General features: G+C 34.4%; 15 protein-coding genes, 1 non-coding gene and 1 pseudogene across 20 annotated transcripts; 7 read left to right on the top strand and 10 right to left on the bottom strand.

Moving 5' to 3' along the window:
- Positions 1 to 1523: 1523 nt before the first annotated feature.
- Positions 1524 to 2021, bottom strand: LOC132304683 (uncharacterized). Its single transcript, XM_059802417.1, has one exon. It carries the CDS (start codon positions 2019 to 2021, stop codon positions 1524 to 1526), a length of 498 nt encoding a protein of 165 aa, XP_059658400.1.
- An 18189-nt stretch (positions 2022 to 20210) lies between these two features.
- On the top strand, positions 20211 to 21784 carry LOC132304684 (zinc finger protein WIP6). Its single transcript, XM_059802418.1, has 2 exons — positions 20211 to 20636; positions 21326 to 21784. Exons 1-2 carry the CDS (start codon positions 20211 to 20213, stop codon positions 21782 to 21784), a joined length of 885 nt encoding a protein of 294 aa, XP_059658401.1.
- A 2962-nt stretch (positions 21785 to 24746) lies between these two features.
- LOC132305571 (allene oxide cyclase, chloroplastic-like) lies at positions 24747 to 26437 on the bottom strand (annotated as a pseudogene).
- A 6144-nt stretch (positions 26438 to 32581) lies between these two features.
- Positions 32582 to 34114, bottom strand: LOC132302654 (allene oxide cyclase, chloroplastic-like). The gene is made up of 2 exons (XM_059799565.1): positions 33732 to 34114; positions 32582 to 33350 (listed from the first exon to the last, which is right to left on the bottom strand). The coding sequence occupies exons 1-2, from the start codon at positions 33973 to 33975 to the stop codon at positions 32827 to 32829; spliced, it is 768 nt and encodes a 255-aa protein (XP_059655548.1). The 5' UTR covers positions 33976 to 34114; the 3' UTR covers positions 32582 to 32826.
- A 928-nt stretch (positions 34115 to 35042) lies between these two features.
- On the bottom strand, positions 35043 to 44336 carry LOC132302653 (methionine aminopeptidase 1B, chloroplastic). The gene is made up of 10 exons (XM_059799564.1): positions 44180 to 44336; positions 43898 to 43979; positions 42666 to 42903; positions 39911 to 40072; positions 39792 to 39833; positions 39591 to 39662; positions 39232 to 39311; positions 37333 to 37430; positions 35996 to 36043; positions 35043 to 35549 (listed from the first exon to the last, which is right to left on the bottom strand). The coding sequence occupies exons 1-10, from the start codon at positions 44301 to 44303 to the stop codon at positions 35395 to 35397; spliced, it is 1101 nt and encodes a 366-aa protein (XP_059655547.1). The 5' UTR covers positions 44304 to 44336; the 3' UTR covers positions 35043 to 35394.
- Positions 44337 to 47572: 3236 nt separating this feature from the next.
- On the bottom strand, positions 47573 to 48961 carry LOC132302656 (AP2/ERF and B3 domain-containing transcription factor RAV1-like). Its single transcript, XM_059799566.1, has one exon. The coding sequence runs from the start codon at positions 48818 to 48820 to the stop codon at positions 47756 to 47758; it is 1065 nt and encodes a 354-aa protein (XP_059655549.1). The 5' UTR covers positions 48821 to 48961; the 3' UTR covers positions 47573 to 47755.
- Positions 48962 to 61471: 12510 nt separating this feature from the next.
- LOC132302657 (receptor-like protein 4) lies at positions 61472 to 76583 on the bottom strand. Its single transcript, XM_059799567.1, has 9 exons — positions 76351 to 76583; positions 75164 to 76210; positions 74576 to 74726; positions 72995 to 73066; positions 66340 to 66408; positions 65780 to 65848; positions 65110 to 65187; positions 63047 to 63252; positions 61472 to 62106 (listed from the first exon to the last, which is right to left on the bottom strand). The coding sequence occupies exons 1-9, from the start codon at positions 76430 to 76432 to the stop codon at positions 62000 to 62002; spliced, it is 1881 nt and encodes a 626-aa protein (XP_059655550.1). The 5' UTR covers positions 76433 to 76583; the 3' UTR covers positions 61472 to 61999.
- Positions 76584 to 86483: 9900 nt separating this feature from the next.
- Positions 86484 to 88112, top strand: LOC132302658 (probable galacturonosyltransferase-like 3). The gene has a single exon (XM_059799568.1). It carries the CDS (start codon positions 86653 to 86655, stop codon positions 87697 to 87699), a length of 1047 nt encoding a protein of 348 aa, XP_059655551.1. The 5' UTR covers positions 86484 to 86652; the 3' UTR covers positions 87700 to 88112.
- A 4279-nt stretch (positions 88113 to 92391) lies between these two features.
- On the top strand, positions 92392 to 106651 carry LOC132302659 (serine/threonine-protein kinase STN7, chloroplastic). Its single transcript, XM_059799569.1, has 10 exons — positions 92392 to 92932; positions 93030 to 93116; positions 93412 to 93531; positions 93685 to 93783; positions 103113 to 103281; positions 103379 to 103472; positions 104642 to 104735; positions 104840 to 104896; positions 105737 to 106150; positions 106235 to 106651. Exons 1-10 carry the CDS (start codon positions 92492 to 92494, stop codon positions 106394 to 106396), a joined length of 1737 nt encoding a protein of 578 aa, XP_059655552.1. The 5' UTR covers positions 92392 to 92491; the 3' UTR covers positions 106397 to 106651.
- A 2429-nt stretch (positions 106652 to 109080) lies between these two features.
- LOC132302660 (small polypeptide DEVIL 4-like) lies at positions 109081 to 109545 on the top strand. Its single transcript, XM_059799570.1, has one exon. It carries the CDS (start codon positions 109199 to 109201, stop codon positions 109340 to 109342), a length of 144 nt encoding a protein of 47 aa, XP_059655553.1. The 5' UTR covers positions 109081 to 109198; the 3' UTR covers positions 109343 to 109545.
- A 7319-nt stretch (positions 109546 to 116864) lies between these two features.
- LOC132302661 (SUPPRESSOR OF GAMMA RESPONSE 1) lies at positions 116865 to 124750 on the bottom strand. Of its 2 annotated transcripts, none has more exons than XM_059799571.1 (6): positions 124498 to 124750; positions 121401 to 121542; positions 119741 to 119927; positions 119166 to 119656; positions 118225 to 118713; positions 116865 to 118116 (listed from the first exon to the last, which is right to left on the bottom strand). In XM_059799571.1, the coding sequence occupies exons 1-6, from the start codon at positions 124503 to 124505 to the stop codon at positions 118066 to 118068; spliced, it is 1368 nt and encodes a 455-aa protein (XP_059655554.1). In that variant the 5' UTR covers positions 124506 to 124750; the 3' UTR covers positions 116865 to 118065. The 2 variants fall into 2 exon arrangements, with proteins under 2 accessions (XP_059655554.1, XP_059655555.1); XM_059799572.1 differs by having other exon boundaries at positions 119193 to 119656; positions 124498 to 124748.
- A 7238-nt stretch (positions 124751 to 131988) lies between these two features.
- LOC132302663 (leucoanthocyanidin reductase-like) lies at positions 131989 to 136660 on the top strand. 2 transcript variants are annotated; one of them, XM_059799573.1, is made up of 5 exons: positions 131989 to 132261; positions 132342 to 132485; positions 132624 to 132861; positions 135858 to 136061; positions 136159 to 136660. In XM_059799573.1, the coding sequence occupies exons 1-5, from the start codon at positions 132052 to 132054 to the stop codon at positions 136419 to 136421; spliced, it is 1059 nt and encodes a 352-aa protein (XP_059655556.1). In that variant the 5' UTR covers positions 131989 to 132051; the 3' UTR covers positions 136422 to 136660. The 2 variants fall into 2 exon arrangements, with proteins under 2 accessions (XP_059655556.1, XP_059655557.1); XM_059799574.1 differs by having other exon boundaries at positions 132345 to 132485.
- A 995-nt stretch (positions 136661 to 137655) lies between these two features.
- TRNAI-AAU (transfer RNA isoleucine (anticodon AAU)) lies at positions 137656 to 137729 on the top strand. The gene has a single exon. It is a non-coding gene; the product is annotated as a tRNA-Ile (tRNA).
- Positions 137730 to 140192: 2463 nt separating this feature from the next.
- Positions 140193 to 143657, bottom strand: LOC132302664 (transcription factor bHLH30). Its single transcript, XM_059799575.1, has 2 exons — positions 142387 to 143657; positions 140193 to 141267 (listed from the first exon to the last, which is right to left on the bottom strand). Exons 1-2 carry the CDS (start codon positions 142969 to 142971, stop codon positions 140818 to 140820), a joined length of 1035 nt encoding a protein of 344 aa, XP_059655558.1. The 5' UTR covers positions 142972 to 143657; the 3' UTR covers positions 140193 to 140817.
- Positions 143658 to 153448: 9791 nt separating this feature from the next.
- On the bottom strand, positions 153449 to 157226 carry LOC132302665 (uncharacterized). 2 transcript variants are annotated; one of them, XM_059799576.1, is made up of 8 exons: positions 156976 to 157226; positions 155914 to 155952; positions 155212 to 155790; positions 154919 to 155119; positions 154756 to 154848; positions 154530 to 154637; positions 154192 to 154446; positions 153449 to 154069 (listed from the first exon to the last, which is right to left on the bottom strand). In XM_059799576.1, the coding sequence occupies exons 2-8, from the start codon at positions 155929 to 155931 to the stop codon at positions 153761 to 153763; spliced, it is 1563 nt and encodes a 520-aa protein (XP_059655559.1). In that variant the 5' UTR covers positions 155932 to 155952; positions 156976 to 157226; the 3' UTR covers positions 153449 to 153760. The 2 variants fall into 2 exon arrangements, with proteins under 2 accessions (XP_059655559.1, XP_059655560.1); XM_059799577.1 differs by lacking the exon at positions 155914 to 155952.
- A 677-nt stretch (positions 157227 to 157903) lies between these two features.
- LOC132302666 (uncharacterized) lies at positions 157904 to 161723 on the bottom strand. Of its 2 annotated transcripts, XR_009480892.1 has the most exons (8): positions 161436 to 161723; positions 160333 to 160371; positions 159666 to 160211; positions 159371 to 159575; positions 159197 to 159297; positions 158914 to 159071; positions 158557 to 158811; positions 157904 to 158466 (listed from the first exon to the last, which is right to left on the bottom strand). XR_009480892.1 is itself a non-coding variant. In XM_059799578.1 (4 exons), the coding sequence occupies exons 2-4, from the start codon at positions 158914 to 158916 to the stop codon at positions 158158 to 158160; spliced, it is 567 nt and encodes a 188-aa protein (XP_059655561.1). In that variant the 5' UTR covers positions 158917 to 159071; positions 159197 to 159364; the 3' UTR covers positions 157905 to 158157. The 2 variants fall into 2 exon arrangements, 1 of the variants encoding a protein (XP_059655561.1); XM_059799578.1 differs by lacking the exons at positions 159371 to 159575; positions 159666 to 160211; positions 160333 to 160371; positions 161436 to 161723 and having other exon boundaries at positions 157905 to 158466; positions 159197 to 159364.
- A 35720-nt stretch (positions 161724 to 197443) lies between these two features.
- Positions 197444 to 199915, top strand: LOC132302667 (transcription factor TCP12-like). Its single transcript, XM_059799579.1, has 2 exons — positions 197444 to 197967; positions 198064 to 199915. Exon 2 carries the CDS (start codon positions 198177 to 198179, stop codon positions 199368 to 199370), a length of 1194 nt encoding a protein of 397 aa, XP_059655562.1. The 5' UTR covers positions 197444 to 197967; positions 198064 to 198176; the 3' UTR covers positions 199371 to 199915.
- Positions 199916 to 288358: the final 88443 nt, after the last annotated feature.

Consider the following 288358-nt stretch of genomic DNA (forward strand, 5'->3'; position numbering starts at 1 on the left):
TAAGTTGTGATTTTGCTTAACTTGTTTTTTGTAGACTTGTAATGATTAAAACTAACCCAAAATATTTCAGGTACAGAAAAACTTAGTCACTCCTACCATGCTTGCCGATGCCAACCCAAGTTCCCCTTTTGCAACCCTGGACTCCTTATTCAACTCTGTGTTTGACTCCCTAAATCCTGAACCTCCTGTAATCCCAATTGAACCAGCTTCTGAAACTCCTTTAGAGGTGATAGGGAAAAATAAACCTAACCTACCTTGACCAAACGATAGAGACAACTAAGTGTTAACTAGCCGCCAGACCTCTTCGACTTTCGAACGATGATATTTCGTTATCAAGGATAAGATTTCCATTGGATAAGAATGATGACATTTTGTTATCAAGGATAAGATTTCCATTGAATAAGAATGATGATATTCCCTCATCAAGGATAAGGGAAGTGACCGTAAATATGAAGACGACTCAGGAATAAGGTACACACAAAAAAAACTCCTACTAGAACAATTACGATAGAAATTCCTTTTCTAGAAACCCCTACTAACTTGATCGTCGGAGGGTCAATGGCCAGCACCACACCAGTGTTTGACTTAGCCATTTTTGTTTTGTAGGAAACGGTGTCGTACCAGGCTGTGGCGAATTTTAACCCCAATAGGAGGTAACACAAGCTGTTCAGATTTTATCCAACATGGTACAACAAGACTTATCTTTTACCCCTTCATTCAAAAATGAATTGACCGAGACACTCTCTTTCCTAAGTAGCTATCCAAGATTCTCCTTAAGTGATTTAACCTTTTTCAAGAACTTTCAACTTCAAATTCCTACCATGATCACTACATACATTGAATCAAACCAGGTTCTCCAACACTGCGCCATCCAGTACTAAGAGATTTAGAAGATGGCCAAAACATTGAAAATGGGAAAAGAGCTTCACTCAGCTTTGAAGAAAGAAGCTGCCGAGCTAGATACCCGAGAGAAGAAGCTTCAAGCCGAACTTGCTCAGTTGTAGCTAGACAAAACCCAACTTAATGGCAAAGTGATGGAACTGAAAGTTCAAGCCGAAACTACTGCTTCCAAATTCAAAGCGCTGCAGGCTCAATTGCTTAAGTTGGAGCAATCTAAGAAGCAAGCGGAAGCCAAGCTCCAGCAAACCACCACCTCTTGGGCTGATTTCAAAGCCAAATTTGAAGACTTTCACAAGAACTTTACCTAACTTTGAATAATTATTTTTATCTTTTTAATGGTCTGTAATATGGTGTTTTGAACTTCTTTGCAACAATGCTTAAATATGTTACTATTTTATTCTCTGCATAAAACTGAATTACATAACTTGCATAAAACAAAGTAAATATAACCCAAACTATTTTGACTTATTGGAGATTTTATTTTCTTCCATGAGTTCAAAAATAGTTGGTTTATATTTTTTAAGGTACCTTCCATTTATTGGTCTTTCATGCACTTCACCATCCATATCCTTCAATTTATATGCACCTCCATGCAACACCTGGTGAACTATATATGGACCCTCCTAATTAGGTGACCATTTTCTATAAGTTCTATCCGTCTTTCCAGGTGGAAGAATTATTTGCCAAACCATATCACCTTCTGCAAATGACTTGAATTTCACCCTTTTGTTGTAAGCCTTCATTACCTTTGCCTTATAGACCATAAGGTGGTTTAAAGTAAGTTTTTGAACTTCATTTAAATCTTCCAACTTGGCAAGCATAGCTTCATTGTAATCGGCAGGTATAAGATTGTGTTGTAAAGCTACACTTGCCGATTTTACATTTAACTCCATCAGCAACATAGCATCATGGCCAAATGTTAGCCGATAAGGACTTATTCTTGTACTTGTCCTTTTCGAGTTTCTATAAGCCCACAAGGCTTCTGAAAGGGTTTCATGCCAACGTCTCGGCTTGTCCTTTATCATTTTCTCAATGATTAAAATTATAACTTTATTTGACGCTTCTGCTTGTCCATTTCCTTGAGCATAATATGGCGTTGAAGTTAACATTTTGACCTGCATATTGCGGCTGAGTTATAACATTTCCCCTGCTCGGAACACAGATCCATTATCGGCAATAATTGTCTCTGGTAAACCAAATCGGTGAAAGATGTGTCGCTCTAAAAACTGTATCACAGTGTTATGAGTTACTAAGACATATTCCTCTGCTTTTACCCATTTAGTAAAATAATTAATAGGTAAAATAATCCAATGATGACCCTTTGATGTAGGAGGATTAATCTTGCCGATTAAGTCTATCGCCTAACCTCTGAAAGGCCATGGCTTAACTAATAACTGTATCTCTATAGCTGGAACCCATTGTATTGGGCCATGCTTATGACAATCTGTACAACCATTTGCATAAGTCATACAGTCTTTTCTCATTCCAAACCAATAATATCCATATCGGCGTACCAACTATCTCATTTTTATGCCGGCTTGGTGAGCTCCACATATTCCCTCATGTACCTCTGCCATAATCTTTAAACCTTCAAACTTGCTAATGCATTAGCAAACCATCATCAGCCGACCTCTTATAAAGATCTCCATCCATTAGTACATAATCGACTGCATTTCTTTTTATTTTTCGATCGGCTTCTGGAGTTGGATGTTGTAAGAACAAAATATAAGGAATCCGCCAATCATCATCATCTAACTCAGCAACATCAGTGGCAAAAACCTCTTCTATAACTTGATTTCTTGTTTCAACCAATGGAAGAGATCGACGTGTGATTTTCATTATCCTCTCATTCATTCCATTCGGTAGCCTGATTCTTGAAGCAGTTTGTGCTAAATCATTAGTTATTTTATTCATGGCCCTTGGTCTGTATTCCAAAGTCACAATGTGAAATTGGTTGACCAATTGGGTTGCCAATGAATGAAATGGCCTTAATTGCCAATTCAAACATCTAAAGTCTTTTGAAATTTGATTAATCACCAAACTTGAATCCCCCACAATGTGGACATCTTTGACAGCCATTTCCAGTAGAATTTCCAAGCCGATAATCAACGCTTCATACTCGGCTTGATTATTTGAGCACCTGAAATCCAAAAAGAAGAAAAGCGAAATTTGTTTCCTGGATGGGGATATTATGGCTATACCAGCTCCTGAGCCTTCACTGGTACTCGACCCATTGAATATTAAAGTCCAAGGGGTCATAAATATGGCTGCCGAGTCAAGCTTATCAAACACTTGTGATTTGATTTCAAGTGAGGAATGATCAGCAAGAAAATCTGCCAGTGCTCTTCCCTTAATCGTTTTTTGTGGTACATAGGCAAAATTAAACTCCATTCGTGCTAGGGCCCATTTGCCAATCTGACCTGTAATTAGTGGCCTTGATAGCATATACTTTATAAGATCTGTTTGACAAACAATATAAACCAACATAGGCAACATATATACTCTTAATTTTATTGCTGTAAAAGATAAAACCAAATATAATTTCTCAATCGGCGTATATCTACACTCGACTGGGGTTAAAACTTGGCTTAGATAGTATATTACTTGCTCACTTCCTGCTTCATTCTCTTTTGCCAGCATACCTCTGGTAGATTCTTCAGCAGCTGATAAATATAACTTCATCAGCCACTTCTTCCTCGGTGGCATCATGATAGGAAGACTCGACAAATATTTCTTGATATGTTCAAATACCCTCTGATGTGTGTCATCCCATTTGAATTCTTCCATCGGCTTCAACTTAAGTAAAAGGGAAAACACATGTAACTTACCGGCTGTATTGGTAATAAATCATCTGAGATAATTTATTTGACCAGGTAACCTCTGCAATTGTTTCTTGCTTCTAGGCGCACTGGCATCAATAATTGCCTTAACTTTACTCCTATCGATCTTTATGCCCCTTTGGTGTACCAAAAATCCCAAAAAGTTTCATGCCGATACCCCAAAGGCACACTTTATGAGATTCATCTTTAGCTTGTGAAACCTCATTCTCTCAAAAGATGCTTTGAGATGAACTAAGTGTTCCTTTTTTGTTGCCGATTTCACTATTACATCATCAATATATACTTCCATAAACTTGCCAAGCATATCATGAAAAATAGAATTCATAGCTCGTTGATATATAGCACCAGTATTCTTCAACCCAAAAGGCATTACCACCTACTCAAAAGTTCCAATCGATCCTGGACATCTGAAAGCCGTCTTTGGGATATCCTCCTTGGCTATATAAATTTGGTTATAGCCTGAGTGTCCATCCATAAAAGACATGATTTCATGTTTTGCAGCCGCATCAATCAATTGATCGGCTATCGGTATTGGATACTCATCTTTAGGAGTTACCAAGTTTATGTTTCAGAAATCAACACATATTCTTATTTTGCCATTTTTCTTAATAACAGGAACTACATTTAATAGCCATTCAACATACCTTCTGGTTTGAATGAACCCAACATCTAATAATCGTTCGATTTCCACCTTGACTTTATCTACCACCTCTTGAGACATTCGGCGAGGCGACTGTTTATATGGCTTGTAGCTATCCTTAATGGGCAACCGATGTTCCACCAGATCCTTGGATAAACCTGGCATTTCCTCATAATTTCAAGCAAAACAGTCACTATATTCCTTTAACATGCTAATCACCTTGGCTTGTAATTCTGGTTCTAACAGTGCACTGATGTAGGTTGGTCTAGGCTCTACATCAGTACCTAAATTCACCTCCTTTAATGGATTTTGAGTTTTTGCTTTAAGATCATCAAGCTTCGCTGGTGCTAATTCCAAGTTTTCTAGCTGAATAGCATCCAACTTTTCATTATCGATTTGATCAACTTCAGCAACATTAGCCGATGGTCCTGGATCTATTTTTGCTTCCCTTTCTAGCCGTTTTTTGGCTATGTATGCTTGTAACCTAATGTAAGCGGCCCTAAAGGCCTGCTGCTGAGCTGCTTCTTTCTCAAGTTTTGCCTTCATTAATAACCTCTTCCTCAATTATAGCAAGTTGAGGGAATTCTACCTTCGGCCTAGACCTTTCCTGCTGTAACTCGTCGATTTCTTGATCGGTAAGACTTCTTCTCATGGTTGCCAGTATAGGTCTTCCATCTGCTCCCATTCCCACAAATCGAATAGGAACACATTCTTCATCATATAAAACAGCATCTGCCGAGTATACTTTTACCACAACGGCTTATCATCAGCATTCACTATTTTCACCTTATCTCCATCCCAAAAGATCAGCATCTGGTGTAATGATGATGGGATGCACATATTTGGATGAATCCAGTCACGGCCTAATAATAAATTATATGAAGCCGTGGATTCAATAATAAAAAATGCCGCGAAAGACGTTCTTCCTCAAATTTCGACTTCTAAAGGAAAAATCCCTTTAGTGCTAGTAAAACCTCTGTTAAACCCACAAATTGCTACATTAGTGGGAATAACATCTTCCATACTCTTGCCGAGTTTTTTCAACGTATTAGCTGGAATTATATTCAGAACCGAGCCATTGTCTACTAAGACTCAGTTAATAGGTTTTACAGTTCGTACTCTATGTGAATCGGCTCCCTTTTACACCCAAATTTCTGATTGGACTAGCGAACGCCTTTTAAAACTCGGACGCCGATTCTGGGAATGAAATCGGCTGGATATATATTTTTACCGATTCTGCTTTTCTGCCTTCAAATGACTGCTGCTGGAATCATCTTGCTGAGGCTCTTCCCCAGGCTTAATTAGGAAAGTAAGCCTTTCAAGAAATCATTTCTTCTTTGGTTGAACCTCTAGGGCAACAACCATGGTCGATCAAGGCCAATTGAGCCTCTTTTAATTGTCTTTGTAGTTCTGTCATCTTTTCAGGTGTCACATTTGATGAAAGGAACTCAAGTGATATCTTCTCAGCCTCTTGCCGATTTCCTCGTTTGGCTAAGCTTTTCACATTCGTAGATGTGATTGTAGGGAATTGATTGGTATTTACTTTCATGGTCTCTGAAGTTTTCTCCGGGAATTTTAAAGTACCTTCGTCAATAGCTTTCTGCAATACACCTCGTAAAACAGTACAATAATTAATAGCATGGTTCTAAGAGTTATGATACTTACAGCACTCTTTTCTTTTCAGGTCACTTGCCGATGGAATCTTATGCCCCTTAGGCAAAGATATCATTTTATCGGCTATCAAGTGATCAATGATCTGATCTGTTTTTGATAAGTCAAAAGAATAGCTTTTTCCGGTATCGACAGCTCCTTTTCTTACTGCCGATGTTGATGCTGCATTGCATCCCATGGTCGGCTTAGGTTTGACCAACGCCTCACAGATATACGGTTTCTTAATATTGACCTCTGTAATGTCAACTTCTAATTCATCTCCAACTTCTGTTCTCCAACTTCTGTCGAGAACACCTCATAATTAGGGTCCTTGTAATAAGTACCCTTAGAGGAATTTTTCCTTTCTTTCTCTTCTTTAAGTATCTCTTCATACTAAGTGGCCCTGTCTACTAAATCGAAGAGATCTTGAAACTCAACCCCATCAAACCTCTTGCGATGTTCAATGTCTAAACCATTTAATGCCAATTTGATATATTCTGGTTCTGGCAAACTTACTCGGCATTTGAGTTTAGCTTTTCTGAACTTGGCCACAAAAGTTTCAACCGATTCGCTCGGCAACTGAGACAATCGAGATATATCTGCCAGCGTAGCTTCTGTCTCTGTTCAGCAGAATTGAGTATGAAAAGCTTCTTCTATTTCATCCCATGTCTGAATAGAATTGGCTGGTAAATTACTATACCATTCAAATGTCGCCCCAGCAAGAGAGCTAGAGAATAACCTCATCCTCAACCAAGGATTAGGACCTACTTCACCATATTGCATTGTGAACCTCGCAATATGCTGCACCATAGCAAAAATCTCTTCACCACTGTACATAGAAAAATCGCGATACTGATAATTTCTGGGTAGCTCATGGGCATCAACATAATCAGGATAAGGCTTTCTAAATACTGGTCGAGCACGCCTGCGTCCCTATGCTACTTCGCCCTGTATTAACGCTATAATCTGAGCCCTACTGATCCCAGCATTTCGGTCTGGAGCATTATTTGGGTGAAACGGAACAAGTGGGTTAATCCATTCTCGCTGTGGATTTGCATTTACATGTCCCCCGACAGCTGCCGGAGGTACCAATAGATTAGCCCTATCGTGGTTTTGGTTTTCCACCATCTCTTGCTGATCTCTCACCGGAGGAATCGACTGCACATGTGGGTGCTGCACATTTTGATTATGTTGATTATTTATCGGTGGCTGATATACTGGTACAGCAGTTACTACTGGTGGATCTGATAGTATTGGTGGATTATCAATCGGCATGCTAAGATTAGGGTTCGGCATATTATCGATTGTAATGCCGAGAGCTGTGTTTGGCGGTACAATGTCTGTTGACGCTGTTCGAGGCCCCTGAGATATATGTATCAGTGGTACTGACATACGCTGAAATAGGGATTCATTGGCGTGGGATGCCTCAGCTTGATCATGTCGGCTTAGATTAGTTGATATACCGGTTTCAAATTTATGACTCATCTTCTCCAGTTGGGCGTATATAATTTAATTTAACTCCCCAGTCATTGACCTCATCTCATATATTTGGGAGACCAAAATTTGATTTGATTCTCCCATTTGGGACCTTACCTCGCCGATCTGAGCTTGTTGGGCATCCATTTTCTGCATAATTGATTCCAATATCTAACCCAAAGGAATATCGGATGGGATAGAAGAATCGGCATCATCGCCAGCGCCTAGTTGCTGGTTCTCTTCGTCAGTATTGTCACCTATAGCCACACCTTTCAAATTTCTTAGCCTGGGAGGCATATTTACTATAATTTGCTCACTTAATAGGTTTCACCGGGCGTGCCAAAAATGTTGACGCTAAAATCGGCCGGCTAGAGCCGATCTTAAATTGATGTATAACGGGCGTGCCAGAACCAATTGTATGGTTTGATTGTAAATAGTCAACTGTAGTCTCTTTGAAAGATTGACTTTCAGACGATGCGAGGATAAAGAGAACAGTGATACTCCTCTTAGAGTTTTAGAATTGCCTTAGTTAAAAGGACTTTTAATTGAGTAAATTATAGTAAAGTTTAGAGAATAGAAAAAAAGGAGAAACAGATATAGAAAGAAATATAGAAAGAAAGATTGAGAAAGAAAGAGAGAGAAATAGATAGAGCAAGAGATTGAGAGAGATAGATAGAGAGAAAGAAGAAATAACAAGGATGCTATTCTAAGAAAGGCTTGAGAAAGCAAACAAATAAATTAAAGGATTCTAAGGGTGCTGAACTTCTAGTACATCATGCCTCCTTGTTTATTTATAGACAATACGTAAACCAACCTCCTAAATACAAGCATTGTAATTGTATTGTAACTCTATAATATAACTGAAAAATGAATTCAAACTAAATATTCCTAGATAAACACTAATTCAAAAATCAAGTAAACCCATAAATCTTATCCAGCATAAAGTTCAAAAATAGTTCAAAAATATTCCACCCGATCGGTAACACCCTTGGGTGTAGCTTTATTCTTGTGTAAAATCTGTCGCATCATTGCTTCTTCTCCTAAAGTCCACTTTCATGTTCTTGGTCCACTTAAACCATAGGCAAAGCCCAACCTTTTCTTGTAGCCCAATCGCTTGCCATGTCACTGTATCTTAAGCCCAATTATATCTTAAGCCCAACTACCAAAATGGGTGTCAACAAAATGTCTACAATATTTGATTTTTGTACTGATAAAGTAGAAACACTAATGTGCTTTGCTTTAAAACTGAGGTGCATTTATAAAAAAAATAAAATTCAAATATGATATTTCTTTTTTTAATTAACTCGCATTGAGTCTAAAAAGTCAGGTTGAAAATTTGATATGTAAGCTTGAATCAACCAAGTTTGAGATTTTAATTTAATTTGCTTACTTAAAATCATATTCAAACTTAGGATTGATTGTGTGTTTAAAGAAATCATTTACAAGTATTTAAAGTTGTTTGATTTTGTCTTGTTTAACATATATGTCAAAAAGTATTGTTTGACACCTTCCCTTAGAATGCACAAATAGATAGGTTTCAAATAGGGGTGAGCAAATAATTCGTCAATCCGGTCCGAACCAATCTGATCCGTGTGGTTCGGTTCGGTTTTCAGATCTTATGGTTCGGTGATGGTTTGAAAAATCTGCAATCCGGTGTTCGCGGTTCGGTTAACGAATTGGAGGCTGAAAAATCCGATCCGAACCGTTAACCAATCCGAACCGAACCGTTGCCAATCCGAACCGTTAGACGAACCGAACCGAACCATTACTAAATAATATATTAATATATATATATATACAATATAATGATATATCGTATTTTTTTTCTTTATTCATTATTTTTTAATGTTAACCTAACCCTAACTCAGCCTCGTCTCTTTATTACAACATTACTCCAATCTCATTTCAGTTGCGCTTCCCTCACAGCCTCTTCTATTCACCCTCTTCACCTCTCCCAATCTCTCGCCTCTGTGAGTCTGTGACACTCTTCGCCCCTCCTAATCTCTCGTCTCTCAATCCAACACCTCTCAACCATCGTTCACCAGATTCGAAGCAACGGCGACCTCTGTGTATCGAAGCAACGATGACCTCTTTGACTGGATCTACCTCTTTTCCGGTGAGTTCACAAGATTTTTAAATGGATCTTTGTGATACCCCCTAATTTCGAAACACGGGTTGATCAAATCCGCGCACAAAATCAGGGGAATATCAAAACAATTAAAGTATTTAAACAAGCACAGAATACTAAGATGAATAATAAAGACTAAATAAACCGCTAAAGGAAAATCTATTATAAAAAAAATCATTAATAATTCTCTAAAAGTTACAACTCGGGAATCCCATAAATCAAGAACCCCAGAAACATAATCCAATAAAATCAACACACTAACAATTCAATCAATAATTAAGCACACACACAACAATCATCATATCAATAATTCACGAAATATAAATAAAATAAAACAATTAATCTAAGCACTTAATAAAACAAATCAATTAAAAAATTAAATAAACGTAATTAATTCAAATTAAATCAAATAAATCATTTAAAATAAAATAAAAGTAATTAATTTCAATTAATAAATCCTTTAAAATATCGGGGTATTACATTCTTCCCCCTAACAAAAGGAATTCCGTCCTCGGAATTCACGAATCCATGAAATGAAAAGTTTGATTATTTAATTTCAAATTTCATTATTCCTTTTATCCTTGTGGAAATTAACCCATCCACACATATTCATAATTAGAAGACACATCTCGTAATTAGCTAATTCCATATTTATATAATTGATAAATATAAGTACACACTAGAGACTCTTACTGGACTAAAGTAGTTTCAACCGGATAGTGGGTATCTCATGTAAAACGCACACAAAGGTGGTCACGAGTCCTCCGTCTACTAGGGCCCACACATCCTTAAATCCAGCTACCCATCTCAATCGGCAATTTACGCCTCCATCCTATCCACTAATCCTGAGACTCAAGCTCATATAGTGGCATATATCTATACATGTATAAAATCCATTCTATCCTACCATATTATTTCAATGGCATGCCATCCAACTATTCCGTTGACCTTTCACGAATAAGTAGGACTTAACTCTATGGTTAATCCGTTCCCTTATAAATATATAGGTAAGACTTAACTTCTTTGGTTAATCCGTCCCTAGAATGCCACCGTCCTATACCGGTGCATTAAACCATACAATCCATAAATAAATAGGTAAGACTTAACTTTTTCGTTAATCCGTCCATAAAATACCTCCATATTATGTTAATGGTGCATAAATCTATAAAACCCACAATTCATGCAACATATATAATTATACATTAAATAAACCAGAAGTAAGCATAATATAAATCCGATAAATACATGATTATATTATATGCCAATACATGATTAAAATCATATAAATATAAATTGAAATTGCTTGAATAATATTAAGCAACTAAATCCTTCATTCACAACATGTAAGTTAATTAAAATTCCATATTTTTCAAGTCCTTAGCATATTAATGTATATTATGCATTCTGAGATTTTAACCAGTCTATTTCAACCATTTAAATCACCTAATTTGATCTAAATAACCTTGGAACACCCCAATCCTCAAAACAGAACTTAAAAACCAATTCTACAACTACATTCATCCTCCCTAAATAATATTAAGTGTAAAAGTAATAATTTCCTACAATTCAGTTATCTATCTTAATCTCACACCTATGTTTACTGTGTGAACGTAAACTATCGACCTTCGTAATCTATGTTATTCAATCAGTTTCCACAATAACAATTGTCTCCCCATATACTGATTTAGTATACGACCCTAGCACCTATGCTCTTGCCTCCTCAAATACCTCCCAAATCGGTGTCTTACCATTTGCTGATAAGATAAGACGATTTAATGTTAGGACGTACTAACGGATCGAATATAGAATATAATGAATCATAAACTTAAGCTCTAAGTAAAAGAGTACCGAACGCGGAAGTCACACAACGAAAAGACACCCAAGGGACACTTGAACCTGGAGTGCTTTGATACCAACTGTGATACTCCCTAATTTCGAAACACGGGTTGATCAAATCCGCGCACAAAATCAGGGGAATATCAAAACAATTAAAGTATTTAAACAAGCACAGAATACTAAGATGAATAATAAAAAATAAATAAACCGTTAAAGGAATTTGTCGGCCTTCTCCTTTTCTCTCTCTCTTATTTTTCTAACGTGTAAACTTTTAACCCTAAAATCTTATACGTATATTCATATACATTAGAAATCCAAATCCTACTCCTATTAGGACTACCAATAAAAGAATAAAAATAATAATTATCTTAAATAATATATATACACATATATTATATAATATATGTATATGTATATTTCCCTCCACGCTAATCCTTAACTAATTACATCATATACACACACACACATATATATATATCTATATCTATATATATATATATATATAATTATGCACAGATAATTATTTAAATATCTTTATAACCATGGACCCTTATTAATTAAGCCAACAAGGTTTCATCCAAGCCCAAGACCATATCCTTTGGTCCAACCTTCCTTAAGCCCAATCCAATTAATTTAAATAAATAAAATAATTAAATAAATACTTAAATTAAAATAACTAATTAAATAAATAACATAAACAAACAAGAATTCACAACTAAGTCATACCATACCAATAATTCACGAAATATAAATAAAATAAAAAAATTAATCTAAGCACTCAATAAAACAAATCAATTAAAAAATTAAAATAAACGCAATTAATTCAAATTAAATCAAATAAATCATTTAAAATAAAATAAAAGTAATTAATTTCAATTAATAAATCCTTTAAAATATCGAGGTATTACAATCTTCTTATTCTCCTCTTCTCTGAACATTTTTTACATGGATCTACTTATTCTGCTCTTCTCTGAACATTTTTTACATGGATCTACTTAATTTTATGACTTTATCTGCATATTTTAATTTTTTACGTCGATCTATTTAATTTTATGATTTTATCTACATATTTTAATTTTTGTATTGTATAGAAGTTCCTATAAGTTACCAAATATTATACTTAATTTTTTGTAATCATTATATATATATATATATATATATATATATATATATATGTTGTTACTTTTAGATTTAAGTTACCAAATACGAGATAAAAACAGTTTTGAAAGATATTCATCATATTTCGTAGATAAAATAGATAAACAGTTTTGGTATTTTTTGTAATATGAAATACCAAAAATAATATATATATATATATATATATATATATATATATATATATATATATATATATGTTGTTACTTTTAGATTTAAGTTACCAAATATGAGATAAAAACAGTTTTGAAAGATATTCATCATATTTCGTAGATAAAATAGATAAACAGTTTTCGTATTTTTTGTAATATGAAATACCAAAAATAAAATTTTAATTTTTGTTTTGTATACAACATTTTTTGTAATGATTTTATTTCAGTATTTTTTTTTTTTATGAATTTAACAACAAAAATATAAAATAAAAACAGTTGATGATGAAGAAAAGTTGGACGAACTTGAACAATATGACTCTGGTAAGTGTTAACAATTTGTTACATTTTATTCAATTTATGAATAAATATCATATTGTGGATTTTTAATTAAATTACGTTATTTTGTAGATGTGACTACAGTTTCAGATTCAGATTGAGAGCTAGCCTTGCTTGCTGTCATTTTCAGACTTGTTTTGCTACCATTTTCAGACTTGATATGTTGCCATTTTCAAACTTGTTTTGCTGCTAGTCAAGACTGTTGTTTGATGTTTTATTGTGCTATTTTTTTTTTTTTTTTTTTTTTTTAATGCTAATGAGCTACTGGGCTACTAATTAAGTATTTTGTTTTGTTCTATATGGATAATTTATATTTGGTACTGTAATATTATTTTCATTTCCGGATGATTTACAATTTTTTTTTTGTTATTAGGTAATTTAAGTTTGTGGTGGTATTTATATGTGCCAAATATATTTTGAAATTTTATTGTTGTTATATAAATCTATTGCTCTTGTAATTGATATTAGGTATATGGATTTACAAATCTAATATATTGCTATTAATGGGCCATAATTGAATGCTAATAATGGGTCATAATTGAATGGGCTGTTTGAAAAGCCCAATCCGGGGAACCGAACCGAATCAATCCGATCTGTTAACTCACGGATCGGTTTGGTTCGAATTGAATGCCTCCACAGATCGGTTCGGTTTCAGTTTTATCCAATCCGTGGGGATCGGTTCGGTTTGGGATTTATCCCCAAACCGAACCGATCCGATCCGATCCGAACCGTGATCAGGCCTAGTTTCAAAGGCGTTGCCCGGTAAGACCCATTTCCCTTTTATTTTCATCATTGAAATAGGTTTTGTTTAAATCACCGGCCTTTGTGCCACTTAAAACATGATAGAGATCCGAACCTAGAAAACACGGATCCGAATATGAAATATAAGTATGATACGGAGACGGTAGCATGGCAAATTTTTAAAAAATAAGATATGAATACATCATGGATACATCACAAAATAATAATATAATATATATTATTATATATATATATAAATAATATTATTTTTGTGCTATTTTATCCATATAAATCATACATAAATCAATAATTTGGAGTTTAGAGTTAGATGTTTGTCATTTTTGTTTATTAAATTTTAAATTATTTTTCTAATTAACCCATAATATATTTTAAATTGCATTGAATTATATATATATTTTTAAAATAATTACAAAATCACCTTGCCATATCCTGAAAGTTTTCAAAACATATCCTTGTAGTGTCCCAGTCTTTAAAAATAAAATATTTATCATTCATGATACTTTTGACCGTATCTAACATGTGTTTGGACCATATCCAGCAAGTGTCCGATATCGCCTTGACACCTTAAGAGAAGTATCCGTGGTTTGTAGATCCAAACAAATTCCTTATCCCCTCTCAAAAAAATTAAAATAATGGATTGAGTAGGCTCAGAGGCCCATAATACATACATATTTTAATAATGGAGTAATAGATTGAGTAGGCCCAGAGGCCAAGAATTACATATTTTAGTAATGGAGTTATAGTTTGAGTAGGCCCAGAGGAGAGACCTAGAAAAACATGAAAGCCCAAGTCCCTATGAAGCCCAGCCTTAGCCATGCAATCTACACCATTTTTCGTAACCGTGGGCTGAGCATGACAATGCCACAAGATAGAATAAGATTGGACCGGCCCAAGAATGCAAGTGCCACTTTATTCCGAAAATATGCCTTGGACCACACTACTGGGCAATTGAAGCTCTTTTAGTATGGGCTAAACTCAGCACCAATGTTGGTGGTCTGGACCAGATTTGTTCATATAGCTAAAGATTCATGTTCAAAGCTCTTTTGAGATGGTTTGTTAGCAAAGTAGAATTAATGTGGTTTGTTGACATTGTAACATCAAAATAAGAATTTTATTCTCATTTTGTTTTTTCCAAAAGAAGAACACTTGGTGTGTTCGGTCGCATGAAATTAGAATTAGTGAAATTTGAGAAAATTTTAATTCAATTTTTTTAGTTGTTTTTCTCAAATTCCATCAAATTCAATTTCAAGGCTCCAATTCTATGCAGCCGAACACATCTTAATAAGAAAATAATTGCTAAAGTGAATTACCAAACAATCGAATTCAAGGTCAGAGCCAGGGATTTGGTATTGAGGAGCATAGTAGACATTGTAACATCAAAATAAGATTTTTATTAGCATTTCGCCGAAAAAAAATAATGCAAAAGAATCAATGAAAAAAATGAAAAAAATCTGTCATTTCAATTGTTGCATTTCGCTGACAATGGTTGCTCCAAACACCAATGGGAAGAATGAAATGACCAGATCTTTCGTCCAAAAAATTTGTCGCAGTTCTTGCTAGAATTTGCTCTACAATCACTTTAATCCTCGGGTTGGGATTTCTCAACGATTGCTCAATTTCAAGACGAATTCTAAGTGACTGGAATCTTTCTCCGTCTTGTTGTCGTCCACCATCGGGTGCACCAAACTAAGCTCAGTCGTTGGCACCGTCGATGTTCTACTTATGGGCTAGGGCTCTTCACTAGAAAGTTGCACAAATAACCACCATTAGCGGTTAATCAAACCGTTAATTGCTTTTGTTAATTGTATTGGGCTTGTCCCTTGTTTGCCCCTTTTGGGCTTCTTTTGTCCCAGTAATGGACTATCTGGCCGAAGACCCACACTGTAATTATTATTTATTTATATCAATTGCTAACCTTTTCGGAAAAAAGAAAAAGAAAAAGAAAAAAAAGGTTAAATAATGGAATCATAAATCAAATAAAGTTTTCATATATACTAAAATTCATTTGAAGTTAAAATAGTTCATTGGTTTTTGTTGTTCCTTATATCATTTAAGGAACTGTTTGAGAGCCTGGTGTCATTGCAAAGTTTGCACCAAACAAGTAAATTTACAACAGTACTCTTCTCTGAAAAATTTGACCAGAAAAGGGGTAATTCAAAAAATTTACAATTCTGAGCTGTGGTCAAAGAATCAATGCAAAAGAATCAAATATATATATATATATAGTCAGAATGTTCTAGGTAAAAAATTAAGAACATAGATTTATATATATATATATATATATATATATATGTGATTGTACAGTTTCACTGGCATTAGCAATTGGCGCGCACTGTGGTTCAGTACAGTATAGGCTTTAACACATCAAAGAGGGCTGCCTGAAGTCTCTCATAAGGCACTTTTGCCTTTCCTAAGTTTCCTTTTTCATACAAGACGAAGGATTTAGTAATCTTTCCTTTTCCTTTTTCAACTTCATGTCAAGCATACAAAATCTATGAGACAACTCATACTTGTGCTACAGTATGTCTTCTAACTCATTTGTCATTCGAAGTATACCAAGATTTGAGATTTAGGTCAAGTCAAGCGCGGGAAGCACCATAACGATAAAATTAATTTATAAATAGTGAGTATGGGAACGGGAGTGCGCAAAACTTGAGAGCGAAAGTCATTGAGAATGATTATGTGACTTAGATTGGGATTCCGTGCGATTCAGCACCGCTCGTATGCTTAAAATAATTGCGACTGAGTTGACTATATGCAGGCACGAATCCAATTCAGGCTGTCCCCACTGAATTTTTTTTTTTAAAAAATTACATTTTTACTCATAATTTTAGTTAACATTTCAAAAATGCCCCCAAAAAAATTACATTTTTACTCATAATTTTAGTTAACATTTCAAAAATGCCCCCACTCAATTTTTTTAAATTCCCTTCACATTTTTACCTCACTTATTTCTCCACTGGATTTTTTTTAATTTGTGTTATTACCTAAAGTTTTAGTTAAAATTTCAAAAATGCCCACACTCAAATTTTTTAAAATGCCATACTTAAAAATAAATAATAATAAAAAAAATTGTCCACCCTCAAAAAATTTCCTAGTCCATCAGTGACTATATGCAAGCATTATTTGTTGGATCATGCGCGGGAACAGGAACACGATAGTGATAAAATTAAGTCACAAATAGTTGGAACGGGAGTTAGAGCGCGAGAAACATAAAAACGGAATCTATTAAGAAATATTATGTAACTTAGATTGGAATTTCATGCGGTTTAATATCCATAATTACTTGTATACTTATAATAATTACGACATACTGATGTGACTATATGAAAGCATTATTTGTTGGATCATGTGAGTCTCACTGTGAAACTCACATGATACTAAGTTTGAACACGTTAATTGTACTTGTTAGCTTTCTCTATTGTCACATTTGGTGGTGTCAGACATGCACTTTTTTCTCATCTTTGGATTGTTCTAATGTGTTACAAACGTGAATGTACAAGAAAGCCCTAACTATGTATGACCTGAGATGAGCAATGCAGCAAATGATCATATGCTCTACTCTTTCAATTCAAACTTTTTAAAATGCATTATGTATGATGTCCATACTGATCTGTGCTTAAAAAGGGCGAATCTATTAATAAAAAAAAATTTGTATTTTCTTCCCTATTGATACAATAATATGGAGTACATATAACGAAATTCATTCAAATAAAATACATGAGGTAAGGATAAAATATATATATTTTTAATTAAAAACAGGTGGGTCCATTCTATTTACATGTATATCTATATATATGGTAAATAAAATATATTTTCTGTAAGTACCTAATCTCGTGAAAATATCATCAAACTATCAGCTACTATGCGACCTTTTTCAAGAGAACCAAATTGGCAAGTTAATATACATGGTTCATTAGCAAATCTCTACAGATGTAGAAACGTGCATGACTAAAGATCAAACTTCTATTTCTTAATATCATCCAACAAATAGTAATCATATGTGTGTGTGTGTATATATATTATATTATATTATATTATATTATATAATACATATAATGGCCATCGCTTCAAGAGTGTTTGCTATATATCTTTGTTTGATTGGAGGTCGGGATGAAAAAAATAGATGGAAGAAAGAAGAAAATAGATGGATGAGGTATCCTAGGGAAAAGATGGATGGGATGATATATATATATATATACACACACACACATATGTGGTTTGGTTGAAATGAAAGAAAATATAGTTTTTATACTCTTTTTACCAAAATACCCTTATTATATAAAATTAAAAAAATTAGATAGTCATTTTAATTTTTTTAGAAGGTTAAAAATGAAATTTACAGACATTTGTTTTGTAAATATGAGAATAGTTCTTAGTAATTTAGAGAACAGAAAATAATTTATAAATAAAAAATCGTTATCTGAAAATAAATTTTTTTTATAATTGAGTATTCAAAAAATTGTAAAATTATTATTAAATTATATATTAATTCCTCCATTGAGTTGATTGATGGTTGGTTTGCAAATGGTCAATCATCAACTTTTCTCACTTTCTATATATCCACAATGAGCTTTTTTTCCCAAGTATGAATACAATCACGTATATGCAGAAGTAGAGATGGTATCGATCCTTTCTTTCTCTCGGGTTGCTAAGCAATTTGCATGACATGGCATGCCTGCCATAGCAAGTCCAATCAGGGTGTGACAGTTTGGTAAATGGGGTGGCCATCATGTGACTGAAGAGATTTGTTTGTATTATATATGCATATATATATATATATATATATGTATATATATATGGGACCGTATTTGATGGATATCACTTCATGGTTTGCATTCTGCAGTGTCACATCGTTTATGTTTATATTGCACCACATCTCCTATTACCAAAATCTCCTTTTTATGGCAAAAGCGGGAGACACATTCACGCCTTCCTTTCTACACACTTCATTACATTGTTCCATATATCAACCTATACATATATGTATATACACACACATCGATTTCTATCAATCTCACTTTTCTGCGCATCTATATATATATGTATATAATATATATAGAGAGCCCAAATCCCCTCACCTTATATATGTATTTATCAGCACAGTAATTTTCAACGCATTATATAATTTTTTTTTTTTTTAACCTATTAGGCTATTACATGTTAAATGTGTTTTTCAACACACTCATTTTCAAGTTTCAACGCATTATATATATTTGTTTTTTTTGTTTTTCAACAAGGATTACACCTAGCTGAAAAAAGTAAATGTACCTAATTAATATTTAAAATAAATGTAATTGTAGTAAAAATCACTATAGCACCAAAACTTATTCAAGAAGACAAAGACGGAGCTAGAATTTCAAGTCAGGGCCACAATGCGATATATATATATATATATATATATATATATATATAAATATAAAATATGACAAATATAAAATATAAAAGAAGAAGAGGAAATTATCTATTCAAATATGAAGGTTAAAAACAAGAATTTTAAAAAGTTAAAAAAGAAAAAGGAAAGGAAAATGAGAGAATTTTGAAAGGAAAAAGTTAGAGTTAGATTGAGGAAATGAAATTTGACTTTTTTCTTTTAAGAAAATTAAAGAATTTTGAAAAATAAAAGAGAAATTAAAGAAAAAGTTAAGAGATAATTAGAGAAATTAAAGAAAAAGTTAAGAAATAATTTTAGAAACTAAAACATTTAGGAGGACATGTATAAATTTGTTCATATAAGTAAAAAAATAGTACATATATTGTAGAGGACAGGACAGGCCAGGGAGCAGGTGCCCCACCCTAGGACTACAATGGCACCGTTCCAGCAAGAAGAAAGATCATATTTATACACACATATGTTAGTAGAGAGTGTATATATATATATATATATATAATATTTATATATAGAGAAAAATATATATGAAATGAATGAAAAGAAAAGGGCAAAAAAGGGGTTTGGTTGGGAAGTGAGCATTTGGGGCCAAGAGAGGCAGTGTCCCCATCCCATGCATTTTTATCCCCCACCTCTCCCCCTTTGCCGATCCATTGTCTCCTCCATTTCCAAACACGCCAAAACCCCAATACTCATTAATTCCCCTCCTCCACTCCACGTACGTGCACACACACACAACACACATTAATATATTCCGTCTCTCTCTCTCTCTCTCTCTCTCAAGCCAACATAGGTACTAGTACTATTACCGATAGGCCCATTATTTATATTCCCTTCTTTCTCTCGTCCCCACTTAATTACCTTCTCCTTCAAAGTTAACCCCAAAACCCAACTCTCTCTCTCTCTCTCTCTCACACACACACACACTCACTCTCTCTCTCTCTCCATGCAAACTCCATCCTTGACATGCATATCCTCTAGTACCGAGGATGCATATTTGGAAGGTGTTGATCAAGAAGACGAAGACTACAGCACTCTACTTTGTCTCGGGCCTCCAGGCCAACAACACCAACCCAAACATTCCCATTTTGACCTTCACGACTACTCTAATTACCAGCATCCCAAGAACACTTATCAAAACCCTAATAGTAGTACCACTGATGAAGATCATGGTGGTGTGACTGTTGCTCTTGGTATTGGGGTACCAACTACTTCAGGAGCTAGCAGCTCCACCAATGTTGACCCTAATACTATCGGCCGTCTCCCAGAAGGCCAATATTGGATCCCTTCTCCAGCTCAAATCCTCGTCGGCCCGACCCAGTTCTCTTGCACCGTTTGCAACAAAACATTCAATCGATTCAACAACATGCAGGTTACTAATTTACAACTAAAAATGTGTCATTAATTTTGGGTGACAATGTGACATGATTTTTTTTTCTTCATGTTTTCTTTTCTTATATATATAACATGTTTATATATATATGTTTATGTCATATTAGCTAATTATATGAATGTCCTGCTTCTTTGTAAATTTATTTCCAGCGTTTTCTTTTTCTTCTATAGAGTTTCTCAACAAAATCTAAGGCATACATACTACTAATAGTAGTGAAAAAAAATACTAGTACTACTACTAGTATATGAACATTTGCTACAACCATTCCAAAAAAAAAATAAAAAACATTTGCTACTATTTATACAATTTGCTTGAATTTCCAAAATAAATAAATTTGCTCATGGTTACATTCTCAAAATTCTTGTTTGTTTAATTTTCTTCAAATTAAGATTCTTTTTTTTGGGGGTAAATTTTATTGTCATAACTATTTTTTCCTTCTTTCTTTTCTTTTATAATGTGCAGGTCTACTTCTCTAGCTAGATGCATGACACACACAAACACACACTAATTTGCCAACGTTAATTAATTTCCTTATCCATTTACGATTTCAATCATTTTCCTTTATTCTATTCTATTCTATATATATATATATATATATATATATATATAGATATTCTCAACCAACATGACATATATATAATAATATATTTTTTAATTATGTCTCTCAGATGCATATGTGGGGGCATGGATCCCAATATCGGAAGGGTCCAGAGTCACTAAGAGGGACAAAACCTGCCTCCTCAATGCTGAGACTGCCTTGTTATTGCTGTGCTGAGGGTTGCAAGAACAACATAGAACACCCAAGATCGAAGCCATTGAAGGACTTCAGAACACTCCAGACACATTACAAGCGAAAGCACGGAGCGAAGCCGTTCGGGTGCCGGATATGTGGGAAGCCCTTCGCCGTCCGGGGGGATTGGAGGACTCATGAGAAGAACTGTGGGAAGCTCTGGTTTTGCATCTGCGGGTCGGATTTTAAGCACAAGAGGTCCCTTAAAGACCATGTTCGCGCCTTCGGAGATGGCCATGCACCACATAGTGAGGACTTGTTTGAGGTTGTAGAAGATAGTGATAATCATAATGGACCACCTGCAAATATGGATAGTCATGGCTCTGTACTGTTTTGAATCTTTTGATATAATGCCTGTGAAGCTCTAGTCATTTTAGCACTTAGGAATATTGGCTAATTAGAGTGTATTTGTGTTTTTGTTTTGTGTGTATGTGCGCATGAGAGAGAGAGAGAGAGTAGCCCGGATCGATTCTCTGCTGTACATGTTTCAACACATTACATCGGGTTTTCCAATAGGTTACGTCTGTTTTTCAACGCAACGAATTACTTTCAATACGTTACATCTTACTAGAAAAAGTAGAAGTAAATATGTTTAAAATAGAAATATAGTGTTGAAAATCACTACATCATCAAAATTTACCAGTAGAGAGATGAAGACAAATAGGGTAATGAAAGTCCAGATCGATGCTCTGGAGTAATTTCTCGTGTTGTGTAGTGTTATATACTTTAATATGTTATATCTATTTTTCAATACAGCGACTTTCCGCACATTACATGCGGCTAGAAAAGGTAAATGTAAATGTGTTAAAAATCACTACAACACCAAAATTTACTAGTATAGAGAGATAAAGACAAACAGAATAATGAAAGCCCGGACCGATCCACTGCAGTAATTTCTCGTGCTGTGTGGTGTTGTATATGTTTAACACGTTACATCTGTTTTTCAATATAATAACTTTCACCACATTACATATGGTTAGAAAAAATAAATGTAAATGTGTTGAAAATAAAAATATAGTTTTGAAACTCATTACAACACCAAAATTTATCAAAATTTACCTTAGAGGATCCAAGTATGAGAGAGATGAATAAGGACAAACAGGATAGTGAAAGCCATGGTTCTGTGCACTAATGTTTGAAGTGCCAGTTCAATTAATGTCTGATTAAAGTTTCTTTTGTTATATAAAACTGAGAGAGGGAGAGACCATTTCGAAGGTGGTCAAGTGGATTCAGTCATTGCAGAAAAACAGTAGATACGCAGATAGTGTACAGTGCGGTCTCAGAATCTACTGTTCATTAGCTTTGCATTTGCAATAGATATGGCGGACTCTATCTGTCTATATATATCTCTATCTTCTTCTTTTTTTGATAATTATATATATCTCTATCTTTCTCTCTCTATGTATATGTATATGCCACTCTCAGTCTCAAGAGAGAGTCTGAGTGAGTCTTTTTCTGGCTCAGTCTCTCTGAGCTTCGACTACCACTACTAACACTTTGATCGAGCCCCTTTGTCAGAATTTACGATGGACCACTGAAAGTTTCTGTTTTTGGGGTTTCACCCAAAGTGTTGTCTTTTACATCCTTTACAGAACAACAACAAACACATACTACATAACACGATCAGACCCCTATTCTTGTCTTTCTTATATATATATATATATAATGTGCATATGGCCTTGCTTGCATAATCGATCATATATATAATTGTCCTTTTAGTTTGCTTTTATCCTTTTGTTTGTTTTATTTATTTATTTTTTATATATCCTCCAATTCGTGTCTTTAAAATGTGTGTTTAATTCCATGGCTGCCTTTGTGCATGCATGCATCCTTTTGTTATTATAATCATATTTACTTTTACCCAAAAAATAAATATAAAAAATCAATTGATCATATGAACAGTCATAAGGGTTGAATATTGTCACATCGAGTGAGAGAAAGAGAAGTGTGTGAAATCTTATAATTAATGTGATCAATTATAGACTTTATCTTAAATTTACTAATCTCGATCATCCATTGAATATGATACATGTTCTTACAATAGAGTTTCTGGAGAAAAAAAAAACAAAAAAAGAAATGAAAGTAGAGTTCTCCTAAAATTCAAAATCATATTGCCATATTTAATAATAATAATAAAATGAGAATTTAGGTAAATTATAATAATTTTTATTAACTTTCTTGCTATTCAAAATATGAAATGAGATTTTCTGGCAAATTTTTTGAAAAAAATTCATGCTAGCCAAATGAATCTTAGAAAATTTATTTTATTTTCCTTCATTTTACTTTCATTTTCCAGTATTGATTTCATTCCAACCCAACAGATAAAATAATCATATATGTTACTAATTATCATTAAAAATGAAAATTAGGATGTAAAATAAAAGAAAAAAAAGTCTATCATAGATATGTGATTTATTATTATTAAAAAATGTTTATAGAAAATAGGAATGTAGTTGGACGAAAGAATTAATTAATTATTAAAAACGGTATATATACCGATATACTGTTATATTGGAACACCAAATTATCAGGGACTTTAGAGTTTATATGGGCTTGTAATGGCATGTTCTTGATTGGGCTTCTATATGTTGGGCTGTTATACTAGATTTCGTTCTACTCCTTGTTGTTAGCCCCAGCCATTTAGATCTACTTATCAGAGGCTTACAGACCAGGCCTTGGGGCTTAGGAAATTTGGTCTCGGTTGTATGGACCGTCTTGTTAAACATTTTAAAGGTTGGACCGTCTTGTTAGCCCAAGTCATTTAGATTTATTTATATATGTATATATATATACATGACATAAGTATCTATATATGCATATCTATATATTCTAAGTCGTATAGAGTGGTGCAAAAGTGAGAATAGAAGTGAGCAAAATTTAAATTACACAAAAGTGAGAGTGAAAGCGAGAGAATTACAAAAGAAATTAACATTGGTCTTTTGAGTGGAAGAAGCAAGCCCTAACTAGTCCCAGCTCTCCAAATGAGAATCTTGTCATGGAATTGTCAGGATGTGAAAAACTCTGGCAATTCAAGAGCCGAAAAGGTTGAATCCAATATATTCCCATCATTTTTTATTTCTTACGAGGAAAAGGCTGTTATTTTTTGGCAATCGATTTTTAGTGAAGAGTGAAATTTAAATTTATTAATCTAATTTTTATTGTTTCTACGTTTGCAGAAAATGTGTATATCTAAACTTACCAATTCAAATCCTGTATATATATACACACACACACACACACAAGACACTTTGAACTTTTCATTTACCCAATTTTGATATTGCATGAGTGGTAGAGTCAACACTTAATATTTCTAATCTTATTAAGATGATAAAAATAAATTGCGGTTTATCTCTTAATCCATAGCTTGTGATGAGGCATCTTAATTATTCATTTATTTTTTTATTTTTTCATTTTTATCATCAATAAAATCTCTTGCTGCTGTGAAAAAAATAAAATAAAATCAACCATTGCCACATTTTAACCAAGTTCATGGAAGTGTAACCAGCTTTAGAAAATTTAAAAGTTTGAATAAACATTCAAATCAAAATGACAAAAGCACGGTCATTTTGTTTTAGTTGATAAAACGCTTAGCTCCCCGACTAGGTGACATTTAAGTACTCCCATCCCTTAGCTTTGTTGGGAAAAAGGAAATGACAATAGACACCCTATAGCTTCAATACTAGTTTGTGAAGTGGGCAATGGTGGCATGAGGCTCAGCTGCTGACGGCTCAAAGGACAGTGACGGTGCCACGGGCTTACCCATCAGCTTACCTGGCAAGTCCTTAATACCCTTCAAATAAAACGTATAGAAGACCTTGAATGAGAACACAATCTGCTGCATCTTGACCTCACCGTACACCCCTTCGAATATTCCCGACCCACTAGTCACAGCCAGATACGTGTCCTCATAAGTCAAGTAGAGGGCCCTTGCACCGTCAAGTGGCCGTAATGCCCGAAGTAAAAAATGTATATGGCCTCGTACCGGTCACCTTTCTTCTTCAACACATGCTGGATCAGCGTACATAGACCAGCCGTGATCCCTAACCGCTTCTCTAGGTCTCCGGTATAGAGCTTGTTGCTGAACGGAGCGAAGTCACCCAGTGAGTTGACTAGTTTCTAACTCAGTCGTACATACACCGGGCTACCTCGGTCTCGCTCATTCATCTCATGCACGCATAATTCTTGAACTTTTGCTAAAACAAAATTATTACATTTGAGTTGATATGAGTGGGTGAGATGTATTAAATGACAGGTTTACCCTTCATTATCTAAATGAAGCAAATAAAGTTTGTTTTGAAAGATGATAAAAAAAAATAAGGGCAAAATAATCATTTCAGTTACTAAATTTAAAAAGTAGAGTACAAGAGAGTATCAAAAGTGAGTATGTTTTCGAATTCAAATCCATTCCGATGCACTAGATAGGGAGTATGAAGATCACGATGTTCCCCTCTCGTGCACTAGACCGTTCAGTACAAAGGATAGGATTTAAAGTCAAATGTTTTCGGCATAGACGTAATGATTCTTAATTATTGGAAAGAAACATGAATTGTAGTAGGAAAATAATTACTGGGTCTCGAGGAATCTGGTTTTGTTTTGTAGTTGAAGAAGAATGCAGTGGTTGTGATGCTCTTGGAAGGTCTTCGTCTGGCAGAGAAGTCTTGACGGGTTGTTGAGATCTTGATGTTTTGGGTTGACAAGTGGATGTTGGAGATTGAAACCTAACAGTCTCTGGGATTGTGATGAAGATGGTGATCTGAGGTAGTTGGGTAGTTTCAGTGAAGAGGTTGGCTTGAAAGAGCTTATGGAAGCCATTGATGGACAACACACAGACACAGATCAAAAGAAGAAGAGAAGAAGGAAATTAAGATATATTATGCTTATGTTGAATGTTCTTTGGGTAGGAATATGCACGGTATTTATAATGGAGTATGAGTGTGTGTTCGACTTTGTACACACATATAGGTGTTTCATGGAAAGTGTGGGTGATGAAAATGGCACTAGGGACAGTAAATTACATTCATACGATGCATATGTATATTTATTGAAAAAAATGATAAAATTTTGGTTTCTATTATCAATTGATGTGACACTTATGGAGATAAATGAGCATTAATATTAAAATAATTACTACTACACAACACCAAAATTTACAATTAAAATTTCAGATTTGAGATAAACACCCTAAGAGCAAGTGGTGCGGGCAACACAAGTTATTTATCTACTTTTTAAAAGTAGGGTGTCACGTAAGTTAAAAAGTGATGATGTGATACTCCATTTTTTTTTATACATATGTTCCATGGTGTGGAACCCAATTATCTCATTATCTATTTATTATTTTATTATTATTTTATTAATTTAATTTAAAAATAAAATAAAAAATTGAAGCTGCCTTTTGTTTTATTTCCGTTGAAGCTGCCTTTTGCTTTAAACAAAGAAAAAAAAATTGTGGAGTATTATCTAAATGGTTCTCTGTCTGTGCAGCATGATGTAGAGTGTGTTGTAGGGCCCACAATAAAGTTGGTCAAATTTTTTCAGCATACCGTTCCATTCTCTTTCTATACTGATACCTCTCTCTCTATTTTGGTAGCGCCCCAGATGCTCTAAGAGGAGATAGTCTTTATTTTTATAATTAATACCGGCTAGGGCACTTGACTACTCGTTGCCACTTGACTACTAGTTGCACAAAATGCCGATCATTGCTGATACTTATTATATATATATATATATGAACACAAATACATTTTGTTGTGATGATAAAGCTTTAGCATGTCATTTTCTTGACGCGAGCCGCCTTGGGTGGTAAAGCAGCTTGAATTACTACTTGGTAAAACACATGGAAACCAAAACCAAGACTAGAATGTGAATGAGTCGATGTTGCTCTTAGTCACTCTCTAAGCGGGGTTCACTTAAATGAGTGTTGATTTTGTGTCTTATTTGATATTCATACATGACTAATAATCTTTCTTGATTATCATTAATAATTATTCCATAATAAAGTTGGTCAAATTCTTTCAGCATACCCTTCCATTCTCTCTCTATACTGACATCTCTCTCTTTATTTTGGGTAACGCCCAAGATGCTCTAAGAGGAGATAGTCTTTATTCTTATAATTAATACCGGCTAGGGCACTTGACTACTCGTTGCCACCTGACTACTAGTTGCACAAAATACCGATCATTGCTGATACTTATTATATATATATATATATATATATATATAAACACAAATACATTTTGTTGTGATGATAAAGCTGTAGCATGTCATTTTCTTGAAGCGAGCGGCCTTGGGTGGTAAAGCAGTTTGAATTACTACTTGGTAAAACACATGGAAACCAAAACCAAGACTAGAATGTGAATGAGTCGATGTTGCTCTTAGTCACTCTCTAAGTGGGGTTCACTAAAATGAGTGTTGATTTTGTGTCTTATTTGATATTCATACATGACTAATAATCTTTCTTGATTATCATTAATAATTATCTCACAATAAAGTTGGTCAAATTCTTTCAACATTCCGTTCCATTCTCTCTCTATACTGACACCTCTCTCTTTATTTTGGATAGCGTCCCAGATACTCTAAGAGGAGATAGTCTTTATTCTTATAATTAATACCGGCTAAGGCACTTGATTACTCGTTGCCACTTGACTACCCGTTGCACAAAATGCCTATCATTGCTGATACTTATTATATATATATATATATAAATAAACACAAATACATTTTGTAGTGATGATAAAGCTGTAGCATGTCATTTTCTTGAAGCGAGCCGCCTTGGGTGGTAAAGCAGTTTGAATTACTACTTGGTAAAACTCATGGGAACCAAAACCAAGACTAGAATGTGAATGAGTCGATGTTTGTAATTATTCCATTAATAATTATTCCACGTTGTTTGTAATTTTATTGACTCTTCCACAGAACCACCAAGTTGAGCCGGGTTGACTACGTCCAACTAAAGTCTTGGTTACGAGATTGAGTAGATACAACAGTTTGGCTTTCTTTTTAATACAAGTTTATTTACCTAAAATATAAATAAAAATACTATTGGCATTAATATCGTTTATTTATTACGCGATTGAGTAGATAAGATGCCTACAACAGTTTGGCTTTCTTTTTAATACAAGTTTATTTACCTAAAATATAAATAAAAATACTATTGACATTAATATCGTTTATTTATTTATTATATACATAAGCATATAAAATGTGTGAATTTATATGCATATCTATGTGTGTGTGTGTGTGTTACCGGATCTAACATTTCTGAATGGGGTGGGCTATCTTTTTTCATTTATTTATTTATTTATTTATTTATTTTTGGGCCCTGGGCTTTAAGTAGTATGGTAAATTTTTTTTTTTTTTGGAATGGGCTGAAGCCCAGTTTCGCCCACCCCGCCTTTGTATATACATCACATAAGTATATTCTAAGTTGCATTGCAAAAGTGAGAATAGAAGCACAAAAACAACAAAATTTAGATTACACAAAGTGAGAGAGAAAGCGAGACAAACACAACAGAAATATGCACATGGCCAGTTACAATTCAAGTTGTTGTGTTTTTTTTTTTTTTGGGCAAAATTGACTCCATTTGTTTTAATGTAAAATATTTTACTCGGAAAATATTTTCTTTTTTCAGGTAAATATATATATATATATATATATATATATATATATATATCAAGTGTTTGGCAAAAGTTTAGGTCGAGTCCATCGAGTGAAGCGTGTAAAATAGGTTGTCGAAAATTGATGAATAAGTTATTTTTGTATGTTTTAATATTTATTTTCTTTGTAAAAATTTTATGACAACTAAACACCAGAAAATATAAAAAATATTTTACGCTCAAACAAAGAGAGCCAAGTGATTTTGTAACGGAGAATGAAATTAACATCAGTCTTCCGGGTGGAAGAAACAAGCCCTAACTGGTCCAGCACTCCAAATGAGAATATTGTCATGGAATTGTCAGGCTGTGAAAAGCTCCGACAATTCAAGAGCTGAAAATAGGGCCGGCGCTGGCCCAATGTGACCAAGACGGTTGCCTTGGGCCCTAAATTTGGGGGGACTCAAAATTTGAACATGGGCCAGAAATAAAAGACTACATATTTGCCTAGGTACAACAATTTTATAATTGGTTTTTGGCCTATGTACTCTTCTTGCTTGCCTTTTATTTTGGAAGGCCTCAAAAATTGAACATGGCCCCAAAAAAAAAAAAAGCCTACATATTGGCCCAGTTTTAACAAGTTTATAATTCGTTTTTTTGGGCCTACTCACTCTTCTTACTTGCCTTTTATTTTGGGGGTCTCAAAATTTGAACATGGACAAAAAAATAAAATAAAAAATAATGTCTACATATAAACCATTGTAACAAATTTACCTGCATTGCTGTTTAGTTTATGCATCACATATAATTTATTTGTTTTTTCATTTTTTACTGTTTTTATTATTATTATTATTTTTTGGCAAAACATCACACTTAATGAAATAAAAGGCTTTCGGGTTTCATGGAACATACTTGATTTGGTTTAGTGAATTTATTATCTCGCTTGGCATACATAAAATATAATTTTCTTTCAACATCCAAGATGAGTTTTTATGAGGTTATATTCTTATACATTATTCCTATATCTGGTTTAATTTATTTCTAATACATGATTGCGGAAAGTTTAGGTTTTTCTTTGATTTTGGTATGCTCATGATATTATTTTGATGAAATGATGATTTGGTTTTTCAAATTTGGTAACAAATTTCTGTTTAGATTGTAAAATGATAATTTGGTTGTTTTTTGAAGTGTTATTTGTCATTGATTGTAAGGCTGCAACTCTGGCGGGTTAGGCGGGTTTGAGGTATAACTTGAACCCAACCCACTATATGAAATACTAAACCTAAGCCTATCTTAAACCCTAACTACTCAACCCGAGTCCAACCCATCATTCTACTTTTAAATTCAGGCTTGCAACTCGGGCTTAGATTCCATGTTAAAAATGACTTTTAAACAAAAAAAAAAAAAAAGTTTAAAGACATTTTGTAAATTTTAAATAAATTACAAACAAATTCTTAGAAAATTAATTATCTTAAATGTTAACATACAATAAGTTAAGATTTAACAAATGAAGTTGAAAAGGAAAAGGGTAATCGTAGTTTAAATATTATATATAATGTATTTGAAATTAAAAATGTATATGAAAATAATATTAAATTCGGGTTCGGGTTTGTTCGGGTTGCCACTACTTCAACTCAAGTCCAACCCTAATTAAAATAGGGTTGAGATTTTTCAACCCAGACTCAACCTTATTTGTAAAAATAATTATCTATGCCCATGAAAAATCGGGCAGGCTTGGGTTGGGTCGGAGTGCCCAACCGCTACACTCCTAATTGATTGTGATGTGTTCTGTTCAGGGTATAAAAGAGTAAAAACTGTTAGAATTTTGTAGTAAATTTTGATTTGTTGATAAAATCATGATTATAATTCTTTAGTATATATGATGATTTTGTTTTGTGACATTCTGATTTGGTGCATGTTGTTTGGCCTTTATAACAAACTCCTCTAGTAAAATTTTACATTTAGTTAGTTCCTTAGCCTTGAAATCTGACTTAATTTGCAACTTTCTGGCCTTTATGTAAAGTTTCTTCATTAACTACGATTTGGAATAAAAAGAAGCTTGAAATGTTTGATTCTAATTTATGACCTTAATTTTTGTTCCCTCTCTAGTATTTAATTGATATATTAATGCTTCAAACTGTTCGCCTTTTATGAAAATTCAAATTCATTGACTAATTGATTTTGAAATAATTTTAGTTTTTTTTCTTGTGCAAGTAAATTAATTATTTAGTATTTTATAACATTATGTGATTATAAAATTTCGCTCCTTTATCAACCGTGAGTTATCTAGAGATTGAATTTGATAAGGAAATGTTGTCGTTATCAAAACTTGGAAATCAAATTCTAAGCTCATGAACTTCACAATCACGGTACAGGAACTCCATCTAATTATTCTTGTTTTTCTTCTTCTTCTAGCTTGCTCTATTTGATTAATTTTTTTCTCATACTATTGACACAATTATTTGTTGGTACTCATAGATTTTTATTTATTAGTTAATTTGTCTTATGCACATTGCACAGAAGCGCAATTATTTGTTGGTATAATTTATAGTTATTAATCAGGTGTCTTATACACATTGCACAAAGGCACTTTTTTAAGATATAAAAAGTTATCAAGTACAATGAAATTTAGAGTGTTTTTTTGCTCATTATGATGGTTTAAATTTTTTTTTTTTTATCTTGTTGTTGGCCCCCCGACGTTGCTATAATTTTCTACGTAGTCTCGTAAACAAAATACAATTGTTTCATTTTAATGAAAATTCTGCAATCTTATGAAAAAAAATTGTGAGTGTGAAACCTTTTGTATAAAGGCCTCACATTTGAAAGTGGCCTCAAAAAAATTTGGGACTCTCAGGCTGGCCCTGGCTTAAAAGATTGAATTCAACATGTTCCCATCATTTTGTATTTCTTATGAGGAAAAGGCTGTTGTTTTTTGGCAAGTGAAGAGTGAAATTAAAATTTTCAATCTAATTTTCATTGTTTCTCCGTTTGTAGAAAATGTGTATATCTAAACTGACCAAGTCAAATCCTGTATATAAATATATATACACACAATTTGAAATTTTCATATTACATGAGAGATGGTGGTAGAGTGAGCATGAGAGAGAGGTGAATTCGTAATTTTTTCCTGTGATTTGGCGGTGTTGCGTGGTCTTCGTTGAGCAAGAGGGACGGGGAAGTGAAAATAAGAGTTTCTCCAAGCATTTTCAATGAAAAGCAATGATATACCTTTCGAATTTAAAAAATACTAAATAGAGAATATGTAAGTGGGGTTTACCACAAAATAATAGCGCTTACATAATATATTGGCAGTTATACTCACCCACATAACACCCAATCGACATCTTCTTCCAAATTCGGATGATATATAAAAATTATATAGTTTTTTGGCCATCAAAATGCCTCTTAATATTTCTAATCTTATTCAGATGATAAAGAGAAGTCATGGTTTATCTTAATTCATAGCTTGTGATGAGGCATCTTAATTTTTTGTTTTCATTTTTATCATCAATAAAATCTGTTGCTGTTGTGAAAAAACATAAAATAAAATCAACCACTGCCACATTTTAACCAAGTTCATCATGGGAACTGTAACCCATTTTAGAAAATTTAAAATTTTACGGTAAACATTCAAATCAAAATGACAAAAAGACACGGCCTAGTGGTCTAATTGCTCTAGTTGGTAGAACGCTCATCTCCTCAAGTGGGTGCTTTCCGTGTTCAAGTACCCCGTCCCCTAGTTTTGCCGAAAAAAAAGAAAATGACAATAGACACTCTATAGCTTCAATATTAGTTTGTGAAGTGGGCAATGGTGGCATGAGGCTCAGCCGCCTTGGCAGCTGCGGACGGCTCAACGGACGGTGACGGCGCCACCGGTTTACCCATCAGCTCAGCCGGCAAGTCCTTAATACCCTTCAAATAAAACGTATAGAAGAGCTTGATTGGGAACACAATCTGATGTAGCTTGACCTCACCGTACACCCCTTCGAATATTCCCGACCCGCCAGTCACAGCCAGATACGTGTCCTCGTAAGTCAGGTAGGGCCCTTGCACCGCCATGTGGCCGTAATCCCCGAAGTAGAAACTGTATATGGCCTCGTACCGGTCACCTTTCTTCTCCGGCACGTGCTGGATCAGCACACATAGACCAGCCGTGATCCCCAACCGCTTCTCTAGGTCTCCGGTATAGAGCTTGTTGGTTAACGGAACGAGGTCACCCAGTGAGTTGACCGGTTTCTGACTCAGTCGTAGATATGCCGGGCTGTCTCGATCTCGCTCATTCAACTCGTACACGCATAATTCTTGAACTTTGGCTGAAACAAAATTATTACATTTGAGTTGATACATGTATGTGAGATAACTAAAATGACAAGTTTACCCTTCATTTTCTAAACGAAGCTAGTAAAGTTTCTTTGAAAGATGATGGGCAAAATAGTCATTTCAGTTTCTAAATTTAAAAGTATAGAGTAGGCGAGAATATCAAAAGTGAGTATGTTTTCGAATTCAGATCCTTTCGGATGCACTAGACAGGGAGTATGAAGATCATTCCACAGACATGAGTCTTCGATCTTCCCCTCTTGTGCACTAGACCTTTCAGTACATGGGGTAGGATTTAAATTCAAATATTTTCTGCATAGACGTGATGATTCTTAATTAGTGGAAAGAAAAATGAATTGGAGTGGGAAAATACTTACTGGGTCTTGAGGAATCTGGTTTTGTTTTGCAGTTGTTGAAGAAGAATGCAGTGGTAGTGATGGTCTTGGAGGGTCTTCTGGCGGAGAAGTCTTGACGGGTTGTTGAGATCTTGAGGTTTTGGGTTGAAAGTGGGTGCGGGAGATCGAAACCTAACAGTCTCTGGGATTGTGAAGAAGATGGTGATCTGAGGTTGTTGGGCAGTTTCAGTGAAGAGGTTGGCTTGAAAGAGCTTATGGAAGCCATTGATGGACAACACACACACACAGATCAAAAGAAGAAGAGGAGAAGAAGGAAAGATATATTATGCTTAGGTATGTTTGGGGTAGGGATATGCACAGCTGTATTACAGATGTACCACAATATTTATAATAGAGTCTGTGTGTGTGTTTGTACACATATAGGTGTTTCATGGAAAGCGTGGGTTATGAAAACGTGCGTATTTTAATGCATAAGTTGGGAGTGGACGGTGAAAGATGGTCGGTATGTGAGGAATCAGACGGTGACCCAGTGTGGTTTCTGCTTTTTACCATTAAAAAAATGGCACTAGGATACTAAAATCACATTCATACGATACATGGACTCTCTTTACATTTTATAATCTCACTTACCACCCCAGTCAGTGATTTTTTTTATCATTTTGTCCATGAAATGTTTGCTGTTATTTACATTAAAAGAGTAAAATAGAGGGAATTATGAAATTACGAGACATAAAGGGAATCTTTGTGGAATATTGACAAACCTCATTTGAGCTGAAATTTACCTTACTATTAATACCGATCCTTGTTCATATTTATTATACACACACACACACACACACAAAACAAATTTTGTAGTGATGAGCAGTAGCATGTCATTTCCTTGACGAGAGCCGCCTTGAGTGGGTAAAAACACATGGAAACCAAACCAAGCCTACTCTTCCGAACAAAAACAAAGGTAGGCACATTAGCTATGATTATAACATAATAATAATAGCAATGAATAGAATGTGCGGTTAATTTGATATATATATATATATATATATATATTACTATGTATGCACTGGAATGTTGATTATGGGCGTAGAAAAGTATTGGTCAACCAAAGTAGAGCTGAGAAAGTTGGTGGAAGCTTCTCAGGTCTCAACAAACCTAAGTTCGTCTTTATGTGAATTTCTATCTTAAACATATCAAAACCCACCACCAAACAGAACACAGTCACATGTAGAATGAGGTGATCTATTTGTTTTCAATGATTTCGTAGAAGCAACTCACTGTCAATATAATACCAAATACCGCATGAATGGAATTAGCAGTGGCTAAATGTCAATGTCATTTTAAGTAAACAATCAAACATCTATTATCATCTCAAAAAAGTCAGAATGAAATGGTTACATATTACACAAAACAATTCCAAACAATCCTAAATAAATAGATTCCGTACAAGTCAAATGATCAAATCCAAATTCTCCCCTTGCTAAATCTCATTTGAACATTTTAAGACGGTAGATTTCCAAGCATTTACAAAGGAAAGTTCAATACAAGTTCCTTCTATATAGTGTTTTGTAAAACATGAGGTGAGAATTATGATTTTGTTTTGGAAACAAATGAAAGATTACACTTCTAGTTCTATATGACACTTTCACCACCCTTCGTATAACATCAAATACATGACAAAAACTTATCTCTATTGGTTGTCATATTTGGTCAAGATTTCTGCACCAGTTCTTGTGATTAAAATGGTATGCTCGAACTGTGCCGCGGGACTGCCATCGGCCGTAAGAGTTGTCCAGTTATCCTCCCATGTTTTACACTTGATGCTTCCCATGGTAAGGATTGGTTCTGCAGTAAAAGTAGTAAATAATATATACAAGGTAAGAAGTCTGTCAAATTTAATTTCTTTCACATAAAAAATAGATATTAAGTTTGATGATTGCGTGAAGATGTATGCTTTCAGGATGGTATAATAAAATAGAACAACGCATGGGATAATCAACAAGAAAGTAAGCAAATACTCCTTAGAGGTTTTAAACTTTTAGTAAATTTCTTTATTTGTTAATAAATTTTAGAAAATGTGCCAGCTACAGTCACCTTGTCAACATCCATCTTTATGCTCCACTCAACGTGTAGATAAGGCTATGGCAATATAGAATGAGTAAATAATTTTTCTAGGGCAGAATCAGCTAATATAAAATCCTATAAAATGTTTGAAAATTTCACCAGAGAGATGAAGAAAGATGGGAAAATATATGCATTTTGATTATGTAAGATGAATGAAACGCACTCACCAATAGTAAATGTTTGACCTTCAACCATGAAACCAGGCTTGTCATTGCCTGTTCAACAAATTAACAATCATATTTAGAAGAGTATATAGGATAGTAATCGATGGCATAGGATACAAATAATGATTTCGAAACATATTAAAAACTATGAAAAACAAATATATGAAAATATCTTCAGTTTATATTATGAATTATAATGCACAAACCGCATTTCAAGTTGGAAGCATTTGATAATTAATTGCTGTTTCCATGTCATCAAAAAAGTCAATCCAGTATGAATGTCAATCCAGATCAGCTTAATTTGTAAAACAACAAACAGACAAAAGAAAAGGGAATTTCAAACTCTGCAGAGTAATATCCGAACAGAACCACTTAAAGAAGAAAATATTTCTTCACTTACCCCGAAAAACAAATTCTCTCAACCAAAAAGTTTCCCCCTTCTTTTCCCATTTCACTTGGCTTCTCTTTGTTTGGAATGACTATTTGATGCATCTTATTTTTATTTTTGTTTCTTTAGATTTCAAGGTTTTATACTTTTATTTTAGTATTTTAATTGATTAGTAAAATTCTAAACAATTTTTTATGTCTTCGTGGATCAAGATTCCAGGATTTCCTGAGGGAAGATAGATCTTCCCATTCTTGTATCCAACTACATGATCAAAGCTAAAAACGAATTGCTTTAATTGAGTACAAATGCACGACACATAACCTTGTGAGTAATGCTCTCAACTAATAGCCAGCATTGGCACAACTAAGCTAATCAAACTAAAGCTATGGATAAATCAACTTTATTTGTCATTTGAAGCTGTAATATATTCTGAATTCAATTGTATTATACAGTATATAAATCTTAAAAGCATATCTTTCTTCTAAAGATGAGGTATTATCAAACAATTCAACAATCAGTTTAATACACACACACACTCTTCCAAAAAAATTGAGGAAAAATGTTTTGCCCTTGTGAGCTGAGGCAAAATACATAAGCCTCAAGGCATATCATGTAAAACCTCTTTAATTAATGAAGAAAGTGTAAAAAGCTCGTTCATTTTAATAATGTAAATCATATAAATAGTACAGAAAGAGAAAAACTCTGATAACAACTTAAAAGATTTTTTTATGATTCAAGACATGCATGGTAGTTGTTGCATTGTGGATTATATTATAAGAAAATTACAGATAGGAATTTGAAAGAAGACAATGCATGGCTCACAAAAAGAAAAAATGGTTGCCTAGTAGCTATGAACAAGTAAAGAATAGTTTCAAGCCTTCCTAATTCTGTAAACATGATAACTTGCGCAAAACAGATTATGCAAAATAATGAAAAAAAAAAAGTCACTTACGGTGATGATAAATAATAGGTTCGGAATGAAATATGGTCCCCACGCCATGACCAACAAAACGATCCACCACACCAAAACCAAATTTTTCGGCATGTTCACTGAGACAGAAGTTCAGATAAATTGTCAAGAACAAATGCAAACACTCAGAAAACCATCCATCACATTACATATGATGAAAGAATAATATTCACCATATAGGCATATGTATTTTTCTGGAAGTACAATATCACCAGTTTGATTTAGAATTTTATTAGTTTGTCCAGAGCATACAGTTGTCTGTATGAAAATAAAATCTCGAAAGCCAGTTGCCCATACAAAAATTATAAGCAGATAAGAATTTCTAACATAATAAGTAAATAGAAATATGACCCCTTAGAATTCAACCCACATTTTCTCCTTTATTTATGACTTCCGAGTTTACAGAACAAATTTCCATCTTTAATCTATTTACTTTCACACAAGATTACTCCGATGGCACTTATTCCAATTAAAATAGCAAACAAGTGGAAAGTAGGTATTGTGATGTGTGCTATATCATGTACAGTCACCTAGAAAATGGTATATTATGATATTTACCAAAAAAAATTGAAATGATACCAACTTGGCCATTTAACTTGGAATCTGACTTAAATTGAGAGGAACTTGCCCCCACAGACTTCCGTATGATTCTTCTGTCTCTTTCTTGTCCCTCATACAAGTACCAATATTCCTCTTGTGCAAGTGCAAGAGAATAGAAAATACCTTTGGATCTAGCCCTGACCTTCTGTACTCTACCCTAATTTGAACCAAGAGTCCAAGATATTAAAAGTCAACCATGTTTTGAAGTTAAAAGATTTTATTCTGATTTCAAACAATGGAAAAGCCACCATATTTTAGACACAATTTCAATATTTCACACAAATTTTAGATTAAATTTAATATAACCATGAAAAAAACAGAGGCCAAAACCAAAATTCAGGACTTGGCTGCAGCGCTTTAGGTTAATCCTGGTAAAGTACCAACTTCAAGATTATCCAACATTCTTCCTTCTAAAGAACTCTTGTGCACAATCTAAACTGCCAAATAACTCATGTAAAGTTATTAAAAGGCTCAAGGCACTAAGATGCCAAGGTCTGTTAGAGCCTGGGCAGAAGTGCAATGTAAGGCACAAGCCTGATTAAGGAGGCATATGCGTGATATAGCACATTAAAATAAAGAGAAAATTTTGAAATAGGCAACACAAACTAGTCAAGATCAAATTTGCACGTGAATACATATTTATCAATTTACAATTAGAATTATTCAAAATATGTAACAAATAAATGTCAATTTTTTTTTTCAACTGAGAAATTTAGGTAAATTAATATGCATATATCCTTTCAATATGCACATATATTAACTCAATCAAGCGCCATTACAAATTTGCAACAATAAAAGCTACAATCATGCAGATTTAAGTATATATTATTCAATAAATATACAGAATCAAGCACTATATGCTTTTACTTCTATTTTTTTCAGTAGGTAAGAACACACAAACCCGTTTGTCCTGCTGGGACTCGATCACTCGAATCCCCAGTCTTTCATTTGGAAGGAGAATGACATGCCACTTGACTAAGCCCATGGTGGTCACTAGACACAAATTCAAGGATTACATTCAAGCAAGTGATCAACAATATGTAATGCTAGTTACATAAATTAGTTTGCAACGTTGACCGGTAATCACTCATGTTTGTGCAATGTATAGTTTGCAGCTTGCAGAAGTTAGCACCCTATAAAAATCCCATTAAGTTCTACTACTTTGACCAGTACTGCACACTAACAAGATCTTCCTTGGAAGATATTTGTTACTACTTCTTCATCTACAAAAGTTCAGCTCCCTTTCATATACAAGACACCATCAAGAATATATATATATACCTGATTTTCTTTCCGATTTTCCTAAACAAAGCACCATCTTTGCAAACAGCAATGCCCCTTTGCAAACATTCTTCAGTTACCTGCCATAAAAGGAAAAAAAGATATAAAATGTACATTCAACAGACAGCAGTAATATAAGCAATTCTTGAAGAGAAACAAGTAATATTATTTGTAATTGTAAATTCATAATTTTAACAGATAGGGATAACAGAGCAGGATTTGTGCTCTCGACTTTTAAGAATTAAAAAATTCACAAGCAATAATAATAATAATAATAATAATAATAACAATCAAAAATGGAAAAAAGATCAAGAAAATGTTTTCAACTATTATTAACGCAGGTATTAATAAATGTATACCCTCACAAGCCGTTTCATAGAATCGCTAACATTGCCGCAGAGAAAAGTCTTTGATGTGTCTCCATGATAACCCTAACACACAAAATAAGTATGGCGAACAGACGTCAACTTTGAATTTAAGGAGGAAAACAAGCAGTTTGTTGTTCATATAAATGACATATGAATTTAAGTGACAATATAAAGAACTACTCAGCAACGTACATTTAAATAGACTGTCACGTCAATGTTTATTATGTCACCATCCTGCAGAGAAATGATCAGTTGTGATAAAGGGTTTGCATGTTGAGCAAGCAGCAATGGGCAGTGATAGCACACAAAACCTGCAGCTGGCGAGAATCAGGTATTCCATGACACATGCACTCATTAACTGATGTGCACACACTCTTTGGGAATCCCCCGTATCCAAGAGGTGAAGGGTAAGCACCAGCATCAATAATCATTTGGTGCACCGCTTTATCAATTTGATCTGTTGTCACTGATGGCTGATGAAGACATGAAAAATATGTAAATAACATGACATAAAACAAGTTTTCAGAACGAAATGGCAGCATAAGCCAGATTAAAATGTAAAAAATACCAGACACAAATAAAAACCTAATTAACATAAAAAAAAGAAAATTTCCCATAATAATAGTTTGTTTTTATTTTCAAAAGGAAAGCTTCTAAGAACTTTTACCAAATGCATTATGTACACTTCCTTCTCATTTCAAGGACAAAATGGTCAGGAGAATAAGAATATATAAATACAAAACACTTCCACATTCAGAGAGAATAATGGAATGGGATAACAAGAGCACCAGATCACATTATCAAAAACGCTGAAAAAAAGACACGAGAGTGTATGCGCAATGCCAATGCCAATGCCAATGCCAATGCCTTCCATGTCAGCTATGTCCATAGGTCCATTGCTCATCCTTGACACTTTAAATAATGATCTTTGGAAAGTGGACAATGTACCACCAGGACACATAGTCACATACCTTTACCCAAAATCTGTAACCTAGTATGTGTAACATAGCCTGTCAACCAACAAAGTGTGGCAAAACTAGAACGACTACGACACCAAAATAAGCTTCATTAAAAGATACAACTCTCCAGCCCATCTGACCTGGATTTACCTTGAAAGTCTAGTAGTGAGCCAGACATATCCCCAGAACAATACCACAAAAGTAGCTTATACAGAAGAAATAAATGGCAGAATTAATTTCAAGAATGTAGCATGAAGATATTGCATTGAAATGCTGCAGAACATTCATTCCCAGGAAAAATTTAGATCACAACACTAGTAATAGGATACTTGTATATTAAAATTCCAAACCCTTCATTTTGAATGAAATTATATCAAAATAAATTCACTATTCCAAGCATTTTAGTACAAATGTTTTCAATTGTTGAGATACCTTCCATATAGTAAATTTCACAACTTTCTTGTGACATGAAAACAAAGATGATTGGCTTTAAATGATCAGTTTCCATTGGCAATAATGTTGTTCTGAAGGAATCCACATGTCAATCAAAAACATTGTATATATACACACACATACACACAATTACTAAATCAAAGTTTAATGAGCAAAAATGTCTAAAAGCAAAAGGAAGGAATAATTAGCATGGCTGCCATCATTGGTTACCAAAGAGTTAGAGTTACCAGTAACCACTCAAATAAATACATTCTCAACCACATTAATACTCAACAAGAATATCTATAACCTATAATCCTAAGAGAAAACAAATGGATAACAAGAAGCGATTAGTGAATTTTTTTTTTTTTTCCTTTGGCATGCCAACCAATTTGTTTTAATTGATGAAAATAGAGAAGGAATAAGTGCTAAATTAGAGGTTTGGAGGAAAACTCTAACATTATATCGTTTAAGATAAGTAGGAATAAAGTTGAATAAATGGACTGTAAATTTAGTAAAACTATATTGAGGGTCGTGAGGTACAAAAAGTAAACATTTTCAGTATTTTGGCTCAATTATTCATAATGAAGGAGAAATTGTAGATGATATAAATCATAGAATCAAGGCAGGATGGGTAAAATGGAGTGCATCTAGCATTTTGTGTGATCAGTGCGTGTCACTCTAAGAATGAAAGGGAAGTTCAATAAAACAGCTATTAGACCTTTATGGGACAGAATGTTTGGCAACTAAGAAACAACAAATGCACAAATTGAGTGTGACAGAAATGTGAATGCCGAGATGAATGTGCTAGAAATAGGAAAGGATAGAATTAGAAATGAACATATTCGTGAGATGGTTGAAAAAGCACCGAATGGAGATAATATGATAAAAAATCGATTAAGATGGCCTAGCCATGAGCAAAGAAGACCTTTAAGTGCGCAAGTTTTGAAGAGTGGCATGGTCCACATTGAGGGTAATGTTAAGAGAAGGGGAAGACCAAAGTAAATGTATGGAAGGATATGAAAACATGTGATTTAAAACTTTAACTGAGGCTACAACCTTTTAATTGAGCGGAATGAAAAAATAGGATTCATGTATCTGACCCTATGTAGTTGGAAAAACACTTTTTGTTGCATTGGCATGCCAACTAATTTAGAAGCAAACATCCTTACATTTTATTTCTAAGCAAGTATCAACCTTAGGCAGAAAATGTTAATTTTCCAGGCCCTTCTCAAATTTTAATCAAGTAAAAAATTCATAGAGATCAAGGATAAAAAGATGTGAAGTTTACTGTTTGCATTTGGGTTTAACTTATAAACTTCAGGAAGGAACAATTCCTAAACGACTTTGACCTACATGGGTTGTGCCCATGTTCCTTGGCACTTATAGTGGAACTTTGCTTAACTATAATTCCATGATATTCACGGAAACTCAATTTTATTAGCACGTGTAGACATATGCATGTGTTTTCAATCAGACTCATTTTTTATAGCGACACATGGGATCCATAGTTGCTGAGGTCTATATGAAATGTATAACTCCGCATAATTAACATATCAAATCAAAGATCTGTGCTTAACAACAAAACACAAGTACTGTTATTTCTTTTTTCTTTTCTTTTCTTTTTTTTTCTTATTTTTTTTTGGATAAGTACACAACAACTGCAATTTCTTACCCTAACCAATGTTCCTGCATAGTCCAAGACCTGAGCAGCAAGCTCACATGCAGCCCTCATGTGAATGATGCCTTCAGAATCAGGAATTTGATATTCACTTGAAAGTTCTGGCAACAAAGTAGAACTTAGATAAGGAGGCTTTGGTATGTGATCAGGCACAGGAAGACGTTGTGATACCCTTCTACGCATTAGTGGTTGCCTTTTTTTAATACTTGTTGGAGTTTTAGCCTCACGTTCTCTACATATGATCAAACAATTAATCAAGAAAGCAAGTTAAAAATCACTCAACCTTCATAAAGCAAAGAGACAAATGAACAGCAATCAGAATAACAAATAAGATGCAACGAAACATATAGGTGTTACATAGTAAAATACTGCGAAAAGCATTCTAACCTAATATAATTCATTAAAGCACATGAAAAAGAGAGAAATTAAGAAATTGAATTGGGTGGACAAGTATATTATCCAAAGATTCCAAACTTCAAAATTTCTAACACATTTGATTTGGCAATTGAAGATAACAATATACATAGAAGGAGAAAAAAGAACATATGTGCAAGTGGCCCAAGATCTTTATTGGCACTCATATATCAAGACAATCAGACTTTTAAAACTAGAACATGGAGAAAAGAGGAAGAGGGGGGAGGTAATGCAGTTGGCATGAAGCAACCAAATAATTACCCCAGCTCAAAAAGCATTTGATTCCAAGATTCGAATAGAGTATAATGTATATGTTATCATGAAAGACCAACAAGATTGCTGAATGGTGACTAGGTGAACCACTTGGGTGGAGAAAACTAATCATTTCAGTGTCTCACACATCATATACAAAACACTTCAAAATTACCTTTTTCCCTAACCATCTTCCACAGTTCAATGGCTATGATTCCTTTTTTTTTTTTTTTTGTAATAAATAAGTTCAAAATTGCACCATTTTATTTATGTAGAACAAGAACATCAGATTATTCTATTTCCAAACAAATTCCAACACCTTATATTCAGTCCATCATTTGTGCTTTTAAATATTGCAAAAACTACTAAAAACTCCTTAAAGAAACTAGAAAACCAATAAGGTTAGACAAAACATAAGGTCGTAATCTATGTATATCCAAATACCTATTATCATAATTTAAGTTAAAAATAAATGAATACAAAGCCATGAAATAGATGCTAACACAAAAAAAAAAACTTATATATATAAGGGTTTATAAAGTTCCATCACAATAGTGTACCTCCTGATTCTGATAGCCTCCTCCAAGCCCGAGATTCTCTTCGAATCAACAAAGAATCGCTTCTGCAAATGTGACTTTTTTCCTAAATTGAACACAATACAACAAACAAAATAGAAATAGAACCCAGAATTCAAATTCTGTCAAAGAGATTTCACAGTGTAACAAGCACATAAGAATTTAAAAATCTATTAAGAAAAAGGAAGTGCATTAACACAGATACAGTGGTATCAATTGAAATAAATAAAGAGGGAAAACAAGACAAAAGAGAGGAGTGAGAGTTACCAGAGAGAGAAACTGGAGTGAAAGTGAGTGGGGCCCCTTTGAAAAGTGTAGAAGAAGACGATGAAAACACTTCTCCATATAGAGGAGACGAGAGTTGCAGAGAGAGTGAAGCAGCAAAACCCATTTTTACGGACGGTGCGGTGAAGGTTGGACTGGGTTGAAGAAGCTGATAATTAAGAAATTTTTTTGTTTTTTTGGGGTCAAATGGGCTTGGGCCTACATAAAACTATGCTTTTGGGCTAATGCTGGGCCGGGTTTTATGTATCCCAAGATTCCAAAGAGCTAGCCCAAAAAATGTTTGGTGGGCCGATTTTTATGTATCCCAAGATTCCAAAGAGCCTGGTACAATGATTGTAGTGATATTTCTTCAATGTTTTAAATTGAAAGGTTGAGTGTTCAAGTTTTGGAAGATAAAATGTGTTTGCACTATTTTGCATTATTTTTTATTTATTTAAATTATATATATATATATATATATATAAAGGTAATTACAAGGTGGGCCTTGGGCCAAGATAAGTGCAGATAAATGGGACACAAAACAGTCCAATAAAAGGCAGACTAAGGGAAAAGCCCAGACCCTAATTCCAAACCAATAACCGCAATTAACGGTTGTATTAACCGTTAATGGAGGGTATTAGTGCTCGCTTCCGGTGAGCCCGAGTAAGTAACAGTCTAGCACCAACCTCAGTCCGGTGGCCTCTGCGGAGGACAACATGAAGGCCATAGGTTCCAGTCACTTAGAATTCTTCTTGATGTTGAACAATCAGGAACCTATTTTGCATGTTGAGAACAACAAAGAAAAAGAAGAACTCGTGGAACCATAGTTGATGCAATAGAAAGCATAAATAAGAAGTGGAAGAGAGGAAGATAAGCATTTTTTTTTTTTTTTTCTCTCCTAGCAAGAAACTTGTACACTCGTTTGATCTGGTGGGGAATTGAATCCTCACCTCTCATTTTGAAAGATAAATGAAATACTAAGTTTAATCGGAAACGAACCTATATAAAATATTGGAAAATAAATACGGTTATTTAGATAGAACTAATTGAATAATTGTAAGATATTATTGTTTGAAAAATAAAAAATTACAAAAAATTATTAGGAAAATTTATGAAAAGTTTGTTTAGTGTATGTAAGAAAGAGCTCCATTTTTATGGAAAAATGAAATTCAATATGAATTTGAGTCATCCCCTTAAATGAAAAGCTTTGACTGTCCATTTTTTCTTAGAGTGGAATGTTCACTATGGTTATGATAAGTAGTGGATTGATTAATTAGGAGAACTATCAAATTCATCACACTCTCAAAATAAGTAATTAATAGAGGACGAACCATTACGAAACGATAAAGTTATTCTGTTGTGACCTTAAATTACGCACGTGTCTAACCTTTTCTAGATTCGGATACAGGATCCTCAGCGCACCCGAAGTGACCTTCTCGTTGATGAATATGGCTCTGTCACTGAAAATATGTATTATTCCATTTGTAAGGACCATATATATGCGGTGCACTATTCAACCTAGTACTTGTTTGTCATACATTTATATATCAAAGTGAAAATGCACTCGTCTGTAGTGCTAGGCCGTACAGATAAACTGGATTTGTTACATTATTTTACATGAAATAGCTGAACCTAAGTTCAAAAACACTTTACTTATTAAAAACAAAAAACAAAAAATAATTCGATCTTTTAATGATTGGTTGAGCTTGTTGGATGCTCATGAACACATGCAAATACAAAACCAGCTTCTTAGGCCTTCATTTAGATATATAGATATATATACATATTTGCATTTTAATTTGTTGTTAGCAACAAATTAAGTTCCACTACAATAAACATGAGCTAAACAAATCATTTTGCGTATGAAATTGAATGAAATTATAAAGAAGTTAATGTGTGTGTGTGTTTGTTTATTGATAAGGTGTTCTTAATTAACATAACTAAGGTATATGTATATATATATATATAATTTCTAATATTCATTGTGACATTGAGTGACATTGAACTGATCGGTGGAACAAGCTAGTGATACAACTGTGTCTGTATATATATATATATATAATATTTTGTGGCATTTGATTCGACCTGTTCATCCACCTTAAACTGGTCAAAAATACTCTTGTGTGGTTTAGAGTGATCGATCTGATACTAGTATTATTTTAGTATTGTCTCTGTTGACCGTATTATTTTCCACATTAGCAAACCATTTGACATTTTTAGGCAGCTTAGAATAGTCAAAGAGCATTTTATTATTTTTTTTAATTTAAATCAACACGCAACGATTCTTCATGCAACCATAATGTGTTTAATTAGTTTACATTAATAACAAAATCAATGAAATTTCAATTAATTGTGGAAACGTTTATATAACATATATATATATATATATACACACACACACACACACAATATATATAATTTCAATGTCGTGTTTGGTTGGTGGGAGGACATATATGCAACATTAGATATGAGCACCTGGGAATCTGGGATATATATTTCACAGCTTTAGCAGATCAACCCATTTCATACATGAATCTGGATCGACTCTCACCTTTACATACATGCATATATATATCTATATATATTTATATATATTGTCACCGCCAATTCCAGGGATGGATCATCATAAGATTAAGATTTGCTAAAATATCACAATTATTTTTAACAATTAATATGAAAAACGTTAAAAAGCACACACATCCTATATAGGATATATACATAATGATTATTCAAAACCACGTAGCATCCACCATGCATATATAGTTAATTGCATGCTTAATTCAGAACCCATGTTAACAAGATTATGCACTGGATCTGAGACGTACACGCAATCCAAGCATTAAAAAAAAAAAAAAAACAGAAGAAGAAGTGAATTTTATATAATCACAAAGTACAATACGACCCAACAATAAAAATTTTAAAATGAATTAATAAAAACAAATAATTTTTCTCTGATCAGCAGAAAAACACATCAATTTGTTTGAACTTTTGTGTAGACCATGATATTTTGATGAATAGCTTATTAATTCCCAGTTCCTTCATCCTGTTGCAAAGGCTGTCCATGATTAAATTTCATCTCTATCTCTCTCTCTCTCTCACACACACACACACACTATATTTTATGTTTTAACTACGTACCTAATTGTTGGTATGCCAAAAATGGAGTGAACATGTAACATGATCCCATTTTATATAGGCCAAATTAATCCGTCCATTCAAATGAAACTTCGAATAATTTTCTCTCTCATAAGATATTTCGGAAAATTTTCCGAGAAAAAAACAAAGGAAAGAAGAAAAGAAAAGATATTTTGGGAAAGCTACAACAATCCAAAACATAGAGCACCAAACCTAATAAGTAGTAGCACTTAAAGTATATAAGATATGAAACATGTTGAATACAATGAACGCAACAAATGAACAGGTTTTTCATTGCTTTATGATCATATGTTCCACCTAAAAGTTTAGCTATCTTCAGCTTTTGTCTAGTAATATAAAAAACTTCAACTTTGCAACTTGCAAATTAACACCTTCGTACAAAAACAAAAACAAAAACAAAAAACACATTAAACACATAATGTGCTATGAAGCTCCGATGACCCGTTGTTTCTTACAACACTCTAATGCCAACAACTCCATCTCTCTCACTCTCTTCCCGCCACAATTAGCATTACTATCGACAACAACATTAACACCGTGACCAACTGTCGGTACCTTAAATATGTCCACTCCAAACAGCCGAACCATCTGAACCGGTTGGACCGGGCTCAACAACCCGGGTTGCAAACCCGACCCGTTCCTCGTCCTCCAGTCGATATAGAGCTGCTTTTCCTGCCCGGTGGATCGCTGGAAGCTCACAATGTCGCCGGCTTTCAGGTTCTTCTCCTTCACGAACCGGCTCCACCCTTTGGTGAGCACGTAACTCTGGCTGCTGTTCCAGTACGAGTACCGGAACCGCCACACCTTCCCGCCGGCGTCCTCGAAGTTCAGTAGCACGCCCTTGGAGGCGCTTGCACTGTTCAACGGGAAGTGCTTCTCGGCGTGCTGCTTCGGTATCACCAGCCGGTTCAGCTTGCCGACGTCGCTTGGCGTCACCGCCTTCTCGAAGAGCTGTTCGCGGGCTTTCGGCGTACGACCCGACCCGAACGACCCGGATAGCCCGTCCTTACATGCATTTTTTCCATTCCCGTGTTTGAAGACTCTTCGGTTCTGTTCGAGCTCGTCGTGATACGTGTGTTTCCGTAGCATGTCCACGATCTCCGCCTTGGAGTGGGAGCTCAGGAAGGCGGCCTCGACGTCGTCCTCCTCCGGCTTGAAGTTGGTGACGGCGTCGTGGCCGCGGAAGCGCTGGGCGGCGATGTCGTACGCCCGAGCCGCCTCGTCCTCCTCGTTGAAAGTCCCCAGCCAGACCCGCTGGTGCTTCTCGTAAATCTGAGCTCCCCACCGGCCGTTCGGCTGCGGCACGACGCCTTTGAATCGGGACGACGGGAGCTTCCGGGACTCGGCCTCGACGCCGTTCTCGGAGTCTAGTATAACACTAGTACCGCTCCCGGCGAGGCATAGACTCTGTGGCGACTTTGTCGCCGGGATGGGAAGAGAGATAGAGTCACTTGTTGTGCTGTTGTCATCTATGATACTACCGTCCATTTTTTCTTTTCTTAGAGAGAGAAAGAGGAGAAGGGAGAGATAGATCTAGAGAGAGAAAGTGTGAGGGGGGTGTGAAAGATGATGAATTGGGTTTGGTTGATGAGTTGAATATATATGTAGATATATATAGGAGGTGACCCTATAGATTTAAATATATAAATAAATCAGAAAATGTATAGTTTTGGTAACAAAATTGAGATGTGGGCATGGTGGGTCAACCCAAGATTGGTAAGGGACTAGGAAGATTCACAGAGAGAGAGTTTTGTGTGTGTGTGTGTGTGTGTGTTGGTGTTGTGGGCTGTGTATGTGAGGTGGGACCCACAGGAGCAAGTTGATGGGATTCACATGACTGTGGACCGTGTTTTAGTAAGTTCATCCCCCCCTGAGCTTTGCTGCTAGTACTTGGTTGCATCAGCATGGCATCCATTTCTCACTCTCTCTCTTTCTCTCTCTAACCTTACTGTCTTTCTCTCTCTAATGTTTATCTGGAGTTATGCAATTGGTGTATTAAAAGCATCAACAAATAATAGAGAGAAGATCTTGATGAAGTATCAGAAGCAGATAAGATTAAACAAATATATATATTTATATATATATATATATATATTATATATATAAATTTATTATTCTGGTTCCACTAGGATGGGTGTCATGGGCCAATGTAAACTAAGGGGATGGATAGACTTGAAGATACAAGGCTCATCCAACAAGAAATTCCCATAAGTCTTACCTGGCATGATTTGATTCGTCCTTTCCATATTTAGTTTGTCTTATTGGCTAGGTTCACCTCAGTTACTCTCTTTCTCTCTCTTAGGTATTCATGATTTTCCAACCAACATTGACAATTTCCTTCCGCAAGTGGCCACTTCTTTGTTTTCTTTTGCCATTCACTTCCCCTATTTATGGACTCAAATATTTCCCCAAATATTTATGAACCCTAATTTTTTTTTTTTTTTTTAAAAGAATCTATGATGTTTATATTAGTTTTAGTATTAATTAAAGAAAAATCACTACATACTTTAAACGGAACTAGTCATTTAGTTAATTTTTTTTAACCGAATGGATAAAAGTTACAAGACCCTATTTTGTTACATCTCACCGTCAAAACATTGCACTCGCACTCAAAAATCAACTCAACTCAACTCAACTCACTTTCTTAGATATCTTTTATTACATGATCCAAATTATAATTTATTCTTGTTCCGACTTGTTTTGGATTTATGCATGATTGAGACCACTCAATGATGCAATTGATTTTTTGTTTCTCCATTTTTAGTTAAGGTACTATATTAGTGTCTATCCCGATATTACCCAATCCACCCAAAATATCTAATTTAGCTTGGCTAGAAATCATTTGAATCTTGCACAAGGCCCAAATAGCTTAATCAACCTAAAGCGATGTTTAGATATTTTGTTCCACTTCATTTTTGGCAAATCTAAGTAAGTTTAAGTTGAGGAATCACAAGATTCTATAATCCTAAACTAATTCAATTGTTGGTTTTTTTATGTTTAATTTGTTTATATTAGGTGACTCAAACACTGGATAAGTATGTCACACCAGACTCTTTAACTTTTTTGTTGAGGAAAGAATAAATAAGATTTAATTCAAACTGTCGGTAGTTATGTAGAATTACTTTACAATTTTAGGTAAGCTTCTTTTAAAAAAAAAAAAAAAAAAAATCTCAAACTTTTTACTTCTCTAATTTGAAAGGAATAACAAATACTATTTGAACCAGCTAAGAGACAAGTGTTACAACATATTTATATAGAGAGAGAGAGAGAAATTTATCTTACACAAGGTCCAACTATCTCAATCAACCTAAAGCGATGTTTAGATATTTGGTTCGGCTTAATTTTTGGCAGATCTAGTAATTAAGGCAGAAGAATCACACGATTTTATAATCCTAAACTAATTAGTCGTTTAATTAATTATCATATAACAATTAACATTTATTATGTTTACTTTACTTATATTAGGTGACTCAAACACCAGATAAGTATACCACACTATACTAGAACACTTAGGGTTTGATTGATTTGTAATTACGAAAATAATTTTTTATTCTCAAAAAATTAAAAAGAAAAATTGTACAAAAATTTACTTGGTTCAATTTTTTAAAAATTCAATTATAAAAATATTTATTTTAAAATAATAATCTTTAATAATTCTCAAATTATTCTCTATTTTTTAAAATTTCTAAAACTGTTTTTAAAATTACTATTTCCAACTTTTTAACCACTCTAATTTGAAAGGAATAATAAATACTATTTGAACTAAGAGACAGGTGTTAGAACATATTTATATATATATATATATATATAAATTTATGTGGTGTAGCGAAGCTTGGTATCACTATCAAGTACGTGTAAGATATATGGTTAAAGATGGAGGCGAGTGATATTATATGGGTTGATTCTGTACGGACGAATCCTTGGTCTATGGAGGTCCCACATTGCAAAATGCAAGTTGGATGAAAACCGTGCGCTTAAGACGGTGGGTTTAACAATTTATTATCATTGGCTTTTGGCTCCATCGTTTTTTGTTTTGTGGGTCCCTCTACCAGATTCCCCTTGATTTTTTCTTTTTAATTATCGATTAATTCATAATACAATTTTAATATTCTTGTGTGTGTGTATATATATATATTTGTATACGAGTACAAAACAGTAGACGTACGGTATTTCTATACTCACACGGACAAGTTGTGTTTCTGTTAATGCCACTCCCTAGAAGTGGGAAGGTGTGATTTTGTTGGGGTGCCTCGTTGTAAAGATATGATGGGCATGAGGTCTTTCAAGACCAATAGACCCTAGCCCACGCTCTTAGTGGAATTATAGTGATGTAACTAGTTGAACCGTTGATGCCACCCAAATGTCACGAAAGTTGGCGACTCGAGGATGATTGCACTTCTAACATCTCATTATTTGTATTATCAATTAATTATATCTACATTGGTGATATTATATCATTATACAATCAACCTAATAACACGAAAGTTTGGGATTAAAACTCGATCAGCAGTTACTTACTAGAATTGTAATAGACATGTCTAAAATACTCTGTTTTAAAATAATTATCTATCTTAGGAAGTGTGACTTGACAACTATTTTGAGACAGATGAAGTACATAAAATCTGATGATAGACGTACATAAAATTTGTTGATAGACTTTAGCGTAGATGGTAATTAAGCATTCAAGTTCCAATAAGAACAAAAGTATAGTATGTGTAAATACGCTTGCAATTTCGAGAAAGGAAAAAATAAAAAGTCACAAATGACCTAGTGTTTTGCAAACTCATCACAAATAAATAATGTGGTGTATGACAACACATTATGTATGATATCATTTAGCACATGGTGTTTTCTTAATGACCCAATAGTAGTTTAGGAAAAAGGATCACCAATACTACTTGTGGTGCGTGACAAGTGACAACATATGTATTGTGATATCATTTGCTACAACATGTTTTTAAAATGACCCCCAATATAGTGATTGCGTGGATTTCGAGTGAGTGAATTTATCACATGCATTACCGTTTGGGATCAGATGGGATCACCTGAAAATGATGTATTATATATATGTGTGTGTGTGTGTTACTTACAAAATTGTGTGTGTGCATGATAATGGCTTTTGAAGTTTTCATTAAAATGGCTTTATCTCTATCCATAGTGGGCTTATCTCTTGAGGAGTTGTCAATGACCATGCCAATCCCATACAAAACCTTTTTCACATTCTTTAATTAACATGTGTTTAAGTCACTTTTCAATATAATTTTATGATTAATGAGATTAATTAATCTAATCCAATTCAAGATGAGTACTACATCTTTTTATTTACTTTTTTGGCTCAACAAATTGAAAAGGTTTTTGTCCATATTAAGTGGGAAATGACTAGTGTGGAAGGTCGTTAGTTGATATGAATATGCCCTAATTAATCATCATCATCATCACCATCAAATCCAATTGAACAAAAGCAATTTTGCTAACTATATATGATCTATATCTATAGCTTTTTATTAATTTATATTATCTTAATGAATTGTGATTATCGTATGATTAGTTTAATTGATTAATGTGTAAGCATTACATATATATATATATATATATATATATATATATATATTTTGTATATATGTTACCCACTTTCCCACTCCCAAGGGCATCTCAGTTGGAAATGACTTAATGTATGACTTAAGATGAGGTTGCCATGTCATGCCCAAATGTATCAAAAACCATGTCACACTTGAAAAGTTAAGAGATGGTCAAGTTGGCTATGATTTGGATGTTTTTTTTTTGGATATTTAACGTTAATTAATATTACTTTTATAAAAGCATTTATCAAAAAATCTAACCTCTAAAAGCGACAAAAATAAAGAATACCAAAAGTGTCATTTTGAGTCGGCAGGGAGGGTGAAGAGGAATCAAGATCTCTTTCTGTGCGTAGGGATCCTGTGCTCTACTGTGTGTGCTAGTAGGAGTCAATTGTGGATTCTGTCTCGAAGCTCGTATTATGCATTGAAACGATGTCGTTTTGACGCATGGGAACAGAGAGAGGAATCAAGATTCCCTTATGTGCAGAGGGAATCATATGCGCAAGCATAAAAACGACATCGTTTTGACATAGAAGAGGATATTAGATTCCTCCATCAAAGAATATAGAATTATTACCTAAAATACCTACGTGTCAACAAATTAAAAAGTATTTATAAATTAAATAAATAAAAGATATTGCTCGTCTTTCACTCTAATTTGTAACCACATAAGTAGTTCACATTGTAGCATCTAAAATATATATATATATATATATTACAAAATAAATAAGATCATATAGATTGATAATGATGAGTTGCGTGACTTGCATAAACACTTTTTTCCTTTTAAGAAAAAATAAAATAAAGAAATACGACACAAAAAAAGTAGTTTAGATTGCTATGTATGGTCCCAAAAAACTAACTTCACTCTTTTTCTTTTCTTTTTTTCTTTTTCCCAATAGTTATATATATATACATGCAGCACTATCACTATTTTTTTAATGTGAATATGGTTCCTCTTTCATTTGTGTCTATGAAATACACAACTAATTAATTTGTATGGTCTATGTAAAACTTTTTAAAATTTTTAATTATTATTATTATTTTTTTCTTAATGACACATATCTTGTTGTATAACTAATCACACTATTTAATAATGGACAATTTTCATACAACACATAAAAATTTATCAAAATTCACCCCTCTATATACGCATGTTTATATACATATACACGCGGTATTTATTCGAAAGATAAAACTTTTATTTTTATTTTTTTGTTTTTGGTGAAGCAACTAGGATATATGATCGTTAGGATTTATGGAACCTTCTGCTGCGTCAACTAGAAGATTATTCCGTGATTTATGTTTGTTCTTTATCGTCCCATAGTCTCAACTTGTTTCTTCAACCCGTTCACACGCAATCCACAACAAATTAATTAGTTAATTATATATGCAGCTGTTACATCTATTATTTAATTTATTTATCTCACACACACACACAATATTTGGATGTATATATGAAAAAAACAAAAAAAAAAAAAAAAATTTGTCAAGGGAGAGATATTTGACTGATGCTTGATTTTCTTTTGCCGACGGAAACATAGACTCACCTTTTCAGTCAAACCTCTATCACCTGTGGGAATTTGTGAGACTTTTCTCAATTATTAATTTAAATAATAATTAATTTGTGTTATTAACAACTGTGACTAAAACTATACTCATTTTAGTATATAGTATATAGTTGTGATCTGTAAAATTGGCATTTTAAGCACATTTTACTCCACCCCAAAATACTAAATTGCCCCTAAACCCCCTAAGTAGATCATTGGTAATGAAAGGCCTAACTCATGAGGCAATTACTATTCTGACATTTGGTACTATTTGCCCAATTAATTAAGCTAGTTGTTACTCTTGGACTCGAATTTCTAAATAATATTTATAAATTACAATACACCTAACAATGCCCCCTAAAACGGTTTGAAAGCAATCAAATGAAAACGACTGAGATAGAAAAATTGTTTCATAACATTGGTGTGCTCCATCAGAATCAACACTGTGAGACAACAGACCGTCAACTCTGATGGGGGCACACCAGTGCTGTAAGACCACCAACTATGGATTCTCGTCAAACATTGTGCATTAACGTTGGTCTTACCTAGTGGTTGTAAAAATAAAAACTTAAGATAAATTAATAATTAAACTTGAACAATAATACATTTTTATCATTATATATATATATATATATATATATATATAAAACGTTCAAATAAATGTGCAAACTCATGAATGGTAAATTCATTCATTATTTTGAAAAGAACCATGACAGAAAATAGTTTTCTCACAATACTTGTGTGTCCCATCACAACCGACACTGTGAAACAATTTACCGTCAATTCTGATGCGGCACATCAGTGCTGTGAGACAACCAACTATCGATCCTCGTTAAATATTGTTTATTAATGTTGGTCTTACCTTGTGTTTGTAAAAACAAAAACTTAAGATAAATTTATAATAAAATGTGCGACTTGTGAATGGTAAATTCATTCACTCATTTGAAACGAACGGTGACAGAAAAATAATTCTCTCACAACATTGGTGTGCCCCATCACAACCGGCACTGTGAGACAATAGATCATCAATTCTAATAGGGCACACCAATACTATAAGATACCAATTATTAATCCTCGTCAAACATTGTTAACGTTGTTCTTACCGTTTCTAGTCCACAAAATATTTTCCCTATTTGAGGAATTTTTTTTTTCTTCTTTGTTATGTTATTTTCAAAGCTTGATTAAAATTTGACAAACATACTTAATAAATTTGATGCAACAATGAAACCTAACTTGTACTGGAAAACTTATATTTGGTCAAAAACATCATGAGAAGGTTCTATTGAGGAATTATGTATATCAAACTCAAACCACAACTTAGTCCAAACCATTTTTGAAGGAAACTCAAAACAAAGCAATGAGTCACTAGGTTGTTGTTAAGTGGGGTACAACCTAATAGAAGCTAGGGTTGCTTTTGTTGACTAAAGACATCACTTGCATTTGATCACAAGTGGGACCCACCAACCCCTGTGTGCCACATACCTCACCCCATTGGTTGAGAAGTTGTGTCAGAAAAGCCCTTCCATATTATGGGTGGAGAAAGGATAAGGAACTGTTTGCCATCTCATCTCTTTTGGCTCACATTTATTGGACAGTGGTAGATTGGGAGTGTTATTGCAAAACAATGCCCAATAATATCCGAAAATTACCAAAAACCCCTAATATTTCTAGATGGAATTCATTCTTGGGACCCACCAATCAATTCCGTTGGAGACTCGTTTTATTTTGACTCGATCAACCCTAGTACAACCCTTTGATCTTTCTTCAATCAACTTGAGGTTTTCTAGACGATTTTCTCCGGAAAAAAAAACGCCAAAATAGTAGATAAATCTACTCTCATCACCCATAGTATTTAATAAGAAAGTGATTGATCTTTGTTTTTAGTATACGACAAAAATATTAGACTCAAAGATACGTAATTAATTTGTCCTTGTTAAACTCGATCTATTTGCAGTACTAATTTTGATTTTAACAAAATATTTGCGGCATAAATTTCTTTTAAAGAAAATAAGAAAAATGTGTTGTCAATAAGAACAAAAACAAGGATTGATACTAGTACTAATTTTGATTTTAAAAAAATATTCGCTGCACAAATTTCTTTTAAAGAAAATAAGAAAAATGTGTTGTCAATAAGAACAAAACCAAGAATTGATAGCAGTACTAATTTTGATTTTAATAAAATATTCGCGGCACAAATTTCTTTTAAAAAAACAAAAACAAAAATTGTGCTGTCAATAAGAACAAAAACAAGGATTGATCTTTTATTTTTTTCCCCAATTCCATGATAAGATTGATTGATCGATCTTCGTTTTTAACACATGAAATTGGTTGAAGAATAAAAAATAAGACCTAATGGTACAAAAATAATATAATTGATTAATCACGCTTTACTCCCTTGTCCTAATTTAGATGTCGTTTTTAGAGAGTACTAATTTTTAAGGGGACATGTGGGACATGTCTTATTTCCCTGAAAAGTAACTAATTTACCCTTCTAAGTTTTGAATATTCAAATTTAAAATTTTAAACTCCAAGGACATATATAAAAAGATGTAAAATATATTGTTTAAAAAAAGGAAGTGACAAATATTTTGGAACAAACAAAAAAAAAAAAAATGACATTTTTTAGGACAGAGGGAGTATTTGTGAACAAAGATGAATTCAATTGAATTGTCCCTTGTAAATATTAATTTTGATAATATTTTTCCAAACAAAACATTCATGACGAAAAATGTATAAAAAAAAAAAATAAAAATAAAAAAACAAGGATAGATGGAAAGCAAAATAAAATTTAAGGAATAAATTGGGGGGTGAAAAAAGATTTTCCCACTATAAAGATCATCTCAAAGGTATCCTAGGTTTTGTCTAACTCAAATGGGTCCATTGATATTTTTATTTTATTGACACATATGTGTGTGTGAGAGAGAGAGAGAGATTATGGTAGCAATAGACTAATATAGTACATAGGGTTTCTATGTTGCCGACATGGCACGCACAAACTTAATTAATGTGACAAAGTCAATTTCGGATTGAGGCCTCTTCTATGCCCACTTGGGGTGTTTTAGTTCGTTGGGTACCAAGTGGATACAATTATTACAACATATAGTTACAAAGAATTATTGTCATTCTCAACATATATATATATTACATATATATATATGTCATTCTCAACCTATACATACACACGTATATAGTTATATAAAAGGAAGGACAGTAACAGATAGTACAAGCACCAAGGATAAGTAAAAAATCAAATTATCTTTTTCCATGTTATTTTCTACCAATTTAAACATGGCCATGTCATTTTCTACCAATTTAAACATGGATTAGGTGAAGGAAAAAAAAAAATGGATTATGTGTTCTTCAAATGCATAGTATATATAGGCAGGTCAAAATCGTTACGAATCCATGTTCATTTTAATTGCTTATTTTAGAGGGTATTAATTAGTATGAGTAATATGAAGTAGGTTGCTGGAACAAAAAATAAATATATGTGTGTGTGTGTGTGTGAGAGAGAGAGAGAGAGAGAGGGAGGAGACTTGATACGTATATCGAGGTCAATGAAGTCAATACAAAGCCAATTCTAATTCTCTGTTGGCTTGCACTCATATGCTGATAACTGATGCCATTATTTATTCATTCACTAGTACGCGTTTAAGACCATTTCACTCTATTTTGAAACGTCAAGTACGGTCAAATGTTTGTCCTCTGCATCCAACTTGGAATTTTTAGGGTTTTTAGTCAAATTGCTTATGTGTGTGGCTATTATACAACTAACAGGTCAACCTCCATCTCCAACTTGCATTAACTATATTTTTTTTTCTATATTTTTTTTTCCACCCCAAAATACTCGTACACACTGACAAATGTCCACTATACCCCAACTCATAATTATACCAGTTGAGCTGACGATCCAATGGTAGATACATTAACTAAGTTTTATGTCCCTTTTTTTTTTTTTCTCTTTTCAATTTTATTTATTTATGAAAGATCACTAAATTTATTGACATCATAAACCTTGGTCTCCGATTTCAAATCAAGTACTCCATTTCAGATCCGACCCTATTCAGATTTTTCTTTCATTTGTTTTTAGAGTAATGCTATTTGTTTGTCTAGCGTAAGAAATTTTTATCCATTCAATGTAACATGAATTTCAATGAAAACCTTTAAACCTAACAAATAAGTTTGAAAATTCTGTTTACAATTTATACACATAATGCATATTTAATTTCATGATATATTGGAGGAGTAATATATTTAGAAATACTAAAATATAAAAGAACGTGTAAAAACAGATTCCAAGTTTTGAATTCTGTATCATTACTTTTACTTTTATATATACGGTATATTATAATATTTGAAGTATAAGGGTATTGACTATAAATATTGTGTGTATATATATAACATTGGTGAGCTGGTGGGGATTAGGGTGAGGTATCCTCTACCAGCCTTGATAAAGTTTTCTCTTCCCCGCCAAATCTGCTCATATATATATATATATATATATGAGATGAAAGTCAAATCGTTTCAAATTGATCTCAATTTAGCATCTGACTGCGATATGAATAAGATTAGCATCCTATTTATTTAATGTCATGTGATATATGTTTAGAAAATTAAGATCTTCCACTTCAGAGCCTTTATAGCATCACTTATGTACAATATAACCAAAAAAAAAATTAAAATCATAAAAAGAAAGAAAAATAAACGAGCCAAGGGATGCATACTCATAAAACACATCCCAATTAAATAATTATTGGACACTTTGAGTTCTTTTACATTAATGATGATGTATAAATATTATATATATATATATATAATAGTTTGTTTGGCGTGGAGGAAAGGAAAAGTGGATAAAGGAAAGACATAGGGGATGGAAAAGACATTCTTAAAGATTGAGTAAGTAAAATGGAAGGGAAAATGTGATACTTTCAAATAAAAAGGAGTTACGAACTAAGTCACGTGAAGCGGAAGCGACACTCGTTGAGAAGGATTGTGTAAATTTGGTTATGAGTATTATTAATTTGGTAATAATGTCTCCTCAATTATCAAATTCTATTTTTACAAAATTTGGACTGATAAAAAATTGACGGGTCAGAAAAATGCATCTAGAAATATTAAAAGTTTTCAGGTTTTTTTTTTTTTTTTTTTCCTTTCTAGAAGAACAAAAACAACATTACAAGGGACATTAAGTTTTTCGTATTTGGTGGGTCAGAAAAAAATTGATGAGTCAGAAATAAAAAGAGATATTGAAAAAGCCTCTGGTACATCATTTTAAACCTTTCTGTGGAAAAAATATTCTCGAAAATGACCCTTTTTTGAGTTCTAGTACTATTAAGATTTTTCGCATTTTCAGAAAATAAAGTCTATCCCAAAGTAAATGACTTTGTGAAAATAAATAATACAAAATTTGACCTTAACACCACTTCATTTTAAAACAATTTTATCTATTTGGTTCGATTTTATGCGAATTTATTTTAAACTAGATTATTAAAAAACTTGATCCAAACACAACCTGTACAGTAGATACAGTAATTATAATAACCACCACGTGGATTTAATTAAACACTAAACTAGTAGCTAATTAATTACTATTAATTAACGTGCTAAACCAACATATTACAACATGCAGATGGAGTCCACTTGACATGAATAAGTCTACTGTTTTTCATTTTTTTCTTTGCTGATTATTGAATTTAAATTTTTTTAACTCTATTGTCAAATGATAATATTCAGAGTTGGGGAAGTGGAAATGTCACTCCAAAGGACAGATATATATGCGAAACTAAGACCTCACAAAGTCATTGTTTTTCATTGAATATTCTCAAAATTAGTCACCGCATATATATATATATATATGAAATTAAGACCTCACAAAGTCATTCTTTTTCATTGAATATTCTCAAAATTAGTCACCGTGAGATTAATTTACAGTCAACTTGATTTATTGCCAATCTGTGAACGTTAGCACAATACACCATATATACAAATAGTAAGACATATATATATAGAGAGAGATATAACTTAAAGATACGTGTGTGTATATACATATCTTCAATTAAGTTGACAAAGTTAGGAAGTGCATGGGATAAGACAAACAAGTGATTTGATGGGTAATATTTAGGGGTACTTGGAACAAGTCAAGAAATGAATGACATGTTAACTAACATGGGTCCTCTAAGCCTAATTTGATGCTATATATATATATATATATCTTCAATAATTATCTTTTGAAGCATTTGACATTTTGAGCTCATCAAATGGGAAACCACGGAAATACCATTATTTAGTATGACTTGGAAGTAGTATTTGCCATGCAATAAATATAATTTATTACTGTAATACATAGAAACACAATAAATATAATATTATCCATACTCTTAATTTCTTCTTGATGATTCTTTTATCGTTAATGTCACATGCAACCCTTTTGACCTTGCATGTTCGTCAAACTCTTATTGATTTACTATTAATTAATAATAATTAATTAACGGATTTTTTAATTTTATTATAATTTTTTTTTACCATAGAAATTTCTCCTATCTCCACTTCTCTTCTGGTTAAAAAAACAAATTATGTTTCAGAAATTTGATTCATCAAGTATGTGCATGTGTGTGAATAGTTTTGAATGGGTCATAGATTCATGACAACATATGTTGCAAAACTGAGAAACTGGATTAGAAGTCCAACCTAGCATAGAATAAGTTTACCTAACCTACCTTTACTTTATTTATATTTATATATATATATGCCCGTGAAGTAAGACCGAGTACTTCTAACCCTCCGATACCACAATGGCAATGACGGGACCTCATACATTGACTTTGCCTTCTTAAATATGCCATATCCGGAAAAACATGATCTATAAATTGGACTTTACAAGGATCTCAGGCTTATGCACTCCCTTTTTCATCAGATTAATCTCATAGTAAGTTCCATAACCACTAGTAATGAATGTGTCTTCAGATTTCATTGTGCGCACACTGTGTTTTAACAGCTGGGGAAGAACATAATGGAATGAAAAGTGTTTTCAATATATAGTGTTCATAGCATAAGCCATGAGAAACATATTAAACAGCTATATCACAATTTTTCACAGATCGAAAACACCAAATGTGCAGTGATTGACATAGAGATAAGGATCGATCTGATCTGACCTAAATCGATCATGTTTCATGCAAGCATAATGTCCCGGGGCCACGAGGTACAAATGTGGGGTGTTATCTTATATGCATTGAGATCTGAATTGACATGTAACATTCATCGAATGCCAAAATTTGGGTATGATACATTGTGGGGAAATGAATTTGTTCAGTGGTTCATGAATAAAGTAAGAGACATACATTCTACATATAATGTGCAAATGCCAACAACTCATTTCATACAATTCTTTTGGGGAAAAGCCAAACACCTCTCAAGTCACATCTTTCTGAAGTAGTGGTGTACCAACTCCTCGAATCATACAAGGTCCCCCTCTCTCTATATGCCCCCTCTTGCTAATAAGCTCAAAATCTGTATTTTTCCTTTCGACGAAAACTCCGTTAATTGGAATTGTAAGTCGGTATAAACCCTTTCGCGTGCTGGCTCTCCATTTCTAGAGCCATCAAGGATTTCTGCCTATGATATCTGTTTCTCTTTGCGGCTAGTGCTGGAGAAAAAGATCAAAAGTTTTAACATTTTAAGTATCGTTGTGTCAATATAGAATTCGAGCATATAACTTCAGAATATCGGACAATTATAAAATAGTAAATAAAATTGGAACATGATGTTAACAGCAATTTCAGTCAGACTTGCAGAGTACATTTGTTAAAATTCTGAGAACAATTGCCAAAATGAAGGCCGACATTGTATTTTATGATGGCTAACACTGCAAACTGTGATATTGGATTTTAAACATGGAAATAATATCGAAAGATGTGAGAGAAAAAGGCAAATAGTGTAGAGAGAAACTAAAGTTTACATTAGTTGGAAGCTGAATCTACCCTACTATAGACTACAGTTCACAACATGAAAAGACCAATGCACCAACTCTAAATGATTTATTCCGATGGTTTATATATGCTATATTACCACCTCAAATTTAAATAATCAATAGATCTATGTGGAATCGCCTTACTTGAACTTTGCCTCGTTGGTGGGTCTTGAAAAGATCATCAATTATATATGCTATATTACCACCTCAAATTTAAACTTTATCAAATATCTTAATGTAGTAGGGTCATACATCCCCAGCTATATATTAGTTCTGTTTATACACTCTAGGGCCATACATCCCTTTTGATTTTGCCACGTACTGTAACACAGTTTGAGAGATTTTCTCAAATATTGATGAGCTATGGGTTTGAAACCCATCTGAATAAAAGATGAGTGGAGGAAATTTTGAAACTTATGATAACCCACTAGGAATATGCTGCAGATTTTGAACTGCCACAGCCAAATCCGTTATCTATCCCAAGGAAGAAATACTTGCAGCAGATGGTATGGCGGATCACATGATGGCACAAGAAATATATTTCCAACAGATGCACAAATGGAAACAAAATCAGAAAACATTTGACAAGTAGGTAATTGTAAAATTTTACACTTACACATCAACTCGGAAGGTAGACCAAAGTCATAATCATTACGGCCCCTCCTGCAGCACAAGTATATAACTAATAACAGCATGCAAAAGATAACCAGGCATGATAGGCCTATTGCAATTTTCCCAGCATTGGATAAGCCGCCATTCCGCCAAAATAGAGGACAGTCTGGCAAAGGAGGTACACCACACAAGCCCTTATTGCCAGAGAGACTGAAAGAAGTGTTGAAGCCCATCAGATGATTCAAACAATCGGGAATTGCTCCAAAAGAATTAAATAAGAAACAACATACTTTCTGGCATAAGTAGGGTAATTATATATTTTATACATATTCCATAACTTTTAATATTGATCACAGTTGTTGTTTGTATGTATTTTCAGCTCTTTCTTCATGGCAATAAAACAATTTGAGGTTATTCAGTTCTAATTTAAATGGATAGAGCCCAAGTTGAACAAGCATCCTTATGGCCGGTTTCCCAAGCCCCAAATAGTTGGGATTCAAGGTATTGTTCAGTAACTGCAGTTAATTTGTAATAGTAACCTCTACAAGTGTGAATTTTATGGAATCAACCAATCAACTATTAAATCAACCGAATAGCTACTATAACGTCCCAAACTTGCCTCAAATATATAGGGGTTATGCCTCCGAATTCAAAGTTAATTGATTACATGACAGTCGTTTCTTGACAAAGTTTTTCGTCTGGTTTCCAGAAAAGGCACTTTGATTTAAGGCCTAGCCCATAATTATTCTGCATATTGAACCTCCTAATTAGTTTTCAAACAAGTTTACCTAAACACAAAGGTTGAGTACGGGCCAAACTAATCTAATGACAAACCTAAATCCAATGGCCTCTAGATCACATACAATTCCTTAAGTTGTGTTATCAACAAAACTTTTAAGATGGGGATTTTTTTTTTAGTTAAAAAAAAAAAAAAATTTCCCCAGTGAATGCTTTAAGAGTCGTGTTGACATAGATATCCGCTCAATTTTCAATCTTCAGTCACAACATCTATGGCAAATTAACAAATAAATGACTTATTCCCAACAACTTGATTTACATTTTACTTGAGGAATATTCCAACACTTATTTAATGTAACAAATGGTATAATTCCTCCCTAACCATACATAGTGCAGCAAAACACATACCTTGGTTATTGTGTGAAATTTTATTTTCAGTCGTGATTATAGGCTGTACTTCACATTCTTGATTAATATTGTACTGTTGCAGCACAAATTTCCTTTGTATAGTAAGCTTAGAACTAAACATCAGGTTTTATATAATTTTCGGCCACCATAAATGGATTTTAAAGGTGTCTTTCCCATTACAATGATAAATCGGAATAAAAATATCTCATGTACATAGTACCGATTATAGAACGGTAACAGAGTGAAATGGGTGTTAACGTCTGTTTTTGTTTTACATTGTACACTACTTAATGGTCATTACAGCCTCGCTCAGCCAAAACTGAGTTATAGCATTACCAGTCTTCATTTTTCCCACTTTCTAGTTTCTTCAGCTTAATTATCTCTTCAAAGGTTTAAAACTTGCAGTGGAGATTTGATCTGATGATTAGGAGGCTAGACCTTTGAAGGCAACAAAGGATTCACATTTTTCTTCATATCTAAGCTACTGGTGGAATACATGGGAGTCAAAGATTCATCATTTGCGTAAAGTGTTTACCAGAATTTGGGTATTTCAGTGCATTGGCAGGATGCCACTAAAAATTAGATTTTATTCCTTCTAAGAGAGTATAGTAGCCAGGCTGTTTTTGTTTGATTGTTATATAATACAACTAGTTGTGGCTCATAAAGTTTTGATGGATTAACGTATTTGTAGCAGGTCTCAGGTGAACCTGTTTGTAGTTCTAGAGTGAATTCTCTTGGTGGTCTTTATATGTAATTTTTTTTATCCTTAATAATAATCTTTGTAACAGAGAAAAAAGAAAACATTACACAATGATAGAGCATATTAAATACAGTAGACTTGAGGTTCCATAGATTTCTCAAAACTCAGAAAAGCAAACCAAAGATGAAAAAACTGAAACCAGCAATTACAGTAAAACATACTCAATAGCTCCTCCATGGACACCAACTGAATAAAGTTTCTCTGGTACTTGTCCTTCCAATAAGTTACCATTCAGAAACCTGACAAGTAAAGGAAGACATATATACTAAAAGGATCAAAAGGAAACCAAAAAAATGTTTAATGCCTAAATAATTAATGAACAGCATATATTAGTATGATATCACTAAATTTCAAGATCAAATAAACAAGCCATCTTCCCTTTCCCATTTTCTTCTAGTCCACATAATTGTTTGGGCAATCAGACAATTCGAAGTTTTGCAGAAAAAATAAAGTATGAAGTAAAATGTCCTAGAGAATCAACTAGAGGTGACGAGTAATAATATCTAGGGTAAATGTTCAAAATTAATTACTAGATAAGAGCTAATGGCTACAGGTCAAGTTAGCCAATCTGATATTAGGCCAAAAGTGAATCTTGCATGGGATGTGTATTGAGGCACACTGGCATTAGTAAAGCAAAAAGTTCTTTCTCTGTCTAAGGAGCCAAAAGAGAAGGAAAAAAAATGTTGAAAGAGGAAAAGGCATATAACTTACACAAGCTGAAAATTTGAAGAAGCAAGACTGTCTGGTATGGTAAAGTAAAAGTTCTTTCTCTGTTTAAGGAGCCAAAAGAGGGAAATAATATGTTGAAAGAGGAAAAGGCATATAACTTACACAAACAGTAAATTTGAAGCAGTAAGACTGTCTGGTATGGACCCAGTAAACCGATTGTTTGAAAGATCCCTACATCAAGCAATGTGAAAATAATTAGTTTGAGAAGTACAGCAATCGCAACCAAATGTCTGATCATAAGACCAACAAACATTGAAAGAGGAAGAGGAGAAGAAGAAAACAACTAGCTGGTGGGTACAAAGGAAACAAAAAGACCAAGCAATAAGCCAATAAATATTAAATTTGCAAGCTAAATCATAACAAGGAGAATTGACTTACAAGGATTGAAGGAAAGACAAGAGAAGAGATTTTAAATGTGAGAGTAGACTTTATTAATCAATAAATGCACATGCATCAACTAATCGGCAGAAATTCCAAACTATATGCTTGATTTATTGATGTTATGGAGAGGAAGCAAGATGGGTGAGTTCAAAGGGGAAAATGAATTGAAATGCCACATAAAGTAAGGAATACATCAGCCATAGCATAGTAGAAGTTTGTATCAGCCATAGCATAGTAGAAGTTTGTATCAGCCATAACATAGTAAAAGTTTGTAATCATACAGCTTCACAAGAGAATTTTGACCCAGGCCTGAGGGTAGGGTACCTTCCAAAGAATTAGAACTCAAGTTCCTGCAATTAAGAAAGAAAAAAAATGTTTCTGATTGGTTAACCTATTTTAAAAAGCAAAAGATTGACATTCAAAGAAGCAGTAGCATGCATGTAAATAAAGTTTTAGTAGATTAAATAAAAATGGATCACGGGAAAATTCTAACCATATATCAGAAAAACAAAACAACAAATTCAGTATATCACTAAAGACGATAATAATGAACAAAGACAACTTTGCATAGATGACATCAAATTATAAAACAATACAGAACTCCACATAATTTTTTTTTTTTTTTTTTTAGTTGGTACTCACACACACTTGTCTCTTCTGAGACTTGAACCCCTGACCTCCCTTTGGGAAGTAAGAGGTTGATACCGCTAGGCCACTGACCTGTTGGTAACTCCACATAAATAGAAATTTAAGAATCATTCGTTATGTGCTATTTATAAATTCGGCAATATGTGACGTATGCTTGGTGAGTATGCAAACCAAAAAGAGATTTTGGTTGATTTATATTCCAATCTCCATTTCGGCTGTTTCCCTCCACAATAATTTTTTTCATGCCCGTTCCACATGTGCTTCCTAGTGGTATCTTCTCATCTTCCAAAGTGGAAGGGTGAGGGTTCAAGTCCCCCTTGGCACAGTGGGTGTGAGTAGAAAAAAAATGTTGAGTCTGAAGAAGATATATTATACCTTACCCTTTGCAGGATCTCTGTATCATAATTGTTTGCAGATATCATAGGAACAATTTTAGCAATTTCTATCATGATCATATTTTAGGTCAAAAAACCATTTCTTAAGAAATTTCTTAAGCCTCACACCTAGCAAAAGCTACATCTACCATTGAATGCTCATAGAATTGAATAGTGTAGCACAAAAATCTGTTGGCCCAGCTCATGATAATCTATATTGTTCGCATCAATGAAATAAAGAACATGTTGCTTTTGTTCTCCATCAGCTCAAGCTTTTTAGAAAAATGATTGTAAACATCCTACTAAAACAAGATGGTCAATTATGAAAAGAAAAAAAAAAAAACGAGATGGTCCTACATTACAACTTCCTGATAATATAATACATCTACTGATCTACATGCATGGCCCTCATAAGGATGTCTAACCACACAAGAATAACCGTGTGGATGAATGAATAAAAAAATAAGTCCACTGTTTTCCATCATCGTAAGCTTTTATGATTCTTTGTTGTTAACAGTTCAAGGATTGGTTTATCTCAGCATTTTTTTTCTCTCAATTCAAAGATTATTTTATTTACAACTTTGTGCTTAGAATGCATAATTGTTAACATATATAATACCACGATTTATGGTATGACTTACCATAATAGCAAAGATTTGACTATGCATATGTTAGCATATATGATACCACGATTTATGGTATGACTTACCATAATAGCAGATATTTGACTATGCTATAGAATATGCCATAGAATATGCTTTAGAATAAGTTGTGATTTGATTTTGATTTTATTTAGTTTCCTTTCTTGTAATATGAGCATGTGCTCATTTTATCTATAAATACTAGAGCTATGAATGAGTAATTCATATCATTCAAGCCTTTACACAATTCTCTCATTTCTCTTCTTTTTATATATTTCTACTTGGTATTAGAGCCAACACCATTCCACACCTTTCAGTAGCCTTACTACTTGTGCGACAGCTACCTTAGGCTGTTTGTGACATCATGTGACGTTGCCTACACATGTTTTTGTGTGTTACTGTTTTGTGATCGAAAACAGGTATTTTTTTTTAAGTTTTACAATTTCTTTTTCACTCTTCTAGGGTTGGGTAAATTGGAATAGTTGGTTTCCAACACCCAGAAGGGCTTGGGTAAAAAAAAATTTAGTCTACAAAAAGGTTCCGAATATTAAGGAGGCTGTCTGGCTATATGTAAGCGGGCGACGCTCCTTAAAAAAGGTATGTATTTGGATTTTTCGGAAATGGTCTAAGGAGACATTGTTATTCTTAATGGTCTAAAAAGACCCTTTGATTTATTAACAGAATTTGTGGTGTTTTTGGAGTTTTTTTATTGTCGTGTGACAGATTATGGCAGATTCAGGATCCTCGACTGTTAATTCTCTTGGCTCAAGTTCTGTGGGTGGTGGTGCCATTTTTCCCACCAACTCATCAAAAAATCCAAGACTTCAAATCACCACAGTGAAGTTGGATGGTTCCAACTATTTGATTTGGGCACAGTCTGCCAAGATGTTCATTGGTGGCAAAGGCAAGATTGGCTATATTACTGGTTCTGAGAAAGAGCCAGCTGAGTTAGAGAAGGCATATCCACAGTGGTTTGCAGATAACGCTATGATTATGTCTTGGCTAGTCAATTCGATGCAACCAAACATAGCTGTTGGCTATATGTTTATGAAGACTGCTAAGCAGATTTGGGATTCAGTATCAACGACTTGTAGGGAAGCTCGTTTATTTATCCATGACTCGACCTGACATTGCTTATGCCGTGAGTGTCGTGAGTCAATTCATGCACTCTCCTCGTGCCCCTCACCTTAATGCAGCTATTCGGATCCTTCGCTACTTAAAAGGGTGTCCAGGCCGTGGTATTTTGTTTGCCAATCATGGTCACTTACGTGTTGAGGCTTGGACAGATGCTGATTATGCAGGATCAATTTTAGATAGAAGGTCTACTTCAGGTTATTGTACCACTATTGGTGGTAACTTGGTTACTTGGCGCAGTAAGAAGCAGGATGTTGTCTCTCGATTTAGTGCAGAGGCAGAGTATAGGGCTATGGCTCTTGGGGTAGGTGAGTTGCTTTGGCTGAAAACCTTGATGACAGACTTGTGCCTTCCAATGTCGCTTCCATTATTACTCTACTGCGACAACAAGTCTGCCATTAGCATAGCAGCAAATCCCGTTCAGTATGACAAGACTAAGCATATAGAGGTGGACCATCACTTCATTCGAGAGATCATCATCTCTTGTCAAATTTGCACTCCATTTGTCCCAAGCTCTCAGCAGCTTGCAAACATTCTTAGAAAAGGCATCAGCAAGATTGTGTTTGAGAATGCATTGTCCAAGTTGGGCGTTTCAGATATCCACGCACCAACTTGAGGGGGAGTGTTAACATATATAATACCACGATTTATGGTATGACTTATCATAATAGCAGAGATTTGACTATGCATATGTTAGCATATATGATACCACGATTTATGGTATGACTTACCATAATAGCAGAGATTTGACTATGCTATAGAATATGCTTTAGAATAAGTTGTGATTTGATTTTGATTTTATTTAGTTTCCTTTCTTGTAATATGAGCATGCGCTCATTTTATTTATAAATACTAGAGCTGTAAATGAGTAATTCATATCATTCAAGCCTTTACACAATTCTCTCTTTCTCTTCTTTCTATATATTTCTACTATAATACATATGCTAAAACCTTATTCTAAACGTCAACTCATTATATGAAAAGTAACATAACAGACACTATGCATGGGATATATGCTATGCAACCTCCTATACTGCTAAAATAGCTTCTTGAGTTCTTGGAAACTAGGAAAACCAATTTGTTAAGTACCCATATTAAGGCACTTTGACAATCATGGAAAGAGAATGAGGGCATAATCAAAAGGGTCATTACCCAGTGTGGTAGAAGGGGGTGAATTGCATAAAAACCTAACATTTGGCATTATTCGCAAAAAGTGACTCCTCATGGAATTCGAACTTGCTTTTTCACGTTTTGACAACTTCAGCACTTTACCAGTCCACCAAGTAATAATGGCACCTAGAATGGCAACACAATGATATCTCGAAAAGAAATAACTAAGATTGGTTGACTAACTTGTTCAACAAAATTATAAACACTACGGGATTACCTTATGGACAAAGAAGAGTTATAATAACCATATACAGTAAAATGTGCATGTACAATTATACTTGGTTGCCATCAAACTTGACTCTCTCTCTCTCTCTCTTCCCCTCTCTCTCTCTCCGAATCCTTTTCTACGTAATAGTGTATGCAGAATAGGCACCATAAGGGCAAAGCCAATAAACATGAAGTATACAAGAGTTAACACATAAGCTCCCACTACAAGGGTTCTTATCTGCTATAGAATCTACGAAGAAGTGTAAGAACCAGGAAACTATACTAGAAAATTCAAGATTTTTAGATATATGACAAGATTTTCTTCAACTACGAACCAAGAATTTCGCATCTCAAAGGTGCATATGCGTATGTTTGGTTTAGTATTCTGAAAACAAAATAATCATCCATCCTCATCGTCATCCTTGCCTTAATTCCATATGAATGAGGGTGGGCACATGAATTCTCTCTCCAACCTTTTCTATTATCTGTGATTTCACCAACTATATTTAACTTTTTAAAGTCATTGTCAATAACCTCATCCCATGTTATTTTTGATCACCTTCTCCATCTCTTACCTTCTATTATAACTCGTCTTCCTTGTTTGACCAGCGTGTCTCTAGGTCTCCGATGTATGTGTCCAAACCAGCTAACTCTACTCACTAATTTTCCCACTATTGGAGAGTACTATTATAGGAACCCTCACTTAAATTACTCCTCGATAGAATATTGCTATGAGACTTGTAGCGATATTTGTATTTGACTTTCTATGTAATTCCTTTATTAGAAAATACTTGTTTTACAAGTATTCTTACTTTACAAGTATTTTAGTCTATATGATAGAATATTGATTTGAGTGATTTATGGGATTGATTTTAGGAATCCTCCATCAATGTATTTTCCATATTTATCATTTTAGAGGTGTTGATTGTAAACAATATTGAGAGAGAATATAATAAAGATATGTAGTCCTTTGAGGTTTGTGTACCGTGGATGTAAGCCCTAGTGGTTGAACCATATATATCCATGTGTTCTTCATATTCTATTTCTCTCTTCAATTTTGACATAGCATCAGAACAGGTTTATCATACCACACTCTATACTTCACTAGTCTTGGATCTCCGGATCAACTCATCTGAGATTTACTCGGTCTTAGACTCTCAACAATTTCATATTTAGTTTCAAGTTGGACACTTAAAAGTTAAAATCTCCATCTACCAACTTGGGGGGTGGGGGGGAGTTTGGAGAATATTTTATAGGAACCTTTACTTAAATTACTCCTTAACATAATATTGCTATGACACTTGTAACCATATTTGTATTTGACTTTCTGTGTAATTCCTTTATTATAAAATACTTGTAAAGCAAGAATACTTGAAGAGCAAGTATTTTCTATTCTCTAGCTAGAAGTCTTTCTCATTTCACCTATAAATAGAGTTGATCATTGTATACAAAAATAAAGAGTTTGTAATAAAGATATATCGTTGGCCTTTGTGTACCGTGGATGTAAGCCCTAGTGGTTGAACCACGTATATCCATGTGTTCTTCATTTTCTATTTCTCTCTTCAATTTTCACACTCACCAATGGATGCTACACCTGATTTTCTTCTCACACTTTCATTAGTGACCTTATCTATCTGAAAACTGTTTTAAGAAAAACCATTCACTGAAAACAAACCTATTATGTTTTCAGAATTGTCAACCAAACAACTTTTTGTACTGTTTTCTACATTTCAGTTTTTAAAAAACTGAAAGTATTCTCAAATACTGAACCAAATAGGCCCTATGTTCCTCTCCTTATAAACACACCTCATAAGACATAAAGGAGCAATCTTCCAAGATTGACTAACCTTACTAGCAGAGCAACCCTCTTGCCAGCACGCAATAACCAAAGCACCTAAAAGTGTCATTAAAATAGGATAAAGATCTCCAGTAACTGTAAAATGAATCAAAAAATTATTGACATTCCTTTTTTTGGTATGCAAAAATGATCGACACTTTCATGTCCCCGTCACATACTCCTTCCCACATGGTATTGTCTTGTCAAGCCAAAATGAAAGACATAGTGTTAATTACCCTCATCTATGGCTACAAGTATGCCTATACCAAACATTGAGAAAACCAAGGACCAAAAGAGGGCTTTGGTGTTCAAACATTAATATCCAAAGTTGGGTCTCTAAAGTCTTTGCCTATGGCATCCCTAACCTCTAAAAGCTCTTTCCCTCTCTCTAACCTTGAGGTCACCCAAATCTGTAGAGCATTCCAACCACCCAACTCCCTGCCTCTAGGCTTTTACCAGACCTCCATACTTAAATTGACCATGGATGAAATCTTGGCCTCAAAGTCTCGGGTGATTTCTGGACTGCCACTCTCACACACAAATTAGTCCTAGCTTGCACCAAACACAATCAATCTAGGATCCCTGTAACTACTCTGTCTTAATCACCTGCATGAAACCACAAACATCAATAAATATAATCAAACTTCAAGGTGTACTAGGCTTATTATACCGCATGAGTGGGTGGGAGGGGGACCTCAGCACATCAATTATTAAATGCCCCGTAAAACATTAATTAGATGTACAATCAGTCACCAAAAGTAGTAGAGACACCTCACAAAAATACTCATTTTGCTTGATATTTCTCTCTAAATATCTGGACAAACTATTTTCAATAACACAAAAACAATTCATCTCTAAACACATGGAAACCATGTTTTAATGTAAATGTCTTTAAAAGCATAAGAAGTTGATAGATGGTACTTACAAGCTTACCAAGTTTGACAAAAGAGCAATTTCGTCACTAATATAACCTTTCAATCCTTGACTTCCAAGATCTCTGTGAAATAAATATAAAAAATAAATAAAGGCAGTGGCCTCACATTAAAGCTTACAGAAAGCAAATGAAAACAGAGAGAGAGAGAGAGTAAATAATGTTGATAAGAAACCAGATGAGAAATTTCAAAGGTGCTTAACCAATGGAATCAATACTGACAACTATTGGTTGCAGGCTGATATAGGAAATTGACAAATAGATCGTTGCAGTAAAAAATAATATTCCTTTAATTGTTAAATGATATGATATCTATATATATCAACATTTTCACTCCAACAAATGATGCTAAGAATTTTCCCAAATTCTTCATTAACATCTCTTAGTGAGTCAACCTGTCCCAGTGTTGAGAACTTCTGTATAGAAAATTTTTTTATGGCATTTGGCATATATGACATCACCAATGAAAATCAACCATTTTTGGTTTACTTTGGAAGGCCACCATAGTTATAGTAGATAGAAAATTTGCAACTAACATTGAATTTGGTGTCTACAGGTCAAATGAAAATCAATCAAGGAGTTCCAAAGCATTTTAAACAAGAGGTGCCACCTTCTAACACCCTAGAATCTAGATGAAACCTGGAATTGTCAAAGCTGGGAAAGAAAACTGGTAAAATAATGAGGGATTGTGAAGGGAGACACCTTATGCAGAGCAGCAGCAACATTAGAAACTCTAGTCCCCAAAACAAAAGCTAGCGCAGTGAGAAACGGTTAAATTTTGTCTCTAAGAACTAATATCAGAAAAACTTTATTTGGAGCCTCCAAGGTTGTATGAGAGAGACATTGAGACAGACACCCCATGGAATAAGTCCCAAAGAAATGACAGCAGGCACTTGGTCTACTAATTAAAATTAAATGCAGTAAAAGTAAACCATGGATATGATAAAGATAATGGGTTAGCTGCTGGAATGGTAAATCTTGATAATCTTTGGAATGAAATGTATAGAGAGAATAGGGGGCACATTTTAACTCATCTGTCCATCTCTCCAAGTTCACGAATGTAACCTTCCATTCTTTATGGAATAATGTATAGTATGTCAAAGTAGTGTGTGAAAGTTGTATGTCATTTCACTTTTAAATACACACACACACACACACATATATATATATATCTTTTTATTTCTTTTTTTTTTCCTTTTTTTTTTTTTTTGGTCCATTTCAGGGTCCTGATCTAACTACCAAGGTCTCCCGGTTAGAATCCCCTATCTTTGTATTAAAAGCTTCTCCAATAATAATAAAGCTCATGATTATTATCTGACCCTATGACTGTTACGAAACAATGCACATCGTAAAATGTTCAAAATTGCATACCATTTCTGTGAGTTTTGCAGTTTTAGTTAACAAGGGTTCTCCAAAGAGAAGAGCTTAGCAATATGACCATTCAGGTCCTAATGTCGCTTTATTTACCATACAAGTTGCTTATATGCATAGTTAAGAATATATTGAAGCTCTAAGATGTTTAACTAATAGACCATACACAAACATAATAAAAGGAAGAAAAAAAAAAGTGCTTACATTTGGGAGACCACAAGGGCCGAGTTGTTCTTAATGGGATGGCAAGTGACACCCTCCCACGCATCCCAAGTAGTAGGAGCACAAGGGTCGCCGTTCCAACCCATCCTATCTGGAACACGAAGTGAATCTTTCAAAGCTCTCATAGCAACCACTGCAAAACAGATTCAATTACCACAGGTCGCATTTTAAAAGAATGCCACAATATTTCCTAAGATTCTTATTCTATTTGTTATATCTTTATAAGCCTACAGGTCTAAAACTGTCCACTTGGTAACTGAAAACACAAAGGAAAGAGGAATCATTATCAAGTCCAAAAGGAAGCAATTAAACCGGGCCTCTTGGGCCTTAACTGATGAAATTTCTAACAGTTCAATTTTTTTTTTATATTTATTTTCCTTTTCCTATATTTTCTCAACATCGAAACAGAATCCTATACATAAACAAATAAATCATATGCAAATGACTACAATATTCTATTCCCTATTCCATTATGAGCCTAGAAATCAATCGCTGAAAATCAAATGGATATGAATTCTAATTTCATCACTTTGTTTATATATATATATGTGTGTGTGTGTGTGTGTGTACCTTGATCCGAAACAGTCGAAAGATCAGCAGGAACAATGGCATAATTTTCGAGACCACAAATTACAGGTGCACCAACAACAGGAACAAGCTTTATGCTCAAAATATTGCTACTCAAATTCTTCACTATATAATACCAATTATACGCAGCAAAAGCCCCAACCTTCTCATATATATCAACACGGCTCACATTCTTATCATTTATCACCACTTCAAACACTCTCTGTCCTGGTTTGGTCACACTCAAATCGATCTCCGCAAAATGAAACCACACCAAGTAGTCCAATTTGGCATCCACAGGCATTTCATACTGCAAAGCGCTGTTCCCGGTCACCGTCAACGCCGTCTGATACAATTTCATCGGGAAATAATTAGGGCTTTGATTGGTATTGACAACGTTCTTGATCGCCGACACGGCCTTGACTCCAATCGAATTCTGCGACCGAAATTCGGCGTCGGACTGCCACGATCGGCCGAACACGTCGGTGTCATTGCTGAAACCCGGCCCCCACTGGTTCGAACCACTGGTCAACCGCCCGTAATTCACCAAAATGGAGCTGTTCCCGATCGTGATAGAATCGTACGACGCCGGATCGATCTGAATCAGCTCCAACGATCCGATAACGGGAGAATCAGTGGCAATGCTGTAGAAGCAGACCTCAGCCTCGCCGTCGGAGACGAACGCGAACAGATCGGAGTAGGCGCCGTTGCGGCCGATATCCTGCTGCCACGGCGAGCGCCAGCTGAAGACTAGGGTTCCTTCGACGGAGACGTCGAAGCTGGGGGAGTTGGACTTTCCGTCGTAGTTGTCGTAGACGGTGAATGTGCGTACATAGTAGCGGCCGTTGGGGACGGAGACTATGTAGCAGTTCTTCTTGCCGGAGGAGATGGGGAAGAAGCGGAGTGTCTTCTCCTGGAGGTTGTGGAAGCGGAGGGGTTCGGAGACGAGCCCGGTCGAACCGGCGGTGTAGAAGCGGTCGGAGAGCCAGGTGGTGGCGAATTTGTCGGTGGAGTTGGTCTGGCCACCGCAGTCTATGTGGTAGGCAGTGTCTGTTGGGAGTGAAATTAAGAGTCAGTGAGAGTTAAAAAAGTTAGTTATAATGAAAATGCATAAGTCTCTCTATATATAGATATATGTATAGAATTGGTTATATAGATATAGAGAGAGAAAGTGGTGGAAGTGAGCTTACCGAAGGGAGAGGAGAGAGAAGGGGAGGAGAGGAGGAAGGGGAGGGAGAGAAGGAAGAAGAAAAGGGGAGGAGGAGGAGACATGTTTTGTTGGTGGTGTTGGTTGGTTGTTTGGACATAGGGAGTGAGAGGAGTGATATGCGACTAAAACTAGTAGTGGTAAGTAAAGTGGAGAGAAAGGGAGAGGAAATGGGGCGTAATTAACGGGGTGGGGAAATAAATGGATGAATTGATGAAGAAGCAGGGTTTGTAAAGCTAATTGTGGTAGGAATGGAAGTTGGATGACCCCACAGGGACTTTTATGTGCTGAGAATCCATGACTACCTTACACAGTGGAGTAAATGATGGATTGATTGTGAGCACCAAAGAGGAGCGGTTGCAGGAACGCGCTCGGACTACCAAAAATTGTATGACAAATTAAGTCAAATATTTGTCTCCTAATTTTAAAATTTTAAAATTAACTCTAATCTGACTTGAAATTTTAGCATTAACCAAAGATTTTTGAAGTGACCTAAATATAGTACTCTATATATATATATATATATATATATATTTGAAGTAAGATTAAAAAAATGAGGGTGACACTGAAAATGAAAGGAATAAAGGACAGACGTGATGAGCAGCAATAAAAGAGTTGATTGGAGAAGGGATGGGTAGGCTGTATTTGGCATTGCCTCGTATTGGGGTATCTCTTGTACACGTGGCAGCCATGCGAGGCACTCTGATTTATTATCGCCCAAATGTCAAACATCTTGCATTCATGACGAAATTCATGTGACACACAGTCTTGGAAATATTTGCCAAATTTATGGGTTTTTTTTTTATTTTTTTTTTTATTTTTTTTTAAACTATTCCAAAATCAAGGACGGATCCAAAAAAATGATTTTTACTTTTTATGTTTTACTAATAAATGATTTTTTTTTTATTTATCAATTTGGTCATCTGTCTTAAAATTAGTATATTGGACCAGATTAATAATATATATTTTTCCATTTCGAAAACTAGATATAGAAATATAAATAGAAAGAGGAGAAGTGACAAGTCTTCTGACCTCAATTGCCGACTCATTCTCCGCATACAATGTGGTTGGGAATGAGTCGAAAAGAAAGAAATGTTTACGGGATTTTGTTTTAAGAGTTCTAACATGTCGGTAATTGAAGTCGGAAGACGTATCATTTCTCATAGAAAAATAACACCACTAGATAACACAAATTTACTATTAGGCTTTGTTTAGTTAGGTAGAATAATTTAGAAAAGAAATGAAAAATAATATTTTTAAATTTTTTATTTTTAAAATTTTTTTAGAATTTGAATAGATAAAAAGAAAAACTTAATAAAAAAGTTAGTTTTTCGCTTTGAATATTTTATCTCAAAAAAATTTTAAATTTTATTTTAAGCGCTTATTTATTTGCAATTCCTATTTTACCCAATAACTTAATCGTAGAAAATTATCTCCAAAACAACTTTTATTCTGAGGTAAGTTCACAAGGCAAATTATATAATTATAATTTGAGTAAAATTGCTCAAAATAGATCATACTTCGGAATAGAATTTTTTATTTTTATTTTTAATTATTTTTTATGTTGCAATTCTAGTCACTCATAATCCCGTGTATATATATATATATATATATATATATATATATATATATATTATTTATGATGAAATATTTGATTTTTCTCCCAAACAATAGTATTTCCTCTTCATCTCTAATTTTTTATTTTTTTTAAATTTGTTTATCTTAAACTAATAATTAGTTTTACCTAAGAAAATATTATGAAATCTTATTCTAAATATAAATAATAAATATAAATATAAACAATTATATATTTGAATAATCCATCACTTTACTTCACAATGGTAGTTTTGGTATGTATAATACTTTCTTTTCACTTTCATACTATCCAAACTAATATTTTTTTACAATTTTTTTAAATAAATTTTTATGTCAATCAAATACATGCTAAAAAATTTCTTTTCTTTTTATTCAGTTCACTTTTTTCTCACTTTCTATTTTTTTTCTTTTCTAGCTTATTTCTATCTAATTAAACAGAGTCTAAAGTGTGTGTGTATATATATATTAAGTAACATAGCAGGAGATAGACGTCAAAAAAACAGGAAGTCACGAGTTTGTCTCATTCTCTACATTATGCTATCCACAAATGTACACCGAATCACTGACAAACAAAACTGATTAAGCTATACATATGTTTAAGTAATCAGTAAAACACTAAACTATATATATATATATTGTGTGTTAGTTATTAATTAGTAGTATATGAACATTACTAATTAGTCACTTTTCTTCAGTGTTGGTAGTTAGTCGAATCATTGTAGGTCTCACCCGTGACACGCAGACGTCTCTTGTGGTTTGTTTTCTAGTGTTGATTTTATATACAGACACAAACTAAGTAATTAAATATATAAATCAGTGGCTTAATTATTTAGCATTATTCTAATTTAATTTAACATTAAATATTTGTAACCACACTATCAAACATTAACCAATTTATAACGGTGTAGGAAACAACACAAAAATATTCTGTTGCAGTGGTGCTCGTGGGCCCAGAGGGCCTTCACCAACCAAGCAATATCATTAAAATAGATTCATGGGATGACATATACATCCAACTTTTATATATATATATATATATATATATATATATATAGATTAATTTAGATACTTTGTGGGGGTTAGGCAGCAACCTAGCAAGGGAGAACTGGGGGTGTAAAGTTTTCATTTGGGTATATATATATATATATATATATATATATATATATAATCCAAAAAAAAAAAGATGGATAACTATTATGGGATGGAGGGAGTACATGGATAGTAAAATATTAATTTTTATTTATTTATGGGACACTTTGTAATTTTAAAAATATTTACATATAAAAATATTTAAAAAAAAAACAAAAATTTCAGGGGGCCATGCTCCCTCTAGTAAATTGTAATAGTCCAACTGTTTTATTTTTTTAACTGTCCCATATTAAAAGTATAATATCCTTACAGTTTTTAAAAAATTTTAAACTCGATACTCTATATATATTTAAACTTCCAAAGGTAATTTTAGAACTTTAAAAGCTTACTTGTGTTTGTTTCAAAATAATGGATAAAAAAAGAAAAATAAAAAATAATAGTGACAGCCCTTTTAGCAAATTTACATCTTATATATATATATTATAGAAAGTAATAGAGAGTCGCAAAGTCAAGCATGTAAATTTTCTAAAAGGGCTATGCTCAATAAATCAAATGTCCTTTTAAGATAGCCTAGAGTTCAAGTCAAACCACTGAAATCAAGAAAAAGAAAAAGAAAAAGAAAGAGAAAAAAAGAAGAATTCAAAGTAGTAACAAAAGTCGCATGGCTTCACAGACTTTGGGATTATTTTTGTCAAGCTCGTTTAGCCAATCTCGGAGATGATTAGGATTTTAGTTTAATGAGTCTATTCATGAATCGATATGGGAGGAGAAGAGAAAGGATTACTTGTGTTTGTTTCAAGATGGTGATAAAAAAATTTAAAAAAAAAAAATTACATGTTTTCTATATACTTTACAGATAGTGATAGAGAGCCAAACTAAGCAGAGTCAAAACATTTCAATATTTGAGCTCCCTTCAATCAACCAAATCTCATTCAGACTCTAACTCTTTTTAGTTAATTAGGTGAAAAATGTTATTTAAAGAGTAGTGATACACATCTCAAATACGTGAAATATGATGCAATGATGATGAAAAGGCAAAAATATTATTTATTTTGGATATTCTCTCTATCCCATATTAGATGTTTCTTTTGGGTAGAATTTTTTAAGGAGAAGTGTAATTATTACATTGTCTCTTTTCAAAATTATTAAGTCACCTTTTTAAATTTGAATATATTTCGTATGTATAATTAAGTTTGAAATTTTTTTAACCTTGAAGGTATTTTATGAAAAGATATGAAAAAAGTAATTTTTACTTTAAAATTGGACAACGGATATCTTCTTTAGCCCAACGGTTGGGTTGATCCTTGTTGTCCTAGGGAGCCCAGTTTCGAGCCTTCTTCGCACCTACAACTTCTAATCTAACATTCTTGCCTTGAAAAAAATTAAAATTGAACAAGTAATTTGGAACAATAAAAAAAAAAAAAAAGATGAACAACTAAATTAAAATGAAGGGAGTATTACACTTTCTCCCAAACATTATGAATCATAATAGTTATTATAGCTAGATTGTGCGTCCAACGAAGATTTAAGCAAAAATTGAATTCATATTATTAAATTAGGCGTGAATTTAAATTCTATAAGGATGAAGATTTAAGAGAAAACTAGGGGGAAAAAAACAGATTTGAAGTGAAAGGTGGTTTCAAACAAAACAGAAATTGAATTATATAGGGATTTGGATTCTATAATGATATTAACTTTTCTATTCAATGTTAATTACCTTTTATATTTGTTCTCTCTATCATATTCTATATTCTCTCAACATTGTCAAATCATTAGCCAAGTCATTAATCCACCTAATTTGCATTATTTTTGTGATGTTTTTGGCATTTTCCTTATTCAAAGTTGACTCAGTTAACAAACAAAACAAGTGGTAGCTAGCTCTTACATAGCTGATCCAGAACTATCCAGGACTGGTTAACTTATTTGCAGCCCTTCCTCCAATCTTAAAAATAAAGATCTCACCAACAAAAGGCTGTGCTTGTGGGCCGTCCAAAACCACAAATTTTTTATTTTTTATTTCTACAGATTAGAAGGAAGATAATCCGAATATGGGACAGACTCACTTTACCAACCAAGCCATCTGGGTATTGCCCATGCAACCATTTAGAACTTATTCCCAAGGTACCTTGCACTCTATAACATGAACAAGATTGCTTTGGCATGGATTAATGATCCAAGATGTACACATTGCCTATAAAGATTTATAGGTATGAGTCATGGTTTGCATTCACGGTATTAATTACGGTTGTTATGTAATGAATTCGAGCGAATATCGATATAAATCGACTAATTCATTAAAATTTGTAACGATATCGAACCTTAAAAAAAAATTATGAACCGACCGATACGCCGTATATTGATCGATCCAAAGAACCATGGCATGAGCAGATACGACATATCAAAAAGTCTCCAATTGTATGCTGAATTTTTGATTGTCAAAGCTTATGGGGAACAGTGAGCCGGGCTGAAGGGAAGGCCTGCCTCACGCACCATTTCAAGCCATAATCCAAGGCTCCACCACGTGGAAATTAAACAAACCCTTTACATAAAGTCAAAAGCTATGATTGTCAAAGCATATAGAAATTAAAAGAGGAAAGTAAGTTGATGAAATGAGTGATGAGTCATGTGTCATTATTGCTAAACATTATACATATTTTCTTCTTCTTAATCTCATTAGATTAAAAATTAAACAGCAAATCAAGCTAAAAAATACTTAGTAGAGTCTAAAAGCAACTTTCACTTTTACTTTAAATAAAGAGAAGTTATACCAGAACTAATTAATGACCTAACCATATTTTAGTGGTCTCCTTGATATTTCCTTTGCTCTGTGTTGCATGTGATCGGTTGGATTGGAGTTATTTTTCTTGTTTATGTTTGTCTTTGTGTCGACTCCTTGGAGTTTGGACTGCAGTCTGTCTATGTTTGTGTATTGATCCATCTCCATTAATTTCCTTCATGATTTCTTAGCGACCTAATCCATTTCTCTTTCCATTTATATTCGCTATCTTTTTAAATTTTTTTTTTTAGAATAAAAAGGGAGGTGTTATTGGCTCTCCAATTTTGGATTAACTTCTCTATATGTTTTCGATTTTTATGTTCTTATTGTTTTACACGAGAAAAATAGCAATGTTAATTAAGAATTATAAATCAGAAATAATAATGTAATAAAAGAGTTGGAAAGAGCCCAACAAAACCCTAATTGATCACTTTTGAGAAAATTTGATTTTTCAATCATCATTGGGAGAGTTGACTTGAATAAGGGGTAAATTGATTTTATAATTATACAAATATATAAAATGAAATTCATAAGAATAAAAATGAAGTGTCAATATCAACCCCTAAACAAAATTCACAATTTTTAATGTGATTTCATCGATCAGGAGTTATATATTAGTGCAATCACTTTTCCTTCTACTTTTTTTCACTATTTTTCTTTTCCTCACCAGTCACCAATCAACAAAACTAGTGGAGGAGCCACGGTGGGGCCATTTATTATTTGTATTTTTAATGTACAAATTTTAACAATTATAAAAACATTCCACTGAACTCCTGAAAAATACTCACAAAAAATCTTTAAAAAAACTTTCAAAATTCAAAATTTCTAACTCATTTCTCCAACAAAAATTTTCATTCCTTTGCTATTATTGGTTCAAAATTTTAATAAAACCAAAATGCAACTTATAATAAAACCAAAATAGCATAGTTTAAGGCCATGCATGATTAAGTCCAATTACCATAATTGGATCTTATAATAAAACCAAAATGCAATTTACAAAACTACTTGTTTTTTATTACTTAATTCATTAATAACTTTTATTCCATACATAGCATGCATTTTATTCTTATCCCCCCACTCACATAGCTAGGCAAAAACGCCATTGACACAATTTTAAACTTAGGAAAGGAGGACAATTCATCTTCTAGTAATACATATTCAGTGTCACACTTGCATGTTGATGTCTTCATGAGCAGGAGGGCACACGCAGCGCTTGTTCTGGCAGATAGAACTAGGAGGTGTAGGGCATGTCAATTTCTTCTGGCATTGCTTGTTATTGGAACATGACGGTACTGCTCCTGTGAGCCAATCAGTACGGTTGAGTAAGAGATCATTTCTGTATATATATATTTATTATATATAGAGATCGAGAAAGAGAGAGAGCGACTAACCTGCAGATGCAGTGAGCACGAGGATGACCAAGAAAACGATCTTGAGAGAAGCCTTCTCCATGTGTTCTAGATTGGGTGGTAGCTATGAAGAGTGAGAGGGATGGTTTTTATTTGCAGTGGCTGTTTATATAGGAGAGGGTAAGTGTGTGATTTTGATATTTGTGAAATCATGTTGGGACAAATTTGGGTTTTCACACGTCTATGAAACTCATTCACAAGTTATGCTCTAAGTCATACGATCTTTCTCAACAATTGTATTTCTCACATTTCGAACGCGCTCCCGTTCTCACGTTTCGTATGCGATTTCGTTTAAATTCTTATTGCTTATGACTTAATTCTGTTACTCTCACGCTCCCGTTTTCGAATTCGCTCTCGCTCCCCCTTCTACTTTATGTGACTTAAGTTATGCTAAATAGACAAAAAAGTTAATCTATTTAATGTATATAAAACTAAATAGACAAAAAGTTTCAACAAACCATGTTAACAGTTGTGCTAAATAGACAAAAAGCTTCAACTAACCATGTTAGCAGTTATGTTTAATAGACAAAAATAAATAAATGGAAGAAGCAGATGATGAATCGATTAAGCCTTCATCGCTACAGATAAAATTGGACCCAACCTGGGCCATTATAAATCCAAACCACTTGGGCTTTGATCAAAGTTTTGTGGGCTGAGCCCATACCTAATATCACTAGCACGTATTAGAACATTGTTCCTCAGTGGGTTTTGTAGTCTTGTACACTTGGTCAGCCAAGTTACCTTCTCTCCTGTCAGCTGCGAAACTGATTCAGCTGGCTACCATCACTCAATTTAATTTTTACAACAACAATTTATGACGATTAGACAAGAGGTTATAAATTCATTTTTGACCATTGCCGCCACGTTGCTTAATTGCAGGTGAGATGAGAGAGAAAGTGTTGTGTGTGTGTGTGTGTGTGTGTGTGTGTGTGTGAGAGAGAGAGAGAGAGAGAGATAGAGAGAGGTATTAATGGCATGGGCGGGTGGTGGTGGAGAGCGGATAGTAGAGAGTAAAGGAAGACACCGTGAGCATAATTATGACACTACCACCCTCTATTTCAACATTTTCCCTTCTTCCAAGTCCACATACTGCCAGACTGTCTCCACTACTCTCTTCCACTATAAACTCAAATGGGCAATAACAAATTACATTTCACAAACCTCCAAAACCTGCATTGCCTAGTGTTTGGTTCCCTATTAAGAAATTTTCGTTGGGTGGTATAGACCCGTGAACGGTTAGAATTTCGAATCGAATCTGATTAGGTTCGAATTCAAATTCGATAAGTCATTTACTCGATTTCATATTATTCGATAATTCAATGATTTTTTTGTAACTGAATCTATATTCAATTTGTTAATAAACTCATATTCGATAATTTAATAAAAGTGTAAATTTTTTTATAAAAAATAAATAAATAAGAAAAAAAATTAATGTCAAAAGTGAATAAAAATCAATGATTAAAAAAATAAAAGATAAATAAGATATGAAAGGAAAAGAATAAAAAAAAAAATATCATTTACTCTTTGTTAATGAATAAATATTATGATATTATTAATATGTATATTAACAAATTTATTAATATGTGGGTGAGAACATCACACTGTTGTACATATAACATTATAATAATAATAATTATTATTTTTATTACATCTAATATAAATTTGATAGGAGTACGGTATATATGTAATATAAAATATTATTATATATATTTAATCAGATCAAATTATTAATGAATCAGATTGGCATAAATTCATATCCAATTTGTTAATGGGTCAAATTATCCAATTTGAATCGTAATCAGATTATTAAATTTTTTATTTATCACATAAAGACATGAGTATAGAGTTTCGTGTTTATGAGTGGGTTGTCAACTCAAAAGTTTAAGGTCTTCTGGAAATTCAACTTTAAACAAATAATAGCGAAATTCAACCATTAAAATAACCTAAATAGCAAAGATTGTTTGTTTAAAGATTTTGATCAATTTAATGGAAGGAGAATGTGACCGGAAAGGACTTTGATCATCGGACAAGATAAGAGTAAAACAAACACAGTGGACCCACTTCAAAGATTAGATTGTGCAGACTGAAGATGGAATCTAGGGTTGGATTCTCCTATACTCCTCCATTTCACATGTGCCTTGTCGCACTGGACCATTCTACAAAATCCAAACCACATTGTTTTTGACCCGTGTGTCACACAATAAGGTTTGATCTGCTTCTTTAAAGTTTTAGAATAAGGACATTCATCATAGGAATCTCAATCCAATCACATGTTTTTCTAAAGTGGGCAATTTGTCACTTTACAATGGGAACCATAAAGTAGCATCCTTTTTATTATCACGAGAAGATTTTTTATTTGAGTTAACATTTCATGCTCTGGTTCGGCTCAATCTGAATCAATTTATTTTTATGTTCACAACATCAATAACCATTATTTAAATAAACGCATCATAATTTTACATCCAAATTCAATTTCTATATTTTTTTTAAACCAGATTTTTACATTATTGTTTATAAATAACCATTATCTATACATTGCTTTCACAATACACATAAAACCATTATATTTTTTACCTATCTTAGTGGAAGAACCCTAATTTTTTCAATCATTTACCTATACTGAAAAGGAGAATTGAGATAGAATCGCTCAACTGACCAGATAAGAAAGTCCAATTATATTTGACCAGTTTGATATCAGTTACTAATAACAGATTCAAATTCAAAATGTAAAAATCTCCTAATACCATCAACAAAAGCACAAACTCTTGCCAACTGAACAGAAATGAGCCAACACATACCTACATCGATCTTCTTCTCTTTTCTTTGTAGAAAAAAATAATATCATCACAGGTCGTACTGATTTCCGCTTCAAGATACACGTGGTTCTGTGTGAACATTATATGATCTCTATATATATTGATTTTTATAATATTATAAATACGGTAAATATTAAAACTCCCGTGATAAATGAAAAATAGCATCTACTGTATCTAGCTAGATTGCGTGGGCGGGTGCGAACACAAGATGACAAATTCATGTACGACATAAAGTGTACGGTTCCACAAAGCTGTGGGTGCAACCAACACCACAGGATTTAAACCCGAATTTCAAATAATAATAATAATAATAATATCACTGACTTAAAAAATAATAAAAAAATAAAAAACGCGGCTTTTTCCAGGCTGGCTCCTCCCAACGTTTATTCCCCCCGCTAGCTGTATGTCTCATCTCAATCAATCCCAATAAGTAGGCCCAACTCATACCCCAACATAAAACTCTGAAATACCAAATATACCCTCCCTCTCTAAATCCCTTTCCTCTTTAGTCTCGCCACCGGTCCAGTACTAGTCCCCTCCTATCTCAACATTTCCACACACACACACACTAGTACACTACACGTCACACACACACCACAATGACATCCAACCTCCGCCACCTCATTACCACCACCCTCCTCCTCCTCATAGCGTCCGCCACTGGCGGGGATCTCCCGGTGTTCCGAGAGGCCCCTGCATTCCGAAACGGCAGAGAATGCTCCAAAACGACATGGTGCCCTTCCCAACCCTCCACCGCCACCAACAACAATAACCCATTATCGTCGACCATCCACATAGCCATGACCCTCGACGCCACCTACCTCCGAGGCTCCATCGCCGGAGTCTTCTCCGTCCTCCAACACGCCACCTGCCCGGAGAACATTGTCTTCCACTTCCTCGCCGCACACCGCCGCGCCGACCTCCGCCGCACCATCCTCACAACCTTCCCTTACCTAACCTTCCGCCTCTACCACTTCGACACCAACCTCGTCCACGGCAAGATCTCCGCCTCCATCCGCCGCGCGCTCGACCAACCCCTCAACTACGCCCGCATATACCTCGCCGAGCTCCTCCCCTCCTCCGTCAACCGTATCATCTACTTCGACTCCGACCTCATCGTCGTCGACGACGTCTCCAAGCTCTGGAGCATCAATCTCAACTCCCACGTCCTCGGCGCACCCGAATATTGCCACGCCAATTTCACCCATTACTTCAATCACAAATTCTGGACCAACCCATTGTTCAAAACCGCTTTCAGAGATCGGAATCCGTGCTATTTCAACACCGGAGTGATGGTGATCGATGTAGAGAAATGGAGGGAAGGTAGGTACACCGATAAGCTCGAGAATTGGATGAGGATTCAGAAGAGATACAGAATATATGAATTGGGTTCGTTGCCGCCGTTTCTGCTAGTGTTCGCCGGAAATGTGGAGAGGGTTGAGCACCGATGGAACCAACACGGGCTCGGTGGGGACAATCTTGAAGGGTTGTGTAGAGATCTGCATCCGGGTCCGGTGAGTCTGCTACATTGGAGCGGGAAGGGGAAGCCATGGCTGAGATTGGATTCAAAGAAGCCGTGTCCGTTGGATGGATTGTGGGCACCGTACGATCTGTTCCGTCACGCGTCGTTGTTTTCAGACAGTTGATTCGCCGGAGAAGAAAAGAGGAACCGTGTCTGCTGTGAAAAGACGAAAGAGGACAAAACTGTGGGGGACAAAAATTTTGACGTGGGAGAAGGGGTATTTTGGGGATTGGAAAAAATTTTATGTGGTGCAGTGGTGTCGCCGGCGGTTATGGTGAGGTGGTGGTGGTGGTGGTGGTGTGGTGGAGGAGGACCGGTGGTGAGGATGGTTGGTGCCTTGATGTAATAATAAGTAAATAGTACAGTTTTTGGCAGTGGTTGGATTTGAAAAGATTTTGCTTAGCTAAAGTGTGCTTTACTTTTGTTGGTGGGAGGATTTTAAGGCCTTTTTGTATAATTTGATCAAATTCATTTTGTTTGATTAATTTCTGTAATTTTGTATTAAAAAAATATATGTAATTTTGTATTTACATTTTATGAGTTTGTTTAATAGTGTGTATTCGATGGTAATTGGTCCGCATTCAAATAGGGGCACATTTTTAATTATATTTATTTATCCAAAGTAATTTGACTGATTTTTTAAAGTGAATTATTTGATTTATAAATTTTGATTGGCCATCTAGATAAGGCATTTCACTTGTATAATATACCAGAGAATCATTTTTCAAGTTTTATTAGTATATAAGTGTGTATTTTAATAATGTGGACAATTTTATTTTTAATATTTAGCTTGCATTTACTGATTTAAAACGATTAAAAATTTTTATTTCTTTATTAATGCGGTCTAATTACAAATATAAAAATAATTTGTAATTATAAAATTATAAATAATAAAATCAAAAAAGGTGACTAAATTTATTTTTAAAAAAATTATTGTTATTTTTTATTACTTTTTAAATATTATAATTACATATTATTTATATATCTGTGATTACACCACATCCTAGAAATAAACTATCCACCGATGCTTAGAGAAGTCGTGTTGGACTTTAAATTCATTTTCCTAACATTTGATGTAGACGTGTGTTTGGAGTGGTGAGGGAGACTAGAAACCAACATGCTAATACCGGGTGGATTATTTAATGAAAAGTGGTTGTTTTATTCCAAGTCATCACAGAAGAAAAAAAAAAAAGAAAAAAAAAGAAAGGAAAAAGTGAAAATAAAATAAAATAAAAATATATTATTCTATCTTTTAAATTGGCCACAAACTTCATTCATTCTTACACAGAGCTCTGATTATCAACTTCATTCTCATCTTTATTTTATATGAATTTCAATATTTAGTAATATAAAGACCCATGTAAATGTTGATTCTCTTACTACTTTGTCACAAGTCACTGCTTTCCACACTTTTTCTGTACTCACAATTTTTAAAATATATTTACACAATTAATGGGTACCCCACATATAGGCTTGTGCGCGCTGGCTCTCTCTCTCTCTCTCTCTCAACTTGGAAACTTGCTCTAATATCACATACCCTCTTCATTGTACTTACGATTTTAAAATACATTTACACAATTAAGAGGTGATTATACATATCAATGCCAACAACCTCTTCCTCATATAATATAAGATGTCACAATCAACGCATGTAGGCAATCCAATAGTACCCTAGAACTCCCCCATGTAGGGGTAACAATATTTGACATGATATGTTAGCACGATTCAAACAAAACAAGTAGGTTTGGGTTTGGGTTTGGGTTTGGGTTTGGGTTAATTGTGATCATGTAAGAAAAACTTGTTGTGTTCATGTAAAAAATGACCCATTTAACTAAACGAGTTGGATAAATGTGTCATATTCTTGTATGGAAATGATTTAAACGTGTCTTTTTGTGTTGTGGCAAGTCATGACCCATTTATTAAATGGGTTACGCAAGTCTATCGTGTTACCCGTATAATAATCATGTCATATTTGTATCAAGTTTTCTTTATACGAATAATAATAGTACTGTATTCGTGCCGACCCATTTAACAAAAATCCATGTCTTGACACAACACGTAGGGGCAGAGGCAGTATTTTAATTCATGGGAGCATAATGCAACAAATAATTTTTTTTAAAAAAAAAAGTAGAGGGAAAAAACAAAGAAGAAAAAGAAAAATGATAGAACTTTGAAAGGAAAAGAATTAGAGAATAATTTCTTTTTTCATGGCAAGATGTGAGGAGTTAGTGGTTGGAGGGTTGGCTCCCAAACACGGGGAGTAACCCAACTACTCGGGTAATATGGTACTTGTGAATTAGAGCATGATTGAAGAAGTGAAATTTAATTTTTTTAAAAGGAAATTAAAAAGTAAAGGAAGGGTAAAAAAAAAAATAAAAAAAATAAAAAGTTGAAAAAATTTTGAAAACTAATAGTTTTAGGGGCATTGTAAACAAATTTTCATATATATGTAAAAAATAATAATAATAACTATATATATATATTATAATGAGTAGGACTAACCAAGACAGACATGTATTCCCAGAAATACAGTGACTCCACTTTCATAACATTAATACGATTCGTTAACTATAATTGTCACTCTTACCCCGTATTAGAGATACTTAGTAGTTATATAAAATCTCATAGAACTAAAATAATTTATGTGTACTAATTGAAAAATGGAAGATTAAAATAGATGGAGGTTGATATTAATAATAGAGAAGCTGATCTAAAAGAGATTGTTAGTGGCTTGCTAAAAACATTTTAAGTGTTAGTTCGACGGTCTATTCCCTTGTGCCACGACAAAGAAGTGACGCTAATAAGATGGTTCCAAGTCATTACCATGACCTCCACCTGGCGTGAAGTCCTTCTTTGTGGGCCATATGAGCCACTTGACCTCCACGGTTGGCCCCCATGTATTGTACATATTGTCCGTGCATAATAATTTTCAGTGGATAGCAGTTGATACCCAACAAGAAAAAAAAGCCATTCATCGACTAATATATACTTATTCTACTTAATATATTATTTTTATTGACTTCTCTTTTTTTTTTTTTTTTTTTTTAGGAGACTTTTTACGAATAGTCAGGTACTTCGTATTTATTTATCATTTCTTTTATTGAGTAAATGTATGAAATAGTTATATATATATAAAACAAACAAATCATGGCATACTGGCAAGCATTCTTGTCTCAAAATTTCAAGTCCCTCCCAAGTCATACACGCGGAGGAAGGAAAGAAGAGGGGGTGGAAGGAAGAAACAAATTATTTTTGTTTGGCAAGGAGACTTTCTTCTTTCATAAATTTTTATTTTTTTAATTATGTACAGAGGGTGCGATATATATATATATATATATATATATATATATATATATATATATATATATAAAAATTTGATGTGTCATAATAAATTTACACAAAAATTTTGAATTATTTATTTTTAGCTTGTTTTATACATTTTTTTTGTAAAAATATATTCCCAATAACAACCAACCATTGTCATGCGTCAACCCTACATTTTTACAAGCCTACTTAATTTCGGGTTGATTCGTTAATGAAACGAAAAAAAGGAAGGAAAAAATGAAATATGTTGTGATTATGTAAAAAAATTATATAAACTATACAACAATTTTACACATTGGTGACGTGATAGTATATCTTAACAGAAATTTTTTTTACAAAATCAAACGTGGCAGTATATTTTACACAAAAGAGTATTTTAACATATTGTTGGAGATGCTATAAGACTTATTATAAAAAAAATTTAAACTACAAAATTTTCCTTATAATTATCACTTTTTGTTATTTTCTCTCATAACAAACAAAATAAGGTATTATCTTATTATCTTCTTTTCTATCTAACCAAACAAAAAGAGAGAATAACACAATCTCATTTCTAAAAATGTTTCATTCATTTCTTATTATCTATATTCTATCCAATTTTCTTTCTTCCTACCAAAGGAAGTATTAGACAAATTATGTGACTATAGTTGTTTGTTTCATACTATTATGCACTGATAATTAAAATATTTTGGACCCATAAAGGCCCATTATGTAAATGAATATTGACATTATGTCATCTATAAACTTCTTCCTTTTATCATATTAGGTATTTTAAAATGCCCGCGCTTCAAAAAGAAAAAGCCACCCCATTCAGCTTGCACCCATGGTTGTTTGGGCCTATATCGGCCCAATATGGATGGAAACCTGGATTTAGCCCTTAAAGCTCTTTTTATCCCTGAAACTGTATGAATGGCTCGTCAACCAAAAATAAAAATTATAATTTAAAGAACCCTATTTGATTTCATTGCTTGGTTTTATTATTTTATTTTATTTTTATGTATAAACCGTCGTACCACTTCAAATGGTAATTTATTTTCTTAGTTGAAGGGAAACAAAATTTGTAGTGGTTTCTAGTTGGCTTTGGTTTCACCTTTTCATTGTATTAAAATTTTCCTATAACATCAACCAAAACATTTTACCACCTTTTACTAATGATTGTGTCGCAAATCATTGTGAATAGTGAAACATATTTATATATATGTTTTGTGTTGCGTGTAAAATAAATTTAGGTATATTGAAAAATATTTCTTCTATCTCAAAATAGTTGGGTTCTTCGAGAATTGCAAAGTACCTAACTACTTTGGGACAGAGGGAATTACTATATTAGGCCCATACCCTTTTAGATAAAAAAAATGGAGGCCCATATCCATTAGTTTGTAGGTGAGCCCAACCCAAAATATTAGTCTACGTGTCATTTGTTTGTGGATAACACTCGCCTATCCAGTCAAAGCCTTTCCCTCCACAAAAAATACCTGAACTAACCGTCATTAAAACAAAAATTAGAGAGAGAAAGAGAGAGAGAGGCCTAGATTTGAAGAAGCAAATCTCACTGAGACACAGAGTCAGTTGATGCAAAGTCCATTCAAGTAGACATGGCAACAGTTGCCACAGGTGGGTTTGGAGTAGGAGGAGTGAAACTACATGCCCTCAACCCAAACCCACCATCTACTTTCTTGGGCAAGAAGCTCAAGCTCCTCAAACCCTTTTCTGAATCGCCACCAATTTCTAAAATTTCCACTTCAAGATCGAAAACCCTCTTGGTTCGCGCTGCTGGAGTCGAATTAGTCGACGCCGTTCGCGATCTCTTCGTGGGTGTTGGAGTTGGGCTTCCATGTACTGTAATGGAGTGTGGTGATATCATATACAGAAGCACACTGCCCAAATCAAATGGTCTCACCCTCACCGTCCCCGGCGTGATTTTAGCACTGGGTGCTCTGTCTTACCTCTGGGCTACACCTGGTGTGGCCCCTGGCTTTTGGGACATGTTTGTTCTTGCTTTTGTTGAAAGAACATTTAGACCATCTTATAGAAAGGTTTGTGAATTGAAGTTGTTTTTATTGCATTTGTTGTGTTTTGATTTGTTATTGTTTTGATTCATGCTGTTGTTGTGGGTTTGGTGTGTGATGGCAGGATGATTTTGTGTTGGGGAAGAAATTGGGTGAGGGAGCTTTTGGAGTGGTTTATAAAGCTCAATTAGCTAAAAAGCCCTCTTCAAAGGTATGAGGTGTTTGATAAAATTCCTCTGTGAATATCAGGTGTTCTATTTTCTTTGTTGTTCTTGGTCTATTTTCAGTAATTACTAATTATGGACTGACCCTTTTACTTGAGAAAAGGAGAAAAAAAAGCTTTCTTCAGTCATTATATGTTTGGATTATTTAGTGTTCTGAAAATCATTTTCCTATCAGTTCGGGTTTTCATCCTTGATGATTTTATAAGTGATTAATGCCTCTTGAACTTTGTTTTTGAATAGACCATAATAGAGTATTATATGGCTTTTGTTGGTTGGTAAAAGGAAGGTGATTTAGTCTTGAAAAAGGCTACTGAATATGGTGCGGTGGAGATATGGATGAATGAGCGCGTGCGAAGAGCTTGTGCAAATAGCTGTGCTGATTTTGTGTACGGCTTTCTTGAGGTGTTGCTCTCTTGTGTCTTTTAGTATTTTCCGTTTTAATTAGGAGAACCATTATTCAAGACATTTAGTCATTAGATTCTAGATCTCAAATTATTAACATTTTTTTTTTAATCTCCTTAACTGATTTTAATTACTTTCCTAAATCAATGCCAGAGTTCCTCAAAGAAAAGAAATGAATATTGGCTTATATGGCGATTTGAAGGGGAAGCCACGCTTTCAGATTTGATGCTGAGTAAAGAATTCCCCTATAATGTTTGCACTCTCGCCCATCTTCTGAAATCATTAAACTATCAAATATATATTTTTTTATCTATACTTCGGAATTTTAGCAATATCATTATTGAATATACCCTGCTACAATATTTTCTAGACATTCCCTTTGTTATCAATGTTATTGATCTTTCCTATTTCTTTGTATAGTTTTCCTTCCTTATCCCCTATTGGACACAGTGAAGGGTGGAGTACTTGTCTACTAAATTTTCATAATATTTAATTCAAACCATTTTGCATATGTGTACAATTGGATAATTTTGTTATTCATGTCTTGTCTGAATATTCCACTTCTTACGTTAGGTACTGGCATTCATTACAATTGAACTAGCATTTTACTTTAATGCTATGTTTGGGAGCACCGAATTGGCGGCTTGGATTTGGGATTGGAGAAATTTTAGTTGAAAGTTTGTACTAAATTTCCTCCAATCTCAAATCCAAAGCACTGATTTGGTGCTCCCAAACGCAACATAAATATAATTCTTGGTTTTCAAATAAACAAAGGGAAGCACATTGTATACTTGGCTAAAAATACTCTAACCCTTTCTTGCTGCAGTCTCTGTAGTAGCTAAACAATTTGAATCTCAATGTGCTTGAGACAAGTTATGTTGTACTGTTATAGTCTTATGATATGGATATGAGTTGTCAGATATATAAGGTATCTGGTTGTGTTAATCATAGAATCTATGAAACTTTTATTTCATAATAACCACAGATAATAGGATGTCTTTAGATCTGTACTACAGAATAAAAAATATGGGTACAACCAATTTTGAAATTTTGAATTGTGATAAAGCAAGTGGTGTATGTTGCTTACTGTCATCAGGTTGGTGATGGTATGTTTGTAAAGATTATGAGATAGACACACTAGGAATCTGTAAGAGATCAGTCTGAAAGTTCATGGTGAGATGTTTCAAATTATATAAAGAGTCCTCAAAGAAGTTTTTGCTAGAGTGTGGTTAGACATGGTTAAGAACTTGCCTAGAGGGAGCATTATGCATGGATTAATCCTGGTTGAAAATGAGCAGACACGTGCATCGCTGCATCAGGAGGTAGTGAACGCTAGTCAAAAAATTTCTCTCTTCTGCCTTATTTTTCTCTCTATCCCTGGGATTTCTCTCTTGCTCTCTTATTTCTCTATGCTTTAATCAGTTATGCACAGCTGTCACCATGTAACCTTTAACAGCAAGGCATATATACAGTCAAGGGTGGATTCAGAAATATATTCTGGGGTGAGCTAATATATTTTGGGGTGGATTAGAACTACTAAATTTTTTATTTAATTTTTTTTTTTTTTTTTTTTTTGGGCTGGGCTAAAATTACTTATAATAAAAAAATAATAATTTTTTGGGGGGCGCTCAAGCCCACCAGAACCCCCCCTTGCATCCGTCCTTGTATACAGTGGGTTCCAAACAAATCGCCTGCAACACCACCAATGCAACATGGGATGGTGTTATTTGTTTTGATGATCTGTATGCCATTGTTTAGAGAGAAAATGGGTGAAGTGTGGTGAGCAGGAAAGCTCTGTTATCTCATAATACAAATAAGTCATTAAAGAGAAGAATTCTCTACAATCTCAATTTTTAATAGAACAATACCAGTGAGTGGGATATTTAGTGGGCCTGATACAAATGGGTTGATGTAATTGGATTGTAGTTATAATATACACACAATATCATATTTAGTAATTGTTTCATTCTGTTACTTTTGTATGAATTTTAGATTAGGTTTACATTTAACTCTTTCAAATTAAATCTACGGAGTAAAAGAAAATTCTTACAAATCTAGTTTATATGCAACTCTTTCTTCATTGCAATCATGGTATGGACAAATTGAAATCAATACCCAAATACCGTGGCGAATTAATTCTATAGGAAGCTTTTCTGAATCTTGTTGGTGATCCAGTAACTCCAATCTTTCTTTTGCTTAGTTTGGAATTTCTCCTTCCGTAGGTAGCAATTTGTGTGCTTTGGAATCGGATAAAGTTGAAATTTTCTAGTTTTTCTTTCTGATTTTCAGCATTTTCTGATGCAACAACACTTCAATACCCTGTTCTAGGTAGTCATGAGGACTTTTGTTCTCATCATAATGTAGTTTCCCTAATCCCCTACCAATTTTAATTTATTTATTTATTATTAATATTATTTTTTGGGTCTGTTGTATTAATGGGTTCTTCATACTTTTATTTTTTGGGCCTGTTATATTAATGGGGTTAGTAGATGCATTGGGGGGTGAATGCTTGTTGAGTTGTTGGAATGGATTTAGGGTTTTACTGATTCTGGAGGTTGCATTGTTTGCTCCGGTGGTGATTGGCTTTGTGGTTGGCTGAAGAGAAGAGAGAGAAACGTGAGAGAGAGGGGAGAGAGACTTTTACTTTGCTTAGATTAGCAGTGAAGACATTTTGGGGTTTGTATAAAAAATTTGGTCAAAATTGATCACAAGGGAGCCATTTGCTCAAAAGATTGATAATAGAGGGATTATATGCACTTAATTTTTAGCAGGGGTGTTTCTTGCACATTTTTTTTAGGGCAAACTACAATGACCTCCCCTGAGGTTTGACTTAATTGCAACTAAACCTGAGGTTTGGCCCATTTTGCAAAGACCTCCCCTCCGTACAAAAAATGATACTTTTTGCTAGGAAAATTGATTGAAGTGACTAAAATGCCCCTCAACTAACTTGAAAAGACAATATTACCCTTATAGTATCATAAAATGACAAAAACATTGGCAAAAATATCCTTCTTTCTCCCTCCCTTCTCTCTCTCCACACTGACCCACTAGTCGCCACTATCACCATGTACATGTATAACACAAGATTATAAGAGAATAATAATATAGAAAGAAAAAAAAAAAAACCAAAACCCAGGTGCGTAAGAATATCAGAATTCAAAAGGAAATTGAGAAATTTCACTTATATATATATATATATATATCGATTTTATATAATTTTACACATATATATATGTGTATATATATATGTCAGCTATATATAATTTCACTTATATACTACTGTCATATTAAAACCAACATGCAGACGCAAACAATCCACCACCACCATCACTGATTGTAATCGAAACCCAACACCAACAATACCACTATGCAGTACCGATTACAGAGCCCTAATCAAACCTAACACCACCACCATTGCCGACACCGATTGCAAAGCCCTAATCGAACCCAACACTAATACCACCACCGTCCCCGACTCATTCGGCTTGTCAGTTGAACCAGGTCAGGACGCTTCAACAGAGCTCTAGACAAGATAGGTCTTCATTGTTACTCCGGCCAGATTGGGTCTTCAACAGAGCTCTCGTCGGAGCTTTTGGAAGGAAGGGAATCGATTCAATCAAGCCATATGATTTTCATATTCACACAATTAGGTAAACTGATTCAACAGTGCCTTGAAGCCCAAAATTTGGAAGAATCAGTTGCAGCAATAATATTCGTCATCGAACTAATCCGCAACTGGCAAGTTTTCCGAAACCCAACTGAATGGAATTGTGACTTCTGAAATCAATAGAGCCTCACACATGGGTCCGCTTCACTGAGTTACTTACCGAATCTCAAATCTCTCTGGACGCCAATAAAGAAACTTGCCCCCAGCTTGATTTTGGCTTTAATTCCAATCCAAAGCTTACTCCAAAATCAAAGATACAAATAAGAGTCCTATGTGTATTTATATGCATAGATATATATGTATGTGCGTGGATTTTACAAAGAGGTATATATGACTTTACAAATTCATATATATAGCAGTTTATATATATACATAAACAGTTGTATTAGAGCATCCAGTAGGCAATCTTTTTTGGCTTAAGGGTAGGAATTGTGTGGTCGTAAAGTATATGGGGGCAAAAGAGTCATTTGACATTTTCAGATATTTTTATATTTTTAATTATATAATAAAGAGGGTAAATAAGTAAATTTACAGTAAATTTTGATAAGGGGAGGTCTTTGCAAAAAAATGGCAAACCTCAGGTTTAGTTGCAATTAGGGCACACCTCAAGGGAGGTCATTGTAGTTTGCCCTTTTTTGTATAGGGAGGTTTTTTTTTTTTTTTTTTTTCATTTTACGAATGTACCCATTCAGTCACTCGCTAAACCTTGAAAAGTAACTTGGTAAAATTGGCGTACTCAATTTGAGAGCCTGACTATCATATTATACAAGAGGAAAAATACAAATATGGAAAGAGAATAAAATAAAGTCAGAATAAAAATAAAATCCCTAAATACTATCCTATATTGAAGGCCCAATAAATCTGCCATAATCATTGAGTCAACTTATGGATATGATTTCCAACGCTCCCCATCAAGGTGGAGCAAATATGTTAACCAAGCCCAGCTTGACTATGGAAGACTGGAGAAGAGAAGGTGCAACAGACATCTGCAGTCTGTTCTGAAGAGGGAACAAAAATAGGATTAATGATACCTGATCGAACCTTCTCTCGAATAAAGTGAATGTCTACCTCAATATGTTTCGACCTTTCATGTAAAACAGAATCGGAAGCAAGCATGATGGCTGATTTATTGTCACAAAACAGCATTGAAGAACCTTTCTTTACAAGACCCAACTCTCCCAAAATTGATTGAAGCCAAAGGAGCTCACAAGTACCTTGAACCATAGCTCGGTATTCAGCTTCAGCAGAGGATCTAGAGACAACAGCTTGCTTCTTACTCTTCCATGATATGAGATGATTACCATAGAAAGTACAGAAGCCAGAGGTAGAACGTCTATCTGTCTTTCATCCAGCATAGTCTGCATCAGTAAAGCATGAGAGTCCAGACTGATTTCCTGCGGCATAGAACAGACCTAGACCAGGGCACGACTTAAGATACCTCAAAATATGGTAGACTGCATCCATATGAGTTGAGCGAGGGGCATGCATGAATTGACTAACCACACTAACAACAAATGTCAAATCGGGCCTTGTGTTAGTCAAGTAGATAAGACGACCTACTAAACGTTGATACACGGATGGATCTGAAAGTAATTCCCCTGACTCAACAGAGAGTTTGAAATTGGGGTCCATAGGAGTGGAAGCGGGTCGACACCCAAGCCTGCCAGTATCTTGAAGAAGATCCAAAACATATTTCCTTTGAGATAAAGAAATTCCACGACGGGATCTAGCAACCTCAATTCCAAGAAAATATCGAAGAAGACCTAAGTCCTTCACATCAAAGGACTTTTGAAGATGAAGTTTCGCCTGAGCAATCCCTGAAGCATCATCACCTCTGATAATGATATCATCCACATATACCAATAACATAATGCAACGACCATCAGAGCGACGTCGAATAAAGCAAGTTTGGTCTGAGTGGTAGCGCACAAAGCCCATGGATAGAACAACATCGCTGAAATGACTAAACCAAGCTCTAGGAGATTGCTTCAGACCATAAAGAGACTTCCGCAGCCTACAAACTTTCCCAGCATACTCCCCCTTAGCCCAAAATCCAGGAGGTGGATCCATATATATAGTCTTAAGTAAGTCTCCATTAAGAAATGCATTCTTGACATCGAACTGATGCAGAGGCTAAGAATGGGCAGCAGACAAGGAGATAAGCAGTCGCACAGACGTCAACTTTGCCACAGGAGCAAAGGTAGCAGTAAAGTCTTTGCCCGGAATCTGAGTAAAGCCTTTTGCCACCAACCGAGCCTTATACCGATCAATAGAACCATCGGCTAAGTACTTCACATTAAAGACCCATTTGCAGCCAACCGTTTTCTCCCCAACAGGTAAAGCAACAAGTTCCCATATATTATTATGTTGTAAAACATCCATTTCTGTTGTCATGGAAGACACCCAATTGGGATCCTGGAGGGCCTTTGACATGAATCGAGGAATAGAAACGGTCCCAATCTTGCCCAGGAATGATTTATATGCTGAAAGACCATCATAGGAGACATATTGGGAAATAGGGTGGTTAGTGCTACTAGAAAAACCATACCAATTAGGAGGGTGACGATCACGGGTAGGATAACGGGGGAGGTATGCTCAGGAATGGTAGGAGCCATAGGAGAAGGAGAGTTACCTGGACCTGGTTCTGAAGATGATTCTGGAATGGGAGGTTGAGTGCGATGGCGACGAGAGTAGACCTGCAAAGGTGGACCCTGCATGGATGGAGAAGGAGATTCCAGGACAGTGTGATTTTCAAAAAGAGGAACAGGACGGGCAATAGGAGAAATCTCCTTCTCCAGATCAAAAGAGAGAGAATATTATACCACAGAATTAGTACTATAAAAAGAAACAGTTTCATGAAATGTCACATCAAGAGAATGATACATATGTTTGGTCATAGGATTATAACAACGATAGCCCTTTGACATAGCAGAATACCCCAAGAAAATACATCTAGTAGATTTATCATCAAGTTTATGACAAGAAGGACTACGGTTATGAACAAAACAAGTACAGCCGAAAACACGAGGCAGAAGGTGAAACAATGTATAATCAGGCTAGAGAATCTGAGTGGGGCCTTACCACCCAAAACTCGACTGGGAGTACGATTAATCAGAAAAACAGCTGTAAGAACAGCCATGTGCCAATAGAATTTAGGCACATGCATACCACTCAGAAGACATCGGACCACAGACATAAGATGACGGTTTTTTTGTTCAGCCACGCCATTTTGCTCAGGAGTGTAGGGGCAAGTGAGTTGATGTAAAATCTCCTTTTTATTAAGTTCAGTCCGAAACTCATTCGAAACATATTCTCGTCCATTATCAGAACGAATATTACGGACAACAGTGTTATACTGGGTTTTGATCATTTGAAGAAACTGGGTAAATAAAAGAAACACATCAGATTTCTTTTTCAATAAATAAACCCAAGTACAACGAGAATAATCATCAATAAATGTCACATAATATCGATGTCCAGAGAAAGTAGTAACTGGGGAAGGGCCCCAGATATCAGAATGAATAAGATCAAACATAATAGGAGCACGACTCATATGAGAAATATAGCTAGTTCTAGTATGTTTAGAAAGCTCACAAACTTCACATTGAAACTTATAGTCCTTACATGCTTTATTTAATGAAGGAAACAATAGACATAGATACTGAAAGTTTACATGCCCCAAACGTGTATGCCACAGACTAAAGGTGCGAAAAAAAACATCATAAACACTAGAAATAGGTAGGACAGAAGCTTGAAGACTCGTTCCTGGTGGTTCCCCAAAGTAGTAAAGCCCATCACGCTCATAACCCTTGCCAAAAATCCTCTTCGAACAAAGGTCCTGCAACAAACAGTGATCTGGTAAGACTATAATTGCACATTGGAGGTTTTTTGCAAGCCGGCTAACAGATAAAAGGTTAAAGGCAAGTTTAGGTACATGAAGGACAGATGAAAGAGTAATATCAGGAGATAGACAAACATCACTTTTACTGTGAATGTAAGATGTAGAGCAATCCGCAAGATACACAGATTGGGTAATAGGTATGACATTAGAAGAAAAAACTGATAACTCACCAGTCATGTGATCATTAGCCCCAGAATCCAGAACCCAAGTGGGCTGCTTGACCTTAACATAAAATGCAGTAGGAGTACCAGTAGCAATAGTGGCAGTGGGAGCAGCTGAAGGAGCTCTAACTCTAGAAGTAAGGGAGCCAAGCTAGTCCTGGATCTGCCCAATCTGAGACTGAAGCTGGCTTAGTCCAGGAAATACAGTAGATCCACCAGTAGTAATAGGAGTTTCTGTAACAGTCGCAGTACGAGAAGAACCAGTTCCAGATAAACGGTTCCTAGAAAATTTTTGCTTCAATTCAGGATGAAGTTTGAAGCAACGAGCCTTAACATGTCCAACCCTTCCACAATGGTGACAAATAATCTGACCTCCAGAAGCTTGTGATCCAAAGTTGGCTGCAAAAGCCATACTATCCCCAGCAGGCTCAGACACTGGTAGAGGAACAAGTGAGGGCTGAATTAAACGATGCCTGCGTGCTTCACCATTAACAGTAGCAAAGGCTTCCAACAAAGATGGCATTGGTGATGCATTCAAGATCTGAGACTTTAGTGGTTCAAATTCTGGGCGTAATCCCATAAAAAACTGATAGGTATGCTGACGATCAAGACGTTTGACAAGAAGAGAGGCTGCCTCGGAAGGAAATTCACTGAGAGGCTCATATTGAGCTAGTTCCTCCCAGCGAGATCTCAAATACCCAAAATAATCAGTTACAGACAAATTCAGGCCTTCCTACGAGGCCTTAGCAATATCTTGGTATAATTAAAAAATACGAGCATTATTTGTAGAATGAGCATACATTTGATTCAAAGCAGTTCACAAGTCATTAACAGAGTCATAAAACATGAATATATTATAAATGCGTTCCTACATAGAATTAAACATCCATCCTAAAATGGTGCAATTGTCCATATCCCACTGAGCATATTTAGGATCTTTAATATCTGGCATCTTTTCAGTACCCAAAATCCACCTTGATTTGCCTTTTCCACCAACATAGAGGTGGAGGGAACGAGCCCAGGATTCAAAATTACGGCCATTCAACAGCATACTAGTAACTCGTTGAGCCGGTGTGTGTTGCGCCGAAAAGAGAGTTTCTTTATTATTACTTGATTCAGTCATAATATTAAATAGAACAATTTAACAGATTACCAATAATTTCAAATAAAGGAGGAATAAACCTGATTTTGATCAAACCAAGAAGTCGGAGACACGGCGGTCTGATCCGAAAATGCTGCCGAATATCCTGGCAGCCCCAAAAAATTACAAACACGTCTTCTGACCCTTGGTGCATGAAAAAGACTAAGGGAATATCCCTACAGGGGTTGAACCTAGAGGAGATTGGCTCTCCCTAGGACTGTTGCAACAGCGGCCTAAAAAAGAGAGAGAGTCTGTGAAGAAAAGGAAAAAAAGAAATAGGGAAGGGGCTGTGACGAGATAGAGAAAGAGATTAAAAGAGGCGGTGAAAGAGAGAGAGGGGGGAGGCGTAGGTTTGAGGCTCTGATACCAAAAAGTAACTTGGTAAAATTGGCGTACTCAATTTGAGAGCCTGACTATCATTATATATAAGAGGAAAATTACAAATATGGAAAGAGAATAAAATCAAATCAGAATAAAAATAAAATCCCTAAATATTATCCTATATTGAAGACCCAATAAATCTACCACAATCATTGAGTCAACTTATGGATATGATTTCCAACACCTTGTGTATGACTCCATTGCCTATGGATTGCATTAAGTGTCTACTCGTATTTTTTACTGCTCTTTTATTCAGCTTGACTATTGAAGGTTTCTGATTTAAATTCTTCATAAAAAAACTTACTTTAGCTTTCAAAATTCCAAAATCAGGTAGAAGCAATGATTCTTGGAGAGGTCCAGGACCTGCCGAAGGGATTGGGAAGGGAAAATAGAATCATTCAGACAGTCATGAGACAACTGTTATTCGCACTGGATGGTCTTCACTCAACAGGGATTGTTCATAGAGACATTAAACCACAGAATGTTATTTTCTCTGAAGGTAATTGCAGCATGTTTAGTGTTAGATATAGAAACAGCTAATTCCCACATTTTTTTAAGAGTAAGTATTTAACTATTGCCAATTAAATCTTAATCAGGGTCTCGCACGTTCAAGATCATTGATCTTGGAGCTGCAGCTGATTTGCGAGTAGGCATCAACTACATCCCAAAGGAGTTTCTTTTAGATCCAAGGTATTTTCTTTTCCATGATGTGACATTGGTAGCCGGTTAGTGTGAGGTGAAGAAACTGCTTTTGGTTGCATGCTTGTTACAAAACCTGTGCTTCATGTTATCCAAGTCTTTATCTTATGAGCTGTATAAACAATTATTGTGTACCCCTTTTTATCTTTTTTCTGGTGGAGTGGATGGAGTGGTCTGATGGTGCCTCTGTTGTTTTTCCCAATGTAATCATCCTGAGCTACCTCCGTTTTTGAATGGACACAATTACTAACCCTATAATTCAACTCATAAATTATCAGGAGGATTTGAAAAGATTAGAAGTTTTCTGTGAAGTGGCATATATATTTAGCTTTTTGCTTAATTTATGGTCAAGATTTCAAATGTCCTTGTCCTGAAATATGAAACATATAGAAAAGAAGATTGCTTTGAGAAAAGTAATATAGAAATGCACTGTTCGTGGAGGGACTGGGATACATTTTTTCCCCATTCTTGCAGGCCAATAACATACAGTATGACAGGCCGAACATTTGGCCTTACATTAACTTTTGATTAATGACTGATTGGCAGGAACGGACCTAGAAAATTATGTAAGAGGGGGCAGCCTCTAACAAGAAGAAGATAAAAAATTGTTGTAGGGGCAATAGTGGAGTGTTTTTTTTTGTAATTTCAGTGGGGGCAATTTTAAAATTATATAGGTATATAATACAAAAAAGAAAAATCAGAAAGTATATATTAACAAAACAAAAAATTCATGTATAGGTCCATGCATGCTGATTGAAATACGTACATAAACTAATCCTCCACAACAAATTCCAGCTTAGATGTCTTTCATGACCAGGTTGAACTAATTTTTGTGGTTATGGAGTGCACTGCATGATTGGGGTGGCCTTCACACTGCCATAAACCCTCCCTAACCTGTGATAATTCTTCATTCTCAAATCTGTATTGGTACTTGGACTACCAAGAGACTTACCACTTTTGATGCACTGAAATTCATTTAGAACTAGGTCATGCTAACCATATGACCGATATCTACTCAATTTGCTACAAACTCTACCACACAACTTGTACCTGTTTTTCTCATCTGAGATTCAATAGAACATGTAGTATTATTCTACTTGGTTTGATGGCATCCTGCTGCTCATATAATATTCATGACCTTTTGGTCCTTTCCTGTTCAGATATGCTGCACCTGAGCAATACATTATGAGCACACAAACTCCCTCCGCACCCTCGGCTCCAGTGGCAGCAGCACTTTCCCCAGTTCTATGGCAGGTGCCAAATCAAATATGAACTGTAATAGCTTAATTATCAATCAGTCGACTAATAAGACAATTAACCTCTTTTTCCATGGTTGTGATGATATAATCGTTGAACAGATGAATCTACCAGATAGATTTGATATCTACAGCACTGGCCTCATATTCCTACAAATGGTGAGAAATAAATACTGCTTACTAGTTGTATGACTATTTCATTTATTTAGTTGACTTATTTTAGAATATTTCTTGTAATACTTGAAGAAGAGACATAATTTGGAAAGTTAGACATGACAAGGCCAATTTCTGTGACTCCTGATAATAAATCTTTTAGAACTATTATTTCAAAACAATCATCTAACAAATTAGGTAGTAACACCTTTTAGCTGATCTGGGGTGATTAATGGACACTAATTCCAAAATGCAGCAATTTGAATTTGTACTTGGGTTTAATTTTTTCTTTTAGAATTTACAGATGGATTTAATTTACGAAAATCTCCAGGAGCCAAAAAAGAATAATATTTTAGAATTGTGCAAAGACATAAGTTCAAACACTCACAAGTGGGTTCAATTCAGGAAGTTTAAGGTAGTTCAATCCATGCCCCAAATTCCAAGGTTTCAATTCTGATTATTGTCCTCCAAAATGTGTGCATACCTGACAGTCTGGGACAACTTAAGACGGAATCCTTAAATTCCAAAAGCCCTGTTCTGTTTAAAATTGGATATTTATTTATGGAAAAATCAAAGTACTGATTGAAATACTTGAAACAAATGAGATGTCAATATTTTGAAATTTCATTGAAATTCGAAAGCCTGATAGATGTAAATTTGTCAGAATTTAGCCTTCAAACTGCTCTTGTAAAAGCAGAACAGATATATCACATTTGGCTAAGATCATGTGTGATATCTTTTAACATATATATGTTGGCTTTAAATTTTGTTCTTTTTTGCTTTACTCGTAATTTTGGCTTGTACAATTAGGTTTCTACAACATTCTGACAGTGTTCTCCCTTACAGGCATTCCCAGGATTACGTACCGACAGTAGTCTCATACAATTCAACCGTCAGCTAAAGAGATGCGGCTATGATTTGGTTGCATGGAGGAAGACTGTTGAGCCTCGTGCCAGCAATGAACTCCGGAGGGGCTTTGAGTTATTAGATTTAGACGATGGGATAGGATGGGAACTTCTGACATCAATGGTTCGGTACAGAGCACGACAAAGAATTAGTGCAAAAACAGCTTTAGCTCACCCTTACTTCGATAGGGAAGGCCTATTGGCTTTGTCAGTCATGCAGAAGTTAAGGATGCAACTCTTTCGTGCTACACAACAGGATTATGGGGAAGCTGCCAAATGGATTACTCGGCTAATGGCAAAATCAGGAACAAAAAAAGATGGTGGCTTCACCGAAGCACAACTTCAGGAGCTCAGAGTCTGTATCTAACTATAATCTGAATTTAATTCATTACAAAAATCTTTGTAGAAAGAGTTCTCATCATCTTTTTCCCCCATGCAGGAAATACAACCTAAGAAGAAGGCGAGTCCACAGAGGAATGTTCTTGCATCAGTTCTTCGCCTTCAGAGGAAGATTATAAAAACAGTGAACGAGAGCGTGGATGAGCTTAATCGGCGTAGGAAGAGCTTATGGTGGAGCAGGTGGATCCCCAAAGAGGAATGAAGATGGTATATATACATATTTTTTTTCTTTAAATTTTTGTGTATATTTTGTGCAGCCATCATAACCACTTAATTTGATGGAATCAAATGATGCCTAAGAATAGAAGGAAATCAACCAGTATTACGTAGAAATGTACTTTGGAATCTTTTGTACGAACGAAATAATTGAATAGCTAAAATACTTTAATTAACTGTACAATTCAAACTTCGACCGCTAATAATTCAAAATATCAATGTTGTACGTTTTAGATTCAAATCTGTGGGAAGGAAAACAACTGTATGAATTAGACAACTGTAATGCCGTATAATCAAGCCTACCATTCACTGACAGTAGCAGAACATGTGGGATGGAAGTTTCTTAGTGTATAAGCAGCAAGAACATGTATAGTGATGGAGTTAATATTAAACTACATGATTCAAACCTTAGAAATATGTGATATATATTAGATAATATCGAGTATAATGCAAGCAGTAGCCCCGTGTCGATCACGAGACCTTCACGTGCAACCTCGACCTCCTTGTCCGGTACAACCAGGCCATATTTTTAGATATAATCCGTGCAACAAACTCAGGCATGGGACACCTCAAACTTAGCCTGGAACACTTAAATTATAGTGCATTTCAGAGTTTAATTTAATCACTGTTGTCTCCTTTAATCTAGTTAGGTTCCCAAAGCTTTGGGTGTTTCACACTCCATAATACACACACACACACACATGTAGTTATATATGCATAGTTGTATATTTTATGCATTCTGGCCATTACAAAGTACAGATAAATATAAAACAATCTTTCATGTACATGTATGCATTGGTGATACGCGATATTTTATTTTATTTTATTTTTCTTCTAATGCATGTTATTATACCATCACTCTGAGCATGCATGGACATGTTGAACTTACTCCTCCATCATTCAGACCTCAATTCAATCACTCGATGACTCGAAGTTTAATTAATCCTGTATATATTGCATTTTACCCATATTTCTGTAGACTTTTACCTGTTTGGTGAATATACATATTTAAGTACGAGGATGGTCATTGTGTACAAATAATTCCTGTGGTAATTAGGTTTAATATATACTAATCTGCCTCATTAACGAGAACACACGTAGCTAAATAGCTGGAGGAAGAAACAAAAGACCGTGAGCTACTCTATCGATCGAAATGAACAGCTTTTATTATTATTATTATTATAACAAAAATTAAGAGCTTCAGATTGTTCAAAAAGAGGGAGAAGAAGAAAATTGTTTATTAGGGTTTGTGTTAATGGAAGTTGGCATCCTAAGTGAACTGGGAGGAACACGAGACTAAGCAAGTTGTGCATTGCTTTGTCTTTGATCACACTTATTGGGTTTTGGGCTAGCTCTTGTATTATTAATTTATTTTTTAATCTTGTAATTGTAACTTTATAGTAATGGAATCTTGGTCATAGCGGTGAATTTCAGTATTAATTTTCTCTGGCTCTTTGTTGTTAAATTGTACTTTGGCACAGGAATTGGGAATTCACGTGAGGTTTTGACTGTTATTTTGATTTTCCTTTAGCAAGGAAGCATAGAAACCCTTTCAAGCCCAAGTTGGGGGAGTTTTAGTTCTCAAGAGGCCACTCGTTAAGCAAACAAGTCAAGCTCGAACTTGATTTCTGGGCTTGTTTAGTAAATTTGTAAATGTTCGTGAACATGAACTCATATAGGCTCATGAACATGTTCATAAGTTTATGCTTGTATAGGTTTATGAATTTGTAAATGAATATAAATTTGTAAATGAATATACGCTTATGAAAATTTTCACAAGCATAGGCTTATATAAGATCGCATGCGATGATCTTGAACACGAGCTCAAACTGAGCCCGAATTATTATTTTTATTAAACGAGTCAAATTGAAGCTTAATTTTTTGAACTTGTCACGAATTCAAGTTGAGCCCACAAACGAGTGAGCTGAGTCTGAACAGACTCAAGCTGGATTCGATTCAAATCGATTCAGATCATTTGCAATCCTAATGACCTTAAAGCGTAAACTTACACTCATGTCCTTATGTAGGAGAGGCTATAGATATTCATATTTATTAGTAAAAATAAAGATGATATGAGCTCAGCCCATTGTAGCTGCTTATGAACTTTATAAAGGTAGTTAAGATGTGCATTGTTAAGTAGGAATCAACTAAACCCTCCTAATGCATGGTTATGTGGATCCAACAAAAAACAGAGAAATTGATATCCAAAATCAATATTCAAAGAAAAGAAAAAGGGTTTCATAACCCAAATTATCATCTCATCATCAAGAAGCTGAAGGCAGGTCATAAACTATAGAAATATGCTACCTAATTGAGGTAATGGCCGACCCATTATGTTGCATTATGTTGGTGGGTGATGCTTATGCCTACACAATTTAGGATGTAAAAAATGGCATACAAATGAAAGCTATACGTACACATATACATATATAGAAAGAGAGAGAAATGGAGGTGTATATAGAGAGAGAGTGAGATAAGGGATTGTTTGGATTATATTATGATTTTTTCCTTGACGTAGGGTATGGATACCAAGTGGGGATGGGACCCACAAGGTGTTGTCTTATGAGATAGGGGGCACTGCACTACCTTTGATGCCCCCATAGTTGGCTCTTTACTAGACCAATGCAAGCCAGGACCACATCATCCAACCCTCTATAAGTACCCTTCACCTCTTGCCTCCTCAGCATTCAATTCAAACAGATTCACACATTCACTAGGTGAAACTCAATACATTTTCTCTCACTTTCTCTCCCAAGAATTTGTCATTCAAAGAGAGAGGAAAATAGAGATGAAGATGATGAGCAGCAACAATATTGGAGGAAACAAGAGAAGGATTTCAAGCAGAGGACTAGGAGGAGTCCTTAGAGAGCAAAGAGCTAGGCTCTACATAATAAGGAGATGCGTGGTCATGCTCCTTTGCTGGCATGAATGAATTCTACGGCGGCTACGGCGGCGGCGACGACAACGACGACGAAGAAATTCTCTTTCTTAATTTTTATTTTCTCTACTTGGAGTGTAAATAGTTATGGCGGATCTTATTAGGGAGTTAAAACAAATTTTGTGCTAGTTGGTGGACTTGGGGGTTTGATGTAAATCAGATAGCTTGAATTCAGAATATGATTTTGATTAAACAAACTATAGTTGTTGACACTCTTTTTCTTTTTTTAATTTCTCTCTCTTGATTTTTTAGCACAATGATCATGACTAATTTGCTATGACAAGCATGAGTTAGGCCTTACAATTTCGGAGCTTTGGTTCAAAATTTTCTTGTTTCTTTCAATTCTGCAAACATCGAATTGGCGTCTTGAATTTGAAATTAGAACAAACTTAGTTCAATTTCAAAGTTTTAATTAAATTTTCTCTGATTCCAAATCCAAACTGTTAATTTGGTACTTCCAGACATAACGAAATTATACTCGGTCAACGCTATTTCTCCCTTTCCTCTATTCTTTTTTCTTCACAAATTTTTTCTTTAGCTTTTGGCATAAAATGTATGACATATGACATTGTTTGCTATGACAAATATGAGATTGGCCTTGCAAAATTTCAACTGTGTGTGTGTGTGTGTGGGTGTGGGTGGGTGAAAAAGGGTATGGAGATTTGAAGATTTGAGTGATAATTAGATTCTCTAATCACTTTACCATAGAGGTCAAAAGCAAAGCAACATACAATTTACTTTCTTCTTTATTTTATATATCTTTTAATATGATAATCTTCTTTACCTTTTGAATCATTTGAGAAGTTATATTCAAGTGGGAAGAATTTTAAAGCTCTCAATTGGAAATTAGACCTAGCTAGGTATTGCTTTATGTTGAAAAATGGAAAATGTAACTCATAAGTATACAATTTGAGAGAGCTAGAGAGAGAGACGTCCCACTGAGAATTAAATTAAATAAAAATATTTAGTGGGCTAATCATACAATGTTGCATCATGTTTTTCCATAATAATAAATTTAATTAGGGCAAAAAAATATTTAGTGGGCTAATCATACAAGGTAGCATCATGAGGCATAGTTGAGCTTTTGGTGGAATTTAATAATTTTATTTGAGCTTTGACTAATTATACATTATAACACACTCTTTGCTAATGGTCATAACTCATGTGACAAGCTATGACAACAAGAAATTAATAAATGATAAATTAGAGGATAACTAATCAATCTAAAGAAAACATCATGTGGGTCCACCTATAGCTAATGGATCATATGACCTACCATGATATGATGAACTAGTTGATAATTAAGCAAGAAAAAGGACCCTCTTGTGGGCCCATTAATCATTTAAAGTGATCATCATCTATCTTGAGGATTGATGTTACCATATGTATTGTGGTACACTTCAAATAATTCAAATATTTCAGGCCATGAAATCATAATTCCAACCTTTTGGTACTGTTGACAAGCACGTCCAAAAAGTGTGTAAACGCAAAATCATTCAAAATTAATTATGCTTTGTGTGATAATGCTAAAAATAATATGCCAAAATTGCACTTAAGAACCAACTCCAAGCAGATCTCTCTCCCTCCCTCCTTCCTTCCTTCCTTTGTTAAGCAACTTATTTTGAAGAAAAATAAAGAAAAGTATAGTAATTGCTAATTAAAAGAAAGGAAATTAAACTATTTTAATGAATTTATGATCACACTTTTTTCATAGATTTTGTTTTGTTTTGTTTTTTTTTTTTTTTGTTTTATTTATAAAAATAAGGGCAGAATTGTTATTAACAACGTTTCATTAAGCATATGATTGATTTCTTCTCTATCTTTTCATTTCCTCTCATTTTTTTAGAGGATGACAAAAGTTACAATTCATGTATTATTGTATCCTAAGTTATACAATTTTTCTAAACTGATGTTACTTTTATGCTTACCGTGTGCTTCAGCTCTTGCGCTTTGCACATACTCTTGCTCCGATTTTTATCATGTGCGACTTAAATTTTAAAGTTTTTGCGCTACCAATCTCACTCCCGATTATGTGGCATAGGTTGTATCTCTCCAAATTCTTTTTTATTTTATTTTATTTTATTTTATTTTTTTATTTTTTATTTTTCCTTCCAACATTTCAGACCAAACACAATTTTTCATCTCCCTCAATTACCATTATTAATTTTTTTTTTTAACCTTCTATTTTTATTGTACCAAACTGACACTAAACACTTGGGCTATATTTGACAAACATGGAATTGGAACTTAAGAATTGAATTTTGTGGAATTGAAGAAATTCAAAAAATTAAATCAAATTTTTTTTTTAATTCTACCAATTTCAATTCTAAACTCCACTTTTTTGCCACCAAACACAACATTAATGAAATTATCAAACCGGATTTTGTAATTCCTGAGGCATATTTTTTTATCCTTTGGTAAATACATTGGATTTTATTATAGTCTCACTAATTGTCTTCTTAGATATGCTTGGTATGATAATTAAAAAGTGTATTCTTAGACACTTTTTAATAAAAAAATGAGTTTTGACGATAGCTACAATTTTCTTTTTCTTTTTCTTCTTTTTTTTAAGATTTTATTGTCTTGAACGAAACGGCACAAGCTTAAAAAAATATATATATTCTATTTCAAGACTCTGTCTTCAAGGAATGGCATTGAAAATTCCGCACCCAAACAAAACCTCGTGGTTGTATAATAGTAATAATTTTGATGCTTTGATGGTCAAAATTCATTTTGTGGGGCCTACTGAATAATGGGTTCCAACACATATTCACGTGTGCCACGTGTACGGCTAGAAAAGGACCTGTGATTAACAGTGCGCCGTTTTGTTTGTTTTGAAGACTTTTAGCTAAAGCAAAGAGTAGTACACCGAAAACACATGAACAAGAAAAGAGGTGGTTTTTGATCGTTAGGATATCTTTGTGGGTAGAACGTCTACTCTTTCACTCTATCTAATCTATTTGCATTTGGCTTCAAAATGTCACAAATCACAATAGTTATTATATACATATAAAATGTCACAAATCACAATACTTATTATATATATATAAAAATCTATATATGTTTACTACTTCTCTGTTTCAAATAAAGTGTCGTCTTTATGAATATGAGTCACAGTTTTCTAAGACGATATTTAATTTGAGACGAAAAATGTATTTTATTAACATTAGTATGTGTTTATGGATTTTTAATTATATTCAATTTACTATTTTGAAAGAAATGTTTTTCCAATTGAGAATTTTCACTGAGTTTTCGACCGAATAGGATTTTTATCTTCTTTTTTCAAAGGTTAATTCTCGACCAAATAGTACTCAAGTATGTGGTATAATGAAGTATGACCCGTGTTAAATTTCACTTAAGAATAATCGGTTGAGAATTTAAGTGAAAATCCTTAGCAATGCATATCACTATTTTTAAAAAAAATAATAATTTGATACAACATTTAATTTTGAGATTTGGAAAATAAATTTTTTTTGTCAGGTAGTAATTTTGTTTAGTAAAACATGTAGTTTTTCAATTCATTTTGCACAAGCATGAGTTTATACTTTAGACACTAACATTAAAATAGAAGAACACATAAGCAGAGACATAATGCAGTACATAATGTAGATATTTAGTAAAAATGACAAGACATGTACCTTGAATCAATCGATTTTTTGGTACAGGTGTTATTCCAATAATTAGGGTTGATTATAGAAAAAATTTCCAACGCAATAGGTTTTGTGCACAGTGACTTCCTCTTTTTTGAAAAGATACAAATATCTCGGCCACTTTATCGGTGTTTTCTCAATAATTTACTTACTGTCACCCTAATATCTTGTAATGAAACCCACAACTCTTCTTACATAAATTATTAAATTATTATTTATTAGGAAAAATTATATAAATCATTTCTCTTTCCCAGTTGCTTTCATGACTCCATTACCTATAATACGTATACACTATTCCAACAGCTTGTTATAATTTTCGTTCTCTAAATATGCAATTAGCTTCTCTTTATGACGTTCTCATTAAAATTTTCATTTAAAACTGCTTCTACTAGCTGTTAAGATTTATATAGGAGAGGCAATTTTAATTCAAAAAAATGCATCATTAATTCCTATTTAATTGCATTAATAAACAAAATGGTCATTTTACATTAATTATTTTTTAAATATTACTATTTTTATTCTATTAAGAGCATCTCCAGCAATCACCCTTTTGTGAAAAATATAAACATTGTGGCGACCTTGTAGACGGGTGCGAGGCACTGACAGACTATTACACTGAGCGAGTTACGGGTGTACAATCCCACATCGCCTGATAAAGAAAATGTGAAATGCTTATATGTGCTGGTGTTATCTCCAATTGGTATGAGATATTTGGGGTAAAATTCAAGAGCAAAATCATGCGGGTTCAGGTCCAAATCAGACAATATCATACTATATGGTGAAGTGAACCATTACAAATGATATCAGGTCCAACCTAGTTGAAAGTGTGACTAACGAGGACGTTGGGCTCCAAAGGGAATGATAAGGGTGGGTCGTTACACATTGCATATAATATGAAATTATTGTGTATTTTACACCACTTTTACTTTTTCTCACCTCCCACTTTCTTATTCTATTAATGAATTAACCATATGTTAATTAATTTTGTAAAAGTTATGTGAGGTTTTGGGTATGACGTGTGATTAATTGTCATTGGCATATATATTTTTACACAAAAGGTATAAAATTGGCATATCTTTTTTGTATAAAAAAATATAAAATAATGGCTTGATCTAAAAAAACAATAATAATTAATCCAAAATTTTTGTGTACATATATTATAATACATCAAATATACACGCAAATATATATATATATATATACACACACTCCAACTACTAGTGAGTGGTGTTAAAAAAAAAAGCATTAAAATCATTTTAAACAGTTGGGGGTACACCACACGAGAGGTTTTCTGCCATGTTTCTTAAATGCACCTTATTTAGAACATGTACGCATAAATGCACCGCTAGAGTTGTTATCTCTCTCTCTCTCTCTCTCTCTCTATATATTTTGGCAGGCCATTTAAGCTTGGTACTCATGTTTCACTTTAATAAATTTGCCCTCTATGTTATTTTTATAACAGAAAAAAAAAAAAAAAAAAAAACAATTAACCCTCGTGTGTGTGTGTAAGCTAAGTCACATAAAATAGAAGCGCGAACGAAAATGAATTCGAAAGTGGAAGCGTGAGAGTAGCAGAATTAAGTCATAAGAGCATCTCCAATGCTAAAAGTTAAATTCGCATGCCAAATCTATATTTTGACAGGTGCTACAGTGTCAAAATGTTACATTTTCGCAATACTGCTTCAATGCTGCATTTCATGCAAAATGCTATTTTTTGACATAACCGCCATTCTTTTTCAATTACCATTCTCACCATTCATATTTGCATCAATAATATTAATATTAGGCAAATTTCAGGTCAAGTTGTAAACATCAGAAGGAAATTAAAATTAAACCTAATTAAAAAAAAGCAAAAATTTAAAATATCTGGTCAAAAAACAAATTTTTTATAATTTTTTTACCACTATTTTTGAATTAATTTTTTTATATAATTTTTGTTTTTTCTTTTTCGGAAATTTATATATATTATATGTATATTATATATATTTGATTATATTATTATTAAAAATATATATATATTTTTAGGGCAAATCATTTCAGCCTCCCCAATCGCCTTCATCTCTGTTCTCCATCTCAACTTTGAGAACTTGCACTCTCTCTCTCTCTGCAACTGCAAACTACAACTTCGGTGACGACATAAAGCTTCGACAAGCAAGGAATTGTTCTTGCGACAACGGAGAGCTTGGGATGGCAGTGGCTTGCGGCGGTGCTTGGTGAGATGAAGCGACAACCGAGAACAGCGGTTGTGATGGATCAGGTGGGGATGGGTTGGCGATGAGTTCTGCGAGGATGAACTCGGCCACAGCCAAATTCTATATTTGCAAAGGACTTCCTACAGTTTTTTTTGTTGCTTATTAATTTGGGAATTATTTGGGAAATTATTTGTTGCTTATTAACTTGGGAATTATTTGGGAAATTTATGCATATAGATGTTTCAATTATAAGACCTCAAGCAATTGTTGTCAGATTCAGATAACAGAATGGGATGGATGGATTAGAAATCGGTGATGGTGGTGGTGGGGTTAGATTAGGGCTCTCTCGGATAGGATGAAAAGGGGGAGAGATAAAATGAGAACAAAACGGTATCGTACAGTGAAAAACAGTGAAATAAGAGACTTGTCAAAAAATTTGGCAGCCGCTAGATTTGAGAGTGAATTTGAGAATCTCAAATTTTGAGAAGTGAAATGAGAGGCCATTGGAGAGCCTACCGTTTAGCCACCTCTTATATTTTGAGTTTGAGAGCTCAGATGAGAGAATATTGGAGTTGTTCTAAACACTAAGAATTTGAGTAAGAGTGCGCGTGGAGCATGAGAAAGAAAGTGCGCTCGAAACGTAAGAACAACACATATTGAAAAGGATTGTGTGACTTAGTGTGTAAATAAAATTATTAAGATTCATGGTTTTGCAAGCAATAAAGTACTCCCTCCATTTCATATTAATTGTCTATCTTTTCTTTTTGGGTTGTCCTAAAATACTTGTCCACTTATCAAGTTTAGATAACATATTTCACATCTTTTCATAAAAGACCTTTAAAATTTTAAAAAAATTTCAAACTTGATTATATATATATTTATACTTGAAATGGTAGCTTTGTAATTTTTGAGGAGAACAATGTAATAATTACATGTCTCTTTAAAAATTTCTATCCTCCATGAACAACATCTAATATAGAATGGAAGAAGTATTAAATCTCACATTTCCACACAGGTTTTTTTTTTTTTTTTTTTTTAATATATATATATATAAAAAAGTACTAAATTGAAAATATAACACTAAAATTGAAAATTTTATGATGAGAGAGAGTGTGTTATGTGTGTGTGCACGTGACTGGTATTACTGGTAGATGCGTGTGTGGTGTGGGTCAGATGGTGTCAGGTGGTACAGGAACTGAATCACCAATCTTATATTCCGTTGTCGGCCACGCAAGAGGTTGCCACCTCAACTAGAAAGACCCCCGACATAACGTGATCGGTCAAAATGTCAGCCTTATCCTGCCCACGTGCACTTCCTCATCTTCAACCCCACCACTCTCATCTCACTCAACTCAACTCTCCTCTGATTCTTTTCTAATCAACTTTCTGGTCCCCACTTATTACCACTCCTATTTACTTACCCATGTATATATATGTATATACATATATCTATACAGTATACCTACACGTATACATTCATCATGTTCTTCATCAGCATGACCAGAGTGAGTACAGGACGAGTATTGAATAGTGAATTTCACGATTATTCACCAGTTTATATTTGTTTATTGTTGAAATTTTACCGTTATAATAGTAAAATTCACCAATAGCTGGAAATAACGAGAAATATGTATATGTAATTTGGAATTATTATTTTTGTAATTTTATTGAGAGAATCCAGAGTTTTTTTTTTTTTTTTTTTCAGGTGAAGTGTGCTTCAGGTCATGACATAACTGTGTGATCACATTGTAATTGTTTGATACCTTATAAATTGATGTCTTTTAAGGAATTTTATGTAATCACACACAAAGACAATTGGTTCTAAACATTAAAGCAACTAATATCACCAATATTGATTGTTTGTATTTGTGTAAGAGGCCAAACTGTAAATGCATTTTGGTGAGAGAGAAGCAGGCCAGAGTGTCAAGACCCTATATGTCTGTTCCTTTGGTTCATCATAACATTCAAGGAGAGAAACCCTAGCTAGACCAGCTAGGGTTTCACCCTTGCCGGTCACGAACAGGGCACCCGGGGCCGCTCATTAGCTGGAAACAAGCCCAGGGCCCCTGGTCTCTCAAGCTATTTTCAAGCCAACCCTAATGACCTGTAAGGCTCTTCCAGGTTCAGGTTCATGAACGATTTGCTTGCCCGGTCTGTGCTGCACTCAGTTGCCTCATGTAACCAATCAGTTATGGTCTCCTTGGCGTCGACAAAGCACTAGTTCTTCCAATAACAAGATGTCCCACCTCGTACTTGGTTTGAGCTGTATCTCTATCATTACAATGCAAACTTCCATTGCAAAATGATCCAAAGAGCACACACCAACACAACTTCCTCAGATATTTATGCTGATTGTTGCATTCTCAAGCACTGCGTGTTTGTCACTGTGTGTAAATCAACTGGCTATCTGCAGCCCTCTAGAACATAAATAGCTGGTAAGCTACATTCTCGCAGAGCCCTTATTCTCACATAAAATATATAACCAGCAATTTTTTTAGCTCCTAACAAAAATCATCATATATATAACACACCATGTCACAAAAGGGTCAGATGTTCCCCAAACTATACAACATAACCAGATGTCTTTTTAACAGTTCATTACATCAAGCCTTGAAGCCATAGACAAGATTAACAAAAAAACACCAGATAGAAACGACCGAATTAGCTCAAGGCTCCTCCGAGGGGCAAATGGCATGAGATATTCGGAAATCATTAGCATCAGCATAGATCAAAAAACTATAATTAAATCACCATGAAGAGCATTTCCGGTTTGGTCAAAAGTGACATGGTGAATAAAGCGTCCACAAAACAAATGGTTCACTGTTTTGTCTTCCATGATTATTAAGACGAACGAGGATGCTCAAACCATGCTTAGTCAAACGTTCCCACCACCCCAAGCGAGAAAGCTTTCCTGCGATCCAAACTCCTAAAAAGGTATTCAAGAAAAGAATCAAAACCAAGGAGATTAAATACAATAAAATAATCAAAGTTCAGCACAAAGAAACAATATGGAAGATGGGATAACATAACATACAAGCTGGCTTAGTCGAAAATCAGGAGGTGTATCGAGTTCTATGTTTGCTGGATCAAGGACCAATTCTTGGCACTCCATTAAATCTTTCTTTAAATTCTCTGGTCCTAAATGAGCATAATCAGAAAGGCGGGGTTTGCCATTCGATTCACCACCATACCTGTTCTCCTCTCTATCTGGGGACTGGCTCCGAAGAAGCTCATCACACAAAGACAGGCCTTCCACAAGCTGTTGCGAATCTAACAGATACTGTGATTCACCATCCCACCATTTTGGGTCTTCTTCACCTTGATTTTCATCATTATCTACTATTTGATCGGCATTATTTTCTGTACTGGGTTGATCTTGCAAAATAGGCTCTTCACGTGCTGTTTTTGCCTCATCATTATCTACTATTTGATCGGCATTATTTTCTGTAGTGAGTTGATCTTGCAAAATAGGCTCTTCACGTGCTGTTTTTGCCTCATCTTTTATGTCCACGATCCCATGATTCTGAGGTTAAAAGAAATGGAAGGGGAGGATGCAGATATCATTATCTGTTTTTGCAGGAAACATGCATGAAATGTAAAGGAAACATATTCCCCGCAACTATATCTTATCTCCTGGAAATTTTTGTAAGTTATCGGTTTCAGCCACAGATTAAAACTTTAAGTAAATATTAAAACCCTTGTATTCCTTGATTTGAAATATAAATCGCTAATAAATAAAAAAGCTAATTACAGACAACGAGGGTCCAAAATTAGTATTTTAACCAACGGGCCAGTGGTTTAGCGGTATCAGTCTCTTACCTTCCAAAGGGAGGTCAGAGGTTCAAGTCTCAAAAGAGACACGTGTGTGTGAGTACCAACTAGGAAAAAAAAAAAAAAAAATAGTATTTTAATCTGACATTTTCAGAAAGCAAAAAAGACAAATGTAGCCATGATACTGGGGGAGAATTAATTTACCTGAGTGGAGGGATCTATGCAACTTACCATGGAATCTTGCCCTGGGTCAAAACCAGTACGTCTTTCAGTACGAGGTGGTACAGGAGTCACAGACATGGGAGTGACTGGATCTACTTTTGCAACTATGATGTCATCAGGAAGGTCTTGTTCAATTTTGTCACTCTGTTTGACTTGTTGCTGCTGATAAAAAACTTTAGAGATGACATACTCTCCCTCTTTTTCATCTTCTTCTGTACCCAGATGATACTGGTGCATGACCCAATTGGTTTTCTCCGATTTCCCACCCCTGACAGGGCTCACATAGAGCACCATTATCTTTTTACACCCCTTTTGGACCCCATCCAAGATAACCGGTTTGGTCCTGCCAGTCTTGTGCCAACGGACATCACCCAAATCATCATCATGTATCTTTCGACGCTTCCGAGTTCCAGTGTTATAAGCCTTAATAGCTCTATAAAAGAAGTGAGATGCACTTCCATCTTGCTTAACACCTACAAATTTCTAGGTTTAGAGCTAAAAATTAACTGAATACAAAAGTACCAACAGAAAAGGCAAACCTAAATTATTGTGCTGACCTGGTAACTTCTGAGGATGCTTATAACATATTCCATCCTCTTCATCAACAGTTGGAATGAACTCATCAATGAAAGGATGAGGCTTCAGATTCACAACACCAACTTTTGCAAGTAAATGCCATATGATCTCTTGATCAGATGGATCGAATTTCACACCTCTGGGTAATCCTGGCCACTCTTGAGCGACCTGAAAGCAGACAAATTTCAAATGCTTTAAATATTCACCAGTGGTACAGACTTCTTTTTACTACAAAAATCAATCAACAGTTAGGTTATTAACTGGACAGGTTAAAAAAAAAAAAAAAATCAAGCAACATGCACATTTTATCAAAATACCAATTGGACAGGTAAAAGATTTATAAGAAAGATACAAAACTCTATCTTTGTTTTTCCTTTTTTATATATTTTTTTTGGGAAGGCAAATAAAAAATCTTTCTTAATTCAAATATCTTAGAAAACCCTGGAATGATTATTGTGGCACTTCATCAAGATCTCAACATAATACAATTTCCAGAAATCCAAAAAATATAGTTGATATGGTCACAAAAAAATAGTAAAAAGATGTAAAGAACATAAGCTCATCAAACTTGAAACAGATTCTATTATTCAATAATATGTCAATGGAAGTCCTAGTACTTCCCATGACTGATATATATAATCAACACTCAACCAAAATTAATTAGAAGTGGCAATAAAAGATTAGATTTTTTTTGGGCATGTAATATAACAAAAAAGTATCAATAACAATGGAATTTAAATTTATAAAAAGCTTATTACCACTGCCAAACCAAATTTCAGACGTTAAGAGGCACTCCTTAATTTTCAAACTAAAATACAGAAGGACAATTTTCAAACCATTTAACTTCCAGAATGAACCCATAAATTTCAGAAGTCAAGAATTTTCCAAAAGGAATGTAATTTTTTATTTCTCATGATAAAAAGAAACACAAATGTACATTCGCCCACACAAATATACACACACACACGCACACAAATGATGTGGTTTTACAGCATGTGTCACTAAAAACATTACTGTATTGCTTCCCACTTCAGAAGCACAGTTCTGGGTAAGCAAGCTACCAATCCCCTATAGGCTCTTCAGATTAGTACAGTTACAGCACTAATGAAGACAAGAAACAAGTGAGAAGTTCCACCTAAAAAATATAAAAGAACAAAAATTCTCCCAACTTTTGACTGCCTATGTTTAACTAAAACTTTTAAAGACAGCTCCCTCATATACATAAATATAGGTATATAATATATACATATATATATACAGAGAGAGAGAGAGAGCTTCTTGCTCATCTATTAGAGTATGAAACAATATTAACTGCCCAATTTCAATCTTGATCCAACTCAGAGACAACTATGAATGTCTTTTTAGTCTATATTTTGATTTCTGTGCAGGCACTCAGACTGATATATATAATCAGTCTTCTTTGTTGAAAATTTTAAAATGAGAAAAAAAAGTCTAAGAATATGTGAAATATAAAAAAACTAAGCATTTAAGAGAATATTTATTTCAACCTATAAAAAAAATCAATATGTCAATCTACAATGTGTATGGTTAATTATTCATGTAATGAAACATGCCACCCAGCTAGTATCATTCAACTAATTAAGAGTCATGTCAGAAGGCAAAAGAAAGTAGGAATTATACATCACTATTGTCAATAACATGTTGGCAATTTGGGCAAGCTCTAGTCGGGTTGCTTTTCCAGTTAGCACTTCCAGTTTCACGTGCACCAGATGCACTCTTGATTTTTGTTGCAATTCTATTACTGTCAACCAACCATGAAGGTCTGCACAATGAAATAAATACAGTCACAATCATGAATTATTATTAATTATAAGATAACAATGATAAGAATTTACATTCTTAAAAAAATAAAAAATAAAAAATAAAGATCGGATCCGAGTTACAAACACCAAGAGCATTTTACTCATTGACATTCGTGACTTTAAATATAACAAACTTGAAACTTCAATCATTTTATGGAATTAAAATCCATTAAATAATAAAATCAAATTTTAAGATAAGAAGATTGTCAAAAACTATTTAAGGCCTTTAAGAGACCCCATAAATGAGAAGAAAATCACATTTCATTTCCAAAATAGTTTGTCCTCTTGAATGAACAAAATGGAGGGGCAGGACCAGTGGTGAATATTATATTCAAGCAGTTGTAGTAGAGACCGAATTATGTTTCAACCATCATTTCCTTCAAAGGACTCACTACTGAGTACTGAAGGTGTTAATTTGATTATTTGAATCCTTTCATCTGCCATCAAGTTTGTTTCAATATCCATGCCTTTGCTAAATAAAAATACTGGGTTCCTCAAGGATATGAAATCTTTAATATTCCTAATAAAATATCAACTTTTCTTTGTTTACCCCCTTTTGGGTCATAACACAGTATCAGCTTGCAGGAATAAGAGTAAAACATTGGCAACAAATCCAGTTTATTAAATTAGGGTTTCTCATCACCATTAGTATTTTCTATTTCATCTGTTGTTGTTTTTTTTTTTTTTGAAAGAAAATTTTCTATTTCATTTGTTGCTAATAGTGTATTGTGCGGTTACCTAGCAAATAATCATACAAATGCCTTATTAGACCTTGATTTGTAAACCAACATGCCAGTGGCCTAGCGGTACCAGCGGTACCAGGCTCCTACTTCCCAAAGGGAGGTTAGGAGTTCGAGCCTCGGTGGAGGCATGCGTGTCTGAGTACCAATTAGGAAAAAAAAAAAAAAAAAAAGACTTTGTGAAAAAATGAGCCAACAACTACGAATACTTATAAGGATCAATCAATACTCCAATAAACTCAATAAATCATTATCCCAACTATGTAGCATGTGTACATGAAAACTATTTGTCATTCCACTCTATGGGCCAAGATTTCAATAGAAACATAAAATTGTCATGTTCCCAACAACACCCTCAATGTGCCATGTCATTAGTCTTTGTTGCTCATGGCCAAACCATCCTATTAAATTTTATCTCAAGTTATCTCCAATTGGTGCTAGTTGTAACTTGCGCAATTTTGTAGATGACTTAATTTCAGCATCTACATTTTGCTCACACTTGCTACACGAACTCGTTAAAACTGCTCAGCATACTTCTTTAGTACATGAAAACCACCTTCTAATCAGCAAATCCTACATTTTCTTAAATCTAGTGATAACTGATAAGATCAATTATACACGACTATGCAGTGCATTTGATGAATTAAAGTATGCATGCTGACAATATGACCTCCATAACGTAAATAAGAAAGACTGATGTTCCTCTTTAAAAAAATCATATGAACATAATGTAAATTTTGTAACTATAAAATCAGAAAGTAGGCAGTACGACCACTTGATTTGGAAAAATACACTTGTTCCAATAACCTATGTTAAGTGGGGTATTCTAAATGCATGAACTACACATATTGCACACACGATCTTTATGTATGGAAACACGCCACTATGTTTGCATGCACCTAGCAAGCATATCTGATAATTCAATTTATTATATATTTTAAATAAAAATCTCTTTTATTATATTGTTGCTTTATGTTGAAGGTATAAATATTAACGTTGCACCCTCTCTATCAACTTAAGCTTTTAGAGTATATGGGTAGTTAACATGGTATTAGAGCCAAAGGTCTCGAGTTCAAACCTCACCGTCACCCTAATTAAAATTTGAAAAACACGTGTAGGACCAAAAAGAAGGCCACACGTGAGGAGGCGTGTTGAAGGTATAAATATTAAAGTTGCACCGTCTCTACCAGCTTACTCTTTTAGAGTAGATGGGTAGTTAACACTTTAAAACAAGTAAAGTGCCCATGTTGAACACTCTAATATTACATTTTTACATCATCTATCTCAAATAGTCAAACTATGGAAATAAGAATATTAAAAATATATATGAATATATAGCTGCATCCCCTTGTCCTTGGATTTGCAACTTTGGTAATCTAACACTTAAGATACATGCACACACCCAACCCATGTACCAGAGTTACATGGAGATAAAAATCTATCATGTTTAGCAAGTAGATGTAAAGTGAGTGACAACTTGACCTCCAAAATTATGTTGTACTTGTACAATGCCTACTAGTAAGATGATCGACTTCTTCACCATTGATGAACACTAAAGTTATAGTCTTACAAAATAACTCCTTTTTCTTGATTACAAGAAAGCGTTATGAATGACAGAGGAATGATTCCTCAAAACTTTTTTGTCAAACAAGAATTACATTATATTGTTGAATTCTAGCACATTAACAGTAAAGCCGAAACATCCTCAGTTTACCCAGCCACCACGAACATAACCACTGTTTCTTATCATGATGAAATCAAATATTAATAAAATGGGCATTCAAAAATTCAATCATTAGGAAAACCGCCGCCAAAAATCAAAAGGGTCACCATCGAAACCAGAATTTTTTTCTTTATTTCCATTGAATCAATTAGGTCAATTTTTAGACAGAGATGCTTAGTAACTCTTCAATGGGTGCTCTAATACCTAACCAGAGAACTAAACAGAATGCTTTCTTCTTTCAACGATAATCAGAACGCAAGTCAACCTAAGTCAACAGAAAAATTAGGAGTTCAACAAGTACTGAAAAGATACCGACTATTGTATACAGATCAAAGATGTCAATTGAAATCCCGATTATTTAGCATTCCTGTAAGAGAGATATAAATGCATATACATACATGTATGTGTGTATATGTATGTGTGTATATATAGAGAGAGAGAGAGGAACATACCCTGCCATGGGAGAGTGTCTGATCAAATGAATCAAAACATCGGTATCCCTTCTTTCACTTCTCTTTTCCCCTTCGTTGGGTATCTACTGACTATGCCAAAAAAAACATATGCAACTCTATTGATTTTGTTTTTGCAAAACCTAATTTTATATTTTATATTTGATGGGTGGTGGTTTTGAATTTCAAAACTGTGTTACTGTTCTGTACACTAAATAGAACTGGCAAGCATTAGAAAATAAATTAAATGATTAAGATATATAATAAATAAATTAAAGTGCAATTCTAATAATCTCTAATCTACTTAGGCTGGTAAAGATCGAGGGTAACTCAGCCGTATACCAAATCAGTGGTGTTGCTTCACTATGATCTGGTCCCCATTCCTTGTGGGCCAGGGGGAGTCCATAGTGGGTATCAAGCATGGGCTAAAGTCCATAGAGGTATGCCCCAGTTCCATCCTCTTTTGTGGACATAGATTGGGCCTAGTCTTCTTGGGCTTTAATAGATTGTCAGCTCTTGGGCTCTTTTGATTCCTTGTTTGGGCCTATATTTTTGTTTGGTCTTTGGGCTTAAAGTTCTGTAAATTATTTTCAAATATACAACTGTTTTCCTCACTGAAAAAATAAAAAAAAACAAAAAATAAAAAAAAACAAACAAACAAACAAAAGGAACAAAAGGATCAGCGAGGTTTGAAATTAAAAAAAAAAATGCTATAAACATCTGTATTGTGAAGTTAATAATTTTAAAGTCACAAATTTTTATGACCCGAAGGCAGGACGAACCTATTAAGGGTTTAGTAGGGGCAGTCGTTAGGCGTACTTGTTAAAATAAAAATTTATTTATAAAATTACTTAATACTTTTTATTAAAATTTTAAAAGTGTTCTCACTTAATTTTTAGTTTAAGGTCATTTGCTCTCACATAATTTTCTAAATCCTTTACTAGCTCAAGAATATAAAAATTCTATGAATTGATCAAATACTCAAAAGATAGGAAACAAAATTCTTTACTCTTTAATGAATAATATAATGGAGAGAGAGACCTTAGTGAGTCAAAGTGACGTTCAGATTTAGATAATTGATATTTTAGTAGGAAAAAAAAATTGGAATTCGACTGCAAATAAGAGTTTAATTTAAACAATAGAATCTCAAAATATTCAACACCGATTGTGAAATAAGAAGTATATGATTGATCTTCTAGATGATGACAGCTATAATGATCATCATATGATATGAACTCCATAAATGCAGCCTAACAATTAAAAAACAATTTAAACGTTATGAAGGGTTGAAGCTGCAAAAGTTACTAAAACAAGACCACCAATTTGAGCATTGCTACACTTTATGGTTGATTTTTTTTATTATAACTTTTAATTAGTAATAAATATATATTATTGTTCAAATCAATAAAAAGATACTTCAGTTGGTAATAAAACCGCGGTTGATTAAGTCGGTATTAGGATTTTTATTATTTATCATAAATCTTATGTTTTAGTTGTTTTTTGAAATTCGATTTTTTGAATAAGACAAGGATCAAAACACTTTAACCAATAAAAAATGATTGTGGTGTAGATAAGTCCCCAACAAAAGTTCACCAAAAGGATGGTATTGGTCTTGCGGAAGTGTTAGGTGAGTGCATGACTTTTTTGTCTTGTTGAAAAATATAAATAAAAAATTGAAACGAAGGAAAATTAGAGACCAAATGAAAGGTACACAATTTTTTGTCTTGTTGAAAAATATAAATAAAAAATTGAAACTTTTTTGTCTTGTTGAAAAATATAAATAAAAAATTGAAACAAAGGAAAATTAGAGACCAAATGAAAGGTACACAAGATGGTTAAGGATAATAGACATTTAAGGATAATAGACATTTAAGAGTAATAATAAATTGTAGACTTTTCATGTGGGATTGAAAAAAATATCCCACAAATAGTTCGACAATTCTATAATATAATGAGAAATAATTTAAAGCACAATTAAGTAACATACCAAAACTCGAATCCACCAACGTGAGTACCTAACCCTAGTACGTTCTCAAGCCTTTTGTTTTCATCATCACTACCAACCATTTCAACTATAAACTATTTTTTACTCTGCTACTTTGCTTTAGAAACTTTTTATGTATTTGTGGATATAATTATAAGAAAAGTGCAAACTTTTTATTTTATTTTATTTTGGTAAATCTCAAAATAATCTTCAGAGCAAAAGACACATTTAAATCATGACCAGATAATGCATCGGTTAGAAAAGAAAAAGTTATTTGTCGGACCAAAACTTACATGAGAGTATGTTGATAATATAAAGCGACACTTACAAAATGAGATAAAAGTTTAAGTAAAACGGATATCACTTATCACTGAATGCTGAAAATTAAAAAAAAAAAAAAAAAAAAAAAATTCTTTTTTAGTTAGCACTTAAAATTTTTTGCACTTCGATCAGTATTAAAATAATTCACGATTTAAAAAGAAAATTAAATATAAGAGAAGAAATGGTGTATAATATTGAGAAATGAAAAAAGAGAATTTATGCAACTGACTTGCGATGATAAAAGCAAGGATGACAACATAATTGTGGATGGATAAAAATTAATTATTTCGAAACAATGCGTAATTGAGAGAGCTATGAATATCTTTGTTTATTCTTAGTTTTTGGGCAACTAATAAAACTTATTGATCCTTAATAATTTATGAAAAAAATGTATGTTTTCATACCATTGTTAATTTCTAAATATGTTGAATGAAAAAGTGGAGGCTTGCACTTTAGAAGTGTAGCTAGTTAGTTTATTGTGTGATAGTTAGGTGTTTTAGTATGTTGGTTTGGGGGTTAGAAATGTTCCATCTACATAGGAGAGAAAGAGATGTTGGTGGTCAAAATGAAGCCATCCACATCCATTATTTTCAAGAGTTCCTAACTTATAGGTTTCACTTTATATATTATAGGTAGCATTTTTAGGTTACACTAAGAAAAAAATGTCCATCCATTAAATTGAACTTTCTATGGGATAGGGACGAAGTGAGGAATTTACATATAAATAAAAAGATTTTTTATAAAAGAAAATTCACGGGGGGCACTTTTTAATATTTTACAAATACGTAGGCTATAATCGTCAAACCTAACTTTTGAACAATTTAGTTTTCAATGAGGTCTCTCTTTGGACAATTCTTATGAGCTCTCTTTCAATTTATGTAAATAAATTTTAGTACGAAATTTTGATGGTATAATTCTCTTTTAATCAGGTAAATTCGCGCCTTAATATTTGTCATGTTTGAGATCTCGTGATAATGTTACATCGGTTTCAAGTTTCAACTAAATTGAATCAAAATCTAAACAAGAAAATAAAGGAAATGGAAAATTTTCTAACATTTTATAAGTTTAGAGCAACTAGTATAGTGGCTATACCGGCTATATATAATTGTATTTAGGTACGTGCTGGTTACTTTTTATTACTTTAATATTATTTTTTTATATTTAATTAAAATTATAAAAAACTTATTTATTTATGGTTTGTTTGTATTATTCTCAACAGCTGTTTTATAAAAGAAAATAAAATTCAAAAGGCAAGATTTTCTTTTTATTATTTTCTATAAAAAATAATAAAAAGAAAAATTTGTTGCCAGCTTGCGAGTGAACCCAAACAGTGAAAGGAACCAAAAAAAAAAAAACAAAAAAAATAAGGGCTGCTCCTACTTCTTTTGTCTGGGCCCACAAATGGCTCGCCGAATGGGATGGCCGCCAGTAACGGTAGCTGGCCTCGTTTTGGTGAAATAATTAGTTGCAATTGTTATTGTTGCAATAGATGCATAGGAGCTGTTGAATCATCACTGTACTGATGGCTCCCGTGTATCCGTCGCAATTAATTACTAATGTTGTCACTCTTGGCGGATAGAGTTGTCCCCATTGCTGGTTGGACACTTCAATTGGCACATATGGGTGTGTCTATATATATATATATATATTATGATTTGCCATAATAATAACGGTCGCAGTATCGGTATAATAGATTCGGACAAAATCAGTGTAAATTAGCCGATACAAATAATGTATTGAATTTAAAAAAGAATCGCATATAGACCGATACGACCAACCATAATATATATATATCTATATCTATATCTATATCTATATTATTATTAAATGTGCAAAGAGTTTCAATATTTCAATATTTATTTATTAATATAAAAAAAATATTTTTATAAACAAAAAATTACCTAAAAATTATTTTATGAGTTTAATTCAAATTAAAATTACCTAATAAAATTTATAAAAATTAATTTAAAGAGTTTAATTCAAATTATAAATTACTTAATAAAATTCATTTTTCTTGTCCCACATTGGTTTTAAGTAAAAAAAATTACATGGAAGTCTCTTATAAAACTATAGATGTAAAGAAATAATAATCACACACTTCTAAGCCTTTTGGCTAAAATCAAGTGTACTATTTAATTTTTTTGGGTCGGCCTTTTGGCTAACTTTTCTAGGTCTTTTGGCTAAGATCAAGTGTAGTACTACTTTCTCGGCCTTTTTGCTTTCAGTATTTATTTATTAATATAAAAAAGATTTTTTATAAACAAAAAATTACCTATAAATTATTTAAAGAGTTTAATTCAAATTATGAATTACCTAATAAAATTTATAAAAATTAATTTAAAGAGTTTAATTCAAATTACAAATTACCTAATAAAATTTATTTTTCTTGTCCCATATTGGTTTTAAGTAAAAATGATTACATGGAAGCTACTTATATAGACCTAAAGAAATAATAATCACATATTTCTCAACCTTTTGGTTAAGATCAAGTGTAGTATTAAATTTTTTTGGGTCGGCCTTTTGGCTATCTTTTATTGGTCTTTTGGCTAAGATCAAGTGTAATACTACTTTCTTAGCCTTTTGACTTTCAGTATTTATTTATTAATATAAAAAAAAAGTCTTTATAAACAAAAAATTACCTATAAATTATTTTAAAAGGTTTAATTCAAATTATAAATTACCAAATAAAATTTATAAAATTTAATTTAAAGAGTTTAATTCAAATTACAAATTACTTAATAAAATTCATTTTTTTTGTTTCACATTGATTTTAAGTAAAAGGATTACGTGGAAGCCTCTTATAAAACTATAGAGTTAAAGAAATAATAATCACACATTTCTTAGCCTTTTGGCTAAGATCAAGTATAGTACTAAATTTTTTTGGGTCAACGTTTTGGCTAACCTTTCTTGATCTTTTGGCTAAGATCAATTATAGTACTGCTTTCTCGATTTTTGTGTAAAGAGTTTCAGTATTTTAGTATTTATTTATTATTATAAAAAAAGAGTTTTTATAAACAAAAAATTACCTAAAAATTATTTAAAAAATTTAATTCAAATTATAAATTACCTAATAAAATTTATTTTTCTTGTCCCACAATGGTTTTAAGTAAAAAGGATTACATGAAAGCCTCCTATAAAACTATAGACCTAAAGAAATAATAATTACACATTTTTCGGCCTTTTGGCTAAGTTCAAGTGTGACAATTATTACTCGCACCTTTTACTAGTATATTTATCAACTAGGTGTTTCATATTTTGACAAATATTTAAATAGATTTGGTGTTTGACAAAGCTGATCCCAAATGTCAACTAAATTTTGTCTCAAAGAAGAGAGTCTCTTGAAGTAGCAAAAGTTCCAATAAAACAGACATGAAAGCAAGAACATATTTTGGCATTGTTTTTGTGCTTCCAAAAGACAACCCTAATTTCATTTCTTCTAATAGATCCCAAGCCATAAAAATAAGAGCAAATTAAGTAATAAATCTGAAAGATAGAAATATAAATTTCAAGTTGGGTAATGTATTTAGATCTTATATTTGCTTAATTATAAGAGCAAATTAAGTAATAAATCTGAAAGATAGTAATGTAAAATACCAATTCAATTTTGTATTCCACAAAAGTTGGAACACACCATCTCTACAACTTCAAGAAAATTCTCACGTTTTTTCTTTTTCCACCATCATCATACCATATAGCTTTAATTATGTAGCAGATGGCCACGTGATATTTTCATTATAATTTTTTTCAACAACTAACTTAATTGGTCCTTTAAGGTGTAGGTCAAAATCAAGCGTTGTGATCATGATGTTTTGGTTGTAGGGCAATGTCAATATAAATAAATTCCGTACACATGAAGAATTCACATTTAAAGTATTTTTGTAATAAATAAATTGTAACGATGCATAAAGTAGAATTGGTACTCACACACACATATCTTTATTGAGATTTGAACTCCTAATCTCCTTTTGAGAAATAGGAATTTGATATCGCTAAACCACCGACCTGTTGGTATATCAAAAGAAAATTATGTAAATAAAAAATAATATTACGATGATTCAATACATCTTACTTTTAAATTATTTATCATAATTTTTTTATTCTGAAAAATAAAATGGTTGAACACAAGACATTGAGGGCCAGCAGGCCATTTTTTTTTTTTGGGTCCTGGCAAACAAGAAGCCAACAGTCCAGCACTAACAAACAAAACAAGTACATAACATGGATATAAAAGAACCACATAAACTAGCCTATTCCAGCACACACATATATATATATATGCACCGAAAAAAAAAAAAAATTCAATGTCATGGGACAACATGAGTCACAGCTCACAATTGATTTGCCAATCAATTGTGATAATTTTGTTTTGTAATGATTTTCATCTTATTAGACTTTAGTAATCTACCTACCATTATAGTATCACATATATATATACCAATAATAACATATGTAGGAAATTTGGCATAATTACATATATAGGAAATTGACTTGAGAAATTTATTTCCACAAGGTTCGTACCCTTGCATTTGCAGAAGATTGCTATATGTTTTTGATGGAAACACATCAGGTCGTGTAGTCATTTTATTAATTTGTAGCTAGTAACTAGCTGGAACTTAATAACTTGTCAAAAATAGCTATAAACTAGAACTTAATGGTATGATTTGATTTATTAATTAGTATTAGCGAACTCGGTTGCCGTGCAATAATTTTATGTTGACAGAATTGACAGCATAACTTTTACAAACTTGTCATTTTCACAAAATGAAAACCAAACTTTACCAAACCACCATTTTATGTTGCATACTCTAAACTCGAAATACTATATTAAGATGTATTTGGTTACCTAAACAGAGATGAAGTACCTTTCAATTTTATTTATTTATTTTTAAGTTCACGAGTGTAATGAGTCTAGAATCTGAAGACTTCTGTTTTGAAATAAAAAACAGTATGTGGATGTCCTACGCAGTAGTATCATTTTTTTTTTTTTTTTTTGTGACTTGCCTAGGGCCCATTGAAATTAATGAATTATTGGACTTTGATTCCCAACTATCAGTCAACACTTAAATGCAAAAATTTTTTTAAAGAAAATTTAAAAAAATACCAAATTTAAAATGATTTTACTGATTAGTTGGAAGGGTAGATAGGTGGCGCACGATAGTCATCTATATAATTCAACACTTGGTGAGCATTGTTCAAAACACACTTTTCTTTAGACAATCCAATTAATTGAACCAAAAAACTGCAAATTAAACATGACTGTGTCACCTTCTTCTCTTCCTGCAGCAGCCAAGAGCCGAGTCCTCATCGTCGGTGCCACCGGCTTCATTGGCCAGTTCATCGCAGAAGCCAGCCTCAACACCGGCCGCACCACCTACATTCTCGCCCGGCCATCGGCCGCTCGCTCCCCTTCTAGGGCCAACACCATCAAAGCTCTTCAAGACAAGGGCGCAATCGTTATACATGTACATATATATATATCACACATTTGTACTTATATATATATACACGGTAACTCTCTAGCAAACTGATTGTTCTGTTTCAGCAGGGCGTTATAAACGATCAAGAATCCATGGAGAAGATATTGAGGGAGCTTGAGATTGATACAGTGATATCAGCCGTGGGTGGTGCTAGCATAACAGACCAGTTCACACTCATCCATGCCATAAAAGCTGTTGGTACCATAAAGGTACACAACATATGATAATTTTATTATGATCGTCATAATTAGTGTCGGAGCTACTTGAATGCTTTTACGGACACCAGAAGTCCCTGAAATGGTCAGATACACGTAGTCTTACTTCTGTAGATTATTTCGGTGTTGCAGAGGTTTTTGCCGTCCGAGTTTGGGCACGATGTAGACAGGGCAGATCCGGTGGAGCCGGGACTGGCCATGTACAAAGAGAAGCGGAAAGTGAGAAGGTTGATAGAGGAGTATGGGGTGCCCTACACTTATATATGCTGCAATTCCATTGCTTCTTGGCCCTACTATGATAATACACACCCTTCCGAGGTTCTTCCTCCTTTGGATCAATTCCAAATTTATGGCGACGGTAGCGTCAAAGGTAATATATGTGTGTGTGTGTGTGGGGATTAATTACATGTTTTTCATCTTTGGAATACATGAAAGAAAATAGTTGTGATTAGGGGTGGTAAAAATTGACACGATTCGTTAACATGACTCGAACACTACACGAGTTAAATGGATTTGAATTGATTTGAAACAGGTTTAGGTCATAGACGGGTAGTGTTAAGAGTTTCTAACACATTTATTAAATAAATTGTGTTCAAATTGAACTATTTAGTATAATATCCATACGTTGACACACACGATTATGATTCGCGAATAAAAATTGCCACCCTAGTTGTGGTGGTGGGCTAGACGTTATGTGAGACACCAAACTCTCGTGAGTGTGAGTAGGTAAATGGTCACACATATTCAAACAGGCTCACATTGTGAGACTCGAAACTGGGACCACGTGAAGAAGTTAAGAATAAGAATACAGCAAGAGAACGAAGTGGTCCTCCTGGAACCAGTTCAAACGATAGACTAAACGAAAGTTGAAACCGAGCAACAGATAGAGTGGGCCTTGTGTTGATGTCCACGTGTTTGTAAGTCCTGGTCGACACCTGCCACTGTCACGTGTCAAGGGCTTTTGTCTTCTTTAAATAAAAAACCATTAGTACGTACATAGTTCCAACCTCCAACTAATTAACGCTTGACATTTTAACAAATGTGTCATAATGATATACACTTCATTCAACATTTTGTTGATGTGTTTAGTGTTAATTGATTCCGTGATTACATAATAATTTTTATAGTTTTTTAGAGAAATTTTCACTCTGTAGAAAGTCGAGAACCATATTGCTCTGACCAATTAATTATAAAGATACGTCACCTTACAATTTATGCAAGGATTCGTAATTTTTATCCTCTTTTTGTTTTATTCTATTTGTTATAATAATTTTCTTCTATCCCCTTAATTAACGAAGTATATAATTTTAGATGACACAACTCTATATTTTTAATTAATTTAATTTTTAGCATGCATCAAAACCATAAAAATATTCAATCCAAGTATTCAAGAAAATGAAACCTACCAAAAAAAAAAAAAAAAAAATCATATTATTTTGATCAATATATTTAAATTTTAGGATTAAATAATAAAAAAATATGCATAATAAAATACAAAAATCCATAAGCCACTAGGGGAAAAATAGAAAATGTTTTAGATGTTGTTGGCTCAAGTTGGAACAAGATGGAGTTGGCCTTAGACTAAGGTAATATATTGAATTAATTAATCGATTGAATAACAAGTCGTTTAATTCGTTATAAATGGTATCATGACCAATCATTTATTTGGTACCGAAAAAGTATGGCCGGACTTTTCTTTTTCTTTATGTCTTTTAGGGTAAAGTACAAAAAATTCTCCTGAACTATGTTCAAATTTGTCAAAAATTATCATTTCTTATTAAATTACATTTCATATATTTTTCTTATTGAAATAAATTGTGAAAAAAATTCATACTAATTTGATGAAATATTCTTCATTAAATTTGCATAAGTTTGACTTTAATTATTTAAATAAAAATCTTAAGTAGAAAAATTTGAAATAACTTAAGTAATTTACTAATTTTTTAATGAATATATTGCATAAAAAGAATATATTTTTTAATTAAGTAATTTATTAAATTTTAATGAATATGGTATCAAAAAGGTATTTTTTTACACTAATTTTTTTTAAAGTGAATATAATAAGTTAATCATTTTAGAAAATAGTATCTGCAAATCTTTTTATTTATTTATTTTTATTTTTATGATAATTTGATACTAATTAAAAAATTAAGGTAAATGATATAATTAATATTTAAAAAAGAAAAAATATAATAAAAAATAATTTATTAAAAAAATAAAATAATATTTTGTGATGAATTTATTTTTAATTATAACATATAGGGAGCAATTTTTAGTTATGAGAAATTATTTGTAAAATAATAATAGTCTGATTTTTTTTTTTACACTTTACAAATAATCTCATCTAGAACTGAAAAGTCAAAAGGTAGCACTAGGAGAGTCCCTTTCGTGGTCCTAAGTTTAGAGACAGAGAATCTGCGGAGTATATTTTCTTTCTTATTTTTAATCCAATTGATGGGGATGCGTCGAATTTTTATTAGTTTAGATTAAAATAATAGGTGCAAAATTTTATTTTTGATGTTTCGTTTAGCCAATAGGATGCTGCCAAGGAGTAATTAATCTTAAAGTCACACTCATTGCTACTGTACATTAATACGCGTACGACCTAATTAGTCATTTCACATAGCCATTAGTTAGTCCTAATGCTTTTTACACCGAATATAGGGTGAGTTATGGTGACACGACAGTACAAGCCTAATCCCACTGAATTGACGAGTACCAAACTCACTTACTGTAGTAATATAGTACTGTATCTATCTCAAACTAGTGTCTTGTTTAGAGAATTGTGACATACACACGTAATAAAAGTTAAATAGTCTACTTATTCATGTAATTTGTCCAAATTTTAGGGACATTAATATAATTTATCCAATCAATTACTCTAGTAATATATATATATACACACACATATATGTATTATATATATTCTCTCTATTCCAAAAAAGATGTCTTATTTGGGAAACCGTAACTTACAAATTAGTATTACTTCTGTCCCAAATTACTCACACAACGTAATAAAAGCTGAACAGTTTACCTGTTTATGTAATTTGTCCAAACCTTGGGGACATTAATGTAATTTATCCACTTAATTACTGTATAATATATATATACACATATATATTACTACATATGTACTGCCTCTGGCCCAAAAAAAATGTCCGGTTCAGCTTTTATTACGTGTGCACGCTTATTATACTCCTAAACATTTTCTTTCCAACCCATTTGTTTTACCAAATTTTATAAAATAACAATTTTATCCTTCCAAATGAATTAATTAATGATACTTTTCATTTCAAATTCCAGAACTCCACCCATTTTAATTATGAAACATCTATTCTAATTCTATTTTATGGTTGTGTTACACAGCCTACTTTGTAGCAGGCACTGATATTGGAAAATTCACAATGAAAAGTGTGGACGACATCCGAACTCTTAACAAGTCTGTTCATTTCCGACCGTCCTGCAATTTTCTCAACATTAACGAGCTTGCATCTTTGTGGGAGAAGAAGATCGGACGTAGCCTCCCTAGGGTTACAGTCACAGAAGATGATTTACTAGCTTTGGCAAGAGGTGTATATATATAACAATGTCACAGTTTCTATTTAGTAGTAATAAACATACTTACGGTCCATTTCACTAATTTAATCACCCTTTTGTTAAATTGCAGAGAAGATCATCCCACAAAGCATAGTGGCTTCGTTCACGCACGATATATTCATAAAGGGTTGTCAAATTAATTTTACCATCGATGGTTCTGATGAAGTTGAAGTGACTGCTCTCTATCCAGATGAAACTTTTCGAACCATGGATGAATGTTTTGATGATTTTGTTCTTCAGATCGACGCTGCCAACCGTACCGGCTCCATGGATGGGATCACTGCCCAGAATCATGTAATTGACAGGATGCCCATCACAGCAATGTGTGCTTGATATATATGGATGATCTTATGGACAGTTTATTCAATAATTCTCCTACTTTAATTAGTTATATATATTAAGATATAAAGTTGGGTGAAGAAAGGGAAAATATCCCATGTATTTTTTTTTTTTTTGGTAGCAAAATTTTTTCAATTGGATGATTGAATGATTTGTATTGTTAAATGTAGACATTTGAATGATTAAAATGCAACAAGTTTAACAAAATAAAGGCCTCAAAATTATGGACTTCAGTGACTAGTTTATTATGTATGGATGCTTTACTTTTTCCTAATTACTGATGTTGGACGATTTTATCAATTTTTTATTAGTGCAGTTCGATTAGTACAAATTTTGAACTACACTTTTTTTTTTTAATTCTAAATCTAAGGCTTCGATATCCCAAACATAACATTAGAATTTCCGAGAAAGAAAAATTTGGGTTCAATTATGGTTTTAAAGTTGGTCTCGAGTTGAAGCACAAAATTTTATTAAGGACGTAAAAGAAAATGCTATAGAAAAGATGGGGTCAAGGGCATTTAACTATAGATAAGTAGGTTAAGAATTACATGTTACATAATTTACTATATTGGTTGTTTTTAATAAATATATATATAAAAAATTAACCTATTTCTCTCAATTCAAGTTGAAAAAGAAGATGTAAAAAGTGAAAGTAATTTTGCAAGAAGCAAATGGCTAAGATTGGCCCCAGGGATTTGGTGATGGTGCTAAGGTAAGGGGTTGGGTTCTAATATGTCCCGGTTTCAAACCCTAATACTCTCATTGTGATCCTTGATTTAACGGTGTTGTTGTTGTAGGACTGGTTGCAGCACCTTTGGTTTGTAGCTTGGAGTGGGTCCAAAGGGCCTTACCCAGGGAGTTTCGAGTTTAAAAGAAAAAAAGAAAAAAAGAAAAAGGCTAAAATTGCTCACTCTTGACATTTCAATGGTGCATAATTGTAGCCCATTCCTTTTGGTCCCTGTGCTGTTACTCTTCCTGGATCTTTTTTGGGCTTACCGTTGTGGGCCTTGTTTTGCCTATCTATGGTATCTGTAGCCCTCTCATGTCTTTATGTTAAAAACACAATGTTAATAAAAAGATGAGGTCTTAAAGTAGGTCTATGGTCATGTCACTTATGTTTAGTTTTTGGACAATCACTTCGAGCCCAATATCAGTTTTTCTGTCCTAATCTAGTACTAAATCTTGGCTAGAAAGATGAAGTAAGTTATATTTCCAATTTTTAAGCAAAGGCCCATTAGCTCAGTTGGTTAGAGCGTCGTGCTAATAACGCGAAGGTCGCAGGTTCGAGACCTGCATGGGCCAATTTAAATTTTCTTTTGTTTTTTAACCCATAACCCTAGGTTTGGAACCCTAATCCCTAAACTCTTTATAACCTTGATGGTTTGGAAATTTTCTGCCAAGCAAACATCATAAGGTTGTGAGTACTTGAACAAGTCTCCCAACTATAGTCTTGATCCAACCGGAAGAGAACCTAAAGTGTAGGCCAATGAATTCACTAATGTTGTTAGGGGGGCACCAATGGAATTAAGCATTCTTGATGGTTTGGAAATTTTCTGCCAAGCAAACATCATAAGGTTGTGAGTACTTGAACAAGTCTCCCAACTATAGTCTTGATCCAACCGGAAGAGAACCTAAAGTGTAGGCCAATGAATTCACTAATGTTGTTAGGGGGGCACCAATGGAATTAAGCATTAAAGTCAATTCGGTCCCCAATTCATGGGAATTCTCAATTTGAATATATTCAAATCGATATGTGAAATAACGGATTGGATTCTATAGATTCTTTGGATGGACTTTTTCCAAATGGCCAAATTTTTTTATAGAATTTTTAAATTATCAACATTAATAGCCATACATGGAAGTTTTTAATTTATCAAGACAAGCCCAATTCCTATAATCAGATTGATCCATATATTTTAATAATGAACAATCGTTATGACATAATAATTTTATTGAACAGCCAGTTAAATGATTTACAAGATCATAATAATTTTAGGGTCCAAGTTGTCCAACAAGTTTCGTTTGATTTCACAAAGTAGGACCATTTCATCAATGAACTTTAATTTCTTCAGCTTAAAACATTGTCCACCACTCTACCCTTTTGCCCACTTTTACTACAGTACATATGTGTGTGTGTGTGTCTATATATATATATCTATTTATATCTCACTGGTTACGAATATGCAGTAACTCTGTCCTACCCATTGTGCACTTTTAAGTATCAATTACAAAGTTTCTTTATTTGAGTACTCCTAACAAATGACAAGTAAGATAAACCTATGTCTTAGGTATAAATTAATATTCATAAATCTGAATAACTTTATCATATCTCAATTTGTCCTACATGTATCCAATTTTTACTATAAGTCTACAAGGTAAAGGTAGGATCTGAAATTATGGGACAAAGATGGTTGAAACCTCACCCATATATAGTAATATCATACATAAAACAAAACCACACATACTTTAAAATGTGTGTGTGTGTGTATTGATGACCTAACAATATGTATGTTTCCTACCTAATAGCATATATGACAGATCTAATCCTCCTTTTTTACCTGCATGGTTCACCACCACATATCTGACCTATAATCCCGTTAGCACTCTATGTAGTGCATGAAGATCATGAAACTTTATAATGTAGGCATGAAGGCAAATCAATATATATGTATGTGCATGAAGATCATGAAACTTTATAATGTAGGCATGAAGGCAAATCAATATATAACTTTATAATGTAGGCATGAAGGCAAATCAATATATATGAAGGCAAATCAATATATATGCATATATATTGATTTGCCTTCATGCCTACATTATAAAGTTTCATGATCTTCATGCACATATGCATATATATTGATTTGCCTTCATGCCTACATTATAAAGTTTCATGATCTTCATGCACTACATAGAGTGCTATTGGGATTATAGGTCAGATATATGGTGGTGAACCATGCAGGTAAAAAAGGAGGATTAGATCTGTCATATATGCTATTAGGTAGGAAACATACATATTGTTAGGTCATCAACACACACACACATTTTAAAGTTTGTGTGGTTTTGTTTTATGTATGATATAACTTACTATATATGGGTGAGGTTTCTATATATATATATATATATGTTTGTTCATCTTCTCACTGGTGTATAAGAAATTTATATACGAATTAAATCTTAATCGTTGGATATAAAAAAATAAACTACCTTTTTAACTGCCCAATGGAATCTAACGATTAATACTTGAGGCGTGCATATACATTTTCTTACACAATCAGGAAGCAAGTGAACAATTATATATATATATATATATATATATATATATATATATATATATATGCATGCACGTGTGCGTCTATATATACTGTATACACCACAAACAAATGTTACATGGTACGTTCCATTAGCATGCTAATCATCAGTGGCACAAGAACTAAAACAAGATAGACCAATTTCACCAAGAAACTAAAATGATATTTAGGCCAATAAGTTGGACCTAAATTAAATTGAGTTCAAGTGGATTTATATTTGTGAGGGAGATAAATGTCATTTTGTTAGTATTTTAGGTGTAACTTATATGCTAGAATAGCATTGTCCTTCCACGAAATGATATGTGGTAACACTCACACACATATATATATAAGCACATTAATGAAGGTTCGTAAGAAGTGTATTAAGCATGCTAATACTACAGTATTTCATACACCATATATATGAGAATAAACCGCATACCAAGACACTACAACAGAAATAAAAAAGAGCCAAAAGAAGAAGAAAATCAAGTTATATATATCATATCATAGACATATAATCCCACAATCTCAGTCCATCACAAGCTCTGACCTTGCATGCCTCACTAGGGTTTTGTTTTGTTTTGTTTTTTTTTTTCTTTCTCTACTGGACACTGAGAGCTGGAAGCCTTTGCCAACATTGTACGGATTGGAAGAAGTTGATAATGGTGGGGACGTAGCATATGACGAGAACTGTATCGTCACCACCATTCTTATATGATCATTACACACAATGCCACACTCTGACTACACACAGAGATAGAACAAGAAAATCACTACACTACAAAACAAACAATCCCCAAACTGCATATTTGCGTCCAAACCGGATCAAAACAGCATTCAATGCCCACATTTTCTATCTTAGGACTTGATATGAGGTTTCTCTCCTCACGAAAAAGATCCTTCCCTGTCTTTTCTCTCTCTTAACAACCTCCCTCCCTCTCTCTCTCTCTCTCTCTCTCTCTCTCTATATATATATATATATATATATATGTATATCATGTTTCAGAGTGATGATCATGAAAATACATAAAACACATTAACACACCCAAAAAGCACACACAAAAAAGATTTAAAAAAAAGAAGAGTGAGATCCTGGTTACTTAAAGGATATTCATATTGGTTCTTTGTCTTTTAATACTCCCTGAAGAAGACTCGTCTCCGTTAGTTTTCTCCATCACTGCTTTAAGTGCTTCTTGTATCGAACTTATGCAGAATTGTTGCTGTTGCTGTTGTTGATCGTCGCTGTTCGAATCTTCTTCGCCGGTGATGAACAACACATTCTTGACACGCCCGCCGAGCGTCGTGATCTCGGCTTTGAGTGTTCTTAGTCTCAGAGATTTGAGGGTCTTGATGAGGTCAGGCAAGAGATCAGACCTGTCTTTGCAGCAAAGTGAAGCTTTGATCACAAACATACCGTCCTCGTCGGAGGCATCCACAGTTAACTCGTCGAGCTCCGTCGGGACCGGACTCGATTCGGCTATCACAGATGTCTGGCGCTTGAGCTCCTTCACATGTTGTATCACTTCTGCTAGCAATGAAGCCTTGTCCGTCTAAATTACAACCAAAATAATGAAAATGTATTTAGTACCCAATAACATAATTAATCATTAATTCCATAATATATATATATATATATATGTGTATGTATATATCTACATATGCATAAAAAATTAGCCTAGGAGAGTCTTTAGACTATGCAATGGCAGCAATCTCGTGCACTCAATTAACATGTTTTATGCATTGAACATATTTCTCAAAAGGAAAATAATCCATAGATGTTTATGAGATGACATTGAATCAAATTCAAAATTACTTTTTCTATGTTGTTTATACACAATGAAGTGGGAGGTATATATATATATATATATTGGGAGAAAAGAATAGATATTTATGAGATTTGTAGGTATATATTGCTGTAGCTTGTTTGATGATAGAGAATTTTGAAAAAATGTTGCAGTGAAAATAGAGTAGGTATATTTAGTGACTGACAAGAATGCTTTGTTTGTCTCTGTCACTCATTTCTTTTTCATTCTCTACTGATCCATCACTTTGACTGCAATTAAATCAATCCGGCAAAATTTTTCCATGGAAGCCTTTTCAACTGCTCCGTGGTTCCTCTTTAACACATCAACCGAGCGACATTAACGCTCTCCAAACTTTTTTTTCGATTTTCTTTCTTTCCTTCCTCGGAACTATCACCAAACTCATTGGAATATCAAATCAAATCAAATAAATATATCCGGGCAATAATATAGAATATGAACAGACACATAAGAAATCAAACCGCACTTTGTGTGCTTGTCTTGTTTTACACATACACTTTGTACCTAAATTCTTCCTTACTCATATATTTGATTTTAAAGTATATGTAGTGGATCTACAGAGAATTTTTGAACACAAAAGCTCAATATATATAATAAATTAAACAAAGGGTATGATAAAAACATTACCATAACATATATATATACATGCATATATATATATAGACCATGTAATGTGCATGAAAATGAAAACTATATGGAAAATGATAAAACACCCCTTATCCGTTACCGACTAAGAGTCGTTATTGGACACTGGTGATTGGAGTTGCTTAAAAAACAGATTGTATTTTATTTGTATAAAATTTGAAAATGTTGATGGTTGCTCTATATATATATATATATACTTACTTTGGTGGTGCTGGGTAGCAAGCTGCGCAACTTAGCAAGATGGTTATTGATTCTCTCTCTTCTTCTTCTTTCAGCTTCACTGTGGCTCTTGGAGGCAGCAAGAGCTTTGGCATCCATGATTTCCTGAGCAGACATTTTACCCAACTCGGCTTGGAGAACAAATGGAGCAGAACCGGGTTGACCCGAGTGACCGAGTGTATCGGATAGGAGCCTGAGGTGGTCTGAAGATGTGCCGTCATAAGCAAACTGTAGAGCAGGAGATGATCTTCGGTTGAATAAGGCCCCATAGGGTGATGGTGGTGGGGGAAGCAGAAATGGGTCGTGGTCTCGAACCGGGTTCGAAGGGAAATGAACCGGATTGAAGCTGTGAACCGGTGGGAGTGACCATGGTAGGATTTGAGACACTTCAGGGTAGGTCAATCCTGATCTACCACCACCACCACCTCCTCCACCACCGCCTATATATGCATCAATACTACTATTTTGTTGTTGCATCTGTTGAAACATCAATTGTTCTTGGTAGCCTTGGAGGTTATGGATACTTTGAGAACACTCCCCAAACTCTTCTAATTTCTTCCCAAACATTTCTCGCTCTCTCTCTCTATATATGTCTCTCTCTCTCTATATATATGTTTATGAAATAGCTAGTACAAAACAAGTTTGAAATTGAAAGGACTTTAAGCTTGTTCCCTAATCATCTCTTTTTTCTTTCATATAAAGATGAAAAGGCAAGACATAAAGAAAAGGATCAAACACTTGGATTATATATGTATATATATATATATATATGCTTCCTCTGGGCAAAAAGGGGTGATCATAAAATGGATATCAAGGAAGTTAGAGAGAGAGAGGGGGGGGAGAAGGGTGGTCTCGGTTTGGCTTTCTCTCTCTAAAACTTGGGTAGGTTTTGATTTCTGCCACAAACTTTGTGGGGGTGGAATGGGGAGGATGGGATGAGTCTTTTTATCCTACTAAGCATAAGTATAAGCTAGCATAAGCAAAGTTTTCCTTTTCTTTTGTGCTTTGTTTTTGTTTCTTTCTTTTTGGTTTCTTTTGGGTCTTCCCACTACTCCTAAATATACAGAGTGGTATGTGTGTGTAAGTACTGCTCTCTCCTTTCCTTTCCTTTCTTCTTACGGCATTCCTTTCCCTCTCTCACTGTCCATTTCCGTAGCTATCAGACTTGGTATTTTTTTTCTTTTTCTTTTCAATAAAGTATTGAAATATATAGAAGAGAGTACATGTTGGTTTCTGGTTGGTTCGAAGTGTATGATTACATTCTGCGAGTGCTGGAGCGGCAGCAACAGATAGAGAGAGAAAGCTAGAGAGAGAAAGAGATGGGGATGGGGGAAACACAAGCATAGCACAGTGAACACACAACGCACAGATTGTCGACCGACCAAAGACAATATTAAAGCACACATAGAGAGAGAGTTTGTGCCTGTGATGTAGTATAATGATAAAAAGGGCTTTATAGCTTTCCTCTGCCTTTGGTACCTCCTTGGTCAAGCCCCCACGTTGTTCCACACACAAACACTCCTCTCTCTCTCTCTCACACACACACACACACACACACACACACTCTTCTCTCTCCATATATAGCTATTTCCACGCTGCCCTTTTCTGCTTCCCCAAGACCATGTAATGATTGTGTCTTGGAACACACTCCACCCCTACTCCATTTTCTCTCTCTACATGTACAAAAATAATTCCATGTATCTCTCTCTATATTCCTCTGTATAAGTGAAAAGATAAGAGTTTCCTCGATTTCAGTTGCAAATTGTTACTGCTCCTCATGGATTGATTAAGGGCACGTAAGTTTTTTGGTGAGTAGGGGCGACCCCTAATAGTATTGGCCATTGGAATTTTGGGAATTGTTTGATTTTTTTTTTTTTTTTAATTTCAGTGTAGGGAATTGTAATGGTTTAACAAGGGTATTATTGTCTTTCTAAAAAGTGAGTGCTCAATATTCAAAAATAAGAGGCACTCTACACCAGGATCACCAGAGTGAGTACTAGTAACTAGTAGTAGTAGTAGCAACCGACTATTCCAGCATAACTAACAAAGTAATGAGTTTGAGTACCGTCTATCATCACAAAATTCGCACAAGGACAAGAAATAATTTTAAGGTTAGTATTAAATTAGGTTTATGTCAGTACAAAATTTGTGTCTTAAAATTTGATGAATTCCAAAATACTATATATTTTCATACTGCAAAATGTAGCTCAAGATTTAGGAAGAACATATACTTTTATGAAGGTGTAGTGATGGTATTAAATATTCGGACACTTGTCAGAATTGCGGGATACAGTTCGAACACATTTCGGATACGAGTAGAAGTATCGTGAATTGTGAATATTTTATTTTTTGGTCGAATACGGTATAGACACAACAATGATTCGTTTTGGACACATTCGGGATATGGAATGATGCTTTTATGACGCTACTTCTCTATGCCTCTCCTCTTTGTATGAATTCTCCTTTCTATAGGAGTTCCTCTACTTGTTAGAGTGCTTTCCTTTCTCTGTTGATCTTTTTTTTTCCTCCCTCCCCTTTCTCATCTTTAGTCCTTTCAATTGCTTTCGTGATTGGTTCTTTCTGCTCAGTTCCTTTGGTGCTAGGTGGTGTTCTATAGATCAACTTGGGTCTAGAGTTTTTTAATTTTAAGGTTTCAAGTTCCTTTGTGCACACGATTTGTGGTTATCTGGTAGTGTAGGTGGCACGATTCACAAGCTCCTTGGCTGGCATCAGGTCACCCGTGTTGTAGTCCAGTGTTGTGTGATTTTCTTTTTGTGTCGGGTTTCCGATCTTGTCTCTCATCATGTCTGTTGCTTGTGGATTTTCTCGATTCCGAATAACCCTTGGTAAATTAATTATCTTTTGGAAGATTTGGTGGTGCTCTATATCGTTAGTTAATTTATTTGTTTATGCTTATATGTTTGTCTATGGAAATCTTATCTTCTCTTGTTATTGTGGGTTGTGGGTTTGTTTTGATATTATACTGGATGTTTATATTCTTTGTTGCTTTTCTTTTTTGGTTTTTTAGTGTGTTGGGTTATGTAGGTGCTCTAGTGTGCTCTGGCTTAAGGAGTCCGACGGCTATCGTGTCTATAACAGGGGTTGGATCTGTCTGATCGGGCCTTTTTGGCGCTCGTCCTTAAGGGTGATTTTGTGTTTGGTGTATGGATGGCTTGTTGATCCTCTGGATGCTTTGTGTCTGGCGCAAGATCGGTGTGCTTTGCTTTTTATCTAGGAGTTTGGTGGCCGTTGTGGATACTGTTTTATGGATGTCGACTCATCGGCGTGTCGGCTACTGTGGTCGGGATTTGGGTTTTCAGCCAGGGTAGGCATGACGTCATGGTTGATGTCTTGGACCTGTCCTTTGGAAGATTTCTTTGGGAGTTGGGTGGGCTAGGGTCACGTGTGTATGGCAGTGATATTGCATTCCTTTCTTGACACGTTTTTTACTCTGTTGTCTTCGCTGACGTCTTGGAAGTGTATTGCACAAGTTCTTTCTTGGATGTTGGTGGGTGATGGCCACATGTACTTTCGCACCCTATGTCTGATGCTTATCATTACTTTGCTTCTTGTGTTTCGTATCTCAGGGGAGGCTTCCAAAGTTTATTTGTTTTGTGGGTCCTTAAGGCCTTTGCTTAGTGAATTGTCTAACCGAATAATTTTTAATTGACTATTTATACCAAATACAACTAAGTGGAGCGTTCTACTTCTTTATTTGTTACATAATTGACCAATTAAAAGAATAAGTCTAACAATTCACTGGATTGCTTGTTGTTTTTGACATTGCTGACAGAATGTATTTGCAGATGTAGAGATGCAGGGCTGGTAGTTTAGGAGATTCATTGTTTTGTAAGTGTAACATTGCCTTGTTAATTAGTGCATATATATTTTTTTTTTGTCTGTTGTCCCTTAGGAGAATGTTCCTGAGGTTAATTTGTCCAACTTTGGACTTGTAAATATTTTATTCTTTTATAAAAGCTTACCATTCAACTAAAAAAAATAATAACAAACATTTTGTTCTAAACTCCAAATTATTGATTTATTTATAATTATATAGATAAAATGTTATACATATAATAATATATATTATATTATTATTTCTAGACGTATCAATGTCCTACCTGTGTCTTATATTTTTTGAGATTTGTCATGTCGCCGTATCCGTATCATGTCATACTTGTATCCCGTATCTATATCCGTATCATGTCATACTTGTATCCAGTATCTGTATCCGTACTTCCTAATAAAGGAATAATCTCATATTTGAATTTTGAACCAAGTATGAAAGATTTTTTTTGTCTTGGTTTTACCCTTTAAATCGAATCAAATCCAACCATGTGTGCATCACTACATATATATTTGTACATATGTTGTTTTTGATAATTGAAATTTTTTGAGTGTTGGAGTTCTAAACAATAATGCTAAATTGATAAGTTTTTCATTATTATTATAAATTTTTAAGTGTTGGAGTTCTAAACAATAATGGAATAATCTCATATTTGAATTTTGAGCCAAGTATGAAAGGTTTTTTTTTTTTTGGTTTTACCCTTTAAATCGAATAAAATCCAACCATATGTGCATCACTACATATATATTTGTACATATGTTGTTTTTGATAATTGAAATTTTTTAGTGTTGGAGTTCTAAACAATAATGGTAAATTGATAAGTTTTTCATTATTATTATTATTATTATTATTATTATTATTATTATTATTAAGTTTTAAATGTTCAACATTAGCCATTGTCACTTAAAATGTTACACTTATTTTATAAAATGTTATTTAAAAATGTGTCATTAAAACACTACACGTAATTTAAATGTAGAAAGCAATTAAGTGCCGAATTGAATTATCCATAAAAATCTAATTATAAAGCATGAGAGAATGTTGTAATCATTAATTTTATTCTATGTTAGGAGATACATGATATTAGTATTAATTTTAAAAAAAAAATTTAATTTTAAAGAAATACAAAGAAATCTATACATTTCAATTTTTTTAAAAGAAATATTGTTTAGATTTTCATCAATGAAAGGATTGCTTTAAGAAATTCTAAAATGATTACCATATTAACTAAAAACTAAAACTAACAAATGTCTATATAATTTGTTTACAAATATATACAAACATTCCTTCACTTCATACTTTTAGGCTACTATATTCTTTTAAGAACGTGTTTGAATACCTTTGTAATTATGACAGTTATCAAATAAACAATAAAGACAAAAAAGAATTGAAAATTATCCCCATGTGTCCATGTTTGATTATCCCTTCCTTCTAATTTGTCAAAAAAATAAAAATAAAAACAAAAACAAAAAAGAATCAATATGACGAGGCAACAACATATTAAGAATTTATTTCATCCCTTCATCATCTAGCTTGTAGAGATTTTTAGTTATGCACCTTTTTTTATATACGACTTTATGGGTTATTAAGTACATTTTCATTCATTGTTGTGAATTTTGACACAATTGAATTAGAGAATTCAAGAATAATTTGTTCTCAAAGCATCAATTTGGTGCAAACCATGCAAGCGACACTCGTTTAAAAGAATTATGTAACTTGAGTTCGGATCCTTTGCTGTAGCATCCCTTTGTTGTAATGCATGTGCTATAGAGATTTTTAATGTACTTAAATCTTAAATCAGCACATTAATTTGTTATGTGTGAAAATATTTTAAGTGCTTTAAAATTAGAAATAATGATATTGAAATGAAATTTTAATATATATTTTTATTCTAAAATTTAAAACAAAAAATATTTATTAAATTTTAAAACAAATATGTTAAAGCATTATTCAAAAAAAAAATTTAATATATTTTTTTTATCTGACAATGGTTAGTAGTTAGTTGGGGAAGAAAAAATCGAACCTATTATCAATAGGGTAGGGGCACACAATCAATAGGATGAGAGCACACTTTAAGCCTGATCCTTTCACTACTTAGGTAACACCATCACGCCTATAGGTTTTAAAAAAAAAAAAAACACCATCACGCCTATATGTTAAAACATTATTCAAGTGCGTTACAATTGGGCATATATATACATTCCCAAGTATTCAAACCCCTCTAAAACCAAACACAAATTACCTGGTTGCAAGGTAACTTTCATCCTTTGAAAGGCCAAAAGGGTATGGAATAATTTATGTTTCCAATCACTTCTGACATGTGCCCTAGTATCCCTAGTATCAAAGAAGAAGCCGCAGTTTATGCTTCCATTTTTTAGGTGGTTGGTCCTAAAGAAGTAATCCCCTTTTAACCCATGCTACCTATGTTCTTATGATAAAAGTAAAAAGTCTAGAGAGAGAGAGAGAGAGAGAGACAACATTTTGCTCAAATGCTTTGACAGTCATTAAAAGTGGTAATTAGTAATTACACAAGCTCGTAAGACGCTTCCTTCATATAAAGCGAGAGCGAAAGCGTAAAAACGATCCAATTTAAGTCAAATGAAGAGAGAACGAAAGTGAAAGTACATACAAAGTGTGAAAATAACATCTGTAAAGATAGTTGTCCTATAATTTCTGACGCGTTTTGAAAAACGTAAACATAAAACGTTGCTTTCACTTGAATGGCCGCATGCTTCATTATATAACATAATTCAACTTTACTTTTCAAAAAAAAAATAAATAAAACATAAAACGTAGACACCAACAAGCTGATTTCCAATGTTTCCTTTATCGCTCCATCTCTTACCCTCTTTTGGTACGGACACCATCTTTTACCCCATTAAGTCTGCCCATGGCCACTATTCTTTCTCACTCTCTGTCTGTGGTACTCTTTTACTTTAGGGCATGGAAGCTTAGAGAAGGGTTAATTGGACCCTAAGGTGGTCACACGCATGGCCCTTTGGTCCCCATCCCTTTAACCTTTTTTATCCTCTTTTCCATACGTACACATGTATACGTATATGCATCTATATGAATATGTATATAACTATATATATATATTGTCTATGCTATTTTTAATCCCTTAATTCAAAGATTTGATGATAGCTCCACCCCCACTAGTTCCACTACCCTAACCCACGAGAAGCCCTTTGTTTGTGGGGTTTATGATGACACCAATCCCACGCTGTCATGACGTCTAATATATATAGTCCATATACACAAGTGCTTATTAAAAATAGTTTTGCCTATATATATATCTACCCACTCAAAAGCAACTTATGGCTTTTGGCTTTAAAAATAAGTTGCCTTTTTGTACCTTTTCACATTTTCTATCCATCTCTATACTCTTACCCATAAGCCAAAACAAATTTAGTTATGTAAAAGTTTTATTCATCTTCATTATTTTATACAAATAACATTGGATAGTGCTTGAATTATATATTTTTTAAAATATATAGATATATATATATTGCATTTATTATATTTTTGATAATCATTCAATATTTGAGGTGTATAGCACATGCTTTGATAGGAATAGAGTCCAAATTTTAAAGCCACTTCTTAATCTTTGTGGATGGCTATAGTTTATACAATCTTCACATATATATATATATAGAGAGAGAGAGAGAGAGAGAGAGCTTTTTCATAAGCCGACCATGTTGCACAGGGTCTAATGTAAAGTTAAAAATATTGCAGATTGTTATAATTAAATTAAACTAAACGTGAATTAGTAGTGGATTGGGAGTGATTGGGTGCATAGGTAGATATTAATTAGTCTTGACTATAAAAATGATGAGTACTAAAAAAGCTAAACTAAAAGTGTGTTTATATAATTCACTATTTCATGCTCTTGTAAAAGCTGGAATTCTGCTTTTCACACCTATAGTTAGTTGATAACTGATGATGGGCAATTTTGTCTTAAAATTAATGAGAATGGAAAGTAGAAACTAATCAAAAACCAGAATTGAAGCTTAAGTGCTTAGTAAGATATATATATATATATGACTAGTCTCAGCTACAATAAACTGCAAAACAGGAAGTCAGAGGTAGCTTATATAGTTATATTCTTAGTATAGGATATAAAATCTTTTAGCTTTGTCAAAAGTTAGTTTCCAAAGCTTTTTAGGTATTTTGTTGTGTGTGTGTAATATACTCCTCCATGCCATCCCTTTGCAGACCCATACCAATTTTATTATTATTATTATTATTATTATTATTTTTAAATGAATAGGTATCATTGAAATAAGAGAGTGAGAATTTAAAAAAAAAAAAAATGGAAAATCTAGAATTGACAAAAAAAGAAAAAATAACAATGTACAAAAAAAAGGTGATCTTAATTGGGATACAGAGTGGTTGTATCTTTCACTTACAAAAACAGGGTATGTAGGTTAGGGGGCATGGCTCACATGTTAAGTAGTCTCACCCACGGACTAATTCGATTATGATATCATTTTTTACTTACATGAAAAAGTAAAATTAGTCCAAGAGTCGGATTATCAGGATTCTGCTGACTATGCTCCTAACTTGTAAAATCCTCAAAGTAAAATTTGATTATACAGCATTGGTGGAATCTCTCACTTTATCTGTCTCCCTCCCTACCCCTTCTCTGAACTCAAACCAACAAACAAAGAATCTGTTGATGGGTCTCATTGATAGATTTTGTCCCAGAAGTGAAGATTTTCCATCAAGCCAAACATACTCATTTCATGTATACAATATTCAAAATTCTTTATATTCCATAAAGCAATCTCTTGGAGATCACAAACTCCTATATATTTTGGACACTTCTTTCTTTTTGACTCTTTACTAATTGAGAGTAACAAGCACCCAATGCGGACTTTGAGACTAAATTTGCCAATTTGGTCACATGTGTGAAAGGAACATTTATGAGAATGACCTTGAAGCAATAGTCTCAAGGTCAAATCTTTCCATTGTTTTTTACTTCCATTTGAATTAATTATAGTGTCCTCCAATTTATTTATTTTATTATTATTATTTTTTTGATAATAGGAGTGTCAGGGGCTTTACCCTGATTAATTCATAGGATCCGTGTAAGGCGCCTCTCAAACACATCGAGCAAAGTTCGAATTACGTTCGCAAGCGTAGCCCTTAAAGAATTATTTATATCTCTATAATCTGTATTCTTTTAAAGTTTGCATGATAATCACGTTATGTTAATCGACTAATCCAAGGTAACGTTAGGAAATGGAGAAGATGATAATGTGGTTTCAGATATCAAGGAAAAGCATGGTATAGTGATTTAATTGAAATCGAGAATTTTATGGAGCTAACTCCAAATAATTGAGATACTGTTTTTTTCAATTCGACGATTGAGAGTGAACGAGGACAAAAGTAAATTTAGAAAAGAGTAATGATAATGAGTCCGATAGTCGGACACATTCAACTAAATTTATGTGAGTAAGAAATGATATTTGACATTATTTCCTATTCACATAAAATGATCGGATGCATCTAAATTGACTTTCAAACTACTTATCATTATTATTTAAGAGAGAACTCGGTCACAATCAATAGCCTAAAATTCGACATGGATTTTACTTTACTAACCTAATCGAATCAAATTAGACCATAATTCAACGGTTATAAAAGTAGTAGAGTAAAATTTAAGAGGAGAATCCCAAGAATGAGACATTTGAGATAGCTTGAGAGCATAAAAAATGGTGGACCAGACCATGATTAACCATCTCAATCTTCTGACTTATACAATAATAATACACATGCTATATGGATCTCTAACATCAGTCGGAAAGTAAAATAGGAGCCCATGGTTACATAGTCAACAATTTGGACGGTCACAATCATTCCTATCAATATTCTTTAAATCAAGAGTGGATCGATCATGAAAAAATCTCAGCTTTTTTTCCCCCAAATTCCTTAGATTAATTTTTATCAAAAAGCAACCTTAATGCATTGACTCTTGATGTGTTCCATTAAATTGTTCTTTTTAGAGTCAAACAAGGAGCATACTTAACAAAGTTACCAAGAAATGTGTTTTTGTCAATGTAGACAATGCAGTGCATTCAATCATTTGTATGTGTGGTCTGAATTATTTTTTTCTTAGGTAGCCGAAAGTGAAGTCTTAATAATTAATGTCTCCAAAATTAACCGACCATATATATATATATATATATATGAATGATTATATGTATAAAAGCGTTGTTACTCAGGATGATTTTCGATAATCGACAATGTAAGAACAAATAGAGACTTAGGGCATGCTTGATTTGTAACTCTGAAAATAATTATCAGAAAACATAAAACAGGTTTAAAAAAACTATAAAAGACTGTTATATGAAAACAAACATTTTTATAATTGAGTTTTCAGAAAACTGAACTAAACAAAATTTTTTATATAGTTATCTGTTTTTCGAGAACATAAAATTGTTTTCATATTTACAAACCAAGTAAGCTCTTAAAATTTGATATTATTTGTAAAAAGTAATTTCTTTGTGCTAAAACACGTGTTTTAGGACTTAGTAATGTGAGCTTTTGGCATTATATGAATGATTATTGGAAGCCCAATTTCTCAAAATTACAGAGACATGCAGAAAAGTGAAAACATAATTTGATCAAGTAGCATAGAAAATGCATGCGCTAGTGCATGCCTATTCGAGTAGTTACATGAGATGCAGAAAACATAAAAATTGCAGTGAAATGGAGGGACCCTAAAAACTCTATGCATGAAGCAATGCTTTTTGTTATTAAATGAAAAAGTTGTAGATCATCATCATTATGATCACCACTTAACCTCTTTTCAATTTTGCTAATCACTCATGATATATATATATATATAATTTTCATGAAGTAACATGTACCGCTCCAACTGAACCACGTAGTTGGAAAAAAGACCACATGACCAAACAAAACGGTGAATAAGGCACAATCTTTCAATTGTGAGCTAGCTCCAAAGCCCATCAACGTGAAAATAATAATAATAAAATTAGCGGGAAAAAAATATTTTTGAAAAGAGTAACGTTACGAGAGAACTCCCCATAACAAGAACAGAGTCAGTTCACAGTTTTTTTAACACGTCTACAGAGGCGATCCAGTCCCCGCATAAACCTAATAACTCTTCACATTATAATGACATCAAACATCAAACAACAAGAATGACATATTCTCTACGCAGCACGATCAGAAGAGAAAATTCTTGTTAATTGATTGTCACTTCCAGAACTCAGAAGCTTTCTTTACATAGCAAAATAGCAGCAGAAGTCTGAGAGAAACAAGGAAATATAGTTATCCGGAATAGGAAAAATTAACTTAAAAACATATTTCCGAACCCTAGCTACTAATTTATTGTTCCAAGTTCAACAACTGTCCTGGCAAAAATGTGAACTTCACAAACGTTTGTTCCAATGAACCAGAAAAACACACAAAAACGGCCTGACTATATCCACATCTACATCAAACATGTATTAAAACCATTACCTCCAAAGGTAAGGACGACTAATCGATTTTAATAAACTTGCTAGGCCACGCAATTGTATTCCCTATAGCATCTTCAATGGAAAAGAAATTGCGCGTCGGCCTATACAAAGGAACACCAGGTGTGGATGCAACATTGACCCAGACTTTCCAACAATCAAGTCCAATAGGAACATCCTGCACACATGCACTAGGATCTGTTGATTCAATTTCCCCAACAGCGATAACTCCCGTCCCGCACCAATTTAACAATTTGCATTGTGACCCTTCTATGTTTTCTGTAGGCTGCACACTTGGGGTGGCGTTAGATAGACCACTGGCATTTGTGTCCTGCAACAATCATGTAGTTAAGAAAACTAAAATTTTGAAGAGACCCTCATCAAAAGTAACGAATATGTGAAAAATATATATATCTGTAACTATCTAACCGTTATGTTATCATGATCACTTACCAAGCGGGTAGTTAACTGATTGATTACAGCTTGAAGGTCATCAACTCGTTGAGTCATTGCTTGAAACTTCGCATCACTTTTTTGAACTTGTCCACGTTGTTGTTCATGCACGTCAATTTTTGAAGGGATTGCCCCAAACCCAAGCCCTCTAACTCGTCCTCGGTGCTCGGGGCCCAGTACTTTTGTGACGACATCATTCCGAAGCGAATTTGTATTCTGATGTGTGCCTGTTTGCATATATTCTTGCATCTTCTTCTGAAATTACAGGGACACAATGTATTTATAAATGAAAAAAATGTAAATGATCAATGTAAAAATCAGTAGGATGCATTTGTTACCACGGTGTCTTTCACTGCTTCATTTAGTGGTTGACCGTCCTTCCTCAAATGCCCTCTAATCCAAACATCTACTCTTGAAATAGCACCAGGTGTTTTACTCTCTCTCCGCTGCACAAAAACAACATTTATAACAAAGAGGAAGCAAAATTGGATCATTAGATGACACTATATGTAAAATTAACTGCTTAAAATATCAAATGAATATCAATCCAGAAAACAATTTTACCATGTCATCCTCCAACCGAGCATAGCCTTTACGGCTCGTTGTGTGTAGCATTTTCTGCTTAGATCTCATTTCTTTAAATTTTTTACTTTTTTCCTGTAAAGCAAAAAACTCACTTTATATATTTTGAAAATAAAATTGCAAACACAGTTAACCATATGCTCACCTTAAACTCTTTAGAACATCGTTTCTTAATAAATTGTTGCCAATCTTCCATTGACTTTACATTGTCAGGCTTCAGAAGAGATGCGGCAGTTTCTCCTTGGTCAAATATTTCTTTTGAAAATTTTGATTTGTGACTGCCCCATATCCTTCCCATGATTCGAAATGTTACTTTTTTGTTCCAATCATCAACTATAAATATTTGCTGCATGCATCAAGAAATGAACAATAAACAACAATAATGGAAGTACAGATTCTGATGTAATTTTATATTTAAAGTATATATATTTTTAATACCTGTATGGAAGCCCATAACTGCTCTTTGATGTCTTCTGACAAATCTTTCCATTTATCTAATGTCACTGGTACTAAATCTCTTACTAGGATCCCTAGACAAGAAGTAAATTTAGCAGCAAATTCCCCAATTGGCTGTCCTCTTTCATTAAATGTAATCGGAAGGGGTCCCTCTTCTCCTTTGGCAATGTTTTCTAACCTTGCCTTGCCCCTGCCCTTTCTCTTACGATTATTTCTTGTGGTATCATTCAGTGGAAGGCTAACTCCAGCAGTGGGAGTGGGTAATGGGGCACTAAGTCCTTCAGTAGAGGGGGTTTCCGGAGAATTGGAACTCTCCTCTGTTATGTTAACACCTGCATTTGCTTGATGCACTGAAGCAGCTATTGAAGCTAAGTCAAATAGTGGTGAAGGGCTAATTCCATTAGCGGGAACAAGTGAAGGGCCTCTAACTCCTTCAGCAGAGGGTGTATGAAGAGAATTGCAGCACTCTGATATGTTCACACCCTCCTTTTCTTGATTCATTGTGGCAGCTATAACTGCTAACAACTGCTTTCGTGCTCTCTTAGCACCCCTTCTAGAGGACTATATATATATTATAAGCAAAATGAGAAAAATAAAGAATCGGTTAAAAAATTAAGAATGTAAGCTCCATCATATCATTAAATGATGCAAAAGGTAGACAAAATGAAAATAGTCACTGCTTACTTCGCCAACACCAGGCATGATGCAGTTTAGATGTCAAACCTAATAGTTCAGCAACAAAAGACATCACAATAGCATAATGAATAAATCAATGTGCAAATGAGTATGTAATATGAAAATGATTATAAACTAAGCAAATATACAAGAAAAGGCTAACCTCACATGATAGAATTATAACATAGATTACAGGGACTTGTTAAGTAGCATATGATCTATATCAGTGGGATCAAGGCTGCCCATATAAGTGTACAGCTTAGTACTTAAAATGCAAATGCCTATTTTATCAACACGATTAATTTGTCTGCAATCAAGAGTGTTGCAACAATTGATGAGAATATGAGGAGTTCCATACTGAATGTCTCTTAGTATACAATCACTTAACAATGGGCATTAGCGAGGCTTGCAATTGAGAATCACTCCCACAATATTTACAAAATTCGTCATTTTCTACACTTGACATGTCACTGATTTTCCACCCTAATAAGAGGTAATTTGACCCTCAAATCACAACTGCTGATTTTTGAAGGGTTAACTAGAAATGAGTTATGAATAATTAATTTATAATATCCTGTATAACTGTTTGTGGTGTGTGGATAACGACTGTTCGTGATTGGAACTGCTAATTAACATTTACTTCACAATGTACTTAACTTTTTACTTTTGGCTCAAGAATCAAACTCATTATCCCCATCACTGTTCAGTGCATTAGTTGCTCATAAATGGATACCAACAATAACCCACAATCCAGTCAAAAAAATAAATAAATAAACACACACACACACACACAAAACAACAACCCACAATGTATTGCAACCCAAAATCTATATCAACCTATTTAAATGCCAGAAACAATCAGCTCATTCAGTCGCAATACAATCCCTGCAATGCTCACACCAACTTCCACTTTTCGTGGGACAAAATCATATCTGTGAACTAAAAATACTTCAAAAATCACAGTAGATCATCACTTCAAACTCTGACACAAAATCAATTCATGCAAAATACTTGAACAAAACTCCTTTTTTTTACAGCAATCAAAATGAAAATCAGAAAAATGAAGAATACCTTGATAATGATGATGTAAACCACAGAAGGTAGATTACGCCTTGGCAATGATGAACAGATTCCACTGCTTCTTTCCGATTGCAAACTGACGCACTGGCTATAGCTCTAACCTATGCTTCCAAGGTATTGATCAGTCGCCATGTTGAAGCATAAATCTAGAGAGAGAAATGAAGGAAGATTTGCAGAGAACAGAAAAGGAATGGTTGGAAGACGGGAAAATTTTGGGCGGGGGATGGGAAAATTTTGGGGGGAAGAGCGTAAAAAAACCCTAAATCAGGTGGACATTCACGGCGTTAAGAAACACGTTTTGTTTTCCGAGCTCATAACCGCGGGCCAGACCCCAGACCAGGGCTCGTTTGTGGGTTTTGCCCATTGGTTTAGACTTGTTCGTTGTCTTTCTAGGCCTTGTTTACTCCTGTTGGGATGGGTTGTTGTTGTTCAGTAGGCCTGGTGAGCTAAGCCCAGGTTTGCTTTTGGCCTTTTGCCCAGCTTCTTTTTTAATTTTTTTTATTTCTATAACTTGACAAGATACATTCCCACTATTTAAATACTCTTTCAATCACATGAATCGTCAAGCTCGATTCAATATACAAAATTTTATTGGAATGGTAACTTAGGGCTTGCTTAGTTTCAAACTCTAAAAACAGTGTTCAAGAATTCATAATACAGAAAATTATTTTCAAATAATTATAAAAGACAATTATTTAAAAACAAACATTTTTATAATTGAATTTTTATAAAATAATTTTCAAAAAACTAAACAAAGCAGAATTTTTTTATATAGTTTTCTGTTTTCAATTTTTTAAAAACAAAAAACCGTTATCAGAATTACAAACCCATAAATTCCAATCCATTGCGTATTATTGGAGGTTGAAAATGGAAGGGTTTGAAAAGACATGGATAAATGACTTATGCTTGAAAATATTGAACAGGTAAAATGAGCCCAGTTGGTAAGCCCTCTCCCGACTCGTTTGGGAGCCAGATTCGACTCACCCCGTTCTCTCACCTCCAAAAATAAGTACAAGAAGTCAAACAGAAATGACTTATACAAGTACAATGCACGCTTAACAGTTTTTAAGTGTAGGCTTCGTTTTAACAAGAACAGCACACAAAAATGGCCTGGAAATATCAACATCTAGATCACACATGCATTAAAACCATTAGCTCCAAAGGTAAGTACAACTAATCAATTTTAATAAACTTGCTAGGCCATGCAATTGTATTCCCAATAGCATCTTCAATGAAGAAGAAATTTTGTGTCGGCCGATATAAAGGAACACCGGGTGTGGATGCAACATTGACCCACACTTTCCAACAATCGGGTCCGATAGGAACATCCTGCACACATGCACTGGGATCCGTTGATTCAATTTCCCCCACAGCAACAACTCCTGTCCCGCACCAATTCAACAATTTGCATTGTGCCCCTTCTACGTGTTCTGAAGGCTGCACACTGGGGGTGGCATTAGATAGACCACTTGCATTTGCATCCTGCGACGATCGAGAAGGTAGTTCAGAAAACTAGAAACTTGGGCCCTCATGAAATGTATATATATAACCATATCTATTGAGATTGCTTACCAAGCGGGTTGTTAACTGATCGATTACAGCTTGAAGGTCATCAACCCGTTGAGTCATTGCTTGAAACTTTGCATCATTTCTTTGTACTTGTCCACGTTGTTTTACACGCACATCAATTTTTGAAGGGATTGCCCCAAACCCAAGTCCTCTAACTCGTCCTCGGTGCTCGGGGCCCAGTACTTTTGTGACGACATCAACCCGAAGCGAGTTTGTATTCTGAGGAGTGGCAGTTTGGATATGTTCTTGCATCTTCTTCTGAATTACAGGGACACAATGTATTTATTTATAAATGGAAAAAATGTAAATGAACAATGAAAAAATCAGTAGGATGCATTTGTTATAGGATGCATTTGTTACCATTGTGTCTCTCACTGCTTCATTTACTGGTTGACCGTCCTTCCTCAAATGCCCTCTAATCCAAATATCTACTCTTGAAATAGCACCGGGCGTTTTACTTTCTCTCCGCTACACAACAACAATAATATAATAGCACCGGGCGTTTTACTTTCTCTCCGCTACACAACAACAATAATATAAGAAAGAGTAAGCAAAATTGGATCATTAGATGACATCATGACGAAATATGTAGAATTAGCTACTTAAATTATTAAATCAATATCAATCTAGAAAACAATTTTACCATGTCATCCTCCAACCGAGCGTAACCCTTACAGCTCGTTGTGTGTACGATTTTCTGCTTAGATCTCACTATCTCAGTTCTTTAAACTTTTTACTTTTTTCCTGTAAACCAAAAAAACTCACTTTATATAGTTTGGAAATAAAATTGCACACACACAGTTAACTATATGCTTACCTTAAAATCTTTAGAACATCGTTCTTTAACAAATTGTTGCCACTCTTCCATTGATTTTACATTCTTCGTCTTCAGAAGAGATGCAGCAGTTTCTCCTTGGGCAATTATTTCTTTTGTTATTTTCGATTTGTGACCATGCCATAAATTAATTTCCGATGTTCTGAAATGTTACTTTTTTGTTCCAATCATCAACTATAAAATTTTGCTGCATGCCATCATGAAACGAACCATTAACAATAATGGAAGTCTAGATACAAAATTAATTTTGTATTTAAAGTACATATATTTTTAATACCTGTATGGAAGTCCATAACTGGTCTCTGATGTCCTCTGACAAATCTTTCCATTTTTCTAATGTCACCGGTACTAAATCTCTTGCTAGGATCCCTAGACAAGAAGTAAATTTAGCAGGAAATTCCCCAATTGGCTGTCCTCTTTCATTAAATGTAATCGGAAGGGGTCCCTCTTCTCCTTTGGTAATGTTTTCTAACCTTGACTTGCCCCTGACCTTTCTCTTACGATTATTTCTTGTGGAATCATTCGGTGGAAGGCTAACTCCAGCAGTGGGATTGGGTAAAGGGGCACTAAGCCCTTCAGTAGAGGTGGTGTCCGGAGAATTGGAACTCTCCTCTGTTGTGTTCACACCTGTATTTTCTGGATGCACTGAAGCACCTATTGAAGCTAAGTCAAACAGTGGTGAAGGGCTAATTCCTTCAGCAGAGGGTGTATGAAGAGAATTGCAGCACTCTGATATGTTCACACCCTCCTTTTCTTGATTCATTGTGGCAGCTATAACTGCTAACAACTGCTTTCGTGCTCTTTTAGCACCCTTTCTAGAGGACTATATATATTATATGCAAAATGAGAAAATAAAGAACCCATTAAAATTTTTTAGAACATAAGTTCCATCATATCCTTAAATGATGCAAAAGGTAGACAAAATGAAAATAGTCACCACTTACTTCTCCATCACGAGACATAATGCGGTTTAGACGTCAAACCTAAAAATTCAACAACAGAAGACATCACAACATCAGTACTGAATAAGCCAATGTGCATATGAGTATGTAATATGAAAATGATTACAAACTAAGCAAATATACAAGAAAAAGCTAACTCGCATGATAGAATTATAATATAGATTGCAGGGACTCGTTATGTAGCATATAATCTATAGCAGTGGGACCAAGGCTGCCCATATCAGTGTGCAGCTTAGTCCTTAAAATGCAAATGTCTATTTTTATCGAAACCAAGATTAATTTGTCCGCAATCAACAGCGTTGCAACAATAGATGAGAATCTGTGGAGTCCCCTACTGAATTCCTGTTAGTATACAGTCACTTGACGATGGGCATTATCAAGGCTTGCAATTGATAATCACTCCCACAATTCGTCATTTTCTACACTTGATCCGACACTTCCTATGCATACACATTGCTCCCCCGAGGATAAGGTAATCTGACCCTCTGAAATCATAAATGATGATTTGAAGAGTTAACTAGAAACGTGAAAACCATAGTTAATTTAAATATCCTGTATAACTCATTGAAGTGTATGGATAAAGGTTGTTTGTGATTGGAATTACTGATTATCATTTACTTCACAATGTACTTGACTCTTTACTTTTGAGTTTTGCCCCAAATTAAAGCTCATTACCCATCACTGTTCAGTGCATTTGCATGAAGAACCTTCCATGTATTCCATCATCATTGGTTGCTCATAAATGGTAACCAACAATAATCCAGTCAATCCCAATTTAAAAAAAAAAAAAAACAGTGACCCACAATAGATTGCAACCCAGAATCTATAGCAACCTATTCAAATGCCAGAAACAATCAGCAACAATCAGCTCATTCAGTCGCATTACATACAATCCCTGAAATGCTAACACCAACTTCCTCTTTAAGAGGTACACAATCATATCTGTGAACTAAAAGTACTTCAAAAATGACAGTTGATCATCACTACACAGTCGTAACAAAATCAATTCATGCAAAATACTTGAACAAAACTCCAATTTTTTTTTTAACAGCAATCAAAATGCAAATCAGTAAAATGAATAATACCTTGATAATGCTAAACACCGAACGTAGATTACGCCTTGGAAATGATGTACAGATTCCACTTGCTTCTTTCCGATTGCAAACTGACCCCACTAGCTAAAGCTCTAACCTATGCTTCCAAGGTATTCATCAGTCGCCATGTTGAAGCATAAACCTAGAGAGAGAAAGGAAATCAGTTTTTGAGAGCGAAACGAAGGATGCAGAGGACAGAAAGGGAATGGTTGGAAGATGAGAAAATTTTGGGCGGGGGATGGGAAAATTTCGAAGCGAAAGAGCGCAAAAAAGCCCTAAAATCAGGTGAACATTAACGGTGCGCTGAGAAAGACGCGTCTTATACGCTGAACCACGTGCCAGACCAAGCTCGCTTAGTCGTTTATGTGGGCTTTGCCCATTTATTTCTCGGCCTTGTTTGTGGGCTTGTTTAATCCTGTGGGCTGGGTTGTTGTTGTTCCGTTGGCCTGGTGAGCTTAGCCCAGGTTTGCTTTTGAGCTTTTTTCTCTTTCTTGTTTAATAAAGTTCAATTATAAAGTAAAATAAAATAAATAAATAAAATATTCAGTGAGAGGCCCTTCTAGGTAAATTAATTTAATAAAAACTAACGTTGAGAATTCTTTGTAATATATTAATACATTCTTATGAGGTGTAGAATCTGAATTGAACTGGTCCATTAAGTGTCAAATGTGCACGACCATTTAATAATTTTAAATTGAAAGAACCTTTTCAATGTAGAATGAGTTTTCATTAGTTGGGTGGGGGTTGATACGCTCAACTTACTGAATTGAATTTCAATTGCGTATCTTAACTTCCAATTCAATATGTCTAATTAGATGTGAAGTTGTCAACGAAGTACACATGTTTTAAACTCGGCCAGTTATGAATTGGGCTGATTAGATGGAGGCTAAGTTCATATTTGTTGAGATCTGGTTGGTTCACACTTCTACTCAAATCCAATCCAAATTGATGTCTAGTGGAAAATTTTCAACCCAAACCTAACTTGAACAATAATAAAAATCCTCCACCGGAATCCAAAAAGTTAGTACTGTGGGTGATTTAGATTGTCCCTCCAAGTGACACCCCAAAACTCGATTCAAAAAGAATTATTGGTTACATTTAAATTTTATTTTTTATTAAGTGACACCCCAAAACTCGATTCAAAAAGAATTATTGGTTACATTTAAATTTTATTTTTTATCATAAAAAATAAAATCAAAAGTTAGGTCTTATTTTGCAATCTTACTATCACATAGAGTTGGGTAATTTCACATACTTTACTTACCCAAAAAAAAAAAAAAAAAAAGAAGAGTTGGGTGGTAGTGCTAATTACATGTCCATTTAAAATGAATTACCCTTTAATCGATTCAAACCTTATTTAACCCATAATAGATGATGTGGGAAACAGATCATTATGGGTTATTCCATGTTCCATAATTTTTGTTTTGCTTTTTCCTAACAATTTTTGTTGGACAACAAATAAGACAGGACAACTACAAAATCCACTTATTTGAATCTCCTAATATTTGAACTAATGATCAATATGATATTTCAGATTTCCTGGCTTAATTCAAATCTTCGAGTGTCACACAATATAACATGGACTAATTTATACTTAAGTCACATAAAATAGAAGTGGAAGCGGGAGTGAATTTGAGAGTGAGAACGTAAGAACCGCACAATTAAGTAATAAATGGTGAGACTTTAAGCAAGCGCGCACGTAAAACGTGAGGACTCCGTTAAGAAGAATTGTATAACTTTAATCTAAACATCACACATTAAAAAAAAAAAAAAAAAAAAAAAGAGGCATAACGCACGCAAACACAAGGAAGACAAATTTTATTTTATTTTATTTTTAATCTTGACAAATCATTCATTTGCATGTTCTTCGAGAACTTAAACGTTCAATTTTTCGCAAAAATTATATTATTAATTTATTCCTTTAAAAGGTATATAAGAAATATTGGTGTTCGTTCAACACGTGCTCGACATAAATATGTCCTTGTAGATTGCTGTATTGTGTTTGATACAAATACAATTCACCTTTGAATGTTTTAAGCGTAGGCTTCGTGTTGATTTGAGGGAATAAATATTAGAAAGTAAAATTAATATAAGGTTAAGTCAAGGGAGCGAAAGCGTTAGAATGAAAATATAATTTATAAGATTGTAAAAGACTCCAATTTAATGGTTCGAAATTTTGAATAGCTACAATAAAAGTTACAAGAAAATATTAATGTTTACTTAGATTGTTTTTGTTTATATATATTAAAAAGATTAACAAATCTAAATAGATTTGTCTCAAATTAATATTTGTTTGGTCTTTTAAAAAAATAAAGGTAATATGAAAATCTAAATAAATGTATCAATTTTCATACCAATTTTATATTATTAAATTTTACAAAAAAGATATTTTTTTTTTTGGTTAATGACATCTGATTAGGTTTCTTTTTAAGGTTTGATTAGTTTGTTTTTTAAAAATAAAAAATAAAAATTAACTAGGGTAATATAGTGTTTTACAAGATGGGAAATAAAATGTAATAAAGTCTTTTGGTTTGACAAATTTTTAATTATTAAACTATCATAAAATTAAGACATATATTTTACACATTCAGGGGAGGTCAAAGTAATAAGGTCAAACGTTTTACCTGTGTGTAATTTGTACAAACCAAAGGGGAGGTTTGTATAGCTTCATTGGACTAGAGACTTCCCAGAAGGACATCCATCCTGGTACTACTCCAGGTTAAGCATGCTTAATTCCGAAATTCTGATAAGTTTATGGCTTTAAAACGCATTATATCATAGAAGGATGATGAACCTACGCATAACACTTCACTCTTCCACACGCAAGCGATGTGGGAATTGTGAGCACACGTAGCTCAACCCGCCCACCAAGCCCCAATCGGCACACTTCTGGCTGGGTCAAACTCTGATTCCATTTATAACGGCCCTCACCCTATCCGACACAATATTGTCCGTTTTTTGCTCTCTCGGAGCAGGGACTTCCTAGGAGGTAAGTCGCTCGCAACAGAGCCTTGCCTCTCTCACAGGCCTACTCCCACCCACACCTACATTTATAACACACTTCCCATTTCCACACCCAGGCGATGTGGGATTGTGCACCTGTAGTTCGCCCAGTGTGATAGTCTGCCGGTGTGTAGTATCCCGAATTTTTCAGTATTTTATTTTATTTATTTTTTATACATCGTTTTGCGCACCATTTGTGACCCGGTAATTTTATTGCATTGTTATATTTATTGGGGCATTGAAGTGTTATATATGTGTGTGTGGAGGAGGGGGGGATGGTTAGTGGAGGAAAATATTTATGTGGCATGTATGTAGTTTGTGCTGGAAGGGAGGGTCAATTTGGTACATTGCCAAGTCAATGGGAGACCAACTTAGGATAATGGGGTCAAAAACCCATTTTTTGGACCACACACCTCTCTCTCTCTTTCTCGGCACTCTCACTTTCTCTTCACCATTTTTCTTTTTCTTTTATTCCACTATCTTTTTCTCTATGATCTAGCACATATGGGTGGGAATTGATCAAAGCCATAGTTAGAGAAGTGATAGAGCTTGGAAAGGGGAATGTTTTGACACCGGTTTTGCATTATTTGGTGGGATTTCATATTTGGATCTTGAGCTTGATTTCTTTATTTGACGTAAGAAAGTCTAAACTACAAAGTCTTAGGTTTTTTGTGAGTTTTCTCTATATGATTTTATAGAAAGCATGCTTATGTGAAATATATGTTTTGTTTGATGAATTCCTAAGATTTTTTTTTGTCTCAAATTTTTGGTATTTTATTTTATTTATTTTTCATGCGTCATTTTGTGCGCCATGTGTGACCCGGTAATTTTATTGCACTGTTTTATTTATTGGGACATTGAAGTGTTATATATATATGTGCATATATATATATATATATATATATATGTGTGGATGGTTAGTGGAGGAAGATTTTTATGTGACATGTATGTAGTTTATGGTGGAAAGGATGGTTATTTTGGTACATTGCCAAGTCAAAAGGAGACCAACTTAGGATAATGGGGTCAAAGACCCATTTTTTGGACCACACACCTCTCTCCCTCTTCCTCGGCACTCTCACTCTCTCTTCACCATTTTTCTTTTTCTTTTATTCCAATCTCATTCTCTCTATAATCTAGCACACATGGGTGGGAATTGATCAAAGCCATAGTTAGAGAAGCGATAGAGCTTGGAAAGGAGAACGTTTTGACACCGATTTTGCATCATTTGGTGGAATTTCATAGTTGGATCTTGAGCTTGATTTCTGTATTTGACGTAGGAAAGTCTAAACTACAAAGTCATGGGTTTTTTGTGAGTTTTCTCTATATGATTTTGTGGAAAGCATACTTATGTGAAAGATGTGTTTTGTTTGATGAAATTCTTGAGATTTTGTTTTGTCCCGAATTTTTCGGTATTTTATTTTATTTATTTTTCATACATCATTCTACGTGCCATGTGTGACCCGATAATTTTATTGCATTGTTTTATTTATTGGGACATTGAAGTGTTACATATGTGTGTGTGTGTGTGTGTGTGTGTGTGCGCATGTGTGTGGATGGTTAGTGGAGGAAGATTTTTATGTGGCATGTATGTAGTTTGTGGTGGAAGAGAGGGTTATTTTGGTTCATTGCCAAGTCAATGGGAGACCAACTTAGAATAATGGGGTCAAAGACCTATTTTTTGAACCACATACCTCTCTCTCCCTCTTTCTTGGCACTCTTACTATCTCTTTACCATTTTTCTTTTTCTTTTATTCCATTCTCCTTCTCTCTATGATCTAGCACACATGGGTGGGAATTGATCAAAGCCATAGTTAGAGAAATGATAGAGCTTGAAAAAGGGAACCTTTTGACACCGGTTTTGCATCATTTGGTGGGATTTCATATTTGGATCTTGAGCTTGATTTCTTTATTTGACGTAGGAAAGTCTAAACTACAAAGTCTTGGGTTTTTTGTGAGTTTTCTCTATATGATTTTGTGGAAAGCATGCTTATGTGAAAGATGTATTTTGTTTGATGAAATTCTTAAGATTTTGTTTTGCTTCACATGAGTTCATGTTATATGTATATGTGAAGATGTGTTTAATTTGGGTAAAAGTATATTATTGTGATGATAATGATATGTATGTGTTGATTTCTTTGAGAAATTTGATTATGATATCATATATAAATTTTCTTGAGAATTGATATATTTATTGATGATGATGCATTTATCTTAAATTCTTGATTAATGATGATGAATGATATATAGCATGCATATCATGGTCATTGGTCGGGTTTGGGTTGGAAAGGATGTTTTGATGGTTTACAATTATTTTGAAAAGATTGATTTTGGAGAGTTTTGAAAAAGATTTAGAAATTATTTTTATGAAAACGGACGCCATAGAGGTGTCATGTAGTCCAGGGTTAGCCAACCTAGCTAGAAGGGGGCATGAGACGGCTTAGACATGTATAATTGAACTACCTAGGCCCCAACTAATGCCAGGGAGACGTCCTAGGTCAGAGATAGCTAGTCAATTCCCTTCGTGACGCCTACGAGACTCTAAGGGTCAGGTTGTGTTAATATTTTCGGTGGGAGTTGTGTTATGACATAAATGGTTTTGGGGAAATGGTGAAACTGCATTCATGGTGTTCATCTCATTATTGAAAAACATGAAAGTTTAATATTGATGTGAGATACCCCGCGGATCCGAGACACGGGTTGATCAGGCCCAGGCCCAAACCCGAGAGAATAACTAACAATTAATATCTTATAATAAACACGGAATACAAAATGAATTAAGAAATAAAATAAAAACTGAAAGGCACTAAAAATAGAATCCGTAAAATATTATAATTATTAAAATCCATCAAACCCAAACTCCAAAACTCCATCAGTTTACAACTCGGGAATCCATCTCTAGTGGACCCCCGTTAAACATCCAAACGAAAATAAAACAAATGTAATAAGCATCTAGAAATAAACTATGGAGAGAATCCTACATCGTCGGAAGAGTGAATAGAGACCTCTGCTCAGCACGAACACGTCTAAGCCTGGAACTGTCGTGTACCTGAAAAATAGAAGTGGGTCAGGCCCACGCGCAAGTTCTATACTACTATAATCCAAACAGAGGTCCAATACGCATGTACATTCTAAACAATTCAACAATAGCTAATAGTCCGTAAGTGTATATATATATAGTCACACTAAAGGACTCTCACTGGACTACAGGCCGGCCTCAACCTGAATAGAGGAAACATGCTAAAACGCACACGAAGTGGGCATGTGTACCTAAACCTAAACAGGGTACACCTCTAACCATCGTATCCAGCTATGCATCCCAATGCATATACGCTCCTTAACCGTCGATCCTGAGACTCAAGCTCATATCGAGGCACCATAACCATATATTTAAAGTCCATCCCGAATCCTAGTAGTTCCGCTCAACTAGTCGTTGCCATGACACTACAATTAATAGGACTTAACTTTTAGTTAATCCAATTCTTAATCCAGAGTAGGTAGGTTTTGGTATTTTGAAACCAAACCATCCTTAGCATACCACCGTCCCATACCGGTGTATACTATTCAATCATCCAGCAGTTGATAATATCAACAATTAAAGTAAACATCAGCGAAATTCATATTTCCATTACTGATACTAACAAACATAATGTAAGCATCAAGAATCATAGTCACTGTATATATATAAACTTACTCAGTTTAGGTTGTTCCATTTAATCAGATATAATGATAAGATTATTTTAAATTATCATTCAATACTTAACAGTTGATATTACAGACATTTAAGATAACCATTAACAAAGTCCATTCCTCCAACAGTTGATACTAATAGTATTAATGCAAGCATCAAGACAGAACCACAGTAGGTGCATATACCTACTTAGTTTAGGTTGTTTTACAAAATCCCATTAGTGTTAATTTAAGAATTATTATTCTTCAACACTACCATATTCTAAACAAGTGTAATTCAGATACATACTCTTGATATAGAATTATACATATTCCAATTATATCATACGTCTCAAAAGATTTCAGAATTAAACACAGTATACTCACATAATTCAACACTGTGGAACTACTTGTTTAAAACCCTACTGTCCAAACTTTTCTATGCAAGTAGACTTAGTTAACACCACCTCTAAAGCTTTAATTTATCTCTATACATTACTTAGACCTTCCATATTCAATTCTGCACTCAATTGAAAACTCCAAAATCAAACACTGCATGCAAAACTGACTGGAAACGATGAAAATTACAAAAACTGAGCAAGGAGACGTCTACAACAATTGGAGCCGCCTCCTTTAAACCTTGGAGCCGGCTCCAGTTTCTTGGAGCCTCCTCCACACTAAGGGGAGCCGGCTCCCTCCAAGGGAGAGTCGGCTCCCTCCCTCTCTGCTTCGTCGTTCCCTCCTCCGATGGGCTCTGCAACCTCTACACCTCACTGTTATGACTTCCAAATCCTGTAACCTAACCCTAGTGTGTTCCTAGTCCATGTTTAAGTCCTTATACCATTATTAATCATGAACTTAAATCAAGAATTATGCACACAACTATCAAGTTTTAACAGTTTAATAACCATGCAACACATACTGGTGTATATCAAACTTAAGCACGAACAGAGAAACTTTTTAAGTTACAATTAATCCTGGAACAGTTTAGGAATGCAAAGAACATGAAGCCTAAGGGAGAGAGTAAGGATAGAACTTGCCTTACACCAACGTTCGTCTATAATCTCCGGTGAAACTCTCCTCTGTTTGCTCTCTGTTTTCCTACCGTCTCTAAAACTGCTCTCAGACTTACGATGTTGTAATCTTCTTCTTAAAACCCTAGGCAGACATCCTAAGTGAGTATTTATAGGCCAAACAAATCCTAAGTTCCCTCAACCCTAATCGAATTTGCTCGGCCCATACAGAAGTTTCAAGTTTATACAATGACGGCTACTGTGTATACCTAATGGAACGATATAACAGTCACGTTTGTTTTTTTTTTTTTAAAAAAAAAAACAAATTAACCATTTTACTTTAATTACCAATTAAACTTAATACCAATTAACCAAATAAAACTAACTAAAACATTTAACAAATAATTAAAATTAAATAACACACGTAAGAAAATAAAATTAACTGAATAAAACAATTTAAATAAATAAAGTCAATAACCAGGTCAACCTATCAAGGAATTATAATTAAACCAATTAAAACATTAAATAAAATAATTAATGAAAAGATTAATGAAAAGAAAATAATTAATCAAAATACCGAGACTATCCTTTTGAAAATTAGGGGTATTACATGATACTTGATTATTATTTTTCTCCCCAATTTATATGACCTCTTTCTCTTGTATCATCTTCTTTGTATATGATTCACGGGACTACAAGAGGTGTATTTTAGACAATCTCTATTAAGCCGTTCTGCTCACCCTATATTTAACATTTTCAAGAAATGGCAATATGACGACCCAAACCCGAGGGTCCGGATCATTATCCGAGTCCTTACACAAACTGGAGGTCTTATTGGGGCATCACGATCATTTCCAATGTTCAATTATAATTTATACATCATTCCATGCCTTACAGTACACCATAACATTATTATTTTATAAGGGTTACAAGGGTTAAGTGCACTGAACTGCTTCGGTAAGCTAACAACCTTGTGTTGGCCGGCCAAAACAGTGGGGTCAGTCGGCTAACAGTATTAGTCGGCCGGCCGAAAGATTATCCTGCGAATGCAACTCTCTGCCTACGATCCAGTTGCACTATCAGTCGGCTGAATCCTGTCACCAGTTGGCCGACAGGCCCTGGGAGGTGAAAAATGCTGCAGGTTTTTGGGTTCTAAGGCCTTGAATGCATCCGGGCTCATTTATTTATGAGCCTAAACATGTGGTAAACTTGTCCCAACTCACGACAATTATAGTATAATTGTCCCATAATCTTAAACATCAATATAAGTATTAAAATAGTTCATTTCTTTTCAATTCATCCCAAAGTGGCAACAAGGTTCAAACATACTTCAATGACCATTACAACCCTTAAAGTTACATCCAAATAATACCAAAGAACATGATTACATGTACAAGGCCACAATTTACAAAGCTTAAACAAGTCATGTGATTTACAAAGACAAGATTTGGTTACAAAAGATGTCAAAAATAATCCTCTAGTCCCACCTAAGCTTATGGAAGACGTCGTCCACCACTTCTTTCCTGTGACTTGAAAATAGTAATGAAGGGGTGAGCACAACGGCTCAGTAGGAGGTGCCTAAAACGCACTCCTTAATGATCCCGTGAATCTAAACAAAGAATAACAAATAGAGAAGGGGATCATGTTTGTTGACCTTAAAGATTTCATCCAAGGACAATCTAGATGTTTTGATAATAACAAACCATTAATGGTGTTTAAGGACTAATGTTTACATTGAGTGTTATAGATTATTCACATTCAAATAGTGACCCTAATGAAGCAATAAAGATCATTCCAAGTATTCCATTAGTCAAGATCATATCAAGGAAAACAATGGATACAAAGAAGACTTGAAGTTGCAAGGAATAAAAATATAAAATCCATCAAAAGATAGCTTGGACATCAATGATCAAGAAAGCAACTCAAAGAAAGAAAGAAAGCAAGGAAGCAAGAATACCTTGAAACATATACGATCATGGACAAAGCATGAAGAAAGGGATAGATAGAATGGTGAGTGTTTAGGATTCAATGTCAAAGTATTTATGAATCCATTTAAAGTTCATCTCTATAGGATCATACATATCATCATTATCTTTCATGAGTTCCTATATCCATTAACAATAGGTTATGCAATTTATTCACATGTATAATTGACGTATAGAGTCTTTGCTAAAGAATGAGTTAGTTCAAGCTTGCATAAGTTTTGAAAGAACTCAACACTTGAGCTAAAATGCTAGGACCATGCACATCAACTACATGATTCACTTTGGGCTCAAGAAAGTAAAGTTTAAGGCTTATAACTTATTTATTCATCTATAAAGCCTTTATTACCATGCCTGGGTAAAGGGACATTAGGACCCTAGTATGCACCTGACGAAAAACTGTCTTTTTGGCTAAGTATAAAAATTAATTTTTGAAATAATAATTATTTCAAAATAATTTTTTCCTGTAATTATTCCTTACACTTCAAATAGCCAAATCTGATTTTATGAGATTTTTTCATCAATTCTACATTGGTCTACATAATGATTCATTTTTATCAAAACTGTTGGAAATCCAAAATTATATTAAAACTAAATTTTTACATTTTGATTTGATTGGATTTCAATTTTCTTATATTTTTTATTAAATCCAAATAGGGAGTACTTCCTTATTTACATTGTAAATTTAAAGTAAATGGTCATATAAATACTGTATAGACATTTTGACCATTTGACCTCATGAGAACTTACCATAATGCCCCCAAACGGCTATATTCTTCCAAGGGCCTATAAATACACAATGTATGGACATTGTGGGCATAGAAGAGGGAATGCATTGAATAAAAATCAACAAGTCAACATTTAAGAGACCTTATGTAATGATCCGGTCATTTTCCTTCCTTTCTATTTTCTCAAATTTTACGAATTTTCTTTTTCCATTGATTTTTCCTTTCCAAGTTCGGGTTTTTGTCACTTTGTGTTGCTTCGAGTACTCGAAATAGTTTTCGAGACTCTTTCTTTTGGATTGACAACGTCCTTAAGAGAACCGCGTCATTTTCACACTTTCTTTTTTTTTTCAACATTTTTCATTTTTATCTTTTTCCCGGTTTAGTTTTCCTTTGCGCAACCTCACTTTTTGTGCTCGGATTTGGTTCCAGCATTGCATGCATCTATGATATTTTGTTTCCATGATATATGTATTTTTACTTTTGTAGAAAAACATGCTAGTTGCTTACTTTTTCATAAAGGGCATGAATGCATAATTTCTTCGGAAACATTCTTAATTTTTGGATTTTAGTGTAATTAAATAAAGAAATTATTTTTTGTCTTAGGGACCATTTTGCAATTTTATTTGGAAGATACTTTGGAAAATGACCTTTTTACAATTTCTGAAAAAGTGTGACAACTGTCACACTTTCATTGGTCCACTTGTAGGCATCTCATTGGTTCACACTTGGGAGTCTTGGATGATGATATGTGGAGGGTGAGGATTCACCCACTTGTTGACCTAGGATAGGTGCACTTGTTGGCTTGGATGGTTAACAAGTGTAGGCTTAAAATTAAGCCTTGGATGGATGCTTAGATTAGTGACAAGTGTAAGCTCTAAATTTTGTCTTACATTTTGTGTGTGTGAGAAAGGTAGTGTACGTGTGTGTGTGTGTGTGTGTGTGTTTAACCAACCACCTTTAGTTAGTGAAGAAATACACATTTCTCCACTAGGTTTGTTTCTTCCTTACAAAACCTCTTAGCCACCATTGAAGGAAAGCTTAACCTAGGCTTAAAACCTTGGTTTTGGTTCCCTTCCACTCACCTTTTACCTAAAAGCTTGGAATACAAAAGCTTCCCATCACCTTCCTCTACAAAACCCTTGAAGAATTTCTTAGAATTCCTTTGCTTCCCTTGGATTCAAGAGGAACAATTCTCTTGTGAGGTAAGGGGTGATATATGTTTATAGTTTTAGTGTTTTAATTGTTTTTGTGGTTTAATATAATTTGAATGCATGTCTTTAACTTAATTTAAAATTTTGTCAGTGGTAGTACCTTATATGAAATTAAGCTAAGACATGATATTTGGAAAGGTCATGACTTGTTCTATAACTTGTCTTAAGTTGAAATCATTTAGAGTTGTTTTGAAACCTAGATAATTTAATTAATTAACTTAATTAATTTTTATTTATATGTTCATTTGATTTAAATTAAGTTTTGACATGATATTAAATTAGGTCTTGACTTGTTCTTTAACATATATTAATTTGAGAATATTTGGATGAGTTTTGAAATTTAGAAATTTTAATTAAATGAATTAATTAAAATCTATTTAATGGTTCCATTGATTTAATTTGGTATTTAACTTGATATATGTAATGACATTGGCTTGTTCATTAACATATATCAATTTGGAATCATTTGTAGTTGTTTTAAAATATAGAGATTTAATTATTTTAATTTAATTAAATTCTAATTAATTGTTCCAATGATGTAATTAAGTTTTTGATTTCATATATGTATTGACCATGATATAATCTTTGACATATAAATATTTGAAGTCATTTGAAGTTGATTTAAATTCTAGAGAAATTAATTAATTAATTTTTATTTAAGTGTTTCTTTCATTTGAATAAATATTTGACTTGATATATGTAATGACCATGATATCTTTAACATATATTAATTAGGGATTATCTAGATGAGATTCGCAATCTAGGGAAATTAATTATTTTATGTCATTAATTTTTATTTTTGTCGTATTAGTGATTTAATCATGTATTTGGTGTTGTTTGTATGTTTAAATCATGATTTTGGACTTGTTGTATATTCATGCGAATACGTTTCCAATATTGATAATATTGTTGTGGTATAACGAATCGCATATTGAAGATTAGACATGTAATGTTCAAATGTAACGTATCGCACAATGAAGATACGACATGGTGTATGCCATTGTAGACATGAAACCTTAAGACATGATTTGTGTGGTTTCACCCTACTTGTGTTTGGTAGATAGTTTCATGCATTATAATTGAGTATATGTCATGAACTTGTTATTTTTGAAAAGCTTGTAAGGACTTGAGTATATGTTATAGCTAGGGTTCGGCTCTAGTACGGGAGATAAGAGTTCTCCCTATAACATTAAATGTGCACTAGGTAGTACCTTGTGGGTCGTAATAATCCGGAATAATTTGTATGGTTTTGAGACCACATGTCCTAGTCTTTCCATTACTTGACTTCGCATTAAATTTCAAGTTGTTAATCATTGATTACTTATAACTTGTAATTTGGTGTATGCATTTTCAATTTCAATTAGTATACTTGTGCTTGTAGACTTGCTGTACGTTTTTTTGAATTCCATTTAGTATAATTGTACCTTGTATACTCACTTTATGTGTTTTTAAACTTCCTTTAGTCTACTTGTACCTTGTACACTTGTTTCGGTATATTTAAATTTCATTTAGCATACTTGTACCTTGTATGCTTACATGTTTTGTTTTTCATTTCAACAGCTTAGGTAGTTGAGATGATCCCTTAGTTCACCTTGGAATATGGACGTTAGGTGGCATGTACCATATGGATTGATTTATATTAAATTGCAAAGCTTGTAAAACTTGATATACGCATAACAATTTCCTATGAGTAACTTGTTTACTCATTCTAGTGGTTTGGGTTGTTTTTTAGATAAAGAAACGTTGTTTTGGGATGCATCACATCCCTAGATCACTTTGGTTGCTTGACGTATTTTGAAGTACTTTATTCATGCACTTGTTAGCATGAAATGCTTTATTTTTGGTTCTATATGTCAAAACATGTATACTTTGTTTTAAGGGTTAATTTCACTGACACCCCCTCAAGCTTGGCTAAATATCACTTTCAAACATCTTCCGAAAATAATTCACTTAGGTCCATTTCTATTTTTCCGTTAAAATCTCCGTTAAAAATATAAAAAAGATAACTTTACCCTTTATTTTTTAATCCTATTTATTTCAAAATATCCATTATACCTTCAGTTATATATATATATATATATTACAATCGCAAATATATATCCCAGGCAGCAACTCATGTTATGATGATGGCGAGATCGGTTGGATATATCTACAAAGTGGAAACAGAAAAACAGAGAGATCAATTGCTTAGCTAAAATATATCCTCATAGGAGAGCATACAGACTAGCCCTCCAGTTGGTGGCATGAAGTTAATACGTATAAAATTGAGTTTTTGCAGAATATTTGTTTATGTAATCGTCCAATTGAAATGTATACGAAATGTGGGAGTATAAACCAAGTTTTGTAGTTGTTTGATCAAATGTCAGAAAAAGAATTTTAGTGTTTTAAGAATTTTTCTCTTTAAAAATCTAGCTTAATGGAGGTATTGGGTTGCAGAGTTGGAGAGATGAAGAAAGAAGAGAAAGAAATAGAGACGAAGTAGAAAAGGGAGGCATAGATAATGATATCCTAGGATTGTATTTATATATATATATATATATATATATATATATATATATATATATATATATAGGAATTTAAGATCATAAGGCCTTGATATTTTGGGTGGAGCTCTAACATGGAGGAAGCGGACCACCAACCATCACCCTCCATGACTTTAGGTGGAGCTCTGACGTTTCAAGTGGCGTATTTGTGGAGGTGCCTTCTAGGCCGGTCGGCATAAACTCTCAGCAGTCGTACACGGCGTGGCAGCGAAGTCCAACAGCGTGGTTCTTCACTCACCCCTATACCTGGAACCTGGTTTTTCTGGGCACCGCTTCATTGGATCGAGGTAACTTGGTGACAGCTTAATCTCCTTTTCTTACTCCTCTTCCTCTTGATCCTCAAACTCCATTAACACTTCATTCACTAATATACAACAACTAATTATATATAATCAATATATATATATATATATATATATATATAGCCAATTGTATGATATATATATTGTCAATTTTGGTGTAATTTGATTTAGGGTGTCATAATAACAGTTAAATATAATTAAACACAAATTCAATTGACTACAATTAAAAATAAGTTATGAACCCATTATTAAAAAAAAAAATGGTATTCTAAAATTAATTATGTTTGTTTTTTTTTTTTTTTCAAATGTTAAATAAAATAAAATAATATAAAATTATGTGTATGTTCAGATCTAAAACTAATTATGTATGTGTGTGTGTGTGTATATATATATATATAGTATAAACCTTTTATACATTTAAAAAAAATGGGTATATATATATATATATATATTCAAACAAAATGAGTATGTATATATATGTACGTATATATAGTTTCAGGGATATTTTAGTCTTTTTATCTCATTCTTTAAAGATTTATTTTGACAAAGTCAAAGGGTATTTAAGTCATTTTACATCATGTCATAGCTGTGCAAGTAAGGTTGAGGTGTGAGTGAAAAATGATGCAAAAGTTTATAATGTAAGTGATAGTTGTTTTCGAAAGATATTTGAGGGTGATATTTAGCCAAACCTGAGGGGGTATCAGTGAAATTAACCCTTATTTTAAATATGTAATGTGCACATAAGTGTACCTTTTGAGATGTGTGTGACATGTATGTAATAAGGCCAAGGTCCATTTACTTTTAAGTTGTCTTCTAAGTACTTTTGGTTTCATGTATAATTAAGGAAAAATGAAGAAATTGGATGCTTTAGCATGTTATCTTTTAGACGGGGTGTGTAAAGTGTGCATAAGCACACCCTTTAGGTCTCTTTATATATGCATGAAGTGTGGCCAAAGGCCAAATGGTCTTTTAAATGCATCTATGTATTTTGGTTTCAAGTTTTTCTTTTAAAAGTCATTTTTTGGCAAATTTGAGGTTTGATAGGTCATTTTATGCATTGGACATATTTAGGGGTCGTGAACCATTCCCGTGCACTTTAAATCACTTATTATGTTTGCGTGCACAGTCATTTCATCACACAACTTCATATTCGACCAAATGAATACTTGAAGCAAATTTCATTTTTTTTGGTTTTTAGTAAAAACTGAATAGAGGGGCATTTTGGAGATTTCACATCAAAAATAAAATTTCTTTTTGATATGGTCAGCTAAAAAACATGATTTTGAGGGGGGTTTCTTCTTTTAGTTTTTCCAAAAAAATCATTTAAAGGTTTGTTTTTGCTCTCAGTTCTGGAAACCTTTTAGATTCTTTTCTGTATGGAATATTCAACCTGCTGTAAAAGACTTGATTATTGATGTGTGGAAGATGAAGACAAGTGGAGATCCTATCAAAAGGTTATTATACAAGTTGAAACTCACAAAACAAGCAGTTAGAAATTGGAATAAGAAAAAGTTTGGCTCTGTTTATGAAAAAGTTGTTTCTTGTAGAAAGAAACTTATTGATTTACAGCAGTAGTTGAAGGATGATCCAATGAATGAAAGGTTTATTCAACAAAAGGATGAAGGTAGAATGTCCTTAAAAACTGCCATCTCAAATGAATCAATTACTCTTGCTCAAAAATCAAGACTCGAGTGGGTGAATGACCAAGATAGATGCTCTAAATTTTTTTTTTTTCCAGAAAATAAAACAACACAGGATAGGTAACAATGTTACAGCTATTCAAGAGCAAGAGGGTTTTATCACTGATCCATCTACAATCAGATCTAGGTTTGTTGAACATTTCAAAAAGCTTATGCTAATGAGCATCCTGTTACTATTACTCCAGAGGCAAAATTCATCAGAAATACAATAAGTATTGAAGAGAATGCTATGTTGGAAGATGTTGTTACTAGAAAGGAAATTAGAAACACAGTTTTTTCTATGGGGCCTGATAGAGCCCCTGAGCCAGATGGCTTGACTACTAGATTTTATCAACAATTTTGGAGCATCATTGGAGAAGATTTTATTGATGCAATTTTGAAGTTTTTCTCAAATCCAGAGTTAGGCAGAGGGACAAATAGTACATTCATTACTCTGATACAAAAGAAGAAAGATGCTTTAAAGGTTGGTGATTACAGGCCCATATCACTATGTAATGTCTTTTATAAAGTCATTGCAAAGATCTTAGCTAACAGACTTGCCAAGTTGTTTGGAAATCTTGGGGAGAGAGAACAAACTGCTTTTATACAAGGTAGAAAAATTCAAGATAATATAATTATTGCTCATGAACTCTTAAGAGGATTTGGTACAAAGAGAGAAAAGCTTACTTTAGCTTGGAAAATTGATTTGAGGAAACCGTATGATACAATACAATGGTCTTTTTTTATTAATATTATGAAGCTGTTTGGTTTTGGAAACACTTGGATTAACTGGATCCAAGTTTGTTTATCTTCTGTTTGGTTCTTCATTATGGTAAATGGATCCCCTTATGGTTTCTTCTAGCCAGAGAGAGGATTAAGACAAGGTTGCCCTTTGTCTCCTCTCCTTTTTACACTTGTTACAGAGTATTTTTCAGGAATGATTGATGTTGAAGTTAAGAATGGTACCATTTTCCCTTCTAAAGCTGCGACTAGAGTTGATCTACTTATCACTCATCAGTTTTTTGCTGATGATCTTCTTGTGGTTGTCAGAGCTAATATGGCAACAACTCTCACTCTTAAAAGAGTTCTGAATTTGTTTGAAAAAGTGTCAAGTTTAGCTGTTAACAAAGACAAATCTGAATTGTACTTCACCAATTCAGTCAAAAGAAGAACAACAATGGTTAGAGCTCTGGGATGCAAAGTTGGAAGCCTTCCTTTTACTTATTTGGGACTTCCTATTTCTGATAGGATGTTGAGAAGAAGGGACTGTCTTAGTCTGATTGATAAAGTCATTGCTATCACTTCTAGATGGAATGGTATGCATATATCTATGGCTGGGAGAGTAGAACTTAGCAGAGCTGTCATCAATCCTATAGTTCACTATTGGACTTCTGTATATACACTTCCAGCTATGGTTGTTAATCTTATTGAAAGAAGAATGAGGAATTTTATTTGGGGGCATGTGGAAGATAGAAAGAAGATACATGGGTTGTGTTGGAAGAAACTTGTTGCCCCTAAAGAAGAAGGGGGGCTTGGGCTGAGAAGAATTGTGGATTTTGATTTAGCTTCTAAATGTAATCTGGCCTGGGATTTCTTACTGTCAAAGGACAGAATTTGGGTGGCTTGGTTTGAGAGGTGTTACTTGAAACAGGCTTCCTTTTGGAATGTGGTTCCTAAGGTTACATGTTCTTCTATTTGGAATAACATAATTGCAATACGAGGTATTATGAAAGGGAATTGCAGGTATAAAATCGGGAATGGGCAAAACATTAAGGTGTTTATAGACCTTTGGTGTGAAGGTCAGTTCTTGGGTGATTTATTTAGCCACAGGTGTGATACCCCTGGATTTCCGAATGTGGGTTGGCCAGGCCCACGCCCGAATACCCGAGGATATCAAAACAAATTGATAATAAACGAACACAGAGTACAAAAGAATAAATAAATAAATAAATAAAATACTGACAAGAAACTAAAATGATAATCTAATAATAAACCTCATAATATATTTCCATTAATTAATAAACTCTTCTGATACAACTGATCCTCCAAAATACAACTCGAGAATCCATACTGTATGGACCCCTAGAAAATCCAAACTAAACAAATGATAGTAATCTAAAACAGGAAACTGAATCATAAAGGAACTCCTATGTAGCATCGGAAGAATGAAGTAGACTGATCCCCGCTCAGCATGAACAACATCTACTCGTGACGAACACCTGAAAAATAATGGTGGATCAGGCCCACAAACAAGTTCTACTCTACTACAGTCCAAGCAGAGATCCGATACACGTATACATCCTAGTCAATCCAACAGTAACTAGTAGTCCGTATATATATATATACACACTAAAGGAACCTCACTAGACTATAGGGTTGTCTCAACCTGAATAGTAGGCAACATGCAAAACGCACATATAGTGGGCATGAGTACCTAGACCTACCAGGGTACACAACTACACTATATCTAGCTACACATCCCTGGCGATATACGCGCCCTAATCATTGATCTTGAGACTCAAGCTCATATCATGGCACCATACTTATATATATATAATCTAGTAACCATCCTATCCAGTATAAATTAATCCTCCATAAGTCATTCAACTTGTTCAGCTGACCTGACTTGAATATAAGTAGGACTTAACATTTTAGTTAATCCATTCCCTTATATAATAAATTAATCCTCCATAAGTCATTCAACTTGTTCAGCTGACCTGACTTAAATATGAGTAGGACTTAACATTTTAGTTAATCCATTCCCTTATATAAAATAGGTAGGACTTAACTGATAAGTTAATCCATCCCTAGAATGTCACCGTCCCATACCGGTGCATTAAACCATACAATCCAACAATTGGTGTAACAATTAAGGAAATACATCAAACATTCCATAAATAACTATGATAAATATGATATCAAGTTATCACATAATAGGAATGACTTATTATTTCTTTAAACTTTCTATATCATATGTCCTACACAAACTGAATCTTATACATGATGATATTTTATTATACCGTTAAATAAGGATTCTCTATATCCAATTCATCCTACACATTTAATCTCAATTGCTAAAATATTTTAAAAGATTAAATCCATTCGTTTGTTTAAAACATTCAAATAGCAAGCATCATTATGATTGAGTCTATTTAAATTTATTAAAACCCAAACCTAGTCCCTATTTAATATCCAGGAATCCTAGGCATGTTTCTACGTTTCATCATTCCACAGATATGAAAAATACATAATTTAAACATGTAAAAATTCACATAAGAAATCAAATCAAAATCATGCATTTTATCAATTCATAACACAAGAACAGAGATGAACCAATTTCATAAAATCTATGTTCTAACCCAATTAAACATGCATAATTATTTAATTTTATGTGTTTAATAAATCCTAGAATTTCCTAGGCATGTACAGAAACACGAATCAAATGGAAAGAGATAGAAGAAGAACTTACTTTAAACTTTTGAATCGAAAGTTAAACTTCTTCTTCCTTGATCTTCTCTCTACAGGGTTTTCTCCTCCTTCCTTCCTCTTTCTCCTTCTCTCTCTCTAACTCTTTCTCTATAGAATATATTACGTGATATATTTTCACTCCTTTTTCAACCTATAGTTATGTATTTATAGGCTAAATAATAACCCTATTTCTTTTCCCAATCCAAGTCAACTTAATAAAGAAAAATTAAAAAAATGAAAATATTAAAAAGGTAACTTAAAATATGTTACGTATATAATCTATGTATATCCTTATTAATTAAATAAAATATATAAACTAGATTATTTATTAATACTAAAGTTACCATAATATTAAAAGGTAACTTAAAACATGTTACGTATATAATCTATCTATATCCTCATTAAATAAATAAAATATATACATCAGATTATTTATTTGTACTAAAGTTACCATAATATTAAAAAAGGTAACTTAAAACATGTAACGTATAAAATATATGTATATCCTTATTATATAAATATATAAAATATTTGTAACGACCCACTCCACTACATGGTATGATATTATCCGCTTTGGACTTGAACCCGCACGGTTTTGCTCTTGGGCTTCAACCCAAAAGGCCTTATACCAATTGGAGATGACACACTTACATATAAGCACTTCACCTTTCCTCTACCCAGGCGATGTGGGACTTGTGCACCCGTAGCTCGTCAGTATGGTAGCCTGACAGTGTCTCTCGCACCCACCCACGGCACACCCGCCCACAAGGTCATCACAATCCACCCCCCTTGGAGGCCCGACGTCCCCGTTGGCACACTTCCGGCTGGGTCAAACTTCTTCTTCCTTGATCTTCTCTCTACAGGGTTTTCTCCTCCTTCCTTCTTCTTTCTCCTTCTCTCTCTCTAACTCTTTCTCTATAGAATATATTACGTGATATATTTTCACTCCTTTTTCAACCTATAGTTATGTATTTATAGGCAAAATAATAACCCTATTCCTTTTCCCAATCCAAGTCAACTTAATAAAGAAAAATTAAAAAAAATGAAAATATTAAAAAGGTAACTTAAAATATATTACGTATATAATCTATGTATATCCTTATTAATTAAATAAAATATATACACTAGATTATTTATTAATACTAAAGTTACCATAATATTAAAAGGTAACTTAAAACATGTTACGTATATAATCTATCTATATCCTCATTAAATAAATAAAATATATACATCAGATTATTTATTTGTACTAAAGTTACCATAATATTAAAAAGGTAACTTAAAACATGTTACGTATAAAATATATGTATATCCTTATTATATAAATATATAAAATATATATATTAGATTATTTATTAATACTAAAGTTACTATAATATTAATAAATTACTTTCCTTTTTATATATATGTATATACATATATATCTATATATATACATATACAACTATCCATGGGTAATTATCCATACACATCCAACCTCCTATCCAAGTAGTCCACGAGACCCAATTAGTTAGCCCATTACCACTAACCATAACCATAAAATAAAATAAAATAAAACATTTAATCATTTAATTTACAATTAATTACAATTAATCAAATACATCATTTAAGCACCCAATCTAATTAAACAAATAATACAAATAACACCAAGACAAAATACAAATAACACATACATAAGTAGCCAATTAATCAAGTAACACTTAATTCAATTAAATACATAAACAATTAGTCAAATAATCAATTAAACAATTAAAAAAATACAATAAAAATAAATAAATAAATACCGAAACTATCCTTTTAAAATTAGGGGTATTACATTTTTCCCCCCTAACAAAAGGAATTCCGTCCTTGGAATTCGCCCTTACTTCCTTCCATTATTCTTCCATTATGCTTGGAAACTGTGAGCGAAAAACATCCTCATATTCCCAAGTAGACGCAGCCTCATTATAAGGGCTCCACTTAACTCCAATATACCAAGTGGTATACAGGGTTCCTATATTTTAAGAAACACAATAATCATACGATGCGTAGGTTGTATCAACGTAATCCTCACATGTCGACAAGAGAATGATCTACATACCTCCAAGTGCCATAGAATATACGCACAAACTCCTATGCACCCAGCGCTAATAATTTGGTAACGCTAATTCAGAGGCGACTGCCTCAATTGCGAAACACAATCTTCTAAAAGTCAATGTAATAAGTAAAATTTACCTTTCTCCAAAAATCGCCTTCTTCCTACATAGAAAACAGAACGAGCAAACTACTCCCTGATAAAAAAACTCTAGTATACGAGTTCAACTATTTACAACATCCTACTGTTGCCTCCCAACCGCGCGCAGTTCAATACAAAGGGAAATATCTCTTTCCGACATATTTTTAAATGAAGTCAAGGTCTGATTGTACAACCCATACTTCTATTTCCAACCAACAAATGAGAGGTATGCATTGTGAAAGATACAAAACCTCCAAAGTTGTCACACTAACCTCCTTGTGCCAACAATATCACAGATAAAATTCCGACAAGTGAAGTAAACACTTCCAACTGTCCATGAAAATCTAGGATATACACCTCAAACATATCCTTTATGGTCTAATTTAATCTCTCGATTAAATCCTTCGTCTATAGATATGAAGTAGAGCTGCTGCTCCAAAATCTTCATAAAGCTCCTTCGAAATAGCACTTTGCATCCACTAATATGGACATTCACATGCTATAACACCACCATCACTGAACTATAGAACTACTATGAAGTTCTAAAATAAGTATCACTCAAATTTATGTCCTCAAGCGATCTTTCTCAATCCACTGCTCAGATTCCATATGGAAAATTGAAATTCCAAATCAATGTCGATCCTTCCCATCGACCGTCACTCATATTTAATTCAACTTCCATATTTGTTATAGGAAGTGGCTAAAGATTCCTACGATATCCGATGATCAACTTTCCACCTTCGTAGCAGGATTTACACTTAGGGCAATTGTATATGCATCCTTATCTGTATCTATTCACCAAAATCGACATTTGATGTCGTGATGTACCTTCTAACCATTTGGGTGTACCAAGAAAATTATAAATTTCCATCTCAATCGCCCGACCGTCATATCATTATTTACAGAAACTACGAAATCATCCTCGAGTACCTTAAACTCCATCTGAGTAAGGTAACACCGTCTCCAAGGTCAGCTCCAATATTCAAAGTTGACCTTCTCAACTACCGTAGTAATAACAAGTGTTATTATTACACCTGCTATAAATGCATCTAATAACTCAACAACTAACCGAAAGATTTAAATATTCTATCATTTGTTAAGAGTATCCACTTCCATAATTGCTTCCACCAGACGGAACTTGATATAAAGTGTGAATCACCACTTCTATCTATCTAAACCGTCTCGTGATCCATTCTATTCGTACGAACTAAAGTCCTACCAGTTTGAAATAGACAAGAACTAAGCTGACCTAACTTATCAGTCAACCAATATCCCATTCAGAATCATGACCCTTGTGCGAAGTCAGCAATCCCTCAACTAAATCCGTGGAAAATGCTATCTCATTTCCACTTCAATATAGGGAATAGCTGTAAATGATCTAGTGATCTCTAATGGTCCATCTCGACTATCTAATAAAAATGACAATGGGAGACAAAATCACTATGTCCCCCCTCCTGCCTGTCCTCCAAACGTCTGTTTCATACCGTGAAGTATCATATTTCCACTAGGATAAATAAAGAACTAAGAGTTGTGAAACTCAGTCTTTGCATCCTCCATCCAATTTGTCTGCAGAAAGTACTGTTAATTCGGTACCACCAGTTTTCGTCTGTACCCATTGTTTAAATTGGAGCATCTTCAAAAGCGAATTCTGCAACTAAATCTATCCACTACTGATTTGTGATAAACTTACCGATATTGAAAGTCAATCGGTAATTCCATTTATCAATAGTCAACTACGACTTTAACTCAACAAAAGTCAACAAACTACGACATTTCCATACATACCATGCACCTCATCTTTATAAAGGTGTTTGGTCTCACCATCTCGTCTTTGACACACCCTGCTTCTTTAAAACAAGTTAATGACAATCCGACTTCTTTGTCTAACTTCAAAAGAATATGAAATCCTTCCATCTTCTACATAAGTTATCAATTTCCTAGCAACAGCTAATTGTTGCAAATTGTGACCTAAAAAAAAAATTCCATATTATTTATGCAAGTGAATAAGACTTAGTTTCCTCCTCTATATACAACACCGGCAACTCCTCCTAATGACACGCCTTCACCAATAAAATTCTTGATTAAGAATAGACTGATGAATATTTATTCAGTCTACTATCCTCAATCGGTGCCATTCTAATAAGTACCTAAACCCGTACTAAATCCTTCTTTCGACTTAGTAACAATTTTCGAAATTTTTCAAGAAGATGTTCAGCAAATCCGGCACCTCAGATAAATCATCGTAGCGTTACAGTGATCTTTATTTACCACCATCTCACGCATCCCAAAATATTAACAACCATCATTATCATGGCGTTGTAATATGACACAAATCCATACCTAGAGTAAAGTAAATCAAACTAATCATACTAGATTATTTGACTCACAGTGATGGTTTAACTATCCCATCCCAAACAATATACTAGAATGACGCATGTTCAGGTCTAATAAATTGGCTAGAATTATGTGTATCTACCATATCCTACGACCGCATGCTCACAAATCTAGCGTAAATAGCGCTATTATTCCATATTATTAAAAACAATAGTTGGCTGATCACATACTTGTGTTCCCAACTAAACCATATACCATTAACCGAAATAATCAACGAAAATAAAACACGTATGACAAATACACTAGCATAAAATATACTCCTACTTAGGACATCATTCTTTCTAGAAAAGAAAGTTTCATTTGAAATCAACACTACCAAATTGTTTCACAATATCCTTTTATAGTTTCGTAGGTAATCATCCAACCTCGAAACATATCCTTTAAATAGAGCTTAAAAGCAACATATGTTTGCCTAAGCAAATACTAAGGGCTTAACCCTCATCTTCCCTACACGCTGAATGTAAACTATCTAACTTGGCTTTATAAAGCGAATTAGAACGTTACAACATAATACCAATACCTTCCTGAATGTGATACAAAATCATACGTTTTGTTCTGATAAGAACTCCATCAAATCCCCAATCTTCTGAAGAGTACTTCTTATATATCTCTTTTAGAGATGATAAGAAAGCTTAATTATTTGTAGATTGATCAACCCCAATTCTACTAATAACATTCGCTATACTAGTAGCAATTCAGATCACCTCGCGCGATCATCCATCTTCAAGATTTAGTACCCTTTTTATTGGATGCACATAAATCTTTTCCATTAGGATCCTCTTCGGCTCCTACTCCTCGCTTGTCTCCTTTTTGAGATCAACTGAAGTCGTGTTGGCCCCGATATGCGGTGACCTATCACGTACACCTAAATCCTTCATTGGCTTATACTTTTAAAGTAACGCTAAATGAACCCGAACCATCGATCCCTAACTTTGCCTTCTGGCAACGAAATCGATAACGTACTCTTTTACTCCTTTGGGTCTTTGTCGCTTTCGCCTTGAACCCATCCTTTCCTTAGTGCCAACCATTCTGTAACTACAGAATATAATTGACATCAGCTCCTCCTAACGAATCATAAATAGAGTACAATGAATCCTAATACAGGCTCTAAGTTTTAAGAGATGCAACGCGGAAGTCACATAGCGGAAGATACTCCTAAGGACACTTGAACCTGGAGTGCTCTGATACCAACTGTGATACCCCCGGATTTCCGAATGCGGGTTGGCCAGGCCCACGCCCGAATACCCGAGGATATCAAAACAAATTGATAATAAACGAACACAGAGTACAAAAGAATAAAAAAAAAAAAAAAAAAATACTGACAAGAAACTAAAATGATAATCTAATAATAAACCTCATAATATATTTCCATTAATTAATAAACTCTTCTGATACAACTGATCCTCCAAAATACAACTCGGGAATCCATACTGTGTGGACCCCTAGAAAATCCAAACTAAACAAATGACAGTAATCTAAAACAGGAAACTGAATCATAAAGGAACTCCTATGTAGCATCGGAAGAATGAAGTAGACTGATCCCCGCTCAGCATGAACAACCTCTACTCGTGACAAACACCTGAAAAATAATGGTGGGTCAGGCCCACAAACAAGTTCTACTCTACTACAGTCCAAGCAGAGATCCGATATACGTATACATCCTAGTCAATCCAATAGTAACTAGTAGTCCGTATATATATATATACACACTAAAGGAACCTCACTAGACTATAGGGTTGTCTCAACCTGAATAGTAGGCAACATGCAAAACGCACATATAGTGGGCATGAGTACCTAGACCTACCAGGGTACACAACTACTCTATATCTAGCTACACATCCCTGGCGATATACGCGCCCTAACCATTGATCCTGAGACTCAAGCTCATATCATGGCACCATACTTATATATATAAAATCTAGTAACCATCCTATCCAGTATAAATTAATCCTCCATAAGTCATTCAACTTGTTCAGCTGACCTGACTTGAATATAAGTAGGACTTAACATTTTAGTTAATCCATTCCCTTATATAATAAATTAATCCTCCATAAGTCATTCAACTTGTTCAGCTGACCTGACTTAAATATGAGTAGGACTTAACATTTTAGTTAATCCATTCCCTTATATAAAATAGGTAAGACTTAACTGATAAGCTAATCCATCCCTAGAATGTCACCGTCCCATACCGGTGCATTAAACCACACAATCCAACAATTGGTGTAACAATTAAGGAAATACATCAAACATTCCATAAATAACTATGATAAATATGATATCAAGTTATCACATAATAGGAATGACTTATTATTTCTTTAAACTTTCTATATCATATGTCCTACACAAACTGAATCTTATACATGATGATATTTTATTATACCGTTAAATAAGGATTCTCTATATCCAATTCATCCTACACATTTAATCTCAATTGCTAAAATATTTTAAAAGATTAAATCCATTCTTTTGTTTAAAACATTCAAATAGCAAGCATCATTATGATTGAGTCTATTTAAATTTATTTAAACCTAAACCTAGTCCCTATTTAATATCCAGGAATCCTAGGCATGTTTCTACGTTCCATCATTCCACAGATATGAAAAATACATAATTTAAACATGTAAAAATTCACATAAGAAATCAAATCAAAATCATGCATTTTATCAATTCATAACACAAGAATAGAGATGAACCAATTTCATAAAATCTATGTTCTAACCCAATTAAACATGCATAATTATTTAATTTTATGTGTTTAATAAATCCTGAAATTTCCTAGGCATGTACAGAAACACGAATCAAAGGGAAAGGGATAGAAGAAGAACTTGCCTTAAACTTTCGAATCGAAAGTTAAACTTCTTCTTCCTTGATCTTCTCTCTACAGGGTTTTCTCCTCCTTTATTCCTCTTTCTCCTTCTCTCTCTCTAACTCTTTCTCTATAGAATATATTACGTGATATATTTTCACTCCTTTTTCAACCTATAGTTATGTATTTATAGGCTAAATAATAACCCTATTTCTTTTCCCAATCCAAGTCAACTTAATAAAGAAAAATAAAAAAAATGAAAATATTAAAAAGGTAACTTAAAATATGTTATGTATATAATCTATGTATATCCTTATTAATTAAAAAAAATATATACACTAGATTATTTATTAATACTAAAGTTACCATAATATTAAAAGGTAACTTAAAACATGTTACGTATATAATCTATTTATATCCTCATTAAATAAATAAAATATATACATCAGATTATTTATTTGTACTAAAGTTACCATAATATTAAAAAGGTAACTTAAAACATGTTACGTATAAAATATATGTATATCCTTATTATATAAATATATAAAATATTTGTAACGACCCACTCCACCACATGGTATGATATTGTCCGCTTTGGACTTGAGCCCGCACGGTTTTGCTCTTGAGCTTCACCCCAAAAGGTCTCATACCAATTGGAGATGACACACTTACATATAAGCACTTCACCTTTCCTCTACCCAGGCGATGTGGGACTTGTGCACCCGTAGCTCGCCAGTGTGGTAGCCTGATAGTGTCTCTCGCACCCGCCCACGGCACACCCGCCCACAAGGTCATCACAATCCACCCCCCTTGGAGGCCCGACGTCCCCGTCGGCACACTTCCGGCTGGGTCAAACTTCTTCTTCCTTGATCTTCTCTCTACAGGGTTTTCTCCTCCTTCCTTCCTCTTTCTCCTTCTCTGTCTCTAACTCTTTCTCTATTAAATATATTACGTGATATATTTTCACTCCTTTTTCAACCTATAGTTATGTATTTATAGGCTAAATAATAACCCTATTCCTTTTCCCAATCCAAGTCAACTTAATAAAGAAAAATTAAAAAAATGAAAATATTAAAAAGGTAACTTAAAATATGTTACGTATATAATCTATGTATATCCTTATTAATTAAATAAAATATATAAACTAGATTATTTATTAATACTAAAGTTACCATAATATTAAAAGGTAACTTAAAACATGTTACGTATATAATCTATCTATATCCTCATTAAATAAATAAAATATATACATCAGATTATTTATTTGTACTAAAGTTACCATAATATTAAAAAGGTAACTTAAAACATGTTACGTATAAAATATATGTATATCCTTATTATATAAATATATAAAATATATACATCAGATTATTTATTAATACTAAAGTTACTATAATATTAATAAATTACTTTCCTTTTTATATATATGTATATACATATATATCTATATATATACATATACAACTATCCATGGGTAATTATCCATACCCATCCAACCTCCTATCCAAGTAGTCCATGGGACCCAATTAGTTAGCCCATTACCACTAACCATAACCATAAAATAAAATAAAATAAAACATTTAATCATTTAATTTACAATTAATTACAATTAATCAAATACATCATTTAAGTACCCAATCTAATTAAACAAATAATACAAATAACACCAAGACAAAATACAAATAACACATACATAAGTAGCCAATTAATCAAGTAACACTTAATTCAATTAAACACATAAACAATTAGTCAAATAATCAATTAAACAATTAAAAAAATACAATAAAAATAAATAAATAAATACAGAGACTATCCTTTTAAAATTAGGGGTATTACAACAGGCTTTTGAGATATCTCAGCAGTAATAAGATGAGTTGCATAAGTGAGTTCATTGTGAATAACCAAAGCGATGATGAGAGATTGATGAATACAAATCAAGAAGTTATGCAGGTGTTCCACAATCAGAAAATACATGGTGGGGAAGATATTTTGAAATGGAAAGATTTCAGTTTTAAATCGGCTTGGGAGGCTTATAGAACTAAATTTCAGGTTGTTAGTTGGTATAGGTTGTGCTGGAGTGGAGGAAAACCGAGATGGTCAATTATCTCAGTTCTGGCAATGCAGAACGCTGTACTTACTCAGTCCTATATGAAGAAGAAAGGTTTCTCTCTAGCTTCGAGATGTTATTTGTGTTCGTGCTGTGAAGAAACTTTTGATCACCTGTTTTGCAGCTGTGAGTTTACATGGAAGGTGTGGTTTACTCTATCAGATGTTTGTGACTGGAAATTACAAAGACGCTATAAAGTCAATGAGCTTGCTTTGATGTTTAAACAAAAATTCCAAGGAAAGGGAAAAAATTAGATGGCAAGAATTTTGTTCACTGCTACACTTTATTTCATTTGGATGGAAAGGAATGACAGGTTACATAATGATAAGTTCAAAGAGTCCAAAGATCTAGCAAAGAGTATTTTGTTTGAGGTTTTAGATGTCATGGGGGTATGCCTTCAGGACATTCTTTAACTTATTTTATTTTTCGGAGTTTGTTATATTTTTCCTTTGTAGGGAGTGTAATTTTTTCACTGTTTTTTGATGAGGGTATGCCCTCATTTCTTCATGTACCATATTGTTTATATTTTTATAAAATCCTTCATTCAGGAAAAAAAAAATCAGCAAAATGAGGTCTACTATTATCTCAGCCATTTCGTGCGCGCACGCTTCTATGCGTGCGCGATAGGCATCCGTGCGCGCATGGGGGCTCCTTTGGTGCCTTCTTGGCCGTGTCGACTCCAAACTTTGTTTTGACCTTACTTCTTCGTCCGGACAACAAATCAAGTAATTTTTGAGTCTAACTTTATTATTTTTTCGTCATCTATCAAATGATGTGCTCAGTGGCACCTTAATATTTTCAGGAATGACTATTTTGCCCCTAGGGCTAAACTTGTCCCTTTTTAAAACGTCGCTTCCGCATTTGTTTTCCTTTTGGTTTCTGTGACTTATGGGAGGTTACATTGATGTCTTAGGGATGACGTACATCTCTAGAGACTTGGTTTCTATTTCCTCTTTCGCATTTGGGATACATTATCGGGTAAAACTTCGGGTCATCACAGGACGCACTGGCTTGAAAAACCAGGGCCGTCATTCCTTATTAAGCATTAAAGAGCTTTTTTTCTTTATCTTCTCTTTATCTCTCATTCATATCATTCACATATAAAACTTGAGAGATTCAATTAAAGATTCAAAGTTGAATCTTCAAAGAGCGTTTGCTCTATTCTACACTTGAGAGATTCTATTGAGTTCATAAGAGTTTTTATTCTTCACTTATATCATCTTCTCTTATTTATATCATACATAGAGTTTGAGCTTCATATATACTCTAGTTGTGAGTTGAAAATTGTACTTCTATCTTTGAGTGATTTATTGTACTTCATTATTCTTGTTACTATCAATTATAAGGGGTTGGTTTGACCCATCGGGTTGGTGTGACTCAAAGGAAGACTATATGGAAGGTTGTTCTCTTAGCAAGGTGAAACAAGGAATTACTTCATATAAATGTTTGCTCTCCACTTGTAAAGAGAAGCCATAGTGGATTGAAAAATCTCAAGAGGAGTCTTGAGCCGAGGAGTAGGAGTTTTCGAACTTCGCTAAAATCGTCGAGTCATTGTTTGCAATTTCTCTTCCTTTATCTCTTTTACAATTGTGCTATTAATTGTTTACTTTCATATCTTGATTATTGCATAATTGGTTAAGTTGTTGATTAGAAATTGTAAATCTATAAATTGCAAAAATTGTCTATTGACTCTATTCACCCACCCTCTAGAGTCAATTCTTGGGTAATAATGCTTATTTTGGGAAAATAAATCAATATTCTAGTCCAACCAATCCATAACATACAATGCAATGTCAATGCAATGTCGATGCGATATTAATGTTGCTCTCCATTTTCAAAACCTTTTCTAATCGTAACAACTGTCAAACCGTTAATGCAACCCGGCCTGTGGCAACTCCACGACGCCACGAGAGAAGGATTGGCTAACTATCCCTGGTCTAAGGCAACTCTGCCTAGGTAGCTCAACCATGCTAGGGCAGTCTCCCTAGTTAGGTTCTATTAACGCCACGGATATAAGACAACTCCTTGTCGTTCAGTTTTCGCAAACATCTATGCAAAACCTTTTTCCCCAAAACAATTTCTTTTCTTTTTGAAAATCAATTTCCCTTTTTCCTTCCCAATGCCATGTATGAATGTCACATGCATTTCAATCCTATGAAATTTCATACATTCAACTTCAATTATATTTGCATGCATCGGAAAGAAATTAACACTTAATTTAATCCTCAAATCATCAATTACTCAACCATCACATGTTTAAACATGTAAAGCTTGTATTCATTTAATTCAAATATACATCTTTGCAATAATTCAATTAAACAACTAAATCAACACACACACCACATAAGGAGCAGCCATCATGCTTCACATATAAATCTTTATTAACCATGAATGTCATTCATAAATTTAAGATGCTATAAACACAAAACATGGAGGATAACTCACAAAAACCCAAGGAATTACGGTTTAAAAAACCCTACCTCAAAATTAAGCAAAAGCCCTAAAATTTGCCCTAATTTCAAAAATGCTAAAGTGGTCTAAACGAAAATCGGCTCCGATCAAATCGTAACCCTCGTCGTGCTCGTTAACTTTGACTTCTATGGCAAAGTTCAATTCCAAATGAAATGGGTGAAATCTAAGCTTTAAACTTGTAGATTTAGAGATAGAAAGAGCTATTTTCAGCAGAAAGAGGAGGAGAAAATGAACCTCCATCAGCAATGTGGTCCTTTAAGGATAGGTTAGTCAACGCGGGTCCCACTTGTCTTCAAAATATCTAATTTTGTCTTCTTTTTGCATATATACATATACACATGAAACAAATATACATCTAAGTACATAACCACATCAATATGCACCAAATACTAATAATTATGAAATGTATATGGATCGAAAAAGAATACTCGCGCATGAAAAATTCGAGTGTGGGACCCCCGCAGGATCTCTTGGCCCAAAAATTTGAAAAATGCCAAAATGGCTTAAAATACATTTCTAAGAGCTTTAAACTCAAAGAAATGTCCTAATCAACTCTTGGGACTTATACGACACACCCCACGGTGTTCGGCACGCAAAATGAGACAATAAATAAATAAATCCAAAAAATACTCGAAAATGAAAAAATAAAAAAAAATGAGAAACATCACAGACAAGGATGTGATAGATGATGTATCCCTACATGCTTAGATGTAGCTTGATGATGTCTTTTGTAATCATTTTGTAAAAGCATTCTTTTGAATTTTAAAGACATGTATTGACCTTATTCTTTTGTTAGTTTCAAGCGAAACCGTTGTATTTGTGGACACGGAGGCCTTGACATGTAATTCTATTCTTTTGAATACATTTTATCATGTCAAAGATGTATGAATGTTTAAATTTAGATTTGATTATCAATTATGAATGGATGCGAATATTTTGATGATTCAATGCAATGTTTTGAGGTTGATGATGTTGATGGGGTTTTATTTTTCATCTTCGGTTGCTCGGGGTTGCATTTGAATAGGTTTGGGAAGTTAACATTTCGACCAATTCACCATGGGATATCATTTAACCAGTTAGATAGAGATATTTACCCAGTTAGATGAATGTGCAGTATGTAGGTTTAATGGGATTCTCCTATCAAACCGGTTAGATGGGTATATCTAACCAGTTAGGAGGCCATCTACCCGGGTAGAAGCTCTCATAAACCCAGTTAGATGAATAAACAGTAGGGGGTTATGGCTATCTACCTGGCTAGGTGAATCTATCTACCCGGTTAGATAGGCCATTCATTTTGACCTGGACTAGTCATCTAATCGGTTAGATGAATTCATGTACCCAGTAAGATGAGTTGATATTTACTGTTTGACTCCAAATTTCTGTATAATTACCTAATTACCCCCAGATGTCAACCAAAGCATAGAATGACCATAGAAAATGACGATTTTACCCCTGATGAGTTTAGAAGCCATAATGAATGTACTAAATGACTATTATACCCTTATGGACTCTAGAATTATTATAATGACATGAAATGACCATAGTACCCTTATGTGACCTTGGGTTCGGGCATAGACCTGGGTAGCAATCCGGATCCCCGGGTTTGGGTTGTTACACAGTGCCTCTTGCACCTGCTCATATCACACCTGCCTACAAGGTCGCCCCCTAGGTGCCCAACTGTTAGGTTTGTGGCTCAAAATTGTGTACATAAATTAATTTCCTTTTCCGTTTTGGAATGTTAAAATTTGTGAAGGAAATTGTGTCTCATTAAGTTTTTATTTTAGAGTTGGGATTGATATGGTAACTCTTTATAGGTAAGTTGAGGAATACTTTTCCAATAAGGAATTGGGTTTTGAAGACTCTATAAATAGAGAGGTTTAGAGAGATAGAGAGAAGAAAGAAAAGATGTTAGGGGTTTAAGGGTGAGTGTTGTAAGGAGATGTGAGAGTATATGTAATTCCCGAGTGTATACATGTGGCTTCAAAAGAGATGATTAGTGAGTGAGTGGGGTTTTGACATGTGATTGTATATTCTCGTCCTTGATTCATAATAGTGAAATTTCTCTCTCCCACGGATGTAAGCTTAGAGTTGGGTGAACCATATAAAATATTGTGTTGTGTGTGGATGTATATGATTGTTATTTACATATATGCTTGTGTTGATGTGATGTGATGTGATGATATTTCCATTATGTGTGATGAATGAGGAATTTAATTCTCAACAACAGCCGACCGTTGAGTGGATTGGAGCGAGTTAATTTTTTCCCAATACCAACGTCCCCATCGCTACACTTCCGACTAGATTAGGCTCTGATATCATTTATAACGATTTACTCCACCATATGGTATGATATTATTCGCTTTGGGCATGAACTCGCACGATTTTTTTTGAATTTTACCTTAAAAAATTTCATATCAATTGGAGTTAGTACCACTACATATAAATACTTTACGTTTTTCACGTCCAAAGAATGTAGAATTGTGCATCCGTGACCCAGTGTGGTAGCTACAATTCATGTTCCTAATTTTTTTTTGAAAACAGTTTTTAAAAAATCAGTACTAAACAAACAAGTTTTTGTACAATGTTTAAATAGATCATCTAGGAATTCGCACAAAGCCAAAATGTATGTTTGGATGATAACATGAACAGTATGTATTATTAACGTACGCACCTTCGGACTGTGAGTTGCAAAAAGGTAAAGATGAGGAAGAAAAGGTGTGGGTACAAGATTAACTCAAAACTGTCAGACACGAATAGATAAGCTACTGTACGTCAGACACGAACAGATAAGCTAACAAGATTTTTTTGAGGGCCTCTGATTTAGAAATTATTTCACATCACAGATTGATCATATATAATAAAAACAAACAAGACATGCATGTGATTATGTACCAAAAATAGTTCTTGAGGTAGTAAACTATGCATTTTTATTTGATATATACGTAGTATATAAAATGAGGCTTAAATAATTTGTTCTTCAGAGTACTTCCTTTTACAATATGTTTTTAATTTCTTCAAAACATATTGAAACGATATTATAGACCATGTTTGGCTTTTTGGATCCAAACAGCTACTTGCATCTCTCATGAGCATGTGACTCATCTAGCAAAGGTTCTCTCAGGTCATCTCACTACGACATACTAAGGGCCTCCCTCAATTCTCTTATCTTTTACGAGTAGGAGTTATCTTAAAAAATTAAGACTTGTCCGTTGATAACATGGACTCATTCATTTAGAGGTTCTCTTTGAATCTTATATTATCGTGAGATTACTTTTTTTTGGGTAATCATTGCTTATTCTCGCGAGCCTCAGTTGCTCGTGGAAACACCCTCTTTAATTGTATAAATTTATTAGAAAATTCCAAAATACAAGTGTAATTATAACATTAATTATTGAAGTAAAAAAGAAAACAAAATTATCTTCCATAAACAGCTGCTTGCATCTCTCATAAGTATGTGACCGATCCAGCAAAGGTATTCTCAGGTTATGTCACTGCAATAGTGCCATCGCAAGCATTTTGAGACATATATACTATTAGTCTCCCTCGATTCTCCTGCCTTTCACGGAAAGTAGTTATCTTGGAAAATTAAGATTTGTCCGCTAATAACATGAACCCATTCATTTAGAGATTCTCTTTGAACCCTGTATCCTCGCGAGATTGCCTTTTTTTGAGTAACTCTTGTCTATTCTCGCGTGGCTCAATTGTTCGTGGGAACACCCTCTTTAATTATATAAATTTGTTAGAAAATCCCAAAATACCAGTGTAGTCATAACATTACTTAATGAACTGAAAAAGAAAACAAAAGTATTAATCTTAATTAGCTATTATTATTTTCTTTTTTGGGGTAAATTAATCTTAATCTAGTTAACTAATATCTAATATTATAAATTAATGAAAAATCATAAAAACTTGTAAATCAGTTTCTACATAAATCTTGGTGTTGATAAACAAATTGTACACAATTGAATGTTCTATTGTACTCTTTTACATTTCTTCTTTCTTTTCATATTAAAACCATGTACTTGAAGGGAGGGGAGAGAGAGAAAGAGGGGCTTGTATGGATGATTTCTTTTTTTCTTTTTTCATTTTTCTTTTTTAAAGAGATGTGAAATATGAAACAAACTTAAAGGGCTTATACGACCATTGCTATTTTTGTAAAAGATCCATAGGGTGTTCAATATGGCAAAAATCGAATATTTAGGGTTTGGCTAAAGGACTAGTAAATGAAAAAAGAACAGTGAGACAGTGCTTAAGAATATTTACTCCACCTTGAGAAAATTTGGAGAGAGAGAGAGAGAGAGAGAGAGAGAGAGAGTTGTCCTTTGAAAATGATCTCACAAGGAGACATAGGCACCCAATAAAAGGAGCATGGCCATTCCATGGAGTTGCACATGCCTTCTGCTACCTCAATATTGAAATTATTGTCCTTCTATAGGTTTCCCTAGACTTGGCCACATCTATTAACTTCATCTTGTAGCTTCTCTCTTTCTCTTTCTCTCTTGCTAGGTCTTGCCATAGTCAATCCTTCACCTGCTACCCTCCTCTCACTTTTACTGTTTCACAAGGACCCCCCTCTTTCTCTCCTTACCCAATTAAGCTGCAGCAAAGTCCAGTTTCCTGAACATAGTCAAAAGAAAGCTCTTTTCCCTTTATAAAAAAACTAGTTTGTTTTTGGAGATCTCTCTATTCTTCATCCTCCACCACCACCCACCTCCCTCTCAGATGGTACACATGAAATAGCTGTCTGATCAATGTATAACCCAACCTCTAGCTTTTTTTTTTAGGGTTCTTAAAGGGGCGCAACAAGAGGACTTCCGAGGCCCGCAGTCACCCATCTTAGTACTACTCTCGCCTAAATAAGCCAGAGTTCTAATGGGATCTGGTATACTAGTGCTGGTATGATCGAACCCAAGCTTTCCCTTCAGATTAAAGAGGTATATATATCCTCTCTCTCTCTCTCTCTCTCTCTCTCTCTCTTCTATTTTTATTACTTTGGTTGCTTTCTAATTAGAAGTATCTCTCATTTGCAGAATCACAAACATGGGAAACTCCCAAGCTCTTTAGCTAGCTAGCTAAGACTGATCAGTCCCAAAAAAAGAAAAAAAGAAAAAGCGAGACTTTTGAGTGCAATGACAAATTATCCATGTTTCCTTCAAGCAATTACAACCCCTTTTCATACAGTACCATAGAAAACTTATCAGGACAGTCTTCTACAAATTATGATCAAAATCCAAACTATGAGGCCTCATTGGTCTCATACTTCCCTTTTCCTTTTCTAGATGACAATGACCTATTACTGGATCATTTAGTCCAGCAACAAATGCTCATGGTTGGTGTTAGTGGTGTGGCTGAGAGTGATGATGTTTACTTGGGGGCTTTAAACAAGTCCACAGATGTAAACAATACTCAGATCACTAACACTGCCACTGAGCAAATGCCTTCAAAAGTTCATCCAAAAACAAGTAGTGATACTACAAAAAGCCCCAACCCTGGAAGGAGGAGTGGCAAGAAAGATAGGCACAGCAAGATTCATACAGCTCATGGTCCGAGAGATCGGAGAATGAGACTGTCCCTTCCCATTTCCAGAGAGTTTTTTGGGCTCCAGGACCTGCTAGGCGTCGACACTGCAAGTAAAACCATAGAATGGCTGTTCACAAACTCGAAGGCGGCGATCAAAGAACTGATCACAACCAGAAAGCAATCACAAATGAAGAACAGTCATGATCTGATGGCAATGGAAGAAGGTGAAACCACTGTGGGTTTTACTAGTACTAGTGAGAAGAAGAACAAGAAATCGCGGAAAGCGTCGCTGAATCCTCTTGCAAAGGAGTCCAGGGACAAGGCAAGAGAAAGGGCAAGGGAGAGAACAAGAGAGAAAATGATGATCAGAAGCCTTGAAAAATCACCTGAACAGTGTTTTGAACCAAACCCTAAAAGTTTGGATTCAAGTGGTGGTACTCCCTTGGAAGCTGGAGAAGAAGAATCAATTAGTCCTCATGGTCATGAAATGGGTAATTCCCTCTTAGAAGTAGAAGATGACACTTCTCAATCACTGGAACATCAATTGGCTACTGTGGAGATTATTGAGGAACTTTGGGCCACTCCAAGCTCTTCCATGTATGAGTTTCAGAACAATGCTTCAGTCTCAGATGGGGTACAATCCAACAACAATTTCATGAGTTTTCTTGGAAATTGGGACTTCATGAACAATGCTAGAATCAATTCTGATTATTGTGCAGTGACAAACAAGGCTCCCCTGGCAGGTAATGATGATGATCAAAACCCTAGCCCAATGTTCATGAACACCTCAAACATTCATTTTCAGTCTCAGTTCTAGGAAATCAGTGTCTAAGTAATTAGTATGGATTTGTGCTTTTTAAATCATTAAAGGGTATAATCTCTTATCTTCAGGAATCACTAATTTGTCCTCTTTTCAACTTCTACTTAATTTGGTCTCCTAGCCTTTGCCTACAATGAGCAGAAAGGCTATTGTGTTGGAGTTTGAAACATGGAGGAATGAGATATTGTCATATTATATATCTTAATCATCATCATATCAATATCATCTCTCTCTCTCTAGATAGATATATATGTGTGCATATATCCATATATATCTATATATATGTATCTATCTATCTATCTATCTATCTACCTATATATCTATATCTGACAACTGTTGATGAGTCAATTTAAATTTTAAATAAGAGTATTTAGTGCATTTCTAGTATCCAACAAGTATCTTAAGTACCTGACAACATTAGTCTTTTAATTGTGTAGCATTTTCAAGAATTTGTTCTTGTTAGTGCAACTGATCAAATGCTTGTTTTTTTTCTCCCGGAAAGTGATCAAATGCTTGTTCAAGAACACATATTACATGGAAAATGTAGCCATTTGTTACAAAAAAGTTTGTCAGTTAAAAGGATGTCCTAAATGTCAAGAAAAAATCAATGTTCCTTGAATCTGTTTGGATATAGAAGTTTGTACATTTTCTTTGTGTTTAGGCACTGCTTGGATCTATAATTAATATGAATCTCTGTATATATAGATATCCATACAGCCCTCGAAAAGCATTCTTAGCTAGACAGGGTTGTGCAACCAAAACAGACAAGATGGGAAAGTGATCGATGCAATTAACATAAAAGTGATATGTATCTTGATGATATTTCCTTTCTGTTCATTCGTTTCAAATTTTAATTCTATGATGTTTGCTTAACCTTCCCAAAAACAAAAACAAAAAATAAAAAAAAAAAAACAAAAAAACAAAAAAGGAACCAATCGTTTTTCTTATCTTCTCTTCTAACTTCCTTTCGTTTATTTTTACTTAACTAAAACTAATCTGGTGTAAATAATATATTTAAGTTCAATCATGTTTTTCGTTCATGCTAAAATATTAAAATTTTCAAATCTAACAAATTAGAGATACATTATCTCATTTGCTCAACATGAAGTCATAATCCTTAGCAAGATATTTTGACATTAATTTGTCTACGGGACAAAGACTATAAATTTATTATAATTGTGCAATTAATTAACTTCATAATTAATATGACTATTACTGTTCACATATATTTTATAGTGTATTGAATATATAGTTGAACTTGTACACTTCTTGGAAGAGTGTTCAAATGTATTAATCAGTTATATGATCTAATCAATTATTCCTTAACTAATGTAGTAAATGCACATAAATTTCTTTTTGTTTTCTTTTCTTTTTTCAATTAAATATCAGGAGTTAGAACACTAGAATATTGTACATTTATTTAATCAAACTGGGTTACTTTTAATGAATGTTTGGATAAGGTACCGTAGTAGGTAGACGTACGTTGGGAGATTTCATTGTTTATATTATTGTTGATATATAATTTTTTGAATAAAAATGCATGGGAGTTGGGCTTTGTTGGGAACAAATGACGGAAAAATAGATGAAAGGGAGAGTGGGAAAGGTGGAGGAGATATCCTTGGTGAAGGAAAGGTGTCCTCCTCCCATTTTGCTTGGTTGAGTGAAAAGGTATAGAAGAGGAAGACACCGTCCATTGTTTGGTAAGAGAAACGGTAAGAAGGGTTTTCATATATATATATATATAGAGAGAGAGAGAGATTTACTTCTATATTCTAGTTATACAATTTTACAATAATTGATGAAGAGTAATAATGTCACTTGCATAATATACAATTCTTTTTACCTTTTAAATGAAATGTTGAGGGTTCGAATCCCTGTAAAAATAAATATGCTGTATGTAAGTTTCTTGCTAATAAAAAAAAAAAAAAAAAAAAAATTAAGAAAATACTTCTCATTTTCTTCTCCTCTCCTAGGTCAAAAATGGTGGGTCAGAAGGAATAAATCATCTATCCATTCTCCCCTTCCCCCCAATTTTTCCTTGTACCAAATAATGGAAGTTTGCTCTATTTTTTCTATCTTCCCTTCGTTCACTTTTGACAAAATACAGCCAGAAGAAATCTTTTGGTAGGTTTTTTTTTTTTAGGTAAATTTTCTTTATTTCTTGATAAAGATGAATCAACCGACTCACTAGTTACTTTAAAAAAAAAAAAAAAAAAAATTTAAGAAAATACTTCTCATTTTCTTCTCCTCTCTTAGGTCAAAAATGGTGGGTCAGAAGGAATAAATCATCTGTCCATTCTCCCTTCCCCCCAATTTTTCCTTGTACCAAATAATGGAAGTTTGCTCTATTTTTTCTATCTTCCCTTCCTTCACTTTTGACAAAATACAGCCAGAAGAAATCTTTTGGTAGGTTTTTTTTTTTTTGTAAGTAAATTTTATCAACCGACTCACTAGTTACTTTAAAAAAAAAAAAAAAAAAAATTTAAGAAAATACTTCTCATTTTCTTCTCCTCTCTTAGGTCAAAAATGGTGGGTCAGAAGGAATAAATCATCTGTCCATTCTCCCTTCCCCCCAATTTTTCCTTGTACCAAATAATGGAAGTTTGCTCTATTTTTTCTATCTTCCCTTCCTTCACTTTTGACAAAATACAGCCAGAAGAAATCTTTTGGTAGGTTTTTTTTTTTTTTTTTTTTTTTTGTAGGTAAATTTTCTTTATTTCTTGATAAAGATGAATCAACCGACTCAACTTTTAAACTCTCAATACTTTGCAAATTTCGAATGTACTAATTGCCCGCAAATCACATGCACCATTCGAGCTTCACCTTTGATGAATTTCGAACTAAAGATTCAAAGGAAAGAATATCCTAAAAACCTTGCTAATTGAACTATATACCTTGTGGAGACTTGATTAGTTTGTAGGCAATTATGAAGAATTAGGGCACATTTGACTATCGTTTTTGTTTGTGTGGTATACCATAGCGAAGGAAAATACCGAAATGCATTTGATAACTTTTGTTCGATTTGAATATATAGTACTGCGTTTGTTGCCGAAAAGAGAGTCCAAATCAAAAACACCAAATTGGCATTCTATAATATTTTTGCACTGCAGCAAAACAGTATAGCGGTGAACGGTAACAAAAAAGAAAAAAGAAAAAAAAATCTAAATAGCCTTTTTGAAATAGCTATTTTGTTTTTGAATTTTGTAACATTTTTTACCAAACAGGTTTTCACCTTTTTGCTTCCAAAAAGTTTGCAACAAATTTAACATTACCAAATATGTTTCAAATCAATATTGAACACACTCCACGTCAAAAACGTTATTTCTGTTTCAAATGAAAAACAAAAACATAAAACGAAAACAGTTGCCAAATAAGACTCTTAATAGTTGCCACTAGATCTGTGATTTCAGATCGAATCCATCAAATCTATATCCGATTTGTTAAGCTAATGGATTATCATATTCGGATCGCTAGGTTTTTGGATTGAATGTTCCCATTAATCCTTATCCTATTTATCTCGGATCCGAATCGAATCGGATTCTGATTAAAATCATATTCACTTATAGTTATAAGGTTAGATGGTGTATAGAATAGTTATCAGATTTGAATCATCATAGATTTTTTTATTTTATTTTTAATCCATATTCAGATAATCGGATCGGATTTAAAATCTAATCCGAGGTCTAGTTGCGCTCTCCAGAATTTGTTTCCCTCCTTGAAACAATGGGTGGTGGTTAGAATGGGTGGTGGTTCCTGCAATTGCCCGTTGGGCTATTCAACAAGAGGTAACTGAGTGGGATTAGACGTGATTGGCTTTTTACAGGTCACCTGCTGGCCGTTGATGGTGCCTCTTCTTCTTTCTTAGCTTTTTTCCTCGTAAGCAATCATCATAAGTGTCTGGCCCCCTGGCCGTTGATGGTGCCTCTTCTTCTTAACTTTTCCCGCGTCATTGTACCTAAGCAATCATCATATGTGTCTATTATGTCTTCATCTTCAGAAAGAGTACCAAAGCTATATACATGGCATGAAATCATACAGCAACATGAATATACAGTGATATGTGATATATATATATACACATACATATATTATCTCACCACCACATCATGCTACGAGTGATCATGAGTCTAGCTACTAATATTTGGTACTATTAGGTGGATGAAACATGGCAGAAATTGATTTCTATCTAGATGAATTTCTGATATCTTCATTGGAAAAGTGTTTAATTGACAACTTGTTGCTGCACATGTTTGGCAACACATTGTTGTTTTCATCCAAAGTTAGAAAAAACGTTTTTGTTGTAGAATTTGTTTAATAATAATTAAAAATATGTTTTGTAACTTAAAATTTGTTGTGGTATTGGCATTTTTTTTTATGCCGTCACCAAAAAAAAAAAAACACATGAAGGGTTTACAAAGCAAGACCTTATTACCAAGATTGGGCTGGGTCAATCAAGACCATAAGGCCCACAGTGACCAACCAGTCTCTGTTGAAGCTATGGACTCTACATCTCAAATTTCAGCCTAAAGAGTGCAGCATTCATAAGGTCAGGCCAGCCCAACCAAATTGGAAATAATCCTGGGCCTAAATTGGAAATTAACACGAAATTAGAGGAACCTATTCGACTTAATGGGCTTGTTTCGGCCTAGTAGAAATGGAGAGATGCATGTATGATATATATGACCTGGCCATATTTATCAATTTCATTTGGGTTGAATTGGCAATTCTTCTTCGGAGAAAAAAGCCCATGTAAATTACTTGTTAGGCCATGTTGATCAATTTGCTTGGGATGAATTGGTTTTGTTTTCTATCAAGGATATTTTAGTCCAAGCGTTGGATTAGTGCACAATCATTTTAAGTCTTTAAAATATATTAATGCTTTATTTGGAAGTACCGAAATAACGCAGTTGATTTAAAATTGAAAAAAATAATAATTTAACAGTCGAATTAAAATTCCTCCAATTCCGAATCAAATGTATTGATATGCTCCCAAATGAACACAAGAATATTGTATATATTGATATCTTTATTTTTTTTTAATTTATTATTTTTCGTGATAAGGGAAAGTATTTTAAGATTTTTATGAGAATATATTTGGTGAGCCAAACAAAATCACATCATTTACAAATATAAAAACTTCTCTTGACTAACTGGGATGGTGTATTCTGTACATCATGATTTGCCGTATCTGACAAGACCTCTTAGCTAAAATAGTGTTGCTAGATTTGACAGCTACATCCGGGGGAGAACTATTTCCATCCGACCAAGCAACTCGTCATCCTTGGTTCAATCCTCGGATCTTGTAGCGGATGTAGGGGGCTTGAGTGGCCCCCCCCCCCCCCCCCCAAGATTTGACAGCTATATCCGGGGGAGAACTATTTCCATTCGACCAAGCAAGACGTCATCCTCGGATCTTGTAGTGGATGTAGGGGGCTTGAGTGGGCTTGACAACCCCCCCCCCCCCCCAACCCAATTTTTATTTTTTATAGCCCAATCTTTAAAAAAAAAAAAAAAAAAAACAACAACAACAACAACAACAAACAAATTAGTAGTAGTATTAGCCCCCCAAATATTAGCCCATCAAAACAAGCTCAAGAGCTAAGCAACAATTTTAAAACAAAGGCCCAATCAAATAGGCCCAAGACAAACAATCCCTAAATTCCTAATACATCCACTAGTATAGATAGATATGTTTATGAACGGCTAGGGTTCAAAGTTTTTTGATTGATAGATCAGAAAGCATCCCACCTTACATTTCGAGAGGGAAGGGCAACCCAAGCATCTGATCTCACTTAAATTTATGTTTAATATTAACCTCTCCACTGACAATTCTTGGATTCGTCCTTGTCGGTTGATACGCGATGTATTAGCTGGATCATAACCTTTTTTCAATGGTCCGGTACCATTATACATCTCCATGAACCGGTCGATTCGGCCAATTTATACCAATATTCGTCCGAGTCTTAGATTGTGAACGATACGGTAAATGATATCACCACTGCAAACCATAATAGACAGACATATCAATAACATAATATGTCTGATTCAGCCAATATCTATTTGGTTTTGACACATAGTGGAGTAGGACTTCTCTCTTCCTACACGGCAAATCTCCAAATCACAAGTATTAGGTAAGCACATGATACGAGTTTTTGTTTCATATCTAGAAACCTTATTTATAACTCAGCTTCTCCTCTAGACTGCATACATTGATGTCTTAATTCAATGATTACTAGGATCAATAAGATGCAGAGGTTAGGGTTGAAATCTCATCACTCATCATCACCATGGTTGATCCATTAAATCTGACAGTGTTGTAAAATATTAGGGAGTAAGATATGAAAATCTCACATTATTTATTTGTTTATCTTTTGGACCTATTTTTTTCCTACCTTGCAACCTTTTTGCTCCTCATAATTACACTTTTTCTTTTATCATTGCTCCTTTAATGTGAAATGTTTATTATACATTTTTTAAAAAAAGAAAAGAAAAAAAGAAACAACGTTTTAGGAATGTGAAACAATTAATTGTAGATTAATATAAAATTGAGAAAGTGTATTCATAAGCCAGCTGAAGACAAATACCATTAATGTTTTGGGTAGTACCGAATTCACGGTTTAGATTTGAAATTATAAAAAATTATGAAAAAAATTTAGTTAAAATTTCAAATTAAATTTATTTCAATTTCAAATCCAAGTACCAATTCAGAACTCAAAAGACAACGTTAGTAATTATTACTATCATCAATTTTCCAAACAGTGCAAGATACAATTGGTTTGTCGGTAAAAAATGTGACCGGCATATTTCTACTCCTTTATTCAGATTTAATTACCCACTAAATTTGTACCGCAGTAGTATCTCCTCTATTTTTAATGATAAATAACTCTCTAACTTTGAGGTTTGCAACTTTCACTTTTAGATTAAATTACAGTAAAAATTCACTTTAACCTCCTCTATGGTTTCAATAGATAAACGATTAAGTCCCCAATTATTACATTTTTATTCTTAATTAATATATGATGTGACAAAACTAACCCTAAATATATGCTCCCACTGAGCTCCATGTAGCTCCATCCACTTCTTTTGTAAAACATGAATTGGCCTAAGTTATTATTCACGAATTAAATAATAAGCATTAATCAAAATTATATGATTACATTATATAATTCAGGTTTTGACAATCCATATTATCAAACCCTTACTTGATTTCTAAGGAACTTTCATTGGGAAAGGGTCTACCGTCCTCTTTCTTTCTCTCTCTAGATCTCTCTCTCTCTCTCATATTAAATTAACTTATAAACATACTCACGAGTCTCATATGTGTAAGCAAAACACCCTCCAAATTCAACCTTTCACTACATATATACATATCTTATATTTTTCTATATATCCATCAGATTCAAGCTGTCAACCTTCAAAAATTCTCAATCTATACACTAAAAATTCTCTCATCCCTCATTTTATGATATAGTTTCCTCCTCATTTTGTTGCTCCATGCTTCCTCACCTTCTCTCTCCTCTCCTCTCCCCCAAACATGGCCTTAAAGATTTCTCACGTATTTTTTATCATTCTTTGGCTCTCTCTCTTCATCTTATTGTTTCATGAATTATATCATCCCAAGAACTCCAAGATCGACATCAACATTAGCAATTCAATGTCAGACCCTCATAGCCCTTTGATGAGCAGAAAAGTTCTATCAAGCACCAAGTTTGACTTCACCCCATTTCTTAAAAACCGCCACCGGAATCTCTCACCGGACAGGAGTGCACCACCGGAGCCAGATGGCAGCGAGATTGATCCGCGTTATGGTGTTGAAAAACGCCTCGTCCCCACTGGGCCAAATCCATTGCACCATTGAAAAATGGTGCTACAAAGATTTATTATATGGTTAGTACGTGAGAGCTTTCATGTTACTTAATTGTATGTGGTCTCATTTTCCCTTTTCTTTTTTTTTTTTTCCTTCTTCAAAATCGTAGCTAGTGATACAAATTAATATATATATATGGTATGAAACATGGTGTTTAATTCAGTGATCCACTTTGAGTTTGTCTATGTATCGAGGACCATATATATATAAATATATATATTTATATGATTTTACTTAGGTTATGAATGATTCATTTGTATATATATATATCATGATGATCATTATGGTTGTTTGATAATAATTAATAATTAAAAGTTGAGAAATGTGATGCATTTGATCTAAGTTGTTGTTTGTTTGTTTGATGAGAAAATTCAAAGAAACATGAGTAGCTGTGACGGCACGGCACACCTCTCGCAAAGATGATATATAGCTAACACTATAATGATATTAATTAATGAGGTTGGTTAGGGTTGAAGCCTTTTCTTTCTTTCTTTCTTTCAAGAATAACATGGGGAGTGTACACTGCACGTGACTTCCTTGATTCAAGTCACGTGTCAACTTTGGTCCCACTGCCCATTAATATAAGAATAATGATAGATTATTTATTTATTTTCCCTAAATAATGATGGACATTATGATAAAGTATTGACAATTATCTATCAAAACGGAATAAAAATCAATAAGAGCGTTGTAGTGTTGACATTAAATGATCAGTTTAATTAAGACTCTTGGATTAAGTTTATTTTACTAGAATACTATATGTTCATGTGTGCATTCCGTGACCGCGAGGGATTAATTAAGGACCCTAGAATGTATGCCTACTTCTCACTGTCCTGTGTACCAAATTTTGGTACAATTGGCCGTTTTATAACCACTGGATTTGATTTCCCTTCCAAGGACTCGTGAATCGTGAGTGTGTGTAACGTGTGTGTTCATGATCCAAAAAATTTTGTAATATGGGTGAACTTTTAATTTGTGGATGCAAATTTATATAGTGGGTTTATTTTTGTAATTTTAATAAATTTTTTATTTTTATAAATTTTTAAAAATTTAAAGTAAAATGAAAAAAAAAAAAAAAAATTTAGTGAGGTGAATTGTAATATTAGTGGAGGTATTTTTAAAAATTCTCAAAAATTTAAAATATAAAATACAAAAAAATAATCCAGTAAGTGCGAATTATAATTTTAATAAAGTCATCTTTATAAATATTAAAAATTTTGAAGCATAAAATAAAAATATAAAAAATTCAATGGGGACATCCGCGCCTGCTGGTCCTATATTAGAAGTCTAAGTTCGTACCTGCGTGTGTTTGTGTGTGTATACTTCTTGCTAAGTAGTGAACCAGAGATTTTGGTCCAATTGGTGTTTTTATAGCCATTTGATTTGGTTCATACTCAGGGGGTCTACCCATGGCTTCTTGCTTCTTTGAATGATGATGGTAATGTTTTTACTTTTTAACAAAGTTTGTTTTTATTCTGAAAAAACAAAGAAGAAAAAAAGACATGATATAGAAAAAAAAAGAAAGATAAATAAACAAATTAGAAAAAAAAATTATTGGTGTCACTTACATAGTCATTCAAGGTTAGTAAAATGGGATGCATATATAGTTACGTGTGGATTATTAGTGTGAATTCTATATTTGGAAATAAGACACCGTCATGGGATGACCATCACACATGTCATGGTGGGACCCATGTGTGGGTCCATTGATCCTAAAATCAAACAGGCTATCGTCCTCTGTGAAACCTCACCCAAGAGTCCAAGACACACTTGATCAGAAAAATAAATAATTACTAGTGGAATGAATTGTTATAATTGTGGATAAATAAAGGAGATTTTGTAATTATTGACGGTTCTGTGGAGCCCTATTAATTAAATTCCAGCTAAGAGGCAGTAACATGAAGTATGATTAGGTATTTACCGTTGAGTGTTCGGGTTAATCAGACCGGTGCATATATAATTTGCAATAATACGTATTTAAGTCACATCAAACGAGAGTAAAAGTAAAAGTGCAAAAGCATTAAAATTTATTTATTTATCTTTTAAAGCGGAACGTCTATATACTAGATTTAAAATAAAATTATATAAGTTCATGACATATATATTTTGTATTTTATTTATTTATTTAAATCAATATGCAAATATATTCATTATTTTTTATTCATTAATGATATATATAATAAATAAGTTAATTTTTCTCACTAACATATGCGTTGTTTATTTGTAATGTTCTCCAATTAAAATGTTTTTTAGTGGTATATTTTTCAATATATATATATATATATGGTAGTAATAGTATAGCAATGGTATATAGCTAGGCATGTGTAGTTTAAGTAATTAATCTATATATTGAGTAATAATGTAAGTAATAAATGCATATACGGTAATATAGGTATTCCAAATTATTTGTATTGTAACAAATTTAGCTGTATAAAGGGAATCGCGAATTAAGAAAATAAATTCGTGAATTGTAAAAATTGAATTTGAAAATTTTGTGCGAATTCGCTCCCAAATTATAAATTCGAGTGCAGAGCTTGAGAGCGGGACCACTTTGAACGAATTGTGTGACTACGTAATATATTTACAGACGGCTCTTATTAATTCGGTGTATAATATACCAGTTTCACTGAATATATATTTAATGGAATATTGCAGAGAACTTCTATGTCTTTGTTGTATTCATGACATAGAATTTTGATTAAAAATTGATCCTCATTGATTAAAATTTAATACATAGTGACAAGAGACTCGCTAAAATAAAATCAAGATAGAATAAGAATTACATTAGAAAAATAAATACACCATATAAAGAACACAAAGATTTATACACGGTTTGATAATAACTTATGTTTATGGTGGAGATTATAATTTTTTAACTCATCAATTTGTTTATGTACAAATTTCAGAATCTCTATTTCACCGCTCCAAATCTTAAGTGCTTTTATATATTAAATTACAAGAGAAAAAATTAATTAAGATCCACAATCTATAAATAAAAGCGTATCAAAAAATTTCTCTTATCGGACCTAAACCGCGACCGACGTCAAATTCCAACCACAAAATCAAATTCCAACCACAAAATCACATGATATAATAATTAATTTGATGACACAAATGATCGTCATAGAAAACTTTTCTCGTGATTGTGACCGCTTGAAATGAACCACAAATAAAGAAAACCAAACTTGCCTTAAAAAACTACTCCTATTATATTCATAACTGGTGTGGCTGAAAGGTTTTCTCTATCACTGGCTTTAATGTAAACCACCGTCCTAATCTATTGTCATTAATACGTCAATTTGAAATGTATTAATTTTCTTGAACTAATTTTTTTTTTTTTTTAAATTAAGTTTTTTTATATTTCATCGAAGTGTGACTGTGGATAAATATTTTATTGTTTTTATTGTATTAATGAATAATGACATAGAATTATGATTAAAAATTGATCCCTAGTGATTAAAAATTTATATACACTGATAGGAGACTTACTAAAATAAAATATTTTTTTATTCATGTAATATGATATGTTATGACAAACTCAACAAACCCAAAATAGAATCAACAATTGTTAGAATTTGTAGAATATATTATTACTATATTGTATAATATTAGGATTAACCTGATGTGTCTTATTTTACCACTCGCAATAGAACGATACCATGTATGATAACTCTATGTAAAGAGTATGTCGAACTCACAGGGAGATGAGATTAATATTTAGTCTTCAATTTAGTTTTATTGGTTTACAGGTAACTGGTTGAAAAATTTGTTGGTTGTCAGGATTAAAAACGAACTAAAATTAAAGCAAAATATTAAACTAGAGTAAATTAAATGATTAGAGAGAGAAATCTTAGGGCTTTTGACTTCACCACAATCATCACACTATGGTTAATTATACTAACTCTGGGGATTTAACAATTATGTTTTTCAAATGAATTGAACTCAATAACATTCGTTCAATTCGGGTTTTAAAGAAAGATGTTTTACAAAATTCAGTTAATTATAACCTATCTGCGGTTAGCGCGGCCTATCCACCTACCTATTCTAACTACTTTAACTACTATGTAAACAATCCACCTTTCCTAAGCATAGACTATGAAAACATTCTTTTATAAAAAATATTAGAACACCATTATATGACCTCTATTCTCATGTCCGGCAGGGCTCCGCTAGATACCGTCCAATAAGATAGGTTGATAATAGAAAACAAATAATTATATCTAAGACAAGGAAATAACAATTTATAATCTATTAAAGCATGAAAACCAATTGAGTTATCTCAATTGCTCATAGTAATATAATCAATAAGACATAATATATTAAAATAAATTCCAGAGTTAAAATAATTAAACCATAATACTGGATTGGGTTACATCAGTACCCTAAGAGAGGAATTAGTTACTTATGACGATGTCGGATATCATCTGTGTTGGAGTTGTCTCCATCGTCACGGACGACACTTCTCTTCTCAGGATCTTCACTTTATAAGGTTGTGGAAACCCTAAAAACCACCACAGTCAGCCTTCTGAATCACATGGCAAAAATGACTTGGAATTTCGGACCTCTTCTATCAAGGGTTAAGCCTTCTTTTATAGAAGAAAATAAGGATCTGGTGGGCTTTTAAGTCTTCTGGCCCATCTGAAATGAGATACGGAGTGAAAAAAGAACATTCTCGTAACTTGAATCTGACATGTTATGAAAGGCTCGAGCTTTAGGAACATATGCTCAAGCTTTAAGGTTCAAGCTCGAGCATAAGGAACAAGGCTCAAGCTTTTCTGGATAGATGCTCGAGCTTCAAGAATTGGTGCTCGATCTTCACTTTGACACTTAGCCAAATTCCTTCAATTACTTTCCGAAACGTCTTTTTCATCAACACTTACAATATTCTTAGGATTGAAATCTTTTACCATTGCTCGATGATCCAAGCTTCATGGGCTCGAGCATTTGGTTCTTAAGGCTCGAGCTTCAATAGATGGTGCTCGTTCCTTGGGGTTAGGCACGAGATCTGGGAGCTTAGAAATCAACTCTTCAAATTCTGACGCCTTGTGCTCGAGCTTAAGGGTCAAGGCTCGAGCACCCTATGGTTAGGCTCGAGCACCCTTTGTTTAGGCTCGAGCCTGAAGGTACAAGGCTCGAGCTTTAATGCCTTGTTGATTTTTGTCTTTTTTTTTACCTGTAAGGCTCGAGCCTCAAGACTTGGGCTCGAGCTTTGGACTCTGAATTCTTCCAAACTTCACCATTTAAGCTCTTGGCTTGCTCTAAATAATCGGCAATGACTCTGTAAGCTTCAATATCATCATAAAGTCCCGGTTTTAACCATTTTTTTGGGAAAGTACCTACAAACACACATTAAACACAAATTAGTCTAAACATGGATAGAAGTAGTACTTTAGGCCTTAACATACGTATATTTAGGGGTTCGAATATATAATATTCAGCACTCATCACACCCCCAAACTTACATATTGCTAGTCCTTTAGCAATACAGAACTAAAAAGCCGCTTTCATGGGAATCACGGTTGCATTTAGCTTATGCAACGAGCCTTTAAACCCCTAGGTTACCCCTAGTGGACGAGTTGTAGTCTCGTGAGGGTTTCCAGTGAAGATACCCACAAACTTCTCAGATCAGTGCCTTAAGTGCACAGTAAGCTCATTCAACCCTACTTTCAAATCATATTATCCCTGCAACTCATTAATCAGTCAAACATAGCAAGTACAGCCAATCATGTAATCAGGAAAACTTTCAACTTCTACTTTCAATTTAACAGCCATGGTCCCCATATATTAGTTTAATCATTCATTTAATAATCTTAATCTCTAAAACACTTTTTGATAGTGATCCTACAATTTAACATGTGGCTTACTATCCGTACTTGCATTTATTCTTAGCCATTCCTCAATTCACAGGCAAATTTTTCAAATTCCAACTCCCAAGGCATTTATTGTTTTTTTTTTCAAGGTATGTATTTTCTTCAAAAAGGATACTGTGCAATGTTCAGGTCTATTAAGCTTTCTAAATCACCCTTGTAACGAACTTTTAGCCAATGACTCTCAGACTAGACGATCTTAGGGCATTAAGTGATAAAACATCCCTCATGACTTAATTGTTGAAGTAATCTAGGCAACCTAAACCCTTTATGTAACAAGCTTTCAGCCAACGACTCCCAAACTAGACGATCTTAGGGCATTAGGTGTCAAAACACATCCCAAAGGACTTAATCACTCAAGCAATCTAAGTACAGACATGAACTTGATCATTTTGTACTTCTTTTCTTTTTTCTTTTTCATTCACATTGGTGAAGAAAATTTTCTTTTATTGCATACATACTAATCTTTTCTATTTTCTTTCAACTTTTTTTCTTCTCTTTTGCGCCTTGGTTATCAAAATCATCAAATCCATCTGCTCATCTCAGTTTAACTCGAAACAAAACAAGACTTATAGTATTTATGATGCGTACAAATGTGTACCACTTTAAATTACCACTTATAACAATAGCACATATGTATATATCAATGTAGAATAAGGCTATTATAAGGGTTTATCGAACCACAAGGAATGCTAGCTTTGACAATCAAGATTATAAGATTAATTTACAGTTTGAATTGTGAAAGAAAGTTTTTGGATTGTTTTGTTTGTCACATACATAAACTGAAATTAACTAAAATTACTAAAACAGAATTTTAATTATAAGTAAATGAGATAATAAAGATAAGGGCTAGGGAAATGACTTCACCACAAGCCTTGTAAACATGCCTAATTGTAATTAACTGGGGGAACAACTTATACATGTAACCATGATATGTAGAAATACAAGACAACTACAATATCTTCAAGAAAATCATACATTTCAGGACTAAGCATAACCCATCTTTGGTTGGCATGGCTCATCCACCTAAACTAGGTTGTGGTATGAACCATCTTCCTTAGGTATGGTATATCAAGGTCCTTCAATGGTATGTTGCAACACATAAAATCAGTTAAATATCATAGATTATCTTCAGTTGGTAAGGACCATCTACCTAACTGAATTAATCTAAAGGTGTAACATGGTCTATCTTCCTTAGGTATAATCTATTTAAATACCCAATTATATGCCAATATAACCATTGCATAATCTCATCCTTATTGTCACTCTAAGAATGTAAGTATCATAATCATGAAAAAATAATTTCTAAGACAAGATAAGAGTCTCAACGAGATTATATATAGAATGAAGCACAAATACATCAAAGTGTAATATCTAGATTATACAACTTGTCACAAATATGCAAAGTTTCCCAAATTAAGATACAATCAAGACATAATTACTTAGCAAGGGTTACATCAAATCCCTAGGAAGGGAGTTAGCCTCTCATGTGCAAGGTGTAGGCCTCCATTAATGATGAAGACTCTATCCCCATGAGCTCAGAATTCTGCCTCCTTCTTCTTCCTCCCCCTTTCTCAATATTTTTCTCCCTATCTTTCACCCCTATTCAAACTTTCCTAATCAAAACTTAGAGATAGATATGATGGGTGGTTGATATATAAACTCAAAATGCCCTCTAAAAAGATCATATTTTATAGCCTTTGAATCACAAATCAGTTGGAGACATCCCTTAAATCAAGGAAACAAACTTTGACTAAATCAAAGTGTGACTGCTCAGCATTTTGGCAGACTTAACATGTTATTTTTCTGTATTTTTGACCGATCAATTTTCCAAATTAGACTTTCCTCTCAACATAAAAACTATAGTGCTATGAGTCATCTTTCCAAATCATTAGCAATTGGATTTATAACCCGAGAGATATGGTTAAAATACCACATGAGTGCAAAGCTGAGTTCTGCCACCTGGCAGTATGTTGGTGTCCTCTTTCTATCTATTTTTGACATCTGAAACGTGGGAATTAGACTTCTATTAAAATATGCCAAACATAAAGCTCTGAGTCTTCTTTCCACAGAATCAAACGGTTCATCATTTGGAGTTCGGAGCAGAGAGTTATGGCCTTTTTACTGAAGGTGCGTAGAGTTAACGACATGCGTGTGCGCGAGACAAGGCCTCGCTTCGGGACGCAAGATTTCGCGTTGGGACGCAAAAGCTCACGTCGGGACGCCAAAACTCGTGTCGGGGCGCCAAGTGCTGATGCATGCCCAACTGCAACTGTTTTGCATTTCTTCAGCTTGGACCATTGAGTCATTCTTCATCTAAATGTGTTGCTGAGAGTTATATCGCATATTTAGGCCATCTCTTCTTGAAACCCACTTGATGTTTAGGCCCGATATGACTTGTGCTCCAAAAACCCTTAAAACCCTATTTTTATTCCATTTTTGCAATTAGACCTACAAAAACATAAAAATAAAGTTAATCTATATACACAGATCAAATATTAGGCTTAACTAATGCAATTAAGGACACTTAAATATGCAATATTTGACGCCTATCAATTTACCCCACGGAATTCGTGCAAGTGTGAGTATGCAAAGTGTAGTATTCCAGAGATTAATTTCATTAAACAAGGATCATCCTAACAGAGTGGACCACAATGTAGGGAAACATGCTAGTTTTAAAAACTTTTCGAGGGATTTTGATTCATAGATCTTGATTCATCACATAGAGATAAGTTTTATGCAAAAATAAAATATGATGTATCATTCAATTAATGGATTGAATACTTACATCAAAGGTCTGAGTAAACCTTTAAATCTTTCCTCTAAAGTGAATATTCTCACTTATTGTAGATCCTTTAGCAAGATGCATTCTCCTTGGATCTCCATCTCCTTGGTAATTGTTTTGCCTTTAGGAATCACTCATAAGCCTCCATGAATGACCTTGGAAAATTAGGCTTGTGGGAGCCTCCATTAGATGAGAACATAAATCCTAATTTTCTAGAAAGAGAAAATATATTCCTTTTTCCTTCTCATAAAAATCACCCCTAAAATATACATAGACTCTGTATATTTATAGGCAACATAAAGATAAAGAAAAGGAAACAACAAATCATTCTCAATCTCTAATTCACATGTCTCAAATCTAATAGGATTTCAATATCAAGTTGGGCTATGAGTGAGAATCCATTGGGCCTATTATTTTATTGGTTACAATAAATTAATAATTGGCCAGGTCCATGGACCCAATTCAATTAATTCATAAATAAATTTCTACTCCACTAAAAGAAATTAATTGAATTCTAATTAAATAATAAATAACCTCTAAGTCAATATTGCACTTTAACCCCTCTATGCATAATTAATTATCAGATAAATAAAACCATCAATCCGACTACTTAATTAATATATTTATTTTGGTACCATTGATTATTTCTGGTTCGATCACAATAAAACATTTGTTTGACAAAAATAATAATTTAAATAAATAATTATATAATAAATTATTTTGTCTAAAAACACACGAAGGCTTTCGAATTTACTTTGTGATCAACCATAATCAATATAAAATAAATACAAGTAGTAATGATGCAAATATTGAAAATATAACCCTCTAACTATTAATTACATAACTATTCAAAGTATCGGTCTAAGGATCCCGAAGAATCTGCCGAACAAATCAAAGTAATTATTAATTAATAAAAGAGTCTATACTTTTCTCATGTTTAAGAGTCAAATGCCATGATGGTGATATGGAGCAATTGCATACGACGGCTCTCGCAATATATCTCAACCTAACGCGGATCCAGTTCAAGTCTTAATTAATTATGAGTCCATCCATAATTACCGACTATGAACCATTTATGATTACCATTTATATTCATATATTGATTGCCTCCACATACATATATAAATATCTCTTGCAATCAAATGGACACTATCAATTCCATAATAAATTGAAACATAATACATTGAATTCACCAATTATATAAATCATAAATATTTCAGATACATCAGGAACATATGTCACTTTAATCCAAATAGGAATTTGCTATGTTAGGGTATATAAATTCCAATAGCTCCTACTTGCCCTTATAGCCAATTCAAATTGCTTCTAACTCCAATGTTATCCAGGTGTTGATCAAAACTATTGATCGATGACACCTTTGTTAATGGATCAACAAAGTTGTGCTCCAATGCAATGTTCTAGCCACAAGTACATTTTCTTGCCGGATAATATCATGTAGAACATGATACTTCCTCTCAGTGTAACTTGTTCCTCTATGGAATCTTGGGTCATTGGTTTGGACTACTTCTGTACTATTGTCGCAATATAGCTCGATAGGCAGGCTAGTATGCTCCACAACCTCTAAATCAGTGAGATTAAACCAAAAAAGCTTCAATTGCCGCCTTTAAGGCTGCAATGTACTCCACCTGCAGGTTTAAGTTAGCAGTTGAAATCTACTTAACAATCTACTAACTGATTTCCTTTCCATTGAGTGAACATACACTAAGTCGTGAACCTCATAGTATCTACTTCTGATTGAAAATCAGAACTAGCATACTTGACTAGGACCATATCATCACATCCATAAATGAGTATGATATCATTGATTCCCCTTAGGTACTTAATGATATTTTTCATAATAGATCAGTTATCAAGTTCAGGATTGGACTGATATCATCTGACTATCCCTACAATGTAGCGGATGTCCTGTTTGGTATAGACCATGGCATATATGAGACTCCCATATGCCAAAGCATATAGTTCCATTTTCATTTGCTCAATCTCCTCTGCTAGTCTTGGAAAACTACTTACTAGTGAGAGCAATCCATATCAATAAAGCAAGAACTCATTCTTTGAGTTATGCATACCAAACTTGGTCAAAACTTTATCAATGTAGGAATATTAAGATAAGCCTATTTTCCTTTTAACCTGATCTTGCAAAAGCTTGATCCTAGGAATACAGCTTACATCTTGAAAATCCTTCATTTAAAAGTAATTGAACAACTACCTCTTTATTGATGAGAAAACTTTCACATCATTCTAAATGAGTAGGATGTCATCAATATATATAGAATCAGAAAAATAATGACATTCCTTATACACTCATGTTTTAATCACTAAGAAATCTTTTGGTATCTTTTTGTAGATTAACTTGCCTTCCATAGGTATCACCCTATTAGAAAGTTCTACAAGATCCCAGATTTTATTAGAATACATAGATTCCAACTCTGATTTCATTGCAACTCACCAAAACGATCTGTATCCATATCGGTTCATACTTCTGTGTAACTTACTGGGTCCAACTCATGTTTAATAGGGATGTCCATAACGGTCTCACTTAAAAACATGATTATGTCGGATTGGATGATAATCCTCCCACTACCATAATGTACTGATGCAAGAATCTGTGTATTAGATGATGCTGACGCATCAATAGGGAATTCATATATTATTCTCAATCTCTATAATAAGTGTGTTCATATGTGGTACATCTAGTACTCATACCATATTCTCTAACATTATGCTACTAGGTATATAATTCATAATATGATCCTCCTATAGATAAACAGTGAGTGTAAACAATCAACTTTTATCATTGAGATCATAATATAATCAATCCTAGTGCCTTTAGAGTAGCTATCAAATTTATCATACGTATGATCTGTTTCCAACTTACTTGTCCATATCAAGCGTACATGTGCAAGACTACCCCATATGTGCATGTGATTTAAACTAAGATATAGTAAAAAACACAGCTTAAACGGTATCCTTGAGATAGACTAAGATGGAATGCAGTTCATAATGCGCATCGATATAATTAAAGCTAAACTCTTAAATGAAAGAGCTAGTGTAGCATAACTGATCATAGATCTAACCATGTTAAGCGGAATTCTATTATTCCTATTTGACACCTCAATCCATTGAGCGTCAATTGCGGAAAACTGGTACACAATACCCTCATTGTCCATATAGTCTTTGCACTATCCCAAGAAATACTCATATTCACGATCAGATCGAAGTGTTTTGATAAGTTTACCTAATCTGTGCTCCACGTCAGTCTTGACACTTTCGGAATATACCAAAAATTTAAGACTTGTGTCGCATTAGATAAATTAATCCAAAACGTGAGTAATTTTGCTTGGATGTTCATAAGACCACACGTGTCTGTGTATACCGACTCCAATTGTCCTTTATGTCTATTTCATTTGGCTGATTAAGCCCTTAGAGTTATCTATCCTTCAAAATAAGTTTCACAAGTTTGGTTTAGGCTCCTCTGTCTCACTAGGTAATAAACTTTCTTTAACCAATCTTTGAATCTCAATTTGATTGATTACAACCTAAAAATAAACACTAAAAATACAATGAGTCAGGAATAACAAATTTTCTCTTAACATTCAATCTAAAAAATGCAACATTAGTTTCTACATCCTGCAAATCTTAAGAGTTTGTGATTATATTATATTAACCATCTTTCAATGCACTAGAAGCAATCGCATATCTATTCAATTTTTATAAAACCAGTTTTATAAAATAACAATACAGTTTTATAAACCACAAGTGAAACATGAATTAGATTGTGTCTAACTTCTGTGCATAAAGATAGTTCTCTAATACTAATATCCTCATACTCTCTAATTTTAGATGTAATACTCCCACTGACTTAGCTACAACCTCGACATCAGGTCAAAGACAAATATATATCCATATCATCGAGGCTTCTGGATTCCTGAAATCTTTGCAACGAATTGCAAACATGTTTAGTGGCTCCAGAATCTATCCATCAAGAATTAATAGATACAACCACATAACATGGCTCAATGATTAAATATACATTTTCCAATGCCACGTCATTGCTTAGACAGTTCGTCCTTTAGTGTCTTAGTTAGCGACAAAAGAAACAGTTTTTTTCGTCATCAACATACACTGCCTTATTCCCTTTAACCTTTTTGAATACCCATGTTTTGTGCTAACCTAGTCCTATTATCATCCTTCTTCTTTACTTTGCCCTTCCACTTGGGCCTAGAAGAAGATGGTATAGACTAGGTTAGATTAATAGGAACGCCTATACTTTTGATTATCCCTTCATCTGTTACCAATTCTATAAGAATATCAGCGAGTGTGAACTCAATCTGATTCCTGACCGGTCCTTTACAAGGGTCGCGATACCAAGTCAAGCTTGAAGAGTTGTGAATTTAGGAGGTGGCCAAGTTTTACATTTATAGAAAGCCACTACTACCTTTCTCTATATAAAATATAGATAGGGCGAGTAGGGATCGTCCCAAGGGATTTGATGGTGTATCGAATTGTGAAACTATAGTAATTAGGGTTAGTAGGTCGAGTGATCACACAATTGATTGGTTGGTTGATTAAGCTAAATTGAATTCAACTAAATAAAATAATATAAAGTAAACAAGTGAGAGAGAGGTCTTGGGGTGTAGAGATCACCACCAAGCAATACTTTTCTATACTACTAACAAGTGATCAATTGAGGGTAATGGATGTGTTGCAATATGATAAGGGTGTGTGTGCATTAGGTTGATTCAATTGGCAAGGATGACAAATCAAGTAAGTATTGTCTAAACATCATGTGAAGAGCACAATATATCTAAACAATAGAGCATATATTGTCTAGACAACATGGGGATAGCACAATAGATCAAAACAAGTCATTAATCCTTCATTAAGCTCACAATCCACATACAACACAATATTAGGGGAATATGCCATTTGGACTCACAAGCATGGAACATCAAACATCAAGAGTAGATTGTTCTCCCATCTAACATTACACTACCACTACACTAAATCTACACTACTAGCATGAAAATAAAGCTATCTAGACTAGGGGAGAGGCACAAACCATCAAGAATAGGCATAAACCATCAAATGAACCAAAATAACATTCATTAAGCATATCATTTTGATAATCTCTAGATCTATAGCATCAATACACATAGACATGCATCAAAAACACTAAATCTAGGGATAAGCACATGAATATCATACTCTAGCATACATAGACATATGGATAGAATAGAATAGTCAATTGGAAGCATTAAACCATACAAACCATGAAATAATCAAGATTTATATATACATGAATATCAAGATGTATCATACAACACTAATCCCTCAATAATACACAAGATTAGAGTATAGAAAGCATGCTTGGGGCTAACTCTAGCCCCAAGAGGATGTCTAGCCACTCATGGTAGTGATGATCCAACCCTCAAGGGCTAACTCCATGGCTGCTCCTTGTTGGTGAAGATCTCCTCCAATAGTTGCTCTAGCTTCCTCCCTTCATCCTCTCCAAGAATAGCCTCCAAGATGATTTTCAATGTGTGACAAGAGACTCCCTCAAAAAGTGTATCATATTCCTTATATAGGTAGGTCAAATATACCCCATGATGAGCTGTGGTCGTGCAAGGCATATTCTCCAATGATTGGATGAAGGACGGAATAAATGAGCTGGACTTTAACTTTTTCTCGCTGGAGGAAGTTCGATCGATCGAACCTTAACTTGGATCGATCGAAAATGGGTTCGATCGATCGAACTGCATCTTGGATCGATCGAAGTGGTCTGACTCCTCCGGATAATGACAAGGCTGGGATATTTTCAAGATATTTATGGGGAAAAAGACAAAAGTGGTTGGTAGGCGTACAGCTGTGGATAAGATCAATCATTTGAATAGGACAAAATAGGGTTCGATCGATCGAAGGTGTTGTTCGATCGATTGAACTTGGAATTTCAGCAAAGGCCAAGGTTGGATCTATCGAGAAGTACTGTGATCGATCATAGATGTTGGATCGATCGAACTCTAAGTTGGATCGATCGAACTTTTCAGCTGCACAACTTGATTCCTTTTTGCTCCTTTCTTTCTCCACTTTGCTCCCTCCTTTGGTTTATCTCAGGATTGCTTCAATTAAGCTCTTATTTGGCTGAGTTAGCTCAATTTTGGGATTAGTGCCTGAAAATATAAATAACACGTAATAAGTCTAAAACGGCAAAGTAAGATAGATAAATGTACTAGAATGCTTAAGCTTAACGGGTTTAAATGCGCACTTTTCATTGCTCATCAATTCCTTTTTTAGTTCACTCTGAAAAAGCCGAACCAGTTTGGTGACAAGGCAGTAATCATGTCAATTGGAAACTTACCATTCAAGTCAGCCCTATTGACCTCCAGTTCAATTTTTAAATAATAAACAATCATTTTTCAAAATCCGATATCAAACTGGAGTTCCTCAGGCTATTTTGATGGTATTTAAATTTGACACAGTACTTAGGCATACGCTCTATCTAATCTCACCAAAACATCTTATTGACATTTAACATGATGCTTGAAAAAAAAAAAAAAATAATGCAAATGTTAGCTTTGGAGCATATTCGAGATAAACTTTAGAATATTGCATAAAGTCATACCATTTGCCTTATCTAATTTATTAAAAGCATTAATGTCGAATTCGGTATCTCAAAGTAAAATGATTAGGTATAGGAGTAGTAAATATATTTTGTACCCTTACGTTGTGAATAAAATATCTAAGTTCCTTTTCCAGTCATTATAAATAAGGTCTACATACATTGAATATGTTAGCAAGCAGATAAAATGGATTAGACATAATTAATCTGAATATAAATGCATTCATACAATATGCAAGGTGAATTATTAATACTATCATGCATATTAAAATTAAAATGAGTTTGTTAACCACATAATATAATAAATCTCAATAGAATAAGAGATCATTATCATTATTGGTAAACAATCCTTTTTAATTAATGCGGGTCCCTCAACTCCATAGCATAATGAATCACACAATCAATACGTCAATAACTTATCCTGTTGGAGGAGTTCATTATTACCATTGTTGAGATTCATTTGCTATTAGGTGAGCACTTCCATTAAAATAATAATCTGTGGGTCTCTTAACCACTGCATGAAAAATCGGATAACCAATACGCTAATAACTTATTCGGTTGGCGAAGTTCATTATTGCTATTGGCGGGCAACCCCATCATCTCCATATCTCTTAAGACAATGCCTTATCTATTTATATGAAATGATTCCCGATTATGTTTAGCCTTTCTAAAATCACTTAGTATAGACCACTCCGTTGGGGAGCTAACACTATTGATTTTAGATTGAGTGTATAACGTTATTAAAGCTCTAATGAAAAATAAAATATTAAATATCTTGTCATTATAATGTAGACTCTTTAAATCATGCGTAGGGCTTTATTTTTAAAGATCTAATTACAATGAACATTTAATATTTTTATTTTCATGAGACAACCATTCTTGTAATCTTAAGACTCTTCAAATCATGTGTGGGGCCTTATTTTTGAAGATCTAATTACAATGGTTTTAATAATGAAGGCCATGGGGCAATGTATAAAAATCCCTGCTCCCACTCAATTTTTAATCATTAATAATTAGGATTTTAAATTTATTCATTTACATGATATAATGCATGCAAAACGTCTTGATTTTAATCCAATTAAATTTAGAAAATATTTGGAATTTTAAATGATTCACTAATGTTTAATTTGAAGCACAAAAAAATAATTTACAAAAATAATTTTTCGTTTTCCAATAAGTGCCCTCAAATTAATTAGTAATCAAATCCAACTAATTTTCATAATTTAATTAATATAAATCAAGTCATTTAATTAAATATCATGGATCCAATGCATGAATAATAATTAATCAACAATTATCTATTTCATGCGTCACATACATCAATAAATAACAGATAAAGCAAATTAAATGGCCAATGGATTTAGCTTTTAACATTTAATTGCTCTAAGTATTGTGCGAGGGTCCATCAATGTATTGTGAACTCTTGTAGAGGCTTTTAAACACCCGCAGGAGGTTGGTACGCGCTTGAAGAGGTAAAATAACGCCTAGGACGCGCCCAGAAGGAAATGCACGAGAAGCCACGCGCCTTGGAAGGTTCCCAGCGCGTGCCACGTGTTCCCACGCACTTACACGCGCTGGAGGGAGTTTGGTGCACGTGGCACGCACTCCCACGTGCTCCCACGCGCGTTTGGGAGTTGCTTGCACTTTCCACGCGCCGGCATATGCCTCTTGGCGCCGCAAAGCTAGGCGCGTGTGATGCACGCGCTTCTTCATTGGAATTGCACCATATGCACTGTATTCGCGCCCACACTTGATTAATCGCTGCTACCAATGAAGATCTGATGGTTGCTGGTGCGCGCGCATGTGGTCCACGCCGCACCGTATCATCAACCCACCTTCCGGCGATACCTTTGCCGCCGGCGATGCTCCGGTCGCCGGAATGTTGTCGGAAAATCACCGAAAAATATAAAAAAATACCAGAAAAATTAAATTTAAGCCTGAAAAATTCCAGAAAAAATCTGAAAAAATCTGGAAAAATTCCAGAAAATTCTTGAAGCCTAATTTAACCCTTTTGAACCTTCTTGCAGCTTCATAGCATCCTTTGATGAAGATTACATGGCTTTAAAAATATTTACAATTTGAAATACAATGGAAAAAATTAAATTACATCATTGAATTTTCAAACGGCTAAATCAAAACCTTAATTACATTCATCCAAAAATAAAATTACATTCAATTAACCTATAAGTTTCATTCATGGCCCAAATACACATCATCATCCATTCACAATTATACATACATCATCATGTATTAATATATTAAACCATACATCAACATACTTCAATATATATATATATATAATTTGGATCCATGATGATGATTTTGATAAATACACGACCTCTAGTAATGAATCAAACCATGCTCTGATACCACTGTAGGGAAACGTGCTAGTTTTAAAACTTTTCGAGGGAATTTGATTCATAGATCTTGATTCATCACATAGAGACAAGTTTTATGCAAAAATAAAATATGATGTATCATTCAATTAATGGATTGAATACTTACATTAAAGGTCTGAGTAAACCTTTAAATCTTTCCTCTAAAGTGAATGTTCTCACTTTTTGTAGATCCCTTAGCAAGATGCATTCTCCTTGGATTTCCATCTCCTTGGTAATTGTTTTGCCTTTAGGAATCACTCATAAGCCTCCATGAATGACCTTGGAAAACTAGGCTTGTAGGAGCCTCCATTAGATGAGAACATAAACCCTAATTTTCTAGAGAGAGAAAATATATTCCTTTTTCCTTCTCATAAAAATCACCCCTAAAATATACATAGATTATGTATATTTATAGGCAACATAAAAATAAAGAAAAGGAAACAACAAATCATTCTCAATCTCTAATTCACATGTCTCAAATCTAATAGGATTCCAATATCAAGTTGGGCTATGAGTGAGAATCCATTGGGTCTATTATTTTATTGCTACAATGAATTAAGAATTGGCCCGGTCCATGGACCCAATTCAATTAATTCATAAATTAATTTCTACTCCACTAAAAGAAATTAATTGAACTCTAATTAAATAATAAATAACCTCTAAGTCAATATTGCACTTTAACCCCTCTATGCATAATTAGTTATCGGATAAATAAAACCATCAATCCGACTACTTAATTAATATATTTATTTTGGTACCATTGATTATTTCTGGCTCGATCACAATAAAACATTTATTCAACAAAAATAATAATTTAAATAAATAAATATATAATAAATCATTTTGTCTAAAAACACACGAAGACTTTCGAATTTACTTTGTGATCAACCATAATCAATACAAAATAAATACAAGTAGCAATGATGCAAATATTGAAAATATAACCCTCTAGCTATTAATTACATAACTACCCAAAGTATCGGTCTAAAGATCCCGAAGAATCCACCGAACAAATCAAATTAATTATTAATTAATAAAAGAGTCTATACTTTTCTCATGCTTAAGAGTCAAATGCTATGACGGTGATAGGGAGCAATTGCATACGACGGCTCTCGCAATATATCTCAACCTAACGCGGATCCAGTTCAAGTCTTAATTAATTATGAGTCCATCCATAATTACCGACTATGAACCATTTATGATTACCATTTATATTCATGTATTGATTGCCTCCACATACATATATAAATATCTCTTGCAATCAAATGGACACTATCAATTCCATAATAAATTGAAAGATAATACATTGAATTCACCAATTATATAAATCATAAATATTTCAGATATGTTAGGAACATATGTCACTTTAATCCAAATATGAATTTGCTATGCCAGGGCATATAAATCCCAACACACAAGCCATCAACCAATTTCAAAATTTTCAAGAATCCACGTTCACAATATTTTAGCATACAAACCATATCCAACCAACATCATACTACAAAGTATATAATATTTAACAGACTCAAACTTATGCTAGTAACATCAAATATCATATCCTTGGTATCAGAGTTGTTGTTAAAAATTTTAAATGCAGTCTCAATCAATGCAGTCTCAATCTCAAACTCAATCTCAAATTACCTTAACCCCAAACTTATTTTGCACATTGTCCTCAATGTGTGAGAACAAAAGATAGATTAGAAAGATATTACTAGATATGCAGACCAGCAAAGATAGACGACACTAAAACGCAAAAGGTAAACATCACCCCCAAACTTAATTTGTAACATCTGGTAAAATCAACCAACTCGAAACATATCAAAGTATCAAGCATAGGTAATAACAAGAGAGAAATATCACAAGTAACTTAAATATCAACACATGAAAATAATAGGCAAAAAATATGTATATATATATATATATATATAGCAAGATGAGTACAATGCTTTTCAAAATAACAGACTTAGGCAGATATACATCATAATAAAAGAAATACACCAAAAGACTGCTCTAGTTAACAAAAGTGCCTATCTAAAATCAGAAAATAAAGAAAAGCCCTAAAAAGCTAATCTATATATGGTGGAGGCGGATCAGTAGAGGTAGAAGGGGTAGACGGGGTGCGGCATAGAAGCTCCTTGTAACGACCCGCTCTACCACATGGTATGATATTGTCCGCTTTGGGCCTGAGCCTGCACGGTTTTGCTCTTGGGCATCACCCCAAAAGGCCTCACACCAATTGGAGGTGACACACTTACATATAAGTACTTCACCTTTCCTCTACCCAGGCGATGTGGGACTGTGCACCCGTAGCTCGCCAGTGTGGTAGCCTGACAGTGTCTCTCGCACCCGCCCACGGCACACCCGCCCACAGGGTCATCACAATCCACCCCCCTTGGAGGCCCGACGTCCCCGTCGGCACACTTCCGGCTGGGTCAGGCTCTGATACCATTTGTAACGACCCGCTCTACCACATGGTATGATATTATCCGCTTTGGGCCTGAGCCTGCACGGTTTTGCTCTTGGGCATCACCCCAAAAGGCCTCACACCAATTGGAGGTGACACACTTACATATAAGTACTTCACCTTTCCTCTACCCAGGCGATGTGGGACTGTGCACCCGAATGTAATACCCCGATATTTTAAAAAGGATTTATTAATTAAATTAATTTATATTATATTATTATTATTATTATTTTTAAGTGATTTGTTTTATTTAATTAGGTGCTTGATAGTTGTGATTTGTTTTATTTAATCAAGTGCGTAGGTAAATTGTATTGTTTTAATTAAATTATATTTTGTAATTTTATTTGTTAAATTTATATGGTGTTTGATTTGTGGAATGCTAGTTAGTGAAGTGTTTATTTGATTTGCGTGATTTTATGTTGGTGTAACTTTATTGTTAATTATTGGTAGCTATTAAATTTAATTTCATTATTTTAGGTATTTAAGTTATTTGGATTGGGATTAAAGGAAGTTGGACCAACGGATGTGGTATTGGGCTTGAAGGAAGCCTTGTTGGGTTAATTGGTAAAGGCCCGTGGTTGGGAGGATATTTAATAATTATCTTTGCATAATTATACCTATATAATTACATGTGTATATTAATTCATTATTAAATCATGAGGAGGGATATATATGTCAATATAATTATATATTGATATATATAGGTATATATAATCTATTTATACTAATGGTTATATATGGAAGGTAATATATATATATATATATATATATATATTATTTAAAAGATAAATATTATTTATTTTATATGATAATAATCCTAATGGGAAAAGGATGTAGGTTTTTGGATGTGTATAAATAAACACATAAGACTTTAGGGTTAGGAGTTTTTCCACGTTAGAAAAATAAGAGAATTAAAGAGAGAAGAAGAAGGGCTAACGAAGAGGAGACCGGATTTGCAAAAGAAAGGCAAGTTCTTTTCTACTTCTCCTCTTAGGGCTCATAAGCCTATCACATTCATTATCAAAATTATAGTTTTATTTTATGTTGTGCAATCAAAATAAATTAGTAATCAGATTATTGGGATCACATTTATTGTTGGCATATATGTAGCTTTAATCCTTTATATACATGTATGTGCTATTAGGATTTTCTAATTTTAATTTCTGAAATTTTTAAAGGTTGATTTAATGATGGGTAGCATGATTAGTTATATTATATGGTGGTTAAATTATTATATATGTTAATGTTGGCTTTAAAATATTACATATAGTATTTGAGTGCTTCTGAAATTTTCTGGATATTTTATACATATGATTCGTATTATTTGTTTTAGTTTTTTTCCCTTTGATAAAATTGTTGGTAAAATATATACACTATTATGTATAATTTTTGGTTATATATATATATATATATATATATATATATATATATATATACTGGCAACATACAAATCGGCGCATGCACAAAAAGGGGTTGGATTTGGTGCGGCGCAACACACAGTCTTTCTTGTGCGCCCAAATCAGGACCATCATTTGGTCCTGATAACAAGAGAATAATCCAATGTGGATGATTACATGAGAAACGGTTGCACTCGCTAGGTTGGGCCGTTAGATGAAGATAATGGGTGTAGGATGATTCAGTGTGTTGCGGTTGTATAAAATTTGTGTGCGCATTAAATCTGGACCATAGATGTGGTCTAGTCAACAGGAAAATGATCCAGTGCAAGCAAATACACTAGAACGCAGAAGGCTGGCCAATAGGAACAAGCCACACACGCGCCGAGAGTGGCTCAGGCGCGTGAGGGCGCGTGGACGCGCCTGCCGGTAAGAAGAAGCGCGTGAAGGCGCGTGGGAGTAGTCTAGGGGTATGTGGTGGCGCGTGGAGGCGCGTGGGGATGCGTGTGAGGTCCTGAAAAGTTGCTTGAGACTCCGGTGAATTTCCAGTATTTATCTTAAGCGTGTTAGGGTTAAAATTAATCATTAGAGGGTGTGTTCTTGATGTTCTGAGAGCCTCAGAGTGTTACTAAGATACCTAGTAGCATTTAGTGGTATAAATACACTTAATTAAATATTTTTGCAATGAAAGGAGGTGTATATATGTATATATATATGTAGATATGATTTTAAATAGTCAACGATTGGTATGGAATGTATGATACACACATATATATATATATTATAAAATATATGTGTATATATATTATTTAAGATTATGGTATGGTTGATTTAAAATCGTAATAGATACACGGTTATTAAATTAAGGACATGCTTATTATATGCATGTGAAGTCTATAAGTTTAAAGTTAGTACATGGTTGAATTGTAGGCATGGATGAGTTGCCAAAGGCTTTGATATACTGCCTTATTGGTTATGAATAAATTTCATATATGGGAAGCATGGTTGAATTGCTAATTAATTGCAAAAGTAAATATACGGAAGGAAGCATGGTTGAATTGCTAATATATAAATAAATATATTTATAAAAGGCATGGTTGATTTGCCGGTGCATATCTAAATTGCTATATGTTTAGATGACTAAAGTACTGTTTAGGATGGAGTTAAGGTGAGTGGGGTTTACTTTATGAGAATATTATAAAAGGGGGGGCTTGGTTTAGGTATGTCTGATAATTAATTATTGGTGAGTGGTTTTGACAATTTAATGCCCTATTAACTGGTAGGATTCTTGCACTATATATATAAGTATTTATATATATTTGTAGCATCGTATATTAAAGTTAAAGCTTAATTAGGGATGGTTTTGGTAAAGATGATCTGTTTATTGGTTTTCAGAGGCTTGGTAGAGAGAACTTGCTCGTAGGGTTTAACCCGCGATTTATTTTTCAGGTTGTAGAAGGTCAAGTATCAAGGTTGAGGATCCGCAGCTGGAGGACTTATCCATTCCTTCTATTTACTTAAAAGTAGGATATTAGTTTTGTTTCAGTTGATATTAGTACTTATTTGGTTGAAATTCTAAATAGTAACTTTTGGTTAAGGGGTCCTTGAGTTACGGGATTCCCGAGTTGTAACCATTTGGAAGTTATTAATGGATTTACTATTAATTGGATTTCTTCAGCGTTTTATTTTATTCTTTATTTCATTTTGTAATCCGTGCTTGTTTAAATACTTTAATTGGTTTGATATCCCCTGATTTTGTGCGCGGACTTGATCAACCCGTGTTCCGAAATTAGGGGGTATCACACTCCTCCATAATGCTCTGCTGCGCAGTCAACATCTGTCTCAGCACCGTCTGGCCGTCCTGCAGCTCGGGCACCCTGGCCTGTAAAGCTCTAATCTCAGTCTGAGAAGAACTCTCAGGCTGGGCTGCAGGAACTGGCCTCCTTCTCGGTGGGTGTAATACCCCTAATTTTAAAAGGATAGTCTCGGTATTTTCTTTTATAGTTTTTGTGCATTTTAAAATTCTTTACTTGATTTATTTGTTTAAATTGATTTCTTTGTGTAAATAAATTATATTTCTTTCATTAATTGGTTAAATTACTTTATTTGTTTATCTGGCATTATTTGTGTAATAGTAATTTATTTGTTTTATGTAGATGTTCATTGATTGTTTAAAGCAAAGTGTTTAATTTTATTATGGATGGGATTGGATGGGTTGGATTAAATGGGTACGGTTAATACCCATGGATGTATATACATGTATATATGGGTATATATGTATATGTAGATTCTTTTAATAATTAATAATTATTAATAATTGAATTGGTAATTTTAGTCATTATTTAATGTATAACATATGTCTAGGCTTTTATTTATACTTATAGTATCACGTGGGATTAGGGTGCCGACTTGTATACAGATAGTTGGTGTATATTATAATTTCTTTGTTTTTCTTAGGTAAATAGATTTAGGTTAAAAAGTATTTGCCTATAAATATATGTAGTAAGTCTGTCTAGGGTTTTAGAACCTTATTCACGGCATAGTGGAGGCGGAGAGAAGTAACAGAGAGTTGTGAGAAAAACAGAGAGATTAAGTTGGGATTTCGATTGTAGATTAAAGGACAGACCAAGGAGGAGGGAAGGTATTGCTTGTGGATTTAAACCAGAGCAGTAGGAGGTTGATAGTGAACGGAAGTCATCGGAAAACTTAGGAAGACGACGCCGAGGTTTTAATTTAAAATCTCACAGGCAAGTTTTATTCTTACTCTCTCCCCTTGACCTGTGTTCTGTGCATGCCTAGACGATCTCTAGGATTTTAATCAGACATTAAATTAATCTTGTATGCTTATTAAATCAAAATTAAACTGTATTGGTGTTGTAAATTCAATTTGTTTCTTCGCATCAATTGTTTTCTCATATATGTTCTAAGTTTTTGTTAATGATGCATACTAGAGTTTAGATGCTTTCTGAGAAATTTTGGGACATGAATTGAACCCTAGAAAGTGTATTAGACATTACAGAGTGTTCTGCAACATCGTCGGAGGCGAAGAAGACGAACGAGAGGAGTAAACGGCTCTCGGTGTGAGAGAGAGCCGGCTCCCTAAGTGAGATAGCCAGCTCTCCATCAGGGAAAGCCGGCTCCATGAGTGGGAGAGCTGGCTCCCATGAAGGGGGAGCTAGCTCCTTTGCTGGAACACCCCTACGGGGTGTATTTTTGGTTTTTTAGGTTTATTTATTTATTTTAATTTACATATTTATTACAGGGGCTTAACTGTGAATTCTAAAAATTAACGGGAGGTTATAAGTGATTTAAATCAACTTGTTAAAATCCTAAAACAGTTAGTATATGCTAATATGCTAATATTACTGGACATCATGAAATTTAATTAATTATTTGCATGTTGTCAGTGGATGCAGAATATTTATTTACTTGTTGTTGTTCTAGCAAGTTAATTGGATTTGTATGATTATACCTAAGCATAATTGAATATAATATGCTCAGTTGGTTATCTGATTTATATTATATCATTCCTGAATTTTTAATTGACGCTCTATTGATTACTACTTTGTTAATTATTGGATTGTCTTATGGATTAATTGAAGTTTAAATTAAAATATTTAAATTGTCAATTACATGGATGTTATTCTGGATATTAATTGATGAACCATTAAATTATGTTCTGTCAATTATATAGATGTTATGTATTGTATGCACCGGTATAAGACGGTGGCATACTAGGGATGGTTTAGCTCAAAACGCTAAGTCCTACCTACTTTGGAATAAGGGAATGGACTATAAAATTTAAATCCTACTTATGTTTAAGTTAGATCAACTGAGTAAGTTGAGTGACTAACTGGATTATTTGTTATTTATGTTAAGTCAGATCAACTAAATACGTTGAGTGACTAACTGGATTAGTTGTTACTTATATCAGATTAATGTACAATTGAATGACATACTCTGGTTTTGGATGGATTTTAAATATATGATTATGGTACCACGATTTGGGCTTGAGTCTCAGAATTGATGGTTAGGGAGTGTATATGCATTGGGATGCATAGCTGGCTATGACGGTTGAGGTGTACCCTGTTAGTTCTAGGTACTCATGCCCACTTCTGGTACGTTTTGCATGTTGCCTTCTATTTAGGTTGGACCCCCTTTGTAGTCTAGTGAGAGTCCTTTGTGGATATATATATGTATGGACTAGATAGTTATTGTTGAGATATCTAGGATGTATCTGCGTATCGGGTCTCTGTTTAGATTGTAGTTAAAATAGAACTTGTTCGTGGGCCTGACCCACTATCATTTTTTAGGTATCGGACGGTTCCAGTCTTAGAGCTTGTTCGGGCTGAGCAGAAACGGTCATTCACTCTTCCGACGACGTAGGATTTCTTTTCATGTTTTAGTTTTGGATTTTATTTCCGTGCTTTATTTTTTTTTTTGGGATTTTTAGGGGTCCACTAAATGGATTCCCGATTTGTACGTATTGAAGGTTTTGGGAAGTTTGGATTATATTAATCTATAACTTTTGAGGATTTTATATTTAGAATTCTTTTAGCTTTATTATTTATTCATTAAATTCTTTTGTATTATGTGTTCATTTAAATATTAATTGTTTGGTATTCCTTCGGGTTTGGGCTTGGGCCTGATCAACCCATGTCTCAGAGTCGAGGGGTATCATAGCGGGGCCTGGCTATCAGGGACATCCATTTCGTCCTCTGTAACCTCATCATCAACTCTCCTAGTAACAACTGCTATGTATCCCTCATCACCAAAGTCTATTGCATCTCGATGATGTGCCAGCATATGTGTCCATACTTTATTCCATTCCTTTATTCCAAATTTTGGAGATTCATCACATGATTCCTCTTTTGTACTCACCACAAAACCTTGCAACTCTAACAGTCTGGTAATCATGTATGGAAAAGGTAACATATGGGTAGGAACAATTTTGTGTGGTCCAATTTCTGACCAAAACTCCAATAGCTGACAGAAAATCATTCTAGAGAACGAATACCAATGCTCAAACTGAATAGCATACAGTGCCTGGAGAAAATTAGTATTCCTAATATTCTTATGTCCAAGAGGATGAACATTAGTAGAGATGATAGAATCTAAAATCCACAACCTCTTAGAAATGTTGGCCTTGGTAGTGCTACTACGTTTTTTTCCTTGCAAACCTACTATCACACAACTTTTGAATTAGATTTTTTGCAATTGGCACCCAGGAAAAGATGTGAAAATAGGATAACTACGTCTCTCATCTAACACCTCAGGAAGCGTATGATAGCATTTTAGAGCTGCAGCAATAGCATCAGGATTAATAACCAACTCATGCCCATCTATCTTAGTCCTAAGTTCCCAAGGGTCATCCTCACTATAAAAAAGATTAAGGTAAAACAAACGAACTAGACGAAGATAAGCAATCTGTGCAACTGGGACCATGAGATGAAGAAGATGCTTGTAACTAAAAGATTTCATGGCCCATCTAGTACGAGGATCAGTGATGAATGCTTGATAATCAAAAGTTATCTCATACAAAATTAGAGTTTCTTTCCAAGTACTTGGTAAAACATCTCTAATCACCCTAGCATGCTTAGAAGGAGTAGGACGAACCATCTCTATCTTCAATAACTAGTATCTCGCAATTAAATCCCAAAAATCACCCAAATCCTGCAATCTGGGAACTGAGGCTGGAGCTTGAGTTTCCGGGCTTGAGCTTCAATCCATGCTCGAGCTTTAAGTGTCAAGGCTCGAGCTTTCCCTGGACTTCATCACAACAGATCGTCAGAATTCAGTGCACCTATCATTCAACAATCGATTCAAACAACTAATCTATGTTGAGGATGTATAAATATCTTAAGAATTATACATCCAAGTAGTGACTCATGCTCTTCCCTCTAGATCTAGAAATTTATGCATTTATGGAAGAGACAATGGAAAGATGATGAAAAAGAACTGTACCTCTATGTATGGTTCCTGCAAATCTATGATGAGAAGATGAAGCTTCACCGAATATGAATATGGAGAGAATTTGGAAGGATTTTATAAGGGAGGTTTGACCTTCATGTGCTAGGAGTCGGAGTACTTAGTTTCCTGATTTTAAACTTTTAGATACTAAGGCTCGAGCCTGCCAACACAAATCCTTACAATTCACGATGATGGAAGGCTCGAGCTTGAGGTATTGATGCTTGAGCCTTCAGTAGCTGATGAAAAACACCGGATATTGTATATTTAAGCGCCTTTATTTGCATTAGTTAAGTACATTAGTTAATTATAATGTATAGTTTAGCTTTATTTGTTTATTTTCGTCTTCTTTCAGGTTGGTTCCCCCAAAAATGGTTAAAAGAGCGGTCTTGACAAACTCTTAAAGAATCAAAGCATGCCGTTGCTGGGGACCGTCATTTTGGTCAAGTCGCTTGATTCAATCAAGCATGTGAGTTTTGCGGTATAATGCTCAGGATGAAGACCGCATCAAACGGACCGATCCAAAGTGGCTTAAGGGAGGAGTGAAGGCTTTGAAGCCAAGCACCACGGGCACCCGCCGCAGATCCGCGGGGGCCCACCAATCACTCCAGTAGTATTCCTTCAACTGCGGTGCCTCGCCGTGTCTCGCGGGCCCCCGCCAGCAAGCACCGCGGGCGCCAGCCGCAGATCCGTGGGTGCCCGCCAAACACTCCAGTGGCCATCCTCGGATTTCAAGCACCTGCTGGCGCCCGCCGATCTACGGATAGCAGATCAACTGCCCCTGAATTTGTGCTGAAAGTTGTCACCTTGACCCTTTTCTGTGGTCTTGATTTCTCCTAGGGTTGTTGGGGCACGAAAATGGAGGGAAAGGGAGATTATTTTGTGTAGATAAGGGGCTTGAGGCTAGGGGGAGAGAAAAAACACACATTTGGCTAAGGTTAGAGAGAGAAATATTGAGTTTTGAGGGGTTTGTGTATTTTGGGTCCTCTAGGAGCGAAAATGGGGAATTTCTTCATCTCTTCTCCTTCCCTCATTGCTCCTATGGGTAACTAACTCCCTTTCTAGGGAGGTGATGAAGCCCTATTGTGTAAGTATGGCTTAGTTTTGGTTTAATTTTGGGGTAATACTGTATATATGTGGCTTTTCCAGGATCTAGAGCATCTTACATGTTTTAAAGAACTTCAATGTTTATAAATGATCATTTTGAGTTAAATATCTTGTCTTAGATTGTTTCCTCTTATGATTATATTGCTTACATTTTCATAGTGACAATGGAGATGAGTTTGTGGAAATGTTTTTATTGGCATGTTTTATAAGAACTTGTTAGTCCATGGCTTAGGGCCTCCCTTTGATGGATTAATCTTGAATCTTGATTTCATGTGCTTTTATCTTTTAATTGAGGGCTTGATAATCTCTAGCTTAGTGAGCATGTCTAAGGCTACACCTTAGTGGAAGTAGTCAAAGCATGTAAATCTTTGATAGGTTATTCTTGCCTATTGATTTTATGAATTTCTTGAAGGTAATGTAGCAATTTTGTGTTGTTACATTCCATGGTCACATGTATATGTTGTTTCCCCAAGTAAATCATGTTCTAGCATGCTTATAGATAGGTAGTAGATTCACTTCCCTAGTCCTCCGTACTCATTTTCTTTTCCTAAACTCTTTGCAATTATTGTTTCATGGATTTCTTAATTCTTAATTTAAGTGACAATTCAAACACAACTCTATACCCCTTGTCATTAAACTAAAAGTGAATTCAAAGACCTTGGTTGCCATAAACTAGCAATCCCAGTGGTTCGACTTACCCGACCAATAGCCCTATTTTACAATGATTTGTGCTATTGCAAAGGGTTGAATATTAATGATAGTTGACAAGACTGATCAATTTTTGGTGCCGTTGCCGGGGAATGCAAACGGTTTTCTAACCGAGGTTTTAGGATTAACTTTGGTTTAATTGTGAATATTGTGTTCTTGTGGATATTTTCTTGTTGGTTTCGACTAATTTGTGTTTCAAGTATTCTAGCGAGATTCTAGGTACTCAAGGCTTACTGAGCGAAGGCTAGCAAATTTGTAAGTCTAGACGACTTCAGGTAAGTTTTCAAAGTTCTAGTTTCAAAGTTGTGAATATCTTGCACATGTATAATTTAGAGATACTTAGCTTATGGAGCCCTTGTCGAGGCTATTTTATTGTTTGTCTATATTGCAAAGCATCGGTTCTTATCATGGCCATTTACTTTTCTGTCTTGATTAATAATTGAGGAGAACGGGAACATCGTATATGGATGTGATGGTGAAGGGATATTATGTTTATTGTGAATTACGTAGTTGATGTTGGGCCGTAGGTCACTATGCTTGCCTACTCTTGAAGTGCCAATTGATATAAATTCACTTGAAAGAACTCTTAGAAGAAACCTTAGGGAATCAGAAAATTTAAGAGGACTTGATCTTGAGATTAATACAATGGCCAGCAATAAGGGAAATGTCGGGAATGAGGGAATCCATAATAATAGGGCTGAAATTCCAAATGTTCCTATGACTCTTAGGGACCATTTCATCCCTACAACTTATGCTTCTCCTTCTTGTATAGTAATGCCAAACATCGAGGCAGTTCAATATGAAATCAAATCTAGCACCATCTAAATGCTTCCATCTTTTCATGGCTTTAAATTGAGGACCCCTATAAGCACCTTGATGAATTCCTTGAAATATGTTCTACTGTCAAGCTGAGAGGCTTCTCTAACAATGCTCTCCATTTGCATCTCTTCCCATTCTCCTTAAAAGAAAGGGCAAAATATTGGTTGAACTCCCTTGCTGCAAATTCCATCATTACATGGGCTCAACTGCAACAAGAATTATTAAAAAAGTACTATCCAGTGAGTAAAACCAACCTAATGAGGTGTTCCATTCTTAGCTTTTCACAAAGCGAAGGGGAACAACTTCATGAGACTCGGGAAAGACTTCAAGACCTCCTTAGGAAATGCTCGCACCACCTAATTACAAAATGACAATTGGTGCAAGCTTTCTATGCTGGTTTAACCGATACCCATAGATTCATGGTTGACTCATCATGTGGAGGGATGTTCATGTCCAAAAGTGCGGATGAGGCATGGACCCTACTTGAGAACTTGAGTGAAAACTCAATGCAACATAATTCTCGTAGTGCTCCGACCTCAACCAATATAAAGAACACCAACTCTTGTCAACCAAAAACAATGCGAGAAGAATCCTCTCAAGTCGATGCCATAGCTCACAAATTCTATCAATTGATGGCACCACACCTCTCCTTCATTGTCTCAAAATTCGGCAAGTGCGGTATGTGCATTATGCATTAGTCCTTTCTATCTCTCGGAAGATTGCCCCACACTGGAGTAATTTCCTAATCCCAATCAAGAGCAAACAAATGCGATATTTTCTAGACCCGGAAACAACCCCTATTCAAATACCTATACTCTGGGATGGAGAAATCATCTGAATTTCTCTTGAAGGCAACAAGCCCCACAAAATTCGCAATTTCAAAATCAAGGACAACAAAACCAGCCCCCTTCTCAATTTCAAAATAGGCAATTTCAGGCCACTTCAAGCTAACGTCCCCCTTATAATCCCAATGTCTCCAATCAACCTCCTGCATTTCCAACTGATGAAATTCTCGCTGCAAACAAGCAAATGATGGAATCTCTAAACAAGCAAATGATGGAATCTAACAAGCAATTGTTGACCTCATTGCAACCCACTCTCCAAATGGTTCATTCTCATACTCAGTCCATTGCAAAACTTGAAAATCAAGTAGGACAAATAGCTACTTCAATGAACCAACTTTTTCAAAGAGATAAGGGGAAGCTTCCCGCTCAACCATTTGAGAATCCTAGAGGGATGCATGTGATTGACGAAACCCCTCCTCTGAGTGGACCTACTCATGAACAAGTCCAAACAATCACCACCCTTAGGAGTGGTCGAATTGTGGACAACAAGGTTGATGGAGGAAAATATGGAACAATCCTTTCTTCCAAAAATCCAAATCTCCGCTCTTCTAATCCAAATCTCACTCCTGAAAATCCAAAGTCTAATGCTGAAAATTTCAAGCTTGTCAACCCAAATGTGGAGACGTCTTATGAGCCTAAGGCTCCGTTTCCTCAACGTCTCCAAGAGTCGACACATTTTGGGAACAAAAATTGTAAAATTCAAGACATGTAGGAAGTCTTCAAGCAAGTAAAAATCAACTTGCTTCTCTTGGATGCTATAAAACAACTCCCTCCCTATGCAAAATTTCTCAAAGATTTGTGCACTCAAAAGCGCACTTCCAACAATCATTTGCCAAAGAAGGTAAGATTAACTGAAAATATGAGTGTAATCATTCAACACAGTGCTCCTCAAAAGTATAAGGATCCGGGCATCCCAACTATCTCGTGTGTCATTGGCGACAACAAGATAGAGAGGGCTCTCCTTGACTTGGGAGGTAGTATAAATTTGATTCCATATTTAGTTTATTTACAACTTGGGTTAGGAGATCTAAAGCCAACCTCTGTGGTCTTGTAGCTTACCGATAGAATGGTCAAGCATCCACGGGGCATTCTTGAAGATGTCATCATCAAAGTGGACAAATTCTACTTCCCGATAGACTTTGTGGTTCTTGACACCGAACCGGTCTATGACCCAAAGAAGCATATTCCCATGATCCTCAGTAGGCCATTCTTAGCTACGGCTAACGCTTCAATTAATTGCTGAACCAGGGTGATGGATATTGCCTTTGGAAACATGCAAGTCAAACTCCACATTTTTAATGCAACTTAACATCCTTTCGAAGAGGATGATTGTTTCCTCATCGATGTGGTAGATGAAGTGGTCGAAGAATCTCTCCCCTTCATTCTAAGCAAAGACCATTTGGAGACTTGCATGTCACATTTTGACTTCTCAAACTTTGATATTGACCAATCCATCCAAGAAGTAAACTTTTTGCTTGACATTAATGCTATCACGGACTTTCCTCCTAGGAAGGTGCCAAGAGAACCACTTCCTCAACTTTCCACAACTCCTCCGGTCCCTTCCTTGAAATCTCCGCTGCAACTTGAGTTAAAGCCACTCCCGACCCACTTCAAGTACGTGTTTCTTGGTGCAAATCAAACTCTTCCGGTCATCATTGCATCGGACCTTTTAAAGGACCAAGAAAACAGCCTTTTAGCGGTGCTACAAGAGCACAAATAAGCTATTGGCTAGGCGATGGCTGACTTGAAAGGAATTGACCCTTCTATTTGTATGCATAACATCTATATGGAGGAAGACGCTAAACCTTTTAGAGAGGTGCAGCGCCGGTTGAATCCTAACATGAAGGAAATGGTCATGAAAGAAGTGATCAAACTACTAGATGCGGGAATCATCTACCCCATCTCTGATAGCAAGTGGGTAAGCCCCGCTCAAGTTATTCCCAAGAAATCTGGTCTCACCATTGTTGAAAATTCAGCAGGAGAACTCGGGCCACAACGCACCACCATCGGGTGGCGTGTGTGTACTGATTACCAGAAACTTAACTCTACCACTAGGAATGATCATTTCCCACTCCCATTCATTAATCAAATCCTAGAGAGGCTAGCCGGCCAAAGCTACTATTGTTTCCTTGATGGTTATTCCAGCTATAACCAAGTGGCAATTAATCCGCAAGATCAAGAGAAGACCACATTCACATGCCCTTATGGAACCTTTGCTTATAGACGCATGCCTTTTGGGCTATGCAATGCATCGGCCAATTTCCAAAGATGCATGATGTCCATATTTTCGGATATGGTTGAAAAGTTCTTAGAAGTGTTGATGGACAATTTTTCCGTCTTTGGATCCTCCTTTAACTTGTGTCTCCAAAATCTATCCCTTGTGCTTCAAAGATGCAAGGAGACCAATTTGATTCTAAGTTGGAAAAAAAGCCATTTTATGGTCCAAGAAGACATTGTCTTGGGACATATCATTTCAAAGAGGGGAAATGAGGTCAACAAGGCTAAAGTTGAGTTAATCTCTAACCTTCTTCCTCCCAATTCTGTCCGACAAATCCGTTCTTTCCTTGGACACGCCAGTTTCTATCGCCGCTTCATCAAAGATTTTAGCAAAATCTCTCAGCCCTTGTGTAATCTTCTTACCAAAGATGTTCCGTTCAATTTTGATGAAGCCTGTTTGGAAGCTTTTATGAAACTTCGCACTCTTCTCTGATTTGCCCCAATCATGAAACCATCTAATTGGTCTCTTTTATTTGAGATCATGTGTGATGCATCCGATTATGCATTAGGTGCGGTTTTGGGCCAGCGTGTGGATAAGCTTCCGCATGCCATCTATTATGCTAGCAAGACTCTCTCTAATGCTCAGTTGAATTACACCACCACTGAAAAAGAATTGCTAGCTGTGGTGTATGCCTTAGATAAATTCCGTTCTTACCTTCTTGGATCCAAGGTCATTGTCTTTTCGGATCATGCCACTCTTAGGCATTTGCTCACCCAAAAAGAGACCAAACCCCACCCAATTCGATGGATACTCTTACTCCAAGAGTTTGACATTGAGATCCGAGACAAAAAAGGGATAGACAATGTTGTTGCCGACCATTTCTCTCGCTTACTCATTGAGAAATCGTCTGAATTTGCCGCGGTTCGTGATTCCTTCCTGGATGATCAACTGTTTCAGATTTCTCATTTAAGTCTCCCTTGGTTTGTGGATATTGTCAACTATCTAGCGGTAGGAAAAATTCCGTCCAATTAGTCCAAACAAGAGAAAGACCGGTTCTTTTCCCAAGTCAAGCATTTCTTTTGGGAAGATCCAGAGTTGTTCAAGTATTGCCCGGACCAAATCATCCGGTGATGCATCCCTGAAACCAAAACCACAAGTGTCCTAAATTTATGCCATACTCTTGCTTGTGGAGGACACTTCAGTGCTAAAAAGACCGCTGCAAAGTCCTTCAAAGCGGATTTTTTTGGCCATCATTGTTTCGGGATGCTTACAACTTCTGCAAGTCATGTGAGCGATGTTAAAGGCTCAAATCCATGTCCAGGAGAGACATGATGCCCCTCACTCCCATCCTAATTGTTAAAATTTTTGATGTGTGGGGGATCGACTTCATGGGGCCATTTCCATCTTCTTATGGCTATGAGTATATCCTTGTAGCGGTGGATTATGTTTCCAAATGGGTTGAGGCCGAGGCTACCAAAACCAATGATCATAAAGTCGTGATCAAATTCATTCAATCCAACATTTTTAGTCGTTTTGGTACACCTTGGGCACTCATCAGTGATGGCGGATCGCACTTCCAAAATCGTTATCTCAAATCCGTCCTTTCTAAGTACTCCGTGATTCACAAGGTTGCCACACCTTACTACCCTCAAACGAGTGGTCAAGTGGAAGTTTCTAATTGGGAAATCAAGCATATTTTGGAAAAAACGGTTCGACCGGACCACAAAGATTGGTCATTAAGACTGAACGATGCGCTGTGGGCCTACCGAACAGCGTATAAAAATCTAATTGGCATAGCGCCATATCGACTTATCTTTGGCAAAGCTTGTCATCTCCCAGTTGAAATAGAGCACCGTGTTTATTGGGCCATAAAAAGGCTCAACTTTGATTTCAAACAAGCCGGCTATACTCGTAAATTACAGCTCAATGAGCTTGAGGAAATTCGAAATGATGCGTATGAAAGCGCCAAAATCTATAAGGCAAGGACTAAAACTTTTCATGACAAACACATTGTCAACAAGTCTTTTGCCCCTGGACAAAAAGTTTGGCTTTTCAATTCTTGCTTGAGACTCTTTCCCAGTAAACTCCGCTCACGGTGGGATGGTCCATATATCATCATTTATGTCTTTCCTCATGGTGCAATAGAACTTCAAGATCCTGCCGATGGATCTCTCTCTAAGGTTAATGGGCAATGACTTAAGCCTTATGTTGACGGCATAGCCCCTATCCGCAAAGTAGAAAAGTCCTATTAACGGACCCAATTTACGAGGACTAATGCGCGATCTTGGTTCGTTTAGCTATCGACGTTAAATTTAGCACTCATGGGAAACAATTCTTCTATCTTCCGAGCTTCCCTCTTCCAAATGCTAATAGCAAAAAAAAAAAAAAAAATTTCTGGGAATTCACTAAGTTTAACCAAAATGTGCACTATTCCGGAATTGTCTCATCTAGAATTCCTGCGGTCACATTCGGTTTTCTTCATCGTTTTCAGGTCTCCATACCACTTCTGGAATTATTCAAGGTCATTCAGGCATTTGTTTCGTTTAATCCAAAATCAAATGACATTCGGATCTCTTGGCTCTTGCTTGTGTAATTGAGCACCGACTCTAGTTCCGGCAGTTCCGCATGATTATTAAGGTCTCCAAGAGCTTTAAGTTCATGTTTGAGTCTCCTTTAATCTCATCCCGGACTTTATAGGCCGCAATTCACTGCCAAAGGCAGTTTCTGAAGTAGGCTTGTGGGTGCCCGCTAGATTCTTACAGGCGCCCACGAAAGTGGGCAGTGACATCCAAGTAATCGCGGGCGCTTGCCACAGATCTGCGGGTGCCCGCCAATTCAGGCAGTGAGCCCATGCCATCCCGCGGGCGCCCGCCACCTGTCGCTACTTATTCTAAAATGGGCTTGCAAGCCCATTTTACCTCTTATAACCCCTCATTCTCTCCCTCTCAACCTACGACCCCCACATCTCTCCCTTCTCATCTCACTCTCATTTCAATCTCTTCATCTATCTTCATCCTTCATTAACCTTCCTCATCTTCATTCCATCATTCCCCACCAAGCAAAGGGGTATTTCATTTTCCATTGTTGGGTAAGTCTCTTTTGTTTCTTTCTTTCAAATTTTGGATTAATGGAGGATGGGAATCATTGTGTCGATGTGTCGTTTGTGCTGGGGTTTGTATTCTCTTGATTGCAGGTCACAATTTTGGGGCTTTCACATTTCTAACATCCTTTTATCTCTCGTTCCAATTTCTGTGCACGCCAAGTGTTCGTAAAATTTCCTGAACCAACTAGTTTCACTCGAATGGCGCCCAAAGTCGCTTCCAAGCGTGCTCGCTCATCTGAGGGACCTTCCAATGTGCCTCCCACGCCAAATTGGGCTGATTGGCCAATCGACACCGAAGCAAAATTCAACATAAAAAATGGTTTCAAAAACAATCCGGAGATGGCATGGGCAGTCCGCGAATTGAAGGAGCGTAGCCTTGAATCTCTTTTTAAGCCACGTGCTAGTGCATGCTATCCGCATGTGGTCCATCTCTTTTACTCAAACTTGTTTCATTCCTGTGCGGAGTCGGAGATCATCAAGACCACCATTGATGGCGAGGCTTTCGAATTTACCCTCGATGATCTTGCTACAGCTTTAGCTTGCCCACTGGCATTGTCGGTGGATGATACGGGCTTGCCCCTATATGTTGAAGCTCTGGCTCACCTGTCATTGTCGGACATTGTGGGGGAGATTTGCCACAATCAATACACCAGAAATCGAACCACAAGCACCAATAAATCATTCTTACCGTGCCGACTATGGTTTCTGGACTCGGTCCTGGCCAAAAACGTCCTTCCTGTGCCTGGCCATTTTGAGCGTAAGGGGATTTTTCTGCAAGCCCTCTATGCTGCTAAAAAGGAGCATTGGTTTTGTGTCCCGCAGCTAGTCTGGGACCAAATCCTCAAGATTTATAATGAATTAATTTTGGTCAGGTAGAGCAATGCCATCACTTGGGCATTTCCATTTCTATATCTTGTCACCCATCTGCTAAAAAATGCAAGGTTCAGGCCCCCGCGCCATGAGGAAAAAAAGAAGTACGTCTGGAAGTCGAGAACTATCCAGCTTAAGATGTCCCGTCAGGCCCGCATTGGAGATACGTTGGACTGGGGTGTGCCGGTTCCCCCTGTGGCTCCTACTCCCCCTGTTCATGATGCCCCCGCTGCTCCGGCTGCCCCTGTTGCGCCGCCGCCGCGTGTCATGACCCAAGCTCATTATTATAATCTCAGTACTCACCTTAATGCGTTTCACATGCGCCTTAAAAGCATAGAGAGCACCGTTAAGGCGACTTAGGAGAGACAACAGGTTTTGAAAGGCATGCTCCAGACATTGATTGACCGTGCACCAGGTGGAGCCGGCGGTTAATCCTCCGCTCTGATGAGGGAGTGATTTTATGTTTTTCGTATCTATTTTGCTCGCTAACAGTACTTCTTAGACTTATTTTGGGGCTGCTTTTGGCATTTACTTTCCACTTCCTATTTTGAACTTATAACTACAACTCTTTTGCTGCTTTGCATGGATTTTGGTTTTTAGATAAATAAATTACAGTTATTTCTATTCATCTTTGTTTGGATTCGTATGATGTTGCTGTGTATAGATGTCTTTTGACAGGTTTTTGAAATCAAGTTTGGGGGCATGCTCTTGGAATTCACATGGTAGCTCATTTTTACACCGTCACTTAATTCCTCTTCAACTTGGTACTTTTGTTCTTGTTACACTCCTCATTTTTCATTAATTATCCTTTCTCTTCTCACATTGAGGACAATGTGACATTCAAGTTTTAGGGTGCATTATTACATTTTTGCTCGCATGGAAGTTAATAAAATCAATTTTTGTTGAAAACAATGATCTTGTAATCATGGAACTCATTGGAAATTGAACATGTGTTTAATACTTTGTGTATAGAAGCCAAGATAGTTTTGAAAATAAAAGAAAATTTTGAAATGATCATATTAATTCACGTTGGTTTGTATAAATGCTTCAATTAGATTTTCTTCAGAATTCTTACTCTTCTATGCTTCACACTGCAAAGATGCACATCGGAAACCTAATTGTGAGGCATGCAACCTAATTGACCTTGACCATGACTCAGTTGAATTGAATTGATGTCCCTAATGAATGGATATCTTTGGCATAAAAAAAAAAAGTTGAATAATGAAAATGACTAGTTTAAGTTCGTAATCTTGTCAATTCGAGTTATTAAGCCCTAGGAGTGTCTCTACACTTAGCATCTTAAAGCTATCCGGTTTGGGAGTTGTTAGCCTAACACTTGTTACATGGGTTGGTTAGAAAGCTTAAGGGACTTAGACATTGCACGGTCATTCCCAAAAATAAAAATAAATAAATATGGTTCGTTGGAGCTCGTAGCCTTACCAATTCGAGTTATTAATCCCTAGGAGTGTCTCTACACTTAGCACCCTAAAGCCATCCGGTTTGGGAGTTGTTGGCCTAACACTTGCTACATGGGTTGGTTAAAAAGCTTAAGGGACTTCGGCATTGCACGACCATAATATGTATCATGTAAAAAAAAAAAAAATTTAGCAAGCAACAAAAGTTTTATTGTGAATAAAGTCATGCCTTAGAGACCTCATTTAAAAGGTAATTCAATAAATTGAAGGCTTGTGTTCCTGAGATTGGAAAAAGAGGGTAAAAGCCACATATTGGGAATCTGGTTCACTTTCAATGAAGCTAGAGTTCATTTCTATTACTATTCAAGAAATGACAATTGAAGTATTTATATAGACTATGATATTGATGCATGAGAGTTGAAGCATGTTTAGCCATTTTGTTATATCAAGGCTTCATATATGTAAGGTAGTCTGTTTAATGAGTCTGTCTCCAATTTTCTGTTGTTCTAAGTTACATTTGAGCTTTGTAGGTATTTTCTTGCTCTATGATTGATGCATGTTGATAGCATTTCAAATGTTGTCATTTTTGTTAGGTTCTGTATTTTGGTTTTGCTATGACACTAGCAAAATGTAAGTTTGGGAGTGTGATAAGCGCCGAATATTGCATATTCAAGTGCCCTTATTTGCATTAGTTAAGTGCATTAGTTAATTATAATGTATAGTTTAGTTTTATCTATTTATTTCTATCTTCTTTCAGGTTGGTTCCCTAAAAAATGGTTAAAACAGCGGTTTTGACAAACTCCTGAAGAATCAAAGCATGTCATTGATAGGGATCGTCATTTTGGTCAAGTTATTTGATTCAATCAAGCGTGTGAGTTTTGCGGCATAGCGCTCAGGATGAAGACTGCGTCAAACGGACCGATCCAAAGTGGCTCAAGAGAGGAGTGAAGGCTTTGAAGCCAAGCATCACGGGCACCTGCCGCAGATCCGCGAGGGCCCGCCAATCACTCCAATAGCATTCCTTTAACCGCGGGGCCCCGCCGTATCTCGCGGGCCCCTCCCAGCAAGCACCGCAGGTGCTCGCCACAGATCCGCGGGCGCCCGGCAAACACTCCAGTGGCCATCCTCAGATTTCAAGCACCTGCGGGCGCCTGCAGATTTGCGGATAGCAGATCAACTGCCCCTGAATTTGTGCTGAAAGTTGTCCCCTTGACCCATTTATGTGGTCCTAATTTCTCCTAGGGTTGTTAGGGCACGAAAATGGAGGGAAAGGGAGATTATTTTGTGTAGATAAGGGGCTTGAGGCTAGGGGGAGGGAAAAAACACATATTTGGCTAAGGTTAGAGAGAGAAATATTGAGTTTTGAGGGGTTTATGTATTTAGGGTCCTCTAGGAGTGAAAACGGGGAGTTTTTTCATCTATTCTCTTTCCCCCATTTCTCCTATGGGTAACTAACTCCCTTTCTAGGGAGGTGATGAAGTCTTATTGTGTAAGTATGGCTTAGTTTTGGTTTAAATTTGGGGTAATACTGTATATATGTGGCTTTTCCAGGAGCTAGAGCATCTTACATGCTGTAAGGAACTTCAATGTCTATAAATGATCATTTTGAGTTAAATATCTTGTCTTAGATTGTTTCCTCTTATGATTATATTGCTTACATTTTTGTAGTGACAATGGAGATGAGTTTGTGAAAATGTTTTTATTGGCATGTTTTATAAGAACTTGTTAGTCCATGGCTTAGGGCCTCCCTTTGATGGATTAATCTTGAATCTTGATTTTATGTGATTTTATCATTTAATTGAGGGCTTGATAATCTCTAGCTTAGTGAGCATGTCTAAGGCTACACCTTAGTGTAAGTAGTCAAAACATGTAAATCTTTGATAGGTTATTCTTGCCTATTGATTTCATGAATTTCTTGAAGGTAATGTAGCAATTTTGTGTTGTTGCATTCCATGGTCACATGTATATGTTGTTTCCCCAAGCAAATCATGTTCTAACATGCTTATAGATAGGTAGTGGATTCACTTCCCTAGTCCTCCTTACTCATTTTCTTTTCCTAAACTCCTTGTAATTACTGTTTCATGGATTTCTTAATTCTTAATTTAAGTGACAATCCAAACACAACTCTATACCCCTTGTCATCAAACTAAAAGTGAATTCAAAGATCTTGGTTGCCATAAACTAGCAATCCCAATGGTTCGACTTACCCGACCAATAGCCCTATTTTACAATGATTTGTGCTATTGCAAAGGGTTGATTATTACTGATAGTCGACAAGGCCGATCAGCTGATACTTAAGCCCCAAAGGTTAGGCTTGAGCATTGAGACAAATTTTTGGATTTTTCAATTTTTTATTTTCTTTTTCTATTTTATCTAAGCCTAAACTTACCTTAAACCTAAAATTAACCTAAAGCCTAGAAAAGAAAATAATTGAATCAAAAACTAAAATAACGAAATAAAAATTAAAATAAACTATGGTACAACATACAAATGCTAAGTTTAACGTCGATAGCTCGACAACATGCTAAGTTTAACGTCGATAGCTCGACGAAAACCTGACTTCTCTAGTCCAAGTAAATAGGATTATGAAGTTCTACTGCCTCCATTGTGCCTCTTTGCACACTACCCTCTATGTAGGGCTTCAGTCTCTTTCCATTGACTTTAGACAGTTATCCAGTCTTGCAATATTGTATCTCAATTGCACCGTAAGGTGGGACCTTCCTAACATGACTTTAGTTTGCTAGGAAAAAGTTTTAGTCGTGTATTAAACAACCAAACTTTCTTCCCATGATTAAAAGTTTTACCCAAGATATGCTTGTCATGAAATGCCTTCGTTTTTTATTTATAAAGCTTAGCATTCTCATAAGCATCATTACGCAATTCTTCGAGCTTTGCTAGTTGAAGCTTTCTGTTAGATCCAGCAGAGCTCATATCAAAATTGAGCTTTTTTGTGGCCCAAAAAGCTCTGTATTCTAATTCTACAGGAAGATGACACCCTTTACCATAGACGAAATGGTAAGGTGACATACCAATCGGAGTCTTATAAGCTGTTCGGTAAGCACACAAAAGCATTTTTCAGTATCAAAGACCAATCTTTTCGATCCGGCTTAACCGTTTTCTCAATAATTTTCTTAATTTCATGATTGAATAATTCAACTTGGCCACTTGTTTGGGGATGATAGGGATAACCAACTTTATGAGTGGCGGAATATCTTTGTACTAAAGTATGGAAATACCTATTACAGATGTGAGCACCCCCATCACTAATAATAGCTCGTGGCATACCAAACCGACTAAAAATGTTTGTTTAAATGAACTTAATCACGACTGCATGATCGGCGGTTTTAGTAGTAACTGCTTCAACCCATTTAGACACATAATCAACAACCACAAGAATATATTCATTTTTATTAGACTGAAAAAAAGGACCCATGAAATCAATATCCCAAACATCAAAAACCTCAACAATTAAGATTGGAGTTAAGGGCATTATATCTCTTCTATAAATTGATCTTAACTGCTGACATCAAAGGCATGACCTACAGAACAAATACACATCCCGAAAGAGTGATGACTAAAGGAAATCGCATTGAAGAATTTTAGTTGTAGTTTTCTTTGCACTGAAATGACCTCCATAAGCTAGACTGTGACAGAAGGTCAAAATACTATGAAATTCACTCTCAGGAACACTTCTACGAATAATTTGATCAGCACAATATTTGAAGAGCTCGTGATCTTCCTAATAGTACATCTTAATCTGAGAGAAGAATCGATCTTTCTCTTACTTTGACCAAGACAAAGGAATTTTGCCTATTGCGAGGTAATTCACAATATCAGCAAACTAAGGCAAATCCGTATTAGAAACCCCGAATAGTTGTTCGTCCGAAAAGGAATCATAAACTGGAAGTGAAGATGAGGTATCCTTAATACGAATTCTAGAAAGATGGTTGGCTACCACATTTAATGACCCTTTCTTATCCCGGATCTCATAATCAATCTCTTAAAGTAAGAGGATCCATCGAATCAAATGGGGTTTGGTTTCCTTTTAGGAAAAAAAAAATGTTTCAAAGCAGAATGATCAGAGTAGACTATGACTTTAGAACCCAACAGATAAGATCTAAATTTATCTAAAGTAAAGACAACTGCAAGCAACTCTTTTTTAGTTGTGGTATAATTTAATTATGCTTCTGAAAGAGTTTTGCTCGCATAGTAGATAACATGAGGAAGCTTATTTATTTGTTGTCCTAAGACAACACCCATATCATAATCAGATGTGTCACACATAATCTCAAATGGAAGGGCCCAATTTAGAGGATTCATGATAGAAGCTGAAGAAAGAAGAGAGCGAAACTTGTGGAAAGCTTCCAGGCATGACTCATTAAAGACAAAAGGAATGTCCTTTGCAAGTAGATTATACAAAGGGTGAGAAATTTTGCTGAAATCTTTAAGGAGGCAATTTAGAGATCAAATCTACTTTAGATCTATCAACTTCAATACCTCTCTCTGAACTAATATGTCCTAAAACGATCCTTTCTTGAACCATAAAATGGCTCTTCTCCTAACTAAGAATAAGATTGGTTTCCTTACAACGTTGAAGCACTAGGGACAGATTTTGGAGACAGTTCTCTAATGTGGATCCAAAAACAGAGAAGTCATCCATGAATACTTCGAGAAACTTTTAAACCATATCTGAAAAGATAGACATCATACACCTCTGGAATGTTGCTGGCGTATTACACAATCCAAAAGGCATCCGTTTTATGCAAGTGTACCGAATGGACAAGTAAAAGAAGTTTTTTTTCTTGATCTTTAAGATCAATGGCCACCTGATTATAGCCAAAATATCCGTCTAAAAAGCAATAATAGCTCTTGCCAGCCAATCGCTCTAGAATCTGATCAATGAATGGAAGTGAAAAATGATCTTTTCTAGTAGTGGAGTTGAGTTTCCGGTAATCAATACACACGCCATCCAGTGGTGGTGCGCTATGGAACTAATTCTCCCTCGAAATTCTCAACCACTGTAATACCTGTCTTTTTAGGTACTACCTGAGTAGGACTCACCCACTTGCTATTTGAAATGGGATAGATTATTCTCGCATCTAGCAACTTCATAACTTCCTTCAAAACTACCTCTTTCATATTAAGATTCAATCTTCATTGGAGCTACCGAGATGTTCGGGAATCCTCCTCCTATTTAATCTGATACATGCAAATTGTGGGACTAATTCATTTTAAATCAGCCATACTCCACCCAATAGCCTCTTTATTTTGCTCAAGAACTTTTAAGAGACTACTCTCTTGGGAATTTGTAAGATTGGAAGCAATAGTCACCGGGAGGGTGTCATTTAAACCCAAGAAAGCATACTTAAGCTTGTCTGGAAGTAGCTTAAGCTCAAGCTTAGGTGGAGACTCTAAGGAAGGAATAGGCGGAATACTAGAAAGTGGTTGAAGAGGCTCTAATCTAGATTTCCATGGAGGAAAATCTGTGATCGAGTGGAGTTGAGCAAAGAATTCACTTCAGCTATCAAAGATTCCATATCAAAATTGTTAAACACGAATTGATTCTAGAGGGGGGTGAATAGAGTCAATGGCCAATAAAAAATAATTTGCAATTTCAACTAGAGATAACAATTATGCAATAATCAATGAAAGTAGATAATAATTCAAAGCATAAATGTAAGATAGATAGGGATAAGAAATTGAAAACAGAGATTTTAGTGAGGTTAGGAAACTCTTACTCCTCGGTTCAAGATTCTTCTTAAGACTTCCCAATCTACTAGAGCTTCTCCTTTATAGTGGAGAGCAAACCTTCACATGAAGCAAGCCCTTGCTTCTTTTTCTTGGTAGGAGAACACCCTTCTCCTAAGCTTCTTTTGGGTCACACCAACCCTTACAAGTTTATAGTGAAGAATGAAATACAAGATTGAATCTCTCTCTCAAGATAGATTTACAATTGTAGGCTTGCAACTAGAGTAAGTATATGAATGAAATGAAGCTTAAATATCTAGTATGATATGAGAGAATAAGAGATATGGAATTAGTGATCAAATAATTGCCTTGAATGCTCTGGGACGAAGTTCTTGAATGCTCTTCAAATTGCTCTTAATAGATAGATGTGATAACAATAGCTGGAGCTCCTATTTATAGAGAGATGAGGTCAATATAGCTATTGGAGGTCAATATAGCTGTTGGAGATGAGGTGTCAATAATCCAAGTTCGCAGGTAGCCGTTTGATTTGAAATTGACTATGCATCGGTCAGCTGATGGGATATCATCGGTCAGTTGAAAGCCTCTCGTCAGCCGGCTGATCCCCAATCGTCGGTCGGCCGAAATAGTTATCTAAAGTCATCGCTCTCGGGACTTCAAGAAAACTCCTTGTTGGTTAGTTGATGAGTATTCTTCAGTCGGCTGATGCATATAAAACCCTTATCAGTCGGCTGATGCATCATTTTCAGTCGGCCGAAATGCTTCTTGGCTAAAACCAATTCACTGTTATGGATTTTTGAATGTGGTCCTCCATTTTTTTCTCTGTATCTAGGCTTTCAAATAAATTTTGGACAGTATATAATGCCATTCAAATCATGATATGATAAATGAATGATCATAGGATATGAGCTTCATTGCATTCATAAAATACTTTAACATTTGAATCTATGGCTCTCACCAAACTATCTACCCCATTTGAACTGCCGGTCTTGATTTCTTTTCCATGTTTCATCTTTGGAGTTTGGAAGTGAATGACTTGTTTTCTTTTGTCTTTGGAGCGCATAGAATGTATCCTACTTGGTTTTAGTTTTCCACTTCACTTTTAGACCTCCGACTAACCTGTTATATGTTCTCAAGGCAAGTGTTAGTTCTTAAAACACAATTAATGTTTTGTGATCGTCAAAATTAGTTTTAGGGTTAACAATCTCCCTCTTTTTGATGATGACAAAACATTGATGTGTTTTAGACATAAGTGGAGTTACATTTAAACATGCTCCCCCTATCATTATGCTCATTTGTACTTCATAGCAGGTAATTAAAGACAATTTAAGATTGCAACTGGAAATAGGCATTTTTCATATAAGTCTCCCTCTATTTTTATGCGTTGTATATAAAATTTGACAAGAAGGCATATCCAGAGAATTATATAGAGACTAACATTGACATTTAGTAAATGAGTACAATAGTCATGAACTGTGTCAACAAAATAAACAGGCTATCCAACGAAAAAATCCTGTGTCAACAACTACAACTAAAAACTATCAACATAAACATAGCTTCAACAAAATACCACCAAAATAAACCAATTGTCACAACAACCATCAACTACATTTTCTCCCCCTTTTTGTCATCCTCGAAAAGAAAACATAGCATAGATAGGCAAAATAAAAACTGAAAAAGAAGGGTAATGCATATAGATCCTCAATAGGGAGGAAGATCGGCAGCCATACGTAGTTCCTTGAGATTCTTTTTGATAGAGTCGACATCACCCTCAATAGTGTCTAGACGTCCAGCCATATCCTTGACTGTAGCTTCAGTCCGGCGAGAGATGCTGATATGCTCATGTAGAAGAACATTTTGCTGCGTGAGGAGCTCGAGAATAGCCGGATCGATCTGTGGAGGTGGCATAGGAATACGAGGATCAACTGGAGGAGGGTCATCGTGATCATCATCATTATGGATAGCTGGGGCTGGAATGTTAGGAGGGATAAAAAATTCCCCATCGTCCCCAAGTTCTCTCCTCTCTAAAGCTTCATTCTAAGCCTTCTCAATAGGGTTGTACCACTGCCTATCACAATCCCTTTTAAACCCCATTAACCCAAGAATGGTGGATTTAAGTTTGTTTCTAGGCCCTTGATCCTTTTTTACTTCCCCTCCAACCAATACCCCCATAACATGAAAGACACAACTCAAGGGCATAACATAGAATAAGTGTTTGTCTTCACTCTGTTGGCAGTCAAGAATATGATGAAACATGAGAAAAGCGAGATCAAAATCCTTACCATTAAGGATGCACCAAATAAGGAAGGCCTCCATGTATGAGACATCCGAGCGGCCTCCGGATTTTGGAAGGATGTTATACATGATGATGTTGTAAATAACCCGAGCTTCCAAAGTAAGCTGTTTGGCGTGAACTTTTTGAGTATTTGTGATCAGCTTATTGTAGCTCATTTGCCGTACAGCATCAAGCTTATTGAATCCTTCCCCTTGGTACCATGTGAATGTCGCAAAATATTTGATGGAACCCTCAGGCAAGTCAAGAATTGAGCGAAGTGTAGGGATGTCTAGGGTGAAAGAAGTACCTTCAACGAAAGATTCCATTTTCAAAGAGTGTGGAATTCTTTCAAAATGAGTATAGAAGAGACGAACTAAGTGAGGGTAGAAAGGGACATCCATAGACACAAATTTACCCAACCCTATGGCATCAAAGAGTTCATAAGTGTTGAGATGAAGGGCCTCACACTCGGATTTTGACAAGACTTTCTTGAAAGCAACTTTTTTATGAAGGAACTTAGTGTCATATAGGTTTTTCATGGCTGGATTCTTGAAAAGAGCAAGGTTGGAAACTGGCAAGGGCTCGACATTGCTAACCTCGGCTTGTTCAGTATGACTAGTTTTCTTTCACTTGCTTTGAGAGCGAACGACGTTTTTCCTAAGCTCAAAGGATGACATGATTTGAGGTTTGGGAAAATTCCTTTTAACATAAATTCAATAGAGAATCACAAATCAATTTTAACAGAAAACCTACCTCAAATTGATCTGAAGATGATTTAAATGCCCAAATAAACTTTGATAGAGAATCAACAAGAAAATACAGTCAATCACAGAAGTTTTAAGACAAGTTTGAAGAGTGCATCAATGAAAACCTTAATTTCATAGGATAAAACCCCCAATAATAACACTGATCATGCCTAAATAGAAATTTTAGGGTTTTGATAAGATAAAAATACAGCAAAATTAAATCCAATGCAAACCCACGAAGTTTTTCACAAATCAGACTTAAGGATAACACAATGAACACTGAGATTTGGAAATCCCCAATTCTTAAGCATAGTGAAATCTAGGGTTTTGCAGAATGAAATCTCGATAAGCTTAAAACACAATACAACCCTACAATATCAAACCTAAGGGTTTGGAAGAGTTGATAGAGAGAGGCATATAATCATAGACCCAAAAACCGTCCTCAAATAGAATGGGAAAGAGAGAACATCAAATAAAGAGACGATCAACAAAGGAAGAGGAACTTACCAAGGGATTCAGATCATGAGAGAGTCGAAAGAAAGAAGTTAGGGAGAAAAGATGAACCAGCCACGAAGATGGAGAGATAAATCAGCGGCGTGAAAGAGAGAGAGAAACCCTAGATGAGAGAAGAAATAAAAAGAAATGAAATAATTTGAAATCCTAAAAAATTGTAGATCTAACTTTCGGTTGGCTGACAAGACAACGTCGGTTGGCCGAACTTGTGTCTTTCGGTCGGCTAAGAAGTGATTTTCGGCCGACCGAAATACCCTTTGTCGCAATTTAGCTACTGGAAAGGGCATCCTCCTCATATGCCATTCCAAGCTCTCTTTTGATGAAGCAAAATGTATCCTCTTCAAGGGGTTTGGTAAAAATATCCGCTAGTTACTTATCGGTGCTTACGAAGACTAATTCAATGTCGCCCTTTGAAACATGATCTCTAATGAAGTGATATCGTATCTCAATGTGTTTCGTTCTTGAGTGCAAAATAGGATTCTTTGAAATACAAATAGCACTTGGATTATCACATTTTATTGGAATGTGGTCAAATTTAAGTTCGAATTCTTCAAGTTGTTGCTTAATGTAAAGTGTTTGGGCACAACTACTTTCGGCCGCCGCATATTCGGCTTCTGCCGTTGACAAAGTCATGAAATTTTGCTTTTTGCAAGACCAAGATACTAGTGATTGACCAAGGAGGTGACAAGTGCCACTAGTACTTTTTCTATCAACTCTACATCCGGCAAAGTCGGCATCCAAATAGCTAACATGATTGAAAGAGGTATTTTCTAGGAAACTAAAGCCCCAAATTTATTGTACCACATAAGTAGCGAAAAATACGTTTAACGGCACATAAATGAGATTCTTTAGGACTAGATTGGAATCTAGCACATAAGCATACACTAAACATTATGTCTGGTCTACTTGCGGTTAAATATAAAAGGCTACCAATCATGCCTCTATACTTCTTGATATCTACATCTTTGCTTTTCTCATCTTTATCAAGTTTCAAAGATAAACTCATGAGAGTTTTGGCATGTTAGACTTCCTCCAAGCCAAATTTCTTTAGCAAATCTTTAACATACTTGGATTGACAAATGAAAATGCCATCAAGTGTTTGTTTGATTTGCAATCCTAGAAAGAAGGTAAGTTTACCCATCATGCTCATTTCAAACTCATTTTGTATGCTAGAAGCGAACTTTTCATAAATCACACTATTGGATGATCCAAAATTGATATCATCGACATATATTTGAATAATTAATAGGTTGCCATCAATGGTTTTAGTAAAAAAGAGTGTTGTCAATTTTTCCTCTAATAAAACCATTTTCAAGTAGAAAACTACTTAGTCTTTCATACCAAGCTCTTGGAGCTTGTTTCAAACCATACATTACTTTTGACAATTTGTAAACAAGGTTAGGACAATCATAGCTTTCTAATCCCGGTGGTTGTTCTACATGCACTTTTTCCTCAATGAAGCCATTTAAGAAGGCACTTTTTACATCCATTTGATATAACTTAAAGTTTTTATGGGATGCAAATGCAAGGAGCATTCTAATGGCTTCAAACCTAGCTACGGGAGCAAAGGTTTCATCATAGTCAATTCCCTTTTCTTGGGTATACCCTTGAGTAATAAGTCTAGCCTTGTTTCTCACAATTGTTCCCGATTCATCCTTTTTATTCCTAAATACCCATTTTGTTCCAATGATAGTCTTATCTTTAGGTCTTAGAACCAATTCCCAAACTTTATTTCTTTCAAATTGGTTAAGTTCTTCTTGCATGGCCAAGATCCAAGACTCATCATTTTCAGCTTCATGAATATTTTTTGGTTCAAGTTGGGAGACAAAAGCCACATAATTGGATACATCATTAATTTGAGACCTAGTACTTACTCCTTTGGATGGATCGCCAATGATTTGATTTATTGGATGATTTGGCACTTGCTTCCAATCCTTAGGAAGTGTGTCTTTATGAGGATGACTTTCTTTTGGATCATCTTTGGGGAGATCTTTAAGAGATAACATGTATGGATTAAGATTCTCAAAATTCTTTTCAATCTCAATTACATCCTCATTATCATCCAATGAACATATAGAAGGGGGGAATAGTGACTTATCGAATACAACACGGATGGATTCCATAACAATAAGTCTTCTTTTGTTGAACACTCTAAATGCTTTGCTACGAGAAGAATATCCTAAGAAAATACCTTCATCCGATTTAGGTTTAAATTTCCCTAGGTTGTCTTTATCATTTAATACAAAGCATTTACAACTGAAAACTTTAAAATAACCAATGTTTGGCTTCCTTTTGTTCCAAAGTTTATAAGGAGTTTTATTGAGAAGTTTTCTAATGATGACTCTATTTATGACATAGCACGAGGTACTAACGGCTTCGGCCTATAGAGATCTCGGAGACTTATGTTCATTCAATATAGTCCTAGCCATTTCTTGGAGAGACCTATTTTTCCTTTCAACAACTCCATTTTGTTGAGGAGTTCTAGGAGCCGAAAGATTATGATTATATCCATTTTCATCACAAAACCTTTCAACGTCTTGATTGTCAAATTCTCTACCTCTATCACTTCTAATGGTTTTAATCATATACTCCTTATCATTTTCGACTCTTTTACAAAATTTAGAGAAAATTGTGTAAGTCTCATTTTTGTGTGTAAGAAAAAATGCCCAATTGAATCTAGAGTAGTCATCAACAATGACAAGAGTATAGAGTTTTCCACCTAGACTAGCTACTCTCTCCGGACCAAATAAGTCCATATAAATTAATTTAAGTGGTCTTGTAGTTGTTATATCCTTTTTTCTTTTGAACGATGACTTGATTTGTTTGCCTATTTGGCATGTACTACAAATTTTATCTTTTGAAAAGTTAGTCTTTGGGAGGTCTTTGACTGTAATGACCCGGTCATTTTTCTTCCTTTTCTTTTTCTCAGATTTTAACGGATATTTTTTTCCGTTGTCTTTTCCTTTTTGGGTTTGGTTTTTCATCACTTGATGTCATCTCGAGTGCTCTGCAATGATTTCCGAGACTCTTTTCCTTAGACTGACAACTTCCTTTGGGGATTGTGTCATTTTCATATTTTATTTTTCCGAATACTATTTACATTGTCTTTTTCTCGTTTATCCTTTTTCCTTGCATAATCTCACTTTTTGTGCTCAAATTTGATTCCGATTTTGCATGCATTTATGATATTTGATTTCCATGATAGTGGTATTTTTACTTTTCTAGAAAAGCATGTTGATTGCTTACTTCTTTCATAAAGGGGCATTGATGCATACTTTAGTGTAATTATTCTTAACTTGTAGGGTTTTAGTGTAATTAAATAAAGTAATTATTTTTCATCTTGGGGACCATTTTGTAATCAAATTTGGAAGATATGTTCAAAAAGGACCTTTTTGCAATTTTTGAAAAGTGTGACAAGTGTCACACTCTCATTGGTCCACTTGTTGACATTTGTGTGAAAACACTTTAATGCATTGGATGATGACATTTGGAGGGTGATGATTCACCCACTTGTTGGCCTAGGATTGGTGCACTTGTTGGCTTGGATGGTTGATAAGTGTAGGTGTGGGATTAAGCCTAGAAAGGAGCCATGGATTGGTAACAAGTGTAGGTTCACAATTTAGTCTTGCAAATATCTTTGGGCCACTTTGGGATTATGGTTTTAAAGGAGGGTTTTTGTGCAATTAACCATAGATGTGTGTGTTGACCATGGTGTAAGAGCACATAGTGAGTGGATGATTTCTATTTCCTCCACTCACACTTAACCACATTATTTCATTCTTTTTCTTACAAGAAAACCCTAGCCTCCATGGATGGAGCTTGAAGCCTTAGGCATTGACCTTGATCTTTGAGACCCTTCCACTTACTTTAGACCATAAATCTTGGAATACTTTTTATTCCCCTCATCCTCCTCTTCAAAACCCTTGAAGGATCTAGCCTAACTCCTAGTTTTGCTTTGGTATCTAGAGATTCAATTCTTTAGTGAGGTATTGATCTATTATTTTAAAATATTTTTATGTCATTATTAAGTGTTTTACATGCATGGAAGAGAAGGACTTGTATTTTGCCCTTCAATTGTTTTAACTTGAAATTAATCTTGTCAAATTAAATATAGAATATGAAAATATACCCAATTAGCTTTCATTTAGTTTTGGTTTCATGTAATTTGGATTTAAAATGAATTAGTTATGAATTTTTGAAGTTGCAAGCTAGTTGTTGGAAATTTGAAGCTTTTCTTTTTCGGTCCGGAAATGAATTTTTATATGGAGCTGTGGTGGTTCAATTGCCTTGAAATGTTTACTGAAACTTCCTCCATGGGTTTTACACTACTCAGAATTTTTTCACGATTTTAAAGAATTTCTTAATTTTTTTAAAAATCCGAAACTATCTGCTGTCCATGTTTTTATTGCAGCTGGAAAACATATTTTTAGATGATTTATTTCACTTGATTACTTTTGAGTATTGGATAACATAGTTGTTACTTTTATATTCATGAGAATATGTTTTTCCTTATTGAATATATTGTTGCTATGTGTAAGGAATTGCACACTTTGTATTTGACATCTTAGATGCCATAGTAGTTGTGAATTTTGAGCATGTATTATATGTGTTTCCAAAATTTGGATTGTGCTTGGTAAATAGTTGATATCTTGTATATACATGTTGATATATATACGTTGTTGCACAATTTGTTGATTTTGGAAACTTGGGGATATCGTTGTTTGGCTACGACTAGGACTTGGTTCTAGTACGGGGGATTGTTCCTTTATATAGTCTAGTGCGCACATAGGGAGGTTACCCGTGGGCTAGTAACCCTAAAGTAACTATGTTGTTGGTCTGATCCGGCGTGACGTCCGAGTATCTACTTTGTTTGATTTCGTATTTCATTTCAAGTTGATAACTAGATGATATCGTAACTTGTTGTTCCTTATTTGATTTCCTATTTTGAGCTTAAGATGTAGCTTTGTGAAAGCATGCTTCATGCGTTATATTGGAAGTTTCATTGTTGGTTAAATTACATCAATATCATAATTTGTATTTTGATGTTCAAATGTAGTTTAGGAATGACTTTATAGATTCATTTTGAACATATACATTAGGTGGCATAACCTACACTTGTTGTTTTCGTATTTTGGATTTCAAGTTGGAGACTTTGAAAATCTATATTTTGTTGCCTTTTATAACATGTTTCCATGTTATTTGAATTGCATGAACAATGTGATTATGATATAAATGATCTAGGTAGCTTAAAATGCTCCCTGGGTCTCATCTTAACATAGACGTTAGGTGGCATGAGCCCCTTTAACATGTTTCACCATACGGTGATAAAATTGTAAAATGCTAGGTCGATGCATGCTCATCTCCTACGAGTAGCTTTATGTTACTCACCCCTACGATACTGAGGCATATTTCAGGTACAGGACTCAGGATTTAAAGATTCCATTGCTCATTGGATGGCTTACAGTTTCTAAGTTTCTATTTTATGCAAGTGTTAGCATAAGATGCCTCTTTGTAGCCCTATTTGTTTAAACTTGTATTCGTTGATTTGTATATGTAAAGTGTACGTAAGTGCACTCTTTTCAATGTATTTAACATGTATAAGATGAGGCCGGAGGCCAATGACATGTATCTCATTTTCTATGCACTTTTGTTTTCAAAGTTTATTATGAAAATATTGGAAAATATTAAGTCATTGCTTCATAACTTTCGCATCGGGTGTTGGAATTTCATATCTTTTCTGTCCGGACTCAGAATCAGACGATTCTTGAGTCTAATTTTGTTTATTTTTCGTTGTCCTTCCAATGGTGTGCACGGTGGCACCCTTTTCAGTGAGAAATGACCATTTTGCCCTTTGTTCATCTCTTTTCGGGTTAGGCATTCTTGTTTCATTTGCTTGGCTCATTTGAGTTCCATGGCTTCATGGAGAGTCATTTTGGGGCCTTAGGGATGACGTACATCTCTTGAGGTCATTTAGCTTCTTTCACTTCCGCATTTTAGGTCCGTTATCGGGTCAACTTCCTGTTCATCACTAACGCACCGGGTTGAGAAATCCGGGTCGTTACATTGACTAACTCATGCTTAGATAATTTTTATTTGAAGAAACAAAGCATTTAACATCTTGATCATGCAATTCACATAAAAACAAGGTGTACACATTACCATTTCTAAGGGCATGAAACACTTAATTGTTATTCTTTTTAACAATGCATTTATCCGAATTAAATAGCACATCAAAACCCTTGTCACATAGTTGACTAATGCTAAGCAAGTTATATTTTAAGCCTTTGACAAGTAACACATCATCAATAGATAGGTAAGAAGAGATACCAATAGATCCAATGCCAATGACCTTGCCTTTTGAGTTGTCTCCAAAAGTGACGTTTTCTCCTTTGTGAGGCTTGATTGAGAGAAATTTTGAACAATCTCCCGTCATATGTCTTGAGCATCCACTATAAGGAACCACTTGTCCTTGGATGATGATAAAGTCTTCAAGCAAACCTACAAAAGGAATTTAAGTAATCTTCTTTTGGTACCCACATTTTCTTGGGTCTATGGGAGTTAGGAAGAGGCATAAATGTTCCTTTAATAGCCCAAATTTCTTTTGTTTTGCATGGCCTAATGGGACAACGATTAATTTTATGTCCTAGCCTTTTACAATAATTTCATTTTGGACTTTGAGAGGAATTTTTAACAAAATAGTCGTTCAAAGGTTTTCTCTTCTTTATTAAACAAGAATCTTTGTTATGAGGATCATATCCAAACCTATCCTTAGCATAAGTATTTCTTTGCTTGCCAAGCATAAGACTTAAATTTTCTCTACATTTTGTGAATTTAGCTAAAGTCTCAATTTGATCTTCAATTATTACTTTCAAGGACTCATTTTCGGAAACTAAATCAATAGATGCTAAATCTTTAGATAACTCACATTCTTTTTCTTTTTTCAATACTTCATTTTGAAGAAGAGATTTTTGAAGCTTTTGACAGATAATATATTTTTCTCTTCTAAGACTAGCACACTTTTGAACCATTTTGCCTAATTCATCATGTAATTCTTTGAAAGCATCAAGTAAGTAATTGTGAGCATCAACTAATTCATCATAAGTAGTTTCTAAATTAAATGAGTCATGGTTAGAGTTTACCTCATCTTTATCGGCCATGAGGCAAAGATTGACCAATTCATTGAGTTCATCATCACTTCCGGATCCATTTGAATCATCATTCTCCCATGTAGCACGCATGGCTTGGGCTTTTTTTTTCTGTTCCTTTTCATTTTTGTATGCATAGCAATCCGATTTGAAGTGCACCGGTTTTCCACAATGAAAACAAGTAGGTGCTTCTTTTTTTCCTTGCTCATTTGTGGAACCACTTCTTTTGAGATTGTTGCTCTTTTGGTACTTCTTCATTTGAAGAACTCTTCTCACGGTTTTGGTGATGAGTGCAATTTTTTCCTCTTCTTTATTATCGAGAGCTTTCTCAACTTCAACCTTTTTGGTAGTGGCTTGAAGAGCTAGATCTTTCTTGTGAGTTTCTTTGTTGTCATCTCCATCATTCATCTCTAGCTCATATACCATTAAAGAACCAATGAGCTCATTAATAGGAAGTGTGTTGAGATTTTTAGCTTCTTGAATAGCGGTCTTCTTAGCTTCCCAATTCTTAGGCAAAGACTTAAGAATTTTTCTCACATTTTCGGATGATGTATATGACTTTCCAAGAGCCTTCAAAGGATTGACAATGTTAGTAAACCGAGAATACATTTCACTAACAGTTTCTTTGTTGTTGATGGTAAATAATTCATATTTATGGACAAGCATGTTCATTTTAGATTCCTTAACATGACTAGTGCCAATATATGTAATTTCAAGTTTATCCCAAATCTCTTTGGCCGTTTCACAATCCAAAACTCTATTGAATTCGTCTTTGCTTAGAGCACAATAGAGATTTGTGATAGCTATGACATTACATTGAACAAGCCTACGCTCATTTTGAGTCCACTCATCATCGGTTTTTGGAACTCTTTGACCATCAACAACTTTGGTTGGAATGTGATCACCTTGTTCGGTGGCTTTCCAAGCATCGATGTCAAGACCTCTTAGAAATGCTCTCATTTTGATTTTCCAATAGTTATAATCATTTCCATCAAACCAAGGAGGTCTATTGTTAGATTGACCTTCTTGATGAAAATTGGCCATGATCATTCTCAAATATGATTAGATCTTTAACTAGAGATTTGGCTCTGATACCAATTGTTAGACACTAATTGACTCTAGAGGGAGGGGGGGGGGGGGAGGGGGTGGTGAATAGAGTCAATGGCCAATAAAAAATAAATTACAATTTCAACTAGAGATAACAATTTTGCAATAATCAATTAAAGTAGATAATAATTCAAAGCATAAATGTAAGTGAGATAGGGATAAGAAATTACAAACGGAGATTTTAGCAAGGTTCGGAAACTTCTACTCCTCGGCTCAAGATTCCTCTTGAGACTTTCCAATCCACTAGAGCTTCTCCTTTATGGTGGAGTGCAAACCTTCACATGAAGCAAGCCCTTGCTTCTCTTTCTTGCTAGGAGAACACCATTCTCTTAAGCTTCTTTTGGGTCACACCAACCCTTACAAGTTTGTAGTGAAGAATGAAATACGAGATTGAATCTCTCTCTCAAGATAGATTTACAATTGTAGGCTCGCAACTAGAGTAAATATATGAATGAAATAAAGCTCAAATCTCTAGTATAATATGAGAGAATAAGAGATATGGAATTAATGATCAAATGATTGCCTTGAATGCTCTAGAATGAAGTTCTTGAATGCTCTTCAAATTACTCTTATAGATGGATGTGATAACAATAGCTGGAGCTCCTATTTATAGAGAGATGAGGTCAATATAGCTGTTGGAGATAAGGTGTCAATAATCCAAGTTCGCAGGTAGCCGTTTGATTTGAAATTGACTATGCATCGGTCAGTTGAAAGCCTCTCGTCAGTTGGCTGATCCCCTATCGTTGGTCGGCTGATGCATATAAAACCCTTATCAGTTGGCTGATGCATCATCTTCAGTCGACCGAAATGCTTCTTGGCCAAAACCAACTCACTGTTATGGATTTTTGAATGTGGTCCTCCATTTTTCTCTCTATATCTAGGCTTTCAAATAAATTTTGGACAGTATATAATGCCATTCAAATCATGATATGATAAATGAATGATTATAGGATATGAGCTTCATTGTATTCATAAAATACTTTAACATTTGAATCTATGGCGCTCACCAAACCTATCTACCCCATTTAAACTGTCGGTCTTGATTTCTTTTCCGTGTTTCATCTTTGAAGTTTGGAAGTGAATGACTTGTTTTCTTTTGTCTTTGGAGCGCATAGAATGTATCCCGCTTGGCTTTAGTTTTCCACTTCACTTTTAGACTTCCGACTGACCTGTTATATGTTCTTAAGGCAAGTGTTAGTTCTTAAAACACAATTACTGTTTTGTGATCGTCAAAATTAGTTTTAGGGTTAACAATCTCCCTCTTTTTGATGATGACAAAACATTGATGTGTTTTAGACATAAGTGGAGTTACATTTAAACATACTCCCCCTATCATTATGCTCATTTGTACTTCATAGCAGGTAATTAAAGACAATTTAAGATTGCAACTGGAAATAGGCATTTTTCATATAAGTCTCCCTCTATTTTTATGCGTTGTATATAAAATTTGACAAGAAGGCATATCCAGAGAATTATATAGAGACTAACATTGACATTTAGTAAATGAGTACAATAGTCATGAACTGTGTCAACAAAATAAACAGGCTATCCAACGAAAAAATCCTGTGTCAACAACTACAACTAAAAACTATCAACATAAACATAGCTTCAACAAAATACCACCAAAATAAACCAATTGTCACAACAACCATCAACTACATTTTCTCCCCCTTTTTGTCATCCTCGAAAAGAAAACATAGCATAGATAGGCAAAATAAAAACTGAAAAAGAAGGGTAATGCATATAGATCCTCAATAGGGAGGAAGATCGGCAGCCATACGTAGTTCCTTGAGATTCTTTTTGATAGAGTCGACATCACCCTCAATAGTGTCTAGACGTCCAGCCATATCCTTGACTGTAGCTTCAGTCCGGCGAGAGATGCTGATATGCTCATGTAGAAGAACATTTTACTGCGTGAGGATATATTTGGAATTTAATTTTTATTTTCTTTTGTATTTTAATGGTTTATATGGCTATGTGGCTTGATGATATGTGTTTAATTGATTATTTGGCTAGTGGTAATTGTTTAATTGTTATTTTATATAATTGTTTAAATTGTTTTACTTGTTAAATTGAAATAAACGTTTATATTATTTTTATTTTTAAACGGAGTTGTATTGGATAGTATCAATGGACTATTTGGATAGTATAAATGGGTACAGTTTTTACCCATGGATGGATATACATGTATATATGGGTATATATGTACTTTGGGTTAGTTTAATTATTTGTAATTGTTAATAATTAAATTAGCTTCATTATTATTATTATATTTATATATATATATGTAATATCAAGTTTTAGGGTTTTAGATATATTCTTTAAAATTGCCGACTTATATACATATATGTATTTTATATTTTATTTCAGTGTTTTCTTTACTGACTCCTCACATGAATAGAATTAGGTTAAAACTATTTTGCCTATATTTATATCGTATTATGTTTGCTTAGGGTTTAAAACACAAACCCTATTCACGAACAGTGAGGTTTGAGAGAAAACAGAGAGAACGAGTTAGGGTTTAGCCAAGAATAAGGGCTGAAACTGAGGAGGGGTATTGGACGCTTGCTTATGGGTTGAACCAGGAGCAATAAAGGAGTTGAGAACAGTCTCAGATTGTCGGAAAAATTAAGAAGACGACGTTAAGGTTTCAAAACTGAAATTAGAGGCAAGTTCTATTTCTTGGTCTTTTCCTTTGACCTGTGTTCTGTGCATGCCTAGGTAGTCTCCAGGAACTAAATGGATATTAATATTGATTAAGTATGCATGTTAATTTAGGTTTTAAATTGTAATATATTTGTTGAATGATTGAAATTGATTTACTGTATAACTTATTTCAATTCTGTTTTAAATTTCTTGTAACGATGCGTACTGGATTTTATAATTTTCTGGCTGCGTTGGGACATAGTTGGACCTCTGAGAACTTAAACTAAGACATTACAAAGGGTTTTTAACATCGTCAGAGATGAAGACGATGACAGGAAGCAGGAACAGAGCCGGCTCCCTAAGTTTTTTGGCCACGGCTCTCTGTGAGAAAAAGAGAGCCGGCTTCATGGATTGAGGGAGCCAGCTCCCTAAGTCACAGAGCCGGCTCCCAAGGTAGGGGAGCCGGCTCCTACTGGTTGAGAGCTGGCTCTCAACTTTTGAGAGCAAGCTCTCATGCTTAAAGGTGTACTAGACGTGGTTTTAGGTACAATTTTGATATTTTTGGAGTTCCTGGATTGTTCTGGGTTATTATTAAGGATTCTAAACCTTGTTTTATGATATATTAAAATCCCATATTGCATAATTAATGTCTATATGTTAATGGATTACACAGTATAAAAGCTTGAACAATTTGCATACTGTTAACAGATAGGAGGATTTAATTGCTTAATCTAATTTTAGCAACTTAAATGACTGGGACATGATTTTTAAGTCTGTATTGGATACATAATAGGGTCATATATTTACTAGATTTCATTATGCTTATTCTGGATTTTAATTGATGAACTATTAAATTTTGTTCTGTCAATTACATGGATGTTATTCTGGGTTTAAATTGCTGAACTATTAAATTTTGTTCTGTCAATTACATGGATGTTATTCTGGATTTTAAATTGATGAACTGCTTTATCTATTTTATTAATTATTGGATTGATTGTGGATTATATGCACCGGTATGGGACGGTTGCATATTAAGTATGGATTAGATCAAAACGCTAGCTCCTACCTATTCTGAAATTGGAAATGGATTAACTATAAAAGTTAAGTCCTACCTATATACTCATGTCAGGTCAACTAAAACAGTTGAATGACATATTGGATGTTCTATATTCTGCATTAGGAGAGATACTATATATATATGATTATGGTACCTCGATATGAGCTTGAGTCTCAGAGTCGATGGTTAGGGCGCGTATATGCAGTGGGATGCATAGCTGGCTATGATGGTTTGATGTGTACCCTGCTAAGTCTATGTACTCATACCCACTCCAGATGCATTTTGCATGATGCCTTCTAGTCAGGTTGAGACTGGCCTGTAGTCCGGTAAGAGTCTTGTAGTGTGGATATATATATATATATATATATATATATATATATATATATATTTACGGACTATATAGTTATTATTGAGTTATATAGGATGTATCTACGTATCGGGTCTCTGCTTGGACTGTAGTTGAGTAGAACTTGCATGTGGGCTTGACCCACCATCATTTTTCAGGTATTCGTTAGGAGTAGGGATTGTTCATACTGAGCAGAGATCGTCTACTTCACTTTTCTGGATTATTTACATAGAAGTTTTCTTTATATTTTCAGTGTTCTGATGTAGTCACTTGTTCAGTTGGGATTTTCTAGGGGTCCACATAGCATAGATTCTCGAGTTTTAGAAGTTGGAGGATTATTTGTATCAGAAGAATTTATTTATAAGAATTTATTCTGAGAATTTCGTTAATGATTTATCGTTTTAGTTTCTTTCAGCAATTTTATTTATTCTTATTTATCATATTGTATTCTGTGTTCAATTATTGCCCATTTGTTTTGATGTCCTCGGGTGATCGGGCGTGGGCCTTGTGATTCCCCCGGATTTCTGGATACGGGTTGGCTAGGCCCACGCCCGATTACCCGAGGATATCAAACCAATTAGCAACAAACGAATACATAATACAATTAAGGAAACAAGAGTAAATAAAAATTTGCTGAAAAGAAACTAGAACGATAATCCAAATACTGAAACCTCATAATAAAATTAAATTAATAAAGAATTATTCTGATACATCCAAATTCTCCATTTCTAACACAACTTGGGAATCCATCTAGTGGACCCTTACAAACTTTAACACTGAAATCATCAACTAAAGAACTCCATTGCTAAATTATGAAGAAGCTCATACGTCGTCGGAAGAGTGAGTAGTCGTTTCTACTCAGCACGAACAAGCTCTAAGACCTGGAACCATCCATTACCTGAAAAATAATAGTGGGTCAGGCCCACGAATAAGTTCTATCCTAACTATAATCTAAACAGAGACCCGATACGCAGATACATCCTAGATGTCTTATCCATATCTATATAGTCCGTAAATAGATATATATATATATATATATATATATATATATATATATATAACCACACTACAGGACTCTCACTAGACTATACTGAGGGTCTCAACCTGAATAGAAGGCACCATGCAAAACGCACCTGAGTGGCATGACTACCTAAGCCTAACAGGGTATACGTCAACCAACATAGCTAGCTAGCTACGCATCCTACTGCATATACGCACCCTAACCGTCGACTATGAGACTTAAGCTCATATCGCGGTACCATAATTTATATATATAAATTCCCATTCAAACCAATGTAATGCCGCTCAACTAATTCGTTGCCATGACACAACATAAAATTTGGATTTAAATGTTTTAATTAAATCCCTACTCCAATTATATATATAAGTTCCTTTCAAATACAATGTTGTGCCAGTCAATAATTCATTGCTCAAGACACAACATATAATTAGGATTTAAACGTTTTAATTAAAACCCTATCCATCCTAATACAGATATATAAACAACCATCCAGTATGTCGTTCAACTGTTTTAGTTGACATGACATGAAACCATGTAAGATTTAACTGTTTTAGTTAATCCATTCCGTATGTATGAATGGGTAGGAATTAGCATTGTGACATAATCCATCCCTCCGTATGACACCGTCCCATACCAGTGCATACATGCAAATGATCCGTTAATGATGCAACATTATAAGCATTACATTAAATAAAGTCCACAGTATCCATATAGTTGATAAACACAAAATTTAAACAAGTCATCAACTAAAAATCCAGAATCCATCCATGTAATTAAACAAGACAAAGTTTACTAATTCGTCAAGTTAAAATCCAGAATCCGTCCATGTAATTAACGAGACAAAGTTTAATGTTTCATCAAGTTAAAATCCAGAATCCATCCATGTAATTGATACTTTAATATATCTAACTCAAAGTTCAACTAACCCCAAATACAATCCAGCAGTTGACAACATTATCAATAGTAAAGTGTCAATTTATAAATTCGAGAATGATATAATTTAAACTAGAAAACCAACCACGCATATTACATTCAATTATATTTGCATACAATCATACCAATCCTTTAACTTGCTAGACTCACAACAAGCAGTTAAATATTCCATATCCAGTTACAATATGCGTTTAAATAACTAACAATCCAGGGACTGATATATTACAAATCCGATACCTAACAGAGCACATTATACTAAATTACATTTAGAGTATAATCATATCAACCCGTAATACTTGCTAGAACAACAACCTACAGTTAAATCCTTCACTTCCATGGACAACATACAATTAAGCGATTTAAATTTCATGATGTCAATTTAACTTAATTGCATAGACTAACCATCCTGGAACTTACACATGTTATTTAAAATTATATAGAAGCCCAATACAATTCCAGATTTGCCTCACAGCCCCTGAAAATTCAAAAAAAAAACTCAGAACTGCACCTACAGGTGCAATTTTTGCCTGGAGCTGGCTCCCCACAAGAGAGAGCTGGCTCTCCCTAGCCTAGAGCCAGCTCCCCTTGTGGGAGAGCCGGCTCTCCTTGCCTTCGAGCCGGCTCTCCTTGCCTTCGAGCCGGCTCTCTCCTTTGGAGAGCCAGCTCTCACTCTTTTGAGAGCCGTCTGCACTTTTGTAACTTCCACGGCCTTCTGCCTCGTCTCCGGCCGCTTCCACCTTTTCTGATCTTCTTCTATACTGAACTTAGGAGTCCTAGAAACACCCAGTAGCTTTCTAGGGGTTTGATTATACCAGTTGGACTCAATTACAGAGGTTAAAAGTGCTACCGATTTAACTTGCTTAACGAACAACTTGAAACTCAGTTATATACAAACCATTACAGAACATATTGAGCACTTACAGATCATCAATAAAGCATGAAATAAACATGTAAAGTTCAGTTAATAATCAGTTTAACCCTAGAGACTATCTAGGTGCACAGAACACAGGCCAAAGGAAAAGAGGAAGGAAAGAACTTGCCTTTGCAGTTTGGGATTCAAAAACTTTGTTGCCGTCTTTCTAGAACTCCTTTGCTCTAGTTCTGATCTAAGAACAACTCTCTACCCTCCTCCTTGGTCCAGTTCACTCCGTTGGTCAAAACCTTAATAGGAACCCCTTTGTTTCTTGCTCACAATATCTCTTTGTAACTCTCTATTTTCTCTATATTACTGTACGCAAGTAGGGTTCTAAAACCACCCTATGAAGACTTATAATTATATATTTATAGACACATATAAACCCTAAGTCTACATGTAATCAGAGCTGAAAACCCAACTAAAACCCTAGTCGGCCAAATACGTGATCCATAAAAACGACAAACCCTAATTTAAATATTACAATTAGAAATACTAATATAATCCAATTTAGTCCATGTCTTCCATTTAAAATAACTAATGCGAATAAAACAATCAAAACAAATAACTCCAATAAAGAAGAATAAAAATACAATAAATCAAATAATGAAATTAAATAAGAAAATCAACTAATTAAAACAAATAATCTAATTTAAACAAAACAATTAACACACATTTAATTCAATTCAACACATATCATGAAATCATCCAATCACATAGTCATGTAAGCACCTAAAAACAATACAATAAATAATAAAATTCTAATTTTGTCCTTTTTAAATTTAGGGGTATTACAGGCCTGGCCAACCCGCATCCGAAAATTCAGGGGTATCACAGTTGGTATCAAAGCACTCTAGGTTCAGGTGTCCTTAGGAGTGCCTTTCGTTTTATGTCTTCCGCGTTGCGTCTCTTAAAACTTAAAACCCATATTAGGATTCGTTGTACTCTATTTACGGTTCGTTAGGAGGAGCGGATGTCAATTATATTCTGTATCACAGAATGGTTGACACTGGGAGGATGATTGGGTCCAAGGCGAAAACGATAAAGACTAAAAGGAGTAAAGGAGTCTGTTATCGGTTTCTTTGCCAGAAGGCAGAATCAGGAATCAAAGGTTTAGTTCCGGTTGGCGCTACTTTTAAAAGTATAAGCCAAGGAAGGATTTAGGTGTATGTGTTAGGTCACCGCATATCGGGGCCAACACGACTTCAGTTGATCCAAAAAAGGAGGCAAGTAAATATTATGAGTCCAAAGAGGATCCTAATAGAGGAGATTTCAACATATCCAAGAAAAAGGATACTAAATCTTGAAAATGAGGGATCGCATGAGGGTGATCTTATTCGCCAGTAATATAGTGAATGATGCTAGTAAAGTTGGTGTGGATCAATCTATATATAGTTAAACTTTCATATTATCTTTAAAAGAGATATATAAAAATGCACTCTTCTAGAGTTTGGGGATTTTATAGAGTTCTTATCAGAACGAAACGTTTGATTTTGTATCACGTCCAGGAGAGCATTGGTATTAGATTGTGACGTTCTAAGTTACTTTATAAAGCCACGTTACACAGTTTGCATTCCACGTATAAGGAGAATGAGGGTTAAGCCTTTGATATTTGCTTAGGCAAACTGTGATACCCCTCGATTCTAGAGCCACGGGTGATCAAGTCCGAGCACAGATCCGAGGGATATCAGACAATTAATATGTAACCAAGCAAGAATAAAACTGAATTAAGAATAAAATAATAATGCGCTGAAAGAAACAAAAATGAAAATCCTCGAACCTTAAATAATAAATTAATATAATTTAAATCCGTACAACTCGGGATCCACCTAGTGGACCCCTAATTCCAAAACTTTAAATAAATTTACAGAATTAAAATCCAAAACCAAAATAGAAAGGAAATCCTATGTAACCGGAAGAGTGAGTATCTGTATCTGCATCAACACGATCAAACTCTAAGCCTGGTACTAGCGAATACCTGAAAAATAAAAGTGGGTCAGGCCCATATGCAAGTTCCAATCTAATACAATCCGTACATAAACCCGATACGCAGATACATCCTTGATAGCTCGGCAATATCTACAATAATCCATATATATATATACACACTATAGGATGCTCACTAGCCTATAACATAGTTCAGCCTGGGTAGAAGGTGACATATAAAATACGCTTTTCAGCGGCCAAGTACCTAGACCTACCAAGGAACATTAGCTATATCTAGCTACCCAACCTTTGCAATATATGCACCCTAACCGTGATCAAGAGACTCAAGTTCGTATCACGGTACCATAAATATATATATAAATTCCTTCCTAATGCAGAAAGATAAAACAAACATCCGTTATGTCGTTCAACTGTTTTAGTTGACAGGACATGCATCCATGTAGGATTTAACTATTTTAGTTAATCCATTCCATATGTATGAAGGGGTAGGACTTAGCTTTTTGATCTAATCCATCCCTGATATGTCACCATCCCATACCGGTACATATAATGCAAATGATCCACCAGTGATGCACATTCATTAGAACATCAAGTATATCCATGAACCAGCATAATAGAAAACAGGTATTATTAAGATCCTATTACGCATCCAGTATATGATTATAATCATAAAACTCCTGTTAAATTGTTATAGTACTGTTAAACAATTTAAATTATCCACATCCATCCAATTGACAAAACAGAAACTAAATCAGTTCATCAATTAACAACCATAGCAGGGTCTAATGATTATCAGACTTATGAACTGAGCACAAAATACCATTCAACCCAAACCATACTCTCATACTAGTTCATAAAAAATCATTAAAACAAAGACTAGTAATGCAAACCTCCTTAACCCCCTGACGGCATAAAAATTTATGTTTGCATCATATGACGTCATTTTAATCCTCCAACTTAAAACCTGTGCTTGATATAGTATAACACAGAGAAGTCAAACTGTACCTCATATAAGTCCCCAGTGGTACAATATACTAGCCCATTTAACTGGTGAAAACAACTCAATAGTTAGAACTTCCTCCACTCCTCACAGCATGCAACTATATATATTTAAAATTACATGTCAACCACAACCACAACCCAACCAACCCTCTTGAGACTCATATATATCCTAGATATCATTGCTATAAAATCCCAACAATATCCGTTATATCAGTTCATTGAATTTGCGGAAACAACTAGCCTTTCCGTCTCCCTTCATTTCTTCCGGATAACATATACATTAATAATGTTTATGTTTATGATGCCCCTTAGAATTAAACCCTAGCATAAACCCTCTGTTTAAAGGTTCCAATAGGTAAATTTTTAATTATTTAGAACCCCCTTTATTTTCCAGAAACTTCGCTTAGGGCCTTAGAGGCAGAAAAATGCCGAAAATACCCCCGAAGGGGTATCTGTTCAAGGGAGCCGGCTCTTCATTATCCAGAGCCGGCACTCCCTCATGGAGAGCTGGCTCTACATTTATGGGAGACGGCTCCCTCTCCTAGAGAACCGTCTCTCACCCTCTGAGAGCCGTCTCTATATCCAATACTTCGTTCTGCTTCGTTTGGCTGTCATCTGTGTTTTCGGCGAGGTTCAACCTTCTGTCCCCTTTGTTTTTAGACTAATTAGAATTAAATTAAGCCCTCACAGTCCTAACAACTCCTCAATTTCCATTTAACATTGCTTGACAAAAAACTATAACCGATTCAAAGCAATTTATGCAAGAAAACACAGTTTCAGTTCTAAAAGCATCAAACAGATTACAACCCAATCTAATATTCATACAAGTCTGTTTTAAAAGTTAATTAGGTTCCTGGAGACTATTAAGCATGCACAGAACACAAGTTTACAGGAAGGAGAGAATGAAACTTGCCTTAAGATTCTGGTTTGAAATCTTTTAACGCCGTTGCTAAATTCCAGAATTCATCAAGACCGTTTCTCCTCTGATCACAGTTTCATTCCACTGTTGCTTCTTAATTCCATCCCGAAGCAACCCCTTAATTAATCTCTCAAGACACTCTGTGATTCTCCTTCTGTGTTTTCCTCTCCAGACCACTCTCTGGTTTTTTTTCCTATGTGTCTCTCAATACCTCACTGTATCTCTGTTCTACATAAAACCTACGTTTTGTTTTGTGATGACTTAAACCCTAGTCCACCGTAATATACATATATATAGGTTTAGATATTAAACCCTAATCCATATATAACTCGGCCCATAGGTAAACCTAAGTGATAATTAATGACGGCTACCTATGAAAAGCTATATATATAACAGTCACGTTGCAAACCAAATCCATGTAACTAAAGCCAGTCATTTAAACAATTAAAGTATTAAATCCCATAAAATTAATTCAATTAAAATCATTAAATTAAAACAATTAAGACAACTAATTAAAATAGACCAATTAAATAATTAACTTAAACAATGAATGCAAATAGAATCAATTACACAAATATTAACTAAATCAATTAAACAAACACAAATAATCACTTAAATACATAATAACAAATAACCAATTAATTTAAAAAAAGAAAACACTAAATCAACTAAGCAAATAAACCACATAAGTCACATAATTAAATTTAAATTCCCTTTTTTATCCTTTTGAAAACTAGGGGTATTACACAAACGAATGTTGTTTTTCAGCGATGTTGAAATGTTATGTTTCGAGGTTGGATGATTACCTACGAAACTATAAAAAGAAATTGTGAACCAATATGGAAAGGTTGATTCCAAATGAGACTTTCTTTTCTAGAAAGAGCGATGTCTTAAGTAGGATTATATTTTGTTTTATTATGTGTATTATACATGTTTTATTTTCGTTAATTATTTAGGATTGGGAATATGGTTTAGTTGGGGACACAAGTTTGTGATCAGTCAACTATTATTTTTAATAACATGAAGTAATAGCGCTATTTACGCTAGGATTGTGAGCATATGGTCATTAGATTTGGTAGAAATATATAATTCTAGCCAATCTATTGGACCTAGACATGCGTAATTATGGTACGTTAATTGGGATGGTATAGTTAAACCATCAGTACAAGTCAAATAATTTGGAATGATTAGTTTGATATACTCTACCCTAGGTATGGATTAGGATAATATTACGACGCCATGATAATGGTGGTTGTTAAAATTACGGTATTCGCGAGATTGTGGTAAATAAAGATCACTGTAACGCCACGATGATTTATCAGAGGTGCTGGAATTGCTGAACATCTTCTTAAACATTCCAGAAGTTGTCACCAAGACAGAAGGGGGATTTCGTGTTAGTTTAGGTACTTATTAGAATGACACCGAGAGATGATAGTGGACTGACTAAATCTTCATTAGTTCATTCTTAACTAAGACACTATTCACGAGAGTGTCATTTGGAGGAGTTTCCGGTGTTGCACTTGGAGGAGGAACCAAAGTTTCTACACTATATAAAATATGGAATTTTTTTTTTTTTTTTTTAGGGTCATAATTCGCAACAATTAGTTGTTGCTACGAAATTGATGACTTGTTTGGATGATAGAGATGTTTCATATTCTTTTGAAGTTAGACAAGAAATCAGATTGACACTTACTTATATTAAAGAAGTAGGGTGTGTCAAAGACAGGATGGTAAGACCGATCACCTATAATAAGGAAGAGGTGCACGGTGTGTGTGGAAAAGTCATAGCTAGTTGACTTTTGATAAATGGAATTACTGATTGACTTTTCATATCGGTAAGTTTATCACGGATCAATATGTAATAATTTAGTTACAGAGTTAGCTTTTGAATATGCTTCAATTTAAACAATGAGTACAGATGAAAGGTGGTTTTACCAGACTAACGGTACTTTCTGTAGACAAATTAGAAGAAGAATGCAATGACTGAGTTTCACAACCCTTAGTTTTTATTTATCTTGGTGGAAACATGATGTTTCACGGTATGTAGCAGATGTTTGGAGGACAGGCAGGAATAGGGACATTGTGATTTTGTATCCAAGTCTAATATCTATTAGATACTCGGGATGGACCATTATAGATCACTATATCCTTGCAGTCATTTCCTATACTGAAGTGGAAATGACATAGCATTTTCCACGGATTTAGTTAAGAGATTGCTGATTTTATACAAGGGTCAGGATTCCGGTTGGGACATTGGTGGACTAATAAATTAAATCAGTTTTAATTGGTCTATTTTGAACTGGTAGGATATCAATTCATACAAATAGAACGGATTACAAGATAGCTTAGATGGATAGAAGTGATGATTCACACTTTGCATTAAGTTTTGTCTAGTGGACGGGAATATGGTAGTGGACGCTCTTAATAACTGATAGGATATTTAAATCTTTCGATTAGTTGTTGAGTTACCAATTGAAGTTTTTAGCTTGTGTAATAATAAAACTTGCTATTACCAAGGAAATTAAGGCGGTCAACTTCAAATATCGGCGATGACCTTCGTGGAGGTGTTATCTTACTCAGATAGAGTTTAAGGTACTGGAGGAGGTTTAGTAGATTTTGTAACTGAGGTTATGTAGGTCGGAGTGCCTAAAATATAAAAAACATAATTTTACTATGCACTCAGGTGGTTATAGGTTACATCAAGACATCTAATGTTGGTTTTGGTGAAACGGTACAGATAGGGACATGTACATAACTGTCTCTAAGTGAAACACTTGTTAGAAAAGTGGAAAAAAGTTGATAACTGGATATCATTGGAGATTTTTGCCACTTTCGATTTCAAAATGGGAGTAGAACTAATCAGGAATGGATGATCGGTAAGCATTATCAATATTGAATTGGAATTTTAATTCTGTATAGGTTCAATAATGCTGGATTGAACAGGTTCTCTTAGTAACTTTGTTCGAGTAGTGTTCATTTTGGAGCTTCATATCAGTTCTATATCGCACTGATAATAGTGTTATAGCATGTGGATGTCTATTATAATGGATGAAAAGTGCTACTTAGAAGGAGCATTAGGAGAATTTTGGAGCAGCAGTTTTGCTTCATATCTCTAGATAGAGGATTTGATTGAGAACGTAAATTTGATCATGGAGGATATGCTTGGGATATATACCCAAGGTTTTCATGGATAACTGGAATTGTTTAAATTCGCTTTTCAGATTTTTGTTTGTTATATTGTTGGCATAAGGAGGGTGGTCTGACACCGTTTGAGGTTTTGTATATTATATAGTGCAGACCTCTTACTTGTTGGTTTTAAATGAAAGTAAGGGTTGTACAATCAGACCTTAACTTCATTTAAGGATACGGCGGAGAAAAATACTCTCATTTGTAATGGATTATGCGTGGTTTAGTGGCGGCAGTAGGATTTTGTAAATAGTGAACTTGTCCACTAGAGTTTTCTATCAGGAAACGGTTGTTTGGGATGTCTTCCATATTGGAAGCAAGGGTTTTTGGAGAAAAGTCAATCTTATATCTTAAATTGCCTTTTCACGGAATATGTTTATAATTTTGGGTAGTAGCTTACAATTTAGCGTTACCAAAACGTTAGCGTTGGGTGCATAAAAGTTTTGCGAATTTATGCTATCAAATTTGAAGGAATATAGATTTGTACCCTGGTATAAATATTGGGTACGGATGCGTTGTTGTTACTTACAACCTATGTGTCGTATATATTTTTTTTTTTTGTGTTTCTTAAATATAGGAACAATTAAGTTTCTAGGAGGAGTTGGGATTCAGTGGAGCCCATACACAGAGGCAGCATCCACAACGGAACGGAAATGAAAAGAATTCAGAATTTCATGAATTCCGAGGACGGAATTCCTTTTGTTAGGGGAGAAGAATGTAATACCCCTAGTTTTCAAAACGATATAATTGAAATTTAATTTTTATTTTCTTGTGTATTTTAAGGATTTATGTGGCTATGTGATTATGTGGCTTGATGGTATGTGTTTAATTGAATTAATTATTTGATTGATTATTTGGCTAGTGATAATTGTTTAATTGTTATTTTGTATAATTGTTTAAATCGTTTTACTTGTTTAATGGAAGTAAATGTTTATATTATTTTATTTTTACACGTAGTTGGACTAGATATGATCAATGAACTATTTGAATAGTGTAAATGGGTACAGTTTTTACCCATGGATGGATATACATGTATATATAGGTATATATGTATTTTGGGTTAATTTAATTATTAGTAATTGTTAATAATTAAATTAGCTTCATTATTATTATTTTATATATATATATATATATATATATATATATATATATATATATATATATATATAATATCAAGTTTTAGGGTTTTAGATATATTCATTAAAATTGCTGACTTATATACATATATGTATTTTATATTTTATTTCTGTGTTTTTTTTTGCCGACTCCTCACATGAATAGAATTAGGTTAAAACTATTTTGCCTATATATATATGTATATATATATATATATATATATATATATATATCGCATTATGTTTGTTTAGGGTTTAAAACACAAACTCTATTCACGAACAGTGAGGTTTGAGAGAAAACAGAGAGAACGAGTTAGGGTTTGGCCAAGAACAAGGGCTGAACCGAGGAGGGGTATTGGACGCTTGCTTGTGTGTTAAACCAACAGCAATAAAGGAGTTGAGAACAGTCTCGGATTGCCAAAAAAATTAGGAAGACGATGTTAAGGTTTCAAAACTGAAATCAGAGGTAAGTTCTATTTTTTGCTCTTTTCCTTTGACATGTGTTCTGTGCATGCCTAGGTAGTCTCCAGGAACTGAACGGATATTAATATTGATTAAGTATGCATGTTAATTCAGGTTTTAAACTATAATATATGTGTTGAATGATTGAAATTGATTTACTGTATAATTTGTTTCAATTCTGTTTTAAATTTCTTGTAACGATGCGTACTGGGTTTTATAATTTTCTGGATGAGTTAGGGCATATTTGGACCTCTAAGAACTTAAACTAAGACATTATAGAGGGTTTTTAACATCGCTGGAGATGAAGACGATGACAGGAAATAGGGACAGAGCCGGCTCCCAAGGTAATGGAGCCTGCTCCCAAGGGAATAGAGCCGGCTCCCTAAGTTTTTTAGCCACAGTTCTCTGTGAGAGGGAGAGTTGGCTCCATGGATTGAGGGAGCTGGCTCCCTAAGTCACAGAGCCGGCTCCCAAAGTAGGGGAGCCGGCTCCCAATGGTTGAAAGCTGACTCTCAACTTTTGAGAGCAAGCTCTCATGCTCAAAGGTGTACTGGAAATGGTTTTAGGTACAGTTTTGATATTTTTGGAGTTCCTGGACTGTTCTGGGTTATTATTAAAGATTCTAAACCTTGTTTCATGATATATTAAAACCCCATATTGCATAATTAATGTCTATATGTTAATGGATTACACAGTATAAAAGTTTAAACAATTTTGCATACTGTTAACGGATAGGAGGATTTAATTGCTTAATCTAATTTTAGTAACTTAAATGATTGGGTCGGGATTTTTAAGTCTGTATTGGATGCATAATAGGGTCATATATTTATTAGATTGCATTATGCTTATTGTGGATTTTAATTGATGAACTATAAATTATGTTATGTTAATTACATGGATGTTATTCTAGATTTAAATTGCTGAATTATTAAATTCTGTTCTATCAATTACATGAATGTTATTCTGGATTTAAATTGATGTACTATTAAATTATGTTCTGTCAATTACATGGATCTTATTCTGGATTTAAATTGATGAACTATTAAATTCTGTTCTGTCAATTACATGGATGTTATTCTGGATTTTAAATTGATGAACTGTTTTATCTGTTTTATCAATTATTGGATTGATTGTGGATTATATGGACCGGTATGGGACAGTGGCATATTAGGTATGGATTAGATCAAAACGTTAACTCCTACCTATTCTAAAATAGGGAATGAATTAACTATAAAAGTTAAGTTCTACATATATACTCATGTCAGGTCAACTAAAATAGTTGAATGACATATTGAATGTTTATTTTTATATTCTGCATTAGGAAGAATATTATATATATATGATTATGGTACCTCGATATGAGCTTGAGTCTCAGAGTCGATGGTTAGGGCGCGTATATGCAGTAGGATGCATAACTGGCTATGATGGTTTGATGTGCACCCTGCTAGGTCTAGGTACTCATGCCCACTCCAGGTGCATTTTGCATGGTGCCTACTAGTCAAGTTGAGACTGGCCTGTAGTCCAGTGAGAGTCCTGTAGTGTGGATATATATATATATATATATATATATATATATATATACATACATACATATATATATATACATACATACATATATATATATACGGACTATATAGTTATTATTGAGTTATCTAGGATGTATTTACGTATCGGGTCTCTGCTTGGACTGTAATAGAGTAGAACATGCATGTGGGCCTGACCCACCATAATTTTTCAATTATTCGTCAGGAGTAGGGATTGTTCGTGCTGAGCAAGGATCGTCTACTTTACTCTTCCGGATTATTTACATAGAAGTTTTCTTTATGTTTTCAGTATTATGATGTAGTCACTTGTTTAGTTGGGATTTTCTAGGGGTCCATATAGTATCGATTCCCGAGTTGTACAAGTTGGAGGATTATTTGTATTAGAAAATTTTATTTATAAGAATTTTTTCTGAGGATTTCGTCAATGGTTTATCGTTTTAGTTTTTTTCAATAATTTTATTTATTCCTATTTATCATATTGTATTCTGTGTTCGATTATTGGCAATTTATTTTGATATCCTCGGGTAATCGGGCGTGGCCTTGCCAACCCGTATTCAAAAATTCGGGTGTATCACATGTTACATCTGTGTCTGGAAATACAAAGCACGAAAGAGAAGTATATGTGATAGGAATAAAATGCTCCCTCAATTATGGTTATTGAAGGATAGATGGAACCCGTCCTCCATTACCATTACCATTGCTATTACCCGGTGCATCACGATGTTCAGCCATGTTATCAGAGGAACTATCTATATTATTCAAATGTTTTTTAAGTTTTCTTAATTGATTTAAAATTCTCTTTATTTCAGGATCATGCACTAAAGTTTTTGACCGAGTTTGACGAGTTAACATGCATTAATTCCACTAATCCCAAAAGTGACCAAAGCAAAATTTCCCAAGTAAAAAAAAAAACAGTAAAAAACTCACAAAAAGTTTAATAAACTGAAGCTTTTTTCTCCCTGAAGCGTCTTTGCCCTCACTGCTACTTCTTGTACCTGAAAAGAAAAAGAAATAAGGTGAGATATCAGAAAGTTCGAAGACTGGTAAACCAAAATAACCTAATTAAAAACTAAACTAAAACAAATATCCCCGTTAACGACGCCAAAAATTGATGTGTCTTATTTTACCACTCGCAATAGAACGATTTCGTGTAGGATAGCTCTATGTAAAGAGGATGTCGAACCCACAGGAATATGAGATTAGTATTTAGTTTTCAATTTAATTTTATTGGTTTACAAGTAACTGGTTGAAAATTTTGTTGGTTGTCACGATTAAAAACGAACTAAAATTAAAGCAAAATATTAAACTAGAGTAAATTAAATAATCAGAGAGAGAAATATGAGGGCTTTTGACTTCACCACAATCATCACACTATGGTTAATTATACTAACTCTAGGGATTTAACAATTATGTTTTTCAAATGAATTGATCTCAATAACATTCGTTCATTCGGGTTTTAAAGAAAGATATTTTACAAAATTCAGTTAATCATAACCTATCTGCGGTTAGCGTAGACTATCCACCTACCTTTTCTAACTACTTCAAGTACTTTGTAAACAATCCACATTTCCTAAGCATAGACTATGAAAACATTCTTTTATAAAAAATATTAGAACACCATTATATGACCTCTATTCTCATGTCCGGCAAGGCTTCACCAGATACCGTCCAATAAGATAGGTTGAGAATAGAAAACAAACAATTATATCTAAGACAAGGTAATACCAGTTTGTAATCTATTAAAGCATAAAAACCAATTGAGTTGTCTCAATTACTCATGGTCATATAATCAATAAAACATATAAATCACAGAGTTAAAACAATCAAACCATAATACTAGATTAGGTTACATCAGTGTCCTAAGAGAAGAATTAACTACTCATGATGATGTCAGATATCATCTATGTTGGAGTTGTCTCCATCGTCACGGACGGCACTTCTCTTCTCAGGATCTTCACTTTCTAAGGTTATGGAAACCCTAAAAACCACCACAGTCAGTGTGATACCCCTCGGATCTGAAACACGGGTTGATCAGGCCCAGGCCCAAACCCGAGGGAAATATCGAACAATTAATATATAACCGAACACAGAATACAAGATGAAATAAATAATAACAATAAGCTGGAAGAAAACTAACTGAAATCCTCAAAATAAAATTATTGAAATCCAATAAATATAATTATTGCAATCTGATAAATCCAAACTCCAAACTCCATAAGTAACAACTCGAGAATCCATCCAGTGGACCCCTTATTAAAAATCCCAAAAGAAACTAAAACATCTGAAATAGAAACTAAAGGTAAACATAGCAAAGATTCCTTCGTAATCGAAGGAATGAGTGTCTGTATCTGCTCTGCACATCCAAGCTCTAACCCTAGAACTGACGAACACCTGAAAAATAAAAGAGTGGGTCAGGCCCACATGCAAGTCCTATTTTACTATGATCTAAACAGTAATCCAATACGCAGATACATCCTAGGAAAACTCAACAATATCTAGAGTAGTCCATATGTATATATATATATAGTACACACTATAGGACGCTCACTAGTCCAATAGGTCTGTCTCAGCCTGAGTAGAGATACCATGCAAATCGCACAATAATGTGGTCATGTGTACCTAGACCTACCAGGGAACAACACCTATGTCCAGTTATCCATCCTAGGCGATATACGCGTCCTAACCATGGTCCTGAGATTCAAACTCATATCATGGCACCATATAATAAATATATAAAGTCCGTGCTCTTCCTAATACAAAATACCATCCATCTGTGTAGTGGCCTAGTATATGTATAATCATCCGTCCTGAAACCATATTAAGTCATCCAACTACTTTGTTGACCTGACACAAGTAGGTAATGGACCTAACCTATATGGTTAATCCGTTCCGTAATCCAAAGTAGGTAGGACGTAGCGTTTGAACTAGTCCGTACCTAGTATGTCACCGTCCCATACTGGTACATACAATCCTCCAGTTAATCATGTTGCCAAAAACGGTAATAGCTACTTATTAACCCTACTCCAGAATTAGCATAATTATATTCTAACAAGTGTATGACAAAATTATGCATTCAATATAACATTTAGAATTCCTATTCTAGTCTTTGATATAACTGAAATAATATTCACACATTTAACGCCTCCACAACAGTATCGTATTTGATGAAATCAAACAGTAGAAATAAATATCAATTACGTCGATCTAAGCATATTTTTTCTAGATAAATAACAATATGCTTATAACACAACTGAGACATGATTAACCATATTAATTCATGCAAATAAACCAAACTCGTTTAGAAAATAGTAAGAAGTTTCAAGTTATTATCCAACCTTCCACATACAGGTATTATTGTTTAACCCTTTAACTTTTCATATTTCAACATACCAGTGATTAACATGCTTCTTAGAAATATTTATATGTCTGTAACAGGTATATACACCATTCACAACAACTGAAAACCCTTAAACCAATCCCTACTGGCCCGAAATCAACCCAGAACACGAAAAATCACAAAACAAGGGGAGGAGCCGCCTCCACCATAAGTGAAGCCGCCTCTCCCCTTGGTGGAGCCGGCTCCACCCTTTATTGGAGCCGGCTCTACCCTTGTGGAGCCTGCTCCACCCCTTTGTGGAGCCGCCTCTCCTCCGTTGAGAGTCGTATCCCCTATTCTGTGCATCTTTTTCGCCTCCGACGAAGTGCAGAAACTCTATACAGTTTTTATAGCTTATTTAGGAGTTCAATTGCAGTCCTAGAATCCATTAAGATCATGTATTCAATCCCAAATACATAAAGTTAAACAAAATTAAAACTCACGCAAACAGTTTATTATTAAACAAAGCAACGTCCTACTCACAACAGAATTATGCAACGACTTAACAGTCGATTCAACATGCTTCCAAGATTAATATTACTTTAACTTAATTTGTTTTAGTGCTTAATTAATCCCTGGAGTCATCCTAAACATGCACAGATCACGAATTAAAGGGAAGGAGAAGAATAGTGACTTTCCTTTGAGTTTCTAATTTGAAACTCTAAACTGCCGTATCCTGAATTTTTCGACGAGGTCTCCGACTGTTGTTCCACCTTCGTCACTCTAGGTTTAGTCTCAGTTGAAACCCACAACCCCAACTTCCTTCCTCTCTGTAACTCTCTCAAGTTCTTTTCTCTGCTTCTCCCAAATCCACAACTATTACTCTCTGTATGTTCTCTTTGTTTCGCAGTGACTATGAGAACTAGGATTGAGTTTCTAACCCTAAACCAACGTACAATATGCACATATATAGACTTTTAGATTCTAAACCCTAATCCTTATACAACTCGGCCTATTCAACAACCTAGGTTTAAACAGTACTGACTCCATGAACTTACGTAAATTTAAACCCACAAGAAAAATAATAACAATGACTTAAATAAAGAAATAAAAAAAAAAAAAAAAAAAAAACAACATTTAACAACCAATTAAATAATTAAAACAATTAAATAATTAACAATTAATCAAATAATTAACAATTAATTAAAATACGTGCAAGTTAATCAACACAATAATAAAACAATTAATCCAATAAAAAGACCATGAAATCAAAAATAAAAATACCAAAAATATCATTTTAAAATTAGGGGTATTACAGTCAGCCTTCTGAATCACACGGCAAAAAGGACTTGGAAATTTGGACCTCTTTTATCAAAGCTTATGCCTTCTTTTATAGAAGAAAATAAGGATCTGGTGGGCTTTTAGGTCTTCTGGCCCATCTGGAATAAGATACGGCGTTTGTGATACATCTCGATTTTAGAGCCACGGGTGATCAAGTCTGAGCACAGATCTGAGGGTTACCAGACAATTAATATGTAAACAAGCAAGAGTACAAAAGAATTTAAAAATAAAATAATACGCTGAAAAGAATTCTAAATATAAAAATCCTCCAAAATAATAAATTAATATTATTTAATCTTTCCAATCCGTACAACTGGGGAATCCGTCCAGTGGACCCCTAATAATTCCAAATGAAAATAAATTACATAACCAAAATCCAAAACTAAATACGAAATGAAGTCCTACATAGTCAGAAGAGTGAGTGACTGTATCTGCTTCATCACGATCAAGCTCTAAACTTGGTACTGACGAATACCTAAAAAATAAGAGTGGGTCAGGCCCACATGCAAGTTCCATCCTACTACAATCCATACATAAACCCGATACGCAGATACATCCTAAACAGCTCGGCAATAACTAAAATAGTCCATATAGATATAGATACACACTATAGGATGCTCACTAGCCTATAGTGTAGTTCAGCCTTCATGGAAGGAAACATATAAATCACATTTTCCAGTGGCCATGTACATCTCCTGTCAGGGAACATCAGCAATATCCAGTTACCCATCCTTTGCGATATAGCCACCCTAACCATGATCCTGAGACTCAAGCTCATATCATAGTATCATAAGAATATATATAAATCCTTCTTGATCCAGAAAAATAAAACAAATATCTATTATGTCGTTCAACTGTTTTAGTTGACAGGACATCCATCCATGTAGGATTTAACTATTTTAGTTAATCCATTCCGTATGTATGAACATGTAGGACTTAGCATTTTAATCTAATCCATCCCTGATATGCCACCGTCCTATGCCGGTGCACATAATGTATATGATCCATAGATGATACACACTCAAATGAACATCAAGTACATCCAAAAACTAACATAATAGAAATCAGATATAGATAAGATCCTATCATGCATCTAGTATATGATTATAATTATAGAACCTCTGTTTAAATTGCTAAAGTAATACTAAACAATTCAAACTATCCATATCCACATAATTGATAGAACAGAAATTAAAACAGTTCATCAATTAACATCCATAGCATGGTATAATGATTACCAGAATTATGAACTGAGCACATTATACTAGAATTCTCAAACCATACTCTCCTAGTAGTTCATGTAAATTACTAAAACAAAGACTAGTAAATAAATCCTCATCAATCCTTGACGGCATGCAAATTTATATTTAAATCTCATGACGTCCATTTAATCCTCAATCACAATTCATACACCTGATATAATGGCACTTAGAAATCTAGATGGAGTACATTATATGAGGTCCCAATAGTATTTTAATACTAGTTCGTCTAATTTGCCAGAAAAACCACTAGTAATCAAACTTCCATATTTTGTGACCACATGTAAATTATTGTTTAATTTCATGGAGTCCATTAACACAGTATAAACCAACATTCCTGGCCTTCATTAAATTATATATAAATATCATTTATATAAAATCTAAAACATAACTCTCATACTAGTCTATTTAGTTTGCTCAACAAACTAGAAACTAAGTCTTCCTCCTTACTTGGTAGCATGCATAGTTTTCTTTAAAAATTCATGATACCCCTTTCCAGATCATAAACCAATATTCCTGGGTCTTTAAATATGTTATATATATATTATTTTAAAACCCCCAATTAAACTTCAGTATTGCATTTTAGCCCCTGTAGTCCGAAAAACCACCAAAACCACTTACTGGGCATTTACAAAAGGTAGAGCCGGCTCCAATTTAAGGTAGAGCCGGCTCCACCCCCCTTGGAGCCACCTCTACTTCATGTGGAGCTGGCTCCACTTCAATGGAGCCACCTCCATTGAAGGGTAGAGCAGCCTCCACTCTCCCAGCCTCCATTTTTCCTTCTCCAGCGTGTTCCAGACCCTCTGTCTTCCATTACTAGGGTTTCTAGGTGTCTGAACTAGATCCCAACACATTCCCAACATGTAAACAACACAGTATGCATCACAAATTTCAATTGAAAACAATTAATTAGGTATCACAATTCAAGATTACACAATTTACATAAAACTGTTGTAGTTTAAAATTAACATGAATCCTGGATCAGTTTTAAAAATAGCATGCAATCCAACTATCAGTTTTAAAGGTTGAATTAATCCTTGGAGACTATAAAGAATGCACAGAACACAAGTTTACAGGAAGAAGATAGAATGAAACTTGCCTTTAGGTTTCGGTTTGAAACCTTTCAACGTCGTCTCTAAATTCTCCCCAGTAAACCTCCTATAGCTCTGTTTCAATCCCACAAGTCATCCATTCCTTCCTCCTTGGTACGACCTTCAATTCTCAGCTGAAATCCTATCTGGTTCTCTCAGTTTCCCTCGGTGTTTTTCCCCTTAAACCCTCTCTGTTTCTCTCTACCTCCAGTTATGGGAAAAGGGTTCTAAAAACCCTTGCAGACACAAAGCTTATATTTATATAGGCTTTGAAAAAACCTAATCCTAATTCCAACCTAATAATAAGTCGGCTAACCTAATTTCATAACATAAAACCCTAAACTGTTTATGACGTAACATAATTTATAAACAAATGACTAAACAAAATACCTCCACCAAAGCACATATTTAATTAACACAAATAAATCAAATAAGCTATCAAATAAAACACGTCAATTAAATCACCAATTAATTAGATAATCAATTTTAAATAAACAATTAAACAATTAATTTAAAATAAACAAACAATTACAATAAATAATTAATTTAAATAAGTACACATTTAACCAATTAAGCAAATAAGCACATAATTCAAAGAAAATTAAATTTAAATTCCTACTATATCATTTTGAAAATTAGGGGTATTACAACGTGAAAAGAGAACATTTCCGTAACTTGAATCTGACATGTCATGGAAGGCTTGAGCTTTAGGAACACATGCTCGAGCTTTAAGGTTCAGGCTCGAGCATAAGGAACAAGGCTTGAGCTTTTCTGGATAGATGCTCTAGCTTCAAAAATTGGTGGTCGATCTTCACTTTGACACTTAGCCAAATTTCTTCAATTACTTTACGAAGCGTCTTTTTTTTCAACACTTAGAATATTCTTGGGATTGAAATCTTTTATCATTGCTTGATCCAAGCTTCATCGGCTTGAGCACTAGGTACCAAGCTC

The sequence above is a fragment of the Cornus florida genome, unplaced genomic scaffold (genome assembly GCF_030987335.1).
Source record: "Cornus florida cultivar Cherokee Brave unplaced genomic scaffold, ASM3098733v1 CherokeeBrave_3.0.0_Hap2_Chr04, whole genome shotgun sequence".
Classification (NCBI taxonomy): domain Eukaryota; kingdom Viridiplantae; phylum Streptophyta; class Magnoliopsida; order Cornales; family Cornaceae; genus Cornus; species Cornus florida.

Bases quoted from the DNA above. Each gene is read 5' to 3' on its own strand.
- LOC132304683 (XM_059802417.1), bottom strand. From the start codon at position 2,021: ATGCAGGTCAAAATGTTAACTTCAACGCCATATTATGCTCAAGGAAAT.
- LOC132304684 (XM_059802418.1), top strand. From the start codon at position 20,211: ATGCAAACTCCATCCTTGACATGCATATCCTCTAGTACCGAGGATGCA. The intron at 20,637-21,325 runs GTTACTAATTTA...TATGTCTCTCAG, and splicing joins ATCGATTCAACAACATGCAG to ATGCATATGTGGGGGCATGG.
- LOC132302654 (XM_059799565.1), bottom strand. From the start codon at position 33,975: ATGGCTTCCATAAGCTCTTTCAAGCCAACCTCTTCACTGAAACTGCCC. The intron at 33,351-33,731 runs GTAAGTATTTTC...ATTTTGTTTCAG, and splicing joins ACCAGATTCCTCAAGACCCA to CCAAAGTTCAAGAATTATGC.
- LOC132302653 (XM_059799564.1), bottom strand. From the start codon at position 44,303: ATGGGTTTTGCTGCTTCACTCTCTCTGCAACTCTCGTCTCCTCTATAT. The intron at 37,431-39,231 runs GTATATATATAT...CTTCTGTCTCAG, and splicing joins AAAATCGGAAAGAAAATCAG to TGAACATGCCGAAAAATTTG. The intron at 35,550-35,995 runs GTGAGTGCGTTT...CTTTTACTGCAG, and splicing joins AGGTCAAACATTTACTATTG to AACCAATCCTTACCATGGGA.
- LOC132302656 (XM_059799566.1), bottom strand. From the start codon at position 48,820: ATGGACGGTAGTATCATAGATGACAACAGCACAACAAGTGACTCTATC.
- LOC132302657 (XM_059799567.1), bottom strand. From the start codon at position 76,432: ATGTCTCCTCCTCCTCCCCTTTTCTTCTTCCTTCTCTCCCTCCCCTTC. The intron at 76,211-76,350 runs GTAAGCTCACTT...CACTCCCAACAG, and splicing joins TTCTCTCTCCTCTCCCTTCG to ACACTGCCTACCACATAGAC. The intron at 65,849-66,339 runs GTATGATTACAA...TGCTTGATGTAG, and splicing joins CAAAATTCTCTTGTGAAGCT to GGATCTTTCAAACAATCGGT.
- LOC132302658 (XM_059799568.1), top strand. From the start codon at position 86,653: ATGACATCCAACCTCCGCCACCTCATTACCACCACCCTCCTCCTCCTC.
- LOC132302659 (XM_059799569.1), top strand. From the start codon at position 92,492: ATGGCAACAGTTGCCACAGGTGGGTTTGGAGTAGGAGGAGTGAAACTA. The intron at 104,736-104,839 runs GTGCCAAATCAA...ATCGTTGAACAG, and splicing joins TTTCCCCAGTTCTATGGCAG to ATGAATCTACCAGATAGATT. The intron at 106,151-106,234 runs GTCTGTATCTAA...TCCCCCATGCAG, and splicing joins CACAACTTCAGGAGCTCAGA to GAAATACAACCTAAGAAGAA.
- LOC132302660 (XM_059799570.1), top strand. From the start codon at position 109,199: ATGAAGATGATGAGCAGCAACAATATTGGAGGAAACAAGAGAAGGATT.
- LOC132302661 (XM_059799571.1), bottom strand. The intron at 119,928-121,400 runs GTATAATTCCTA...GTCTGCTTTCAG, and splicing joins ATGTTATTGACAATAGTGAT to GTCGCTCAAGAGTGGCCAGG. The intron at 118,117-118,224 runs GTATGTTATGTT...ATACCTTTTTAG, and splicing joins ATTTTCGACTAAGCCAGCTT to GAGTTTGGATCGCAGGAAAG.
- LOC132302663 (XM_059799573.1), top strand. From the start codon at position 132,052: ATGACTGTGTCACCTTCTTCTCTTCCTGCAGCAGCCAAGAGCCGAGTC. The intron at 132,262-132,341 runs GTACATATATAT...GTTCTGTTTCAG, and splicing joins AGGGCGCAATCGTTATACAT to CAGGGCGTTATAAACGATCA. The intron at 132,862-135,857 runs GTAATATATGTG...TGTGTTACACAG, and splicing joins TGGCGACGGTAGCGTCAAAG to CCTACTTTGTAGCAGGCACT.
- LOC132302664 (XM_059799575.1), bottom strand. From the start codon at position 142,971: ATGTTTGGGAAGAAATTAGAAGAGTTTGGGGAGTGTTCTCAAAGTATC. The intron at 141,268-142,386 runs GTAAGTATATAT...GTTGTAATTTAG, and splicing joins TGCTACCCAGCACCACCAAA to ACGGACAAGGCTTCATTGCT.
- LOC132302665 (XM_059799576.1), bottom strand. The intron at 154,638-154,755 runs GTAAAATTGTTT...GTTTTTGTGCAG, and splicing joins CTCGGTTGGAGGATGACATG to CGGAGAGAGAGTAAAACACC. The intron at 154,070-154,191 runs GTAAGTGATCAT...TGATTGTTGCAG, and splicing joins ATCAGTTAACTACCCGCTTG to GACACAAATGCCAGTGGTCT.
- LOC132302666 (XM_059799578.1), bottom strand. The intron at 158,467-158,556 runs GTAAGCAATCTC...CGATCGTCGCAG, and splicing joins ATCAGTTAACAACCCGCTTG to GATGCAAATGCAAGTGGTCT.
- LOC132302667 (XM_059799579.1), top strand. From the start codon at position 198,177: ATGTTTCCTTCAAGCAATTACAACCCCTTTTCATACAGTACCATAGAA.